The sequence below is a fragment of the Rhinolophus hipposideros genome (assembly GCF_964194185.1).
Source record: "Rhinolophus hipposideros genome assembly, chromosome: X".
Lineage (NCBI taxonomy): Eukaryota > Metazoa > Chordata > Mammalia > Chiroptera > Rhinolophidae > Rhinolophus > Rhinolophus hipposideros.
Window position 1 is genome coordinate 113,935,508 of NC_138046.1, and position 222,942 is coordinate 114,158,449.

The following is a 222,942-nucleotide window of genomic DNA, read 5'->3' on the forward strand; positions in this document are numbered from 1 at the left end:
ATATATACCCAAGACCAAACTTCATTAATCACTCAAAGGATACAGGGTAATCACCAAAGATGAGAATCTTCTTGGAGAAGTCCAAGATGATCAGATTTAGCTCCAAAATAAACATTTTTCTCCCTCATTATGGTACATTTTGGATTCAGAATTAAAGGACAAGTTGCTTTCTGAGCAATGTATGTAGAAACATTGTTTAAACAAAGGGAGTCATTCGGTTTTGCAACATCCTCTTTTTATGCCTCATTAATTACAAAATGTAAATGATGAACCCACCTTCTCCAACCAACCATGCCTCATAAATCTATAAATTCTAGGTTTTACAATAAGTCATCTCTCTAGACCAAGTGTATCTTGCTAAAAGCATTTTAGAGATAAGGACTTTTTGTTTCCTTTCTGATAGTAAGTATCATTAGCACATTTAAAAGGAAATTTGAGGTCTATGATTCTTGATGGGAAGGGAGTGGGTTATAGGCCTGCAGTTAGCCCTTTCCTTCCCTGTTGACATTTTTAGTAGTTTTATGTTATGATGGTGTCTTAGTTTGCTAGGACTGACTGCCACAAGAAAATACCACAGATTCAGTAGCTTAACAGAAATTTATTTTCTCACAGTTCTGGAGTCTGGAAGTCCAAGATCAAGGTGCCAGCTGATTTGGTTTCTTCAGAGGCATCTGTCCTCCACTTGCGGATGGCCTTCACTTTCTTGCTGCCTCTTCACATGGTCGTCCCAGCCCTGGTGCCTTCCTCGTCTTTTAACGAGTCATATTGCATTAGGGCCCCATCCTAACAGCCTTGTTCTAACTCAATTACCTCTTTAAAGACCTTAACTCCAAGGTACTGGGGGTTAGGGCTTCCATGTAGGAATTTGGAGGGAGACACAATTCAGCCCAAAACAGATGGTTTAGGGGCTATCTGCTTGGATGAATTTGGGTATTCAGGTGAAGATGGAAAGCTTCAAGGTCTACTTGGCATTAGATGGGGGCAATGTAAGAATGTTCCTTTATTTGTTTTCTGTCGCTGCCATAACAAATTACCACAAATTTCGTGGCTTAAAACAACACATATTTATTATCTTTACAGTTCTGGAGATCAGAAGTCCAATAATGGTCTCACTGGGCTAAGACCCAGGTGTTGACCAGGCAGCATTCCTTTGTGAGGGTTGTAGGGGAGAATTGTTCCCTTGCCTTTTCCAGTTTCTAGAGGCTGCCCGCGTTCCTTGCCTCAGGGCCCCTTCCTCCACTTGCAAAACTAGCAGTGGTGGGTGGGGTCCTGTTCACATGCATCTCTCTGGCCCCCTCTTCTGCTGCTGCTTTCATTTTCAAGGACTCGTGTGATTATATTTGGCCCACTCAGGTCATCCAGAATAATCTCTCCATCTCAAGATTGCACGTGCAACCTTAATTCCCTTTGCCATGCAAGATAACATATTCACAGGTTCCAGGAACTAACATAAGACCTTATATCAATTTTTGCTCCAAAAGACGCATTAGAGCTGATGGTCCACTTAGGTCTTATTTTGGGGGACACGTGGTAGGACATGGACATCTTTGGGGTCCATTAGTTGGCCTACCATGGTTATCTAGAGAAATAGCTGGCTCCTCAGGCCAACATGGAATAGCAGTAATTGCCGTTGTCACTCTTCTACAGCTTTACAGATCCAGATATTACATTTTGTCAATGGACCAACCCTAAATTGATAGCATTGACACACTCTAGCAAAGGTAGGTAAAGGAAGTGCAGGACGCTGTAGGAATACATAGCAGAGTCGCCTAGGGATCAGGGCAGATCTTCTAAGTAAACAATGATTATGCTGAGACCTAAAAGGGGAAGGAAGGGTAGAATAGAATTTACAGAGAGTCAGAGTTAGAGGCACTCAAGAAATTAAAAGTTCTGTATGAATGGAACTTAAGACATAAAAGAAGCAAGACATGAGGCTCAAGAAATAGGCAGGGGGCAAACCGTCAGACATCATAAGTCATACTAAGGAGTTTGGATTTTATCCCTTTGGTTTTCCCCCACCCCAGTCCGCATTCATTATTTCCTTTGCTGCCAGACTGAATCTCATGGCCCTATAGTTGATCACCTGAATTTCTACCTCAGAAGCACCCTAAGCCTCGTTATATCCTTGCTGTTATACTGTATCCACTGAACAATAACTGATATCTTGGAAGAAACCATACCATTATGAAAACTGATTCCACCGCAAGTATATGTATGTTTTCCAATCTCAGCTAAGCTTTCAGTACCGTTTGTCAGTTATTTGTCCTTGGTCGGATCCATTTTTCACATTTCCTTTTTTTAAACAGCTTTATTGAGATAATTTACATACCATAAAGTTCACCCATTTAAAGCAAAAACATTAATTCAGTGATTTTTAGTATATTTAGAGTTATGCAACCATTATCATAATCTAATTTTTAAAACATTCTCATCGTCCCACAAAGAAATGTTGTACCCTGGTCCAAGCCACCATTGTCTTTTGCTTGGACTGTGACAGTAACCTCCAGCATGGCGTCTATTTCTTCCCTTCTGTTTCTTGCCTCTGCAGTCTATTCTTAACAGAAGCTAAAATGATCTACTCAGAACCTACTAATGATTATAACAAGTGATCTGGTCTCTTTACCTCTCCGATCTCATCTCCCCAAAGCCCCCCCTGGCTCACTGCATTCTAGCCATACGGGCCTTCTTGCTATTTCTTGAATATGCCGAGCATGCTCCCACTCAAGGTCTTTGTCCTTGCTGTTCCCTATGCCTAGTACACATTTCCCCCCATGGATGTCTCCATGACTCACCTCCTTCCAAGGGATTCTGATCACCAGTCAGATGTGGGGAAGCATCCTATAATAGACTAATGAAGCCTGATTTTTTTTCTCCTTTGGGGTTTTATATTGGGTAATTGATGGAGACTTTTGATTTTTAAATATTTGAACATCCCGACACTGAGAGTCTGATTATTTACCATGTGTTAAGTCAATTGCTAAACACTGAATCCACTATATCAATTAATTCCCGCAACAAACCAATATGGTAAGAACTATTCCTACACCCAATTTACAGATGATAAAACTGAGACTTATAAATAGGTTAAGTAACTTGTCCAAGATCATAGAGTAATAAATTGCTGTAGAGCTGAATTTGAACCCAGGTCTCTAAGTCTAAAGCCCAAGTTCATAATTATTTGGCCTTGAAGCAAAATTTAAATACCTTTCATAGACATCCTTTCATCCTCAATTGTGTAAATTGCAAAATATTGCAAATGGAAAGAGAAACCCAGAACTTTAAGTCCCCATAATCTTTGAGTTTCACTTAAGAAGTACATCTATCAATCATTGGTTAGTCATCCTCAGCTCTATCGACGTTTTGGACTGGATAATGCTTTTGGGGGTGGGGGTCCTTACAGTGCATTGAAGAATGATTAGCAGCATCCCTGCCCTCTGCCTACTAGATGCCAGCTGGACTGGCCTCCATACCCAGTTGTGACAACCAGAAATATCTCTGGACACTGTCAAATGTGCCTAGTAGAGAACCGCTGTGTTCGACAATTGTACTTTATTCCTCTGTCACTTAGGTGTGTCCATTTCACTAGAGCGATAATGTTGAAACCCAAATGTTTGCAGGAAGGTGATTTATTTAAAATAAGCTTACTTAAAAGTGAAGCTATTTGTCCTGCATAGTCAGGTGGTAGTTTTCTGGGACTACCATAACAAAGTACTACAGACTGGGTGGCTTAAACAACAAAAATTTATTTTCACACAGTTCTGGAGGCTAGAAGTCTGAGATTAAGTTGGTTTAAGTGTTAGTTTCTTCTGAGGCCTCTTGTAATCACTTTCTTGTTCCTGTGGAGGTCCCCCTCGCCCCATGCCTGATTCCTAATTTCCTCTTTTTGTAAGAAAACCAATCACATTGGATTAGGGCTCAGAGTAATAACCTCATTTCAACTTAATTATCTCTTTAAAGGCCCTATCTCCAAATACAGTCACATTCTAAGATATTAGGGGTTAGGAACTCAACATGTGAGTTTTGGGAGTGCACAATTCAGCCCATTAACACTGAAGCGTCATGCAAATATTATGCTTTGGCAATGGGAATGATAGGAAAGCCTTGCCCTTCCCCGCAGACTCCCAACCTGGTAGCTTGGGTGAAAGGGCCCAGTTAAAACTGAGATGTGAAGTTACAATTGATGAGTCCGCTGCTCAAACCCAGAGCGGCTAGTTTGTCACAAAGCCACACAGATCTGATATCAGCCAGCAGCGGGCGCTACCTGAATCCATCCTTTACTATGAGGTTTGGGCCTCGTCCCCTCCCTCCCTCCCTCCGCCTCCTGTCTGCTCACGCCCCCGCCCCGGTGTGTTCTTTGAACTTCAGCGAACGCTCGGGGAGCTCTCGTTCCTCTGGTTTAACACGAGAGGGCAGTCGGCTACGCCTGCGTAGTAGCGCAGGGGGTCGGGGGCGGGGTCAGGAGGCGGGCCCAGGTGGCGTTGGGAGGCGGGGACAAGCGACTCAAGCAGCCGCGACGCCATTTGCTGCGGCCGAGCGTGGGCGCAAGCGGATCTCGGAAGAACTCGGTCTCGAGACACTGCTGCGCACGCGACCCGGCCTCTCGCGCCTACTTGGTACTGCGCGGTCCCACGCGTCGCTCCTCGCGCCCCTTGCGGGAATCGCCACCACCGCTGCCGCCGCAGCCGCCCAGATAGGAGTCGGAGACGAAGCGAGGCCGCCGGCTCCGCCATGCCCAAGAATAAAGGTAATGCCGGCTGGACCGCGCGCGGGACCACGACTGCGCTCGGCTGGGCTCCCCGGGCGCTGCCTACGGCCTCGGGATAGCATAGGCCGCAGTGACCTTCCTCTTCGCCCTGCCTGCAGGCGGCTGGGCGATCCGGACGTGATTCTGGGCTCGGGAGAGGAGCTGGGAAGTTACTCCTGCCTTTTAATTTGGTCACATTGGGGTGGAGCCGACGCCATTTTTGTAGGGCCTCCTGCGGGAGAATGTGGGCTTTTGCTCCTGATTCGCGCCAGGCTGACCGCAGCGCCATGGGGACCCGTGGGGAGACCTTTTCCGGGGGGGTCTTGGCTTCGCAGATGGGCGCCTTGGGCCTTCCCGGGCAAGGGGAGTTAAACCCTGGAAGCAGTTCTTAACTTTCAGAGGGTGGTACTTGCGTTAGTGACCATCAGGCACTTCTGCGTGGGTTTCTTTATGGACAGTTGTTGAATATTGTTGAGACTGCCCCTTCTCTCTTGTAAGCAGTGGATGAAACCTTGATGCATTTTTAAGGTTTTTCTCTAGAGATGTACTCTTCGCCTTCCCTTTATGGGGTTTAACTTTTTCCCCCCAGAACATTTGTTCCATATTGAGCCGAGTTTTCTACTTTGGCTATAGGTCATGTATGGTGGTGGTAAGTAAAGACCTTTTAAGTTCCCTCCATTCTGAAGCTGAACGTTCATAAATTATCAGACTTGAGGATAAGTTTATTTGAAATGTCCAAAGTGGAAGGCCTAATCTAGGTGAAACAGCCCTAAAGAAATTCTCCTTTTTTTAGACTTGAAGATGTTTCTGCTTTTTAAGTATCCTTATGATCTCAAAGGAAATTATTCCAGTAGAAACTGGGGGGGGGGGACACATAGAATTTCTGACAGGAGAAGAGCATATTTCACAACCCACAAGCAGTTTCCTTTGATTATTCATCCTGAGACCTCCTACCCTGACACCAGCCTACTTCTGCTCTCTTCTACTAAACAGCTGGCTCCAGGGATTCTGCCTCATTTCCTCTGTAGCTGTCACTACTCATTTTATCCCTCCAGATATTTGGTTGCAGTTCCCTCAGGGCACTGCGCCTTACTGCCTTTAGAAATCTAACTTGTAGGCCCTTTTTGTAGCAAGGGTTTTACTGCTAGTTCTGGGAAAGACAGGGTGAAAAAGTAGGGTTTTAAAACTCACAGTTTTCTTGTAAACTATATAATCCTTTATTCCTTCAGATGGTAACTGGATTGCTCCAATATTTATCTTATTCTCACTTTTATTTCTAGCGATGAGTCCCAGTTCCCTAACTAGACTGTGAGCACCAAAGGGCAGTAATAGTATCTGTCTTAATTACATTGGATTGCTAGCACTTGACACTTAGTAGATGCTCAATAAATATTTGTTGGGTTCAGTCACCTTCCTCTGTTGACTCCACCCTTAAGTGAATAATAGCTTCCCCTTGGGGGGAACAGTGGACAGAACTTCTGTATTAAATCACATCTAGTTCACTGGCCTCCTTTAAAGTTCATTACATGGCAATAAAATGGGGTGGTCAGGTAAATTGAAAAGAATGAATCTTTGTAAAATAACATTTGAGGCATACAAAAATGACAGATACTGCAGTGAACACCTGGGAATCCATTACTCGACATGAGAATTACAGCCCACATTCAGTTTAAATCCTCTGTGTCCCCCTCCCCATTCCTCTTCCTCTCTTTCTAGAGGTAACCACCATTCTGAATTTAGTATTTATCATTCCTGTGCATGTAAAACCAATCTGTCATCTTAATTATTTTACTTACAGGAACAGTACTTTTGAACGGAATTTGATGAGATGGGGTTTAATGTAGAAATAAATTTATGTTTATGTTTTTCTTCACTGGAAAAGGCAGAAGCCCTGGTGGTGGTGGTCATACAAGTAAGGCTGTATATGGCCACGAACTGTGTCGAAAGACTTGCTTTGGACAGATTTTTAGCCTATTTCCTCTATTACCTCAGGAAAAAGGTTATCCTTTGGCCCACTCAGAAGAGCATTTGGGGTAAGGTGCTCTCACACTTTGAGGAAGTTACTATCTCTGATTTTTAAATTGCCACTCCTTGAGGAATGTATGGACTACTCTTAACTGACTCACTCAAAGAATTGCCAACTCCAGTATAACTCAGTACACAGGTCTGATCCTTACCCTAATGGAGCTTTCACTCTGGTCGGAAGGTCTGGCGTGATTAATGGCTTGAAGTAGAAGATACTTTCCCTAGGAAATTAGTTTTGATGTGCCTTAAGAATGCCTCAAAATCTGAACTCTGAGGGCTCTGGGTGGGACAGGAAATTATAGAGGGCCACCTCACAATAGCAGGAGCATTCTGAGAGTGCGCCCAGGACAGGGTAAGTGTCTCTTCACAGTGCCCAAGTGCACATTCTTTATTCCAGTTGGCCTGTGAATTTTTGCAGCTTCCAGGCTCTTCCCATGAGTCCTTTAGTGTCACTATCACTTACAGCCTTTCTCCCACCTTTTGGAAATGGTTGCCAATGTGGTTTATGTTCTGGTGTGGTAACAAAATGCTGTGGAGAGATAGATACCCTAATGTGAGAGCCAGGAACAAAAAGATTACATTTGAATCTGGTCACCCGCACTCGCTGACTAATGGTAAGTGAGTTACTTCTCTGAGCTTGAATGAACTCACTGATAAACGGGATAAGTAACAGTGCCACATAGAGTGATTGTGGCAAGTAAATGAGTGGCATTGCATGGTGGTTAAGAGTATAGTCACTGGGGTCTCACATCCTAGATATCACTTCACGTGATACAGCCTCAAATAAATCACTTAACCCTTTGAAGATCATTATTTCTTGTGAAAGAAAGACAAAATCTCATAGGCATAGGCTTGTTCGGGGCCAGTTCACTGGGACAGTGAGAAGTAAGTCTACTTGGATTGAAGCATGAGGTGGTACAAGTGTTGAGAGGTAGATTGGCGTTCATGTTTATAGGTTGAGAGACTTACATTCTTTAAGGTAGTTATGTTACCACTAACAGAAACAAGGGGATTGATTAAGGACCAGTTTTGTAAAAGAAAGTAAATTGACTTTTGAATAAAATTGAACTTAAGGTGATAGTAGCCCATTTACTGGAAATGTACTGAGCCATTAGAAATAGGAGACCAAGGCTTAGTTGAAATAGTGAACTGAGATGTGAAATTACGAGCATAGAAGTGATAGGTGAGAGAAAAATAAACTTCCTTGGAAAGTGAGTGAGCAGACGGTGGGGCTTAATGAAGCTCCAAAAGGGGTAGGCATAATGAGGGGGAGCTCATGAAAAGCTGAGAATAATGCATGTGGCCCTTTTAAAAGTCAGAAAAAGGAGAGTGGAAAATTCAGCAGTGTCATTATTTAAAGTATAAAAAGCAAGCGGGGAGGGAGAAGGACAGATTTTTAAGGACACCAGTAGATAAAAGAGTTCTGGAATCCCAAATGGTAGGTATTTGGATCTTCTGTTCTGAGTCCCTGGTTTTACAGAGGCTGAAACAGTTCCTGAGAGGTTTTTGTGAAAGCTCCATGTATCCTTTACTCCTCCCTCTTTGTACATCTGGTAACAATTCTCTTGTTTCCATCTCAGAAATAGTCCTCTTATTCCTCTGAATAATATTCCATTGTATGGACATAGCACAGTTTATCCACTCACCTACTGAAGGAAGGACATGTTGGTTACTTCCAAGGTCCTTTCCTCTTCATGGCTACGTTTGGCCTACTTCATGCGATGTGTAATAAGGACAGTAACCTTCTTACCAGTTTTTCCACTCAGAGGATCATGTCACACCTCTGCTTTTTGTTGAAGGACTTTTTATTAAAAATGTTTGAATAGTAAATGTATTCATGATTCAAATTTCAAAAAGTATAAAAAGGGAAATCTTTTCCTAAATGTGTCTGTCCCGTTGCCACCTACTTCTCTTGCTCACAGGCAGTCACTTAACTTTTTTATATGCCCTTTCAGTTATCTTATGTATTAATATATATAAGCAAATAAGGATTTCTTTTTTTTTTTTTTTACACTAGTGGTGGCTTTATGATCTTCACCTTGCTCTATTTTTTTTTAAACTTACATGAAGGGAGATTTTTGAATATATACAAAAGTAGACTAGTACACTGAAGCTCCATGTACTCATCTCCATTCTCCTGACTGCAGATGTCCTCAGAAAGGGATCTATATACTTTTCTATAATATCTGCTTTTGATTTGTTTCTTTGTGTTTTATGTCAGAAATATTTCAAAAGGAATTTCCAAGGATAGGGGAGTGACAATATGTAGTCTGAGGAACTCACTTAATACGGAGATTGTAAATTCATATGGTTGTGTGACCAAATTAGGTGAATTTTTTAATTAAGTGATTTTTAAACAAATCTTTTTGAAAGCTTTAATTTCGTTTCTTTTCCTACTGTTGTGCAGATAATTAACATCTTTCTCTTTCTTTAAAACTATTAGGTAAAGGAGGTAAAAATAGACGTAGGGGTAAGAATGAGAATGAATCTGAAAAAAGAGAGCTGGTGTTCAAAGAAGATGGACAAGGTAAGTGTATTTGTAAGTTAGGTTTCTTGTAGTAATAGTTTTCTTTTTTAAATATGGAATTTCAATTTATAAACATAAAAGATACTATTCATAATCCTGAGCAATAGATCGTGTGTCCCTATTTTGCTCTTCTCCATTTCTCATTCCCCGTACTTCTCCAGAGACTTTCTTTTGGTAATCATTTCTTGGTATACTCAGTCTGCATTGAAGTTTGGTGGCATTTTTGTAAACATGTAGCTTTCGTTATTTTGCATGAACACTCATAACTAAGTGAAATGTACAGTTCAGAGGGAATTAAGCCTCAAAGGCAATGGTTGACAATTCCATGATTTAATAGACCTACTTTGATAGTACAGGGTGCTGTCCATTTAGTATGATAGTATGTTCAGTAGACCTTGGGTACTTGAGAGGTGAATCTGAAGCTTTTCCTCACTTCTCCAGTGCCATTAGCATATAATTTCATAAAACATAATAAAATGAAAGTAAACTGCTAACTGACCTTTTCAATCCGATTAAGATTTTGTGAGTGCTAGACCAACGTATCTAACACAAGTTTCCCATATTTTTATTTCGAGTAATTTCAAACCTTCAGAAAAGTTGCAGTATTTAGTACAGTGAACTCCCTTAAACCCTATGTCTGTGTTCATGTGTGTGTTTGTTTTTCCTGAGCCATTTGAAAGTTAGTTGGATACATCACAATTTTTCCCTTATTATAATAATACTTCCATCATGTGTTTTCTAAGAACAAGTATATTCTCTTACATAATTACATCGTACTCAAGTAATTTAACATGAATATATTATATATCTAGTATATAGTCCATATTCAGAATTTTCCATTATCCCAATTTTCAGCACCTTTTAAACAGTTTTTATTGTCTTTTTATAAAACTTTTGTGGATTTGTTCATGTCATATTGAGAAGCCACTAAAATAATGAAACGTTTTCTGGCGAAAAGACCTTTTAATTTCTTAGCCTTAGCCATTCTAGTTTCCATTAGCAGTTGACTTAATTTTGACCACCGCCCCTTTTTCTTTTTTATATTTTTTCCCCACTTTGGAAGAGAGGCGGCTTTTGAATTGACCAACCATGTTGGTGCTGGGTTCTCTGTAGTCTGAGGAACTCACTTCCATGTGTCAGCCCCTCAGTCGAGCCTTTCCAAGTTACATCTCAGTGTATTTACCAATTAGTGGATATCTTTGGACAACCTGAGTAAGCTAAAGGTTCCAAAGTGATATAATGACGGAAGAGACAGGCCCATGTGCAAGCTAATGCTCACAATCTGCTCAGGTTTTCCAATGGCAGTGAAACCAGGTGGCTTCCTGGGTACCCCTTTGGAAAGATTTTAATTAAAAGTTCAGCATTTTGCCTGAGAACATCTTTCTGGCTTTATAAAAACTTAATAATTGCTATGATGTTCTAATTTAAGAAAGACATTATTAATGTTAAGCTACTTTTATTTGGCAAATGTACCAAATATTGTGTTGAGATTTGCCTCTAAAGGTTCTGAGGGAAAGAAAATCCAAAGTTGGCCAAAGATTCAAATGTGAGAGTTTGAGGAGGTGTAGTGTACATTTTGGGACAAGCCATCTTGATCTCCAGAAATAAGCATAGTTATGAAGACAGTAGTCAGTCTACTTCCTCAAAATGAGTACATAATTAAAACATTTCTGATAGCAGAGATAGCTTATACTGTGTTTCCCCAAAAATAAGACCTAGCCGGACAATCAGCTGTAATGCGTCTTTTGGAGCAAAAATTAATATAAGACCCGGTCTTATTTTACTATAATATAAGACCGGGTATGATATGATGTGATATGATATGATACCAGGTCTTATATTAATTTTTGCTCTAAAAGACGCATTAGAGCTGATTGTCCGGCAAGGGCTTATTTTCGGGAAAACATGGTAGAAATGGCATTACAGAGTTTGGTTTTGGCTCAGCTATTGACTCGCTTGGGGTTTATCACTCCCTTGCATTTCTTTTATTGCATATATTTATTCCCAACCAGTACACCTATGTCAATTTCATGTGGCCTTTTTAGTTGCTTTCATCAAAAGTTGAACAATGTCTTAGACCCTTTTCTTTTCTCTCCCCCAGAGTATGCTCAAGTAATCAAAATGTTGGGAAATGGACGATTAGAAGCGATGTGTTTTGATGGTGTAAAGAGGTTGTGTCATATCAGAGGGAAATTGAGAAAAAAGGTAGGTGTGGAGATTAATTTTAGTTCAATATCAAATTGTGATAGAGGGATGGCTCTACAGTTTTGTGTGCTAAGGATGTAAATTCTCAAAAGATTTCAGTGGAACAATGATTTACAGATTCTGTTTACAGATTGATCAGCACCACCTATGTTATATCCCTGCCAAAAATGTTTAACCTGAATCTATTCATGAGAAAACAGTAAATAAATCCAAACTGAGGGACACACTGCAAAACAAATGGCTTGGCTCTTAATACATTGTTAGTGTCAGGAAAGGAAAAAAAGGCTGGGGGTGATATTAAATGTTATATTAATGTTAAATTTCCTGAATTGTGATCATGAAAAGGCTACCTTGGAAAGTAATGACAAATTTCCAATCACAGTAGGTGTTCAGGCAGATTTATTAATCAGGTAAATTAAAATTCCCTCCAACTCTGATTTTACGATTTTTAAAAAAAAAAAAAAAATTGGTCAATTTTTCTGTTACCAAACTAAAGGGGTTTTGCCAGCTGTGCGTATGGGTGGGTGGGTGTAAGGAGAGGAGGGAGGGAGATAAAGCCACATTTCTAATTTTCTACTTTTCTAATGGATGGATAACTAACCACTTGGAGTGGTTCACTATTAAAAACCCCTTAATTTCTGAACTAATCGTCATCCCTCTGCAATTACTAAACTGTCAGATATCAAATAGTTAAATAAGATTTTTTTTAACATTCCAAATTACTGGAAATTTGAAACAGGTGCAGCTCCTTGCTATGGTTTTTTATTTTCCCCTACTTCTAAATATAGGTGCTTCACCCACAGTTGGTATTTTATGGGAATGCTGATTCAGTGTTGCTCTTGATCGTTTATTTTTATTTCTTTTATAGGTTTGGATAAATACCTCAGACATTATATTGGTTGGTCTGCGAGACTACCAGGTAAAAACAGAATTAACTTTTAATTGTTTACTTGCTTGATTTTGATAAGTCATTAATGTTTAGAACATAAGTCGTAACTATGTTAACGAATTCCAGCCCAGTATGCTGCTCACCATTATGTCAACAAACATTTCGTAAGGGCTAGTTACGTCTTAGCCATTGCGCTAGGTACCCCAGGGATTATGGTTCCCAAACACCAGTCTGTGCAGTTCACATTTTCTCTGTAGAAGAAACACAGGCCATGTGCATTTTTCATGAAGGTAAATGGTCCTTTTGCCTTTTTTGATATTTAAAAAGTTCCCTTTTTTAGAATAAGCAATATTATGTAGTGGTGGTTTTTGTTAGTGTTCTTAGTTAGCAAAATAAAAATGTAATCTTATGTTGAACTTTCCACCCCAGTTTTTTTTTTTTTTTAATTTATACGTCTTGAAATCAAAATCTGGAAGCCATTACTCAAGGGGATACAGCTGAATGAGTCAAGCTCCTATCCTACAAAATGCTTATGGCCCAGTAGTGGGGAGAATAAGACGAGTAATTACAGTACAAACCCTGGTATAAGTATGTGCTCTAAATTTAGATGAGCAGTTAGGCAGGAAAATGGTGGATGCCCCCTCATGATCTCAACCTGGAGAGATCAGTATGGGTCTGTGAGATCCATTTGGTTTCTACCTGTTGCGACTCATCCCCATGTGTTTAATCACATTGTGATTGATAGAATGTTTCCATTTTTATAACCTTGGTCATACTTTGATATATATATTTTTTAATATACCAAAATAAAGAATTACAATCTTTACTTTAAATCAGTGGTTCTTAACCATGGATGATTTTTTTTTGTCCTTCAGGACACATTTGGCAGTGTCTGGAGACATTTCTGGTTGTCACAACTGAAGGAGGAGGACAGTGCTGCTGGCTTCTAGTGAATAGAGAGCAGGGGTGCTGCTAAACATTCTAGAATGCTTAGGACAGTCCCTACAACAAAGAATTATCCAGCCCAAAATATCAGCAGTGCTGAGGTTGAGAAAGCCTGCTTTAAATTCATGTCATTTTAATGTCCATTTTCTTCTTTTGATCTTAAAAATAACCCCAGAAGTAGGAAGAATAATTAGTTCCCTGTTTAACAGATTAGGGAAACCAAAGAAGGTTCCAAAAGGTGTTAATATTCTGACCATAAAATGACAGCCAGGACCAACTTTTCTGATTCTTAATCTCCCATGATCCTTCTGTGCCCCTGCCACTTACAGGGTAATCCAGGCAGGGACCAGTAGCATCACTAGCTGTTTAGGAACTTGTTACGTAGAAATGCAGATTCTTGGACCCCACCCCGGGCTTCCTATATTAGAATATGCATTTTAACAAGATCCCCCCTCGGCTTCTATGCACATATCAGTTTCAGACGTGCTGGTTTGAATCACACTGCCCTTGCGTCCTTGTGATTATTTTCATTGCTTTTGAAACAATCATCTTCAACTCTTTTTCTCTTCCTTAACTGAGTCAGATTCTTTTCAAATGGGGAAGTGTGAACATTCTAAGGCAGTAGTTTTCCGTGGGGTATTTGCATCAGAAACACCCAAAGAGCTTTTAAAAATACAAATTCATGGCTTCGCTTCTAATCTGTCTTGAGGAGGTGTAAAAGCTCCATAGAAGATTCTGATCTATACCTACACTGGTATATAGAAAAGTATATTAATTTCCTTAGGCCATTATCCCGGTCTCAATTTTTTAATTAGAGTGTTTAGTCACCTTGTAAATTATGGCCTCAGGGAATTTTTGTATTTCAAAAGATTTGTAATCAAAAGGTAACAGTAAATAATGTAAAAGATTGGATGTGCACAGTTCTACTCTTATTAAAGTGAGATCTGTAAATATCTTCCCTGAGTTTGTTGATCATTGTTCATTTATGCATGCACGCTTTTTCATACTGGGTTAAACCCGAAGATGTTTTTCAGAGGGTAGGAGAAAACTTTAAAATTATTAGAATGGAAGAGTTTGTAATGGAACAGCGAGATCTAATTTTTTAATCCAGTTTGAAAGTAATTTATGAATTAACATAATATTTTGGCATAATCAGTTCTAAAAGTTATTTATCTCTTTTCAAGGATAATAAAGCTGATGTAATTTTAAAATACAATGCAGATGAAGCGAGAAGTCTGAAGGCATATGGCGAGCTTCCAGAGCATGGTAATTAATGTCTGGGTTATTATATTAACTTATGGTGTTATTACCTGGTGGTATTTAGGTGAAGGAATGTGGGTAGAATTTTGTGGGGTTTACGTACTTTTGTGTTACCCTAGTATCATAGATCCCATAGGATTTTTTTGTTTGTTTTTTGTTTTTAGAGAATTTTTATAAGAGTTTATTTGAGCCAAACTGACAACATTGCCGGGGAGCAAGACCTCAAATGCTCCCCCATAAGATTTTTTTAAAGCCAACATTCTTTATTTCCTCCCCCAATACAAAATTTATGCATTCTTGAGCAGAAAACAAGTAAAACAAGTCCTTTATAACTTCATCAAAAGGCAAGTACGCTTTACATACTATTTTGTAAGCTGACATTTTTCACTTGGCAGTTATTTAATTTTTTGGCTCTGTTGTATATTATGAAAACAAAATAAGCATGAAAATCCTGCTGAAATTAATGACTTGGCATTTCCAATCTAGGAAATACTAATATATTTGGGAATAGGACTAGCACCTACCTCCTGGTTCATTTTCATTACTTAGGGGTCACATGATTTGACCAAATCTTTCTGATTGATGAGTCTATCTGATGATTGGTGAGTTGTTAGCGTATACTGGAATCTTTTTAAAAGTATAACTGGAAGTTGTAATAGCTTTAGAATTTATGTGATTAGCCTGTCTTACTAACAAAACCTTTGTAAGCAAAAAAAAATTGTAACACAGGTACTTTTCCATCTTGATTTAGCAATGAATTTGTCAGACACTGTTGTATAAAATACCTTTCTGTATAGTAGGGTGGTTAAGTAGGAGGGAAAAGGGTCTTTCTGATAATAAAACTTAGATTTAATTAATTTAAAAGTTTGACTTGTAAGAGTCTCCTTTTATAGTTCAACATTTGACATCAGACTGCTTCTTCAGTGGGCAGTTATTTTAATGACATCTTATAGTATAGTATAGTATATATTTATAGTATATATAGGTTATAGTATATATTTGTTATTGTTTCCTTAGCTAAAATCAATGAAACTGATACATTTGGTCCTGGAGATGATGACGAAATCCAGTTTGATGACATTGGAGATGATGATGAAGACATTGATGATGTAAGTAGATGCACCTTGTGTTTTTCGAAATTTATTTGTGAATTATCCCCAAAGAAACTAGCTCTTTCCCCTAACTTCCTTTAATCTAAGAATGTTGAACACTTAAATACGGGTACATTTCAAGACTTGTCTGTGAATTAAAATACTCAGTAGACAACTAGTCAAACTGTTTATACTTTGAAAATTCATATAATGTTTTTCAACATTTCCTAAAAATATCAATATTTGCTTTGGCAATATGAATGCTAGACATTGGAAGCATAACTTGTTTAATTGAGTGTCTAAAGAGATAGCTAATAAGAAATTTAGTTGTAAGAAATATAAGACCTTGTCAAAGAAACATGCCTTCTCAATTAAAATACTGGTATGTTAGAAGAATCTTGTTTGAACCTGCTTGATAAATGTTGAAATTACAACACACATTAAAAGCTTTGTTAAAATCGAGACCTTTTGCCATTCTGTTACTTTATCTGTTGGATGTGCACTATTGGCAAACTCTTGGTTTGGAGTTAGTGTGTTTATTTTGAGGAAAATGTGTTGTTTTTCCTAACAACAAAGCAGTGATTCACGGTCATAAGAGTAAATGTCTCATTGCTTTCTGTTTGTACAATATTTAAATAAAATTCAAACTTAGTTTTTGGCAATATAAATTATTTAATAATTGGGTGGTATTGTAAGTTACTCTTAAATCTGGTTTGGGCTCTTCTTTTCAACCCCCGTTAAGTAAAAATGTAGTTTAGAAACCACCTGCGTAGATAAGACTAAAAATAATAATATTAATGTTTGATTTGATTCAAAGATGAAATTTTCATATACCTAGAGCAGTTGTTCCTGACCAAGGTTTTGCAACAGAATAACCAGAGCTTTTCCAAAATACAAAGACTGGTCTTGGAAAAGTCTGAATTAGGCATCACAAGTGACACCCACCACTGAGATTCTACAATTAACCTTTTCCTATACATGATTTATCACGAATCTGTCTCTACTTTTATTCTCCCATCTATCCATCTTATATTTTGATGCATCTCTAAACCATTTAGAATATTCTCATCATGAACTAAAGAAAATTGGAGTACATACTTATAATGTGTATGTGCATTTATGAATTTTTAAACATATAGTACCACACCACTAACGCTATGTACATTTTAAAGCATATGCTAAAATACAAAATGAAAAATGATAAATATGTTATTCTATTTCCCCCCCTTCTTCCGCCTCCCTCTCTATCCCCCCCACACACACTCCGGTTCAAGCCGATGTTTCTCAGTCTAGTTGTGTAGGACACAGCTCTCTGGCCCATGCTGGTGCTATGAGACTTGCGCTCCCCCTAGCTGAGGCAGTTGGTCGCCTGTCAGTTGGCCTCTAATAGCAGCTCACGGCAGCTTACTCTGGTGGCTCCGGCAGCCCCCACAGCAGCCCAGCTCCAGGGAGAGCTGTTGTTCACAATCTTAGCTGTAGAGGGCGCAGCTCACTGGCCCATGTGGGAATCTCAGCGTTAGGAGCGCTGGAGCGCGGCACTCCAACCACTTGAGCCACCTGGCCATTATTTTTTTTAATGTTGCTCCCTTTGGAGACCCTGAGCCGGAGGATTCTTGTGACTAAATTGTTAATGATACTTTGACAGATTTATCGATTCTGTGACAACCTGACATGGGGGCAGACCCGGTGGCTCAGGTGGTTTGGAGCACTGTGCTCTTAACGCCGACGTTGCCGGTTCGATTCCCACATGGGCCAATGAGCTGTGCCCTCTGGAACTGGGTTGCCGTGAGCTGCTGTGAGCGGCCAACCAACAACCGATGACCGACTGCCTCAGCCGGGGGGGGGGGGGGGGGGGGGGGCGAAGCGCAAGGCTCATAATATCAGCATAGGCCAGGGAGCTGTGTCCTACACAACTGTACTGAGAAACAACGGCTAGAACCAGAGTGGTGGGGGGGAGTGAGCAAGGGAAGTTGGACCTGATATCGAGCTATTGTGTTGTAGATGAAGGCGTGATCCAAACATTTTTACAGCTCAGCTGGGGTAAAAAGCCTCTTTAGGAATTAAAAACCTAATCAGGAAACTCGCCTGGATATGAAGCCACACATAAAGAGGTGATAAGTTGAGGATCTACACAGGGCAAAGATTTTTCTAAGAAATTTTCTGAATCTGTGCCAGTGCTTCCTCAGAACTGGGCCCAGCAGGCTGGCATGGAAAATACGGTCAAGACAGTGGTTATTTAGGAAATTTGAATTATCTTGAACATTTTGTAAGGATTGCTTTATCACCTGAGGACCTTATTTCCCCAAGACGTTTCTCTAGATGGTTTATAGATGTTCTAACCTTCACCCTTTAACCAGGTTTACTTAGAGGAGGTGAATTTGGTCAGTATCACACTTTTTCCTTTCTTAAAAAATGCTCCCCCGTGTCTGCTTCCACTCTCAAAATAAAGTCACTAGCACAGAAGGAAGGAGACACTACAGTGTTAAGAACAGTCAGTGTAACATGTTACATCCTGAAGGAGATCGGGAAGAGTTATTGGCAGCAGACCAAAATTGAGAAAAGCCTGATGTACAGAGTTTCCTCTTTAAACTGGATTTATTTCCCAGGTAGCCTAAGGGAGTGCAAGTCTCCCTTCTATGGTAGACTGCAAGAATATAAGAATTCGTTTTTCATTTGATCTGATGTTCTTTTTTCCTTTCAGATCTAAACTGAACTCAACATTTTGCATTCCAATTTCTCTGAGGATTGTTAAACATTTTGGATTTTGACTGTGACCTGTTAAAGAAGATTGAAATTTCATTAATTTGAGTGTAGTTTGTTAAAGCAGAATGATTTGTTTCTAAGGTAATTCTTTAAAAACTGGTAGTGCTGAATTAAGTAAAATGTTAAGCCCACTTTGTTCTTTTGTTGTAATGGGACTTATGGGTAAAAAAAGAGCACATCTATTTTTAAAAAGAGAAGATGCATTCATTACCCTTCCTACTTTGACCACTTCCGGGAAGATTATGGATAAGCCCTAGTTTTGACCAGCCTGTTGACTGTACAGTGACTTTCTGTGTGTTCTAGTTACCTAGATGTGCCCATGAGATTCTGTTAAAATTTAAGGAAGGCAGAAATCTGCATTTGAAGTCACAAATGATTAGGTCTGTTTTTCATATTTAAGTAGCATGTGGCTATTTTTATACTAGTTTTGGTACATTCTTTTCAGGATCTTATTTTGCCAGCAAACATACCAACAAAAAGGCATTAATTTCCAAAATGCAGGTTTTTGAATCTGGGTTTTAATAACAATTTTGAATTGGTTAGTAATTGCAGATATCAAACACTAGGTGGCACCCAGTTATCTTAACAGTGGAAATACTGGTACAGCTGTCACCTTTTTTTGTTTTCACTTAACTGTGCGAAGGAAATTTTCCAACCAAGAAAAGATTATTTTGATTATATGCATGGATGTAGAATATTTTTACAGAAAAGACTGTTGTGTCATTTTATTTCAGAAGTCATATACATGTAAGCTACAATTTTTATAAACACTTAAATTATATGTAAATGAAATTTCATAACTACTTGTCCAAATTAAGCCTTGTTCAAGCTATCCCTAAACTAGGGAAAGAGGAGGGAATAACAACTTAATCAAAGGATGATTTCCAATTTCGAATGGAAGAGCTACGGCAGAGAAATATAATAAAGACAATGTCATGCTACAGAGTGTATTATACCCTTACTTTGTGTTTAGGATGTATTTTATTGTGTGTACAGATTTTTTTGCTTGTATCTTAGTGGAATTTAGATTGACCCTTATTTACTTTTTCGTTATCAACACTGGTAAAATGAAATTAAGGGCTGGACTAGTTAGACCTCACTAGTCACATTGAAATTATGTGCAACTTTAAAAGAAGAGATCCACCAGGATTCCAGAGAGCTTTTCAGTGATGAAAAGGAATATCAAGGGGAATAAAACTTCACATGGCTTCCAAACAACAAGCAAATCTTACCCTACACTTAGTATAATTTCCTAAGTGTACGAACTCTGGAATCGAAATCTGAGATTCTTTAAAACATTGTTAAATCACAAGATTAGACAGTAAAAGTGGACGGTTGCAGTTCATGTTTCTTATTTGGCGTCCCTGAACACTTACCTAGGTGGAATGTGTCTGAGACCATGGACTGGTTTTTAATATTTACAAGAAACCAGCCTCTAAGAATTGACTTAGTGTTTATCTCTGTTAGTACTCAGCCTCCTACGACCTTTAGGCTTCTGCACATGAAACCGTTTTGCTACATCCTTCCACATTGTTTTGCTGAGAATGTTTTAACTCTGCATCCGTGATAAAGCTCACAGTGGGGGGGTGCAACTCAAACATTAGTTTTCCTACTTAACTCCTCTAATAAATATGGGTGATCTAAAGAGTCTTTAAAAATTACAACAATGGCCCGAATTCATGGTGTTCGCAGTGATTCTTTTCCCCCCTTGGTAGTAACAGCTCAATACAGTGCTATTGCATCCTGGAAAAATCTCAAATCATAATAAACTAACTGGGGAAAAGTTGTACATAGCTCATATGCAATACCACCTGGAGAAATTATTTTACTAACTTGTCTTTCATGTGGAAATTGTAGTTTCATCCATTTGATTATATTTCAAATGAGGAATGGAAGTGGTCCTTAAAAGGTGTTTTTTTTTGTTTTGGGGGGGTTTTTTGTTTGGTTTTGGTTATACTCTTTGATTCCTAAAATATAATGCTATAAGGTGTGCCCTGAAAGAAAATAAAATGTTTGAAATCCAAAAATAATGGTTCTTACTACTAAGAGGGTGTAGTTATAACTAATGACTTTGATAGGCTTGCATTTTTCATGTGCTTATTGCACTTCCCGTTATAGTATAAATATGTTGTGTTACTAAGGTGACTAAATAACCAAACCAAGTGTTTGTGTAAAAAAAGACTTGCCAAAATTTATTTGACTGTTGAATCTTTCTTGAACATTCAGCCTCTTAAAGAGACCGCCTCTTAAGGTGCCCGTAAACTATGCATGATGAAAATTCTTGTATTTTATTAAGGAATAGCCATTGGATTACTCACCACATCTGTGGTATCATGGCTATAAATATAGTTGCTTACAAAACTCTTTGTGACTCGTAGTTTAATTTAATCTCATCTATCTTGTAAATACTAAATTATAGGATGTTGAATAACATCTTTAATAAATATAAACTGCTGTCAGTATTGACTTCAGAGCAACTGAGTAATCATGTAGGTAAAAGCATGTTTCAAATACAATACCTAGCTGGATTTATGCTTTATTTGTATTTGTATTTTGTATAGATTTAACAACATCTAGTATTAATTGTGGCTTGACAGTGTATCCGAATGAAAGTGAGGTTCTTTATGTTACTTGACTGTCATAAAGATAAAAAAGGTTTATATTGGTATGAGATGTTTAGATCTTATCCTGCTTAGGAAGGGGCAGTTCCATGTATACTGTTTGGATTCCCATGAACTTTTGCACATCAGATTGTGCTTTTGATTTACCTTTACCATCCTTTTTATCCATACTTTCTATTCAGGAAAGAACAAAACAATTAAAACTTACTACAAGTGTGCTAAGACACTAGCCTCTCAGGTATAGAGTGAAGCGAGGAATTTGGAGAGTATTGGACTATATCCTCTCTTCCCCCCAGCTGTCAGGTACTTACAAGGCAGTGTGCTGAAGAGTGAAGAGCCTGGAGCCTGTCCCAGCCCCCACTCTGCAGGTGACCGTGGGCACCTTCTCCCGCCTGTCTGAGCTTCAGGCTCCTCACCTGTAAGATGGGGATGGTGAGAACAGTAACTGTGCTCTGTGATTCTCTGGTTCTCTGAATCACAGAGTTATTGGGAGGGTTGATAATTTATGTGTTCATACATATGATGCACTTAGAGCAGTGTCCGCCGCTTTTCACTTGATGTCCAGGACTGCGTATGATAGAATATGCATGTCTTTTATATTCTCTACTTACCATTTCTTTTACTTGTAGTCTTTGGTTCCTATAATAAAAAAAATGTGTAGAATATATATTTGTATATTCATGTTGACAAGATATTTAAAATAATTGCTACCACCCTCATTTAATTCAGTGTAATTCAAGACTAACAGATGGAACTTTGAAGATGTTTTGCAAAATACCAACTGTTCTATATTTAGAGAAAGTTTATAGTTATTAACATTGGCAGCTCTGATTACATTTCATTCTTAAGTCTTTAATATTAGTCCTTTTACGTCCTTTATTATAGATTCATGAAAGCTAATTAGTACGGACTGGTTTGGAGGTTTCCTTTCCCATCTTTTGGAATTATGTAAAAAAATCATGCAAAATACAGCAATTAGAAAATAAAATACGAAATAACTTTCAACACTGTATGCAATTGATTCTTTTTCAAACTATGACATTTTAAACTATGTTTTAATCATGACTCTTCTGAAATTCTGATTTTAAAAACAAAACTTGTGCTATATCAAGGAAATGTATGTTTTTATCTTTTATATTTATGGTTTTGGTTGTTTGATTTGGATGAATCTGTTCAATCAAACGTCACACGGGGTTGCATTTTCTGAGTGAATGAATGTGTTTACACACCTGTGCTGAAGACGACATTTTCTAGTGGCAAATCAGTGTCCGAAATGACCTCAGATTGCCAAAATTACATTCAATGGATCTTACTTTGTTATGTGCAAAGATAACATAGGTGAAATAGGTATTTGTCTTCTTGTTAAAAAGTCAATTTTAGTTAAGAATGTTCCTGACAAGTAGCACAAATTATTCTCATTAAATCCAACCGTTGAGTACATGTCTTTTTAATGTTTCATGTGACAAAGTAGGAAGTGCTACATAAAACTTCTACATACTACGAAGTACAGTTGTCTCGAGGAAAAACACTTGTGTGGTTGTGTTGCAAATTAAACTAGGCACTGCTTTTCATGGAACACCATTTTTACTTGAAAGAAAAACTGACAAACTGGGTGTTCAAACTTGGGTTTGTGTCAACATTTTCTCAAAAGTGAATTAAATGAGCTTGTTAAAGGGAAACAACTGATAGCATTTGTTGGCAGTGATAAAATTTTCTTTCAAGTAAAAATTAAGGTTAGAAAACTAGTACCTGCTACCATTAGCATGACAGTTTCACAATAAGATTTTTATGAAGTTGACCTAATAGAAAAAAGCCAGCAAATTAATGTCATTTTTAAAAATGTGGATTAAATAGACATTGTGTTCATACATGGTATGACGTTATAAAAATGCCAATTCTCTGCAAATTGATCGACTTTAACATGATTCCAATTAATATTCCCGCTGGATTGGGGGATAGACTAATTCTAAAATAAGTTCATAGGAAAAGTATTTCTAACAATTCTAAAAAGGAGGAACTAACATTAATTCACACCTGTAATCCATAGTTGTAAAGAATAGAGGCCATAACACACAAAAAGAATGGAGAACTCAGAATGAAGCCCATGTACATACGGGAATTTGATACATGATAAAAGTGGGTTCAAGATCACTGGGGAAAGGATAGCTTAATAGATGATGCTGGGGAAACCACACTTTACAAAGTAAATAATGGATCTCCCACCATGTATAGAAAATAAATTGCTTTAAAGGTAAATATAAACTAATGGAGGACTATTTTGGGCCTAGGGAAGTATATATTAAATAAGATCTCTGTTATTTTCTTTACATGATGCTATAATTTGAGTTTCTCCCTTTCCTCTGACTCCCAACTCCACTGGAGTTGAAGGGCGGCAATAAACCTCTGACAATTTGACCTTTTATACCTGCATTAAAAAAAAAAAGACCTCTTAAAGCATAACCATAAGAGCAAAACTTGATAGATTTTATTTTATAGCCATGGGAAAGATTGGATCAAGCAAGAACTGTCACTAGGTGCTGAATCTAGGGGGAAGTTTTGACACAGTATGATATTTATTAATATTTGCATGGCTTTAAAATGCCTCCCCACATATTGCTTATTGCAATAGAAAAATACCTAGTACCTCTACAGTGGAGAAACTGACAACCAATTAGATAAAGTTGTAGCTATGTTAAATTTACTGAAGTTGATAACTAATGTGGTTGTGCAAGAGAATATCCTTATTCGTAGGAAATACAAGTATTTAGGGGTAAAGGGCCGTACATTGTATGCAACTTTGAAAACAGTTGATTAAAAAAATAGAGATACAGATAGAAGTACAAATGATTTTAAAGATGGGGTAAAATGGTAATGATAGGTGAATCTGAGTAAAGGATATATGAGTGTTGTTTGTAAACTAGCGACTTTTTTATAAGAGATTATTTCCATATAAGAGGCTTTTAAAATGTGTTGATTTGGGCATGAACATTAAGGAGGTTTGCTAATCTTAGAAAAGGTTAGTTGACTAGTGTGAAATATTTGCAGTATTTAAACCCAAAAGGAATTAGCATCTAGAATACGCGAAACTCCTGGAAATCAAGGAGAAAAAAACGAGTAGCCCCATAGAAAGATGGGCAAGGACTGAATAGGCAATTTACAAGAGTAAACCAGAACGAATGGCTAATCTATTTCTGATAGGCTTGCATACAGCTGCAATGGATAGATGTTGAAAACAATTCCAAGCAAGAAAAATCTCTTGTGCAATGTTATGTATATAAATTAAAACCATGCATGTCTTCACAACACTATATGTTTGAAAAAATAGAACTACAAAAATATATTAAACAGAGGAGGTGTCTATTACTAGAATGAGGACTGGAAGTGGGAATAAAAAGTAGAGGAAGAATAAAACTGCAGAGGGGTGCTACTGTCAGCAAGCCATGGGCTCAAGAATTGGATGAATTATCTAAACTTGTACCTAAGATCTGTGAGGAAAAAGAAGTGGAAAACAGCTCCCATGCCCTAGTTAACCACTCAATCTTACTGGGTTAGAAACAGCTTTCTTTACAGCCAAGGGACCAGCCCCCACTTGCCTGCTTTCCTGCTCAATTGTGTCTAAACACCCCTCCTGGCTTTCTCGCCACAGTCGCACCCTACTCCGGGCACACCTTTGGGAGTGTCACGAACATGCTCATCACATTTTTGTGCCACAAAGGGACTCTAACAAGCTTTTCACCAGGAATCCGAGATGCCAGTTCCTGAGGGTTTCAAGCTTTTTTTATATATATTGTATAATTTACATACCATAAAGTTCACTGGTTTAAAATGTAAAATTCAGTGTTTTGTTTTTTTTAGTATAGTCACTATAATCCTAGAATATTTTCATCACCCCCCCAAAGAAACCTTGTACCTTTATTGAACTTCATTCCGCTTTTTATAATCATGTATTTCTCTGTGCCCTAGGGTGGGTGTTAAAACCTCAGAGGGCTGGTCACCACTGTCCAACAGAGAAACGTGCGGCCCTGGGCTCCCCTGGGAGGGATGTTCACTTGGCAGGCTATACCTGGGTACACACCTGGAGGCGAGCTGGCCGTGCAAAGATGTCTTTTTCAATATGCATGCTTTTGAAAAGATGATAAATACTCGTGGCAAGGGTAAAAGGATGTCCATAGGAAAGACACCCCGTTACACACACAAACATGAACTCTCACACACACCCTTCCCATCCTACTCCCGAGTCTACACGTTTAGCAGTTTCTTTTGACTTTCTAGAGATGTCTTTGCCGAGATTTCTCAAGTGCACATTATTTGCACACCAGGAAAAAAAGAACCTTCGAGTAGCTCTTGAGTGGAATCAGCGGGGGAGTGGAAGCCTGGTTGGAAGGCCCAGGTTCATCAGAATGCATGTCCCTGCCCTGCCTTCCTTGAAGGTCGCTCCGCCTGGCTTATTGGAGTCCCACCCTGGGTGGCCACACGCTTGCCTGGGGTGAAGAAGGACCCAGTGCCGGCCTCCCGGGCGCCTCAAGAACTGGAACCTAACTATGCTTGCTGGGGTTTACCGTATCTGCCCCCATTAGCATGGGCTCAAGGGAGGGCTGTTTGAAGCCCTAGCCACGAACTGTTTCCAGAGCTCCTGCGCTGAGTATGTATGTGGACGCCTAGCGTGTGTGAACGTATGCGAGACGTGAGGACGGGTGTGCACGGTGTGTGAGAACATGTGCGTGCTCGGTGAGCACCTGTGTGCACGTGGTGTGCGCTTTGTTCACACGCTGTGAGGATGTATGCGCATCCTGTGAGAAACTGCATTCTGTGCATAACGCTCTGAGTGTGTGCACTGTATGGGGAGCTTTTATATTAGTGTGTGCGTGCCGTGTGAGGGCCGGTGAGCACACAGCAAGTGCACGAGGTAGGTGTACGCCTGTTGCATGAGGACCGGTGTGCTCATCGCATGTGCACGTGGTGCGCGTGCGCGGCCTGAGAACCGGTGCGCACATCGCCCGTGCACGCCGTGTGCGCACGCTGTGTGAGGGCGCGGACGCGTGCGGGCGCGCGCGGGGCTGGTGCGGTGCGGCGCGGCGGCCCAGGCAGTGCGCCTGTGCGGCCCCGCATCCCGATGGAGCGCGGCGGAGGCTGCGGGGCGGGAGCTGGGACGGAGGGGACTGCGCGGGGGCCTCCGCTCCCTGGGAAGATGGCCGAACCGAGTGCGGTGCGGACCTCGCCGCCCAACCACCGGTTTTCAGGTAGGGCCCCCGGGGTGCGGCGGGCGCCTGGGGGTCTTTAGGCCCCCGGGGGGGCGGGGCGGACCCGCCGCCGGCTGTTCGGAGCAGCGGCTCTGCGGCGCGCGGGGCAGAGGCGCGGTGTGGCGGTTGGATAAACGCCCTTCCTCCGGCCCGGGGTCGGTAGGGCACGGGATGGAGGGCCGCGCCTCTCGCGATGCGGGTGGCAGGGTCCCCTCTTGGCTAGTCAGAGTGAGTGGGTGCGCTTGGAGGTGGCTTAGGGTGGGTGAAAGTGTGTTTGACGTGGGGTGCCGAGGCCCACACTTGATGCCCTGGGGAGGGTGGCCCCTCCTCGCGAGCGGCTGGCGTGGGGGCCACTGGGGCCGACGGAGCGGGCTCCGGGGTTCGCCCAGGCCTGCGCGCCCGCCCACTCTGCGTCTAGGGAAACGCGCGAGCCGCTGCTGCAGCTGCCGCGAAGGTAGCCCAGCTGCGTGCTTTGCGGCATCCCCAGGGGGCACAATCCGCGGGTCACACACTGGCAGGGGCGGATGGACCGCCGCTTGGGCAGCTGGGCGCGATCCCCGACCTGGGTTCCCCTGCCGCCCGCGTGCGCTCCCCGAGACCTTGGGAGCGCTGCCCAGGGGTCTGTCGGGGCCGCGGCCCCCTCACATGGCAGCGCGACGCATGAGTTTCCCAGCCCAGGTGGCTGCGGCTGCTGGGACCTATGGAAGGCTGGTCCCCGGACTGGCTGCCCAGAAATGAGAGGAGCAGGGGTGGATTTTGAGGACATTTATCAGAATTTTAGATAAGCAGGTCTCGCGTCTTCTAACGTTCTCTAAAGTAGTTGCAGGTAGTACGGGGGTGTAAGCAGCGTGGAAATTGATTTCAAGCTGTTTTTCTTGGCAACACCTTTTTTTTTTAAGTTAATGTGAGCTATTTTTAAAACACTTTTCACTGCAGTATAACGTGCATACCACTGAAGCGCATATCTTAAGTATAAGATTCGAAGAATTACTGCATAGTGAAGAGCTGCACATTTTATATAAGGTGCACTAAGGAAGGGAAAGAAATCAAGGAAAATGCTCTTTAGTCACTTAAAACATGCTTTTCATTGGGAGGGAGGTATTTGTGATTGAGCCTTCATTTGCATCATTCATAGAAGAAGGAGGTGGCTTAAATCTTTCCCAGTTTGCAGTTTTCATCATGCATTTTTTAAGGCAAAATTTAACAAATGTCAGGATACTGATACAAATACTATAAATACGTACTTCAGTTTTCATCCTTTTTGCTTCAGAAACTCGGCTGTATCTGCTAGGGAAGAACCCAGAACCCACTGTGGGGGCCCCCCAAAAAACAACTTTTCCTTCCACCTTCTAAATTCTCCTAGCTGGGCTAATAATCAGATTAACAGGAGAAAATGTACAAAGTTTATACCACGGATATACATGCCAGGGTGTCAAAAGATATGAGACCCCAAACACATTGGGCAGTTGAGGCTTATGTATACCATTCTGGACAAGGGGGAGGGATTCCAGAGTGGAAGCAGGTAATTCACTGGTAGGAGAAAGAGCAAACATGGGAAACAAATTCTTTCTGGGCCATCCTGAAACAAGGGACACAGAGAAACAGGCTTTGCTAGATTTCTTTCTGTTCATCATATGTGTTAATTCATATGTGCTAGGGTGATTATGCTGATTCCCTTCCTTTAAGCAGCTTTATCTATCTGAATTCCTTTAGGCAGGAAGAGGGGTGTCAAAGGTTCTTTCTGAGTCGTTTGTTTCTAAATAACCAGCTTACATCAATATCCCAAAAGGCACATTTTGGGGTGGCAAAACTTTGGTCCCTCTTACCACCCACAAACCCATCAGAACCAGCCTTGGGGGAGGAGAACCTAGTGGAATAAAACATTGGAAAGGGGAGGTGTTGAAGTTCACATTTTTATTTGGTTGGGAGTTTAAATAATAGGTTATTTCAATATTTTATAAGCAGGGAGGGGCTGTATGGGTCAGGCCTGAAATTTATCTGTGGGGTTTTAATTTGTTTGAAGGAACTTAATAAGAGGAGCATTCTTACTAAGCTCTGGTTGGAAATTTTATTGTAGAATCATTTAATGCACTCTCTACTGATATTAAGATCAGCTTAAAGCCATTTTTCTTTCATTGGAAATTGTAAATATGGAAAGATGTGTGAAGGTTTAAAATATTAAATAAACTTCTATGTGTATTAGGGTTGGTGTGGAAAAATTAGTGTTCAGTTTAGGTGCCAGTAGTACCATGGTTTGTTTTTTTGAAGGTTTGTGAGGTCAGGTACTTAAAAAAAAAATAATGTCACCCTCAGAAAAGTCTTGATTGTTGAGGTTTTATTATAATCCAACCTGGAATCTGATTATTCTTCAGTTGCCTAAGGTCTTAGCATTCCTAATGAGACTCAACCCTGCATATGTTGAGGGTCAGTTTTTGTTGCTAAGCTTGTGCTGAGTGCTGTGAGCACTGGAAAAGATTGAAATGCTTGCGATGTGTAGGCTCTCCCGCAATTTCATGTCCACACATTGGGGAAATGCATATGAGTTGGCACGTGGTTTTCCCGGGAGCTGTTGTAGAAGGTGGCAAGGGACTACCTTAGGTTGTTTCCTATAGCAACAGGTTCTTCCTGTATTGGAATCCTGTGCATGTTCCCATTATCCACTAGTAATGCTTTGTTTCCTTTTAGTTAACCCCCCCCCATGGAAATGACCAAATGTACTGTTCTGTTTGGTGTTATATGCACTGTGTAACGAAGGAAGAGCAAGCACCTCCTGCTTGCATCTGCTTAAACACCTTTGCCAGCAGGTAGAATCATCAGATCTCAGCTGTCATACTGCCTCAGTGTCACATAAGTCCTGTGCTCCCCTCAGCCTGAAATGCCTGCCCGCTTCTCCCCTTTTCCTTTGGGGGTTTACTTCCTCTAGGCTCCTCTCAGAGGAGGAACGTCCTCTTGTGCGTGCCTGTGGCACCTCCAGCGAAGCCTTCTTCTTGTTCTGTGTATGTCACATTAACCTTCCTCTTGGTGCCTACTGTAAGCAGGACCCTGTACCGGTGGCTACTGCTGTCCCTAGAGCTGAGAGGAGACTGAGGTCCAGATAGCCTGGGTGTGAATGCCGCCTCTCTCCTTCCTGCTGTCTCACCTGGGGGAAGTGATGTGACATCTCTGAGCTTCAGTTTTCTCACCTTTAAAATAAGCTGAAGAACAAAACAGGGAGATAGGAGCACTGCTTTGAGGATGAAGGAATTAACATCTGTAAAGCAGTGCCCGACACAGGAAGTGCTCAAGCTGGTTAGCCACCACTGCCCCCATTAGAGGGCAAGGCCTTGGTCCAGGTTATGTGTGCTGTTCTCCGTGCCACCCGCTGCAGAGGGAGGCTGGATGGTCATCCGACCTCGGAGTTGTGGCACACAGTAGGTCTGTAAGCGATTGTTTGACAGCTGCATTATGCTGGCAGCAGCTACACCAGGTTGAGTGCTCAGTAAATACTCAGGAGGGGGGACTAAGGAAGCGCGTTGGTGGAAGAGTTTGAGATAGTGGAATTACAAAGCATGTTTCCTGAGGACTGTTGAGCTTCCCAGTGTGTCCTGCCCGTGTTGCCTGAGTTGAACTCATTTGCCCAGTTGTTCCCTAGTAAGGAGGGAATGGCTCTGAGGTAAGGCGAGGTTCCCTGCTGTCCTGTGGCCCGCGCATCTTCTTCCATCCCCTGCCCTGGACCCGGAGCGTGTAGAGGTGCAAACTGGAAGTTCAGGGCAGCCTTTCCCCAGGGCCCAGAGTAGAAGGGTGGGGAGGCTGGGTAGGAAAAGCTGAGAGTAGGCCCCTAAGAAATCAGAGTTCTTCATCCTTTCTCCAAGTTGCATGTGAAACCATTCTTGGACACTTTAATCCCGAAACTGCTTGGACCTAAAAAGAGCAAGTTCAGTTTGTGCATGTGTGTTAACATCTGCAGTCCCCTTGGCAACAGAAGGATGCCCGGGGCAGTAGGGAAAGTCACAAAGCTGCATTTGGTCTGGGGCTTCTGGCTTTTTTAGTGATGGCACTATAGGACTTTGACTTGGCAGGACCTTCAGGGCAAACTGCTGAAAGGGAAAGCTTTCTCTTCTGATGTCCCGACCCTGGTGACATAACTGGTCAAAGCCTGTCATTTCTGTTTTTAACCCTTCTTCCTCTCCAAGATTAAAGGACGTTTGCCTCTCATCCAGGTGCCCCATCTTCTGCAGTGGTTTGTTTTTTAAGAGAACACCTGGTCTTCAGTAGTAATTACACTGATTGACTTATAAAACAGGATTTGCAGGGTTATATGGGCGGGAGAAAGATGGGGATTTGGGGGGGGCGTGCTGGTAAATAGCCTGGTGGGCCTTGTTGGGAGGACTTCACAAGCTATAACTTGTGCTCAGCCTAGTAAATGCTCATGGGGCACTTACTGCCCCATGATGCTGACAATACTGCCTGGTTGGGGTGGGGGCTGTCCGTGTGCTGAGTTGGCTCTGGCAGCAGTTCAAGGATTTGAAAACTTCCCATGGTCCTGCCCTCCAGCCTCCTTCAAACGAATTACACCAGAGGAAGGAAGAGGTGAGGGGTGAGGGTGGCTGCCCTTGGGGCGCTGTGGCCCGGAAGGGCTTGCTCATTGCCCACCTGACATCTGAAGGGAACACCTTTGAACATGGAGTCTGGCTTGGCATCTGAGGCTCTGGGGCAGGCGAGGTCTCAAGGTCCTCTCTTCCTGAATGTGGGCCTGATCTGATTTTCTGTCTGGAAACATTGCTTTCCTCTTGCGTAAGGAGCTCTCTTTCCAAAAGCCTGGTGGTTAGCAGAGTTCAGAGTGTGATTTAAGCGAAAGAGAAGCAGGTGTGAGTGAGCCGCACACACACAATGCGTTTGACGGAACAGCTGGCAGCAGTCATGCCAAATGCCTGTGATCCTTGGAATGGCGGGGTCTGTCCCCAGGGTACAGAGCTCCTGGCTGGCACTGCATTCATTCACTATCTGAAAATACACACTTTTCCTCTTGATGCCAAATAGGCTGATGTCCCGTAGCCCCCAGACAACCAACCCCGTGGAACACTTCTTGCTCCTTTGTCATCTCACCCTCTTCATTTTTACCCTCCCTTGCGCATTTGTGTAATAATAGCTCTATCGAGACGACATTCACTTACCACATATTTCACCCATTTAAAATGCACAAATCAATGGTTTTCAGTATAGCCACAGAGTTGTATAATCATGACCACCATCAATTTTAGAACATTTTTATCACCCCACAGGCAAAGCCCATCCCCATTAGCTGCCATTCCCCATTCCCCTCACTGCCCACCCCCAGGGCCTGGCCGCCACCCATGTGCTCTGTCTCTGTAGAGACCGCTAGGCTTCTACCATGGCGGCTGTCAGACTTTGGTGCATGCACATGTGTGCTTGCCCAGAAGTCCTTGAGTGGGGGGGGGTCTTCATGCATCAGAGGTTTAGAAACCGCCGTTCTGCTGCACGCTCCATCCTGCAGATCCGGGACTGGCTTTCCCCGCAAAGCCTGCCTTTCCACCTTCTGTGCAGCTCGCTGTGCTGCTCCGGGCCTGCCGAGCCTCAGAACCCGGAGCTGGCCTGCCGTCACATCCTGCATGTGTGCTCATTTCAGTTCCTCAGAGAGTAACTGGTGCTCACTATTGAGCACAAGTACCATTATAAGCCCTTGTCACACGTTATTTTACTGTATTCCTCACAAACACCGTTTATACTGTTTTTATCCTCATTTTAGAGGTGTTTCAATTATGCATTCCTGTGAAACAAACCACTGCAAGCTTATTATTTGTCATGAGTCTGGGGGTTGGTTGGGCTCAGTTGCGCAGTTGGTGGTTCTTTTGCTCGGTGTGGTGTCAGCTGGAGTGGCGTATGCTGCTGCAGTCAGCTGGGAGCTCAGTGGGCGTGAAGTGTCCAAGAAGGCCTCATGGTCCACGTGTCTAATCACAGGGACACTGTCCTGGGCTCCGCTGTGCGGGGCAGCTGCACTTCCACAGTGAGGAAGCAGAAGTTGCCACTACTCTTAAGGCCTGGACTTGGAAGTCCCAGGAGGCCGCTTGTGTTGCATTCGGTAGTCAAAGCATGTCATCAGGCCAGCAATGATTCAAGGAGAGGGGACAGAGCTCCTTGCTAGGAGTGGTAAGCGCCGCCTGGGAGGGGAGGAAAATCTCTTTCAGGAGATTACTGCAACAGGTAAGTCCACTGAAATTAAGAGACGTTAGGAGATTTATTCAAGGCCATACAGTAAGTAGCAAGCCAGGCTTCACACCCAAATGTGTTTGACTCTGGAGTTAAGTATTTTTAACTTCATGTCACTATGCCTTCCCAGATGGGTTATAGCTAAGTCCTTTCCTACCTGGGCTGTACCGCCCACATCTTGTGTACCCCCTCTCAAAACTAGCTCAGTTCTTTCGATCTACATTTTATAAGGATTTTTGTATACCTTTTCCTTAGGACACAGTTGTTTTTCTCCCCAAAGGTGACGAGGACCCTCCTTTCTTAAAATTACAGCAAAAATTTTATTAACTAAAATGCTTAGAGGAAGAGAAGTTCCATTTAACAGAATTTTGGTTTGCCAGGAATTAACCCCCCACTCTCTCTGTGCCAGCCTTTCTTGTTGGGTCTGGAAGATCTACTTAGTACACTTTCCTGTGGTGTGACACTGCACGGGGTGTGACTGAGGACCGCGGCTCTTGCGTCATCGGTCTGGAGGGCCTGTGGAAGGTTCTCATGTACTCTAGGCCAGTGTGTCTCAACTGACTCTGGGGCAGGACCAGTTTGGGGTGTTTTTTTTCTCTAGTTTCCAATCTGTTGTTGACCAGTATCTTGGTAAAATACAATAAAAAGACTTACTAGAAAGATAAAATGTAAAAGACATGGAAAATACAAGTCCCAATATTTAAATATTAGATTACATTAGATATTAGGTTCCAAGGTATCAATGGATGTCAGATTACTGTGAGAAATTGCTATAAATGTTTCGAAATGCATCCTTGCAATTTATGTTCTTATTGCAGATGATAACAAACAATAAAGAGACTGGCACCATCCACAGGCCACACTCTGAGTCACCCTGCCCTGGGCCAGTATTTCCCAAAGGCTGTGGTACACAGGAAGGTTTTAGGTGACACATAGACAAACTTATCTCTTCAATTTTATTTATTTTTTATTTTTTATTTTTTTTTATTGGGGAAGGGGCACAGGACTTTATTGGGGAACAGTGTGTGCTTCCAGGACTTTTTTTCCAAGTTGAGTAGTTGTCCTTTCAATCTTAGTTGTGAAGGGTGCTGTTCAGCTTCAAGTTGTTGTCCTTTCAGTCTTAGTTGTGGAGGGCGCAGCTCAGCTCCAGGTCCAGTTGCCAGTTGCTAGTTGCAGGGGGCGCTGCCCACCATCCCTTGCAGGAGTCGAACCAGCAACGTTGTGGTTGAGAGGACACACTCCAACCAACTGAGTCATCCGGGAGCTCAGTGACAGCTCAGCTCAAGGTGCCATGTTCAAGCTTAGTTGCAGGGGAAGGAGCCCACCATCCGTTGCGGGACTCAAGGAATTGAACCGGCAAGTTTGTGGTTGAGAGCCCACTGGCCCATGTGGGAATCGAACCGGCAGCCTTTGGAGTTAGGAGCACAGCGCTCCAACCGCCTGAGCCACCGGGCCGGCCCTCTCTTCAATTTTAGACGAAAAGTTCTATGGATTCTGTAATTGTATTGTAAAAATACAACTAGTACATCAAACTGTAATTTCATGAATATTTTCAGAATGAGTAAAAATGAAAAAAACTCAATTTAAAGAAAAAGACTAAATGATAGTATAGGCTGCTGCTGGCTAATGCAAATAGAATTCTAGCCACATATGTAATCCTAAATTTTCTAGTAGTAGGTACATTAAAAAAAGTAAAAACAAACAGGTAAAATTAATTTATTTAGCCCAGCATATCCAAAATATTATCACTTCAGCATATAATTAACATAAAGAATTATTAATGAGCCGTCTTACATTCTATTCTTTGCACCAAGTCTTCCAAAATCCTGTGTATTTGACACTTCCAGCATGTCTCCATTTGGACCAGTCATATTTCAAGCGCTCGGTAGCCAACGGTGGCTAGCGGCTAGCATATTGGACAGCACTCATCTGGAACATTTCCACCCTGGCAGAAAGCTCTCTTGGGCTACAGTGAGCCCCCCCCCCCCCCCCCGGTAGCATAGGGCGCGGTGGTGTTGAGTGTGGTCACTGCGCTGCCGAGTGTGGGATGAAGCGCAGAATGTGTGCTGTGGTCTTCAGTGCGACGTGGCTCTCTGCATGGGTGTGCTTAGGAGAAATGGAAAGACGCTCTGATGAAATGGTCTTCCCTGCCTACAGCAAGGCAAAGCAGGCCCAGAGCCCCGGGCTCTCGTGGAGCGAGGCTGCTTCCACTTTCTCCAGCATGGGCAAGTGGTGAGGTCCTCGCATCGATCGATCGTTGTCTTGGGGACCTGACAAGCTGCGGAAAGGGGGGAGACTTGACTTGGCGGTCATTATTAAGCTGTACAGAGGGAAAGCGTGGTATGATACTGATGGAATGGTGGGAGCAGAGGGTGGTCGTAACTGGCTCCGGGTCTCCCAGGTTCCGTGTTGGGTCCAGTGGGAATCTAGTCTGCTGGGGGGGGGTCTGTCGAGCTGGGTTGGGATGGGCTCTGTGAGGTCAAGTCTGGTCATTTCCCGCCAGGGCTGGTATCGTGCCTACCTGGCACTTGTTCACAGAAGGCACTTGCTGATTGTGATCAACAAGTTCAGGTTGGCTGACAGGACAGATGCCCTGACTCGGGGGACCACATTGTTGGGCAGGCAGTTCTAGTCAGTTCCGGGGCTCATCCCGCCTCCCCTGGCCTAGGTTCGGTGATGTGAGAGAGCGGCACGGGCCATAGAGGAACTTACTGAGCAGGGCCAGTGAGCCAGCACTTGCTTGCAGGCCTACAGGACAAGTCCCCGCCAGGCCCAAGTTGTCCCCCTTCTGAGCAGTTGGTCTTTCTTCACCTTTGTCGCTGAGTCATTAAGAGTTAACTGTTGGTTTAGTAAGTCAAGCAGTGTGGAACCCCAGTTGATAGGGTAGGTATATTGGAGTAACTTTCTTCTTGGCTCCATTTTTCTATCCCTACTCTTGTTTGTTGTTTTTTTTTCTTTCTCACCCACTTTCCATATTTATTTCTACTGTATTTTATGTAAGCAGAGGGAGGGAGAAAAGGAGGGCATAAATGAATACCTGAAATTCAGAAATACAGAGCAGGAAAGGCCCCTGTAGCTTGAGTCTTTCACCAGGCACTTAAAGCCCTTCATTAAGCAGCGCTCTGCGTCCCTGTTTCAAAACAACACTTTAATATGTGCCCTTCACTTGAAATAATCTTCTGAATTGTAAACTGGGGAAAACAGTATTCTCCGGCTGTGCTTCTGTTTCCCCCCTTTCCCCCAGATTCCTGTGTGTTCTCTTCCTATGCTTGGGGGTAGTGTTGCCTCTTAGGAGATTTTCCTCCTCTCTACCTTATTAATTGTGTGTGTTCAGTTCTCTTGAGCACCAGTCAAGGGTGACAATTGGTGGTGAAATATTGTGACAGCCTTCAGTGGAAGCTTTCTTCACACTTGGGTAACTTTTCCCAGTGGAGATACGTGTTATGAACAAAATTTAACAGTGATCATTTTCATTAGCTAAGTAACCAATATTATGTAAGCAGTTTTAATTACATCTTCAGACTAAAAGCTCTCTTGAAAAAATTAGTTTTCTAATTGCAGTTTTCTTACTGCAAAACATGTTCCTGCTCTCCTTTTTTACCCTCCTCACCCACCCAAATTTCCACTTCACTTGATTTTGTTTTCATCAGTCACAAATTACTTCTAAAGAATAATTGCTTCTTATTAATGGCCCATTAATTTCCACATACCCTTAATCTTCTGGGATGAGAGTAACTCTTTTGATAGCAGAATAGTCAAGAGAGCGAAATGGACTGTTTACCCTGTTCAGCTTTCATTTCTCTTGTCTTTTTACTTTCTCTCATTTTCAACTGAGGGACCCAAGAAGACTCAGTGCCTTTCTACTAAGGAGTGTTGAATGTCCTTTGTGGTACATGACTTTTATCTTCAGTAGTTAAAAATTAAAGGATTCTTGCCACTTTGGCATGTAAAGATGATTTCAGAGTGAGTGCCTCTTAAAATCAGGCCAATTTAAGGAGATACTGCATATGAGGTATAGCACTGTCCAACAGAACTTTCTGTGAGGATGGAAATGTTCTGTGTCTGTTCCATATGGTAGCCACCAGCCACATGTGGCTATTGAGCATGGAGGAACTGAATTTTTAATTGTATCTGATTTTAAATAATTTGCATTTAAATAGCCACATGTGATAGTGGCTCCTGAATTGAACTGTGCAGTTAACTAGATGTTGACTAACCTTGTCAGATTAGGATCAAAACTGAGGAATGAGTTTCAGGCCTCCAACAAGTCACTTAAAACCCCTCTATTATTGGATTTTCCTCTAAAAGTATTGATATTTGGCACCTGTCATTCAACCACTCTCAGATGTGTACAGGCCACCAAGAACAGAACCAGCAGTTAGCTCCTGTGTTTCATACCTGGTCGGTTAGGGCCACTATGAAACCTGATAACCAAGACTTATTTTTTGGCTCCTGATGGCCCCAGACTGCCCATAGTCAGCCAACCCCTGTCTGTCCCTGCCTCCATTTTGGTTACACAGCTTGGTTGGGGGAAAACCCAGGTTGACTTACAAGGTATTACCAAACCATTAGATGGAACCATTGGCTGTACAGGATTTGGGTGGGCTGTGGAGAGAACTTTTCCAGTGAGAGGTTGGTGGGGCCTGAGACCCGTGGCAGAAGGTGAGGTTGGTGAGGGCATTTGGGGAAGGCATTGGCCGCCACAACTGAATGACTCCTCTTGTCGAGGATGGGCTCACTAACATAGATAAGCCTTAGCTCTCTCGTTCGGGCTTGTTCCTCACAAAGTGTGGCCTCAGCTGCTGGCCTCTGAGAAGAACTCGGTTGCTAGTTGCTTGTCTGAAAGCACAATGTGCACTAGGTAATCCGAGTGGTACTTTCCAGCTCTGAGACGCTGTGATCCCCCACTGCCGGCCCAGAAGGCAGAGGGGGGGGGAGTGTGGTCTTCGCCCATTAGCAGAATCACCGCAGCCTCCCCCTCCCCTCCCATTATATCCAAGATAGGGAGTTCTGCCTCTTCCATCTCTCGTGACCCCATCCTCATCGCCAATGCCTACGTCAGACCCTGCCATCTAGGGCCTGACCATCATCATAAGAGCCTTAGTTAGGGGTCTCTGTCCCTCTGTCCAGGTCACCCTCCTTGTCATGGATTCATCGTGTCACTCTCCGGCTTAACCTCCTCTGACGTCTGCCTAGCATGAGTACAGACTAACTGCTATAGGGTTTCCCAGGCGTGTTGGGACGGGGCCCCTGCTGACCGCTCCAGGCCCCTCTCTCTGGCCAGCGACCACCCCGTTTATAGTGTCCAGCACACTCTGCACCAGCTGGCACCTCACTGCCCATGTGTGTGCTCTTCCCTGGGCCCAGAATCCTCTTCCTCTCTGTGTCTGCCATCTTCATCCTTCAGTGCTTGGCTTGCACCTCACCTCTTCCCTAAAGCCTTCCCGGGCCATGCACACTTTTGGTGGTGTTTTCTTTTCCATTTTCCATTACAGTGTTGATAACAATGCTGATGAAGGTAAATAAAATCATGGGCAAATAAACTTGGGGTTGGCATTTGGAAACGAAAATTCACAGATCTGAAGTATGCAGTCTGATGAATGTTTACACATACAGCCGTGTAACCAAGACCCAGATCAAGAAACTAAACATTTGCAGTGCCCAGAAGGCTCCCTCATGCCTCCTTCTAGACAATAACTCCCGCCAAAGGCGACTTGTTCTCACCTCTTTTCACTATGGATTAGTTTTGCTTGTTTCCGAACGTTATTAAAATACATTCATGTAGCAGGTACATTGTTATTTTGGCAAAATATACATAACATAAAATTTACCATTTTAGCCATTTTTTAAGAGTACAGTTCAGTGGCATTAAGTACATTCCCAATGTTGTGTAACCATCACCACTATCCATTTCCTGAACTTGTTCATCAAGTATACACTTTTTTGTGCCTGGTGTTTTCACTCAACATTATGTCTGTAAGTCTCACTCATATTGTTGTTGCAGACCTCGGGATTTCATTTCTTTTTATTTCTGAGAACTACTACATGTCGTGACTGTACTGCGATTTATTTTATCCATTCTCTTGCTGATGGACAATTGGGTTATTTCTAGTGTTTTACTCTTTTGACCAAAACTTCTATGAACGTGCTTGTACACATCGCTTGGTGCCCACACACCTGCATTTCTGCTGCGGACATAACCTAGGAGTGGAATTGCTGGGTCAACTTTAGCCGATAGTGCCAAACCGTTTTCCAAATAGTTGGAAGTAGTTTCCTATTGCTGCTATGACAAATTAGCACAAATTTACTGGCTTATAGCAACATGAATTTATTATCTTATAATCTGGAAATCAGAACTCCTAAAATCAGGGTGTCAACAGAGCCTTTCTGGAGATTCTAAGGGAAAATCTGTTCTCTTACCCTCTCTAGCTCCTAGAGGCCACCTGGTTCATGGCTCCGTCCTTCATCTTCAAGGCCAGCAGCGTGTCACCTGCCAGTCACCCCCCCCCCAACTTGCTCCACTATCACATCTCTCTCTCATTCTTACTCTCTTCCCCTGTGATTACGTTGGGCCCACCTGGAAAATCCTGGATAATCTCCCATCTCAAGAACCTTCACTTAATCACATCTGCAAAGGCCTTTCTGTCATATAAGGTAACATTTTCACAGGTTCCAGGGACTAGAACATGGACGTCTTTGGGGGGCATTATTCTGCCTACCATATGATCGTACCATGTTGCATTTCCACCAGGAAATCTTGAGACTTCCAGAACCGCCACATCTGTGTCAGCACTTGGTATTATCAGTCTTTTTAATTTGAGCCATTCTAGTGGAGATGCGGGGACATATCTACAGCCACCACGCCAAGCACAGTGTCTTCCCTCACTCTAATACAGCTTTATTGCAACAGTAGTATAGTTACAAATATTTGTGTACATGCCTCTGTCTTGGCCAAACGGTAGACTTCTTCATGAGGCGGGGCGTATAGTAGCTGGTTCAGTAAATGCTCCTTGGATAGCAAGAAGTGACTGAGGACAGTTTTCAACAGAGAAGCAAATAGAACTAAAGATGGAAAGCAAAGCCTGTGCTTACAATGCCATCTCTGGCTCGAGGTAGGGTTTCTCTCAAATAAAAATAGGACCAGAGCAAAGAACCTGGTTTCGAGCTTCTGCATGCTGTTGTCTTTCCCAAGATAGTTTATCTATAAGTGAGTAATGCCCTGGAAGGAGACATGGGCCCCAGCTCCTGAGGGCGTTACTTGGAATGACTTCACTGTGTATGTAAATGAGAGGGGGAAACACAGTTCCGGCAGCCAGGCTTCTGGGGAGGCTGATCTTGGACCTTCTGCAGAGACTCAAGTTTTCCTTTTCCTGGACTCAGCTCATGTAGCTGAGCTTCTCACTTGCAGAAGGAAAGACTGGAAGGTATGTAGGATTTTCTGGATCTCAGGGAATGTCATGTGAATAGACTTAAACCCGCCTTGGGAACTTGAGGCCAGAATCTCTGAGGATGGTAAAGCCAGAGTAGAAACAAATTTCCTCTGCCCCTGGCACAGGGTGGTGGGTGCAAATGTCTTCGTGCCTGGGAGGGTGGTGGGTGCAAATGTCTTGGTGCCTGGGAGACAACCCTGAAAGGGGGGATTTTATTAGACAAAATGTAGACAGGAACGTGGATTCCTTTGGGAACATCCTGATGTCAGTAACCCCTTTCTATGTTCTAGTTTGTTCCCCAGTTTACTTTGCTGGGCATACACCTGGTTTCAGGAGGGCTATCAGGTTTCAGGGCCTCAGTCTTATCTTTTTGGGCCACTGAGGTGTTGGCAGCATTCCTATAGCTTGGCATTACTTTGACCCTCTGGGGTGTGGTGTGTGTGTGTGTGTGTGTGTGTGAGAGAGAGAGAGAGAGAGAGAGAGAGAGAGAGAGAGAGAGAGAGAGAGAGAGAGAGAGAGAGAGAGAGAGAGAGAGAGAGAGAGAGAGAGAGAGAGAGAAACCTTGCTATCTGTGTGGCAGAGGACTTCGGCCCTCACCAGAAAAATCTCTGTAGTCAAACAAGACCTGGCTGGTCGGTATTTAGATCACAAAGGAGTCAGCCTTTTGAGAAAAATATTATCTCAGTGTAGGAGTTACTGTGACGGGTCTATGCTGGGGTTATTGGTCCCTTTTAAAGACCTACTGACTGTCACAGCTTCAGTGATTTGAATAACTACACAGGTGACTCACAGGCTGATCTGAAAAGAGGCCAGCTGTGCCAAAATGGAGGCACATCCGGACCTTGAGTTGTGTGGCTGGCACACACGCCAGGAGGGTTGCGCTAGGCGGAACGGCTACGGCCCTGTGTTAATGGGGTCCCAGTGACTTCTTCGACGTCCTCTCCTCTCTGCCTGTTGTATTCAAGTTGTGGAGAAGGTCAAGAGGCTGTATTCCTGCTGAGCACTCTCCCTCTAAGACTCAGACCCAGCTCCCTCTCCACTTCCCATCGTCTGGGACCAAGGCTTCCCCTGGACTTCCGCTTTGAGGGGATGGAGAGAGAATGTGGGGTGAGCTGCCCTCTGTACTCAGGTGCATGGTAACTTTTTCCAGGACAGATAGCGGATCTTCTCTCTACAGTCTCTGAGGCTGGAAGTGTCCTCCTTCCCTCCTGGGTCCAGAAGTCTCTTCTGTTCCTACAGACATGTCTCCTCGAAAGGCCTCTCCACTTGCTGTGCCCTCTTGGACAGGCAGGACCACCACTCACACCCTTTTAACAAAGCCTCCTAGTCTCCCGGTTCCTTAAAGCCTCCTAAAGTGACTCTCTGTCTGGTGTTTACACCTGTGACATTAGTGTCGCTCTTCTCTAACCTTTTGCACATAGTGTTGCGTTTCTACCTCTTTCTTCAGTTAAGACTTTACTGATGAAATATCCCCTCACACCTGTCAGGATGGCACTTATCAAAAAAAACAAAAGACAGCAAGTGCTGGCGAGGAGGTGGATAAACCGGAACCCTTCTGCACTGTTGGTGGGGATGTCAATTGGTGCAGCCGCCATGGAAAACAGTATGGAGGTTCTTCAAAAAATTGAAAATGGAACTACCATATAATCCAGCAATCCTGCTTCTGGGTATATAGCCAAAAGAATTGAAATCAGGATCTCAAAGACCTATTAGTACTATTCACAATAGCTAAAATGTGGAAACAACCTAAATTTCTATGGACAGATGCGTGGATAAAGAAAATGTGCCACACACACACACACACACACACACACACACACACACACAATGGAATATTAGTCAGTCTTGAAGAAGGAAATTCTGCAATATGTGACTACATGGATGGACCTTGAGGGCGTCATAAAATAAGCCAGTCACAGAAAGACAAATACTGCATGATTCTACTGATACGAAATATCTAAAATAATCAAATTCATAGACTCAAAGAGTGGAAAGGTGGTTGTCAGGGCCTGGGGGACAGGGAAACGGGGAGTTACTATTCAGTGGGCAAAAGGTTTCAGTTAAGCACGATGAGTAAGTTCTGGAGGTCTGTGCAGCATCTTTCCTGGAGTCAGCAAGACGGTACTGGGCACTTAAAAGTTTATTGAGAGGAAAGATCTCATGGGAAGTGTTCTTACCACAATAAAATAAAATAAAAAAACAATTTTTTAAAAAGAATTTACCACTCAAGACTTTAATCTGATCAGATAGTAGCTTGGCCACTAACTAGCTGTGGGGTCAGGGGTTAGTTTCTTGGTCTGTTCTAGCCTCAGTTTCTTCCTTATAAAATGGGTATAATAGCAGAAAGTCCTGATGGGGTCCGCAGGAAGATTCTATGAGGTGAGCATGGGAAGTGCTTGGCACAGTGTCCTGCACACAGCTGGTGCTCTACGAGGTGGCACAATCACGGGCATTGAGTGCAAGGCCCCAGACCCATGGCTATGGGCACAAGAAACATTTTTGTATGTGGTATACATTTATAGCAACATACTTATACACTGCTTTTGCCTTCTGAGGAGCTAGGGACCTTCTGAAAATAGGCTTTCTCTGACTTACTATAATCCAATTCTAACACTGAAAAGTACCATAAATGTTAATAGAAAAATGGACCATGAGGCCACAGACAAGCAAACAGTTAATTCTGGCTGGAGGACTGGGGACAGTCTTGGTGCGTGTGCGTGTATGAAGCCCGTTCTCACTAACACTGCGGTGCCCAGTGGGTAGCGGGACAGCACTACCCAGTGCTCAGCAGAGAGTTGGTGCAGGACTGCCTTTGGCTACGCTCTCCAGTTCTACACAAGAGGGGTGCTTCTTTCCCCCCTCAGCTTAACTTACGTATTGCAATTCTTAAAGTATATGCTTGTGCCCTACCTATTCAGGAGCATGTCCAGCCAGTGGCATGCCTTTTTCTCTTTCTTTAAGTATGTCAGATTCTCACCATTGTCCTAGGTGAGCTTTCTCTGCCTACTTTGTGCAGTTAGGACACAGGTGAATAGAGGGACTCGTTTTTTTTTCCTTCTACCCCTCTTTGATGCCCACTGCTAGGTGCTTCACCCCACAAAATGGCCCAGAGCTCAAGAGGAGACCATCTAACTTTCTGGAACTGTGAAAAGTGCATGTGGCTTTTGGCAAGATAAGAGAGTTGTGTGGCAAGCTGTAAGTTTTTAAGTTTACAATTTTAGAGTCTGTGCTGGCCCATATGGCAGCCAGTTGCCACGTTTGTGGCTATTTAAATTAACTTAAATAAAATTTAAAATTCAGCTCCTCAGTTGCACTAGCCACATTTTAAGTGCTTACCCATGTGGCTAGTGGCTATTATATTGGATAGCACAGATAGGGAACACTCCCATCATTGCAGAAAGTTCATGGGATAGCGCTGGTCTAAAGGGTTATCTTACAGTTGTCAGCTCCTTAGTAGAGAGAGGAAGACATACATGTTCATCTGTATTACAATGGTTTTAGTCCTTCCAACTGACCAAGTTAGATGCATAAGCATTAAAAATCTTAACTGCCAGATCAGCCAAAACTTGACTTAAGCTATGAAAGTGTTTTGACCTCAGATTTGTCATCCAAAAAGTGTTCACTTTCTGAAGTCCTTTTTTGTGCTGCCTTATTACCCTGAAGCAGATATCAAGTGTGGATTCTTAGATGAGAGGGCCCTGATTTCTTTTTGAATTGTCTTTTATTGTGGTAAAATATACTCATATATAACATAAACGTTACCATTTTAACCATTTTAAATGTACAATTCAGTGGCATTAAGTGCATTTACAATATTGTGTAACCATCACCACTATCTATTTCCAGAACTTTTTATCATCCCAAACAGAAACTCTGTGCCCATTAAATAGTAGCTTCCCATTACCCCCTCCCCCAGCCCCTGGTAACAACTATTCTGTTTTCTGTCTGCTAGGTACCACATATAAATGGAATCCTACAATATTTATCCTTTTGTGACTGGCTTATTTCACTTAGCTTAGTGTCCTCAAGGTCCATCCATGTTGTGACACGTGTCAGAACTTCATTCCTTTTTAAGGCTGAGTAATATGCCCCTGTATGGATAGACCACATTTTGCTTATCCACTCATATATTGATGGACACTTGGGTTGCTTTTACCTTTTGGCTATTGTGAATAGTGCTGCTATGAACCTGGGTCTACAAGTATCTGAGTCCTTGCTTTCAAATGTTTGGGGTACGTACCCGGAAGTGGAATTGTCAGGTAATATGTAAATTCTATGTTTGGCCCTGAGTTAAAAAAAAAGTTTAAGAATTATTATTAAAATATAATTCATATGACAAATTTCACCCTTGTAAAGTGTACAGTTCAGTGTTTTTTTTTCATATATTCACGAGGTTGTGCAATCATCTCCACTAGTCACTGATTTTTATAGCCTCTTAGGAACCAGAGGGGTTGGGAGAGAAGCTTGAAGGCAGCTTGGGTGTAAAGAAGGGAGCTTTCAGGATTAATATTAGACTCTTTATAAAAGAAGAATGTTTGTATGAAGTCCTTGAAATGCCGCACAGTCTTTAGCAAGAATACTCTGCCCATTGCAAGGCTTTCACACTGAAATTCAGAAAGGGCTCCCCTGCTACCTGACATATTTTCAGCTACTTCTGAGGCCTTGTTTTATGGCATGGGGATGTTGAATAACCTCACAAATGGGTCAGATTCCTCAGGAATGCCCTGGAATCCTGGTTTGGTAGGATCAGACAGGCCTTCATGTGTCTTCTTTCTGCTTTGTCGCAACTCTCATGTTTGCTTTGTCTTTCCCTGGCATAGAACTGGTTTCTGTTTCTCCGCTGGTTCTGATCCCAAATTTTGCAACTACTTGTGTTTCCAAACATAAAACAGATTGTTTATAATGCCTTAAATATTTGATTTTTAATAATCTCAAGATCCATCCATGTTGTCACAAATGACACTATTTCATCTTTTCTTACCGCCGAATAGTATTCCACTGTGTATATACACCACATCTTTATCCAGTCATCTGTTGAAGGACACTTTAGTTGTTTCCATGTCTTGGCCACCGTAAATAAAGCTGCAGTGAACATCGGAGCACATGTATCTTTTTTTTAAAATATTTAATTATATAGAGGTCATCCTATTAACAGTTTGGTGTATAGCTTTTCAAACTTTTTGCAAGTGAATTTAAAATACATAAACACATAAGGTTTTGTTTTGCTCTGTTTTACATAAATGACATAATATTATACAAACTGTTCCAAAACATACTTTTTTTTTCTTTTTCTTTTTTAATTTTATTTATTTTTAATTTTTTTAAAATTTATTTATTGGGGTGGCAATTGTTAATGAAATTACATGATTTCAGGTGTACAATTCTGTATTACATCATCTATAAATCCCATTGTGTGTTCACCACCCAGAGTCAGTTCTCCTTCCATCACCATATATTTGATCCCCCTTACCCTCCTCTCCCTCCCCCCACCCCCTTTACTCTCTGGTAACCACTAAACTATTGTCTGGGAGCACATGTATCTTTACAGATAAATGTTTTCAGATTTTTTTGGGTAGATATCCAGGAGAGGGATTGCTGGGTCATATGGTAATTCTATTCGTAATTTTTTGAGGAACTTCCACACTGCCTTCCATAGTGGCTGCACCAATCTGCATTGCCACCAACAGTGTATGAGGGTTCCTTTTTCTCCAAAACCCTTCCAACACTTGTGAAAGAAGTCAGACAGAAGAAGTCAAGAGCCATATGACTTCACTGATATGTGGGATGTAAAACTGAAAGCAACAAAGGAACAAGACCAACAAATAAAGAAACAAAACTCATAGATACAGAGATAGTTTAGTGGTTACCAGAGGGTAAGGGGGATGGGGAGTGACAGATGAACGTAAAGGGGATCAAATATATGGTGATGGAAGGAGAACTGACTCTGGGTGGTGAACACACAATGGGATTTATAGATGATGTAATACAGAATTGTACACCTGAAATCTATGTAACTTTACTAACAACTGTCACCCCAATAAATTTTAATTAAAAAAAATGATTTTTAGATTTCAGATTGCTCTGCTTTGAAGCAAATAATAAATCTCATGCACTTTTGTTATTATATGGCACTTATACATACCAGGGTGCTCTGATTTTTGCTTGATCTCATCATGTAGCTGTGGTTTTAATATTTTATGCTTTTGGGATAGTTTTATTGTGGTCTGATATTTGGCCAGCCTCTTTCTTTCTTGTTTTTAATACTGTACAGTTCACCCATTCAAAGTGTACAATTCAGTGTTTTTTAGTGTATTCACAGACTTGTGTTATGTACAGCTAATACCACAGTCAATTCGAGGACATTTTCATCACCCCAAAAAGAACCCACCCACCCATTAGCAGTCACTCCCCATTTCCTTCCCACCCCCGGCCTTATGCATCCCAGACACGAATGTACTTTGTCTCTGCAGATTTGTAGCCAGCTTTCTTGGGTCCTGTTTAACAGTGATTTCCCCCCTAAATTGTAGTATAAGCCACCCACCCTCATTTCTCTTCCTGTTGCATTCTTGTCCTTTTCCCTTGTTTCTGTCTTTTTTTTTCTTTTAACTTTTCTGACATTAACAGGTTAGCTGTAAATCCTCCTTTAAAAGCTCCCAAAGCAGCTGAATTCATGTTGGACGGGACACAGCTGCAGAGTTCATTCAAAAGTGGACCGATCGCCGCCACTGAGCCCTGGAACCCCCTTCTAAGTCACCTACCTTTATTCTGTCACTCTGTGGATGGCTTTCTTTTCACTGGCTAGGCTTCAGGGATCTTGAGAGTTAGGCCAGTGAGAACCATGAGAGCAGAAGCTGCCGTGGGATTGATCAGCCCAGGTGAGTGAGAGCTGGGGCGGAAATCAAATGCACACTTTCTAGATGTGAAAATTTAGTAACTTGCTTCTCTAAAAAAATAGTATTTAATAGTCACTAATGGTAGAGCAGTTCCAAAAATCTGCAAATATCAGTATGTAGCATGCCTGCCTATTACTGTTATTGGCTGTGAGAAAATACTGGTGCACTTGGGCATAAGTAGTTTATTCATTCAGTATTTTGGTTGCTTTGTAGCCAGGTGCCCTGGGTTTGAATCCTGGTGCTGCTCCTTTTATTACCTAGGTGACCTTGAGCAAGTCACCTCACCTTTCTGGAAGGCTCCTCTCCTCTATGGAAGGGGAGAGTAATAAATACAACTGCATGGGGTTGATGTGAGATTTAAGTAAGATAATGTGTGCAAAGCACTTAATACAGCATCTGGCAGAGAATAAGAAAGAGCTCAATAAATGTTAGATGGTATTAAGGGTCCATATTTTATTGTGTGCCTGTTGTTTATAAGGCACCAGATTAAGGGCTGCGAGGAAAAAGCCAAAACCTCGTGCCTGGAGCTTGGTGGTTGCTGCGGGAGAAGCCGAGACTGGGTGACATCAAGAACTGCAAATTTTATTAAATAATTTTAATAAAACACTGTGGATTATAAACATCAACACAGGAATGATTTCACTAAAGCTTTGGTTCTTGCTGGGAATTGTAGACACTGTAATTTCTTGTGAGCAAATTAAAACATTTTATCATTTACTATTGGTAACTGGTCGCGTTCGCGTTCATCAAGGTAAACCATTGCTTAAAACAAGTAACCTTGACAACAGAAGGGTAGTCAGGGTCCCACTTAATGAATCTACTAATTGTTTTTGGTGTTAAAAAGACACCAGTAGTGTTCGTCCCCAGGCGTGCTATATATAGCTCCTGTTCTGTTCCATCGCTGTGCTGCTGCGGACAGACGAGTACCAGCAGGCCTGTTCCGTGGAATTTTCTGAGCTACGTGAGAGAGAAGCACAGCAGACTCTTAGAACAAGATCTGTCCTGCCTTTCCTTGTGTTCCAGAGTCTACGCTGGTTGAGAGAAATAAAATAAGCTACTGTTTTGGTAGGAATGTGGGGGTTTTATTTGTTTTTTTTTATTCTTTTTATCTTTCCATTACAGTTGGCATTAAGTATTATTTCATATGAGTTTCAGGTGAACAGCATACTGGATAGACACTTAGATGATTCGTGAAGCGATCCGCCCTGAGTAGGTCCCGCACCCACCCGGCACCACACTTCCCATGCCTCACCCCGTATCCCCATGACCACTCTGCAACTAACCATTTCATGTGTACTTCTGAACCCTTCTACCATCTTTACCCAGCATTCTAACCCCTCTCCCACCTGGCAATCCGCAGTTTGCTCTCTGTATCTACGTGTGAGTCGGTTTCTGTTTATTTTCTGTAGATCCCACATATGAGATACGGTACTTGTCTTTCTCTGTCTGACTTATTTCACTTAGAATAATGTTCTCTAGGTCCATCCATGTTGTTGCAAATGGTAAGATTTCATTCTTCTTTATGGCCGAGGAATATTCCAGTGTGTGTGTGTGTGTGTGTGTGAGACATCATCTTTAGTTGTCTGTTGGTGGGCACTTGGGTTGCTTCCATATCTTGTCTATTTTAAATAATGCTGCAGTGAACATAGGGGTGCATATACCTTTCCAAATTAATGTTTGGTTTTCTTCAGATAAATACTCAGAAGTGGAATTGCTGGGTCATAAGGTAGCTCTATTTTTAATTTTTTGAGGCACCTCCATACTGTTTTCCACACTGGCTGCACCCACTTGCAATCCCACCAACAGTGCACGAGGGTTCCCTTTTCTCCACATCCTTGCCGGTACTTGTTTGTTGATACATTGATGATGGCCATTCTGACAGATGTGAGGTGGTATCTCATTGTGGTTTTATTTGCATTTCCCTGATTAGTGACGTTGAGCATCTTTTCATATGTCTATTGGCCATCTGTGTGTCCTCTTTGGAGAAATGTCTCTTCACGTCCTCTGCCCATTTGTTAATTGGATTGTTTGGGTTTTTTGGGTGTTAAGTTGTATGAGTTCTTTGTAACTTTTGGATATTAACCCCTTATCAGATGTGTCATTGGCGAATATCTTCTCCCAATTGGTAGGTTGTCTTTTCGTTTTACTGACGGTTTCCTTTGCAAAACCTTTTTAGTTTGATGGTAGAAGTCCTGTACCAGATTTAAGCTGGGCAGATCACTTTTGACCTGTCCCTGGATGATCAGTCAGCTGGCGTCTGGCGCGGGCTCAACCTGCAGACCCCCAAGGCGGGGCTGGGGGCCAGGCATTAGTGTGCGTCCCAGATAGCCTCAGCCCCGGAACACAGTGTTGCCTTGGAAGTAACCTCTCAGGACCTCCGTTTCCTGTCAGTAAAACGGGGCCAATAACACCTACTTGGGGTTGTATTAAGGATTAGAAAACAATATATCTAAAGCATGCAGCACACTGCCTTTCATGAGTCAGAACTGTTGAGGAGCCATTCTAAGCCTGGAAAAGATTGGCAAGTTTGCTTTGCGGCACCTTCAGATGAGCACCAAAAACCAGGCCTGTCAATGTCTTTTGGTGCAAATAAACACCCCTTGGTTATTTGAGCCAGGGAGAGCAAATGTGTGTGACACATATGCTGACACTCCTCTGTTCTGTCCACTCCATGCCAGACTCAGCTCATTACTTGGAAGTGGCCTCCAGTTGGTCAAGGTCGGCAGGACAGACGCAGCCTGGTTGTCACCACTGCATCGTGTCGTGGCGGCGAGGTTGCTGACCTGCGCCCCACTCCTCCATGGCAGTGTCTTTTGAACATCCTGTCTAAACACGAGCCTGGCTGAATCCAACCCTGTACTACTCTTTGCTCTGTTTTTACAGCAGCTAGTCTTTTCTACTTGTCGTCTGTGTTAGTCCTAGTTTCCTTCTAGCTTCTATTTCAGCAGCATCTCCTTCAGTGTGACAATCCCCAGAAGGTATTTTTATTAACAACTTTGCCAGAGTCTAAGGATAGGCACTTAAAAGAAGTTCTTGGTCCACTGTGCAGTGTTTATTGAGTGCGTGACATGTACCAACCTGTGATGCGTGATAGAGCCAACAAAGTCCCTCGCTTTCCAGAGCTCGCTCTGCTAAAGATAAAAAGTGGACAAACCCATTCTTTTATTTAGTTCTCACCTCCACCGCAAGGCAAACGCAGAACTCACCTTGTTTTACAAGGAGAAAGGAGGCTGAGGGAGCTGTTGAAGTTTGTTGACTAGCTAGTGCATGGAGGCAGATTGCTTTTTAGCAGCATGCCGGTAGAGGCTTTGTTGGGGCACCCTTCTTACTGGCTGTCAGCGGGGCGTCTACACAGGAGCACGAATGGGCAGGCCGTCATTCTTCCCTTACAGAGCTCAGGGATTGGGGTACACAGCAATGGGGCCAGGCTATGGGTCACTTCAGGCTTAAGTCATTCTTGGGGGTTCCATTCTCCTTTGCTATGTATTCACTCTTTTGGCCTTCTTGCAGCCACGTGACCCATTACCAGCCAGGGAGACTTAAGGGGAAGATGACTAGGGGTCTTTAAGGGTTCAAAGAGGAATGAGCATGAAGAGAGAGGCCCTTCCTTCCTATTTTGGCTCCTACACTCTTCTTTCCACTTTGTCTGCTCTCCTGTGAGAATGCGATCTGGAACTGTGCCAGCCCTCTCATGATCGTGAGTGGAGACACACCGAGAATGGCTGAGCAGAAAAGCAGAAGGATTTGGGGTCCTTCATGTGGCAGCCCCTGAAGGAACCCCAAGACTCTTTTCCTAAATGCGTCTTGATAAATGAGATCACAGATGTCTTTGTTGTTTAAGTATAGTCCATGGACCAGTAACATGATTACCACTTGGGAGCTTGTCAGAAACACAAATTTATGGGTCCCACCCCAGCCCTTTCTGAATCAGGATCTTTCAGTGTCGGGGCCCAGCACTTGTGTTTTTACAGGTCCCCAAGGTGATTCTGACGCAAACTCAAGTGTGAGAACCCTTGCTTTAAGCCATTGTAGCTTTCCTACAACTGATCCTGTCAGGGTCGATAAGGAAAGAGCTGCCATTTCTCAGTCAGCTTTCCATGTCCGCGTGAGGACCAGGTTTGTCTACAGTGGCAGCCACTTAACGCCAGTGCTTTGACACGGAACCCTTGGCTCCATTAGCTTGATGATGCTCTTTCCGGGGGGGCCCCGGCAAACGTGCCTGGGTTCTGGGGTGTCAGTGTCTGGGTCTGCAGGCAGCTGTCTGAGTGGCTTCCTGAGAGCGTGCTCTGGGCTGAGTGCTGGGAAGACAGTGGTAGATGAGATAAAAGGCCAAGGTGGAGCGGCAGCACCATAGCCACAGTGACGAGGGATAGGGGCTCTGGGCACACGGAGTCTCCCTGCGGGGACACCTGGGTAGCGCAGGGCTGCTTCCTGGAGGAAGTGGCCACACATCTGACAGTACTCAAGTGTGTGTGCTGGGCTCAGGGGAAGGGCATGCCAGACAGGGGGCACAGCTTGTACAGAGGCCTGGAGGCGAGAGAAACCCTGGTTCCTTCAAGCAAGAGACAGGAGCTCAGTGTGGCAGGAGGGCAAAGTCCCCTAGGAAATGGTTGTGTTCAAGCTCTCAGACCCACGGATGCGTCAGAGTAGCAGGTGGAGATGTGAACTGAATGATCTTTAAATGATTTATTAATGTGAAGTGGTCTCTTGTTGTCTTAAATGGAAGTCATTTATTTCCTGCTTTTTATTAACGGCCTGCTAAATGCTGCGTGGATGAAGCAGGCTGTGTCGCCCGCCGGCGCTGCTTGCGTCGCATCCCTACCTTGTCCTAGTCCTCTAGTATTTGGCTGTTAGGTAAAATCTTAATATGTACTCATTCCTGTGAGCGGGGCCACTCGCTAACTACTTATTTTGGGCCTTCATAAAGTCACTTCATGTCACGAGGCCTCCCTTTTCTGCTCCCGCAAAGTGGACTAAAACAGTATTTTTCTCACTTGTCTGACCTTGAGAACCATTGGGGCTGCTTGTTGGAAATTCAGGGTCTCTGCCTCCTTCACCTGGTCTGAGGAGGACTTTGGGAGTCTGCGTGGTTCACATTAACTTTATTGAGTATGTATATATAATTTATGTACATCCCTACATTTGGATGTACAATTTACATACAAGAAAATGCACACGTTAAATGCTTTGACAGATGTATACACTCTGGGAATCACCACCACAATCACAGTACAGACCGGCCATCAACGCACCTTGCAGACACTCCCTGCTGCCAGCCCCAGGCAACACCTGATCTGCGTTCTGTCACTATAGATTTGTTTTGCCACTTTTAATATTTCATCTAATTGGAATGATATAGAATGTACTTTTTTGTCCCTGGCTTCTTTCACTCAGTATGTTTTTGGTTTTTTTAGATTTTATTGGGGAAGGGGAACAGGACTTTATTGGGGAACAGTGTGTACTTCCAGGACTTTTCCAAGTCACGTTGCTGTCCTTTCAGTCTTAGTTGTGGAGGGCGCAGCTCAGCTCCAGGTCCAGTTGCCGTTGCTCGTTGCAGGGGGCGCAGCCCACCATCCCTTGCGGGAGTCGAACCGGCAACCTTGTGGTTGAGAGCCCACTGGCCCATGTGGGAATCGAACCGGCAGCCTTCGGAGTTAGGAGCATGGAGCTCCAATCACCTGAGCCACTGGGCCGCCCCCAGTCAATATTTTTTTTTGCGTTAGATTCAACTGTTTTTTAAAAATAATTTATTCTGGCTACAAGTTCTTTGTTGGACATGTGTATTGGGAATATTTTCTCCTTGTCTGGTTCGTCTTTCCATTTTCTTAATGGTGTCTTTTGAAGAGCAGAAAATTAAAATTTTGATGGAGTCTGCTTTATCAATTTTTTTCTTTTATACTTTGAGTTTTTTGTGTTCTAAGAACTCCTTGCCTACCCCAAGGTCGTGAAGACTTCCTCCTGTTCTACAAGTTTTATAGGTCCATTTTGAATTAATGTTTACATATGATGCAAGATACGGCTCAAGATTCATTTTTTTGCACATGGATGTCCAGTTGTTCCAGGACCATTTGTTGAAAAGGCTCTTCTCGTTGTGTTACCTCGACACCTTTGTCGAATATCCCATTGTTCATACATGTCTGTGTCTATTTCTGGACTCTCCATTGTGTCCTATGGATCTGTGTGTCTATCCTTATGCCAGTACCATGAGGTTTTGGTTACAGGAATCTGTAGTTTTAATAAGTACCCCTAGAAGGTTCTCATGATCATGTCCGTTTGAGGAACACTGTACTAGATTTTTCTAAGGATCCTTCCAACTACAACAGTCTTAAGTCTGTGTATTCCTGCTAGCTCAGCCTCAATTTGTACCTCAGCTCCATGCTACGCAAAGTGAGGTACACAGGCCAGTGAGGTCAGCATCACCGGGGGGCTTGTTCAAAATGCATTCTCTTTTCTCCCAGACCTGCTGAATAGAACCTGTAGTGTAACAAGATTCCCCAGGGGGTCCCCACCAAGCAAGGTTGCTCAGTACTCCCCTAGATGTCGTTCCCCTGAGGCAGGAGCTTTCCGGCTTTTGGGATCACGAATAATTCCACAGTTAGAATCACATATTACAGTGTACCTGTAGCTGAGAAAGGTTTTTATAAATGACTACAAATGTATTTGTGTTTGCTTTGCTATTCCTTTTCCTTTCCTTTCCTGTCCTACCCTCTTGCTCCCTCCATCCCTTTCCTCCTATTACAGCTTTCTTAAGGTGTAATTTGCATACTGTGAAGTTCACCCATTCCAAGTAAGCAGTATCAGTTTATATAGTTGTGCAGCTACCTCCACAGTTACGTCTTACAACACTTCCATCAGAACATTCCACGTTGCCTCTTTACATCAGTCAAGCGCTATTTATTTAAAACAGTGGTAGCTCCCTCCAGTGTGCGGAGACTTAAGGTGGGCTGGCCCTGCAGCAGCAGTGGCAGACCAGACTGACAGTGGCTTCTTGTTGGGCCAAGGGCCCTGTGGCATGACTTTCAAACACAGGACTATTTTTACACAGAAAGTTATTTTTAGTATATATCTGCACATAGTAATGTGTTGTATGTTTACAGGCACTTGAACACTTAGAAATTAGTTGCTGAATTATTAGTTAAAAGAATCTTGACCTTAAACCCTCGAGGTGATTTGTCAGTGTATTTTTGAGCCTGGAGTGGCTGGTTGTGACAGTTTGCAGAGAGGTGAAAAGATTTCAGATATTTTTCTCAGCAATGGTTAGTCACATCTGTCTGAAATGTTGTGATTTCTGAAAATATAGAGGGCAAGATTTGTGAAGTTTCATTGTCCGAGGCAAGTTCTACAAGTCCTTTCCTTAGATGCAGTAGAAGCCCAGAGTTGAGTACTTGTTGCAGGTTTCTGTTGTGAATACAGAAAACATTTTCCTTTGTGATCAATGCCTCTAAGGCAAGGCCTTGTCTTTCACCTCTGGGCAGCGCCAGAACTCCTGAGTTTGCTTCTTACTTCTGCCATTTACCAGTCCTTTGACTTAACCTCTCAGTTTGCCCACCTGGAAAATGGGGACAATAATAAATTCCCCATATAGATTTGTTGGCAGAATTGGAAAGTTAAATGAGTTTAGACTTACAGAGTATTTAGGATCAGATCCGACATGACTGAGGTGGGTTATCACCATATAGTATTAGTTTCTTAACTGGCTACTGGTGAAATCTCCCATGTATCTATTTTCCAAGCTCCCCAAATTCTTTAACAACCAAACTTAACTTATCACCTTTCCCCCAGCCTCCTGAGCCTACATCCCTATTTCTGCAAATGGTGCAGCCGCTGTTCTCCTGGCTGCTCAGGCCCAGAACCTTGGGTTTCCTTTGGTTTTCTTCCCACCTGCATTCAGTTGCCTGTGTGTATAGCACCTATTTCTCAGGGCTAGAAGCCATCCTTTCCTTTCCATTCCACTTTTGTTCAAATCCTCATGAACTCTCATCTGCGTTATTCATTCACCGTGTAGCTGAAATGGGGGGACATGGTTTCTGGGGGCCTCAGTGGTGTGAGAAGCAGGGCGAAAGGGCAGGGAGAGGGCTCTGAGAAGAACTAGGCCGCACCTCACGACCCATGTGTTGTTCCCCGGGGCGCCTCTCTGCATAGAGTAAAGGCCTTAGATTGAACTGCACAAATGGCTTGTCAGAAGCTTGAATGATCGCCTGGAGCAAAACTTCAGAAAGTGTTTTAACCCCAACCCCTGCTCTTTGTCTTTGTTTCTGACATGTGGTGACGCTCTTGGCTGGGGTGTGTGTCTGACATCATACCTGTCCTGGGCCCGTTGTGAAGCCCCAGAAGACCAATACTGTGCCCGATGGCAGTATTTGGTGCTGTATTGATGAGTGAAACTTTGGGTTGCCTTGGGAACACAGAGGACGTCCTTCTTGTTACTATGAAAAGGGATGCAGTGGCTGTAGTCAAGAGGCAACCTGTATTTTACTGATTCTTTGGCAGCTGACCTAACACTGTGGTAGAAAAGTACCCAAAGGAAAATGCTATATTTTGTAATAACTGATCAAATACTTAGGACTTCCTTCCTTTTAGTGCTGGTCAGATCAAGTAAACCCAGTTATCAAATGCTTACCGGATTTCACAGAAATCAGAGCTGCCTCCATCCACCTCTCTTCCCTGGTGCCCGGTAAGTGGGCAGATTTGTTGTAAGATATACTGTGGATTGCGTCCATTTGCAGGGGTTGCGATTAAGGGTATAATTTGTACTAAAGTCCTTAGGAGGGAACTTCTTTGCCCTGAGGGCCTCTGACGGCCATGTGAAGGCAGATGGACTGTGTTTTTCCTCCCTGGGTGGCCCGTTGGGGGGTGACCCTGCCTTGGCAGCCTTTTCACGCCCAGTCCCAGCGGGTTGTCTTTGCCTGCCTTGCAGAGTGCCCCTTGGCTTCAGTGCATCGCCATCTAGGAAAGCAGCGTTGGGGCACTTTCTTCCATAAAGATTGTTATAAACCCTTATCACTACTATTAATGCATTTGGTCACAGCCCTACCTGGGGGAACAAATTATGCCTGTGGGTGGTGTCAAACACCGATATGAAGTTGATTGATTCTCTGTTTTTGAAGAATTTTATGACTGTTTACAATAACTGTTATTACAAATTGCTAGTTTTTAACAGAGTTGCCCAAATGGAAATCACGTTTGTTCCGTATTTATCATTTTTAGCTGTTTTCTTACTACTGTATATTGATATGGCATGAATCAAGGTGTGTACAGTGTAAAGGAGGTTTTACTACTTGTCTTGTGCCTCACAGCTTACTGGAACAGGGTTTCTCAACCTTGGCATACTGCCATTTGGGGCTGCATGATTCTTTGTTGTGTGTGAGAGAGAGAGGAGGCGTCTTGTGTAGTAGGATTTTAGCAACATCCCTGACTTCAACCCCACTAGATGCCAGCAGCACCCCCACCTCCAGTTGTGTGACAAGCCCAAATATCTCTAGAGATTAGCAAGTATCCCCTGGGGGCACAGTCGCCCCTGATTGAGAACCACTGTATTAGAAGATAAGCTTTGTGCAGCATGCTGTTTTTAAAGGAAGTGGTGATTTAAGCACCGATTTGGGATCATCTGTAATAGAAATGTGTGTAGTGACCTTTAAGTGTGACAGTTTGGCTAATTTAAAATAATGAGGTAAATCCCAAACCTGATTGCCATGAGGGGCTAGCATGCTTAGATAGCAGTATGTGGTTGTTCTTTGATGATAGTTTTCTCAGGTGAAAGACAACAAGCAGGATTTGAAAATACATATATCATCAGTTTTTATCTTTCTGCGATGAAAACCAAGTAAAGAACCAGTGACAGCCACCAAACGCAAGTCGCCCATGCTCAGACCAGGGCCGTAAAAGGGTATTTCTTCTGTGTTGTTCTGCAAAGAAAAGGCAGGGAGGGGCCTTTGCTATGGAACAGCCGAAAGAGAAGCCTGTGTGAACCTCGGCACTTCACTTCTGAAAGCATTGTTCTTTTACTTTGCACAAATCTTTCCTAGAAACAAATATCAAGATTCACATTTTACCTTTTCCTCCTCAGTTTCACAGTCTATAATCTTACTATTTTAAAAATAAGCTTTTGACTACTGGCAACAATAAGGAGAACTTTAAGATTCGTGTGCCTTTTGTTTCTCCAAAGAGGTATTTACGGGGCATGTTGGGGGGGCTTGGAGGGGCTAAGATGGGGTCAAAGTAATCAACAAACTGGGCAAACTGGGCTGCACTGAACACATTGAGTGGGGGCACACGTTTTGTGCTGCTCTTGCCGTTTAAAAAGAATCTGCTTGACTCAGGGAGCTGTTTCTGCTTCCAGGCCTCCAAGTGCCCTTGAGGATGCCCTTGTTTAAGAATTGTGTCTGAGCGGCACATTCCAGATGCAGGGCCTGTGGTTTGGGGCGCGGAGTGCTTTTCAGGGAGAAAAAGAACAGGAGGTTGCAACTTTCAGAAATCTTAGTATGTCTCCAAAGTATTTGCAAGACTACAGTGATTTATTTTCTAGCTTCTTTATTTCCCCTTTGTATTTTGTTTTAAAACTAAGGAACTTTCCTGGAACCAAGGCCAGCCAGTGGGGACACGGGACTGAACGCCACACTGATGACTTGGATTCTGTTTCAGTGGCCTTGTCAGTGGCCCCTTGACTCCCTGGCACAACTAGGGCTGTTTCTGATGTGGGGCTGAACTGCTGCGAGCTGAACCTGGGAATACAGGAGCGTGTGGCAGGACGGTTCACTTTGGGTGGTTGAGTTGCTCAGAAGAGGTCAGAGTTCAGGACTGGTGCCCAGTAAGATGGCAGAGGAGGAGCAGGCAGCCTGAGAACCAAGGGGCTGTCCTCATGGAGGGGACCTGAAGGCTCCTGCCCACCCTGTAACAGTGAGGGTGGAGGGACCCAAAGAGCCCGTGACCGTGTCAGTGTGTGGAAATACTTAGGAAACAAGGGCCAAATGATGGGCTTGGGGCAAGAGCTCGCTGGCCTGCCTCGCACGTGCTCAAGGACACAGCTCTTTCCACAGGAGGCACCTGGTGGGTAGCTGGGCGGGGAGTAGCCTGGAGATGGGGCTCCAGTGTCCCTCTGGGATTCTTTATAAGTGTTTTACTTTCATGGTCATTAAACACACACCCTGAAGAGAACATCAAATGACAGTACTAATCATGGGAACGCCATAGTTAATTTCTCTTTAGCAGCTATTATGTACCTGCTGGATGCTGTCCATAGCTTTAAAGAGACGTTTGTAAGTTTCTCGTATTTTGTTGCTGAGAAAAGCAAATAAGAGTCATCTTTTCCCCTGTTTGTGGCCATCTTTCCAGATGTCCAGGACCTTTCTGAGTCTTATCTCATGATGGTGAATTGGGGTTTGTGTTTTCACAGTATACAGCCTGCACTGTAAACAACCACTTCCCCTGGTGTGCAGCCTGAGAACTCACCTCTGCCCCACCGCTAAAGGGCAGTCCTGGCTGCGTTAGGCTTAGAAATAATGATGCTTGGGTGGCTGGTTAGCTCAGGTGGTCGGAGCATGGTGCTGATGGCACCAAAGTTGCCAGTTCGATCCCCGCAAGGGCCACCGTGAGCTGTGTCCTCCTTAAAGAGAGAGAGAGAGAGAGAGAGAGAGAGAGAGAGAGAGAGAGAGATGACTAACATTGAGTAGTGACTGCAGCAGGCAGTGTTGTGAGCAGCACGTGCGCGCGCGCACACACACACACACACACTCTCACACTCATTCTCCTCTCGCCCCCTCCTTCTCCTCCTCTCCTTTTCTCTCTCTCCATTGATGCTCCTTGATCTCTGAGGGAATGGAACCCAGGCCCTCTACCTCATGGCGCTCTCATTCCCAGGCACTGGACCCAGCTGCCATCTCCGTACTTGCTGGGGGATGGGACGGTCATTCTGTCTGTAGATTGGAGACTTACCCCTTGATTGCAGCCCTCATCAAGTGAGCCTCTGGATGCTGAAGCCCTGTGTGTCAGAGCCCCTCCGTAGCTAAAGGTCACTGAGGTCAAGTTCACACGCCTGGCCTTGGTGTGCCCTATCCATGGTAGAAACCTCTACACTTGCTCTGCTGTCCACATTTGCTCCCTATTTTTTGGCCAGCTCCCACTTCCCGTGTGTGTGTGTGTGTGTGTGTGTGTGTGTGTGTGTGTTAGTAAGAGAGACAGGGAGATCATCCTTGATGGGATAGGTAGACTCCAAATTCTTGTGGCTGCAAGCAGTTCTGATGACCAGAGATGCACAGAGCAGGGGAGGTAGAGGAGAAATGCTTGTGCAGACACCACACGGTGAAGAAGGCGGGGTGGGTGGGCCTCAGCACAGAGCGACCCAGTTACACTCGGTGAGCCCTGAGCTTCGCTATTGAAGGAGGGCAGAATATGCGACCCTAAATAATGCCTCTTTGGCATAAGGATTATTTTGAGGAACTGCGCACACTGGAGAAGCTCTGAAAACAGTAGAAAGTTACTCTTTTATAAGGAAAATACATTTGTAAAGGAAAGGAACTTTAGAAAGGGGACCTGTACAAGGAAGAGAGCTATTACCAGAGGTCACATTGTCACTTGAGAGACAACATTTCTAACAAACATTTCCTCCTCTCACCTTCCATGAATTGTCTCTCACACACACACACTCACACACACACACACACACACACACACACACACACACACCCCGATCTTTCTTTTGTCTTTAGCTGGAGATGGTATCTAAAGTATCTTAGATACCTTAACTTGGAGAGTTTTACTGTTTTCCTGGTACTCTGCCATGTGTACAGGAAGTATACACATTATTAACCTTGTCTTTGTATTACAGGGGGTCCCAACCAAGCACTCAGAAGGGTAGAGGGAAAATTATATAAGTTTCATTTAACTGGCAAATCATGTTGAGGATAGAATGTGCTGTGCATATTGGGTCCTTTTGAAATGATACATTTGTTTAACTTATTGTGGAAACACAGGCATCCAGGTGACTTCTGCCTCCCCTCCGAGGAGCCAGGGTGGCAGCTAAGTTCATGCATCACGGTGCTCAGTCAGTAATTAAGTTGAATTTTTTTGGTACCTTTGACTTTATCCGTGTCACCCTCTAAGTGAATTATGAGGTAGGCAGAGCAAGTCTTAGAATAGCAACTCTGACCTCTTAGGAAGTAGTAGGGGGTTTCCTGGGGGAATTTTGTGGGGTTCTTGGGAAGACTAGAATGTGGAGCTTATAACTCCAGGGCCTGGGGCTCAGGGCCCCAGTGAACTTCTGCCACAACTTGTTTGGTCTGTGTTCTCATTTTTCATCAGGGGAAGGGAGCCAACTGTGGTTACCCTGCTGCCAGGCATTTTCACAAGGCCCCCCACCCTGTAAGCCTGGGAAGTAGGTAGTCATGTTCTTGCTTTTCAGAAGAGGAGCCTGAAGCTCTAGGTGTGAAGGGATTTACTCAAAGTCCCCTGACTGGGTACCGCTGGGCAGGTCACACAGATGGAGCTTAGAAGAAGCCCCCAGGGCCAAGCTTTATGTGTAAATGGGGAAGTGACCCAGCGGGCAGTGTTACTGGTGGCTGCAGACAGAACCAGGCCACTTGGACATGGTGGCTGGGATCTGCTGTGGGATGAGATGGTTGACATCATGAGAAGGGCAGGTTAGCAGTGACCCTGGAAGAGAACGGTTGTGAAGGCAGGGTCCAGGACCAAGGAGCTGGCTTGCTAGAGCGCCTTGTCTCCTCGTTGCGAGGCATTCTTCACGACCTGCAGCTCCAGCCAGTCCCTGGGCCTTTGCATGTGACCAGTTCGCACACCTGCCGTCTTCCACGCTGCCCTTCGAGCCCGAGTCTCCACCTCTTCACAGGGTTACTTAGCCTTTGCAGCCTTGGGCACTGAGGACACACAGCAGGTCAGCCAGCACTGAATTGTGCCTTTTCTATTTGTTGTAGTAGCATTAAAAATAGGTATCATACACTAAACTGCACACATTTCAAGTGTACCATGGGGTGATTTTTGACAAATGCGTACATTGCTTTGCCCAGGCCCCCTCATTAGAATAGTAGTCCTCTAACAGTTGGGGGTCAGCCTGCCAGGGCCCCAGGCCAGGACAGGAGTTTCTGAGATGCCCCATGCGTCCCCTGCTTGGGGGCTGAGGGAAGCTGAAGACATTACGGATTTGAAAGTAGGTTTAAAGTTCAGGGGTGATCAGGGGCTACTTCCAGACTATAGTAATAACCTTGGCAGTGGTAGGGTGACGATAATGACACTGATGAGCACGAATGGTTTCTGAGAGCTCAGGACATCCTAAGCACTGCTGTTTACATTGCATTTAAGGGCCACGTCTAAACTGATGGTGGTGGTGGTCGCGACATTAGCTAGTATTTATTAGGCATTTAATAATATATGCTATGAGCTTTACATATAGTATTCATCTTCAAGTTTTGCATTACTCTGCAACAGTTACTACTATTAGCGCTGTTTAACAGATGAGAAAACTGAGGCTTAGACGCTTCCCCAGTGGTCACGCTGTTAGTGTGTGCCGAGCAGGGTTCACCTGAGCCCAGGCTGAGCTCATGTTCTTACCACGCTCCTTCATGCATCCCAGCAAGGACAGCTCCCTGTTTCTGGACATCAAGACCCCTAGGTCAGTGCTGTTTCTTTTATTGCCCTTCCTTCCCTCTCAGTATTGAGTTGAGGCCATCATCTTGTGAGTCAGCCTGACTGGCTTCAAATCCAAGCTTTGCTACACAGCAGCTGTGACTTTGGACAGATTTCTTAACCTCTCTGAGTCTCAATTTCCTCATCTCTAAAATGGGGATGCCTCTCACCTCCTACAATTATTGTGAACAGTAAATAACATTTGGAGACCATAATGTCTGGCAGGAAACAGGTGCTTAATAAATGGTACCTTTAAGAAAAAGACAGTCTGGCCCATGAATATGGGTATACTTTCCAAAATTGGGCACAGTTGAATTTTATAACTTGGCACGTTTTCATTTGGTTCTGGGCAGCATATCTGAGTTGCTGGCGTGGGAATTACTGGGACAGCTAAATATGTGTGGATGAATATAATTAGGCAATTTACTGTTGAAACGGTGAAGAACAGCGTGGTCATATACTGCCCTCACAATTAGTGTTGAAAAATGTCATCTATGTATTCTTTTTGTTAGTTAGACATTACTTACCCTGCTAAAGACAGGATCTCATCCCTGCTGATTTACCAGAAGGGGCTTGTGCCTACATGTGTAGACACAAACGATGATTAGTAACTGATAACCTTGGCAGAAGATGAGAACAATGGGATATATCCCTGTTCTAGTATAATTTTTATGGAAAAACAATGCCCGCCCTGGTTTTACCCTGGCAGTGTTGCGTGCACCCTATCTGATGGCCCTTTAGGAAAGGTGGCATGCTTGGTCTGGTGGCACGTATGCCGGAGACCTCAGTGGTGAAAGAGGAAGAGCGACAAATAGGAACAGAATAGGCGGGCTGCAGTAGCTGACATGGAGTAGGTCAGCTTGCTGAGCTCCCACTTCAGTCTGGAAGCTGTGCCTGCAGTCGCTGTTCCTCGTGCCTGTGAGTGAGACGGGCGCTGCTGTTCCCTGCGTTTTACAGAAGAGGACACATGGAGCAGTCGCTACAGGACTCAGCTGGTGCTCCTTCTTCCAGTAACCCTGTGCAGGGGTTTCGTAGCAGATCGGCGAGGATTGTGTGCCAGGGTCCAGGGCAAGGAGGACAACATCCACTCTCATCATTGTTTGACCTTGATGTCAAAGAGCTTCATGATGGTTTGGATTTCACCCCGTTCTACACGGGAAAAACAAAAACAAAACCCAGTGGTTCTCTTAGCTGTGCAATTGTGATTTAAAATCATTTAGGAATCATGTGAGTCAGTTAGTAATACATTTATTGCATCTGCATTTTTCTGGAAAATATAATTCAGGTAGCCGTTTTAAAGGAAACCCCTAGGAATTTAGCGAGTATATTTACAAAAACATAGAATTGTGTATATTCTTATGTGATTCCCTATTTCTCCACTTCTTTTTTTCCAAGGACTTTTTGGTATCTGTATACATATTTTTAAATGTCTTTTGATACCTGGGTTATATCAGGTGAGAAATTAATTAGATCAGAAGTTCTTAAAGTGTGGTCCCCAGACCAGGAGCACCAGCGTCACCTGGGAACTGGTTAGAAATGCACATTCCCAGGCCCCATCCAAATCTGCTGAATCTGAAGCTCTGGGGGTGGGGCCCAGCAGTCTGTGTTTAACAAGCCCTCCAGGGGATTTTCCTGATGTGTATGCCTGAGAGTCACTGGATTAGTGTTCCGCCACCCTCAATTCTCAGAAGATGCTACTGGGAGAAATGGCATCTCCAAAGACACAAATTGCAGTTGAAGCCACCTAGTTCTGCTCTTGTCAGAGACAGAAAATGAAATACATGGCCACTGAAGGGTCTCTGTAACCCTGCGATTCCCTTGAGTTTAGTTCCTGTCTAGGTATTTGTTTCTAAAATAAATATTCCAGATAAATACTAGACTCTACGTGGGTGCCAAAGAAATAAAATTCAGTAGTCAAAACAGATTGAAAGCAATATCTTTACTGGAGATTAGAAACATGTCAGGATTGAATTCTAACCTGCAGCTCTGTCTGTTCCTTTGGCTCCCAATATTACACATACACACACACACACACACACACACACACTCACACGAGTCATTCAAAACAATATCATACACACACACACTGTTCCTCTGGCTCCCAATATTACACACACACACACCAGAGTCATTCAAAGCACTTGTGCTCAACTCCTAGGCAGAATTCTCCCCAGAGGCAGCCTTAAATGGCTCCTGAGTCCCTTGCATCCCTCCTCTCACTTCCTTCTCTCTTCTTTTGCCCCCTCATGCAGCTTTTGCTCCCCTTTCCAGTGTCAGTTATCAAAGCTGATTCACTTCTTGCAGTCCTGAAACCCTGTCTACCTGCATTCTCCACCTGTATAACAGAAGCCCAAGAACTGAGCCACCATGTTGGATGAGCAGAACGGAGGAAGCTGAGAGGATAAAGACAGTTCTTTCTGGTGGAGGAAAGGGAGCACCCATCTTTCTGTCTTGAAGCAAGTACAAAATTGAATTGGTCCCCTGAGAGCTCTTCCACCTGAAATTCCATGCTTTGCGATTTTGAAAGTGCCAATCATGCATTAAATTTACTTTTTAGGGTTTTTTGTACATTGCACACTAGTATGATTAAGACCTGATTTTAACAGTATTAAGGGTTGACTTATTAATATTCTCAGAGTACCTTTAATGGATTTTAATTTCGTTTTAGAGAAAAATCAGGTTGCCAGACAAGAATCTTCTTTAGCTGTTAGTGCTGTTGGTGTTCATCACAGCCCACAGCGTTAAAACGGTCATCCTGAGATACTGGGAACTGGGGTTTAGCTCCAGAAGGAAAGAAGTTTAAGTGGAAAGTTTACTGACCCTTTGGAATTACAGTTGGTTCTGAGATTTTAATTGAAAATATAAGGCACGAATATGGGATGCTTTCTGAACAAATACAATATACCCTCATACAAAGATGGAAAAGGTTCTGGATTCTGTCAGTTGATTTTCAATTCCCACTGGTAGGACTGAAGTTCAATGAGCTTTCAGGCTCTGACTATTCTGTAGCATATTTTTGCATATACCATTACGACTGCCTGGAATTTCCACCTTCCTGCCCTTCATTGATTTGAATCTGATCCTGCTTTCCTGTCCCCCACCCCCCAGGAAATAGCAGAGTCTAGGAGAAATCAAATGGATGAAAGGGTCAGAGAGGTAATGAGCATCCTCCCACTTAATATGACATTGGGTGACTTTTTTGAGTCTCCATTTCTTTTTTGAGTCTCCATTTCTTTAATCTTGAAATACAACCCCCCTAAAAACAATGGCCACGAATATTTAATGAGCATTTATTATAATGGAAAGTTGTTCACTTACACAATTTCATGTAATCACAGTAATTGTTTCTCACAACATTGTCATTTACTGGCAATATTTCATCCCCTCCCTTTTTTTAAAACAAACAGCAGACTATTTTTCTTTCAACTTGCCAATAATAATTTTTGCTCCCCAGTTTTATAAAATATAATAACAAAGCTCTTGAGATTGTGTGGCAAAGACACTTTATGGGGAGATACGATTTTTACACACTCAAATGAACCACACACATTTGCATTCTATTAAAATTACTTTGTTGGATCATTAGCTATAAGGGAAATGCAAATAAAAGCCAAGTGAGATACCACCCTATACCTATTAGAATGGTTATTATCAACAAGAGAAGTAGTAACAAGTGTTGGAGAGGTTGTAGAGAAAAAGGAACCCTCATACTCTGCGGGTGGGAATGTAAATTGGTACAGCCGCTATGGAAAACAGTAGGGAGTCACCTCAAAAAATTAAGACTAGGATTACCGTATGACCCAGCAATCCCTCTTCTGGGTATCTACCCGAAAAATTTGGAAACTCTGTTCATAAATATATATATGCACCCCTATGTTCATTGAAGCATTATTCACAATAGGCAAGACATGGAAACAACCAAAATATCCTTTGTCAGGCGAATGGATAAAGAAGATGTGGTATATATACAACAGAATATTACTCAGCCATAAAAAAGATGGAATACTGCCATTTGTGACAACATGGATGGATCCTGAGGGTATTCTGCTAAGTGATGAAATAAGTGGGTAGAAAATGACAAGAGCCGTATGGTTTCACTCATATGTGGGATATAAAACAAAAAGCAACAAGCAAAAAATAAACTCATAGGTACAGACAACAGAATCATGGGTACCAGAGGGGAAGGAGGGTGGTGAGGGGAGGACGAAGAGGGTAAAGAGGGTGCAATATATGGTGCTAGAGGGACACTAGACTCCGGGTGGTGAGCACACAGTACATACAGACGTCATACTGTAATGTACACCTGAAATTTATATAATGTTAACCAATGTTAGCCCAATAAATTTAATTTTAAAAAATGCTTTCTTGGAACCAGATAAGTCATCTGGATATTTGAGAGGAAAAAGTAAAAAAAGTAACCTGGGACACTGGGAAGAAGGCCACAGATGAGGTTACCTCTGGGGGTGCCGTCCAGCAGTCTGGGGTCACCAGCCTTCTGGGTGGTCCTGAGAATGCTGCAGTGGGAGGAGCAGGCCGAGGACAGTTCTCAGTCCTGCTGCTGAACACTAGAGTCACATGGGAGTTTTTCAAGCACCAACGCCCTGGCCACACGTGCCATGCCTAGGTCAGCCTCTGGGGAGGGAGACACAGGCACCTGGAAGTTTTGAAGCTGCCCGGGTGACCCCATTGCAGCCACAGTTGAGAACCAGTGGTCTCCCTGTACTTCGATCTTTACAGTGTGAGCGAGCCACCGCGGAGTCACGTCTGAATGCCTGTCCACAGCGGGGACGGCACCCAGGGGAGGGGCTGGCTGGCATTGGACTTCCGTGCAATGGGCTCTTCATTCCTGGTTCCCTTTCCTTTTTTCTGGACATTGCAGTCGTATGGATATGAGTATGATTGGGAAGGGTACTTTAAAATTCATTTAGTGCAATTTTTGAAAGTCGAACACAGCTGGCTTCCCCTAAAAAGTTTGTATTTCGATAATGGTTATTACCAGTACCATGAATAATTGACTCATATCATCTCATTAATATTCTAGTGGGAGAGTGCCTCAGGCTAATAAAATTCATTTTAAAATTAGTTTTTGAAAATGTGTTGCTGCAGCCCAAGGATAACGGGAAGTTACTGCAAGCTAGAGCAAATCAGTGAAGCATGGAATTTTATGCTGTTCTGTTAACATAAAATAGTTGTTTAGCAGGTCAGTATTCCTGCTTCAGTCTCATTTCCTGTGGGAATGAATTGCCTAGGGAAGGGCTTCCATTTCAGGGGTGCACGCTACCTGAATGGTGTTGTCCTAGGAAGCATGACTGCGTCAGGGATGGAGCAGAGGTGCCTCTGCCATGGTTGCCCCTTGTCCTTCTGGGTGGGACACCTCTTCTGCTCCCTCTTTGTCTTTGGCTCACTCCCAGGGCTTCACACCTAGGCCAGATGTTTTTAAATAAAACTTTGTATTTTAAGGTCATTGTAGATTCACATAGTTATAAGCAATAGGTCACTACACAATGATCCCACGTGCCCTTGCCCCACTTTCCCCCGGTGGTGCCACCTGGCAGCGCTGTACTACGCTGTCACAGCCAGGATGTTAGAACATTTCCATCACCGCAAGGACCCTTCATGATGCCCATTGATAGCCCTTCTTCCCCACCCCCTGGCAAGCACTGTTCTCCATCTGTTCTCATGGGGTTTGGAGATAAAACTGGATCTCTGATTTAATAACAGAGAGACGACAAGTGTACACATATAATACAGGGGACAAGGGTGATTGGGTAGGAAAACTAAACACTTTAGGACTTCGGTCCATACAGAAAGAAGGCTTCCTTTTGGAACCGAATTCAACATTAAGTCTTGAGTATAAAACCTCCTGGGTCTGTTCATCAGTCTGCCTCCATGCCTCTGACCGTCCTGGTCCGTGGTTGTCACTCATCACGTCCATGGCCCCTAACAGATAGGGGCTGTCTGGTTTGTGCTTCACCCCTTCTTCCCCCAGGATAAGCCCGGGGCTTCTCAGCAGGGGCCCCCGGAGGGTCATCAGGAGGCTCCAGGTGGAAGCTGGAGATGTGAGTTAATTATTTGGCTTCTCTTCAGGTGGATATTCTGGAAACGTTCACTTGACAATTCTTTTCTGTTTTTATCGAGATAACATTGGTTAACAACATTTAAGTTTTAGGTGTGCACCATTATAATTTGATATCTGTATATACTGTAGCACGCTCAGCACCAAAAGTCTAGTTTCCATCCATTACCGTATAATTGACCTCCTTTACCTACCCCTTTTGTCTTCTCTCCACCCCCTTTCCTCTCTGGTAACTACCAATCTGTTGTCTCTATGAGTTTGTTTTTGTTTTGTTTTGATTGTTCATTTATTTCTCTTTTGTTTTATATTCAACATGTGAGTGAAATCATACATTTTTGTCCTTTCCACCTGACTTTTTTCACTTAGCACAATACTCTCAAGTTCCATCCATGTTGTCACAAACGGTAATATTTCATCTTTTTTAGGGCTGAGTAGCATTCCACTGTGTGTACGTATGTACCACATCTTTATCCACTCACCTATCAAGGGACACTTAGGCTCTTTCCATATCTTGGCTATTGAAAATAATGCTGCGATGAACTTGGTGGTGCATATATCTTTTCAGATTATAGTGTTTTCTTCTTCTTTGGATAAATACCTAGAAGTGGAATTGCTGGATTATATGGTAGTTCTATTTTTAATTTTTTTGAGGAACCTCCATACTGTTCTCCATAGTGACTGCACCAGTTTATATTTCCAAGAGTGCGCAAGGGTTCCCCTTTCTCCACATCCTCTCCAACACTTGTTATTTCTTTTCTTGTTGATAATAGCCATTCTGACAGTGTGAGGTGATAGCTCATTGTGGTTTTGATTTGCGGTTTCCTAATTATTAGTGATGTTGAACATCTTTTCATGTGCCCTTTTGGCCATCTGTATATCTTCCTTGGAAAATGTCTGTTCAGCTCTTCTACCCATTTTTTAATCAGACTATTTTTTTGTTGTAGAGTTGTATGAGTTCTTTAGATATTTTGGATATTAGCCCCTTATCAGAAATATCATTTGCAAATATCTTCTCCCATTCGGTTGGTTGCCTTTTTTGTTTTGTTGATGGTTTCCTTTGCTGTGCAGAAGCTTTTTAGTTTGATGTAGTCCCATTCGTTTACTTTTTCTTTTGTTTCCCTTGACATTAGAGTGTTTGACAGTTCTTTTAATTGGGAGAGGCAGATGCTTAGTGGAGGGATGAGGCACTCCCCTGGCCCTACTCACTCAACAAAACTCAACCCGATTGGACTCTGATATTCCTTATCCAAATGTGTCCCGGAGCAGCTAAACGTGAAGGAAGAGAATACAGGCCTGAGCCACCAGGCCTCACTCAGTGCTGTACAGTACAGTGGCCGACAACCCATGTGGCTAGTGAGAGCCTGCAGTGTGCCCGGTGTGACTGAGGAACTGAGCTTTTAACTGCATTTAATTTTGATTATGTTAAATTTAAATGGCCACATGTGGCTCATGGCTGCCTTATGAAAGCACGGAAACTCCAGGTTTACCCATGTTGGGCTGTTCAAATCACTCCACCCCCCTCAGTGGTGCCAAGGCAGAATTGCTTGCCACAGTTGTCCTCAGGGTTCTCTGGCGACCCCTCTTCCCCACCCAGCATCATTAGTTTAGCTAAAGCATCCTTGAGCAAACATTTCCAAGCCATCAGTTTAAGAGGAAGCAAACAGTTAGCCTACCTAGGCAGTGGCCACGTGTGTGCCCAGCCAGCCATTGCTTGGCTCCCAGTAGTGCTTGCTGATACTTCCTTTTTATTTTTTCAAGCAATAGCTTTTTTTTTTTCCTTTTCGAAGATTTTATTGGGGAAGGGGAACAGGACTTTATTGAGGGAACAGTGTGTACTTCCAGGATTTTTTCCAAGTCAAGTTGTTGTCCTTTCAATCTTAGTTGTGGAGGGTGCCGTTCAGCTTCACGTTGTCCTTTCAGTCTTAGTTGTGGAGGGCGCAGCTCAGCTCCAGCTCCAGGTCCAGTTGCTATTGTTAGTTTCAGGGGGCGCAGCCCACCATCCCTTGGAGGGAGTCGAACCGGCAGCCTTGTGGTTGAAAGCCCACTGGCCCATGTGGGAATTGAACCCGCAGCCTTCGGCATTAGGAGCATGGAGCTTTAACCGCCTGAGCCACCAGACCGGCCCTGATACTTCTGTAATGACTTAGACACACACTTCTCCCCCAATTTGCAGGCTCATTCGTGGGACGAGGATGGGATTTGTTTCCTGCTTTGGATACTGAGTCACGACTTCCATTCATGGGAACCAAAATCAAGCTATTACACTTCCTCCTGTGCTGCAGAGCCACAGAGGGAAGCAGTAATTAAGAGTGTGGGTCCTGGAGTCAGGTTCTTGAATTGGAACCTAGCTTCTCCACTTCTGATGGTGTGACCTTGGGCAAGTTAATTAACCTCTCTGTGCCTTCCTTTTTGCGCCTATAAGATGAGGATGGTGGGAGTACCTCCATCGTCATAGGGTGATTGGGCCAACTAAATCCAAGCAATACACTTGGTTTGCAGTCACTGCTCGATTGTCGCCTGTTAAGACAAAGCAGGTGATGACAACTGTTAGCACGATAATGAAGATTTTCTGGAAAGCACGATTTGAAGGTGTGACTTTTATAAGTGCCCACAAGGGGGCATCCTAAAATCATCCAAGTCGCTGGAAATAACAGCCTCCTGTTATTTCAGTGGTTCTCAGGCTGTACCTTAGAAACGGGCAAGCCCAGTAACACCTGGAAGGTGGCCTGGGCAATACAGAGTGAGGTGCAGGTCCTGCTTGGGTGGACGAGTAGATGTGGGCGCTGACAGAAGCATCTGACCAGGGCTCGTAGACTTTTCTTTGTAACTTTTCACAGAACATATTCTTAGTAATCAAAGTCATGAGGTAGAGACTAGAGCCTGGAAGTATTTAGAGAGAAGAAGAACCTTGCCTTTTCTCCCTGCTCCCCTTCCACTGGCTACATGCCTGCCTTTGAGCACTGTGTGTGCACCTTGGAGCCACTGTGGGTGGAGGGCAGTGGCCTGAGCTGTGTGAAGCAGAGATGCTTTAAGCCACCATGGTGGCTCCGTAGCCTGTCTTTCCTCAGTGACACCGACTTAGAGGAGAACACAATAACCAAGCAGAATGAAATTAGGGTTCCGCCTCCGTGTGGGAGCACAGTGCATCCCGGGGTCTGGGGATCTGTGGGGTCTTGAAAGTGTGTGGGGTTTAAACAGGTGCCGAGGTGGTGTGGGAAAGGGGGCATTTTGAGCTTTGAGGTGCTTGGAAGAAAGGTGCAGTGCTGAGGTCAAGCTGGGAAGAGAGTTTGGGGTACGATTGTGGGGGGCCGGCAGTGATAAGCTGAGAAGTCAGGCCTTGATAATTTTCATGCCGTTTGTGTTGTTGGTAGCTTCGTAATGATTGCGTTGACTGAAAACAAACATGGGGAGTGGCACTTGTAGTACAGGTTGATTTTCTAGTACTTGTCTGCCAGCGTTAATATCCCCGAGCCATAATCCAGGCTGCAAAAGCAGATGCTGGTGGGGAACCGTGACAATGCGGTGTTTATCGTTCCATCCGCGCGTGCCCTACACTGCAGTCCAGGCCCCCAGGCCCCTCCCCCGGACAGGGCGGGAGCCTCCCGGAGAGGGGCGGGCGCACTGTGACGTCAGCGCGTGACGCTGCCAGAGAGGAGCGCCCGGGCCCTGGGAAAGTGAATCTGGTTGTGCTAACACTCAAGCCGACTTCTCCCAAATGTTGTCCTGGAACATGGTATAAATAATACAAGTGACCGATTGTGACCAAGAGCACTAAATGATTTCTCATCCTAAAACAACCACGAAGAGCATTCATTTTTTATTTAGAATGCCCTTTAGAGGCCTGTAGAAGATGGATGGAGGTGAGGAGCTCCTGGGACGCTTCCCAGACATTTTAAGGGAACCACCATTTGTTCCATTTTATTTTTTGTAGATAGTCAAATGACAAATAGAAGTACATTACATTGCTTCTTTGTGATTCTAAAATGCTAAGAGTGACACTGGAGAAATGAAATCTAACTGGATTTTGTACTTCTCACACATGTCCCTCAGCAGTCGGCTGCTTCCAGATGGTAGAATGTTCACATTATCTGTGTCATCTTGGCGTCTGCTTTTGCGCTTCCCTCCCCTGGGCGCCAAGCGAGAGGAGGCCTGGTGGGCTTTTCTGCACACTGCCAGGCCTCTTGTCACCTGTAACATTTTCTGAGCCCTCCAGGGCCAAGCCCAGGGCTACAGGAATAGGGAAAGGGCTTGGTTCTCTGGGGCTGGCATTGGTGGGTGAATGTGGAAGTTGTGGGTGTTGCCCCTCAGCTCCCAGGGCAGGCCGTGTGTGGTGGGGAGTGACAGAGCAGGCCTCTGAGAACGAAGCACTGGTGGTGGGTGATGTGTGCCTGTGGCCAGACCCAGGGCGCAGGCCCGACAGCCCCTGGTACTCAACAGATAGGGAAAGACTGAAGAAGTGTTTGATTGTGTTTTCTTTCTCTTAGGCATGGATGGGTTTTTAAGATCCGATGAAAGACAAAGACTAGCTAAAGAAAGAAGAGAAGAAAGAGAAAAATGTCTTGGTAAGTTGTGCCCTTTGTCTGTTTAGGTCCAATGAAGTGGAGATACGGTGGTGTCTTATCTAGGGAGCCTTAGAAATCTGTGACTGAATTGGAAGAGACCTAGGACAGTTGTTAGATGAACGTGGAGAACTGGGGAGCCCACACCGTGGCTGGCACGGTCCCAGTTCAGTAATTCTCTGAACAGTTCATTTTCTGTCCCAGCAAACACTTAGCCTGTGCTGTGTTCCATGCACTGTGTTGTGGCTGTGGGTAGCATGGACAAAAACGAGAACCAGTCGCTGCCCCCACCCCTCAAGTACCCATTGTGTGCGCTCACTCAGGTTCTCACCAGGGCATCCAGAAGGGCCATCCTTGGGAAAAGTGAGAAATCAACATTAAGACGTTTTCTGTGTTAGAATGAGGAACACAGTCGAGAAAGGCTGTCTTATCTCTCATAGGCTATAGGTGGATAAGTACAGTGTGTCCCCACAGGGAGCTCTGACGTAAATAGGTAGTGATTTCCCCACTGAATTGAGACAAATGAGCAGCTTTCAAGTTCTGCTTCACTGCCTCCTGCTGGTGGGCTCAGGCGTTGCGTCCTCCAGGAAACCCTTCCCTGACTCGACCAGGTGGCGTTAAGGCCCCTTTAGGAATTATCTCATGGGGGAAGGCGGTCTTATTCGTGTTTACCCACCTTGCCTAGCTCGGTGTCTGGGGCGTGGAGTGTGCACAGTTAATGTGTTTTGAATGAACATACCCTTGCAAGTCATTTCTCAACCAGTGTATATATGATGGCTTAGCCAGTGTGACAAGTCTCACTTAATGATAACAACAATAGAAACAGCTCCCGCTGGAGGGGCACTTACTGTGCACTTTCTCTGCATTGTCTCATTCTGTCTTCATAATACTGATGATGCAAATGTAACAGTCCCCACTGCACAGAGGAGGAAACCAAAACAAAGAGACTATGTGGTTAACATGCCCAGGGTCACCCAGCTAGTGGCCGAGATCCCAGAACCCCTCATCTCAGTTACTGCAGCCCAAGAGCCCAGCAGACTTCATTCTTGGTCTCTTGCTTCTGTGTTTCTGGTTTTGATTCAAATAATGTGGGGGGCTCTGGTAATACCACCTCTCTTCCACTTTCCTTTCCCTAGCTGCCCGGGAGCAGCAGATCCTGGAGAAGCAGAAAAGAGCCAAGCTCCAGTACGAAAAGCAAATTGAGGAGCGATGGCGGAAACTGGAGGAGCAGCGGCAGCGGGAGGAGCAGAAGAGGGCTGCTGTGGAAGAGAAGAGGAAACAGAAGCTCCGGGAGGAGGAGGTAAGGTCCCGGAGCCCCAGGCTGCTTCTTCAGCTCGGAGGGCTTGGTGCTTAGGGCACCTCAGTGCCCTGCCCACTTCTGGGACGCGAGAGACATCTGCTCCTAAGCTCTCTCCTTGGCAGCTCCCCATGCCTTCTTTCAGCAGCGTGACACAGAATAGGAATGAAGAGATTTGTCCGTTTGCTGTGTGAACTTGGACCAGCCAGTGGGCTTCTCTGGGCCTTGAATTGCTTGTCTCTGAAGTAAGGGGGTTGGGTGTGGCAGTCTCCAAGGCCTCTCCCAGGGCTAACCTTTTCTGACTCTAGGACTCGGAGGGGAATGTGGATAGGAGCTGGGGAATGTAGACCTGGGGTTACGCTGGGGGTCCGTGCCTGCAGGGCAGACAGGAAGCTAGAGAAAGGGCTGTGAGGGTAGAAGAGAACTTGATCCTGTTATTCACCACTGGAAAATCAAAGTCTACCTTCAAATACAAAAACGCTAGTATATTTAAATTTTAATGCAGTTCCTTGCTTTAATCATCCTTTTTCTCCACTTACCTTTTTTAAAAGAAATGGAATGTAATTACCCCTACAGAGTCCTTTATGACTAAACTTTGAAAATATATTTAGAAAGCATATTTGGGATATAGATTTTCTTAACAAGTGTATTTTAAGGCTATAATCATAGCCTTGTATCAGGAGATGATCATTTTTTATTCATAAGGTATAATGACTCATCATTTAGTATGAACAATATAGAGGTTTGTTAATCGCCAACACTACAGGATAGAGAAACATTAATATACATTCAGTATTTTTTAAATCTCTGAATGGTTTATCATGATATTTACCTCTTCCTCTTTTTTTTAATTTGAAAAAACAAATATGCATGCACACACACAACTACACCCATCTTTGCCCACAAAGTGTTCATTTACATGGAGATTTCTTTGTTCTTCTTAGCGAATGACAGTCTAAGTAAGGGTCTTAGCTCGAGTTCATCGTTGCTAGCTGCAGCCTGGTCACTGTGTGGCTTCATTTGTTCCTGGTGCAAATCCCAGCTCTCCCAGCAGGCAGCTGATACCCAGCGGCCCCCCACGACCCTCTAAGTCAGTCTTCTAGGCCCAAAACAGAAGTGGTCACAGGAATTCAAGGAGGTGACTTTTGAAAGTACCCAGCAAAGCACTTAGCACAGAGTAATGCTAGAAATGTTTGATTCCCTTCGGTTACTTCAGCTGACCTTCTCTGAAGCAAGGTCAAGAGGGAGCTACCCAGAAAAGGTAATGGTACAAAGTAGGAAAAAAGCCACAGCGTGCTAGGCTGCTTCAGTAACCTGGGACAGATCTCTGTTTTCCCAGCCTGTGTGCAGTTGTCATGAGTCACTGGACTCATCTGGTTTTTCCCATCCTCCATTCCTTGACTCACAGCTTGTCTCCTTCCTCCTGGGTCTCTGTTTTGATTCCTGACATCCTGTGGGATTGTTGATTCCAGGAAGAGAGGGGTACTGTGTAGTCATGGGAGATACTTCCCAAGCCTGTGACACACGTGACAGTGGCACAGGGGTCCGCCTTTGAGGCACTCTCTGTCTGTAATTTTTCTTTATTGAACGGTAGTGCCGAAGGCATTTGAAATCAAGCTATCGGACTACCCCCACCCTTGCAGATGAGGGAATATCATGCCAGATGGATGGCCCTGATGCAGCTGAATCATTAGTGGTTGCTCTTCCAGATATGTTTTTATTTGCTTTGTGTGCTCCTTTTCATCACTAACATGGTGATGGTGGGGAACGGGGATGTTGCCTGACCCTCGTCAGCACAGACACAAGCCAGGCTTGCTTCCCTCTTCTCCCTGGACACAGCAGGGCAGAGCTGAGAGCTGAGTCTCCCGTGGTTGTGCAGCAACACAAGGCGGCAGCAGCCTCCCTCTGCCTCTGCTCCCACCCTCAGGGCCCCAGGAGACCCAGGTGCAGCTTAGGGACTTTCCACACCCAGATGGCTTGTTAACCTCACTGACTTCGGCGCTGTGCCCGTGCAGAGCCCTGTTTGCTGTTCTCCCGGGTGATCTTTGGAGAGGATGGATACGTCTGCACTACAAGAGCCCCTTTGCAAAGGAAACCCTCTGCATTTGCCCCCAAGGAGATCTTCAGGAGGGCCGCTGCCTCCTTGGCACGTGGCTGTGGGGATTCTCCATTTCAGTTCTTTTTGTCATTCTCTTTCTCTGTCAATCAGGGAGAAACTTCTGCAGGAAGATGGTTCATTCCATTGCAGCCCATTTTGCCCCTCTAGCTTGTTGGAAAGTGTTTGGGTTGCCTACCAAGTCCTACCTCTGTGGATCTGATACTAGGAGCTCATAAAAGGCCTGCTGACTCCCCTCCCCCACGAGCCCTGCCCTGGTTCCATGTCCCTAAGCTTGCCATGATCTTGCTCTTCGTAACTCCTCACATCTGTGCGGGTGAGCTCCAGACTTGGCCAGGAGGCCTCCTGTCTGCCAACATAGAAGTGGGCAACACAGACAGCCTGGCTCCCAGAGGTCTTGAGGTCTGAAGGCTGCTCAGGCCTATCCTGGAGAAGGGGGCGGGGGTCCAGTGTCCACTTGAGACCCTGAGTCTGAGCTCATTCTCTCACTAGAGGCTGCTTTCTCCTCAAGGTGGGTTCCTCCAACCCTCACACGCCCCAAGAATCGAGCTTATGGAATAAGCCCTTGTCACTTACCTGGGTTAGGGCTGACAACACAGTGTGCTCACCATTCTCCACTTGGGGAGTATAGCTTCCTGACTAGAGGCCCTGGAAAATGGAATCTGACAAAGCCAACTTCATGTTCCTCATGCTAAACTAATAACCAAGCAACGCTTCACTCAGAGAGTAGCTTCACCTCTACGAGTTACTGACACATCACAACTTCACATACTCTTACTGCTCGATACCTAACAAGACCCACCAGGCTGTAAACTGAGAAGTTTCTAAACTTACCTAAACAAAACTTTTCACTGTGCTGAGAGCTAACCTCTCCGAGGGCATTGGGCTTTCTGGTCAAATGTGGACGTCTGTTTGTCGAGAGAAAGATCCTCTGTGGAGTCCTGCTGAGGACCATTTGGGGGCCTGTCCCCACACTGTCATCCCCAGAACATGTTTAGTAAGGGCACTGGAAAAGGCACAGCCAGCCCTCCACTCCTGCCGGAGCTGCCTGGGCCATGCCCCGCTGGAGGCCTTTTATGGTGCTGTCCCGCTAGGCCAGCTCAGCAGGTCACTTGGTCATGATTGCCCGTCCTCTGAGTTCATCCAGGCTGATCTAGGGCCAGAGCTCAAAGGGTCAAGGGTGAGATCTCCTCATTCCTTCCTTCTACTAAGCCCTACCCAATAGAGGACATTCTAGGGACAAGAATCTACCTTGCTCTTTCCCCATCCTCTGTCGATCATCAAGAGAACCAGAACTTGGGAGGAATTGTGGTATGCGGAATGCAGCTCCAATATTTATTAATATTGCTCTTCTGATGTGACTGAACTTTCTCAAGCTCTCTCATGCTCAGCCTTTCCTCTAACCAGTGCTTCTCACAGTGCAGCCCCAGGACCAGCAGCACCAGTATAGCCTGGGAGCTTGTCAGAAATGCAAATTTGCAGCAGGCTCTACCTCAAACCTGCAGAATCAGAAACTCTGAAGGTAGAGCCCAGCAGTGGTGTTCTAACAAGCCCTCCGGGAACTCTGGTGCCGGCTCACTCTAGTTTGGGAACCACTCACTGCTCTACTCCCTGTTAATAATCTTCCTCTTCAGATTCGGATTCAGTTAGCATTGGCTCAGGACTTACTATGCTAGTCATTACCTTGTAGACTTGAGTGGTTTCATATGGGTAATATCTCCATTTGGGAGATGAGGAAACTGATGCTCAAGGATGTTAAACGATTAACTCAAGGTCACAGGGCTAAAAAGTGGCAGGCAGAGGTGAGACTTGAATCCATATGTCCTGACCCCATATCCAGGACTCTTTCCATTCTAGCACGGGAAGGGATAGAAAGATACACACACACACACACACACACACACACACACACACACACACACGTGTGTAATACTTTTTTCCAAGTCAAGTTGTCCTTTCAATCTTAGTTGTGGAGGACACAGCTCGGCTGTTGCTAGTTGCAGGGGGTGCAGCCCACCATCCCTTGGGGGAGTCGAACCGGCAACCTTGTGGTTGAGAGGATGCGCTCCAACCAACTGAGCCATCTGGGAGCTCAGCGGCAGCTCAGCTCAAGGTGCCGTGTTCAATCTTAGTTGCAGGGGGCGCTGCCCACCATCCCTTGCGGGACTTGAGGAATTGAACCGGCAACCTTGTGGTTGAGAGCCCACTGGCCCATGGGGGAATCGAACCAGCAGCTTTCAGAGTTAGGAGCATGGAGCTCCAACCGCCTGAGCCACCGGGCCAGGTCGGCGCCAGTTTTGTTTTTGACATGTTTGAATTACCCCATTCTGACGACTTTGAGTTCTATAAGTCCCCTTGACATGGAGCTTAGTTGCCACCTATTTTTTTATCATCTCTCCAATAGTGAGTGACACAAAGTGATTGTGTCTTCTCTTAGGGATAGCTTCATCTTCATAAGCCTATTTATGAAAAGGAATGAATCTCTAATGGTGGAATTTAGAGCAGCTCAGTGGATTGGGGTTGGATGGAGGTATTTTTTCTAAAGGTAACTAAAGAGTCTAGGAGTAGGTCTAGCTTTGGTAGAGGATTTCCTTCTAATTATGCCCCTATAGATAGCTGGTGATGTTGGCCTGGCGAATCTTGGTATTCTTTGTTCTCATTGGTCTCCTAGTAGATGAGGGACTATCTTGTGAGGTCCTTTTGGCATGTAGGAAATCTCCATAACCCACTGAATAGTAAATTCACTCTGAGGTGAAAGGTTTCAACATTTAAATTAGGTCATTGGTTAAACACTTTATGTTAAGTCCATCTAATTACTATTCAGCCCAGTCAAAGCAACCATACTTAAAATATCCAGTAGTGAAGTTCTAGCCCCTCCATGCCCCTAGCTTTCCTTGGGCAGACCCCCGGGGTTGGCTGGCAGAATTTAATAGGCCAGGGTCGTGAGGAAAAGACTCTGCCAGGAAATGCATGCTCATGATTACAGAGTCTCAGCCAAAATCTAGAGCAAATACAAATCTTAGATTTACAGAAGGAAATAAAACACTTTCTGCTCTCAGGTCCCTGGAGAGGCTGTCTCTTAGCAAAGTGCTATTCAGAGAGAAATTATGCAGAGGAGGCCAAGATGTGGAGAATGCTTATCTCATCCTTCTGGTGTAGGTAAAGGGATAGATCCCGGCATCTCCTAAGTGACCTTTCTCTGTTTCTAGTAAGTGAAATAAGGGAGTCTTTCCCTGACTCTAAGTCGCGGCTCTTTCGGTTGGTGCTGCTCTAACTTAATTTACCTTGTTTATTTAAGCCAGAAGAGAGTATCTTTTTGCTTTGGAGTTGGGCTAGGATTCTCCTGGTTCCTGGAGCTCCTGGGGGTGGGTGAGGGCCAGGGATGTCAGTGTAACTGTTTACCTTGCTTGTCTTCCTCCAGTGGAGGCAGGGAGAGGGTTTGGTATTTGCAGTGTCATTGGGGCGATGGGGAGTGTGGAATTGGAACTCCAGTGTCAAGGAAGTATTTGCCAGTAGTCAGGCCCAACTTTATGAAAGCGACAAATTGGGGTGATTGATACAGGAGGGTGCTTTTGGTAAACGTTCTGCTAAGAGAGAGCCTGCTTGTTTTTCTCTTCTGGCTAAAAGCTTTAGTTCTTCTTCCCACCTAACTTAGAATGCATAGATGCTTTATTTTGGGCTGGAAGATTCCCTACTTTTGTCTGGTAAATTCTGAAATATGTAGCATTATCCTCGGGAAACTAGCAGAAAAGTGTTACAATGTGGAAAACAATCGATTCCCCTTTAAGAAGCTCTGAGATGAAAATGGGGCTTTGCAAAATAGATCTCAAAGTCATTATATCGCCCCAAAAAGTTAGGCTTAAGGGTATAAAATTCAAATTCTATTTTAATTTAAATTTTCTCAAATCAGAATGCTTTCTGTGTTTTCAGCCAAAAAGCATGCAGTTGGTTCCAGAGCACGATTCCAGTTCTACTAAGTGGGGAAAACCGGGACTGGAGACAGGCCTGAAGGAGTTAATGCTTGTCTGGCATTATTCTTAAACAAATGGAGGCCTGGCTGCAGCAGCCTCGCCCAGGGATGAGGTGTTGGGGCTGGGAGCAGCACCAGCCGCATTGTTTATTCTCCACCCACTGAGAACTGTGGCTGGTGGGAGAGCACGTGTGCCTGGGCGGCTTTGATGCTGAGTACAGAGCCCCATTTGGTGACTCACCCCCAGCACTGAGGAGCGGCAGTCAGTGCTGTGGGCTTAATCTTGCTCTCTGTTGCATGAACTGGGCAGGAGCGGCTGGAAGCGATGATGCGCCGTTCCATGGAGCGCACGCAGCAGCTGGAGCTGAAGAAGAAGTGTTCTTGGGGAGCATCACTGGCTGCAGGGCCTGGAGGACGAGATGGTGAGTGTAGGGGCTGTTCCTGCATTGCAGGGCCCCAGGGCAGTGGGGAGATGGGGGGCACAGCCTGCAGGACCTGGGAGATGTTTTGTAGCAATCTGCAGGTACCTTTTTCAGATGTGATGTTTCAAACTGCCAAGCTTCCTGTTTATGCATTTGCTGTGAAGGGGATCTGTGCATTCTATTTGCTGGCAAACAGCAGTTGATACAATAACTGGGCTGTGAGGTAAAGCAAAAGAAAAGCAACGAAAATGAATGCGGATCCTGAGAGTCTGATTAACGGGATCCACCTGGCAAGCCCAGGGATAATCTGATTTCAGGGAAGGTAAAAGGGCAGCGGGCTAACTCACCATTGCAGCATGACTGGGCAAGGCTGGGCAGCAGTTACCCTCTAAAATGGGCTGAGGGTTTTCCCTCCTCATATTAATTTTTGTTGCTCTTTCGATTTTGTTTCAAAGTGACTTATTTATTTCATTATCTAATTCATACTCATCTTTAAATTTTCAAACGTTTAATTTAATGTATGGATTGTTACTAGCCTCTGGGTGGCTTTTCCCTCTGTTCCGTGTCTTTTCCTTGATCTTGTCACTGTATTACGAAGGAGTTGTATCCTAGCTCTTTCTGAGAGCAAATGGGTTTACATTTGTATATAGCTTCTTGGCTTTGGTGTATTGTGCTTTTGACCTTTTGTCAGTGCATATGCTTTATTTTTTTCTGATTTTGAGAAGTCAATAACCCATTTCAGTTACTTTTTCTAATTTCCTCAGTAGAAACTAAAATCAACCAGAAGTTGGGACTTTTTCCTTTTACCTTTCTTTGCTCTGATTTTTTGCTGTGTAGGTGAATCAGAAAATACCCCACCCCCTCCTCTAGGTTTAGCAGCCAGCACACTTCCTCTGGATCCGGGAACCGCTGCCGCCACTGCCGAGGCCACCAACGGTATAGCTCAGCATCACCGTGCCATGGCGTTTTGTGATGACCGTTCTGGTCACCCTCCTCCATCACCGTGTCTGTCTCAGCACTGTTACAATTGATTTCTTAGTCTGATCCCTTAGAACTTGTTTCCTAGCCATGTGAATGACATGCCCATATTTCTTTGTTCCTCTGTCATCGTGGAGCTGTGCATGCCTTACATCCTACTGCTCTGGGCACATTTCATCCTGAGCTCACTAACTTCTGCCTTGAAAAATCTTGTCACTGTTTGACTTTTGTATAGTTCGATCTTTCACACTCTCATTAATCATCAGTTTTGGGTATTAAATAGTTTCGTGTTTCAATCACTTCTGGTTACCAAAACCTGCGCTCACACAGAGTTCTGGGTGTTGATGCAATGGGTTTGAGAGGGAGTGTTAGAGAGTGTCTCAGTATTAACACCAGGGATCCTAACGAGATAGGTGAGCTTTGTTCTGGATTCCATCTCTCTCATAGGCTGTCTGCTTTGGATATCAGCCTGGGAGATTCTTAAGGTTCTAGATCAAAATAGTAGTTTAGTGGTTACCAGAGATGAGGGTGAAAGGGATCAGATAGATGGTGACAGAAGAAGACTAGACTCTGGGTGGTGAACACACAATGGGATTTATAGATGATGTAATACAGAATTGTACACCTGAAACCTATGTAACTTTACTAACAGTTGTCACCCCAGTGAACTTTAGTTTAAAAAAAACAGAACTAGGAAAAGTTGGTTCCCATTGAATAATGACTTTAGAAAGTCAACCCATCTTTGGCTGGCAAAGAAAAAACAAGATGTAAGAGGGATGTGGTATTTTCCAGCAATGCAGAAGATCAATTTATAACAATAGGAATAAATATCCTTGGTCCCATTATAATCTTTATTGGAGTTACCGAGTCGCAGAGACTTTGCTGCACTGGCCGAGTGAACTGTAGTGTGGGCACTGGCCCCCCCTCGGTGAGAGAGGCAGGTATAGTTGATAATTACCCCTTGGGAATCACACCCAGGGCCCAGGCCAGGGTGAGTGTGGTACTTGACTCGGGCACACAATTTAAGGGGACATCAAATATCTCACTAAACAACATAAAATAATACTTTAATCAAAATTACTGCCAGACAATCCATGATGAACAAAATATGGAACTTTTAAAGATCAGTGCCGCGCTGAGCCGTATTGGAGCCTGAAGCAAAGGGAAAAATGTGTTCCCCTACTTATATACATGGCTCCATGTAATTTCTAATGGTTAATTTTTTTCCAAAACATTAAACTAGTTGCAAAAATACTGAAAAATTGAAAAGTAGCTGTATTGAAACTCACATAATTTTAAGATTAAGTATGTTATTTATACCAAAACAGAATTTATTATAATTTTACCTCAGCTTAAGTTAAAAATTTTTAAGGTGGTCACTTGGTCAGAAGAAATTGTCAAACATGGCAATTCTCTCGTTTGAAAGCATGAGGAGAGGAGTAGATTTTGAAAATCTTATTGATGAGTTCGCTTCCTTTAAAGCCAGGGCACACATCTTTCCTTTTGGTTCGGGCTCCAATATGGCTTGGCAGGGCGCTGTCAGCACCTCTTCATTTGCTGTATGGTTTCGTTTAGAAACCACTCTAAAATAATGGCTGGAAGTGAAGAACACCAAACCGGGGACCGCATGTTAAAATCCTAATCATAAACAGTCATAGCATTTGAGAAAAGGCCCTTGTGACCCCCATCTCTTGATCAGAGGAAGAATCTAGGTACTAAAGGTTGTTTGCTTTAAATATCTCTCTCCTTGCCTTACAAATTACTTCTCTCCAACCTGAGCTATAGATAACGTTCAGAAAAAGTCCAGCTTCAGCTCACGCAGTCTCAGTCAGACCATAGAACATTCTCCAGTGGTGATTTGTCTCTGGGCCCAGGTTGGTTTTGTTTTCATGTGGTCTGAATACACTGAATAAAAGCCCCTGGACATAAGGAAATGATTTGCTGGTGGGATTAGCATGGCTTTAGTTGAATAGTTGGGTGAGGTTGAACATTTGAAATCGAAGAGAAGAACAGAGTTGAGATATTGAAGAGAAGATCTTGATTCAGACCGATGGCTGCTGTGCTCCAGGCATTTCCAATAGGCTGGGTAGATAACTGGATGATGGAAGCGGTTTAGAAGGCGTGTGGATGAGGACAGGAAGAACACTGGGATGTGTGTTTCTGTCTACGCTGGTATGGATACCAATGTGTTTAATGCGTTTCTCTGCAGCATGTGACAAACTTTCAACATCAACCATGAATTTGCCAAAGCAGACGGAGCCTCCCATGAGTAAGCGCCTGTCTTCATCCACCGTGGCAATATCCTATTCCCCAGACCGAGGCAAGTGAACGTGTAGACCTGGTCTCTCCAGTTTTCTTCTTTCTAGTGTGAGCGTCTTAATGCCAGTCTTTGTGAGAGCCCCTCTTGAGCCTTCTGCAAATACCTCCATTATCCTAGCCTTGTGGTCTGAATGTGGGAGCCCCAGGGCCTCACTGATAGGACTTTGGAAAGTGGCATCGCCCTGTAGAGCCAGGTGGGTGTTGTATAGAGATAGGAATTAATGCTGTTCTCCCAGTCTGAAAGAGACTATTCCATCTTACACAATGCATGTAGGAGTTGCCCTGCCCCGGAATTAATTGACCGGTGGGCAGATAACTGCCCGGTTATTGATGTGATATAGTCGATTAGCCAGAAACAGCAGAATTGATGAGGCGGAGGTACGTGGGAGACTTAGATGTGTGAAAAAATGGGGCTCTGCTACTGTCTGTGGTTTGTAGGCCTGCCTGCCCACTTCTGTTTTGAAAACAGAAGTTCAAAATTAATAAGAAGCCTTTAAAAGGGGAAAAGGATGGGTGGCCTTTTCCAGCATTCTGTTTTGAGGTAGGAGATGATATGTACAGGATGTGTGCCAGTTCCAGAAACTGAATAGATTTAAAACTGCTCGAGGCCTAATGGAGGCTCAGATAAGTCACTAAAAGTCTGAATTTATACCTTTCAGAGTGTGTAGGTTAAGGAAGGGGGGGAGCATTCCATGCATCAAATGTGTATTTTAAAGCATCATTGAAGAAGTGTCAGGTGCCAGCAGCGTATTTAACACATCAAGTCATCACCAAAGGGTGAGCAGAAGGATGTTTGTGACTTTGAAGAGGCCAGTGTGTCTTCCTGGTTGTTTTTCAATGGCATTGACCTTGCACCTCCAGCACAGAAGCCTGTCATGTGTCAGAGATCCCATAAGTGTCAGTGTGGCTGATCTCTGATTAGCTCATGGGTAAGCGTTGGAAACCTTGAATTAATTAAGAGCTGGATAAGAAAGCCACATGCTCATAACTCTATATAGCTGTTCCATTAGTGTATTCCTTATGTTTTCATGAATTCACATGGTTACAAATTGCACTGATTAATATGTAAAGATATCAGTATGTTACTATATTTTGTTGGCAACTGAATTATCTGCTTGTGGATTATAAATTGAAAATTTTAATTCCCAAACCATTTACTGGCTATTTGGTACCCAAAGAATACAAAATAATGGAAAAGTTAATCCATTACCATATAATGCATTCCCAAACCATCAAAATGACATTTCAGTCACTGAATTTTGGATTATGAATTAAAGCTGGTAATCAGCATTAAAGCTGATAATCAGTTGACTATTTTTATTTTTTGTGCTTTTCACTTAATTTTTGCCCTTATTTACATGGAAAAATTATGAAAGGATGCATATTTATACATTAACAAAATCAGTGTGTTATGAAGTGTTTTTCAACAGAGGACCTAAAACAAGTGCTTTTTAGGATTAGTCTTTTTTTCAATGTTAGGTCTACTTGGTGAGTAAATGGTTTCTCCAGTCTGTATTACGTCGTGGGAGACGGGCTCATTCTCTCTGAGTGATACAGGTAGTACTGTAATAGCATACTGAATGAGTGCTGGCCCCCAAGAGGATTAACGCACTTTCACACTCTGGATGGACCATCATTTGTTTTATTTTACTCTAACGAACTCTGAAGCCATCCATTGCTAGAATATTTTTATTTTCCACATTTGTTCTACACCCAAAAGTTAATTTGCATCATGCACTGTGTCATTTTAAACAGTTTTGTTTTGTTTTGTCTTAATTTTGCTTTTTAAAAATTTTGTTTGGTTCCATTCCTCAGCTCATCGCATGCACCTTAGTCCCATGGAAAGCTTTCTTGTTATGCGACTGTTGACACCTACACAGGCTTCTTTAGCCAGAAGCAGAAGTACATTCATGCTCTCTGAGCAGGCCAGTGACTCAGGTAAAAGAGGCCATGCTGGTGACACTGAGGAAAATGCCAGAACTGGTGTTGGTTAGCCTAAGAATTATTCCTGAATTTATGTATTTTGCTTCCCATTTGCTGGTTTTGTGAAATGTCTTCAACAGTTAATTACATTTTCTATCCACCGGTGTTTTGCTACTGCTATGTTTCTTTTCTTTTAAGTGTCACAAAGGTGAGTAAATTGTTTTATCATTGAGGGCGTATAGATTAGAAAAAAAATCTACTTCATAAACTGTGGAGATTAGTAGACTTTTTAAAGAGACGGTTTGGCAAGTAGTCTATAAACCACAGTCTCTGGAGTCCCATAACCAACTCTGCCACTTAGTAGTTCTTGCCACTTTGGGTAAGTTAATTAACCTCTCTGAGCCTAAGTTTCCTCATCTGTAAAATGAACTCATTCTAAATTGTCATGAGGATTAAATGAGATAGCACAATGATTGGCACGCTAAGAGCTTAGCAAATGTCTAGAGCCTTGCTACTCAAGGGTTGGTCCGTGGGCCGGAACCGTCCGCATCACCGCGGAGCTCGTTAGGAAGGCAGGCTCTCAGGCCCCACCAGTCTGAGACGTCTCAGACTGACATCTGAGAAACACTGGGCCGATGACACCATCAAAGCCCTTCCTTGAACAAAGCGGATCAAATCATCATGGCAAGATGAATGAGGGCTGGCATTCTCTGTGCATAGCAATGCTATGTCCGTATTAGGGTAGGTCAAGTCTCAGTTCCCAAGGTAGTATATTCAGTAAGATGACATATAAATGGCATATGATCCTCTACCTAGTTTCATCTATTCCCGAGTGGTTGTGCTATTTCTACCAAGAAGATATACAGGTGACCAATAAGCACATGACAAGATACGCAACATCATTAGTCATTAGGGAAGTGGAAATGAAAAATCGCAATGAGATGCTACTTTACATTTACTAAGATGGCTAAAATTCAAAGAAAAAAGGAAAATAATAAGTTTCGGTGAGGATGTGGAGAAATTATTACCTTTATTCATTGCTGGTGGAAATGAAAAATGGTGCAGTTGCTTTGAAAAACAGTCTGGCAAATTCTTCACAAAGTTAAGCATCAAGTTACCATGTGACCTAGCAATTCCACTCTAGGTGTAGAGGCAAGGAAATTGAAAACATATGTTGACACAAAAACTTGTACACGAGTGTTCTTAGCAACACTATTCCTCATAGCCACAAAGTGTAAACAACCCAAATAATGGATAAATAAAATGGTGGTATAGCCATAGAGCAGAATATTATTCAGCCATAAAAACGAATGAATTACTGATACATATTACGTGATGAACCTTGAAAACGTATGCTCAGTGAAAGAAGCCAGACATAAAACGCCACAAATGGTATGATTCCATTTATATGAAATGTCCAGAATAGGCAAATCCAGAGAGACAGTACATCCGCAATTGCTAGGGACTGAGGGAGGGGGCAGGGGAGTGAAGGCTTAATGGGTACGGGGGTTCTTTTTGGAGTGTTGAATTTGGGGTATGGAATTAGACTACTTATTGTTGCACAACCTTGTGATATACTAAAAACACTGCATTTTAAAAGGGTGAATTTTATGGTGTATGATTCATATCTCAAACAAATAAATACAAACTTTCTGGGAAGTAGGAACTATCCCCATTTTGAGAAGAGGAATGTGTCAGGAGATCCCCAAGACCACTCCCAGGATAGCTGATTGTCTAGAAGGACTCATAGCCATGATTTATTACACTGAAAGGCTATAGAGCAAAATCAGCAAAGGGAAAAGGCGCATGGGATGAAGGCTGGGAAAGACCAGGCACAAGCTTCCAGAGTCCTCTCCCAGTATGCACACACAGGACACATCCCCCCAGCAATGAATTGTGACATACATGAAATGCTGCCAACCAGGGAAGCTCGTTAGAGACTCAGTGCCTAGGGTTTTTATTGGGGGCTGGTCACATAGGCACCGGTGCCAGGCCCAGACCCAAATTCTAGACTCTGAGAAGGAAAGCAGAAGTCATGTTTGTATAGCTTAGACACAGTGAGCTACTCATAGTTAATGGTGAGAATCCTCCTGAAATCAAGGGCCACCCTGGTAAGGAGGCTTTTCCAAGGATAGCGGTGAGGCTTGCTGTGTTAACTCTTTCCACACAAGGAAGTTCCCGGTTAGAGAGGTTAAGTAACCTGCCCAAGGTGATCCAGTTATTAGGTGGCAAGTGTTAAGTCTGTGTGGCTCCAAAGCCCAGACTTTGAACTCCTAAAACGAACTGGATGGACTCCTGTGCATTGAGTGTGGGAGTCTTTTAAGATAGAATCCCTTCTGTGCACGTGAGGAAAAGTATGGTGGTGTTTGGAGACTGTGGATTGCCTGTGTCACGTTTTAACAGAAATGTGGTGTTCTTCCCAACTTCCTGCTCGCCCTGCTTTTTCCGTCTGTACTCCGTCTCTCTGGCTCTTATACTGTAACTCTCTAGTATTCCATGCCTGTCCTCGTGTAGCTCCTGCCGGCCCTCTTAAATCTTCCTACAAGTCTTCTCCCACTCGGAGCACCGAGAGGAAGAAGACTGCATCTACATCCAGTGTAGGAGATGCTGGGAAAGCGGCCCCTGCAGGAGCGGAGGCCTCTCCGGTAGGTTTAAACCCACCCGCTTACCCCCGGGACTGGATGATCCAACAGCACGATCGCTCCGGGCACTCCACCTGGCTCTCTGTGTCTCCCAGTCTCCAGGGGCTGCTCAAGGGGCAGATGGGGTTTAAAATTTCGCCCAACCTTTGAAAATCATGTAACTTTTTGTACCCTCCTAAATCTTAGTGCCTTGGGGCAAATTCCAAAAGACCTTCTGCTCATTGTGGTCTTCCCTCCAGAGGACAGAAGTCAGAAGGAACGTTCTAAGCGTCTTCTGTCTGCTTTATTAAAGTTGTCTGATTCTGGGCCAGTCTTGCCTCTATAGGCAACTAGAACTGAAGTTCTAGGTCAGCCTTCGTCTACAACAGTGCCCTTTAAACATGTTTGCTGTCATACTGACACCACCAGCGAAACAAATGTTGAGCAGGTACCCCCAATTATGTATATTTACTTCGGAATTATACATATTATACTACTTTTGTTAGTTATCACTTGATATGTAATAAATTACCCCAAACCTTAGCAGCTTAAAACAAATGTTTATCACGTTATTGGTCAGAAATTGAGGATGGCGTAGCTGAGTGGTTCTGGTTCAGGGTCTCTCATGAGGGCGTGCTCAGGGTGGTGACCAGGGCTGCCGTCACCTGAAAGCTCTGCTAGGGCTCTTCCAGGATGGTCCGCTCACATGGCTGTGGGCAGGAGGCCTCAGTTTCTTACGGCACAGACCTCTCCGTAGAGCTGCTTGCTCTATGGCTCCAAATGGCATGACATCTGGCTTACCCCAGAGTTAGAGAGAGCGTGCAATGCCTTTTATATGCCGGCCTCAGATGTTGCACACTACCACTTTTGCAAGTCGCTCAGACCAACCCACAGTCAACGGGGAAGGAATTCAGCTCCACCTGTTGAAGGGAGGAACATCCAATGATGTACGGACTTACTTTAAAACCACCACATTACCATATTATTGGACATTTATTTTCATAATGCCATTATTCATTTTTTAAAATCCAGTGTGGCCCTGACTTTTTCACATGAGAAATGACCCTCGGGTTTTACTGTGGGGTGGGTTCCTGGGGAAGTGGACTGACGTATGTGAGTATGGGGGCCAAATGAGGATTTGCTGCGGAAAGGTGCGATAGGGAAAGAAGGGAAGCACCCTTGTGGAGCACCCACTGTGGGCCGGGCACTGAGGCCTGTGCCTCTGGCCTCTTGCCAAAAAAGGTCATGGGAAGACATAGAGGGATGGGTGGGATTACAGGCCCCGTCATACCGGGTACACTGTTAGGATCCACAGCTCACTGTCTTGGGTGTTATAACCACATTTGCACCCACTTGTAACTTTTTTCTAGTGATTATAGATCTTTGTACTCTTTTCAGTTTCTACATATCCAGGACCGTAACGTGGTTCTGTGGTTAGCTCTTTGCAAGATAACAAGGTGAAGGAAATCTTTGCATTTTGAGGCGATTTTTTTTTCTTAATTGGGTGACCTAAATATGATGACCTCATGGTGTTTCTCTGCAAATAGTCCCATTGTGGGGAGCACTATAGCTTCATATGGATGCTGCTGAAAGAAAGCTGTACATTCACTTCCATCTGGGGTATTTTTAGAAATGGTAGAAGTACTGCTAAGTGTGGGCCATGGCTGTCCTATTCTATGTCCTCTACAGACAGAGAAGATGAAGAAGGGGCCACGAACAACAGCGTCCAGTCCCAGCATGGGCCCCGGGTCCCCTCTGAGAAGATGTGAGATGCCAGGAGGCATGTCTAAGAGATCATCTTCTCCCGTGACACCCAAGTAAGCATCTTTCTTTCCCCTTTGCCATAGTTGGACGATGAAAGCAGTTTGGTGGGGCTCTGTGTGGTGCAGCGTGTACCTCCTGCTCTCCCATGAGGTGTGGCCAGCTCTAAGAGGGGAGCAGGAGGAATGCTGGACTGTGAGTTATGGCCTTCTCTCTGAGCATCCTCTGGATGCATGATGGGCTCTTAAGGAGTTTTGTTACCTGGTAAATATGGGACTCTTAGTTACTGAGATGATCTATTCAGCATTTTCTCTTTAAGTCCATCAATTCCATTCTGCTTTTCTGGAAGTTTCCTTTTGTATCCTCCAACTTCATCTGGAGTGATGTGATTACCTTGTGCTTGGGCGCTTGAGCTCATGGGTACTCTCTCACTCTCCCCTCTCTCCTCTGTCTCTTTCAAAGAGAGATAGTAATAACTTGTCAGCCACCTTTAGCAGTATGTTTTAATGAAGCCATTATATTTTTTTTATTAAGAATTGGGTGAACTCACCAATGACACCGTGTACCTGAAAAACAGATTCACACAGTGTGACCATTGTCTTAAGTCATTAAAATGTTTTCGTGACTGTAAATGACAAAAATGTCTTGGTGAGTAACAAAATCCAACAGTAGAATGGAAACATCTTCAGTAATACTGACAGAGAAAGAGAAGTATGATTTTAACTTGGGAAAATAGGAAACTTTTATATAGAATCATAAAACTTGTTTAGTGCATCAGTTTGGTTCAGAGAACAGGATAAAACACAAATTTAATGAACACTTGGGAATTTATTAAAAGTATTTCAAGGTGACGTCAGCTCTTATTTCTAATTTGTTGCTTCCTAACAGAGACATTTTCGTGATTGTTTTGCTCAGAGGTCATTATGGTTTCCATAGACTACTAATTCTTGCTATTGCTGTCTCCGTCTTCCACATGGAAAAGCCTTCCACAGCGCGTTGCTGAATTAATAGCATTTTGGCTTTTTGTTTTGTTTTTAAGTCCACTGCGTCCTTTCTGTGCTTGTATTGCCTGTCTTTGGTTATGGTATTGCTCTCTTGCAAACTAAATCTAGGTGGGCTATAAGGTCTCTGTCTTATCTGAGCCTTCCATTCACGTCACTTCTCTGGTGTCAGTTTGGGACATTGACATTAACAGAGAGAAAAGCCTGCTCATACTGGGGTTTTTCCATATTTTACCGCCCTCTTTACGGGACATTGACTCATGGTCCCTGCATGGATAGTAGCTGGCAAGTTTCACCATCATCATTGTAAATTCCACTGAGGTGAACGAGGGGTTGTTGTCCTCTGTAGAGATGAGAATTTGATTTTTGGAAGCAAGCTCTCAGTGGGCTCTGTGGTATTTCTTTGAGGTTGAAATCTGGACCATTGTGGTTTAGGAACTCTTTTATTTACACACACACACACACATATATATCTTCCATATATAAACACCTTTTATTATATATATATATATATATGTATCCTCCATATATATGTATATATATAAAAGAGTTCCTAAAATATGTGTATATTTTATTGTGGTATAGTTGACATATAACATTACATTAGGTTCAGTTGTACAACATAATGATTTGATACATGTATACATTGCAAAGTGATCACCGCAATAAGTCTAGTGACCATCTGTCACCATACATAGTTACAAAAGTTTTTTTCTTTTTTTTCTTGTGATGAGGACTTGTAAGATTTACTCTCCCTATCAAATTTCAAATATTTAGTACAGTATTATTAACTGTACTCATCATGCTGTATATTACATTCCCATGACTTATTTATTTTATACCTGAATGTTTGTGCCCTTTGACTCCATTCACCCATTTCACCTACCCCCCATCCTCCCTTCCCTCTGACAACCACCAATCTGTTACTGGTATCTATGAGCTTGTTTTTATTTTGTTTTATTTCTTTGTTTTGTTTTTTAGATTCTACATATAAGTGAAATCATACAGTATTTGTTTTTCTCTGTCTGACTTATTTCACTTAGCATAATAATCTCAAGGTTCATCCATGTTGTCACAAATGGCAAGATTCCATTCTTTTTTATGGCTGAATTATATTCTGTTACATGTATGTGCCACATTATCTTTATGGAGCTATTTTATGTTTTAAAGGATACATCGTCTGAATTTTATAGAAAAGCTCTCTCTGACCAAAGAGACATGAACAAAATCTCAGGCTTGCTTTATACAGTTTAGTGTAGAGAAACTTAAAAAATTTTCCCTCTCTGCAGCAGTAGAGACTACCTAATAGGTGCTTGATATAGTATACTGGTGGAATGAATGAATTCAAGTCACTGTGCCAGACACTTCAGAGAATTTCTAGATGAGGATAGTCTCCTCTTGAATAGGCCCCAAGAAAGGTAGGAGGAAGATGTGGGCACAGAGGACAATCCAGGCCTAGACCAGAGAGGGAGCTGTCCGCCTTGAACTGCTCATCTCTCAGGACGCAGCTCAGCCGTCATCCTCTCCAGAACCAGCCAAAGCTGAATTCATCCCCTTCTCTGTGCTCACAGAGCGTCATGTGCAGACCTCTGTCATTCATCCATTCATTAAGTACCTCCAGAGCATCTGCTCTGTGTGCGGTGTTCTGTTGTCATAGAGCCTACCTGACAGTGCACAACAAATAACATCAGGTGGCGAGAAGTTAAAAAATATAACCAGGTCAGATGACAGAGAGTGATGGAGGGGAGTAGCTAGATAAGGTAGTCAGGATGACTTCTCTGAGGAGGTGACATTTGAATAAAACCCTGCATGAAGTGAGGCAGCAGACCACATTGTTCTGTGCCTCACTGCACTGTGTCACCTCCTGCCGTGTGGGTGGGTCACACGGTTGCACAGTAAGTGCTCAATAAGTATCCTTGGGATGAAAGCCAGAAGGGAGGAGAGCCTGGAGAGTGAGGGCAGACTAGGCTGGCTGGTGTGGGCCGTGCTAGGACCAGTCCTGCCCAAGGATTCTGGCCCTTGGCCTCCTCTTCCTTTAGGGGCCATTCATAGGTTTATTCTCCCACGGATCAGTCCCTTAAACGTTCGCTTTTCTGGGCTGCATATTTCACTTCGGGAATTCTTAAAGGATGAGGGATGCTGGCTTCTGTACTGTGCTACAGGGTATTCCTGGCACATCAGCCAAGAGAAATGATTGGAATGACCTAGATTTTCAGAGCCCTATACGTGTCATCTCTAGTGCAAGCAGGAAAAATGGTAAACTCGAACGTGGCTGGACTTCTTGGGTACTGTCCAGACTACCAGAATCATCTCCTTAAGAGGAGCCCTGGGGATAGAAGTTGCTCGGGTGCCCCTAAATCAGAATTACATGTTGAGAGGTCTAAGGAGAAGCAAACGTTTTTTGATTTTAAGAAGTTTAGAAGGAAAGATAGTTTCTCCCTGGGTGAAAATTGATAGCTGAACCACACTGGGTATGGACTGAGTTTCAGAAATGTCGGAAGTCAAGTAGACTGTAAGTAAATTCTGAAAATCGAACCCAATGATACAGCAGTGAAAAAGAATGGATTGCAGCCGCCCACAACCAGTGGGTGGATCTCAGGAACATAGTGTTGAGCAGAAAAAGGAAGTTGTAGAAGAATGCCATTTACATATATTGAGTTCTCAGATGTGCAAAAGTAAACAGTGTTTTTTTTAAGAATGTAAATGTGCTAAAATGGTCCTTAGAAAAAGTAAGAAAATGGCAAACGTGAAATGCAAAGTGATGATGGCCTCTGAGTAAGGAGCGGAGAGGCAGTCATGGAGGGGTCACACGGGAATTTCCGGCATGATTATAATATCTTTCTTTGGAACTAGTTGGTGGGCATATCGGCATTTGTTATATCATTTTTTATACCTTTCATATTTTATAAGTACTCTTTTGTATACTCAATATTGAAGGAAGACAATAAAAAAGAAACACTTGCTGTTATAAATGGTGTCACAAACAAAATAAACCCTAACCAAAGTGACATTTTCAACCTTCCCTCTGTGCACACCAAGTGTGTGATCTTTAAAGCACGCTGGATGTGACGTGGCTTTGGGCTTGGTTAGTCCCTTTGAACTCTCATCCAGAAACCCAGACGGGTTATGTGATGAATGGCTCTGACAGTGCATTGTTCTCCTCCCGGATCTTGGATAAACTAAGCCACTGTTGGGTGACGGTGCATGTTAATGGCATTGCTCTTTTAAGCGTTCAAGTTTATTTTCATTGTTCGCATTGTTGGGTACTTGTATGGGTTTTAGAAAACTAGCCTCAGCAACACTCTCAAAAGATTGTGGACGGAGGGAGCATAGCTTTCTTCTTGTAACCTAGAGGGAGGAAATCAAGTGTGGCCGAGGGGACTGAGCCAGCCTCTCAGTGTCAGTGCTGCCTCTACTCCCAGTTCTTCAGTGTGAAATACTGGCTAATGGTCTCAGGTTCTTAGAAACATATTCCAAGTCAGTTTGGTCATGATGATGCAGAATGTTTCACTTCTCTATTGGTGCTGTAACAACTCCCCCCCCCCCAAATTTAGTGGCATGAAGCAACAGTATGTTATTAACTCTTACAGCTCTGTGACTTGGGCTTACAAGGAGGGTCTGTCTTTGGGTCTTTTGGGTGGTTGCTCTGTGGGTTGACTTGGGCTCATCACGTGGTTTTCACCTGGGGTCTTCCATGCAATTCCAGTGCAGTGTCAGCTGAGGCTGCAGTTAGATTAGGGCTCAACTGAGCTTGAGGTCCAAGATGGCCCCTTCACCTGCCTGGCATTTGATGCTGGCAGTTGGCTGCAGCTCAGCTGGGGCTGTTAGCCGGAATAGAATGCCCAGATGTAGCCTCTCCATGACTTAGACACCTCACAGCATGGTATCTGGGTTCCAAGAAGGAGTGTTCCCAAGGGTGGGTATCTCCCAGTACTGGAAGTGGAAGCTGCCAGGCCAGTTACGGACTATGCCACGAACTGGTACAGCATTCCTTCTCTGCTGTGTTTTATTGGTCAGAGCAGTCAGGCCAACCCAGATTCAGTGGGATAGAGAAATAAACTCAAAAGGTCATGCGGGATGGGAGGGGGTATTGTGGCCGACTTTGGAAAATACGATCTGCCAAAGATCATCACTTTCATAGTTAGCTTATACCTTAGATCGATGTTGTATCAGGAACCTGGCCTAGGTTCATTTCACTTTGTCATGCAGTGGAAACAAAACAGATTTTATTTGTCCCTATGAGGAAAAAAATTAAGAGCAGGTTTTCTGGAGGGCCCCAAGTGAGGACTTTGCACCCGGATGCACACGGCTCCTGGAGCCGGCCTATCCCTATGGTGGTTAGGGCACTGCTCAGTCGTTCCTGGGGGCCCTTCCCATAGGCCCCTCTGGTGGGTGTGTGACGTGGTTATCCCTGCCCACACATGAGCGTCTCCAGTGGATCACTGCTCCCTGCACTGGCAGTTTAACTTGTTTTTGCCACCACCATTCCCAAATAGGCTTTTACATTCTCACCTGAAAATTTTCTTGAAAAGGATCATTGAAAATGTTAAGTTATACCCCTTCCTGACGGTCATACTTCCATACTCACCCAGTCCATAGTTCTATATTTTTCAGTCTTACCAGAGGGTAGAGTTTAGACCAGTTTTTAAAAGCCTTTTCATTGTGAAATCATTTCAACCCTACAGAATTGCAAGACTAGAACAAAGAACTCCTGTATACCTTTCATCCTGTTAACATTTAGCCACATTTGCCTCATCATTCCCGTCTCCCTACTCTCGTTCACTCTCCATAGACACAACACGCACGCGCGCGCGCGCACACACACACACACACACACACACACACACAGATTTTTCCTAGAACCATCTGGGAGTAACAGACGTCATGACCCTTTACCCGTAAGAATGAAGACACTGTTTTGTATAACCACAGTACAATGGTGAAAATCAGAAAATTTAACTTTGACATAATGTTGTTACTTAATTTACAGTCTATATGCCATTTTTGCCAGTTGTCCCAATGAGATCCTTTATAGCATTTTTTTTTCCTGGTCCAAGATCCAACCCAGGCTCCCACACTGCATTGCGCTGTCTTGTCCCTTTAGTCTCCTTTAATCTGGAACAGTTCTGCAGCCTTTCTTCTTCATGACCTTGACATCTTAAACGAGCACAGGCCAATTATTTGGAGGACTGTTCTCACTTTGAGTCGGTCTGCTGTTTCCTCATTAGAGGCAAGCTGTGTGTTTGGGGCTGGAATGTCACTGAAGGGATGTGACCTCCTTCTCTGCATCGTATCAGGAGGCCAGGGTGTTGGGTTGTTCCATTACTGGTGACGGCAACTTCGATCTCTTGGTTAAGGTGATAGACACAGGTTTCTCTGTTGTTATCAATTGTTCTTTTCCTCTCTGAGAAGGAATAAACTGTGACCGTAAAGAGAGGCTTTTCAGAATGTTGGCTGAGCTGTGCTGACAAGGCCACAGCCCCCTGCTGTCCTGTGGGTGGGCTGTGTTCACCGTGCCTGGCGTCAGGTGGTTTTGGAGAAAATAGAACTAGATTCCAAGATGTGCAGGAAAAAAGCCCTTTGGGATTCTGCTTTGCAGTAAGCTCGTGTTCAAAAGCGTGACAACGCTCTCCCAACAGTTATTCTTGCTGCTCCACTTACAGAGGTGTTTGTTCATATTTCCTCCAGTCCTGGAACCACAAAGGGTTATATAATCCTGCCTTGTGCACCGGGAAGGCCTGTCTCTCCCACCCCAACAGAACCTGTGAATCCTCTTTGTGAGATTGTCAATCACTGGAGGTATTGAACTTTAAAGTGGAAGAGCTATAAACAAAGCAAGATGAACAGTCAGTGACTCGGGTGACAGCCCTGGCTCTCTGCTCTGTTGACATCTCTTGAGAAAGGTCATTTAACCCATCAGACTGCTTTTCTTACCTAACATACGGTTAATAGTAGTTTCCCACCGACCTCACTGGGTTATTGTGGCCATTGAACAGACCCTTATTAAATAGACGAGAAAGTAATTAAAAATAAAATTGTATGAAAACACAGGGAGTTCCCCTGATTAATTGCGTTTAATTTCTTTCAGCAGCCAACATACTTATTTCGAAGAAACTGGGTGGCCTGCAATAGCATGAGCAGGGCTGGCCAGAGAGCCTTGGGGCCCCCACATTACCTGGTTCAAGATACCTGAGCTTAGCAGCTATGGCAGGTGCCTGGCGCAGTGCCAAATCCATGTAGGGAAATGGGAAGACAGAATGAACAGGAAACTAAAGATTCAGAGATAAAATAGAGAACTTCTAAGATTGTCATCTATATTTTGGTCACTCACTGTTAACAAAAATCTATGAGTTGCCTGTACTTCTCTAATTTGAAGGTCATCTGTGTGAGGGTGCTCGCGTGTGGGCGCGCTCGTGCGCGTGACTCTAATTTCTGTATATTGGGTAAGGGCTGGGGTAGGAGACTGTAAACAGACTTCTTAATATATTGAGTTTTATCCCAGACAATCCACCATTATTTCTCAGGTAGAAATTATTTTTACATGTGTGCTCATGGATAATTGGCCCAGTTTTATTTAGAATAGAACCTCACAGTCTATGGTATGAACAGAATCTACATGGGAGCGTTCTGTTAAAGCAAGTTGGAGCCAGGCTGATGGGGACATGGGCAACCTGAAGGTGTCAGACCCTCTCCCACCCAGGCCAGTCTGGCCTTTCCTCCCTGGGATTGTCATCCTGCTTCACATTACCACCTACGGTATCCAGGCCCGCTGATTGAGGGTCACTTCACACTCCATTCCCTTCTGATAGTGAGCCATTCCAGCTGCAGCCAGGTCGGGTCTCCTACCCACTCGGAGTTGTGTCTGTAGAAGCGCTCCCTCTCCATCGGCCCATTGGTGGGTAGAGGCAGCAGCACACTGCCGGCCCCCCGGGCTGGAGCCCGCTGACAGAAGCTCAGAGTGCGGGCTTGCTGGAGGCAGGTCCAGAGAGCGCTCGAAGGCTTCCAGCACCTTGGCACAGCCCCACCAATCAAAGAGATCATGCCTCGCTCCTTGGGGAGGAAGGTGAAGGCAAGGAAGAAGAGTAGATGGCTTTTTGCCATTCTTTCTAGTATCAGAAATTCCTATTTAACGAGTCAAGGTAGGAACGCTTACAGAGGAGAATCTATTTCCGTCTGCATCACCTACCATAAAACAGCACCTTCCTATTGCCTCTCCCTCCAGATCCCAAATCCTGGGTAATTTTTTGTCATTCCCTGCCCCTGTGGTTGGAGCGAAGCGCATCTATCATGCACATGATATTCCAGGAAGTGGGTGACTTGTTTTGATCTTCACAAGGCATTAAACTGAGTCCCTTGAGTCCCTGGATGACAGTGTGAAAGGAGGGCCCTGCCAAGCAAAACATCACCTGCCATAGGTCTGTATAGGTGATTTGAGCCTAAACACGGGGTTTGCAGCTGATTGGAAGACAGTGCTCAGTGGAGCACTGTCGTCATGAGAGGGTCACAGTTCTTCCTCCTGGTTTTCGTTCATTCTTGTCTGTGAGGAGAATTCAGATTTTTATTTTAAAACACTGATATCTAACAGCTATTGAGTGCTTACTCTGTGCCAGTTTAAAATGAACACCCGGGGGTCTTAGTGACCCCACACTCAGGCTTAGCCACCATGGCAACACAGGGAATAGGGCAGAATTGTAAGAAATGGAGTCAGAGACATGTGGGCTCAGACCATAGCTCCATGGCCTCCTTAACCTTTCTCAGCCCTGTTTCCTCATCTGATAATAGTACCCGTGTCCTACCGGGTTTTGACAGCTAAAGGACACACGTATGCACACATACATACACGGCTATGTATATACGTGTGTATACACTGAGCAGCACAGTGGCCGGTGTGTAGACTGCACTCAGGAAGCATGGGCACCATTGTGAAGGGTGTTAATAGAAGTCTGAGCTCCAGGTCATTTGGGGAGGGATCCAGGTGCGACTCTGTGAGAACTCATAAGACACTAGTTATTACCTCTCAGGAAGCTCACTGGCATGCCTCGGGATCACTGTGGGGATTAGGAGACAGCCTCTCCGACCACCACGGCAGCTCCACTTCTATCTGCTTTATGTAGGTAGGAGGTATGTGGGAGTTCTCACCTTGGTGGTTCTCAGCTGGGGGTGATCTTGCCCCCGAAGGGACATTTGACAATGTTTGGAGACATTTTTGGTTGTCGCAACCTGGGGTGGGGGGTGGAGATTGCGACTGGCATCTCATGGATCGAGGCCAGGGCTGCTGCTCCACATCTTACTTGTACAGGACAGCCCACCACAAAGAGTGACCCGGCCCAAATGTCAGGAATGGCAGGGTTGGGAAACCCTGGTGCATATGCATATGGATATGGAGGGGGCAGGAGGAATCTGGGCATGACTTTTATGTGGTTAAGAGTCTAGGAATGAAATTAGGAAACCAGGTGATAATAGTTCATCTGGAAAGAGACGCCTGGTTGCTGAGAGGTCCCTTAGGAATGGTGGGGCTGAGTCAGCTGAGCCCAAGTGCGGAGGGAGAACAGTCTGCAGGAAGGAGGCACTGTCCACGTGGACGAGGTGTCACAGGGGCTCTGTGTGGCTCCAGGCCTAACAGGATGATGGCACAGGGAAGCCAGTGTGGCCAGTATGAAGCTGTTCTTTCTGGAGTCAGAGCTGTCCAGCTGGGGAACAGACTGCTGGTGAGGGACGTACGGCCCACCATGGAAATGGGATGTGGACTGATTCCATATCAGTAAAATGGTTGATGCTGAAAAACTGAATTTCAAAACTTCAAATCATGTTGAAGTTGTATTCATTGGGTCGAGTAGTCATATCACTATGTGGCGCTCAGCCTGGCGTTGACTGAGAGGTGTTCTACCGGGCACCTGGAGTTGGCCTGTTAGTGTGAGAGCATCACTGGAAAACGGGCCTACATTTTCCTCAGTCCACATACCACCTGAGCATCATTTTCTAGCTCAAGACCAATTTTCATATTGATCTGGTCATATTTTTCCTTATGACCAGGATCCCCGATTAGGTAACTCTTAAAGCCTCTGGTGAGAAATTGGCCTTTAGTATTAGGTTGACTTGCCGTTTCTGTTGCTGTTTTTCTAGATCAAAAGCCGTTGAATATTAGCAACTTCATATGGTTCAACCAGCTACAGGATTGAGAGTGATGATTTGTCATTTACGTGCAGATTACTTTATGTTCTTCCTAAAGGAACTCTGTACAAATGCCACATCCCCGTGCAAACTTCTGGGTAACCTCGGCATCTAAAGCTAGGCTGTTACCTACATCATCAACATCCAGTGCTCACCAGCAGCCAGGCCTAGGCCAGCATACCTGTAACGGACCGACAGACATAAGACATTCAACAAAGTGGTGTTTCCCTGGGTAGAAATGGGCTTGTCCTCACCTTTTGCGTCTTCCTAGTAGGAAGAGAGATTCTTTTAAATCTGAATACCCTCCAAAAGGACACCCCCTCTCCCGCTCTCTTGCCTGACTTTGTTCCTCAGCATTTAAAAAGGAACCAGATGTCAGTTATGTCTCAGGAAAGGTGAATTTTTGTTTTTTTAAAAGAAAGCAATGTGCTCGGAGAAGTAAGCAGACTCAAAAGGACAAATCCTGTATGATTCCACTTCTATGAGGTACCTGGAATAGCCAAGTTCCTAGAGACAGAAAGTAGAAGGGAGGTTGCCAGAGGCTGGGGAGGGAGGAACAGGGAGTTAGTGTTTAAGGGGTCCGAGTTCTGTGGATAGATGGTGGTGATGGTTGTACCGCAGTGTGAATGTACTTAGTGTCATTGAACTGTACACTTACAGATGGGTAAGATGGTAAATTTTATGTTACATGTATTTTGCTACAATGGAGAAAAGGAGCCAGCTTGTCCATTGCCATATGCTAAAGTCAGCTCCAGCTCTGGTGTTATCTAAAAAGAGAAGGTGGGAAAATGCTTAACATTCCATCCTTACGTTGTCATCAAACTTAAGTGAAATTAGGACATGGCGTCACCAGCTGGGCTCCCTAAAATATTGTCTCTTTCACCAGGCCATCTTATAGCTACCGTATGTTCTTGTTAGGGTGATAGTACTTCAGAGAATTTCCAATGTGTGCTAAGCCTTGACGGATGAAATTGTTCAAATTTTTGGAACCAGGTGTCTTAGGGCAGACAGTGCTGTAGTCAGGCCCAGTGATTACCTCCTGGCCTGTTTTTGGTTTCCAGGGCAACTTCAAAAGCATATCCACAGTCTCCAAAGAATGCGAAGCCGCCCTCCCCAGGGTCTCCCATGAAGTACCGCTTACCTGCCTTGCCCAGCCAGGAAACGCCCAAGAAGAAAGCAGACAAAGAGAAGAGCAACAAAGAAAGGGAAGGGGCCCTGACTCAGCGGGTGGCCAGCCCACACGGGGAGGATGCCCCAGAGAAGCATGTGGTGGACAAGCACATCACCGAGAAGCAAGCGGCCGCTGGAGGGAAGGCCGAGAGCAGTGGAGGTAGGCCCTCCTTGCTGACGCTACCCCAGCCTCGGCTTTCCTGGGCCAGTTCGCCCGCTGACCCAATCCATGTGGGTGGGAATCTCACGTTCGGGGGAGAGAGGACTTTTTCCTCAGATAGCTGCATGCACTCGTGCTTTCTCAGGCTTGCGCACTGCCTGAATCCTTTCCCTTGGTCTCCTGAGGGTCCTGGTGGAGGAGACGTTGGGTTGCTGAGCTGCATCCGGCCGGCAGCGTCACTTCCCACAGAGGCTCTTCCTTGAGTCCTGTAAACTGCTGTGATGCGTGCAGTGAGTCCACCCAGATGGATGCAGCCGTGGTGGCTGCTGTGGGACTTGCCAGTGGCCCTTTCTCTCCTCCTGGCCTTTTCACGACCTTCCTCTGTGGAATGCATCCAGGTTCCAGGCGCCCTCCCCGACCCATTGCACCATCTCTGCCCAGGGGCTAATTGTACTAGTCCTGTAGCATTTCCTGTCCCCCACTGGGTTGGGCATTGCATTTCCCAATGGCAGCTGCCATGTGAGTGCGATCAGTGTTTCATTTGCCTTGATCTTTTCCTCTGATGCAGCCTCAGGGAAGCCCACAGCAGGCACCACCGATGCAGGGGAGGCTGCGAAGCTCCTGGCCGAAAAGAGAAGACAGGCCCGGCTACAGAAGGAACAGGAGGAGCAGGAACGGCTGGAGAAGGAAGAACAAGACAGGTATGGGGGTGCACAGAAAAGGCTGTGGTGGAAAGAGCAATTCGCCTTTCTTACCAGAGCTTTGGAATTGATGAAACCTTGGCAGAAATGTAGGTCTGCACGGCCGGTGTTCAGAAGATTGCATCTTCTATTAGATGTCATTAAGAGCAGTGGAGTTTTGCTCTTTTCAGAGGACCTGGAGACTCATACATAGCTTCTGGATCTAAATGTCACCAGCAGCATCCCGTTCCCCTCTTGGAGTCTAGGACTAGCCAGGCCTCGTAGAACCATCAAAGGAGTTTGAGCTTTCTTTATAGAATGAGGTTCTCCCTGAAAAGACAGGATATAGAGGTTTTGATTCTGCTTATCTAATCATGTTTCCCCACCCCCAAAATTATCCTAATTCACACCCCCAAGTGAGGGAGAGGAGGGTTGAGCAGAGGCCCCTGGATGGGTGGAAGCCGACCTCATAGTCCGCGAGATGGGAGGTACAGGGGCTCCCATCCTGGAGCGTGACCGAAGACGTCGTGGCACTGGTGCCTAAACTTGGGAAGGTTTCCGAATCATCCCGGGAATGCAGTGAAAACACACAGGCCCAGGCCCTGTCCTGCCTCAGCAGCTTGCCCAAGTCTGAGAACTATGGCTTTGTTTGTATCAGGCACTTGGTCAAATACAGACAGCCTGCCTTTTCTGATCTTTGAATTCAGAGAGGAATGCGTGTTGAGGGACAAGGTAGATTTTATCTCTGAACTGATGAAGGAAGCTTTTAGGATAATCACAGAGTACAATCCAATGCTATGTAGAGAACTGACATGACCGAAGCCCGGCACTGAATTGAGAGTAATCCTCAAGTGACCTTGGCAAGTCCTTTGTGGTCTCTTATTACAAGTTTGCTGATTTGTTTCTTAAAAGGGCAAGGGTGGTAGGTCTGGCTGGTTCCTTCTACAAATTCTGGACTTCTCTGTTGATTTTCAGAGCTCCAGCCTTTTGGTCAACAGCAGCAGATCTTGTTGAGTGTTGTGCCTGGGCTGGTGTGGGTGGGCCACAGGATGTGTGAAGGGAGGTCGCTGGAGATGAAACTGAGTGGCAGGACCTCAGATGACACAGCTTGGTAATTGCAGGCCCTGAGCAGGGGAGTAACATGATTGTAGCTGTGTGCTGAGGAAGGTGAAGTCCTTTAGCTTCCAGCGACCACACTCTCCCGCATTTTCTTCTCAGCCCAGCTCCTGAAAGAATTGATTGTGCTCCCTGTCTGTTTCCTCAACCACATTCGGTCTTCGTACCTCACACTTACCGTTTCTCCTAACTGCCGGGTGCTTACCCACGTCTTTGTTGACTTTCACCTTGTCGAGCTCGCCCTTGTCCTTTGCCCTCCCCTTCTTGGCCTCCTCTATCCGCCCCACTTCCCCTCACATGTTGCCTGGGCTCCCAGCCCTCAGTGCTTGGCCATCTTCACCTGACGAGCCCTCCTGAACAGTGGTGCTCCCTCCTGCTCTGCCAGTGCCCTCGTCGTGCTGCCGGTTTGAAAGGATGTGGGGCTCACATCGCACACCCTGCTTTCATATTGAGCACTTGGTGAACTAAACCAACTCGGCTCCCATCTCCCTTTCTACCCTCATTTCCCCTTTGCTTCTGTTGCTGAAGCTCATTTCCTCTTACTTTGTAAACCTTCAGTACTTTCTGGTTGGTACAAGGGAGGCACTAAATTACACGTGTATTAGTGACTCCTGAGTCTGTGCCTATGGCCTGGTCTCTCGCTGTCCTGTACCCATATACACTTCACATTGAACATTTTCAAAGCAGACCTTGTTATCTTTCTCCCAAATTTCCTATTCCTTTCACAGGTTCTGTACTCCCATCTCTCCAAGCACCCAAATCAGAAGTGTCAGAGCCAGCTCTCAACTCTTCCCTGTCACTCCTCCTCGGTATCCCATTAGTTGTCGGGCCCGTCTGGGATGCCTCTTCAGCATCTCTCTCCTCTCCCTTCCCCTCCAGCCCTTCCTTCCCTCTGAGCTCCAGCCCGTGTTGTCTGTCGCCTGGACTGTGTCTGTGGCACCCCAGCTGAAATCCCTGCACTAGGTCTCCCAGACTTGTTCACTGTTCACACTGTGTCCCCAGTGACTACTCACACATAAGTCATTGTCACTTTCACATTCTTTAACAAGCTAGCGAGCGACTCCCCTGCCTATAGGATCCATTCCAACCTACCAACAGGCCTTCAGAGCCAGCCATGACCTGGCCACCAGCCTCCCTTCCACCTCCAGCACCCTGGCACCGGCATGCAGGGCTCCCCGACCTGCCCCCATCATGCAGTTCCACACCTCCACTTTTACTCTGCCCCACGTACACTCGTGCTCCTCGCCAAACATACATTCTTTTCTCCAGACTCAGGTCAAGCTTAGCTGCCTGTCTTCAGCCTTTCTCCCAGCACCAAGGAGAGAAGTCACGTCTCTCACTCTTCCCCCTTCCTGAGCCCAGCTGTTCAGCTGACTAACACAGCCTCGTCTGCTCACAGGCCCACTTCTCCCTAATAAGCACCTTAAAAGGCTGACATACAGACTTTGGACCGCAGGTACTGGCACTCAGTAAATGTACGAGGAAGGCAGAGAGGGAGGAAGAGGCCCAACTAAGATGTCATTGCTAAGACAGTCATGGGCTAAGAGAAGAGGAGGGCTAATGCAGTGTGGCGAAGGTAGACCTGGAAAAGGAAGGGTGAGCTCCCATCAGGTGGTACCTCTCTGCTCTGTGGCCTTGCACAACCCAACAGAAAGGGGCCGATTCCAAGTTGATGCTAATGTTTGATGCTAAGGACTTAGGAGAAGGGTATACCAAATAAACAGTAAAGGAAGGACAGAAGGGATTCATTTTAGAGTATAAAAAACATCCATTTGAGTTTAGATAAGCTAAGTTTAAGATGCCTGCAAAATGTCCCCGTGATTGGAAATGGAGTTGGCGCCTGGGGTCTAGGTGAAAATGAGAGCAGTACACTTCACCCCAAACCAGTTTTCCCCTCTCTTACCAGAATATGTAGCTTTGCATAGTACCACGTGGCAGGTGAGAAAGTACTAGACAACCTGGGGGGGAACACAGCAGATACCTCTTGGAATAAGATCATTCTCACATCTGTTTTGTGCTTAGAGTCAGTAGTCAAAGCCACAGAAATGTGGTTGCCAGATGAGAGAATATGGAGAAAAATAAAGATACTCGAGCCAAACCGCAGAAAGCTGGTTATTGTCACAAACTGGTGAGGAAAACACCATGAGGGATGAGACCATTCCGAGCAAGAGTCCAGACAGCTGGGCCTAGGAAGACGATCTAAAGCTGGTCGGGGCCCCACTAGCAGTGATATCAGGGCTGTCTTGGAAGCACACAGAGCAGGAGTCTTGGAATCGAGACAAGGAAGCCTAGAGCCCAGGTGCACCCTGGGGAAGGCACTGGCAGAAACCAGCAGGCTAGAGCTCTTACTGTGATTACCACATGGGGCCTGTTAAGTTACGGTAAGAAGCTGAAATAGCTGCTAGGGACCCACATAGACAGCCATTCAAGTTAGGTAGCCCCCGCAAGCAAGGTCACGTAGCCAGGCTGAAGCTCGGTGCCCACACACGAGTTAGCCCCAGGCCTGGCACTGCAGGCAGAGGTCCTCCGGGTGGGAGGCTGTTGGGGTGAGAGCTGGGGCAGGCGGGGCCTCTCCAATGTGGTGTGGTGGGCATGATGGCAGCCAAGGCTGAAAGGAAAAGCCAGGGTGACACAGCCTCATGGGCGCAGGGCTGAGAGAGGTCCTCCCAGGAGGGACACTTAATGCTGTCAAAATCGGCAAGACATGTCAAGACTGAGGAAAGGCTGTTGGTCTTGCTGCTTAGGAGATGAACCGAGGTTTTGGAGGAACATCGTGGAGATGGTGGAGACATAAGCCAGCTTAGAAGAGGCGAGAGGGTGGAGGCCCTGAACGTGAGCCGGACACACAGAGGCTGGGAGTGGAAGGCAGGGGAGAGTTGTTTCAGACGCCTGAGACCCAAGTATTTCTGCAGGCTGTGGAAAGAAACTTGTAGAAGGGTGAAATGATGGAAGAAAGAGATGGGATGGTGGTCGAACACGGTGTAGGAGAGTGGAATTAATAACACAGGCGGTGGCATTTACAATCCTTTGCCTAAGGAGAGGAAGAAAGGGGAAATTTCTGAGCAGTACTGCCATAGAGGAGAGAAGTGGAGGAAGCCCAGATCAGGTGGCCCCAGGCTTCTCTGTAAAGTAGTTGGTGATGCCATCAACTAAGGAGGATATTAAACACTGAGAAGGGTGGAAGTTTCCACAGGGATCGGGGTGCGGGTGGGAGAAGAGGCTATAGTGGCAGCAGAGGCCCAGGGACAGATGAGCAGTCAGCCTTGTTTGGACCATACTCTAGTGTTACCAGCCCGGGAGGGGCACAAGTGGTCTTGGGGGCCACCCAAGCCTGGAGATGGGCAGCCGCGTAGCCTCCATGCCATCCCAGAAATTCTCAGGAGGGGATCAGAGGTCTGGGCCACTGAGAGAAGAGGGAGCAGACACAAGTTACTGAGCAGGGCCACCGGGAGTGGGTCAGGAGAGAAGGCGGTGAAGGACGGCGTGAGCGCGGATCAAAGAAGGTCAAGTTTAGAAATTAAAGGTTAAGCTTTTTGAAATGAAAACTTTTAAGCACACAAGGAAGAGGAGACCCACATACTTGTCCACAGGTTGAATGATTGAAGGCTGAGCATGTGTCAGGGATATGGTACAAGTGTGAAAGTTGGGGGGGGGGCGCAAAGGGAAGCAGGGCCTGGAGGTCCGGGGTTGTTAAATGAAGAGTCTCACCAATGGCTGGTGACTGGGGGACGGATGGATCTGCTGAATGAGGACCATGGTGCACAGTTTTCTGGCATTTTCTACCTGGTGAGGAAGGAGGATGGGTTTGGGGTGACTGATAAGAACAAGGACAGAGAGGGGGACACAACTGCACACAGGTCTGGGGAGGGTAATGATGATAATGCAGTGGGGTGCAGGCAGCTGGTAGCAGCAGGGCTGTGGGGAAATGGCGGAGTCCATGTTCTCTGTCACTCTTTAAGCAGGAAGAGAGAATGTTCATCCTTGGAGAGGATATTGAGGGACTCGGTTTCACACAGGCGAAGCCAGTTTTGACCTGCTCTGGGGGAAGCAGAGTGTGGTTAATGGGGGCAGTTTTGTCTGTAACAGGAGGGACAGGTGAGTTCACAGGCCCGGGGGAGGTTCTGTCGTAGGTGATTATGGAGACTTAGGGGCAAGAGGATGTGTTCCTTAACTGCGTGTGTGCATTGGGCACCTCCGAAGTCCTCATGGTAAAACAGGAGAAACAGTGGCTTTTCAGATCCTGAAGGTGAAGATACAGGTGAAGCAGTTTGGGCATTAACTCACACGCAACGTATCCTTTTTATATAAACTTCCCTGGGGCAGCCACAACTGGCTCCTTAAAACAGATGAGAACTGAAACAGTGCTCTGATTAACCTCGTGATAAATCCTATATTGCACGTGGCCATGGGTGGTAACCGCGCTGAGCATAGTCTGTCATTGAGGAAGCGAAGGACTGCGCTTGCTTTCTGATTAGGCTCTGTGATGCTCTTCTCTACAGATCTCCAGAATATCTGGTAATAGTTACAGTTTTTTCCAGCCATTTTGGGGCACTGCAGCCCCTGCTGATACAGAGTATGTTATCACGTACTGTTAGTCAGACTAATGTCTTTAAGTATTTCTTTACCTTTTAAAATACCTCTTTGGTGACACATAAGCTAATTGCCTCCATGGTTCCTGAAGCCAACCATTAGGATGGAAGGATGTTCTTTTTAAGTTTTGATCCTCTTATAACAATATAAAGCACTTAGTAAGTCACTGGCACACGCTTCCAAATAAAGGGAATTTCTGAAAAATGTACAGATTTATAGATGCACTTACAAAGACATCGGGAGTTAGAGAGAGCATTCATTTGAAGTGATAAGACAGACTAGTATTGGGGAATCTACCTAGAGCCAGGCATTGTCCTAAGTGCTTCCCAGGCATTATTTTTTTATTAGTTTCAGGTGCACAAGACAAAGTAATACTTAGACGTTTATCATTTATATCCCTCACACTGTGTAGACCCCCCGCCCCCCATCCACTATCCCTCTGACATCGCACAGAGCCATTACATTTCCACTGTCTCTATTCCTAACACTGTACTCCACTTCTTGTAAGTATATACATACACACATATATATATATGTATATAAAATTATAGTTGACATCCATTATTGTTCAGCTTCAGGTGTACAGTGCAGTGATCAGGTGTCTTCCCTGACGTGGTCTCCCGAATGGGACACGTGTCCATCGGATACCCTACAAAATCTTTACTGTTGCGACCTGCACAACACAAGCCGTGGGAAGGTGAGGGAGGCGGCGAGGATTAAACTATAATAAAGAGGCAGAGACTCATATACAGTTAAATCCCAGAGAACCAAGGGACTCGCAGCCTCAAGGGACTGGAGCCCCGAATCGGGTCACTGACAGTATTTATTGATTACAAACAATAAACATCACTTGATTAGAGGCAGGGTCTGTGAAACTCTTACACCACTTCAGAAAAATGATTTCAATACCCAATTATTTGTCCCAAAGCAGCCGAAGCATGTCGTCCCAAGATGACTGAGGTGCGGTGTGTACCACCCTGGGGGAGAGTCTCTCACGGTGAAAGTGTCCCATGAGCTGAGCAGAAAGAGCTGAATCTTATCGCTCTAACGGGCCTCTCTCACAGTAAGGTGAGAGGGAGGAGTAGTGGCAAGTGGCAGCTTCCCACAAGAACAAGAGGAAGGAGGGGCAAGGCTCCCTCATATTATTTCTTTTTTTTTTTTAAACATTTATTTCTTACTTTGTTGGGAACACTTTTTTTTTTTTAAAGATTTTTTTATTCGGGAAGAGGAACAAGACTCTATTGGGGAACAGTGTGTACTTCCAGGACTTTTCTCCAAGTCCAGTTGTTGTCCTTTCAGTCTTAGTTGTGGAGGGCACAGCTCAGCTCCAGGTCCAGTTGCCGTTGCTAGTTGCAGGGGTCTCAGCCCACCATCCCTTGCGGGACTTGAACCGGCAACCTTGTGGTTGAGAGGACACACTCCAACCAACTGAGCCATCTGGGAGCTCAGCGGCAGCTCAGCTCAAGGTGCCATGTTCAATCTTAGTTGCAGGGGACAGATCCCACTATCCCTTGCGGGACTCGAGGAATTGAACGGACAACCTTGTGGTTGAGAGCCCACTGGCCCATGTGGGAATTGAACCGGCAGCCTTCGGAGTTAGGAGCATGGAGCTCTAACTGCCTGAGCCACTGGGAAGGCCCCTTCATATTATTTATTATAACAGCTCATTGGGGTCCCATTGGGGTCCCGTCTGGCTTGAGTTGTCCCTCCCGTGAGGAATGTTATTCGTCGTTGACCGCGGACCCTTCTCTTGAGGACCAGATGGAGAGACTCAGGATATTATAAACTCCATCCCAGAGAGGCACAGTCCCACAACTTCTTCTTTCCTTAGGGAAAGGTTGGGGGGGACAGACGGCTAAGCTGCTGGGTGACCACACTTTACAACATTATTGATTACGTTCCCCAAATTAATTTTCAAAACCCCGTGGCCATCTTGTGGTTACTGACTGTTTTCTAATCCCCTCACCTTCCCCCTAATCCTCATCCCCGCGCCCATCTAGCAACCATCAGTTTTTCCTCTTTGTCTCCAAAACTGTTTCTGATTAGTTCATTCACTTATTCTTTTCCTTAAATTCCGCATATAAGTGAGATCATATGGTATTTGTCTTTCTCTGTCTGACTTATTTCACTTAACATAATGTTCTCTAGGTCTATCCATGTTGTTGCAAATGGTAAGATTTCTTTCTTCTTTATGGCTGCGTAATACTCCATTGTATAAATGTACCACAGTTTCTTAATCCAGTCATCTACCGATGGGCATTTCAGTTCTCTCCATGTCTTGGCTATCGTGTATAGTGCTGCAATAAACATAGGAGTGCATAAAGATTTTTGAATTGGAATTTTGGATTTCTCCACATAGATACCTAGGAGTGGAATTGCTGGATCATAAGGTAGTTCCATTTTGAGATTTTTGAGATACCTCCATACTGTTTTCCATAGTGGCTGCACCAATCTGCAATCCCACCAACAGTGCACAAGCGTTCCCTGCCAGCACTGGTTGTTTGTTGATTTATTGATGATAGCCATTTTGACTGGAGTGAGGTGATATCTCATTGTGGTTTTTATTTGCATTTCTCTGTTGGTTAGTGAGGTTGAGCATTTCTTCATATCTCTGTTTGCCATCTGTTATGTCCTTTTTAGAAAAATGTCTCTTCATGTCCTCTGCCCATTTTTTAATTGGGTTGTTTGTTTTTTTGGAGTTGAGTTGAGTTTTTTATAAATTTGTGATATTAACCCCTTATCAGATATATCACTGGCAAATATCTTTTCCATTCAGTAGGATCCCTTTTTGTTTTTTCTTTCTTTTTTTTTCTTTTTTTAATTTATTGGGGTGACAATTGTTAGTAAAATTACATAGATTTCAGGTGTACAATTCTGTATTACATCATCTATAAATCCCATTGTGTGTTCACCACCCAGAGTCAGTTCTCTTTCGATCACCATATATTTGATCCCCCTTACCCTCATCTCCCACCCCCCACCCCCTTTACCCTCTGGTAACCACTAAACTATTGTCTGTGTCTATGAGTTTTTGTTTCTCATTTGTTTGTCTTGGTTTTTTGTTGTTTTTGGTTTGTATACCACATATCAGTGAAATCATATGGTTCTCTGCTTTTTCTGTAGGACTTATTTCGCTTAGCTTTATACTCTCAAGATCCATCCATGTTGTCACAAATGTTCCTATATCATCTTTTCTTACCGCAGAATAGTATTCCATTGTGTATATATACCACAACTTCTTTATCCATTCATCTATCGAAGGACATTATGGTTGTTTCCATGTCTTGGCCACTGTAAACAAAGCTGCAATGAACGTTGGAGCACACGTGTCTTTATGGATAAATGTTTTCAGATTTTTTGGGTAGATACCCAGGAGAGGGATTGCTGGGTCATATGGTAATTCTATTCGTAATTTTTGAGGAACCTCCACACTGCCTTCCATAACGGCTGCACCAGTCTGCATTCCCACCAACAGTGTATGAGGATTCCTTTTTCTCCACAGCCTCTCCAACACTTGCTACTATTTGTCTTGTTGATGATAGCCATTCTGACTGGGGTGAGGTGATATCTCATTGTGGTTTTAATTTGCATTTCTCTGATGATTAGTGATGTTGAGCATTTTTTTTCATATGTCTATTTGCCATTTGTATGTCCTCTTTGGAGAAATGTCTCTTCAGGTCCTCTGCCCATTTTTCAATTGGGTTGTTTGTTTTTTTGTTGAGTTTCATGAATTCCTTGTATATTTTGGGTATTAGCCCCTTATCGGAGGCACTGTTTACAAAAATCTTCTCCCATTCAGTCGGTTGCCTCTTTATTTTGTCGATGGTTTCTTTTGCTGTGCAGAAGCTTTTAAGTTTCATATAGTCCCATTCGTTTATTTTAGCTTTTACTTCCATTGCCTTTGGAGTCAAATTCATAAAATGCTCTTGGAACCCAAGGTCCATAACTTTAGTACCTATGTTTTCTTCTATGCAGTTTATTGTGGCAGGTCTTATGCTTAAGTCTTTGATCCATTTTGAATTAATTTTGGTACATGGTGACAGATAGCCGTCCAGTTTCATTCTTTTGCACGTGGCTATCCAATTCTCCCAGCACCATTTATTGAAGAGGCTGTCTTTCCTCCATTGTATGTTTTTACCTTCTTTGTCCAAAATTATCGGTCCATATTTATGTGGTTTTATTTCTGGGTTCTCAATTCTATTCCATTGGTCTATGTGTCTGTTTTTCTGCCAATACCATGCTGTTTTGATTATTGTAGCCCTGTAGTACAAGCTAAAGTCAGGGAGTGCGATACCTCCAGTATTGTTCTTTTTTCTTAAGATTGCTTTGGCTATTCGGGGTCTTTTGTGGTTCCAAACAAATCTGATGATTTTTTGTTCTATTTCTTTAAAAAATGCCATTGGGATTTTGATGGGGATTGCATTAAATCTGTATATTGCTTTGGGTAATATGGCCATTTTAACTGTGTTGATTCTTCCAATACATGAGCACGGAATGTCTTTCCATTTCTTTGTGTCTTCTTCAATTTCTTTCAAAAATGTCTTTTAGTTTTCAGCATATAGGTCCTTCACATCCTTGGTTAAGTTTATTCCTAGGTATTTTATTCTTTTTGCTGCAATTGCAAAAGGAATTTTTTTTGTATTTCTATTTCTGAGATTTCATTGTTAGTATATAGGAATGCAATGGACTTTTTTACGTTGATTTTGTAGCCAGCAACTTTACTGTATTCGTTGATTGTTTCTAATAGCTTTTTGGTGGAGTCTTTAGGGTTTTCTATATATAGCATCATGTCATCTGCAAAGAGTGATAATTTAACTTCTTTATTCCCAATTTGGATGCCTTTTATTTCTTTCTGTTGCCTGATGGCTCTGGCGAGGACTTCCAACACTATGTTGAACAGCAGAGGTGATAGGGGACAGCCCTGTCATGTTCCTGAATGTAGAGCAAAGGGCTTCAGTTTTTCACCATTAATTATGAGATTAGCTGAGGGCTTTTCATATATGGCCTTTATTATGTGAGGGTATTTTTATTATGTTAAGGTATTTTATGTTATTATGTTAAGGTATTTTCCTTCTATACCTATTTGACTAAGTGTTTTAATCATAAATGGATGTTGTATCTTGTCAAATGCTTTTTCTGCATCAATTGATATAATCATATGATTTTTGTCCTTCATTTTGTTTATGTGATGTATCACATTAATGGCTTTGCGGATATTGAACCATCATTGTGCCTCTGGGATGAACCCCACTTGGTTGTGATGAATAATCTTTTTAATGCATTGTTGTATTCGATTTGCTAGAATTTTGTTTAGGATTTTTGCATCTGTATTCATCAGAGATACTGGTCTGTAGTTTTCTCTTTTTGTGTCGTCCTTACCAGGTTTTGGTATCAGGGTAATGTTGGCCTCATGAAATGAGTTAGGGAATACTGTCTCTTCTTCAGTTTTTTGGAAGAGTTTGAGCAGGATTGGTATTAAATCCTGTTTGAAGGTTTGGTAGAATTCACTAGTGAAGCCATCTGGTCCCGGACTTTTGCTTTTGGGAAGGTTTTGGATGACTGATTCAATTTCTTTACTGGTGATCGGTCTATTTAGATTTTCCAGTTCTTCATGGTTCAGCCTTGGAAGGCTATATGTTTCTAAGAACTTGTCCATTTCTTCTAGGTTATTGAATTTGGTGGCATATAATCCTTCATAGTATTCTTAGATGATCCTTTATAGTTCTGTGGTGTCTGTGATAACTTCCCCTGTTTCATTTCTGATTTTGTTAATTAGTGTCTTCTCTGTTTTTATCTTAGTGAGTCTAGCAAAGAGTTTGTCAATTTTGTTAATGTTTTCAAAGAACCAGCTCTTTGTCACATTAATTTTTTTCTATTGTCTTTTTGTTCTCTATTTCATTTAGTTCTGCTCTGATTTTTGTTATTTCCTTTCTTCTGCTGACCTTGGGTTTCACTTGTTCTTCTTTTTCTAGTTCTTTAAGGTGTAACATGAGTTTATTTATTTGGGATTTTTCTTGTTTCTTGAGATAGGCCTGTAATGATATAAATTTCTTTCTTAAACTGCTTTCGCTGCCTCCCAAATATTTTGGTAGGATGTATTTTCATTGTCATTTGTTTCTATGTATCTTTTGATCTCTCCTCTAATTTCTTCGTTGACCCAGTCGTTTTTTAAAAGTATGTTGTTTAGTCTCCATGTATTTGTGTTTTTTCCTGCTTTCTTTTTGCAGTTGATATCCAATTTCAAAGCCTTGTGATCAGAGAATATGCTTGGTATGATTTCAGTCTTCTTAAATTTGCTGAGGCTGATTTTATGTCCCAATATATGGTCTGTCCTTGAGAATGTTCCATGTGCACTCGAAAAGAATGTATAGTCTGATGTTTTAGGATGAAGTGCTCTATATATGTCAATTATGTCCAATTCATCTAATGTGTCATTTAGGGCTGCTATTTCGTTATTTATTTTCTGTTTGGATGATCTATCCATAGCTGTCAATGATGTATTTAAGTCCCCTAGTATAATTGTGTTTTGGTTAGTTTCTCCCTTTAGTTCTGTTAGTAGTTGCTTGGTATATTTCGGTGTTCCCTGATTGGGGGCATAAATATTGGTGACTGTTATGTCTTCTTGTTGTATAGTCCCCTTTACCATTATGAAATGTCCATCTTTGTCTCTTGTTATCTTTTTCACCCTGAAGTCTGTTTCATCTGATATTATGGCTACACCTGATTTTCTCTGGGTACCATTTGCTTGGAGTGTCAATTTCCACCCTTTCACTTTGAGTCTATGCTTGTCCTTGTAGCTGAGATGTGTCTCTTGGAGGCAGCATATGGTTGGGTTTAGTTTTTTGGTCCAATCTGCTACTCTGTACCTTTTTATTGGTGAGTTCAGTCCATTTACATTTAGGGTGATTATTGATACGTGAGGGTTTCCTGTCATTCTGTCTTTAGTTTTCTGGTAAGACTGTGTCTCCATTGTTTCTTTGCCTTTTTGTTGTTGTCTATTATTTCTGTGTGGTGGTATTCTATGTTGTTTCCCTCTGTTTCTTCTTTTATTACAGTATGTATTTCAGTTCTGGATTTTTTTTTGAGTGGTTACCCTTAAGTTTATGTAAAAAAACGTTTGATATTTAGAGTATTCCATTTTCTTCAGGATGCTTACTTTCTCCAGTCCCATATTCCGGTTCTGGCCTTTACTCTCCCTTTTTTATGTTTTGGTTCCCACAAATTGTCCCTGTTGATGGTGGTCGAATAGCCTCCTTTAGTATTTCTTGTAGTGCAGGTCGTGTATTAGAAAATTCCCTCAGCTTCTGTATGTCTGGAAAGATCTTTATTCCTCCTTCATATCTAAAGGATATCTTTGCTGGATATATCATTCTTGGCTCATAATTTCTCTCTTTCAATAGTTTGAATATTTGGTTCCACACCCTCCTGGCTTGTAGAGTTTCTGCTAAGAAATGTGATGATAATCTAATGGGTTTTCCTTTGTAGGTTACCGTCTTCTTTTCCCTGGCTGCCTTGAGGATTCTTTCTTTGGCTTTGATTTTAGACATCTTCAATACAATATTATGCCTTGGAGAAGGCCTATTGGGATTCAAATCCCAACCTGAAGGTTGGGATTCAGGTAATTAGGTGTTCTATTTGCTTCTTGGATTCAAGGATCCAGTTCTATGCACACATTTGGGAAGTTCTCATCAACAATTTCTTTGAATATATTCTCTGTTCCCTTCTCTCTTTCTTCTCCTTCAGGTATGCCCGTTATTCTTATATTGCTCTTTCTGATGGAGTCAGAAAGTTCTTGTAGAGTTCTTTCATTTCTTTTAAGTCTCAAGTCTCTTTCTTCTTCCATCTGTGTTATTTCCAGGTTTCTATCTTCGATGTCCCTGATTCGTTCCTTCATCTGGTCAACTCTACTACCTAAGCTGGTTATTTCATTCTTGGTTTCTTCTATTGAGTTCTTAATCTCCAGAAATTGTATTTGGTTCTTTTTTAAAATTTCAATCTCTTTCGTAAAATGCTCATGTTCTTTGATTGTGTTTCTGTGTTCATTAAACTGCCTTTCTGTGTTTTCTTGCATCTCGTTGAGTTTTTTCAGAACTGCAATCTTGAATTCTCTGTCAGTTAAGTCACATATTTCCGTATCTTTAAGTTCCTTTTCTGGAGAGTTTTCACTTTCTTTCTGAGCTGTCTTGTTACCTTGGTTGTTCATGGCAATTACTGATTTATTATTTATCTTCCTAGACATCTACAGGAGTGGCTTCTGCAACAGGTTGATAGGAAGAGGTCTTTCTTTGTTTTCCAGTAATTGTTGGTAGAATGTTTTATTTTCTCTCTGAGTGCAGCCTTTTTGTCTCGCTCACACGATAGTGCTGTTTTCTCCTCACTATTCCAGCTTCTCACACAATGGGGGGATTCCCTGGGAGACGCGCTTCTCCTCTGTTAATAGTTCGCCTGGGTCACAGGGCACAGTGTCCGTGTGGGTATGTGGAGTGCTTTTGAAGTTCCAAAGCTCTTCCTGCACCAGATTCAGAGCCCGTTTGTTTCAGCAGTTCTGTTTACTCCTGCAGGGATCCACCCAGATAGGTGGGGCCAGGGGCAGGGTGAGTTGTGAGAGGTGGCCCAGAGCAATGGCAGCGACCACCACCACAGCCGGTCCTGCTTCCACAGCTCCCTCCCCTTTGGCGGAACTAGTTGGGCTGCGAATCTGTGTCTGCGGTCCACAGTTCTCAGAACAGCAAATTTTCTGTTCTTTTGATCTGACACTGCTACTGTTCCGCTTCTAGCACCGGGCATGTGGGGGCGCACGATCTCTGGGAGGGTAGGGAGGGGGCGGCTAGTCTCCGTGCCTAAGGCTTCCGTTCTCTGCTCGGCAGTGAGGGCTTAAACCACCGTTTTCAGCCTTCTTCCCTCAGTCTTTTCTCCGAGGTCTCTGCCGTGCGCGTTGGGTTCAGCCGTGTTATATGCTGCCCCCTCAGCCCTGTGTGCCATAAGCGGAGCCCTAGCAGTCCGAGTTCTTCCCTCTCCTGCAGCTGCGGTAATTCCGGGATGCAGCGAGCTTGGAGCACTCAGCCAGGTCTGCGTCCTGCGCCCACCCAGCTCCATCTCCACACTTGTCCCTTCCCTCCTCCCCTGTAGGTGAATTCAGTAGTGGGCCTCTTCATCTTGCCTGTCTGCTGTGCAGGGAGTCCTTTGTGGAGTTATTGTTGTTTGATTAGTTGTAAATTCCAGGGGAGCTTTACAAAGGCTCACCTCACGCCGCCATTTTGATGATGTCCCCTTTTTGGTTTATTGATGGTTTCCTTTGCTGTGAAAAAACTTTTTAGTTTGATGTAATCCCACATGTTTTGTAGTCGCACAACAGCCTAGCCAAATGTCCCTTCATGTCTTTCCTAAAGGAAAGAAGAGTTTGTGAGATTGTGCCTTTCTGGGACTCTGTTCCATCCTTGTGTTTACACCTTACGTCTCTCTCTGTCTGGTCCCCAAAAGATGGTTTGCAGCCAAAGCCGGGTAAGATATCTCACGGGAGATACAACCTAAGCCAGGCGGAACCAAGTGGGGACCCCAAATGAGCTGCCTTGGACAGGTATGGGAAGGGGCCTTTCCTCCCCTTCCCCCTGCTTGGGAAAGTCTGTTGCCGGCTCTGGCTTTCCCCTTGCACCTGTTTCCACTTCTCTCAACAGAGTTGTTGCAATGTGAAAGACTTGATCCTGAAAAGGTACATACTTTAGGTACAAGACATCCTGGGACCTTGTGCTTCAGCTATTTGCAGACAAAGGGTGATTGGAATAAACATTTTCTGTTATGAAGTCATTGCTTTCTTGTAGTTGCTTTCTTGTAGTTGTAGACCTATCAATAAAAACCTCCAGCCAACTTTATTCTGGGCTCCAGTCCTCTGAGACTGAGAGACCCCTGGCCTTCGGAGAGATTTAGCTGCATTAAGTCTCTGTTTGTTTCTTGCTTAAAAACTTAACCCAAACCGCCCCTTCTCGCACCCTCACTGCCCTTGTTGCACGGGACGCGACAATGTTTATTTTTTCTCTTACTTCCCTCACGTGAGGGGATATATCAGTAAAAATCTTACTCCGGGTAAGGTCTGTGAAATTTCTTTCCATATTTTCTTCTAGGTATTTTATGATTTCATATCTTACATTTAAGTCTTTAAGCCACTTTGAATTTATTTTTGTACATGGTGTAAGGAGGTGAATTTTTTTCATTTGTCCAGGTTTCCCAGCACCATTTATTGAATAGACTGTCTTTACCCCACCATACATTCTTGCTTCCATTGTCGTATATTAAATGGTGACATCGACCTGTAGTTTTCTTTTTTTGTGATGTCTTTGTCTGATTTGGGGATCAGGGTGATAGTGGCTTCGTAAAAAGTGTTTCAGAGTCTTCCCTCCTGGATTTTTTGGAAGAGCTTGAGGAGAATAGGTGACAATTCTTTTTTGAACGTTTTGTAAAGTTCACCTGTAAAGCCATCTGGTCCAGGGCTTTTGTTTGTTGGGAGATTGTTGATTACAACAATTTCCCTGGTGGTAATCAGTCTATTCAGGTTTTCTGTTTCTTCTTGAGTTCATCTTAGAAGGTTGTATGCCTCTAGAAAATTGTCCATTTCTTCCAGATTGTCAAATTTGTTGGCATATAGTTGCTCATAGTAATTTCTTAAAATGTTTTGTACTTCTGCGGTGTCTGTTGTCACTTCTCATTTCTGATTTTATTAATTTGGGTCCTCTCTTTTTCTTAATGAGTCTGGCTAAACGTTTGTCAATTTTGTTTATCTCCTCTAAGAACTAACTCTGGGATTCATTGATCTTTTGTATTGTTTTTCTGGTTTCTCTTTCATTTATTTCCTCTCTGATCTTTATTATCTCCTTCCTTGTGCTCCCTTTGGGCTTATTTTGCTGTTCTTTTTACAGATCCCTTAAGTGTGAAGATAAACTGTTGATTAGTGATGTTGCTTGTTTCTTTAGGTAGGCCTGCAATGCTATGAATTTCCCTCTTAGGACTGCTTTCGCGGCATCCCATAGATTTTGGGTTGTCGTGTTTTCATTTTCTTTTGTCTCGAGGTATCTTTTGATTTGTTCCTTGATCTTCTGCTGCTTGACCCATTGATTATTTAGTAATAAGTTATTCAGCCTCCATGAATTGGTGTGTCTTCCAGTTTTTTTCCTGTAGTTCATTTCTAATTTCATAGCACTGTGGTCAGAGAAGACAATTGGTATGATTTCAATTTTCTTAAATTTATCAAGACTTGTTTTGTGGCCTAACATATGGTCTCTCTTGGAAAATGTTCCATGTGCGCTTGAGAAGAACATGTATTTTGCAGCATCAGGGTGAAATGCTCTGAAAATATCGATTAAATCCAAGTGGTCCAAAGTATCATTTAAGGCTGTTGTTTCCATATTGATTTTCTGTCTGGAAGACCTGTCCCTTGTTGTCAGAGGTGTGTTGAAGTCCCCTACTATGATAGTGTTGCTGTTGATCTCTGTTTTTATGTCAGTCAGTATCTGTTTTACATATATAGGTGCTCCTATGTTGGGTGCATAGATATTTACTAGGGTTACGTCCTCTTGTCGGATTGATCCCTTTATTATTATTGTATAGTGCCCATCTTTGTCTTTTAATATGTTCTTCATTTTAAAGTCTATTTTGTCAGATATAAGTATTGCAACTCCAGCTTTTTTCTCATTTCCATTTGCATGAAATATGTTACTCCAACCCTTCACTTTCAGCCTGTGTGTGTCTTTTGATCTGAGGTGAGTCTCTTGTATACAGCATATACAAGGGTCTTGCTTTCTTATCCACTCAGCCACCCTATGTCTCTTGATTGGAGCATTTAATCCATTTACATTTAAAGTGATTATTGATAGGTACATAGTTATTGCGATTTTTAAATTTTTAAATTTGTAGTTAGATTGTTTTCATCTTTCTTTTATTTACAGAAGTCCTTTTAGTATTTATTGCAGTGCTGGCTTGGTGGTAATAAATTCCTTTAGCTTATTCTTTTCTGGGAAGCTCTTTATCTCTCCATCAACTTTAAATGATAGCCTTACTGGATAAAGCAATCTAGGTTGTAGGCCTTTGTTTTCCATCACTTTGAGTATCTCCTGCCACTCCCTCCTAGCCTTCAATGTTTCTGTAGAAAAGTCATTTGATAGTCTTATGTGAATTCCCTTGTATGTAACCCTCTGTCTTTCTCTTGCTGCTTTTAGGATTCTCTCTTTGTCTTTAAGCTTTGCCATTTTAATGATAATGTGTCTTGGTGTGGGCCTGTTTGGGTTTATCCTGGTTGGAACTCTCTGCGCTTCCTGGGCTTGTACGTTGGTTTCCTTCATCAGGTTAGGGAAGTTTTTGGACATTATTACTTCAAATATGTTCTCAATCCCTTGCTTCCTCTCTTCACCTTCTGGTATTCCTATGATGTGCATGTTGTTGTGCTTGATGTAATCCCAGAGGTCTCTTAAACCATTGTCATTGTTTTTTATTCTTTTTTTTTTCTGTTGTTCTGTTTGGGTGATCTCTGCTAACTTGTCTTGTAAGTCGCTGATTCGATCCTCTGCTTCATCTAACCTGCTGTTAATTCCTTCAAGTGAGTTCTTAATTTCGGTAATTGTGTTCTTTAGTTCTAACTGGTTGTTCATTATGATTTCTAAGTCCTTCTTTATGTCTTCTCTAAGCTCTTTAAACATTGTTATCATCAGTTTTTTGAACTCTGTCTCTGATAGGTTGGTTACCTCTATTTCATTTGGTTCCGTTTCTGGACGTTTCTTCTGTTCTTTTATTTGAGACATGTTTCTTTGTTTCCCCATTCTGGCTGACTCTCTTGTGTTTGCTTTGATGTATTAGGTAGATCCCCTAGAGTTCTTAGTTCTTGCTGGGTTATCTTATGTAGTACGTGTCCTTTATATTTGACTTGCACTACTTCGTTCTTCTCCTCTGCGTGTGCTCCAAAGGTGACTCTTGTGTATATTGTCCTGTTAAAGATCTTTAATTGCTTTTCGCTTGTGAGTAGGTGGGGTTAATTCCTAGGCTGACTTATAGTGAGACTTGGCTCTGCCCACCGCAGGGTGTTCTGCTGCGTGAGGATTGACCACTTAAATGTGGTTTGGCCTCTGTGGGCTCTTGTGCCTGTAGAGAATTCCCTCTGGGTGTGTGACTTGTAGGTCAAACACGGGAGTACTCTGGTTTGGTCTGGAGTTGGCCTCTGGATATGTTGAATCTTGTGCCTCTCAAGCTGGGCCCTGCAAGTAATCCTTGCATGAGTCTCTTAGCTGTTCTGTGATGAGCAGAGAGTCGTTTGATGGGTTATATGTCCCGTTTGTGATAAGATCCAGAGGAGAACTGAAAAAGGGCGCCCCGCTGCCACCATTCCTGTGACGTGAAGTTGCTGGATTGTGAAGAAGTCCTACAGGTTCCAGGTCATGGGGAAGGGGCTGGACTGAGATGTGTCCACTCTTGGGCTCCAGCAGAGGAATGGTGACTCGGAGGGCCTCAGAGGCATATGGAGAGCAGACTGAGGTGTGTGTGGCTTCGAGACCAGGGCTGGAAAACAGTTGCTGTTTTTGCTGTGTGAGAGCTTCCTCCCATCTCCCATGCATTATTAACTTACTTCATTCTCACAGTGATGTCGTGGAGCCAACAATACAGCTGTTCCCATTTTTAAAATGGGCATCAGAAATGATGAGTGACTTTCCAAGGAAGGGTCACATAGTGAGTGGCACAATCAGAACGCAATCTTGGTCTTGCCCATATGTCATATTGCCAGTAACACATTGCACGATGAGTATGATTTCTCAAGTGTTTTATAGATTAGGAAAGTAAAACGTGTGAGCTAGAAGAGCCTTAGAGATGTAAAAGCAGGCGCTTGGAAGTTACAGAATGTTCCCCACTGCTCAGCATTCATTATCATCACATCACCAACCATTCATCTGTGGATGAAAAATGTCTAAATGCCACTTAGTTTTTATATAGCAAAGAAGAAAAGCTAAAATAGACTTTTAAAGATTGCCAAAATAAATGGAAATAGATATTTTAATTTCTGTATTAAATGTCAAGTTTCTTTTGAGCATTTTCTTCCATTTGCTGCTTCAGAAATCATATACCAATTCAAACCCAAAGTGAACGTTTTAAGCCCATAGTCACTGCTCTTAAACTGCTGACTGGTTTATATATGTAAGTATATGGACTGGAGTGGCTTTCCGAGAAGGATGAGTCATTTTCTTAAGTGGATACTAATTCAAGTGCACGTGTCTGTGACTCTGTCACGCATTATGCTCTAGTGTCAGCACGGTTCTTTGGCAGTTTGCCTTTTGAACATGTCATTGTCTAACAACAGTTATGTTCTCAAAAGGCTGGAGAGAGAGGAATTGAAAAGAAAGGCAGAGGAGGAAAGATGTCGCTTAGAAGAGGAAGCCCGTAAGCAGGAAGAGGAAAGGAAGCGGCAGGAAGAGGAAAAGAAGCAGCAGGAAGAGGAAGAGAAAAGACAGAAGGAAGAGGAGGCCAAGAGGAAGGCCAAGGAGGAGCTGCTGTTGAAAGAAGAGCAAGAAAAGGAAAAACAAGAAAAAGAAAAGCAGGAAAAAGCCATGATTGAAAAGCAGGTACCATATGAGTCTTCATATAGCCTTACCTCAATGGCCTTCGTTAATACTAGGTAAAATTAGTTAAATTTGAATAACTCATAATAGTCACTTGAAGTATTTTCTGAAATTAACTGGGCTGGTTATTAAATATGAGTTACTTTGGGCAATAAAAGTGAAGTTGGTAATGTTTGCTGTATGTCAGTTCGGGTTCCGTCAACATTGGACCCTGGATGAGATTTGGATGCCGGTTGTTTATGTGAGAGAAGATTCCGGGAAGCTGGTAGGGAATTGAGAGGAAAACCAATGTAAGCGTGTGGATGAGTGGGTTACTGTGCGCAACTGGAACTCTCCTGTTGGGACTAAGAGACTCTGCAATGTGCCTTAGAATTGTCCCTCTAAAGGCTGAGGAAACGGTTATTTATCTACCAACTCCTGCCTCTCATGGTTGAAGGTCACTCCTAACCACACATACTCTTCATCGCCAGAGATCCTGGCCACGTATGGGAACTGTCTGCAGGTGATTTGTATATGTGCTGCCGAAGCGGGCACATCTGCAGGTGATTTGCATGGTGGACCAAGGGCGTGAGTGAGGCCCAGCCATGTGTGCTGCTTTGTAGAGCTGGCTGTGTAAATCCACATTGAGTATCAGGGCGGCACCCACTTTGGGGTCAATGAGGAGGTGCAGCACATGTGCAAACCTCTGGGAATTACGCCAGTGTTTTCTTAGCTTAGTAAAGCCCATGCCTTGGTTTACCTGTTTCTTTCAGAAGGAAGCAGCAGATGCAAAGGCCCAGGAGGCAGTTAAACAGATGCGTCTAGAAAGAGAACAGATCATGCTGCAGATTGAGCAGGAGCGACTGGAGAGGAAGAAGGTAAGGGCCGACGGATTAGGAGGGTTTAGGGTGAGATAGGAACAGGAAGTAAATCCAGATTTTTTTCCCAGTTGTTGCGTAGAATGATCTTAGAATTGTCAAATTAGGTCACGTTCATTGATAGTGCTGCTGGTATCTTTTATATCTTTGTTTTGTCATCTTGCTCTAACAGTTACTAAGAGAGGAGTGGTAAAAGCTCCATCTGTGATTGTGGATTTGTCCGTTTCTCCTTCCAGTTCTATCAACTTGCGTTTTAAGTTTTGAAACTCTACTGTTAGGTGACTACATATTTCCAATTACGAATTTTTCCTGTTGAATTGACACCTTTATCATTATTAAATATCCTTTATCTCTAGTAATACTTGTCTTACAGTCCTTTTAACGATTAGCATCTGCATAGTAAATCTTTTCCCATCCTTTTACTTTGAACCTATGTGTGTCCTTATAAGTGTGTGTCTTGTAAACAGCGTATAGTCAGGACTTGTTATTTTAATCCAGTTTGATAGTCTGTCTTTAAATTGGAGTGTGTAGTCCATTTAAATTTAATGTACTTACAAATAAAGTTGGGTTTCAGGAGGCTGATTATAAAGGAGCATTGTTATGGTGTCCTAGCTCCAGCCTGGGCTTTGTGTTGCTGTAGGCCTGGGAGCTGGAAGACCAATCTGCTCCCCCCTCCTGCCTTGCACCTCAGCCTCTAGAAGGGCAGGTGGTGATTTGGTGATCTTTAGATAACCTAAGGAGAGGGACGAGAAAGATGGGATATAAATTCAATGTTGATTCGAGATACTTACTAATTCACTTCTCAAGCATTCATAGGGTAGAGGTGTATCTCTGCAAAACCAATGGAAAACTTTTGAGTTTTCTGAGAAATGTGAAATTGCATATAGACCTAGCTACTTTTATATGTTTTTCGTCTTGTAGTCCTCTTACCTGATTCTTTTTGGTTTCCAGAGAATAGATGAAATCATGAAGCGAACAAGGAAGAGTGATGTGTCTCCAGAAGTGAAGGTAAGCATTCAGTGTACCATTTTAATAGTTCATGTACTGAATAAAAGGAATAGCAGAATCCATTCAGTGGAACTGTAGGGCTTGGAGAGGACTCACCAGACAAAATGGACTCTTCCTGCTTCATTCCTGGCTTGATTAAGGAGGCTGTAGGTGCCTGAAAAGAGAGGAGTTTCAGAGATGGGGTCACTTAAAAATTTCCTCAGAGAAATGGGGGTGGGATGGGGTTGAGGGAAGGCATAGTAGTCCATGAATACAAAAGAGAGTGGTGACCTAGTACTAAGCGAAACACGCTGATTCGTAGTAAGCTCAGAAGACTCAAAGAACGATCATGGAGCAGGCAGATGGCCCAGCATGGTTCCAGAAATCATCTGATGCTTTTCAGAAGCATTTGTCTTTGTATGTAAAGGCAGCCTTGCTTCTGTCTGTTTTCAGAAAGAAGAGCTGAAAGTGCAGCTTCAGCCTGCTGTGCACGTGGAAAACAAGGCAAAGCCAGTTGTCCCGGACAAAATAGGTGAGTAGAGGTCTGGTCCTTAGGCTCTTCCTTTCAGCATGAAGGCTCGAAGCATGTCCTGCAGGGGACAAGCACCCATGGGTCCTAACAGCGTGATTGCTGGAAGGGACCTGTGCAGTGTCCCTTCCCTGCTGGAGCTTCCATGTCCAGCACCAGTCTGTCAGGTGCATTTGGAGACCACTGAGTTCCTTGGGTACTCTGATCATTGCAGCCAGGATCCACCTATCTGCTGGACCCTGTGGCTTTCCGGGGGTCGCATTCCAAGACACAAAGGCCTGGAAGAAGAGCTGTGTGGCAGGGTTTTCGTTGGACCATAAACTGTCAAGATGTCGCCTACCCTCTAAAAGATAAGGCACAGGCCCCAGAGCGGATCCGGCCTGCCGAGCCTCCTTTTTCCAGTCAGGGAAGGGAAAGTATTTATGACAGTCCTCAGTGACCCCGATGCTGGGAACCCAGAGTCTATCTCTTTCAACTCAGTACCCGCAGAGCAGGCTCAGAGGAGGCAGTGCTGGAACCAAGGCTGGAGCATGCTCTGGTAGTGGAGGAGACCCCTATCGTGTCCCCCACTATCCTGGATCCTAGGGAGACCTACAGCCCTGGCACAGCCCTCCTCTGACTCTCCTTTCCCGCTGCACCAGGGCCCGTGTTCTGGATTTTGCAGAGTAGGCAGTCCCTAACTCAGATGGGGGTGCATGCCTCCAAATTCAGGGGATTGAAGAAGCGTCTCTTGCTGGGGCACCAGTGAATCTCCTTTGAGAATTTGGCTGAGGGTAAGCCATTTCCCCAGCAAGTATTTAGATAATAGAGGGATCCGGTGTGTGAGGGGGCTCATTCTATCAACACCATCCTCCCCTGCGCTGCCATTCCTTCCTCCATTCCCAGACCTGGGCTCCCGATGGGGAAGAAAAAGATCTGGTTTTCTAACCACCTCCTTCCTTATCCAACCCTGAAACTCCAGGATATGGAAGGAAAATGGGCAGCAAATTTTTCATGATGTAAAGAGTTAAAGATGCATTATGTGTTTGTCGAGTATTATTTTCTTGTGTGCCCGGGTGTGCACGTGTGTGCAGTGTCTGTGAGGTGACAGGCATGCATGAGAGTTGAGTGAGCACACAGCTGATGTTTTCCAGGGTGGAAGGTCGCACATGTACTGTGTGTGTATCCCGAGTGTGCCTCAGTGTTGCCTACGTGTAACAGCCTCACCGGAGAAATCATTCTCATTCCTCTTTTTTATTCATGTATGCACACAGCACACATATCCACAGCTCTTCACGTTCTGCCTTTTCTCTCTGTCTGTTCAGCCCACATTACTGTACACATATGGCCAGAGAAAGGAGCTTAACTGCTGGGCAGGTTCTGTTAAGAACTGATGGCTGTTCTGTGGGTGTTTCTCCTATCTTCCACACTCCTGGGTGGTCCAGCTCTTTTGCAGCATGTACCCTCAGAACTCCGAAGTTAGAATATTTCATGGTAGCCAAAGTCAGAAAAGGTGTATCCAACTCAGAGTTACTCTTCACGTTTTTCCTTTGCCTTGTGGCTCAAGAACCTACTTCCAGAGCTGGGGACCGATACAGTGTACGACACCCAACCTCCTGGGTGGGTCCTGAGCCCTGCACAAACGCTGGGGATATCATTTGTCTTCTCTTCCACTGTGTGAAGATGATTGCCTGGGTCTCTTTTTGCAAAAGATGTTGCATTGTTGGTAAAAACAGTGGATTAAATTAATTGCCTCGGTATATATTTCCTCTGTTGCTCCATTGTTTGGGGTATTTTACGATTAACAGAAGGACTTTGCGTTCTCAATCAGAAGTCAACGGATTGAACACCTGCCAGGAAGTTAACGGTGTGGGGCGGGCTGCCCCAGCAACTTTCCCCCGAGACGTTTTCTCCAATGGGCTTAAACCGGTTGGGGGACTTGTTCATCTGGATGCTCTTGATGGGAAATCAAACAGTCTGGATGACTCAACCGAAGAAGTTCAGTCTATGGATGTGAGGTAAGCCCCTTTCTCTTGCGTTTGAGCCTCATCTCCAAACACCTCCGCTGCCTTGGAGTTGATCTCTTCGTGCTTTACGCACCCAGGTCACCTCCGGTCGGTGAGCTTGCCGTCCCGGAAAGCTCTCACTGGTACATTCGTGTCTTGGATCAGGCTCCTTAGAAGCAGAGCCTGAGGCAGAGGGCCTAGTGCCTGGCATTCATCGGACACAGTTATCAGGAGAAGGTGGCAGGAGCAGGGAGCAGTATGGGGTGGGGAGGTCACTAGGCAAGGATGCTGTCTCAGCTGGTCCCACAGGAGCTCTGGAGGGTGACTTTCCACCAGAGACATGCGGCCTCCATGCCACCTTATCTGCCAGCCATTGGCTGTGGGCCACTCAGGGTGGGAGGATGCAGGATCATGTCTGTGGGCATGGGCTCCCAGCAGCCCGAGGCACTTGTCAAGGAAACAGACGGCAGCACTGAGTCCCTAGCTGCCAGCTCTCTGCAGCTGGGGGATGGGGGCGCCCACAGGTACAGGAGATCTGGGTGGGGCACTGACAGGGCCCACTTTGTCCAGTGTCTCATGTTCATGTCAATTTGTCATTAAGACTTGTTAAAGGAACTAATTTGCTTTCAGATTCTAAAAACTTAAGGAATTATTAAACTGGTATGTTTGTGGATGACATCATGAGGCAGATTAATCCCAGATGAAAGGAGAAGTCTGTTCACGAGGGGTTGGGGCACAGGCACTGGAACAGAGCCAGCTCCGTTGCAATGGGGGACGGCTCTCTGAGTCAGGAGGGAATGACAGTGTGACGCAGGAGCTCTGCCAGAGCTGCAGCCGTGGATCGTGGATCGCTGGCTCTGCTCTCCTTGGCTGACTTCTCCGCTCAGTCTGGGGGTGGGCCATGGGGAGGAGGGTCTTTCCCAAGGCATGCCGATTACAAATATCCCAGCATGTGCACCCTGGCCTTGAGCAAGATATGTGAAAACCCAGGGTCCAGCAGCCCCGTTACCAGCAGGGCAAGTCCTGCACAGTGACAGCAGGGCGGCTGCCATCATGGCAGGCTTTTACTAACTGGCACCACTCTGTCCCCAGGGGAAAACAGCGGAGGCACCTTAAAGGTTAACACAACATTCTTCCCCCACCTGTATGCTGAGCCAGCTGTGCTTATTCTTTATGTCTGGGTGGGGAGGGGGGATAAGACATGGCACCTGCCAAGGTACAAGAAAGTGAAGGGGCTTTGTGTGTGCACTGAGATCTCCCTGTGGCCACCTCTGCATTTGAAGAGAGGGGATTCCTGGAGGCTGCGCCCAAGTTTGTGTCCTCTCCAAGTTCTGGCCTGCTGTTTAGACCCAGGAAATGGAGGTGGGGCGGGTGTTTCTGCTAATGAGGCAGTCTGCCCAGGCTGCAGCCACCAGAAGTGGTGTTAGGTCAGCTGCTCAGTGTGAGGGAGACGGCTCTTCTGAGCTTCTGCAGTTCAGCGGGTTTTTCTAGATTCTTCTCTAAGATCTTATCAAGGAACAAAAGAACAGACAAACCTGGCAGCAGCCTTACTCTGGCTGTTAAGAGAGACTGTAGGTAACAGGCCCTCAAATTGCAGGCCACCACTCACCTAAGCCAGGCGTGTGGTTGACTCAGCCATGAAACTCCTTCCATGTCTAGGGAGGAAAGAGAGAAAGAGAGAGAAAGAGGGAGGGGGGAGGAAGGAAAGGAAGGAGGGAGGGAGGGAGAGGAGTTACCGTGTTTCCCCGAAAATAAGACCGGGTCTTATATTACGTCATAATGTACTAAATGTACTAAATGGGCAGGAGCTGGATAAGTCAGGAGAGTGGAGGGAAAGCCTCACTTTAGAGAGGGAGCCGTGGAAGAGATTCAGTGTGCAGGTGACTTGTGGGGATGGTGGGGTCCTTGTTAACTGTGGCCCCAACCCTCCCCACGAACTCTTCCCCAGCAAGAGCACATGACGCCCACATGAGCCTGGTAGGGAGAGATGACTGTTCGTCCCATTTTACAGCAGAGGAACCTGAGGCTGGGGAAGGAAAAGCAGCTCACCTAAGGCACCACTGCTATAGAGGCTGCACCCGGAGCCCCAGTGCTAGTCAGGGCCCTTCCTCAGCTCACTTTTAACTTGTAGCATTTCCCTTCTGTCTGGGTTCCCATTTCAAAGATTTAGAAAGTGCTTGCCTCCTCTGCATTCGAGTGCTGCTGCCTGTGGGTCCTATTTTCTTCCTTCCTGTGAACTTGGCCTCCACAGCCCTGCTCAGCCCACTTCCCTTGTTCTCATCCCAGGTCCTTGTGTCTGTCAGCGTCTCAGATTTGAACTAACTTGTATTTTCTACAGTGTGTTATACACAAGCTCTGGTTCTAAATCCATCTTCTCTAGAAAAGTAGTATAACAAAGTATTAGAATTAATAGTTCTATCTGTCTATCTGTCTGTCTGTCTCTCCCTCTCCTTCTCCCTCTCCCTTTCTCTCCCCATGCCCCCAGTCCTGTTTCAAAAGAAGAGCTTATCTCCATCCCAGAATTTTCACCAGTGAGTGAAATGATTCCTGGGGTGTCTCTGGACCAAAATGGAACTGGTAATGCCCGAGCTCTGCAAGATCTCTTAGATTTCACCGGCCCCCCCATGTTCCCCAAGAGATCCAGTGAAAATCTCAGCCTGGATGACTGTAACAAAAACCTGATCGAAGGATTTAACAGTCCCAGCCAAGAAAATACCCTGAACACCTTCTGTTGACAAATACAACACCTCTTTAATGAAAGGTACAGTCTTTTGATGATAGTCGAAATAAGTCCGTAACTCTCCAACTGGGGTTGTAAAGATAGGATAAACATCACTCAGCCTCCTGGATGGTCAGTTTTAATTGAAAAATGCAAACATGAATATGAATGTGTGGTATATACTGCAGCACACACAAGACTTGGGATGGATTTCAAGGGAAGCCTTCACATGGGAGCCTTCAGTGCGACAACCGCCAAGCCCGCCCCTGCTGTTAGGGGTGTGTGGATGGGATGTGTGTGTGTGGAGAAGCACTGGCTAAAAGTTGGACCAACCATCTGTCTCAAGTAGCACCTGATTTCGAGGCAGAGAAAGAATGCTCTAATACTGGTACAAGGCACTGGTGTTAATAAAATGAATTTCTCCCATAGTTTTACTCAGTGACATCGCACATTTTATCGAATTATTCACATCCCGTTCTGTTGATCCATTCTGGAATCTTTCAAAGCAAACTCTCTGTTCTTGGAGCATACCTGAGGGAGTGGAGGGGAGGGGGAGAACTGAAGTTTGTCCCCTGAATCTTTTGTTCCCCACTTTTGGCCTTTTTTCTTGCCTAAGACCTTCTAGAAGCTCTTCTCATTTGAGTAAGTTTTATCTATGAGTTCTAAACACTCTGAATTTGTGTGCAGTTACTTATATACACCTCACATTGGATTTACTTCAGTTTGAGGCTTATTTGTTTTTCAGTGATGGAAACAAATAGAATTTATCATCAAATTTTTGTGTAACTTAATGACAACTTCCCTCCCACTTTAAACCCTTTTAAAGACATTTTTATAAATTCTTCGCATACTCTGTCATTTTATTTTTTATGATGCTCCACTCCTATAACAAAACTTCAATGCCTGAGAGGATGTAGTCCAATGTATTTCTCAAATGAGGAAGCATGTTGAGGAGGCCACAAGGGCCACGGTTGGGGTGTGTCATATACTTATTTCTAGCTGACTTCAGCTATTGGCTATAGACAGCGAGTTTTAGTGTTCGCTTCTCTTGGCTCTGGAGAAAGCAATTGTGCTTCTTTCACACATAAGAGGGAATGCGCGGCAGGTAATTTTTAGAATAAACCATGTCCCTGGTCTGGAAGAACAGCTGCCTTCTGGGATACTTCAAAAACAAAAACCACCTGAACGTTCTAGTTCTCTGACAGTTATATGGCTTAATATTTGGTATAAAGTGTCTTTTGTTGTTAGCAAACCTTGAATCCTTCAGTTCACGGACCTCACTATCCAGTAAGGACCAGAAACTACACAAAACTTAGGCTCCTCAAATCTATTTTCTGCATCTCTAACTAAAAGAAATGCAAAGTCCCTGTCCAAAAAGAAAAAAAAAATCTTGGCTAAATAATTGTATCCACACTGCTTGTATATTTTCATTTGTCATGTAGTCTATTTCTCAAATTCTTCAAAACTAGGGGTGGTACCACCCCCAAGGGGGGCCACTTATAAATGTATTGAGGGGTTTTCTAGTCACAACAGCTGGGAGCAGCACTGGAATTTGGAAAACAAAGCTTGGGACATTAAACATCCTGCGGGTTTTAGGACAGTCCCACACAAAGAAAATTTGGCCCACCTAAAAGAATAGTCCTACACAAAATGCTGTAGCACTCCTGTTGCGAGATTCGGTATGAACCAAGGAAATTATAATTACCCAGAAGGTAGAAAGTCCCATAGAGTGTGAGCATTTTAGAGAGAGAGAATACTGTAGGTACTACAAAGTGCAAAATACTCAGTGTCTTCGTTCGTCTCACCAGGGTTTGTTTGTGAATTGACACAGGTGGTGTTTGGAGAATCCGTGAAGCTGCTGGTGGTCACTTCCGCTGCCGGCCCTCGGAGGAAGCTCCTGCTGTCCTTAACCACTGGATTCCAAAGTGTTAGATCCCAACGGAAATGTATTCCTTGTTAGTATGTCAAACCCTGGCCACCCTTGGTAGAAACCTTGCCACGTTGGCCTTTGTCGGGCTTTAGCAAAGTTTCATGTTACAGTTCTATTTATGAGCTTCTGCTGCTGATAAAGCACTTCCTGTACTACTTACTCTTATCATAGTGAGCCTCCAAAACGCAGTCTTTCCTACTTGGAAATTCATCTTGTAGCCATTCTTACTCTCAAAGTTGGAGCACATAAACATGTAGATGTGGTTTCCTGTAAATATTCTAGACATTTACCCAGATTCTCCTTAAACATATACTGAACTTGGGCTGCATATCTCCCCATCTGTGTTTAGAAGGAGAGGAAATTCTGGAGGGTTCCCCCTCTGGGGTTTCTTTGTTGGGCAGTTACTATTAAGAAGCTGTTTTTCATTATTAAGCTTAGTCACCTGCAAAATGTGTTGCCCCACTACTCCTTGGGGGGCTAACAGAATAAGTCTGGCTGAGTAAGGAAGCCATTAACCAACCAGTGTGATGTCTGTTTTCTTATGCATATTCTATAGACGCGGGCAGCTGAATCTAGCAAAAAACTTTTCATGGGGCACCTCAAAATTTCCAAGGTGTAGTCACTCCAAACCATCGAGTGGCTTTTGGACTGAATGAATTGTGTGTCTCATGCACAGCTAGTTAGTTTTCATGTTGTTGCTATTGTTTTTCTCTTGTATCTTGGGGATTTGTTTGTTTGTTTGCTCCTGTATTTGCTCAACTCTAGTAAAACCAGGTACCAATGAAAATCTTATGCTTTGAAACAAGGAGGCCCTGAACTGGACCAAGTATGTCATTTTAACCGTCTTTGACATAAAATTATCTGAACGTGGACAAATGACACTAGAATGTATACGCCATACGTTTTATGCCATATAATAAGGTGGTTTTTTTTATTGTTCTTTTTTGTGGTGAAATGTGACTTTCAGATTAAAATGACCTTTTCTTCTTTGAAACTTTTTTTTGACTTGTACAATAGAGAGTTCGAAAAGATCCATAATTCAGACTGAGGTTGCAACCAGGAAATATAAAGAAGTCTCAGTAGTAATCAGCTAGTTCATGTGCTTTTAAAACCAACTACAGTATAAGACTTTATTAGTTATGGAAACTGTGTATGTTTGTGTATGTGTATATTCTAAATAAAATATATGCCTACACTAATGCAGTGCCAATGATCGTGATGACTGTTGGGGAAAATCTTTTGTGACAAGCACACAAAATGATAGCATAGTCTGACTTTCAAAAAATGCCTCTCCATCTTCTTACAGCTTTATTTGGCTAAAGGTCTGTTCTGTTGTGATCTGTTGTACCTCACAGCACCATTGTGACTGTGGTGATGCCTCGTTTGCATGATGTGTACATTGTGTTTCACGTGAAATACATTTTCACTAAAGATTCTCATGGCGTGCTAGTGTTTTGTTTGTTTCTGTGGGCTCAATGAAGAAATGTGCTGAAAGATTTTTTAAAACCCATGTGGGGAAAAAAACAAAAATCCTGTGTAGGTGTTCTTTCCCTGTCAAACTCATTAAAATTCTTTTTTTAAAATTAAATTTATTGGGGTGACAGTTGTTAGTAAATTTACATAGATTTTAGGTGTACAATTCTGCATTACATCGTCTATAAATCCCATTGTGTGTTCACCACCCAGAGTCAGTTCTCCTTCCATCACCATACATTTGATCCCCCTGACCCTCATTCCTCTGTTGTCAGTTCCAACTGAAGCCCCCCGTGGAAATAAGCGTAAGTGATGAGCTGCTCTAGGACATGATGAACTTCTAAGTCCAGTAAAGTTGCTGTGCTTTCAGACCGCTGATGGGAGGGATTTCTGATAGTTAAGATGCAGTTAACCTTAGTGTAATCTACGAAAACATTCCACATAGCACTCTGGCATTTAAACAAAATTGCAATGGGAATGGTGACCCTTATTTTCCAGTAAGCTGAAACCCAGACCCGCTTTTTTGTATCTAACTCATGGCTTGCCTGCAGCCAGGGAGACAGTACCAGCCAGGATGGGGAGCCAGGGAGGAGGGCTGGAATGGGGATGTTAGGACCCTCCTGGTAGCTTCTGAGCTGCTACTTCCAAAGCTGGGGACCCAGTCATTGCAGCCTTCCCCAGCTCTGCTGACAAAGCCCCTCCTGAGGGTACAGGAGTGGACCTCTTAACTTTCCGTATTCTGGCCTTTGGCAGTGCATTTACAAGTGGCTTCTGTTATCACGAGCTCTGGCCAGAAGGTCACAGTGGAGGCCACTCACTCCTAAGAGTAATTTCTGTTTTGTAAACATTCTAAATTTGTCTTAGTATGCACAGATCTCCTATTAACAAATGTTTTTGTAAACTAAATTTAGAAAGCAAATGTAAAGAACTAATTTGTTTCTAGAGGTACACCCATTACATTGGGGCACAGCACAAGGTGACCTCCGTCCCCACTCTTCAGCATCTTTCAGGAAGCTTAACTAGGTAAGAAAATGGAGTGAGAACTCTTAGAAACATTAGAAAAGAGAAGCCTGTACAGTAATGTTTATGGGTGGAACCCGGGAGAAACAACTGAAAAGCTCTTAGAATAGTTTCACAGGGGAGCCAACTACTAAATAAAGAAAAATCAAGTTTTCTTACCCATTAATGATAAACAGGAAGTAGATCCCAACAAAGCTCATGTAATTCCTAGAAATAACAAGCTGTGTCTAAAACTTGACTGTGGGACATTAGAATCAATGGAAATGGAAAGACAAGCCATGTCCCCAAATGAGAAAACCTGTGCTTGTGAGGAAGAGTAATAGTAGGTGGTCCTCACATTTGTGCAGTATTTATAAACTAAATGAAGTTCCAGTCAATGGGATTTCTTTTTTGCAACTTGAAATGTAATTGTACAATTCATGTAAGAAAATGACTACAAAGCAATATATGATAAAACTTCCATAATTAAAACTGCGTAGAAATAGAGATCAGTGCCATACCCAAGAGTCGTAAGATTTTAATGTATGATGGTGGGGTTGGAATATTTGTTTCTGTAGAGAGAGCACATGGTTTAGTGTCTCCTGAGGGACTGAGTTTAGTATCTTTGATGGGGTAAGGGTGTCAGTGTGGAAATCATAAAGACAGGAGTGGGGTCCAAGGCATGGGTACAAATTAGGGTTCAAGGTTTTAAGTTAAGGGAAAATTTAGACACAAGGCTTGGTGTCAGCCTCTAAAGAACCTGAATTGATGCCCCCTTTCCCAGGATGTGCTGGGATCTCAGGAGGTGTGAAGCAGTGGCCTCCATTCGCCGTGGTTTAAGCTTCTCCTGCAGGAGTGGACCTTAACAGTTGGCACATTGTACATTCCTGCTGTACGTGAGATGGTCCTAAGACTTCTCCAGGCTGTGAGGTAGGTAGAAGAGGGTTACGTCCCCAAGGACACACAGCTGGAAGTTGGCAGAGTTGGAGTTCACTCCAGGTCCTCACCTTTGGTACTGCCAGGGGAGCTAACAGGCTCTTCTGTCCCTGAGAGCAGCAGAAGTGTTTTGCTAGAGCAGGTGCTTAGAGCCGAGAAGGGCCCGAACCCCCATGGGGAATCCTAGTTATGAGTGTGCATTTATTAAGAAACAAAACAAAACAAAATATTGAGATATCATTCACAGTGACACCATAAAAATTCCCCCTTTTAAAGCATACAGTTCCATTTTTGATTTATTCACAAAGTTGTGCAACCATCACCGCTATCTAATTCTAGAACATTTTCATCCGACTGCTTTTGCAAGGGTTTCTTATCCACTCGTCTGCTCAAAGAAGCAGAGCTTGGCTTTATCATTAGTTCAAGTTCCCATGGCACCTGGAAACAAGAACATGGGATTTGAAAGTAGTATTCCCTCAACCAGTCACATGCCCTTCTCCCCCTTCCAACAGGTCAAATTGGGGAGGTGTTGATGTAACCTAATTCATGTGGGCTGTTTTGTGTTGTGTCGCATTCTCTGTGCATAAATACTGGATTAAATGTCAAACATGGGCTCACTTATCAGATGCCAGTATGGGCCTTCGAGCTCGAGGTGGGGGAAGCTGATTTAAAACGCTTTGAAATTCCTGCACCTGTGGAGAGAGCCTTTTACTGTGACCATCAGATCAGGGCGCGCCTGGGCTGGCTGTCCTTGCCCCTGTGTTTCTGGGATAGATGGCCCATGCGAACCGGGAGGGAGGGAGTGTGTCAGTGCTGCCTTTTTTCTTTCTTGCCCCTGAGGTCCAGGTGAGGGTCCAAGACGGTGGGCATTTTTCCTAGTGCACTAGGGAAAGAAATCCCTCCTACAGCCCAGAGCCTGAAGGGCAGCCTGCAAAAGGCAGAGATTGCGGGGCAGCTCAGATGTTGCACCTGGAGAATTCACTCCCACCCTTCCTTTCAGCTTTGCAGTAAACAAGAAGTTTCTGTGAGGCAGTTAGGAAATGCCCACGTGTAAGCCTTCCTGTTGGCACTGAGGGATGGTTGGCGTTAGGGGAAACATCTCAAGTGGCCAGCCTAGTGCACTTCCGGGAAAGTATGAAGACTGGCTTTCCCCATCTCACCTTTCTCAGGAAATGTAAAATGCAAGGAATAGAGTCCCAAGGAATTGAACCTTTGCATAAAGTCGCTTCTTTTTTGGATTAGAGCCAACAGCTCTCTGTTAGCTGTACTTATCTTGTAATCACATTTTCCTAGTACTGTGTGGGCTCATCTTTGAAACAACCAGAAAGTTTTCAACAAAGAATTGATAGCCAGAAAGGGGCTAGGTCATCCACAGTAGACATGCCTCCGGAGAGCTTGTTGGATTGAATGCAACTCAAAAGCTGTTTTAGAACAAACCGAGTCCTAACTGGTACCCCTAAAAGGAATGGATAAATCCCATTTGCTCAGTGGACCTGGCCTTCTGAAGGGTTCGCAGGGGCCACCACTGTGTGGTGACAGCCCCCATAACTGGTACAAGGTATTCAGTGTTCACCAATAGTAGGAAATTATCCAAAACGTGGAAATGAGGGCAAAAGAGAACTGTGCGCCCTTTCAAAGCTCTGCTAACGTGTGGTCTCAGTGAGGCGGCTCAAGGGGCTGCTGAGTTTAGGGGGATGTGACTGCCTATGACTGACATGTGCTGTTGAGTAGGACCCAGTCTCTGGAGTTACTCACTTGTAGGCAGAAAGCTGCACATGACTTGTCCTGTAGAAAAGCTAACTCCAAAGGTTATGTCTGTTTGGCCCTGTAGGGCACTAAACAATTTTGTATGTGACTTTGCAATCTTATTCCAGCATTCTTTTCCTTACTAACCGTGTGTGTTGGTGTGTGTAGACCTACGTCAGCGTGTGTATAACAGTTAGCTCCTGTGTCCTCCTCTGATCCAGCTTTGTCATCCCCCTTAATGAGTTAAACACAGTTTTGATATATGCTCATGGTGTGTTTTACGTCACAATTGTGCCTTTTAACCCTTGGGAAGTTATACTTTGACAATGAAGTTTGAAGTCCTCAGAAGGCTTTAGGGAATGTTCAAGAGCTGCTCCAATGGTAGTGAAGGCTCAAGTTAAATGCTGGCATAGTGGATATCATGGCTCACTGCCCGATGGACCTTCCCTTTGGGGCTGAGGTGTTTGTCCTTCCTGTTTGTCTGTTCGTGGAGAACCTGACCTGAGCCAGCGAGGCATCATGCTGAGAGCTTTCCATGCATTCTCTCTCTTAACCTTAAGAACCGCTTTCTGAGATGAGCTCTATTGTGGCCATGCTCACTTTACCATGAAGGCCAAGACAGGTGAAGTCGCTTGTCCAAGGTCACATACAGCCAAGAAATGCACAGCTGGGCTCCAAGCCCAGGGTTTGCTTTGGAGTCTAGCTTGCCCTGGCCTACCACACCTCCAAGTTCCTGCCTGGGGACATCACACAGACCCAACCCCTACAGGCTCTTGCCAGTCTACACATCTCGTATTAGGTTGGGGCAAAAGTAATTGTGGCTTTTGCAGTTATTTTTAACCTTTTAAACTGCAATTAGTTTTGCATCAACCTAATACTATATTTGCAAGTTTCCTAATTGATCTCAACCAGCTTCCCTCACCAGAAGTTGTTGATGATTTTGCAGATTCCTGGGACTCTTTTGCTGAGGGCCTTTTATTCCTCACTCCAGCAGAATACCTACAGCCTCTGTCTGGAAGCACAGTTAGTATGAGAATTTTTGTGTGTGTCATCTAGGAGGAAACCAATGTTATAAATGCTCATTTATTAAGCAACTATGTATGAATACCTACTCCCTACTCCATGTCAAGCATTTTGCTAGGGATGGGATGGAGCAGAGAATGAGGCTGGATATTCTTCCCACCCTCCTGGAACCCATAGTCTAGTAGGGAAGAGAGACAATAGACAATGTATGAAGTTATTTGCAATCGTGATGGGTGATGAGGTCAGGTCTGCTGTTACACATTTTCATATTATTACAGTTTGTGATGAAACATTTATTTGTGTGATACTTTGGTTAATGTCTATTTCCCTCATTGTAAGCCTTCTGGGAGCAGGGCTGCCATATTCCTACCACCTAACGCAGGTATTCAGTAAACATTCATGAGTGAATAAATGCAGTTGTTACTGAGGAAATCTGTGAATTAAAACTCATGGCCTGTGATCTGCATATCTTTCTGCCAGACCCACATTCTTTCATGAGATGACAGTCTCAGGGATCCCGGTTTTTGTGTTTGCTTCTGGATTCCCAGCACCTAGAACAGCACCTGTCACAGAGTAGCCCCACAATAAATCATTGTTGAATAAATGTGTTTTTAGAATTGAGAATACATATACCAGTTTGGATGGTTCCACTATACACAGCAGAAAGTGGCTCAGTATTCAGGGTATTTATCAATCACACGTAATACATAACAAGCTCCAAAGGCAGCTCAAGGACATCAGGATTCTGGGGCAGCACTTCTTTGAGTCTGTTGGCTCTTAAGAAGGTTGCCATGGCACCAGCATCCCATCCTCATTCCATTGTGGTCAAAGGTGTGAAGAAGTTAGCTGGCAGGCTGCTCCTTGTACTGCTCCCTCCTTCCACCAGGAAGGAAATTCACAGAAGCTCCCAGCTGACTTTCGCTTCTCATTGGCCAGTACTAGACCTTACACTGACCTCTATGCTAATCACTGGCCAAAGGGAAGGAGATGATCATATGTATTAGTTAAGGTAATGCTAGTTTCTATGACAACACCTCCCTCCCCAAGCTGCAGAATGTCTCACATACAATAGAAGTTTTCTCTCCCTCATGTGAAGTTCAAAACAGATGTGCCTTATTACAACTCTCCTCTGCCTGGTAATTCAAGAACCAGGCTTCTTCCATCTTATAGCTCCCTCATCTTCCAATTTTATCATGCTTTTCTTCATCAAGCTGACAGAATAAGGAAAGAGTATGGAAAAGACACACGGCTTCTCAACCACCTTGGCCTCTAATGGACTCATACCATGTCCACTCACATTTCATTGGCAACAACCAGTCATAGGGCCCCACTTAGATGCAAGGGATACTGGGATTTGTAGGCCCTGGCTGGTTTACTTCTTACCAAAGATATTGCTGTTATGCAAGGGAGAGGACAAGTAATTTGGTGGATAGTTATCTATCCATGCCATGATTGACTTAGATTAGAGGTGTCCAATGGCAATATAATGCAAGTCACACATGTCATTTTCAGTGTTCAAATGAGGGGCCTGGGGAGAAAGGGTCAGTAAATACTTTAATTGTACTATTATAAAATCTACCACAGAGTCCATTATGTTCTCTTTCCCTACCAGTCTAAGGGAGAGTGAGAACTGGTGTGAAACTTAAGAAACTGGGGCGGGGGGGGGATACTTAATAAATATGGAGTTAAAGCAAATTTAGCCGGCAAATGAAATTTTTTGAGAGCTTAATGACTTTTGAAATGGAGTCTGGGTTGTGTCAGAACACAAAACCAGACTGTTTTGTTAGGAAGAGATATATTTCTATGAAGTTTTTTTTTTTTATTAGTTTCAGGTGCACAAGACAAGGTAATACTTAGACGTTCATTATTTATATCCCTCACACTGTGGACCCCCCTTCCCCCATCCCCCCATCCACTATCCCACCGACATCGCACCGAGCCATCACATTATATATATAAAATTATAGTTGGCATTCATTATTGTTCAGCTTCAGGTGTACAGTGCCGTGATCAGGCATCTACCTCATCCCTGAGGTGGTCTCCCAAATGAGACACGTGTCCATCGATACCCTACAAAATCTTTACAACATTATTGATTACGTTCCCCAAATTAATTTTCAAAAACCCCATGGCCATCTTGTGGTTACCGACTGTTTTCTAATCCCCTCACCTTCCCCCTTATCCCCACCCTCCTGCCAATCTAACAACCCTCAGTTTTTCCTCTTTGTCCCCAAAACTGTTTCTGATTAGTTCATTCACTTCTTTTCTTTAGATTCCACATATAAGTGAGATCATATGGTACTTGTCTTTCTCTGTCTGACTTACTTCACGTAACATAATATTCTCTAGGTCCATCCATGTTGTTGCAAATGGTAAGATTTCTTTCTTCTTTATGGCTGCATAATACTCCATTGTATAAATGTACCACAGCTTCTTAATCCAGTCGTCTACTGATGGGCATTTCGGTTGTTTCCATGTCTTGGCTATTGTGTAAAGTGCTGCAACAAACATAGGAGTGCATACAGATTTTTGAATTGGAGTTTTGGATTTCTCCGGGTAGATGCCTAGGAGTGGAATTACTGGATCATAGGGTAGTTCCATTTTCAGATTCCTGAGATACCTCCATACTGTTTTCCATAGTGGCTGCACTAATCTGCAATCCCACCAACAGTGCACTAGCGTTCCCTTTTCTCCACATCCGCGCCAGCACTGGTTGTTTGTTGATTTATTGATGATAGCCATTCTGACTGGGGTGAGGTGGTATCTCATTGTGGTTTTTATTTGCATTTCTCTGATGGTTAGTGAGGTTGAGCATTTCTTCATATGTCTGTTTGCCATCTGTATGTCCTTTTTAGAAAAATGTCTCTTCATGCCCTCTGCCCATTTTTTAATTGGGTTGTTTGTTTCTTTGGAGTTGAGTAAGTTTTTTATAGATTTGTGATATTAATCCCTTATCAGATATATCATTGGCAAATATCTTTTCCCATTCAGTAGGATCCCTTTTTGTTTTGTTGATGGTTTTTTTTGCTGTGAAAAAGCTTTTTAGTTTGATGTAATCCCAGGTGTTTATTTTGTCTCTTACTTCCCTCGTGCGAGGGGATATATCAGTGAAAATCTTACTCCGGGTAATGTCCATGAAGTTTCTTTCTATATTTTCTTCTAGATATTTTATGATTTCAGATCTTACATTTAAATCTTTAAGCCATTTTGAATTTATTTTTGTATATGGTGTAAGGGAGTGGTCCAGCTTCATTTTCTTGCATGTGTCTGTCCAGGTTTCCCAGCACCATTTATTGAACAGACTGTCTTTACCCCACCGTACATGCTTGCTTCCATTGTGACATGCTGTTTTAAAACCACAAACATTATGTGACTCGCAGGACCAGGGCCAAGCCACTTCACATATTACATTACAAAGGAGTTCATCAGAAATAATTTATGGGACCAGTGGGCTGGTAACAACTACCAAATCTCGTTTAGGAATTTGTCCTCCACCTCAGTAGGAAAACAGATTTAAAGGCAGAGACTAGAATATGCAAAAATGAGGATTATGAGCAGCATAATCCTGTCTAAAAACATTTTCTTTCAAACAATATAAATCATTTCTGTCTGCACTCCACTGTTGACAAAGCCTTTAAAAAAGTAAAGGTAAAGCAAGGACAGCATCCACCAAAAATGCCTATCTCACGGAAGAAAAAGAGAAGAAAACAGGGCCAGCTAAGCATTATACATCGCATTTCATTATCAGTATGTGGGGACAAAACCCCAAAAAAGCAGTTTCCAGGCTCTCGGCCTCACATAGAAAGGTGCTGGCTCGGTAAATGGCCATCAACTGTGATCAGATGCCAGCAGCTGTGGCTAGTTGGCCGTCAGCTGTAACCCGTAGGCCATTGGCCACTAATATAATGGCCACTAATATAACGGCTGTGGCTACGCTAGCAGAGAAAAGGAATGGGGGCTAGCAAGAAGATGGTGGCTGGCAAGCGCGGACTGCTGTTAGGCAGATTATGTAGATCCTGCTTCCTGTGTCTCCAGCCCAGCCGCCAGCGAGAATATATTGGTTTTACTCCCCTACTTATGGCTCCATGGGTGTTCCTTTTTGGCCTTACCGTGTCCTGCGTTCTTGGGCGGGGAGTGGGAGCTGAGACCCTGCACGACAAATGGCGCAGCGAGCAGGGTCCCCTGCGTGACACATGGCGTAGTCGGCAGGATACGGTGCTGGCCAAAGCTTTCCGAAGGGCAGTGGAGCAGTTTGTGCGTATGAAACCTCAGTCTGAGGAAGACCAGGAGGAGCAGCTGCCGGAGAGCTCGATTCCCGTGGAGGGGTGGAAAGATGTGGATGGTTCCCCAACCAGCAGAGGCCGGAGAAAGCGGAGAAAGCGAAGGTTGTTGCCGCCCTGTGGGCTGGGAACTGCTTGCTGAGGCAGCCCGGATGCAGGACTTTTAGTCCCAGGAGAAAATGCTTGCTGAGTCCTCCTTGGGAGATGAGGGTGAGGTCAAGGTCATCCCTCACCCCCAGGACAGCCCTGGCGAATGACTGTGGACTATGGGGAATTGCCTTCCATCCCTAATTTAATGGACGCTTGACTGTTTGGGAACATACCACCATGTAGTGGGACTGGCGGATGTTTGCTTTTGTGTCTTGACTGGTCGCCATTGATAATATGTAAGCACCTTGATGTGAGCCACTGTTGTTCCAGCACAGTACCCCGAGAGGCCCAGAGAGAGAGTGGCAGTGCCCTGAGAGGCCCTGGCTGTGTCCAGGAAGTCTGGCTGTGTCCAGAGAGAGAGTGGCAGTGCCCTGAGAGGCCCTGGCTGTGTCCAGGAAGTCTGGCTGTGCCCAGAGAGAGTGACAGTGCCCTGAGAAACTCTGGCTGTGCCCGGGGAAACAGGTGGTACCCTAAGAAGCCCAGGAAGTCTGGCTGTGACCAGAAGTACTGTGGTGGTGCCCTGAGAAAAGCTGGCTGTGCCCGGGGAAACAGGTGGTACCCTAAGAAGCCCAGGAAGTCTGGCTGTGCCCAGAAGTACTGTGGTGGTCCCCTGAGAAAACCTGGCTGTGCCCGGGGAGACTGGTGGTACCCTAAGAAGCCCAGGAAGTCTGGCCGTGCCCAGAAGTACTGTGGTGGTGCCCTGAGAAACCCTGGCTGTGCTCAGAGAGCCTGGCTGTGTTCAGGATAGTGCATTCACCTCCAGGCTCCTTGCACAGGGCCCCTCGCAGAAGACGCTTGTCGCGTAGATTGTGAGGCGAGACCCTGTAGGGGTGGAGTGTGGGGACAAAACCCCAAAAAAGCAGTTTCCAGGCTCTCGGCCTCACATAGAAAGGTGCTGGCTCGGGTAGTAAATGGCCATCTACTGTGATCAGATGGCCAGCAGCTGTGGCTAGTTGGCCGTCAGCTGTAACCCGTAGGCCATTGGCCACTAATATAACGGCTGTGGCTACGCTAGCAGAGAAAAGGAATGGGGGCTAGCAAGAAGATGGTGGCTGGCAAGCGCGGACTGCTGTTAGGCAGATTATGTAGATCCTGCTTCCTGTGTCTCCAGCCCAGCCGCCAGCGAGAATATATTGGTTTTACTCCCCTACTTATGGCTCCATGGGTGTTCCTTTTTGGCCTTACCGTGTCCTGCGTTCTTGGGCGGGGAGTGGGAGCTGAGACCCTGCACGACAAATGGCGCAGCGAGCAGGGTCCCCTGCGTGACAAGTATTAAGGAAAACAACCAAAGTCAGATAGTTAAGGAAAGAGAAAGCTCACCTGGTTCGGTCAGTCTTGGGTTATTAGGACTAATGCTGAAGGCACAGCCAACACAATACAAACCATTTATACAAAACCTATGAGAAAAATCTGGGCCAACAGCATTGTCAAGGGATGAGAAAGCTATTTGTCCTACTTCTCCCTAATTATCTTATTCTCACATCAATCAGCATTTTGAAAAGAAAGCTATACAGAAGGATGGCTGGAGCTGTATGTCAGAGCAGCTGGCAGATTTCCCCAGCAGCAGTGTCCCTCCAAAAAATGACAATGACAGTGGGAACTCGGTCTAAGCCTGTATCAAAGCCTGATTCCCTCTTTTTTTAAAAATTTGACTTTTTTCTCTGGTTTAAGAATTAGTTTTAAAATCACTCTGAATTTCATCAAGCGTCTGTGTCCATCTTCTAGTACACGGGGAATACAAGCCATAGACAAGTGGTTCTCAAACTTGAGCATGCTTCAGAAGCCCCTTTAGAGGACTTGTTGAAACTATGCTGGGCCCCACTCTGAGAGTTCCTGAGGCAGCTTTGTAACAGAAACTTGAAGATCTAGCACATGGCTCCACTCTTGCTCCTTTTCTTCTGATATGACACCAGTAATGTCTCAGATACAGTCTATTCCCTCAGCCTATGTCCCAGACAGAAGAACCAAAGCTGACCCATTATAGACTTGTAACATACGCGAGAAATAATTTGGGATTGCTATTGTAGCATAATATTCTTACTAATAGAGAATCCTTGTATTAAGCATACTTGGCATTCTGTAGCAGATTTAACTTTGCTAAAAAATAATAAAATAAAATAAGTGGAAAGGCAGATAACATTCCATTTCTCTTAGGCTTCTTCTGAGTGTGTGTGCGTGTGTGCTAGTCATATATACACCAAAAGCTGTGTGACTAAAGGGGTTCAGAACAGGCCTCCCCAAGATGTGTCACTTTGGCCTGTGAATTATTTTGAGCTGAAGGCAGTTGAGACCCTGTGGGCTCATGAGAAACTTTTACCTCTCTCTTAAAGAATTTAAATTTGGGGCCTTGCCCATAATAAGAGTTATAACCAGAAAAAACGTTTTTTGACCTATCCATAGGGCAGAGCACATTTCTTCTTTTTAAAAAAAAATTTATTGGGGTGACGATTGTTAGTCAAGTCACATAGATTTCAGGTGCACAATTTTGTATTACATGATTTATAAGTCCCATTGTGTGTTCACCACCAGAGTCAGTTCTCCTTCCATCACCATACCACCCTCCTCCCCCGAGCAAACTTCTAATTACTGAATATCTGCTCTTCTTATCATCCTGTGAATGACCTTCCTCTCCTCGGAAACCTCAAGGCATCTTACCTCATTTTTAACTCAGAATGCCATACGTACCTCATTTTTCCCTTTCTGTCTTTGACTTTTAGATAGTATGTGGGGTTCCTATAAGTATATATGTAATTCAATTTGGTTATTTACTCATCAATTTGATTTGATTATTCAACCAGCTGAAAGAACTTAGGAGGGTAGAGGATAATTTGTTCTTCTCTCACATGACTTTGTGCCAACTACTTAACTTTTCTGTCCACACAGAAAGACAGAATATAAGGCGAGGGCCATCTAGTTGTGCTGTCTGTTAACCAATAATAAATATGGACAAAGATCACCTTTTTCAAAGATGAGTCAAAAGTATGTGCATGTGTGTGTGTACACACACACACACACACACACACACATAAAACGAAGTACACAAAAACTAATCATGGAAGGGAAAGAGCATACTTATGAAAATGATTGACTACAAAATCCAAAATAAAAATTTTATGACCAATTTAGCATCGTTTTGCAAGAAGGTAGTCCAGAACAGAATCCATAAGGAAATAAAAGGATGAGATAGAAAGTCAATAGGATGAAATGAAAGTGGGGGAAGTGGGGGAGGAATAGACACAAGGAGATGAAAATCTCAATAATAGAATTTAAGTAAAAACAGAGGCATAAATAATGCTTCAGGGAACTTTATCATTAATATTGAAAGCAAATTTGAGATCTACCAGAATGCCAAAAAAAGAGGACAAAGCGATGAAAATGATAAAACAGAACTACCACAGACAATTGCTCTTCCTAAAAGAGAGATCAGAACAAATGGAGCGGAAACAATTCTTGAAGGTAGAATGGAAGCAAATCTTGCACTGAAGCTATGTATACGCAGACAAAAAGGTCTCATACCTCTTAACCAGACAGAAAGGACAATATGTGCAACTGAGTGGAAACAAAAGCAATATTCCCTTTAAAGTGCAAACATTTCAATATGGCCAGAGCATTGAGTAACGAGGAGAGAGGCTAGAGAGGTAAGTCTGAACCAGATAATGTCATGCTGAGGAATTTTCTCTGCAAAACAGTAAGTAAAATCACGTATGAAAAGAGGAAAATGATCATGGGTGTGGGGCTTAAAGAGAGTGGTAAGGGTTAGTAACAGCAATTATTGAAAATGAGGCCACATAAAAGGATTCCTAAGAGGCTCCAATAAATTTGTGTTGGCATCATTCTGTTATAATTGTGTGGCTTTTTCCTCCCAAGTAGTGCTTGGAAACACAGATGTAAGAATGGAGAATGCAGGTAACTGGAGTGTTTAAAGATGGTTGTTTGATACTAGGATTGTCAAAAGGCAATTCCAAGGACTCTGCTTATAAGAGTGGCTTATGTTAGGTAGAAGGTTCAGTGGATATGAGAGCTCTGGGGTCTTTGAAGAATAAGAATATTGGGACTGAGAGAGAGGACTGCAAGCATGAGGATTGTGAGCCCAAATAAACGGGATTTCTAAACTTAAGGTTTTAGAGATGGAACAGTATAAAGTGATGAACGTCTAGATTTTCTAGAATATGTGCCTGGGAATGGGTAGAGAAAGTAGAGTACAAGCAAGTCACCTGGGTTAAGGAAGCTAAGGAAACGCTGCTTGGTCATGGGTGTTGTATTCATCAGCATAATGACAGTAATTCAGAAGGAGAGGAAAACTGCATTCAGTAGAAGACAGTAACAGGGAGGATAAAAGGTGGTACTACCAGATGGGGTGGACCCCATCATGAAAGAGAAATCTTGCGAGGGGTAAAAAGAACATCCAATTGTCAAGTGAGAAAGCTCCACGAGGGAGGACATGGAGTGTAGGAGGAGAGAAATGAAGAGAGCAGACAAAAATGAGTCAATATTTTGAATTGGATGGTGGATAGATTTTGGTACCATTAATCTATTTAGGAGGTCCAGAGGAGCGGTTTGTTTTCCGGGTAGACGCTTAATTTGACTCCATGGGGAAGGTTAGAGATTGAGCAGGCAGGGAGAGAGGCCATAGCGGTGCAGGTTCAGGTGGGCTGGCTATGGAAAGGCTTTGAAGGCCAAGCCAGGGACTGGAAGGCTACTTTTGGCTCCTGTGTGCCCATCTGCACAAGGCTGGATGGCCACGGAACCAAGCTCCTGCTCATGCCTGAGGGGTCAGCCCCATTCCCTGACCCTCATCCGCCAGGATCCCTGGCCCTCTATGCCCCATGCAGTCCTTCCTTCCCGACGGGCGGGGCGGAACACTGCGCACGTGCTCTGGACAGAACGGCAGTGGTGGGAACTGCCGGCAGAGGGCGCAGGCGCTTTGGAGCGAGCTGGGAAAGAGTTGAGAGCAGGGTCTGGCGAGCCTGCCCAGAGCGAAGCCGCGGACAGTAGGCGGGAGCAGGGCGGGGCGAGGCGTTTCCGGAAGGAAGTGGTTCCGGGTCCCGCAGCCCTGCTGATGTAGCCGCGGTTACGTTGCCGTGGTACGTTGCGGCCGTTAGAGGGGCGAGGCCCGAGGGGCCGGTGGCGGCGGCGGTGGCGGTTACGGGAACCTTCTGGCCGGGTGAGTGGCCCGGGGGGGGCGCGGACGGAGCGAGGAGGCTCCGGTCCGTGGGGAGGGCGTGTCCGTTCCCCACGAGGGGCCGGTGTTGAGGCGGGGGGTGGATGCTGCGGCCCGGCTCGGACTCCCGGGCAACCGTTCCCCTGCCGCTACCTCAGGCCACTGGGCCGGTGCCTTTTCTCAGGCGCGGCGACCCGGGCACCTGCTGCCGCCGCGGCCCGGACCCTCCCCCGCCGTCGGGAACGTCTGCCATGCGGACGGGCGGAGCGGTGTCCAGGGACGGTGCCCTTGTCTCTGAGGCGGCCCCGGACGCGCTGCCGGCGGGACCTCGCCAAGGAGCCCCTGCTTTGTCCTCCTCCCGAGGCGCTGCTGCCGCAGCGCGGCATCTTCCTCCGCTAACGTCCAGATTGAGGAGCGAAGGCTGCTCTTTATCCTGCACTGCAAAGTAAAACTTGGCTTTTTAGAAACGTGTAATGAAAATGGGCGCATCTCCTGTGCTTCTCTGGCGTGTATTTAAGAAACTGGGCCAGTCACTGTCGGATTGTCCGGGAGGGAGGGAAGGAGGGAGGAAGGGAAAGAATTGTGAGAGAAACTTAGCCTCCCAAAGATTTTTCCTCTTTGGATGTTTTTAGAGCTGCCCCTTAGGGGATGCCTTTCTGGAACAAAGTGAAAACTATAGGTAGAAATCGGGAAGGTCGCTCAGACTTCTGGTCAGGCAACGTGTTTTAGCATTTTTCTGAAAGCGAAATGCTACAAATGAAAGACTGGAATTTGAAAATTGGTTTTGGTGTGGATTCATGAGTGCTTATTTTTCAACGTTCTTTTGATTGTTGAGGTAACACTGGTTGATAACGTAAGTTGCGAGTGTACGTGATAATTCAATGCTATTTTAACGGTAATGGTATAGTAATTATTTTTAATGGTATTTTTAAAAAAATGGCTACTAAAATGTTCTTTCGAAAACCCCGCTGTTTCACACCCCCAGGCGTCTTTAAAACGTCTTATTAGCATTTAGTAACATATACAAAATTTCTAAAATAGACAAAACCATAATAAAGAAAATCCAATTTCACCAATTTCACCATAATAAAGAAAATCCAATTTCCAAGTAACCATTGTGAATATGATTGCACTGGCTATACAACTCCAGTCTTTTTCTATGCAGAGATGAATGCATGGATTTTTCGAAGGTGCATTCTCTTTGGTAATCATTTTTTTTCTGACTACATAGCATGCTATTATATGGCTGTAGTAATTTATTTAGTTGGTTATTCCCAGTTTTTCACTACTTAAACATTGTTGGAGAAATGTAAAACCTACGTTATCTGTGATTACTTTCTTACTGTACATTCCTAGATGATAGAATTGTTGGTTTGTTGTTTTGTTTTTTTTTATGTGAATTGCTCTATTTCCCTCTAGAAAGGATGTGCTATTTTGCACTCCCACCAACAATCTGTGAGTGTCCTTTTCCACACCCTAACAAAAGGCAACATTTAAAGGATTTCTATAAGGAACAATTTGGGGCCATTTATGTCCTTCTCTCCAACCGTGTACCGGTGTTCTTCTCTAGCTAGCCTTTTTTTTTTCTTATTTTCTTATTTGTTGATAGCATTTCAGTTCCACCTTTGCAAAGGTGGATAGCATTTATTTCACCTTTACCCAGTTTAGTACAGAAAGGTTATCTCGGTGAGGCAAAGGCATCATAGATTGAGCAGGAGATTTGAAATCAGGACTTCCTTGAATTCCAGTTTATCTGAGTACCTTGCACAAGTCACTTACCTTTTTTTAAGGGACTATTTCCTCAACTCTGAATTCGAGATTATAGGTAAAGTGTTTTGCTTTACCTTTATTATAATGTGGTTTTAAGGATCAAATGAGACATTGATGGAAAAGTACATTTAAGCATACTTTGTCTTGTTGCCAGTTATCTTGTAAGAATTTCAGACAACAAAAGTATATTGATTTTTTTTAAAAAAGTCATATCTGAATTCAAAACTCTTCTGTGATACCCTTTGCCCCCACACTCTTGCACTCCTTAAATTTGAAGTTTTATATTACTGCCTTAGATAAAAACGATATCAGAGTTATGAAATTAAGTGAATGAATGAATCTACACAAATGTTGAAGGAGGAAACATTTAAAGGCACTATATATAAAGTTGAGGGGGACAAATACAAAGCTAAATAAAACACAGTCCTTGGGATTAAGATAAATAAAACATAGTTTTTGTGTCCTAGAGGCTACAGAATGTCCAGGCAGCTAGAAGGCATAATAGCTGCTTTCCAAATTTAGACAGCAATTTTAGATGTGATGCAGGATGTCAACTATTCTTGAGTGTGCTAAAGCCCACTTCTGCTGACTGAGCATCTACGCAAATGACCAGGCCAGCCGTGTCTTTAGGGTCATCTTTCTGAAGGTAGCAGTTGCAAGGTGGGGAAGTATTAGTATTGGAGTCTGAGAACCTGGATTCTAGTTTCAGGTCTTTCACTGGAGCAGATTGGTTAACCTCTTTGAAGCTTGGTTTCTTCATCTGTGAGATGGAGGTAATTCCAGCTTCCTCAAAGGCTTATAAGGATTAAATGAGATAGTACTTGCAGCACACTTACTGAACCAGAAAGTACTGGCGCTCTTATGATCCTTCTTATCCACTGAAGACTTAAAATCTCCAGGAAATAAACTAGGTCTCTTCCAACTTTGTATGCCTCACCCCTAGCAGTCATTGGCAGTACTGTTTGCTAAATTAACATAAAATGTGACTGCTGATAAAAATTCAGTTTGGACCATTGAAGAAGGTAGTATGTAAATGTGGAATATTGGGAGAAATTGACTACATCATAAACCTACTCAGGTTGCTGCCATTTTGAAACCTCCGCTCTAGACCCCTGTCATCCAGCTGCAACCCAGTGTCTCTCCCCTTTCAGCTAGACTGTTAGAAAGAGTTAATAATTGGCTTTCTCAGTCTCCTTACCTTCGCTGAAGCCCAGTGGTTGCATTTTCCCTCTTTTTGTTGGATATCTTTGCAGCTTTTTGCCATGAAAGTCTCCTTTCTTGAAATATCTTTCTTTAGTTTCCAAGACTTTGTGCTCCAGGGTTTCCTTCTCCCCAGAGGATGGAGCTTCTAATCTCTGCCTAGTTCATCTTTGAAAGATTGGTGTTCCTGTAGGCCTGATATTTTGTGTGTGTGATATACCGGCTCTGGAATAATTTATAGAGCATTGAGGCTATCTGGTGTTTGAAGGTTTGTTAGAAATTCCCTATGAAACCATGTGGGCCTGATGCTTTTTCATGGGATAAATAATTATTTCCTTAATAATTTTCTCTATTTCTTCTATGGAAGTTGGTTTATTTAAGCTTTCTTCTAACTCTAATGGGGTCAATGTTAATAAGCTGTATTTTTCTAGCAAATTATCCCTTTCATCTGGATTTTCAAATTTATTAGATAGAGGGTTATAGAGTAATCTCTTGTGATTTAAATTTTTTTCTTCCATATCAATGGTTATTTCCCTCTTGCCGTTTCTCATTTTGTATATTTGTGCTTTCTTTTTTCTTAATCAAGTTATATAGTGGTTCATCTATTTTAATTTTTTTACAAATGACAGAATTTTTAATAATTCGATCTAGCTTTTTATTCTCTTCCTCTACTTTTTTATCTTTATTATTTCCTTCCTTGTGCTTTCTTTTGGCTTACCTTGTCATTTTTCAGGTGTTTTTTTGTTTTGTTTTTTGCCATGGAAATGAATTTATTTTTATTCTTTCATTTTTATTGACAAAGGTATTTACTGCAATGAATTTTCCTTTGATCACTGCTTTAAATGCACCCCATGAAATCTAATATGTAGTGCTTTCATTGTCATTATTTCTTTAAAAATCTATAATTTTAGTTATAAAATAACAGGAGTAGTTCAATAGGTTTTAAAAATTTCTAGGTGGATGGGCCTTTTTGTTTTTTGTTTTTAGTAAATTCTGGTTTTATTGCATTATGATCAGAGAGTATTGTTTATAATGTTTGTTTTATGGGAGTTACTGATGTTTTCTTTGTGACATAATATATGATTATTTTTGGTGAATGTAGTGTATGTACTTGAGAAGAATGTGTTTTTTGTAGTATCAGAGTGTAAAGTTTGAGAAATATCCTTAAGATTTACCGTACTGATTATTCTGTTTCGACCTTCTATCTCCTTATTTTTGGTTCACCTGGTCTAATATACCACTGAGAGTGCTATATTAAAGTCTCCTATTATTAGTGTGTTCCTGTGTCTCCTTGTATCTCTTGTAGTTCTTTTTTTTTTTCTAAAGGTAGTTGCTATGTTACATTCATGTGGATGTATTTTTATTTGTTCTAGCTTCATCATGGATTGTAGCTTTTAGCTTTAGAAAGTATCTTTCTTTGTATGAATGCTTTGGGGCTTGAATTCTGCCTTGCCTTATCTCAGGATTGCTACCCCCTGCTCTCTGTTTGTTCCCATTTGCTTGGTATACTTTGGCCATATTTTCATTTTAGCCTTTCAGAATCACTTTGTTTTAAATATGTTTTGTATGACTCCTTGTTTTATTTTGTGATCCAAGTTGAAATTTTTTATTTCAATAGGTAAGTTAAACCCATTCACATTTCTTGCTGGGACTGATAACTCTATCATAATATTTTATAATTATATGTATTTTGTTATATTTGCCCTTGTTTTGCTGTGAGGTGTGTCTTTTGCTTTTTTATTTAAAGCAATTGGGGTATTTAGGAAGGTTTGTATTTTTGTTAACCTTTTTAAATGTTCTTACTCTCCTCTTTGTTTATTTAAACTTTTGTGTGTGCATGAGAAATACGTTGTTCCATGAAATCAAAGTAGGATAATGATAGGCAACAGTGGGGTTCTCTATGCACTTCTAGCTGCTCCTTACTGCAGAACTGGTGATGACATCTAGCCACTGGGGCCAAGAGAATAATCCATGCTCTGGTTTCCTTTGATCTGCAATCGCCCTCTTGTTCTGTGGGCTCCAACTTGGTCTGGGTCTGTGCTAGGAGTGTGGCTTTGTTGAAAAGGCTTTCCTGGGGAATTCTTTGTATTGTTAAATGCTGAGTTCACAGTTAGTATGGAGTCTCAGTTGATTTGGGGGGGGAGGGTAACAGGTTTACTGAGATATAATTTACATAGCACCCAATTCACCCATTTAAAAGTGTACAATTCAGTGTTTTTAAATCTATTCAGAGTTATGCAGCCATCATCACACTCTAATTTTAGAACACTTCATCACCCCAAAAAGAAACCCCTGTGCCCCCCCTTCTACCAGGCAACCACTAATCTATTTTCTGTGGATCTGCCTATTCTGGACCTCAATGGACATTTGGGTTGTTTATACTTTTTGGCTATTATGAATAATGCTGCTATGACTATTTGTGTACAAGTTTTCGTGTGGACATATATTTCTCTTGGGTATATATATACCTAGGAGTGGGATTGCTGGGTCATATGGTAACTCTATTTTTAATTTTTTAAGGAACTGCTAGACTGTTTTATAAAGCAGCGGCTTCGTTTTATATTCCTGCCGGCAATATGAGGGTTCCGTTATCTCTACATATTTTCAGTACTTTTTTATTATCTTTGAATATAGCCATCCTGGTTGGTGTGAAGAGATCTCTCATTATGATTTTGATTTGCATTTCCCTAATGATTAGTGACGTTGGGCATCTTTTCATGTGCTTATTGGGCATTTGTATATCTTCTTTGGAGGAATGTCTATTCAGCTGTTTTGCCCATTTTTAATTGGGTTATTTGTCTTTTGTTGTGAATTGTAAGAGATTTTTATATGTTCTAGATGCACTCCCCTATCAGACATGATTTGCACAAAATTATCTTCCATTCTATGGGTTGTCTTTTCACTTTCTTGATAGCATGTTTTACAGTGTAAACATTTTTAATTATGATGATACCCAGTTTATCTATTTTTTTGTTGTTTTTGTGGTTTTGACATCGTATCTGAGAAACCACTGCATGATCCAAGGTCACAAAAATGATTTATCCTTATGTATTCCTTTAAGTTTCATAGTTTTAGTTCTTATATTTAGGTCTTTGATCCATTTTGAGTTAATTTTTGTTTATGGTGTGAGGTAAGGTTTAACTTTATTCTTTTGCTTGAGGATAGCCAGTTGTCCCAGCACTGTATGGATTTGTTTAACCTCTTAATATCTGATTTATCAGGTTTCCCCGCTCAGTATGCTTTAAATACAACATTGAGCTTTTACTGTTATTCTCGTTTCCTGTCTCTTTTTCCATGTTTTAGTTGCAGTGTTTCCACTCTTTTACAATATGCAGCAAATTTATATGTCTTCCACCTTCATCTTCATCTTTTGTTAAACGTCTTATATCTACAGTTATATATTTTAAAATGCTCACTGTCAACTTTGCTGACTTTTTCTTAGTTATCATTTGGTTGGATGAAGCTCATCCTCTAGTAGATTCCTCAGGAAAGGCTAGTAAGTGCAGAAATTCCTTATATTCTTGGATGTCGAAAACTTTTTCTGTAGCCTTGATATTTGAGGGGCAACTTGGCTGACAAAATCTTTGGATCACACTTAACTTTGATTTTATTTTATTTTTTATTTTAAATGCTGATCCATTGTTGTCTTGCATTGTATGTTGATTTTGAAATTTCTGATGCTAGTCCAATTCTTTTGGACTTGTAAGTTACTCCTTTTACCTAGAGGTCTGGAGAATTTTGCCTTTATCTTTAAAATCAAATCATTTTTACTAGGCTGTGTTTCAGAGTTGATTGTTTCAGGTTAATTTTCCCAAGTATCTGGTGAGCTCTTCAGTGTGTAGGTAGAGTCAAGTCTTTTTCCATTTCTGGAACGTTTTCTTGAATTACAGTTTCAAGTATTAGTTCAGTTTTATTGTTGGATTTTTTTTCTCAGGGACTATAATAACATGAATATTATTCCTTCTTTACCTGTCTTCTACTTTCACTACTTACTCTTGTCTTTTCCCCCTCCCCCAGTTTTCATTTTTCTTGGTGGTTTCCCTGACTTTCTTCAATGTCCCTTGTTAAATTTTCATTTGAGTTTATTTTCCGTTGGGCACCTTGTAATTTATTCTTCACTTCTGAGATCATTTAGTCTTTTTCTCCTTTTTTTCCTGAGGTCGATTAACTTTTTTTCTGTCATTTCACTCTGATTTTTGGTTTGTTTCTGTTCTTAGTTTTTACATTTTTTATGCAAGGTGAAGTTTTTTTTTAATATCCTTAAATGCTTTGGGATATATTTAATTCTGTTTGGAATACAGCCTAAGGGTTTTCTTCTGCTTCGTGGTTTTTTGGGGAAGAAATTCAGTTGAGAAATTCTTTGTCTGTTTTCTTGTAAACACACAGGGATATCAGACTTTAAAATTTCTGCAAACCTCACAAGTGTGAAATGGCATCTTGTTTTAATTTTATCTTCATGATTAGGTAGGGTTGAGTATCTTTTCCTGTGTTTATTAGACATTTATGTTTCCTCTTTGTTGAAAAGGGAAAGGACGTAACTGCCATTTACTGTGGTGGGAAAGCCTGTAGGAGGAGCACATTTTGAGGGAGGTCCGGAGTTTGCTCTTAGACATGTTTGCAGCATCTAGTAGGCTGTTGAATATGTAAGACTGCAGTACAGAGGATAGGTGAGTGCTGGGGGTACAAATTTGGGGGATGTTGGTTTATGGAGCGTATTTAAAGCCGTGAGGCTGAATGAGAGTATAGATTGGGGAGAGAGCATGGGCAACGAGAAGTCCAAAGACTGAAAAGTCACTCTTTCGAGGAAGACGGGGTTCACTGTTTAGGGGTCAGAATGGTGAGGGGCGGAGATGTGGAGAAGCCAGCAAAGGAAACAGAAGGAATTGTTACGGGTAGAAGGAAAACCAGGAAAGTGTAGTACTCTGGAATCCAAGTGAGAACATGTTTCTGAGGGGAAGGTGTAATTGACTCTCAAGTGCTGTTGAGGGGGGGAGGAGGGGGAGGGGGAGGAACCATTGGATTTAGCAACACGGCGTCTCCTTAGTGATCTTGACTCGAGCAGTTTGGTGCATTGATGGAGTGGAAAGCCTTATGGGGGGTGGGGCAAGCGAGAATGGGAGGGAAAGAATGGGAAATAATGACTGCTTTGCAGGCAACCCTTTGAGGAATTTGGTTGTAAAAGGAGAGCTAAGGTGGTAGCCCCAGGGGCTGTGGCGCCTGAGAGCTGGGAGGATTGCTGGTGATTGGAAGAATCCAATAAACGGAGAGGGGAAAGCCCTGTGGTGGGAAGAAGAGAATTGCTGCCTGGTCTTTCAGCTGGGTGAGGGATATGTCCAGCGCTGGCCGGGTAGGGGCGGCCTCTTTAGCATCGTCCTGGGAGTGGATGCCCCTGCTACGCAGGCATCTTTCTGTGTTCAAGGGCAAACGGGTTCATTCACTGCCCTTGGGCCTGTCCAGTTCACTCTGGAATAGCAGTCAGTAGAAACAAATGTATCTTCTGTTACTGACATCTTGTTCTCCCGGCCACTAACCCTGCTGGTGTTTCAATCTTTCCTCTCTTCTCCTCTCCTCCTCCTCTCTCCCTCCCTCTCCCTCTCCCATTTTACCCCCTCCCCCTCAAGAAGGTGAATAACTATGCTAGTCATAAGTAAGTTTAAATCAGGGTTCGATGCACTTTTAATGTAAAGGACCAGTAAATGAAAGATTTACCTAAGATAGCAAATATTTTAGGCTTTGTGGGTCACATACAGTCTCTGTCGCATATTCCTTTTATTTTTTAGCAAGCCTTTAAAAATGTAAAAACCATGCTTAGCTCAGACTCCAGAGTTTAAATTAACTGTCCTTTCTTAACCATTAAGCCCCTGAGCCAGTACTTTTCATTACTAACTGATGTGCACTGAGCAGTTGCAAACGACATTAAGTTTTTAAAAACCAGCTTTATGGAGATACAATTAGCAGGTTTACAGTGTGCAATTCAGTGGTTTTGAGTATGCTTGCTGAGTTGTGCAACCATCTCTGTACAAGGTGGGATCAAACCATGCGGTAAATGTTTAAATAAAAAACATTACTACAGTAAAAGACACATTGCCATTAACCCCTTCAAAATACACCCCCTCGCTTTGAACACTTATCCCATCATTCTTGCCACTTTCTGAAGCAGTTCTGGAAGTCCTCTTTCCTGAGTGTCTTTAGTTGCGTTGTTGTGGCTGCCTTGATGTCCTGAATCATTTTGACTTTGGGCAAGAGCCAGAAGTCGCACAGTGCCAGATCCAGTGAATAAGGTGGATGAGGACACACCGTAATGTTTTTATCTGACAGAAATTGCCGTACCAGAAGCGATGTGTGACACGGAGCATTGTCATGATGGAGGATGATTGATGGCACACTTTAAAACACACCTTCTCTCAACCGTAGTTCACACCTGACTGACGGCACCAAACAAGTTGAAACTTGTCACACACTGTTACTAAGGTTTGACACTCCGCTTCCCATCTTGAAGATCCCTGCCTTTCCGTTGGATGGCGCTCAGCAGCAGTACTCACCGTATTCTGTGATCACAACGGGGAAAGGCTCCGTGTCACACATCGCTTCTGGTATATGGCAATTTCTGTCAAATAAAAACATTACGGTGTGTCCTCATCCACCTTATTCACTGGATCTGGCACCATGTGACTTCTAGCTCTTCACCTAAGTCAAAATGACCATGAAAGGTAAACGTTTTGAATCAATTCAGGACATCGAGGCAGCCATGACAGTGCAACTAAAGACACTCAGGAAAGAAGACTTCCAGAACTGCTTCAGAAAGTGGCAAGAACGATGGGATAAGTGTGTTCAAAGTGAGGGGGAGCATTTTGAGGGGGTTAATGGCAATGTGTTTTTTACTGTAATACATCTTTTTTTATTTAAACATTCACCATAATTTTTTATCACACCTCATAATATCTGATCTAATCTTAGAGCATTTCTATCACCCTAAAGCTAACCTTTTTACAGCTTTGAGGTATAATTTACATGCAATAAAACTCACCCATTTTTGAGTGAATAGTTTGAATTTTAATAAAACTAACTTTAATATTAGTAAAGGAAAATATTCTGAGTAATACTTCTCTTAATCACATAATTAGTGAATCTCACTTGTGAACATTTTCTCCCACGTGACCCCCACCTTTTCCTTTAAACCACTAGTTCTGTAGTCCCTGGACCAGCAGCATCTGCGTCATCTGGAAACTTGCTAGAAGTGGGGCCCACCCCTGGGGTAAGGTCCAGCAATCTGTTTCAACCAGCCTCTCAGGTGATTCTGACATACACTGAAGTGTGAGAACTTCTCTAAGGTACGTCCCTGAGTGGAATTGCTGGGCTGTGGGATATGAGCATATTCAACTTTAACTGCTAACCCCTTCAAACTGGTTATACTCATATACTCAGCTGGCAATCTGTGAGAGTCCCTCTCATTCCATATCCTCACCAACACTCCGGAAAATGCGACTTCCTTTTTTTCTGGGGGGGGGGGCTGTCAATCTGATGGGTGTGGAATGCTTATGACCTTATTCGTGTTTGTTCAGCTATTAATGAGGTTAAATATCTCAGATGTCCATAGGTCACTTGAGTTTTGTGTTCTGTAATAATGTTGTTTGGAGTCTTTTGCCTATTGAAATAAATACAGTTATGCAAACAAATAATCATAATGTATTGAAATAATCACAGAATAAACCCAGAATTCCCAAGAAGAAAGAAATTTGGGGAAAAATAAAGTCAAGGGAACAATCCCAGGGGAAAAGATGGTCAGTCCTGAAAGAATAGGGATTTTCAGGCGGAATGAGGGAAGGCCATCTATGTGGTTGGAATACCATGACCTGATCAGGGAAAAGCAAGTAGTGTGGTGTGGTGTACTAATAAGGTACGTGCAAGGAGAAAGGTAGGAAGTGACTAGATGTATGGATTTTAAATTTGTTTAGTCTTTTACTGATTGTTGGGCATTTGGGTTATAAATTTGGGTGATTTTTTTCCTTTTCTATTATAAGTAAAGCAGATATAGACATCTTAGCATATATAGCTAATTTTTTGTTTTAAATTATTTTAGAATAACTTTAAACTGAAAAGATTAGATTAAAGGAAAGTAGGCAAGATTAGTTTCATAGTTTCTTACATACTTGGAAATCACCCATCATTAAGGATATGTAAATCAAAACCACAGTTGAGGTACCACTTCACCCCCACTAAGGTTGCTATAATCCAAAAGACAGACAAGAACAAATCTTGGTGAAGGTGTAGAAAAATTAGAACCCTCATACATTGCTGGTGAGAATGTAAAGTAATGGAGCTGCTTAGAAAAATTTGTAAGTCGCTCAAAAAAATAAAACATAGCATTATCATGACTGCATTTCTGCTCCTAGGTATATACCCAAGAGAAATAAAAATATATGTCCACACAAAAACTTGTACACAAATGTTCATAGCATTATGCATAATAATAAAAAATAGAAGCAGCCCAAATGTCCATGATGAATAAATAAACTGTGGTATACCCACAGAGTGGAATATTATTCAGCCATAAAAAGGGTAAAGTATGGACACATGGTAAAACAATGATGACCTTTGAAAACATGATGCTAAGGGAAAGAAGCCAGTCACAAAAGACCACATATTGTATGATTTCATTTACATGAAATGTCCGGAATAGGAAAATCCATAGAAACAGAGAATAGATAGTGGTTGTCAGGGGAAGGGAGAAATGTGGAGAGACTGCTACTGGGGTTTCTTTCAGAGGGGTAAAATGTCCTAAAACTAGGTTGTGGTGATGGTTGTACATCCTGTGACTATATTGAAAAACATTGAATTGTACACTTTAGATGGGTAAATTGTGTGGTTTGTGAATTATATCTCAATAAATCTTTTTCAAAACAATAAAATGGAAAAAAAGATTACCTTCCAGAAAAATTATGCTTTTTAATCATCACCAACAATATTTGGTGTCTCACTCACACACAACCTTTGGGTTTATTATTTTTGTTCAGTACAATAGGTATGAAATGATAACCAAAGCTTCTTTAGTTAAGTTATAAGCTCCCTCAGTAGAATGTAAGCTCCAGGGCGCAGGAATTTTGGCCTGTTTCTGTTCACTGCTGTATCCCCAGAACAGTGCCTGGCAAATAATAGGTACTTAGTAATATTTGTTGAAGGAATGTATTTTGATATTTACTGAGTAAACGTTTTCCCCTTTAGTGTCTTAATTTCATAGTACATCTGAACTAATTGCCCTTCCAAGCCTCAAATTGTTTTTAGAAAAAAGCAGTGTTATAACTAAATGAATTGAATTGAATGTACTTCTTCTGGTGAGTGATCTGGTTCAAGTCCTTTGACCTTAATGTGCTTTTACTTTCTTCTGAAATTCGTTATAACAATAGTTTACAAATGTTTGACTCTGAAGACTCCTTTGTTAAACCGATGTCCACATATTAACAGTTGTGCTTTATCAGTCAGTGGAAAAAGTACATAGTGGCAAGAAGCCATCTATATTTCAACCACCACCACAGTATCTTCAGAAATTTGCAAAATAGAGGTTATAATATATGAGACATATATTATGTGGTCTGTGCATTCTGGTTGTATGTATTAGTCATGGCCCATGGCAATAATTTTGAAAGCCACCAAGAGTTTGGGGCCAGTGAGTTGGGAACTACTTAATTATATTATCAGAACTGAGCAGGGTTACTGAAATGTAAATAATAGCTAGTATAGAAGATTACACCCTAATCGTGGATTTTTCAATTCAGTTCCTAAAGCCATCAATTTCTTTTAAAGACTGAAGAATATTTTAAAAATCAAGTGTACGTGTTTTTCAAAATTTACTTATTTGACATTGCTTATTTTAGCAAAAAAATCAGAAGCAAGCTAAATGTCTAATCGTGCTTAACTAAGTTTTGGTATATTTATCTAGTGGAAGTTAGGTAGCAATTGAGTACTATAATTAGGCATTGTGATTCTTATTATCCCACAATTTAAAAAGCAGGAGATAGCATCAAGTGTTCCTAAACATGTTGACTGTGATTATATGAAGTGTTTATTTATGTACATGCGAAAGACAGGCAGATAGTAGTGGTGGTTGTGTTCAGAGAGAAGAGTTCTGGATCATTTTTTCTCTTGGGAACACTTATTTCACGGTTGCTATGTGTGAGGCGCTATTCTAAGCTCTTCTCATGAGTCAACGCAGGGATCATGAAACTACATTGCACTTGGTGTTCGGGGCCTGTTTTTTTGTGTAGCCCCTGAGCTAAGAATAGTTTGTATATTTTTAAAACAAGGTTGTTTAAGAAAAGAAGAAGAAAAAGATGCATAGAGTCTTTATATGGCCCACAAAGCCTAAAATAGTTACTGTCCAGCCCTTTACAGAAAATGTTTGCTGACCTCTGATTTAATGTATTTTAACCTCACAACATTCCAATAAGGCAGGTCCTATTATTAAAACCCCTATTTTACAGATGAGAAAACTGAGGCACAGAGGGCTTAAGTCAGTGGCATTCACTGTTTTTAGAGCAGATTGCAGGCTTTTTCTACAAACTTGCTAATACTGTGTTTCTTTGCAGTGTTAAAAGTGGATTGTGGCTCACGTATCAAAAAATGTCACGGTCACGGTCACAGTCACGGTCACTGTCTGGATCCCCCAAGTGGAAACACAGGTGAGCAGTTCTTAGTTTAGCAGAGCAAGCTTGGATTTGGGATGTACTTTGACGTTCAAATTCACCAGTACTGTTAAAAACCTATTTTAATGAGCTCATGGGACCTGGTTATTCACAGTAGGTGCTTTACTGGCTAGAGGTTGCATTTCTTAAGATTTAGGAGTGGCCAGCTTTCTTGAATGACAGCCGGCAGCTAGAATTCATCCATAATAAAAAGAAACGCCATGGCCACAGCAAGGGAGAGCGAGAAACACCTTTGAGATGTTATGTTTTGCAGCAGTAAGTGGTTTAGAACTTTTCAGTGTATATTTTATTTATTTATTTGTTTGTTTGTTTATTATTTAGTTCGTAATCAATATGGTGGAAGAAATTGAGAGTTAGAAAATTGGGATTTTCCTATTTCTTCTTCATGGCAGAATAATAGAGTTTTGAATAAAACGCACTTGTAGTTCAAGTCTTCTCCTTCCTGGGTGGTAGTAGCAAACCCTGCAGGCAGGGTCTGGGGCTACAGAGGAAAATATGCCATCTTATGACCCTCAGCAAGCACACAGGCCGGCTGGGGACGTGGGTGCCATCGGCACTGATACAGTGGGAAAGTGCGTGCCGGTCCACGCGGAAGGAATAGTTTTGCTTTTGTGGGGGTGGGGAGGCAATACTAAGAAAGTCTTCAAAGAAGAGGTGAGATTTTAGCCAGCCATTTAAGGATAAGTAGAATTGCTAAAGGAAGGAAGAAAGAAGTGTTCCAGTTAAGGGGGACAACAGGAGCAAAGGGGCAGAGCTGAGAAAATGACTAGTTCGTTGAAAAGACCATAATTACCTACACAAAAGGCAGACCAAGAGTTTTCATGTTAATGTGACTTGGCCGCTGTGCTTGTTCATTATGGTTCTATAATCACAAATCAATCATTTCTTCAACAGTTTTAATTTGGAGTTGGTAAGAAGACCAAATTGTAATGGGAAGGAGCTTCAGACCAAAAGGGAATGTAAAGAAGTGAATGATTTTAACATGGGGGGCATCACAGAGCTCGTTTCGGTTCACCTTTTTGTGGTAGACCTTGGTGAGGGAGCAGAAAAGACCCAAGTTTGTGCGTGATTTCTGGATTCCTCCTCAAGACTCTGTGCAAAACTGTAAAGGGTCTGATGTTTTACCCTACTTGTAAGCTACCAGTAACCTGGCGCAAGACCCTCCTGCCTCAGAGGCAAAGGGGTTTATTACTCACAGGAGATCAGGCCGCCTGAGCTTCATGTTCCTGTTTCTCGTACCCCCAGCTCCCTGAGGGCGGCCGCTGCAGAGCAAAGTAGTGGGGTGACAACACTGCTGAGGAACCTGAGCGCCATCAGGGCTCTTGCCTTAGAGGAGACGTTATCTTATTATCCTGGACAGCAAACAGATCAGCCCTCTGTCCCTGTGGGAGGCCCTAGTTCCATCTTCCCAGGCTGTTTGCCGTGGAACAAAAGCTGTCAATGCTTCTGCTCACAGGTGTGCAGAACGCAGGAGACCCATGGAGAATTGTCTCCCAACAGACTCCTTGGGTCTCTTTTGTCCTTTTAGGAGAACTGAAAACGATAGCAACCATCCCAGCAATCTCACTCAGAAGAAAGGGGCTCTATACAATAAAACCCTGATGTGAACTATAGTATCAGAGTGGTAGTGTGAAGTATGGAGTAAAACAGAGATTGAGTATTTTGTCCAGTCTGGAGGAACTCAGCCTCCAAGGAGAAATAGTGGTAGAAGAGATGAAATCTTCTAGGACGTCCTCAGAGGCTCCAGTTATTTCTTCCTGGGATGAGGTGCAGCCAGCTGGAGGACAGAGCTTCTCCTTCAGCTGAATAATAATACGCTTGCCAGTACATCTAGCTTGGTGATTCCGGGGGGAGAGATTGCCGAGTCCAGTACACAAATCCCAGTATGTGCGCCAGGAAGCTAAATCTGCCTCCTTTCTCGTGGGGGTGCACAGACAGGTCACCAAATGGAAAGAGTTTTGCTCAAGGTTGCTCCAACTCCGCAGTAACTTCTGCAGAGGGGGCAATAACAAAAGCTGCAAGGCTAGCTTCGTTGGTTCGAAGATGTTCACTCCGGAAGGAGGAGATGGGGAGCCTGGACAGGTCAGATGGGAGGAAACGTCCTCAGGTGCAAAACGGAACTGACTGTGTTCCAGGTAGTGACACTCCTCTCTCTCTCATCCTTAAGTCTGGTCAATTCACACTGACAGGTTTCTCTGGATACAGAAGCCTTCCTCAGTGGGAACGAAGGGCTCAATGTTGGCAATGCTGAGGTATTGGAGAAGGTATTTCCAGAAAGGATGTGCCTTCCCTAGAGAGCATTACAGTAGCGTTAAAGCACACATTTGCTAAAGTTACAAGCTCGGTTTCAATAACACATCTTTTATTTTATATGTAAGGGAGTAGTTCTGAGAGAGACATCAACTTATCCTATGTTAGTGCTGTTTATGAAGGAACTAAGCATGAGATTCAAATCTTAAGACACTCTTCTTCCCCCACCCTCACACACTGTTTAAGTGTGTATTTTTTTGCTCCTGGATATAGCCTTAGTAGAGAGAATAGACAATTGGAGAAACTGGGGAGTCCGTTTTGGGTCTAAATTTGAGTTTATTGTGGCCTCGTAGACTCTTAGAATCTAGTTTCAGAGGATGTGTTCAGTTCTCCAGACTGTCCTACGCATTGACTTGCGTGAATCCTCCTGCTTGTTTCTTAGCTGACTATGGAACCTGATTGCAAGCGCTTGCTGACAGGCCCCAGAACTTTGCTGTCAGCAATCTTCCCAAACGGATCCTGCTGCTGCCCCAAGCTGGGCCTTGTCCAGGGCACAGGTGTGCTCCGCCCACATTGATATACACACAGGTGCCTTAGTTCAGATGGAAAGAGTATGCTTGTTGGATTGGGCACACGTGGACAGTTTAGCGCGCAGATATCCCAAATTGGTGGATTTAATCTGAGTGGAAGAAACAGTGGAAAGCAAATGTTTTATTTAGGTAAGTCATGTTAACACCGTGTATTGTCTTTAAGTGAACTAAACTCTTCTGTGTTTATTTACATAGGCTTTTATCACCAATGCCTGAATTCTACAGGCAAAGACCTTTTCATGGGAATTATGACTGTGACTATAGGAGTGATCTGAAAAGACTCACCACTTGGAGAACGGACAATGAGCAACATGGACAGAGTAAACCAAGGATTCCTTCTCGTGGAAATACGTATTACCGACCTTATGAACATAGATCATCTTCCCCAAACATAAGAAGAAACTCTTCAGATGAGTTTTATACTCATAAGCCTCACCAAGCATATTTACCAGAAAGAGAGGACAATGACAGAAGGTCTCAGTATATGCCCAGATACTCAGAAGGTGTATCCTACAAAGAGCACCAGAGGAATTATTATCCCCAGCAAATGCAAGGAAGGTATATTCCTGATGACCACAGAGTTAGAGGAAGTGGAACAGGAGGGAAACCACCTCAGAGGCCAATAGCAGATTCTTTTAGATTCGAAGGAAAGAGGCATGAAGATGAGTTGAGGCACCAGAGGACACACGATAAAAAAGATTATCAGTCACTTAGAAGAGGCTCTGAAGATTTTGAGAAATGGAGCTCTTTTCAGAACAGGTATAGGAAAACATTAAATCTGGGTAATTTGGTATAAAGCCCCAAGTGAAAAAGTGTTTACTTTATAGTTGAAGATAACCACCTTGAAAAGCTTTTGTCTAAAAAGATAAAAAGCATTGTAATATAGTCATGGTCTACTGGTAGTAGTGAAGTATTTACGGTCAGAGTAAATCATGTTGATGGCTAGAATATTTTTTTTGAAAGATGGTATTTCCTCTTTAACCACTTTGGGCCTCTAGGAGTTGGCTTGAGGGATTATAGGTTAACTTGTCACACTGCATTCTGCATTTAAAGCCATGCTACACAACATTCCACACACATAAATTCTCACTTTCTTCCTAGTGTAAGTGTAAACTGCTTTATGTCAACACAGGTATCCTGAGGATCGTTATTTCAGAAAATATGGACACACATCAGAAAGACCTACAGACATGGAGAGGTATGAAAACAGAGAGCCTGCCAGAAGCCCACAGTGGAAGTCCAGGCATTCTTTTCTGCCTGAGAGGAAAGATCAGTGGAACCTGGGATTCCAAGCTCATCGACACTTTGACAGGGAGCCCCCGGAGACCAGTTCAGCAACCAGGGTATCCAGCGACTATCACTACAAACGTCACAGGACCTCAGACGGGAACCAGGACTTTTATGATGGAAGAACTCAGAAGTACTCTAAGGAGGAAGATAGAAAATACAGTCCTCAAGAAGGCCTGGTGAATAGAGAGCCCAGTTATTCTAATGCTGGAAAATGGAGAGAGCCTGACAGTGGGCAAGTCAAAGAACTTCTTCAACCGTCTAAGAAAGACTGCACTACCTGTACTCATTTCAGTAACAGTGAAGTCGGTTTGAGACCCTATGCTGACAATTGGAAGGACGAAATCAACAAAGAAGGTGATGGCGAAAGAGAGAGCCAGTCTTGCAGTAATCAACTTGCTAAAAGTACACTTTCCGATGTAAAACCTTCATCTGGCAGGGTTATGAGGAAATCACTGAGAGTTACAGTAAATGCAAAGAAAAGAGTAAATTCATCCAGGTATTTATTATCTTTATTTTTTCTTAATGATATTTAGTAACTCCTTTTGTCACCTTTATTTGAAGCTTTGAAAATGGAATTAATGGTGTGTTTAGAGTCCATTCCGTGAGAAGGGATCGCTGAGCTTTTTTTCAAAAAAGCCCTATAATGAGAGTGAATCCTTTAATTAGTAATACGGGATGATCTGATGTCTGTTTGTTTCTGTGTCGTATCTCAAGGTCCTTTGGCGGGGGGGGGGCAGATCATTCTATGGAGTTGTTTTTCTTCATGAATTTGCGTGTTTTGATGCTGCCAGATTTTCTGTGCCCAGGAATAGGCTGAGTGGAGTTCAAGGAGACCTATTCCGCACTCAGTTTCTCACAGCCTGTTTTCCCTGTTGCCTGGAATTCAGAGAATTTTTGACCTGGAAGGGACCTTAGCAGGCCCTGATTTTATAGAGGAGGAGAGGGAGGCCCTGAGACATGAAGCGACTTGTCTTAGAGTGCCTGGTCTCAAATCCGTATGTCCCCTTGTGACTGCGGAAGGCTGGTGACTTCATATGGTTCTTGCTGCCATCTCAAAATGACTGGCGCTCCAGCGACTCGATTCTTTTCCTAGGTAGAGGAAATTAAGCTAGAGGCTAGGAAGAGGCTTATTTTATTTAGAAGACATTTGGTTTAGCTCTTAATGATTCTTTAAAAAATAGACTGCTGTCGTAATAAGTTCTATTCTCCTAAAGAGGTGTGCATGCTTTCTTCCATTGTGAATATTAACCTCTCTCTATGAATTCTGAGAGGAAGAAGGCACTGCAGTTGGCCGCGTCAGCTGAGGCTATACATGACCTTAATACAATATCACTGTGTGAATGCAAAAGTGATGGACCCTGTTGATTTGATCCATTTATGTTCACAGTTGACATATCTGTATTTGAATCAAAAAGAAGAGAAAACACAATCCAAGGTTAGGATGTGATAGGGAGGAAGGTAGACCTTACCATAGCCTTTTTTATTTTTACAAAATATGTTTTGTTCCTTTTCTTAAAGTTAGATATACAGCCCCCCTCATATTTTTTTTACATTCGTTGTACTTGCGAAAATATTTTAAAATATACATACGTGTATATATATATATATATATATATATATGTGCAGAAAACATTTACAAATACGATTGTATTACAGAAGGTTGGACAAATAGAGTTGGGAAAATAACCCATGATCCTACTACCCAAGGACAATTTTATTAATTTCTTAGTACAGCTCCTTTTGTTATTTCTCTGTGTGTGTTTTACATGGTTGTCATAATACTGTGTTAATAATCTTGTGTCCTGTTTCATCTGATATGTCTTAAATCACTTTCTGCTATTATACTTCCTAGTAGTTCTTAAATCCTAAGAGTATAAAGGCTGTTGTACGCATCACATTTGGGATGTTAAGTTGTTTTTCTTTCCAGCATCATATCATAAAAATGTTCAAATACACAGAAAAGTTGAAAGAATTGTACAGTGATCACCTATATAGCCACCCCTCGATGCAGAGTCTACAATTAACATTTTACTCTACTTTTGTAATCACTTATCTGCCCATCTATTCGTCTTTCATTCCATCTTATTTTTTTGATGCATTTCAAAATGAAGAGAGTTAATAAATTGGCTGTAGCACTTTTAAAGACTGCTTAGAAATACCGGTTTTGAAGGATTTTATTTTAAAGATACTGAACACAGTTAATTTGATACTCAGAAATGGAAGCTTGATCTTCATGTGTCACAAAAGTGAGCTTCCTAAAATTGAGGCTGGTGTATCTTTTGTTTGAATTCATAAACTGTAATTTTGTGAGATTTGATGACCTCTCAGGGGCGCCTGTCAGCGCATGTTTGACTGACCTGACAAGGTCCTGTACGACGGCCTACGGAATAAAGAGCTTCCGCTGCAAAGCCTTTCTATTCAGAAACCTGAAGAGTAAATGACGTAATGAATACATGCATCTCTTCAGGATGATAAAACATCATAGTCAGCAAAATCTTTCTATTTACAATAATTTATCGATGCATGAGTTGTGGAAGAGTTTTGTGGGGTTGGATTGAATTATGTATGGACTGACGAAATATCATAAAACAAAGGTAGTTAATGCCCTCAGTAGAGTCATCTTCTCAACTGTTAACATAAATTACATTTTCTTCTGCTTGAAAAGATTAAAATAATCCTAGAGTGGAGAGAGGTTTATTTGTTGGTTAAAACCTAGAGAGTTTGTCCACTTCTTTGTGAAGACTAAGATGGTTCATTTTGTGCATTTGCTTTCTTTTCTTAGCTTTGGTCAAGTATTAAGATACGTAGTTGAAGACACATGGTTATCACCTAGTGATTTTTCGATACCAGTTTGTATCTAGAGCAGCAGCTCGTAGACACTTGCTTGAATGTTCACTGTGTTGTTAACACTTCTGTTACCAAACACCATATTCTAGTGAGCTGCTTTATCAGAAACTGCCTCATCAGAGGTGGAAGTTACATACGAGTCATAGTCATATGTTTCAGAATGTAAGTTAGGGAGTCCCCATATGAAAATTTGTGCTAAGGGTGTTATGAACCCCAAGCACTAATTGTATACATCTGGAAGTCTTGGGGCAGATGAAGGGAGTTTGGGGTTCATGTTGGGCTCAGGAGGTGAGAGCCTGAACCTTGGTCAGGGTAGGAAGGAAGTGACAGGGAGGAGCAGGGGTACCAGTGTGGAGAAGACTAAGCTGGCGCGAACAGACCCACGGCTCTGACGTCACGGGGTGCTGCTGGTACTGTGGTACTGGGCCTCGGGGGTGGGAAGGTCGGCTGGCAAAGTTGTTGTGCTGAGCGTTTAATCCTGTTATTTCCCACTGCGGAGATGCGGAGCTGGCCTCCCTACTCCCCTCAGATCTTTCCCCATTCTGAAAGGGGATGACGTGGGGACGGCCCCAGGAGACATTGGAGCCTGGAGGCTCCGAGTAAAGGGGTGCTGTGTAGGTGGGGAAACAGTGTCAGAAGCCATAGCGTTTACCTGTGATAGGTACTGTTCAGCTGGAGGCAAGAGAAGCAGTGGGTGGAGGTATTTTTGTGATACACAAACCTGCTGCCTCGCTGTTACGTATCACGAAAAAGTAAGGCTTTGTTTTCTCCTAAAATATTTCTCAGATACATTTTTTTTAAGTCAAAAATTGACCGAGAGAAGGTTCACTTTCATTCCTATTTTTTACCCTAGCTTCTCTTAGTGTCTCATAGGGGCCCTGGTATAGGGAGGTGAACATTCTGTTTGGGGTTGGGGTGCATAGGTTTTTGTCTTTGGGTGGGGCATTGAGCAGCTCTGTGACACTGGACAGGTCACCTAGCCATGCCTTTTGGGGCCCAAATTAACCTGCCGTTCCTCCTGGCTTGTGCCTCTGCTTCCGTTGGCCACATGTTGACAACTACAGAAGCTGGCTTGCCAGGCTCATCATGGGATTCTCTGAACTTTTGTATATATTTGAGATTTTCTATTATATAAGAAATGAAATATTTAAATTTTAAATGGCTCTAAATTAAGTAAAAAATTTTAAAATAAAAAGGAAGTCGAGAAAGCTAAAAAACAAAATTAAATTGGCCTCAATTAGAATTTTGAAGTCTGTCATCTTTTTAGCCGAAATTCACATTTCAAATTGTCCAAGTCGTTTTCCATTCATCATGTATTCATTCAGCTGGTAGGTTTTGAGGACCTACCCCGTGTGAGACAGCCTGTTTAGGGTACCCCAGCACTATAGATGGGCACAGGATTAGCTTTCTTCTCCTCCGGCCCCACAGACAACGGGGCAGTGTTGGTAGCACCATGGCACAGAGAGCGATTCTTGAGGGCTTTGTGACACCTGTGGTGCCAAGCTGGGGGCCTCGGGAGGCTTCTTTCAGGAGTTGACATGCGAGTTAGGCTTCCGAGGTAATGCTGTGTTGCAGACACGTGATGAGATGAAAGACATTTTATGTTTCTAGGTTAACAGAGGCAGAAAGCACACACAGGAGCTTGGAGCTGTGTGGTTCTGAGCAGTCGGTGAACGGGAGGCTATGAAGATAAGACGGCCGCACCGCCAGCCTGATTTGACAGGATTAGCTCATGGGAGAGGGCAGGCAGCTCAGTTGTGGCTGCCAGAAAATACCTCCTGTGAGGAGGCTTGGAAGGGCATTGGGGTTGGCAAGGGCAGCTAGGGGACTTTCGTGAAACAAGGAATGAGATGCTGAGTTAAAATAGCAGCGTCCCTAACCTTTTTCCCTCAACTCCAGAAATTCTAAATGTGTTCCTAGGAAGACAGGAGCAAATTACTAATTGGGAAAGTGCTTTGTGAACTGTAGGATGCTGTGCAAAATGTTAGCTATATTTGAAAGAAAACGAAGAAAGGAAATCTTTGTGTCATATGGATTTTATTATTTATTACAAGCTTCCAGAGGACAGGGGATTATCCATTGGTTTTGGTTGTTGGTTTTGTTACTGTCGTTTTGCCATGCGGTTGGGTTTTTTTGATGGATCTCAGCTGTGTATAAGAGGAAACTAAAGTTTAATGTAGCTTTTTATGTTATTTTTTTAGTTTTTATGACTTTCTCAGTGAGAAAGTCAGGGGAAATATCCTTAAACAGAGAAAAAAATGGGGAAGGGTCAGTGGAGGGAACAGAGGAACCTAGGAGATTTAATTAGAATACAGGTGTTTGGCTGTATTTTAATTTTCTGTCTAAAATGCATCTGAAAAGAGAATATTTAGTCTTTTCAGCTTTACTTGTGTTGGGGTATTTCCTGAAAATGTCAACTTGTTGGTCAATAATGTCATAGGAAATACGAAAAAGGAAAATTGAACCGAGGTGATTACATTTACAAATGTATAACTACCTAGAACATTTTGCATTCTCAAGTCTCAAGGGTTTTCATTTAGCAAAAGTATAATTGTTTGTAAAAGACTGAAATTTCAGGTTATACTATTTTCTTGTATATTTTCTGGAAAATAATAATTATAATATTTGTATTAAAAATCTTGCAGCAGAGTAACTCTAGGATAATTTTTTTAACTAATAGCAAATTTAAACTCTAAAATTTGAGTAATTAAATATAGCTTCAGTGTATACCACAAGCACTCCTATGGGTTGAGAGCAAGGGCACGGAGTGGGGCTAAGAGTTATGCCAGTAATAATAAATTAGAAGTAAATTGTAATAATTACCAGGTGAAAAACTGGAAGTCTTTATCAGCTAGTTTCCTCTTGGGAGAAACGAAGGCTGCAATAAAAAAAACATTATCAACTGATTTGCCCTTATGGTCCATCCAGACCATTTTTATAGTTCTATTTAAACATTTTTAAACATCTTTTTCTCCTATAAAATGTTTTTTAAAGCTGTGTTTTTTTGGTATGGAACAGGCTTTTCCATTAAACCCCTTTAAACAGAGAGCATTTGTAGTTCTTTGTTAGTGGTGGTGGTTACCGGGCCATTCGAGCTTCTAGTGTTTATCGCTAAACGTCTGTTATCAGATACACAGTGGGAAGCTTGGAGCAAATCAGGAGGCAAGAAGGGGAATGGGCCCTCCCAGGAAAGTTTTTGTAATGAATCAGGGAATTCACAGCAGTAGCATCAACCTGCTCTGCAACACTTTGCCTTGTTTCTGCCTTGGCAGGGAGTTGTTTCCACAGTGCTGATTTGAAAGCAAGGAGCACGGAAAATCAGGCGGAAGCCTTTCTTTCCTCTGATAAGTTAAAAACAGGCATTTAAAATCATCTTGTTAGAGGAGTAAACTTTTTAATTAAAGACTATCTGTAAGCCCCTTATAACCCTGGAGCAGTTTTAGATATATGGCCGTTAAATGACTTAAATAAATAAGTAAATGTGAGCATTGGTACACCCACACCCTAAAATGTATCTGTCTGATTGGTTGTTACTTGAAGACGTATCATCATTTGCAGTTGTGCTGCTGTTATTTCAAACATATTTCAGGTTTCTCTTTTGGATGTATGTGTAGAGCCTGTAACATACTCACAAAGAACCCTAGCAGTTGTAAATCTCAATTTTTTGGACGGTGAACTTGCTTGTTGGCAACAGCCAAAAGCTATTTAGAGTTAAGTGCAGAGGAGTAAGTGTGAGATGGGTGTGAGCTGGTTAGTGCCATTTTAGGTCCAAAATGAGCTATAAATATAAAAATAATGAGGCATTTTCTTCTGTGATGTATAAACTACCACCAGACAAAGAACTGAAGAGTAGTTTTAAACAAGAGCAGCATTCTTGGAATAAGGTATAGTTTCCCATTATGGGATTATATTCATATGAATGCTCGCCTCTGGGATATAAAGGCCAAAGGACCAAGACATTCATTGTCTTAGTGTCATGACACCTTCCCCTAGGGCTATTGCAAAGAGTAAATGAGATGTCTGTAAGCTCTAAGCTCCTGTGTTTGGCATGTGGTAAGCCTTCAATAATTGTTAGCTATGTGTCAGTCATGGCTTCCTAGTGGTGCCTAACGGTCAGGAAAACACGTAATGAAAGTTATAAAGATTCAGAAAGCATTAAAGTGGTAAGATAGTTGGGTTATATAACAAATGGTAGCATTTCTTTAAGGATACATTTAGGATAAGCAGGATAATTAGGTCTAATGATCATAACTTTGCCAACAACGAAGACTATTTTGTGAGAGTTTAGTGAGACTTTCTTAAGTGATTAAATTAATTTCAACCGAATTAGATTTCAAAATACTATTCAAAGCTTCTCGTTACTGATATAGAGGTATAAGGATTTCTGTGAAGTTGGAGAAGTTATTTTGTTTGATATCAGTTTTTAAAGTGTAGTATTTTAAGATAGTATAATAAGCTTGCTGGGTTTACAATTTTATGGACATTTGGGAGTACAAAATAATCTGATTATTATTTGCATATAGAGTGTGTTTAATGCCTTGCTGTATTTTTTTGAAGTAGAAATTGTTTAACTTAGGATTTTGAGGATCTTATTATTAAAGTGGCAAATATTTCATGATCTCTGATTTGAAAAGGAGAACTCAAATCCATGCGTCTATAGTTATTTTCTCCTACTCATTTTTGTATGTGTTTTATGGCATACAATTTAATGCCTTAATTATAAGCAAAGATAAACATCTTTTTAGTTTTATAGCTATCTTGATTAATTTTTAATAAGTTCTTTTCTCAGTAAAATAGTTTCAAATTTAGTTAAACATTTACAAATTATTCTAGGGTTGCTTCTAGCCACACAGAGAGACAGATGTCACATGATTTGGTTGCGGTTGGCAGGAAAAGTGAAAACTTTCATCCAGTGTTTGAACATCTTGACTCAACTCAGAATACTGAAAACAAACCTACAGGAGAATTTGCTCAGGAAATCATAACTATAATCCATCAAATTAAAGGTTGGTATATTTTGCACATACATTAGGGATAACACAAAAATAATGTACTGGCTTTTCACGAGACATAGGTAAATATCTGTGATATTGTAGTAATAATTAATATTTCTTTATAAGCTAGATCATTAATTAGGAAATCCGTTGAAGAGAGTAACAAGTATTAATTCAAGCCTAGTTCTTTTTAAAAATTATTTTAAAGAGTAGACTTGAGACAGCCATAGCACATAGGCCTCATTTTTAACTGAGTTCCAAAAACCTTGTGCTTCAGTGTGTAGTAGATTAAAACCCAAAAGTTACAAAGGGAGAGGTTGGCTGTTGCAAAAGACAAATGTACTGAGAGCAGCAAGAAACGATAACTGATAATCGAACAGGAAGGAGGAAGCAACAAAAACCAGATATGAAACTCAAGAAATCTGGAAGTCTAGGTTATTTGGAGATACTCTAAAGCCCCTGAGGGCATTAAGGTGACTTTGTGCCAGAAAGGTGATCCTAAGCGATCAATAAAAGATTCCAGTTTTGTGTGGCTGGTTGGCTCGTGGTGGTGGTAACACCAAGGTTGCCAGTTTGATCCCTGTGTGGGCCGCTGTGAGCTGTGCCCTCCTTTAAAAAAAAAAAGTGAGAAAGAAAAAAGATTCCAGTTTGATTTGGCATACTTTGTGACATCAGGGAGTTGCATAATAAACACTTTAAAGATTTGCATTGAGTTGTTTTGTTTTTACTTCTGGCCAATTTTTATTAATTGAAAAATTCAGTCATATAGAACAACTTTCCTCACTGATGCTGCATCCATAAGGTACTTGTGGGTATTATAAACAGGTGACCTTTGAGAATTTCAAATTTTTCATTTTATATTTCTGACTAGACCATTGCATTAATCTTTTTTACCTTCATAAAACATATTTTTAAAATGAATTTTTGTCTCTGCATCCCTCAAACTAAGGCACATATTTACTTTAAAGCATGCAGTTTGTTTGAAACAGTTTACCTTTGCATTTCCAGCCCCTCTTACTCAAAGAAAGTGTGATTCTTGGCAGAAAGGGAGCTGGTATTGCAGAAAAATCTAGATTGTCTCAGAACAGGAAAATCAAGTTAGGGGAAAAGATTGCTTAAGTAGCATTCTGATGGGTCAAGTGTATTATCTTTCTATCCTGATTAAAACCTGTAGCATAGCTGGTTTCAGAATGCCTTCATGAAATGCAGTTAACATTAGAGGAAAATGGCATTAGGAGGCTTTCTGTGATACGTAAACGTAACATTTAGCATTTGTTCAGAATCATTTTAACGTTTGAGGCTTGTTTTGGAGTTGTTTTTTTTTTTTACTCTAGGTGAACTGTAGAGCTGTGTACCATCTTTACTTCCCAGATATAGTAAAGTCTTATCTTGAAGAAGAAAGGTCCTCACTTTGAGAGAGCCACTATCTTTTTCTCTGACAAGTAAGCAGGCATGTCAAATAGGAACAGAATCCCTGGGTTCATGAATCAGGTGTTTTACTATTGCTTGGGTTTCGGGAAGTATGTGATCATTACGAATTAGTCTGTGGAATAAGTTTAGGTCCCAAATACTTTCAAGAGAAAACAGGTTGGATGTTTTTTAATAATCCTTTCTTCCTGTGCTTATACGAGTATGTAATCTTTTAAGTGGAATCTATTTTACACTGAGATAAAACTGTTTCTTTCTTTTTTCAGCAAATTATTTTCCATTACCCGACATTACTCTACATGAGCGTTTCTCAAATATACAAGATACAAAAGCTGCAGATGTAAATGAAATTAAATTGAATCCAGATCCAGAAATTCACAGGTAATGATTAATTATTGTGTACCCATTTAACTCATGGGGATAAGCCTCAGAACAGATATGGAAGGTGCTGCCTCCTGGGCTTGCTGTAGACTCTAGGACTGCTTCTCCTCCCTAAAAACAGGACAAGCCCAAGCAGGTATGAGGCCTGTGCACTTTGATGGAATAGGTGGTATTGAAGCCATTGACTAGCATTGTTCAAATGTGTAGGACTTTGAAAATATTTACCTACCTAACTTTGATTCTGCTGTGTCTATAGTAATTGCCTACTGACGTTACCACTGGAAGAATGAGAAACAGTTGTCGAGCCATTGAAATCATGGGTTGCTTCATGTGGTCAGAAGTGGCTGTTCTGAGGACAGCCGGATGAAAACATATGTCTTCTGCTACTGACACCTGCCTGAGCAGGTGGTGCGCCCTGTCTTGGGAGCTGAGTTGAATGAATGTTAGAGGGCAGTAGATCCGCGGAGCAAAGTTTAAGGTTACACAGACTAGTGATTTGATTGCCACGAAGGCACCCCTGTGATGTTTTTTCACAGGCTATGTACGTCTTGGAAGACTGCCACATAGACAAAAAACAACTGGGGGCAAGTTTCTTTTCCTTCCTCCAAGACACACCAGCTGTATCATCCATTCTGTTCTGTAGTAATGGAATCAAGGTATCAGTGTGTAACATAATTATTTCATTGTAATATGCCTTTATTATTTTAGGAGAATAGATATGTCTTTGGACGAACTTCAGAGTAAACAAACTATGGTATATAATTCAGAACAGGTAAGTGGATACAATTTTTGATGAGAGATTATATTATTTTTGGTATCCTAATGGGAAAGGGACCTGGTGATTGGGAATAAAAGAGTTAAAGAAGATGAGGAAGAAGGATCAAGACCCAGGAATCTGAAATATACAAAGCTCTCCCAGTGATTCTATTTTATTGGCCAGGTTACAGAGAGAACACTGACAAAAGACAAAAATATTCCCTAAGAGAGAGAGTCCCTAAGGGCAACAGTTTTGTAAAATTGACGTAAAAGTATAGCATTTAATATTCATTCCCAAACTTCACACTGTAAAGCTTACAGAAAGTATGCTCGATACCTATTTTTTCCAAATCAGTCATGTGGAATATATTTTTAAATTGTATGTGGAATGAATGCAAAGGAACTTAGTTTCATTTGATATTGCCCTTCTATTTATAATGTGTGAAAGTTTCTATGAAATATGAACTTGGCAAAATAATGGAAATAATACTGAATGGTTTTATTGTCATGTGTTCTGTGTGGTGGTTCCCACCCAACACTGCCCCCACCCTACCCCCACCCATTTCCTTGATAACTAGAAAAACTATCTTGACTAGCCAAGGGGGGGAGAAAACTGGCTCTTGTTTTAGGAGAAGGATAACAAGTTCTTAGAGAGCTGCCAATTTATTCATTGAGAGTAAAGAGTTTTTGTAGAGGAGAGATTTTAATACATTTCTGGTAAGACAACTTGTGAATGGTTACAATTTTATTGAACTTACCGAGATAAGTTAGTTTATTGAATAGATGATCTTTTCAGAAAATTCCTCTCATCAAAGTACTGTAATCAACTTATAGGAAATTTGAAGGACTTTTATAAATCAGAGGTTAAAAAAACCTCTAATTCAACCATTTAACACAAAATACTGTTAGATTATCTTTTCTTACAGTCTTCTATCTGGCATTTTAACATAGTCGCTATCATAGTATAGGCAATTTTGGTTGCTTTTTTTCTTTTTACTTAAACCATAATAACGCTCTTTTTATATAAAATCTCTGAACTCCCCATGACCTTTTATGATTGAGGCTTTTTAAGTTTTAATAAGTTTTTTTCATGTTTATTTCCACATAGTCTATATGATTTCAATGCTTGTACATTATTTCTTTGACTTAAACTTACCATAAAATCATTCTTCCCTTCCCCTTCAAAGTTTTTTATATTTAAGTTGCTTCCATCTTTTTTGTTATTTTAAATATAACTTTGAGTATACTTGGGTACCTAGCCTTTTCTTTGGGATAGAGTCCCAGAAGTGGTTCAGTGTTCCAAACTGGTTCAGTGTTACAAACTTTTCTGACTATTGTCAATTGTGTCTCAAAATATTATCAGTTTACACTGTCATTAGCAGAATGAGTGCAAGATAACTTATGTAGGACTTTACTTAAGATTCTTATTAGATATGGTCTTTGTGCAACTAACAGTAATGTGAATGGTTTGTCTTCTGTCAAAATCCTCAGACTCTGGTCAAAGTAATAGATCCAAATGACCTACGACATGACATTGAAAGAAGGAGAAAAGAACGGTTACAGAATGAAGATGAGCACATTTTTCACATAGATAGTCCTACAGAGAGGTAATCAGTAGATGCAAAACATCCTGTTATCAGGGAGCTTCTGGTTTCAGCATATTTTTCAATTCTTTTGTGTGACGATCATTTTCATTTTAGTGTAGGGATTTAATCCTTCAAATTTATTTTATATGTTTAAGTGAAATCTATTAAAATGTTTCAAAGTTACTCAATAATCATCATATGCTGTTTGATTTAAACAACAGAAATTGTGGGATAGAGGAGTATTTGAGGTTTTTATAATTCCAGAAAGGAATGTAATAGCTTTTTAAATATTGACAGGAGCCAGGACCCGCAAGTTTATTGAATGTTTTGCTCAAACTGATTCAAAGTCTGACACAGTCTGCCCTTAAGATTCTGGTATTCTCTGAATATTACTAGTTTCCTGAGGTCAGTACAGTTCTTTCAGAACTTTGTGGATGTCTGACCATGAAACAGAGGCAGGTGTAGTAGAAAATGCCAGGGAGGTCTGAGTTTCAATCCCATCTGTACCAGTTCACAAGCCCTTTGCTCTCGGGCCAACTTGCTTAGTTTCTGGAGCATTTTCCTCCATAAAATGAAAACAACCAATTTATGAAGAAGAGGTTAAAATAGTAAATGGGCAGGCATATGCAAAGCACTTATGCCATGCATGGCAAATTGATTGTCAGTAGATTCTTGTTTTTCTTTCCTGACTCTGTACTTCTTTTTAGGGGCTCTGAGTATTCTAGATTGACCCTAGTTTGTCTCTTGTTCTGAAAACTAGGTGGAACTCATGGCAACTCTGGGACCCCATATGATTATGAGGTACAATGAATGGGACAAAATTTTCAGATCACCCAAGGATCCTCAAACAATTTGGATCTCCCAGAAAGGGGGAATGTGGAATAGCAAGGGCCAGTGCTATATCCCCTTTCTGTAGTCCTTAGTGTCAAATTACTTTTAAGTCAAGTCTATGGCTGACTAGGCCTTAGTGAAAATACATGGAGCTTGTTTCAAACTGGGCCTGATTCTGACAATAAGTTTGGCACTGATTAAAAAATAGCACAACTGTGTGTTGAGGCATATAAAATAATTGGAAGTAGTTAAAATCTCATCCTTGGGTGGGTGAAAGTCTCCAGTTTCCTAATATGACTTGGCATGACAGTGCTCTTTAGTGACACAAGCCCTCTGTTATGCTTTTCTTGACTCAGCAAGTGTGAGAAACTCAGTGCACCAAGAAAGGATTTCAAAAGCAGATTTAAGGTGCGGCCGGTTGGCTCAGTTGGTTAGAGCGTGGTGCTTGTAACACCAGGATTGCCGGTTCAATCCCCACATGGGCCACGATGAGCTGCGCCCTCCACAACTAGATTGAAACAACTACTTGACTTGGAGCTGATGGGTCCTGGAAAAGCACACTTAAATAAATAAAAGTTTAAAAAAAACCACAAAAAATGCAGATTTGAGATAATCAGCGTATTATAAAGACCATGGAATGTTTCAGAATCTGTCTTCACCCTGTGAGGTGGTTAAGAGCTCCAGCACTGGAACTACACCTGAGTTCAAAGCCTGGCTCTGTAGACAACTAGCTTTGTGACTGACGTTGGACAACTTACTTCACCTCTATTTTCTCAGCTGTGAAATAGAGATAAGGAGTATACTTACCTTACAGTGGTGGTTAAGATTAAGTATAGTGAGGTACAGAGGAGCTGGTCAGCTTCCCTACTGTCATTAATGGTAGCTTTGAGGATGGTGTGGGAGCGTGCGAAGGTGTCTTCCTGCAAGGTGTCTGTGCTGGGTCTGTTGGACTATTTTATTGGGTAGCTGATGTGATGTAGTGGAATCCTGAGGATTTTTAAAAATTAAGATGTTATTTACCATAAAATTCACCCTTTGTAAGTTAACAGTTCAGTAGTTTTTAGAATAATCACAAAGCAGAGCAACTCCACTAATTCCAAAACATTTTCATCACCCCAAAAAGAAACCCCGTACACATTAGTTGTCACTCTCTATAGCTCCCTCCCCCTAGCTCCTGGCCGCTACTAGTCTACTTTCTGTCTGTGGGGATTTGACTGTTCCTGATATTGCATGTAACTGCAGTCATATAATATATGGCCTTTGGTAACGAACTTCTTCCATGTAGCATAATGGTTTTAACATTCCTCCATGTGGTAGCATGAATATTCCCTTTTATGGCTGAATAATATTCCATTGTGTGGATAGACCACATGCTGCTTATCCATTCACCAGTTAGTTGATGGACATTTGGATTGTTCCCACTGTTTGGCTGTTGTGAATAATGGTGCTGTGAACATTTGTGTGCAAGTTTTTGTGTGGACATGTTTTCATTTCTCTTCTGTATATACTGAGGAGTGGAATTGCTGGGTCATATAACTATGCTCAACTTTTTGATGAACTGCCACGCTGTTTTCCATAATGGCTATACCATTTTACATTTCCACCAGCAGTGTGTGGGGATTCAAGTTTCCCCACATCCTCACCAGCATTTGTTATTGTTCTTTTAAAAAAAAAGATATAGCTAGAACCTTTAATTGCTCACTTTATCCTAATTGAATTTTCTTGTTAAAATAAGAAAACATTTTATTTTATCTTTTCATCTTAGAAATCCAGTTTATCAAAATTGACCTCATTAACATTTTGCATAAATCTTTTTTAGTCAAGTCAGTGCATAGATTTCTATAGAAATTCAGAAGAAATGAAATATGATGAAATCATAAATCATGGGATAAGAGGTGGCTGGTTAGCTCAGTTGGTTCGAGCATGGTGCTAATAAAGCATGGGATGTAGCAATTTCCCACCTGTGTGATTTCCCCCCTCCCCTCAAAAAGTTGTATGCAGGCTCTTTGTGTGTTTGCCCACCATTGTATCATATCCCCACTGCCTTGAGCTCAGTTCATAGCTGTTGAATGAATGAAGTCTCCCAAAGGAGTAGACAGGACAGAGGACACTGAAATTGTAATGGATTTAGAGCTGGATCGCTATATAGTCCCTGATACCTTAAGTAATCTTTCCCAAGCAAGCCTAACACTAGGACATTCTGTCCAGTCTCCAGACCCTGTTACGTAGTTTTCTCCCACTTCTGACTAATCTCTGACCCTAATGTCTCCATGTCTTCTCCTGACATACTATTTCTGCCGCTTGTAACGAGCATTAGTAAGTTCCCTACAGTGCTAGTGAGGTGTTGCGCTGTATAGACACTATGTGTGTGTCAAAAAGCAGCTTCAAAAGAGTATCAGGAGCCTGCGAGAGGCCATCAGATTGCCGAGACTTTCTTTTGAACTGGGCAGGTTACAGAAAACATCAGTGTTAATATTTGCTATTGTAGCAATCTATAATCTATACTGAATTAGAGTTAACTTGATGTTTTATTCATATATTCAACAAATACTTATATATTTAATGTCTGTGTTCTAGGCACTGTTGTAAGCACTGGGCATACAGTGAAAAACTATACACAAAGCCCTTGTGCTCGTGGAGCTTACAATTTAATGATAGGAAAAAGAAAAAAACAAGTAAATACATGTTTGGTGAGTGATAGGTGAGAAGTACGGCAGAGAGGAAGTTTAATAGACTGATATGCGGTATGATTTTATTTCGGATGGTTGTGGACTGCGCTTAATGATTTTTTAAAAAATTGAGCAGGGATTGAATTATGGGAGCGAGTTTGCCATGGGGATATATTTTTTTTTTTTGAGGGGATAGTATTTCAAGAGGGAACAGGAAATGCAAAGATCCTGAGGCAGGAACAGGCTTGCTCTTCTTGAAGGAATAGAAAGGGGTCAGTGAAGTTGTAACAGTGCAAAAGGGAGAGAGATGAGGCCAAATCACCAAGAGCCTTGAAGGACGTGAAGACTATGGAATTTACTGTGAGTGAGATTAGAAAACATTTTGGGGTCTAACCTGAGAAGAGACATAATCGTATTTAAATTTTAAAAGGATTACTCAGGTTGCTGGGTGGAGAATGGACTGTAAGAGCTAGAGAAAAAATAATTTCTCATATAAAAAAAAATTAGAGGCAGGAAGTCAGCACGGTAGGGCGGACCCAGGCTCCTTAGATCTTGCTTATCAGATACACTGTGCGCATGGCATCTGCTTCGTGGGTCCAAGATGGGCATCTGTACCCAGCCGTCATGTCCATGTTCTAGCCAGTCCTTTAAAGACATTGTGGAATTTATACATGACACTTCAGCAACCTTTGTCAAAATTTAGTCTCATAGCTATGCCAGCTGCAGGGAGGCTGGGCAATAGATTCTTTACCGTGGACATTCATTGGCCTGGTCAGAAATCAAATATCAAAGGGTTTCAATTTCTTTTGTTGTGGTAAACTATATCATAAAGTTTACCATTGTAACCATTTTTAAGTGTACGATTAGTTGGCATTAAGTACATTCACGGTGTTGTGCAGCCATCACCACTGTCCATTTCCGGGACTTTTTCATCTTCTTAAATAGAAACTCTGTACCAACTAAACAGTAACTCCCCATCTCTCCTTCCCCAGCCCCTGATAACCTTCTTTCCATCTCTATGAATTTGCCTGTGGTAGATACCTTATACATAAACAGAATCATATAATAATTGTCCTTTTGTGTCTGGCTTATTTCACTTAGGATAATGTTTTTATCCATGTTGTATCATGTCAGAATTCCATTCTTTTTCTACATTTCATTCTCTCAGAGGGCTGAATGTATGGATGTTCCCATTTTGTTTATCCATTTTTCTGTTAATGGTCATTTGGGATTCTGTCTTTTGGCTCCTGTGAATAATGCTGTTGTGACCATTGGGGGTGTCATGTTGTTGGTTATAGCCATCTTTATGTGCATAAACTAAAACTTCATTGACATTTTAATTGGCATTTCTGTAATGAATAATGACGTTGAGCATCTTTTCATGTACTTTTTGTATGTCTTTGGAGAAATATCTATTCAAATCCTTTGTCCATTTTTAAATTGGATTATTGTATTTTTATTATTGAATTGTAAGAGTTCTTTGTATATTCTGGATATTACTGTCTTATCAGATATATGCTTTGCAAAGAGGATTTTTAAAGTCCATTGTTTTGTTTATAGAAGTCGTAGTACATGCTAATGGTAAACATTTGGGAAAATATAGCAAAGTTTAAAAACAAAAATATAAGGCATTCTTAATTTCACCGGTCAGAGATGACCACTGTTAATATTTAGTACATTTCCTATATTTTTTCTTGGCATATATGTGTATGTTTTAAATAATTGAAATTATCCTCATGGTATGGCTTTGCACCCTAATCTTTATAATACCGTGCTAAGGTCCTGCCTCTTGGCAAAAGTTAAAAATCGAGAGACAGGTTGGTGGGAAGAAAAGCAGGTTTCTGAATGCCGGCATCTGGGAGGATGGCAACTCCTGCCCAAAGGCCACCTTCCCGTTCCTAGACGGGGCAGAAGGTCTTATAGGGACACAAGAAGAACAAAGGAAAGGGGGAGTCGGTCAGGCAGGTCCCAGGGCGGACATCCTTCCTGGGGTCTGGTCTGGTTTAACATAATGTTATCTCTGGATTCCTGGACTCCGGGCTGGGACTGGCCACCACGGCTGCGGGGCTTTCAAATCGGATTCCGTGTCCGGGCGCCTGAGGATTAAGAAATTGCCCTTTTCAGGTTAGGATTCTGTTGATTAAATGGATTAACGAAGTATGGGTAGCCTTGAGAAAGGGAACAAAACAGAGTTCTTTCGTTAATCAGTGAGGGGAGAAACAAAGAGGAAACAGCTGAATATCAGGGCAGGTCTAACTGCAAACTAGCTAGGTCTGACTACAAATGGCTAGATAGGGGCTATGTGATGAGTCAAACCGCACACTAAGTCTAATAATGTTATTGATTTATCAAATTCCACCCTTACATTCAGACTTACTATCACATCATCAGCATTTTGACAGAAATGGGTGTCGTGCAGGGCGGCCTGCAGGGTCTCTGCTCCCGCTCCCCACACAAGGACACAGGACATGGTGAGGCCAAAAAGGAACACCCACGGAGCCATAGATAGGGGAGTCAAACCACTATATTCTCGCTAGCAGCTGGGCTGGAGACACAGGAAGCAGGATCTACATAATCTGCAACCCGCCGTCCTAACAGCAGTCTGCGCTTGCCAGCCACCATCTCCTTGCTAGCCTCCATTCTCTGCTAGCGTAGCCACGGCAGTATATTAGTGGCCAATGGCTCACTGGTTATAGCTGACGGTCAACTAGCCACAGCTGATGGCCATCTGTTCACAGTTGATGGCCATTTACTACCTGAGGCAGTACCTTTCTATGTGAGGCCGAGAGCCTGGAAACTGCTTTCTGGGGCTCTGTCCCCACACTCCACAGGGTCTCGCCTCACAATCTACTCGACAAGCGTCTTCCGCAAGGGGCCCTGTGTGAGGAGCCTGGAGGTGAATGCAGTATCCTGGACACAGCCAGGCTCTCTGAGCACAGCCAGGGTTTCTCAGGTCACCACCAGTACTTCTGGGCACAGCCAGACTTCCTGGGCTTCTTAGGGTACCACCAATCTCCCCGGGCACAGCCTGGGCCTCGCAGGGCACTGCCACTCTCTCTGGGCACAGCCAGACTTCCTGGGCTCAGCCAGGGCTCTCAGGGCACTGCCACTCTCTGGGCCTCTCGGGGTACTGTGCTGGAACAACAGTGGCTCACATCAAGGTGCTTACATATTCTCGATGGCGGCCAGTCAAGACACAAAAGCAAACATCCATCAGTCCCACTACATGGTGGTATGTTCACAGTCAAGTAGTCCATTAAATTAGGGATGGAAGGCAATTCCCCATAGTCCATAGTCATTCGCCAGGGCTGTCCTGGGGGTGAGGGACGACCTTGACCTCACCCTCATCTCCCAAGGAGGACTCAGCAAGCGTTTCCTCCTGGGACTATAAGTCCTGCATCCGGGCTGCGTCAGCAAGCACTTCCCAGCCCACAGGGCTGCAATGTCCTTCGCTTTCTCTGGCCTCTGCTGGTTGGAGAACCGTCCATGTCTTTCCATCCCTCCACGGGGGTCCAGCTCTCCGGCAGCTGCTCCTCCTGGTCTTCCTGAGACTGAGTGTTCATATGCACAAACTGCTCCACTGCCCTTCGGAGAGCTTTGGCCAGCACCATATCCTGCCGACTATGCCATATGTCACGCAGGGGACCCTGCTCGCTGCGCCATTTGTCATGCGGGGCGGCCGGCGGGGTCTCTGGTCCCGCTCCCCACATAAGAACGCAGGATATGGTGAGGCCAAAAAGGAACACCCACGGAGCCATAGATCGGGGAGTTAAACCAATATATTCTCGCTAGCAGCTGGGCTGGAGACACAGGAAGCAGGATCTACATAATCTGCAGCCCACCGTCCTAACAGCAGTCCGAGCTTGCCAGCCACCATCTCCTTGCTAGCCCCCATTTGCTGCTAGCGTAGCCACAGCAGTTATATTAGTGGCCAGTGGCTCATGGGTTACAGCTGACGGCCAACTAGCCACAGCTGATGGCCATCCAATCACAGTTGGTGGCCATTTACTACCTAAGCCAGCACCTTTCTGTGTGAGGCCGAGAGCCTGGAAACTGCTTTTGGGGGCTCTGTCCCCACAATGGGGTATTTTTAACATTTCAAAAAATGCTGAGTCAGGTTGTGGGGTCAGAGCTGGGGCCACAAAACAAACCATCCACAGTGCCTCCTCTGAAAGGATCAGCTGCTGGGTGAGACAGTAAGTGCCCCAGCAGTTAAAATGTGAGTGTGAGTGATACGTGTGAAGACCTCGCATGCTCCATGTGCACGTAGCAGGGGTACCTAGTCCGCCTCAGAGGGGTCTGGAAAAGCCTTCCTGGAACAGGTGCAGATGGAGCTAAATCTTGTAGTTAATCGAAGTTGGAAGGAAACTGCAACAGAAGGAACTGCACATGCAAACGTGTGGAAGCAGGAGAGATTGTTGTGTGTGCTGGGAACAACATGTCGCTAAATGTTCGCGAAGCTCAGTGTGCGAGTTGGGGAGATTGGAACAAAGCAACCAGGCATGGCAGCAAGGGACAGAGCAGGAGGGGCTTGAGGGACATGATGAGGAGTGTGGATTTTATCCCTGTCAGTGAAGGATCTGTGGGAGGAACTGAAGCAGGGCCGAGGCCATGAGATGTTTGTTCACCACGGAGCAGCAAGAAGGATCTGAGGAGCATTGTGGAGAGATGTGGGCTGTGACAGGAAGAAGACTACCTGAGGGCTGTGGAAATGAAGCCCTTGGGTCAGAGGAGAAGCCCAAGGAAGGACCTCGCAGGTAGGGCTGCCTGGGAAGAGCCCTTGACAGCCTCTGGATCTAGCGACGACAGTAGAGGAGAGCTGTCCTTTGCTGCTGTGACCCACCAGTGTCAGAGGCCCCAGCTCTGCCAGTGAGGGGACCTTGAGCCCTTCACACACCTCGTCTCTGGTGCTTTCACCAATAAGAGCCTATAGCAAAGGGGGTCCAATGCTGCCAAAGGCTTGAGAGCAGTGATTACCCTCGGAAAACACACACTCTACCTATGGTTTCAAGGGGTTACAGCCCTTAGGACGCCTGTCCTTAGAGCCCATATTGAGAACCCTGGTCCAAGGAATACTGTTTTCCCCCTATTGCTAACTTCCAACTTAGCTGAATAATGTTTGTTGGAAAATGAGTTTTCACCCTCATGACTATCATTTGGAATTTTGGTAGTGATAGATCATTGAGATTATTTTTACTGTTGTGCTGCTTTAATTGTCTCGGAAGGGGGTAATTTGATTTCTCTTGTTTATTTGTTGGATAAAGGTAAACTAAAAAGGTTTTTATTTTCTCTCTCTCACTTTATAGGAATGATCAGCCTTCCAGTTTTTCAAGTTTGAAGGATACTGATGATGGATTTGAAAAACCTCCATGTTTTACAAAATCAAATTCTAGAAAATTTCTTCAGGAATGTCAGATGGTAAGACTGTAGTTCAAAAGTTTTCATTTTTGTACATTCTGTTCTTCTCAAATATATCTGTGTACAGGGATCACCAGTATTTTTCATAATGTAACTATTCAGTAAGTATATGTTACAATTCTTTTGTTCAGTGTTAAGATTCTGTTGAGGCTTAATAGTTACAATAGGAGAAATGGTCATCTCTTACTTGATTTAGCAGGATTTTATTGCATTTATTGTAGTATTAGTTTTTTTTACTTAAGATTTTTTTTGAACAACTTTATTAAGGTAAAATTTACTTACCATAAATTCACCTGTACAGGGTGTACAATTTAATGATTTTTTGTAAATTTATCAAAATGTGTAACCATTACCATAATCCAACTTTAGAACCTTTTCATGACCCCAATAAAAGCCTTCATGCCTGCTAACCACTGATCTGCTTTCTGTTTTTAAAGATTTGCCTTTTCATAGGGCAGCTCACAAATGGCAGCTGGCTTCCATAAGAGCAAGCAAGTGACGGCTAGAAAGACAGGAGCTGGAGTATGTTTGTAACCTAATCTCAGAAGTGACATCCCATCACTTCTACCATTCTCAGTTTGTAAGAAGCAAGTCAGTAGGTCCAGTCCATACTCAGAGGAAGGGGGTGACACAGGGGCCCGGATACTAGAAGGTGGGGATGATTGGAGCCTGGTGGCTCAGAAGCTGCCCGGTAGAGTCCTCCCACTGGCCTCCAGCGGTTCACATGCAAAATACACCTCCACCCTCCCAAGGTCCCCAAAAGTCCCATCTCAATACATGTATCTTGATGCGCTTATTCAAATTTATAGACTTAGTATACATTCAAGATGACTATGAAAAGGGTTTTATGTGACTTTTTTTAAAAATAGAGACAGAGGTAAAGATGTGAAAGAGGAATATTTGTGAGAAGTACAGACTCCATAGCAAATGGAATAAATAGAACATTATAAGACTTTCATTTTGGAAAAAAGAAACCATCTTTCAGAATGGGCCCCATCTTTTCTCTTCCCATCAAAGGATTCAGATTCATTGTAGGTACAGTCTTAATAATCTCACTTCTGATACTCTCCTAGTCATGGCAGAAGCGGCTACTCAAATCAGTTATCTGAATCAGCAAAACCTGCCTCCTGCAGTGTTGAGAATTTGTTTTCTTTGGCAGTGGGAACTCTTTAGCAACTCCTGATGATAATTGGCTTGTTTCTCTTCTGGGTGCCTGAATAATGCTAGATTTGTAGTCCGTTTTCTAAAAGTCACCCTTTGTGTTGTACAGGAGTCTTTTTTTACTCTTCTCACATTCATGAATTAAACTAGCCTCTCACAAACTACCATGGGTTATGTGAAGGAGATGTATGTTCCTACAGCTAAGCTACATGCAACATGTTTTGTGTTTTTTTTTTTAACTTTTATTTATTTTAAGTATATTTTTCCAGGACCCATCAGCTCCAAGTCAAATAGTTGTTTCAATCTAGTTGTGGAGGGCTCAGCTCACACTGGCCCACGCAGGGATCGAACCGGCAACCCTGGTGTTACGAGCATCACGCTCTAACCAACTGAGCTATCCGGCCGCCCCATGTTTTGTGTTCTTAATCCTATTCATTTAAAATGTGTTTTTTTAATGGTAAAATGGAGTTTTAAAAGTAAACTTAAAGGCATATTAACCTATGGTAATACCTTTTCCATGCAGAAGTATAATACTACTATGCAGAGAAGCGGCATTACTGACCAACAATTTGGAGTTGAGGAAAACGATCAAAACACAGAAGGCTTTACAAGACCTTTTAAGGTACTGAGTGTCATTTTCCATTTAATTCCAGCTTTCGGTTTATGCTTTGAGCATAATGTTCTAAGTATTAGTAAGTTAAAAGCTGTTTTTGTGTTATTTTAAATAATAGCTGTAAACGAGTATTTCTGGACATTTATAGCTAATTGTAACCAGTTTAATGATCACCTCTTTCCTCAGGATTTGATTTTCAATTTTTTTCCCAATAGAACCCTTTTTTCAAATGTTACATGTAAATTTACAAGTACATAAAACAAATACAGATGGAGTGGCTTTAGGTGGGGAGGCAGGCGAGGTCCCCAGCTCCTCCACTTAAGTTGGTCCCTTTTACCTCTAAGCTGTAAATGCATAACTATAGAGCCTTCTCCAGGATTCACAGATTGAAAAGCCCTGTCCATAGACATGCAGCCCTCAGAGGCCTTCTGGATCATCAGAGAAAGATTCTGGTCCACCAAGCTTTGTCAAAGCATGTTTCATCGCATTCTAAATATTTGTACAGCTGTGTCTGATGTGATAGTTTTAATCAACCAACATGTTTGATTATCCAGAAACCTCACCCCCCAAACATAGGGAATGAGAATTATAGTGCAAAGTATTGTATTTCTCTCTCCTTATTCTCAGAAGTTGAGGTGCTTTTTAAATCCGTTTCGACTGATTTTCCGGCTTATGATAGGAACTTTATTCAAATTTTTTACTCCATGGTGTCTGTTTTCCCTCTCACCAAAAAAAGAAAAGAATCTGAGCTTTTTTGGTGAAAGTAGCCAGCAGGCCGGGTAGAGAAGTTAGCTCATTAGTAGGAAGTTAGTATGAGCAGAAAGGTAATAATATAAACTATCCCTGAACCATAGACTAGGAGAGTAGCTGAGTGATCTTCCATTAATACTTGACTTCTTAAGAGGTGAAATTTTTAGAGGTCAAAAGATTTTTTCCCCCCCACTGGGAGCAATACAATTTGTAGGCATTGAGTAGGTAACATTTTTAGCCAATGGTTCACATACCTAAAAACATGTGTGACATTAGGTTTTCAAATTAGCTATGGCCATAGAATATATAAACATGTTTTATACCATCTTTTACTATCTTGAGGCATAAAATCATTAACTGAAGATGTGACGTCTGCATAACTTAGAGACAGTGTAGATGGACTTTCAGATTTAAGTGCTTCCTACATATTGCTCTAATCATTGGTCAGAAGTAGCTGATTGTGATATTTTTCCACAATTGTTATAAGATCTACTTCTTGTTACCCTATCTCTTTAATGGAAAGTTGACATAATTTTTTAAAAATATATGCAATAATTTTCTTGACCACTCATTTGAAGCTGTGTAGTATTGTATGATTATTTAGAACCTCACAATTTTTTGTAGTAAAATAGGAGGAAATAATTCTTCCTAAGAAAAAGAGCTAATTCAGTAAAATTTACTTTTTACATTAATTGGACTAATTCAAAGCCAGATAGTGATCTGGCTTTTATTAGATACGTAAAAATAGAAACTGTAAATCTCAAGATTAGCTCTGATGTATCAACTTTGTGCAGGTAGTTTTAACAATATTATAGGCTCGTTATAATTGTTTTACCTGAAATTTTTTTGTAGCCTTGAGAAAAAAATAGTTGGAAAAGAGTCCTTGCATAAATACTTTTTACAAACTTACGTGCTTCATTATGCATGGCATATCCTTTGTTAAATAATTTTAACAAAAATTATTATTGGAAAGAGGACTCTACTTAGTTTTTATAATTACCCCATTATAATTCACCATTTATACATTTCTCGCATGGGAAACACACACATATTCGTTGTCCTCTTACATCTATTGTAATACCAGGCAGTATGCAGGCTAGGAAATGGTCTTTTTAAGTATACCTCTTACCTTGAAAATATTTGCTGTAATGGCAGTTTTATGTTAAAGAAAGCCTGGCTTGTAGGTACTGACAGGAATAAAGTTAAAAGAGTTTTTTTATTTTTAAATAGATGTTGATACTTAATGTCTTCCCAACCATTTGTGATTTGTTATGTTTCACTATGAATCAAAAAGGATAATTTTAGCTCATTTACAGGTTTTGAAAGTTGTATTTTTCTTAGCATGATAAATTTCAAGAATTTCAAAAAAATTTAACTTAGCAGTTTTAAAAATTGGTTTTATGTATTAAATAAGCTAGGAAGCTAGTTTGAAGAAAATATACCTTATTTCCATCATTAACCTTTTCCCTTTTAATATCTGTAGTACGTACATCGAATCAAGAGCAGCTCTACTATACAAGTTTTCGTTTCTTATACTAATAAAGTGGGTTCCAAAGCTATAGTTTTAACATTTAATGACTTTTTCCTTTACAGACCAACTTTAGAGGTGGAAGATATCAGCCCCATTATAAATCAGGCCTAGTACAGACGAGTTTGTACATTCAGGCTAAATACCAGCGTTTACGGTTCACTGGTTCAAGGGGATTTATCACTAATAAATTCAGAGAGAGATTACTGAGGAAAAGAAAGGTTAGTTGGATTATGATTATTTAAATTGGTTGAGTGACTTTTGACTCCTAAGATATCTATGTTTAATAGATATGTTGGGTTTTTTAGTTTAGTTTTGACTGAAGAAACAACCTAGATTCCAAAAACACTCTTATTGCATGATAGTTGAAGAAAAACTTCAAGGAGTAATGGTAATAGAGTAGTAAGACTGTTTAATCTTAAAATGCTTTTAGCTGTTATAGCTCAAATACTTTGTATATGCCAGCTGTTTGAACATTTTACTTTAGAATTTCTGTTGTGTGATTAATTTTTGAAATGGGAATTCAGGTAAAGAATTTTAACATTATACATTTTAGCCCTGTACAATGTGAGTTATCTAAGTACCAAAAAATATTGAACTGACTACATAAAAAGGGTATGTAATTGCAAAATGCACTAACCCTTCTTTCCCCCACATTCGTATGTGTTTTTTGTGATAAAATATATAACAAAATCTGCCATTTTAAGTATATAATTTAGTGGCATTAATTACGTTCATAATGCTGTGCAGCCATCACCACTATATGCTAACTCTTAATGTTCATAACATGTTTCTTGATAATTTGAATTTCACACTCTTTTAGTTGTAGATTGATTTTATTTACATTTACCATGTTGGTATTCAAATGTAACATAAATATGATATAAAATTACATTCTACATATTATATTTTAAATGAGAATAATAGTATTACATCTGTTAAATAAGGCATATTTGTCAATTTTGGGACTTATTTTGATTAAAATGGTTTAATGTTTTCTTCTGAGAAATGTATGTATGTTTAGTGTTGCTGTCAAATAGTCCAACTGCGGTTTTATAATATTTCTAACCATTAATGTTTTCTTAAATAGTCATATTTGTGAATCTTTCATGATTTTAGTAAAACTTATTTTTTCAAAACGTGGATCAGTAGAATGGAGTTGACAGCTGATTTCTTTTTAAGTTTTAGAGTTCAATATAATACCTCTGTAACCTCTCTTCGCCCCCCAATTTTGACTGAGTACTTTAGAAGAGGTTTCTAATTTTGGTGTGTCACTCTAGGTGGTAGGAAATCCATCTCTTTGAAAACGTGAGTGTGATTGGAGTCATTTACCCTTTCGCACACCTCCCTCGTGTTGGATTGAGGTGCTTCCTGTCCTGGGTGGCAAATTTCTTTGCAGCAGATCTTCAAGGCATTTGTCCCAGTCACAGGTGGCAGCCTGGCTGTTCCCAGGAAGTTAGTCATTGCTTTCTTCTTGAGGAGGGAGACTGAGGCAAGCCACACCTTTTCCTTAATTTTAGGGTTGAGTTTCAGGAGCGTGTGTTTCTCTTCTGTCAGCTCTGTGCTGAGCTTTGAGTGTTAGCTTCATTTAACTCCATTTTTACCTCTTTTTTAGATGATTTGCGGCTCCTGAGTACTTACTTGTCTGTCTGGCTCAGCCTGTGGTTTCTACATGTTCCTTGAACCTGCTCCATTTCATTATTCTTTTCTTTGCCTCACTTTGCCCACTTCCTGCTGACCACCAGCTCTCCCAGACCACACTGACCACCAGCCTCGCTTAATAGCAAATAGAAACCAGGCATCAAGCCTTCATCTTAGGACAGGAGAAGTTTGTCCTAGAAGGAGCCACAACCTGCTATAGGTCTCCAGTCTTGAGGGCGTAGGCTTTTTGTGTCATCTGAAATGTAGCAGTTATAGGTAGAGTCCAATGCCGGTCATGGCCCTGCCCTCCTGTTACCTTTTACTGCCATCTGAGTGCGTTAGAGGTGGTCCCAACACACTGGATGTTTAAAAAGTCAGTATCTACTAATCTTTTTTCTTAGGCCTACCCTTCTGGATGCTACTTTATGTGTCTTTGTATTGTAGCTATTTTGACATGGGATTCTCCAGCCTGGCTACTGTCAGTGCCTGCAAGCAAGTTACAGCCAGACTTTTTATAGATTATGTTTGAGAGAGTGCCAAATCCTAACCGCCAGGCCACCAGGGAGCTGAGCTAGACTGTGTTTGAACAAGGCCCAACTCGGAGTATGGCAGGAAACCAGGTATCCTACTCTTAGCACCCTGCTTAATATTAACAGTTAGGCTCCATACTCTCCTAACCTTCAGGGAAAGGAAGGAGCCATTGCAGCTGCATTGTTTCTGCCACGGTCTGAACTAAGTAAGGACTTCGGTTTACTTGGCCTTAGCGCTGTCCCAGTAGGTTGGGCTGTTCTGAAACCCCATTCCTTGTGTGTAGACTGATGATTCAGTCCTGTTACTCCGTTTCACCCCAGCCTTCAGGCCCGAAAGAAAAGAGGTGAAGGCCTGGGCTCTTTGGTTTTTTCCAATGTTGCTTGCTTCCCCTTTCCGTTAGATTAGGGACACTGTTGCTCAAATGGGGTCACTGGCTGCGAGGTACCATTTGCATCACTTTTCACCCCAAGCTTCAGCATTAGAAGGAACTTTGAAGACCTTGCCCTGGAGAGAAACCTGATTCTGCGCAGCATCTATGCACTGCTTTGGCTTTTTGCCCGAATAGAAGTTCATTCTTTTCATTGTTGTTAGGCTACCACCTTGGTTAATTAAGGGTTCATGACCAATGAATTAATTTAGGTGCCCTGGAACTTCTTTCCACACATCTCAAAGTCCACCTGGAAGGTTTAGCTTGATCTTGTGTGGACTCGACTCTCCTCCACCATATTGAAATTTGTGGCTTGCAAGTCCTGTGGTGCTGAGCTGTGGTGCAGTCTAGTTACTGCATATCAGGCCTGTGCTCCTGTCGCCAAGGCCCAGCAGCCTCAGGGAGGGGCGGGGGAGACCCTCCAGGTACCCCTTACCAAAACGATCGTGGCTTCCTTAAAACTGCATTGCTTTCCCAGATGCCGACAGAGTAGTAAGATTCCCAAGCGATATTAGGAAAGTACACAACTGAGATGCTTCCTCCTTCTTCATCATACACTTCTCATTGATCCCTGCTGGCTCCCAGATTCCCTTTTATTGTGTTTCCTTTCTTTTGGATTCTGTGCTTGGGCTGGAAGATGAGGGTTTGGGAGGAATGTCTGGTATGCCTGGAATAGGCTGGAATTTTGTTCACTGTCATTCACAAGTGCCCCCCTTAAATATCCCTTGTTCCTCACAGAATGTTTTTAGAAACTCTTGAGAGTCAGGCTTTGTACCAGAACAGAACAAAGAACCTAGTAATAATTCACGACGCCTCCTCTGGGGACACTGTCTCTGTAAAAACTTAGCAGCTGTGCATTTGGTCAGTAAGACACGGAGGTCTTTAGCGTCGGAGATTCTCCCCGTGGTCCTCGGTTGCCTGTCAGCTAGGCACCTACCAGAGCTCTGCCTGTGGATAGAAAGGGGAGAAAGGAGCGAGCATAAGGAAACTGCGGGAAGGAAGTTAGAGACAGGGATTCATGGCTTTTCGAGTTGAAAAAAAAAACCCTTGAAGTCAAGGAGTACAAAGATGAGAACAGGGATCATGATCAGGTGAAACAACCAGAACCTGAAACCTGCTGTGTCCCGCGCTGCCGTGTGCCGGGTGCACAGCGAGGGCCATCGTCACCTTCAAGCACGTCTGAGCCGCAGCCTCCAGGTTCGCTACCTGCCTCTGACTGACTTCTCTGTCTTACCCGCTGCTGTCTCTTCTTCTGTACATCCTCCAGAAATGTACGCATCGCTGGCATTATGTTCTTTAGTCTTTGTTTCTTCCTTGTTCATACTCGCCTTGATTGCCCTCACCTCTTCCCAGGGTTGCAGGCATCACCTCTGGTGATGTCTTCAGCCTGATGACTCTCCAGAGCCCCACATTTCCCGCTGCCTCCCACACACCCTCACGTAGATGTGCTGAAGGCACCGCAAATTCAGCATGTTCAAAATCAAACTTGGCCTGATGCGTGCTACAGCATGAGTGACCCTTAAAAACATCATGCCAAGTGACAGAAGCCAGTCACACAAGACCACATATTCTATCATTTCATCTATAGGAAGGAAATGTTTGGAAGAAACCAAGCCATAGAGACAGAAAGTAGGGTAGTGGTTGCCAGGGACTGGGGGGTTAGGGGAAAATAGGGGGTTTGTGTGACTGCTAATGGGTATGGGTTTTGAGGGGAGGAAGTGAGAAAAATATTCTAAAACTGATTATGGTGATTGATGGTTGCACAACTCTGTGAATACACTAAAAAACGGTTGAATTGTACACTTTAAATGGGTGAACTGGATGGTATGTGAATTACATCTCAGTAATGCTGTTAAAACTCCAGTCAAATTTGCTCTCCTCCCCAGGCCACTGGTTTCTCCTCATGGTCCGTAACTCCTGTAGCTAGCCAGCCAAACCAGGAACTTGTCCTGTTAATCCTCGTAGTTTTTCCACCTTCAACCATTCCAGTCTTCTTATATCTGTCACTCATTCATTACTTTATTCCATTCGTTCATTTTTAATGGCTGCATATTATTACACCTTGTGGTTGTATTATTTATTTCATTGCTTTTCAAACTTTTATTGCTTACATACCCTAGAATTTTGAAAAATTATTAACCTGATTATACCTTTTAGTTTGGTAGCTATTATTTTTTATCGTAAGTTTAAATTGTTTTACAGGATACAATTTCTGGCATATTATGAATACTGAGAGTCTTTAATAAAACTGTTACATCATTCTTTTAAATCTCTTCAGTGGAACCTGCACACCACAGGAATTTGATAACATCATTCATTTTTTTAAAAAAAGTACAAACAAGTTCTTTTAACAGTGACAAATTTTAGATCATTCATTTTTTGCCTTGAATTTGGATTTCATTTCATTTTCCCTGTAGACTTTCCTTTGAAAGTCTTGTATTGATCACCAAGTCAAATTTGACACATGATAATAGATTTCTCTGACTATTAGGTGTTAAATATTTCCCCTGGATTGAGTTAACATTATAGTTGATCAAAATATCATAAATATATTACAGATTTTATTAAGTATCATTAGACAAAAGAAGTTTTATTAGAAATGTATTTCTCTTTTCAATTAGTTCATGTATTCAGAGATAAATATTACTGCTACTACAATAACAGTGTTTAAGTATCCATTCTAATTCTGTTTTTTCTTTTTATAGATGTAAGTCCTGAGAAATATTGTTCATATGATTATATAGATGGGGAATCAAAGCACTTTTATTATAGCAGTGCCATTGGGTTCTTTGAACTCATTAGGAATTACAGGCCAGAAAAATCACTTAATGATCTACCGTGTTTCCCCTAAAATAAGACCTAGCCAGATGATCAGCTCTAATGCATCTTTTGGAGCAAAAATTAATATAAGACCCGATATTATATAATGTAACATACTTATAATACTCGGTCTTATAATAAAATAAGACCAGGTCTTATATTAATTTTTGCTCCAAAAGACATATTAGAGCTGATTGTCCAGCTAGGTCTTTATTTTCAGGGAAACACGGTATCATAAAAAAGTATTTTGAGTGTTTCTCTGACAGCTCGATTTTGTACTGTATTTTATTAAAAAGCAAAGAATTGGAAATCATCGGACCTGCAGAAGTATGCTGTTTATTACTAGCTGCTAGGGTGGGTTCATTTTCTTCACACTACTACCAATATTTCCAACTGCCCCTTTTTTGGGGGTCCCCAGGTAATACAAAGTAGTCAGATCCGGGATGAGAAGGTATGTCTTTCTTGTATAAAGTGGGAGGTGGGGAACCAGCTTTAATCAGTTGTGCAAGCAAGTTAATTTTGGAAAGCAAGCATTGGGAATTTGAGGATCTGGAAATTAATTTTCTCCAAACGATCTATACCCACATACTCCTTGGCAAGTCTTCATATACCCCTAAGGACATGCATACCCCACGTGGACGATTGCTGACTTACTTAACCAAGCCTCTGTTGGTGGCTTCAGGATCGCTTACAGGTTTCATTCCTTTTAGTAACAGCCCAGGCATATTGATGCTCTGATACCCGTGACAGTACCCCGTTGACTCATTTCTGCTCTCCCCGAAGTACATGAAAAGGCCTGTTGACCTGCACCCGAGCCAACACTCCACATTATCAGTCTTAATTATTTGATGTCAATCTAATAGCAGAAGATAGTTCTCATTGCCTTTCTTTGATTATTAATGATGTGAGCATACTTTTTATGTGTCTTTTGACCATTTCTATTTCTTCTCTCAAGTTCCTTATTTCTCTGCTTTGCCAGTGCTCCTGTTGAGGGATGGTACTTTTACTTATTGATTTGTAAGAGCTACTGGTTTACTGAGGGTATTAACCTGTCATATATTTTGCCGGTATTTATTTTATGTTTGTCAGCTGTTTATGGTGGCTTTTCCATTACAGAACTCGTAAATGTTTGTGAATCTGTCAACTTTGTCTATACAGCTTCTGGAATTCATATCATGCTTATGCTTATAAAAATTCCTTATGGTTATTTTTATAACCATAAAGGTTAAATTCATGGTTATAAATTTTTAAACATATAAATACTCCATTTGGGGTTTATTTTTATGGTACACTGTGAGGCTGGGATCTAATTTTTCTCCCCAATGGTTAGTCAGTTTTTCTAAAATCGTTTCTTGAATAATTTGTCCTTTTCCCACTGATTAAACATGCCACCTTTACTGTATGCTGCATTCTTACGTATTTCTGGTCTGTTTTTGGACTCTTTGGAGCCTCTAATTTGTTTCCTGGGCTCCTGAGATTTGCTTATTCCATCCCTTCACTACTAGCAGTTACTGTCCCGAACAGATTGAATCATATCACTCTTGTGCACACACCTTCCGAGGATTCTGTTGCCTGTGAAAAGAGACTAGATTTGTTAGCCAGGTCCAGCCCTAAGCTACCTCCCTAACTAAGTTTTTCCACGGGTGCTCTGCTTTTTGGAGCATAACATAAGTTTTCCTGTGTTTGTATCTTTGTTCCTGCTATTCTCTTGGCTAGAAATAGCCTCCTGATCCATTCTTTTATTAAAACCCTGCTTTCCTTTTAAGACCCACTGTAAAGCCTTACCAAAACGCCTTCTTTTGCTCTTGCTTCATTTGTTCTCTGACTGTTGCTGTTTACCTTCTTATTTCCCCAAATAGATGGTCAACTCCTTAAGGATAGAGGGTACCTCATTAGTTCTCTTACATTCCCCTGTTGCCTTTCATATAGTTTGTCTTTAGAAAATGCTTGTTGAATGAATGTAATCGAATTGCATGCATGCGTGTGTGTGTGTGTGTGTTATGCCCAGGAAAAGTCCAGAGAGAGAGGGGGGGGGTGAGAGAGAGAGAGAGAGAGAGAGAGAGAGAGAGTGTGTGTGTGTGTGTGTGTGTGTGCGCGCGTGCGCGCACGCGCGCGCAATGCCCAGGCAAAGTCCAGAGGACATCAGGTGCACATTTCCAAGAGTCCTCTCCCAGTGGAGCCACAAAGGATATGATTAATTCCCCCAGCAGTGAGCTGTGACTACACGTGAAATGTTGCCAACCAGGGAAGCTCATTAGAGACTCAGTGCCCATGGTTTTTATTGGGGGCTGGTCACATAGGCACCCATGCCAGGCCCAGACCCAAATTCCAGACTCTCAGAGGAAAGCAGGTGTTCTGCATAGACTACATTGTTTAAACAGTTTAGACCCTCGTCAGTCGTGGGAACCCTCCCCAAATCTAAGTTCCCAGACACTAGCCAAGGGCCAACCTTGTAAGCGGGCCTTTCAAAGGACAGCAGTCTGGTTTGCTATATTAACTCTTTTCTGTATAGCCATATTTTTGAAGAGCTTAATTTCACAAATGGTTAATGCCTAAAGAGAGGAGGAAAGGATCAGTATGTTAGGAATGATCACGGACTATATGCTGTGTACTTGGATTTCTCCTCTCTTCACAGAAGAGAGAGGTTGTGAGCTGTGTCATGGAGAAGAACTGGACATGGAAGGGGCTACAGGCAAAGATCCATGTTTGGCAGTAGAATGCAGAGTTGGGTAGAGACAAGGGTTTACAAATTATATAGGGCCTCACAAGCTGGGCAGAATATCGCGGATGTGATACGGTAGTAATGGGACATCTTCCTGGACTGAGAAGGAGAAAGTGATATTGAGGGTAGGCAGGGTTCTGGGGAGGAGATGCGATGCAGGAAGACCAATAAAGGGACATTTGCAAGGAAACAAGGGTCAAGTTAATGAAAGCCTAGATGAAGGTGGTGCTTGTGTATCTCGTTCAGCATTCTGCTTAATTAGGTTTTCAAATCATTGGAAGATCCAAGAGATGGTATAGAAGAAGCTATGTCAAAGGTGAATGTGTTTCGGAACAGTCATACATTTTTACAGAGAAGGTATTTCAGTTGTAAAAATTGTTAAGAATTATTATAGTTACAATTTCCTCTTAAAATTGTTAGTAGGCAACAAATATTTTAAGATCGATGTGTATGATTTTTATGTTAATAGAATGAGTAAAGAAATAGGATACAATGAAGTCTTCCTCTATTTAAAGGAATGATGTTGATGAAATATATATGCATGTATTTTGAATATCTTATTAACCAAAATAGGAAGAATAAGAATTTTCTATCAGAACTGTTTTTGTTTGGAATTGAATGTTTCCACACCAATATAAATGCCAAAAAAATAAATCAACTTCTACATTTCTTTCAGTTTTAATAATGTAAGAGCCTAGTAAAAGGTAAGGATATATGTAAATGTCCCAGAAAAACATGTCATTCTTCCATTTTTGTTCTTTTGTTAGTTGCATGTTTGTTATTCCAATGTGGTTGGTAATTTAATATTTTGCATAGCATCACAGTAGAGAATCCACGTTCATTACCCTTTAATCATACTTGTGAATTTCTGCGTTTATTGAAGCCTTACATCTTTTTGTGTTGTTGGTAACCATCCAAAAGCAAGAAAGCTTCCTCCACTCCAATAACTTTCTCTGCTGTTGTCAATCAGCTAAAAGAATCCATATAGTTTTAGAATTAGATGTCATATGATGGCAAAGATAAAATACCAGCTTGAAGTTGTGTGTGTGTCACATCAAGCTCCATACTTGAGGGACTAAAGTTTAAGAGCCTTGATTTTTTTTTTGCCAGGGATGACCTCAGTGAAACTCACCCACTAGCAGAATGCCCTTTTCACTACCTTACTAATACCAGTGTATTGAGTGTCGTATATTTTCTTTGTCCTACTGACATAATTTGATACCCATTTGGATGTGTGCTGTTGTTACTTGTGTCTTTGAGATTCCATATATCCTTGTGGAGATCTTGAATGCAAGTAGGACAATGTAAATTAAAATAATTTGAAAGGTGGTATGAACAAAACTAGCTCAGATGTTAAACCTGATGTTTTTCTTGAAGTTTGTATTCTTTTGTTTTCTTTCAATAGGAATATACAGACATTGCCACAACAATCTAATCGGGGATTGTTACAAATGGAAACGACACTACAGGATATTTGGGAGCATCTCTTTGTCAGGAGTTAGAATTGGCACTAAAGCACTAATTGTAACTTTCTTGATAAAATAAATTTATTTTTCTGTAGTGTAATGCTGCAACTTTTTTACACTTCATTGCTTTTAACTTACAGTGTTCAATTGAAAAGTTGTATTAAACTACAGTTTCTTTTGCAGAAAGTTTCAAAGGGGCATTATTTGTTGAATTTTTCTCTGAGCATGATTTCATAGGGAACTTAACTGAGTTACATCCAAACATTTATATGTTGAAAGTTTTGCTTATGTAATAAAAACAAAAGTATCTGAATTGTAAAGTGTCTGTACATGACATAACTTTAAACAGTGGCCTTACGGTAGCAAGTTTTATATTAGGTTTTTCTTTTTCTGATGACACTTTGGCTTATAACTTGAAGTTTTCTTAAGTTTCTGGAGATCAAGGCCTATATAATTCACACATTTCATATTGTGACATAAGAAAGCAAGAGAAAAGGTGCTTCAAATATTCCATCAGGTAGTTATGAGTGCACTGAATTTTTAGTAATTGGTTCATTCATTTTTTCCCCCACAACTATTTGCTCTTTCCCAATTTCAAAATGCTATTGTGGAAAATACGTGAAGATTTTGTAATCTGTATTCCATCTTACTTTCCCTCAGGGCAAGCTTGTGCATATATTTTTAAAGGGTTTTTAAAAATTTGACAAAATCTCATATTTGGAAATTGTACTTTACTACTACAGCGTTACACATTTTGCAAGCACATATTATAAAGTGTTTAAGTTCAGTTGTATTCAGTATCTATTATGTATAAGGTAGACGTGATGGGATTTTAAATGATGTTTTAGGCTTCAGTACCTTATTTCTTTATGTTTTCTGTGTTCTGCTTAATTGTACATGTACATTGCCAATAAAGTTTTTGTGAAATGTTTATTTGTAATAAACTATTGTTGCTCCTTATGCTTAGAGAAGTTACTTGCTATTCTGTGAGAACATTATTGTAATTTTGTATGAGAGTTACAGCCCTAAGTAGGACCTGTTGATGTTTAAAACACTGTTCTGTACTTTCTAAACAGAAATTTCTAAATCAAAGACAGAACTTTCTAAATCAAAATCTGATAAGAACTTGATTTTTCATAAATGGATTGATTATGAAAAATCATACTAAAAAACTTAATTTTTTTTTACATATCTTCGAAAGATAGAGCGGCCTTTTCCTTAATGGGTCAGCAATAAAGAGGAGTGAGAACACTTAATGCATTAAAATCAGGTAATACATTTAGATAGATGGCCTGTCTTATGTTGTGTACCATCTCTGTAGGTCAGGTTTTCCAAACGTTTAATATTCCACTTACGGGAAGAAAGGAATGCATGCACACAGTAGTGGGACAACTTCATGTTTTATTACGTATGCATAACATCTGTCTTAAATTTTAAAATAATTTATTTCATTTATTCCCATATTCTGGGGGATAGTTATGAGCCTCACATATTTAACCATTTAGTTAACACATATTTATTACACACGTTCTGTGCTAAAATTACAGCAGTGAACAAGAAAACAAGACACATGGAGCCTGCTTCTGTGGTGCAGTCTGATAGGGAAAACAGACATTAAGCATAGAAATGGTGCTTTAACTCTATATATTGTAGCACTTCAGGATAAGATGGTCGATTCCATATTAATCATTCTACAACTGGTTTCCAATTTAGGCATATTTGGATATACTTTTGGCAGTGTCTCAAAATGCAAAGCATGTTATTTCCAAAATACCTCTTTGTAGTATGGGTGTATTCAGAAAACATTGAGTGTGTAAGATCTAAAGCCTAAAAAGAAAGGCTTGTCATTCAGTGTATAAAATAAGGACAAGGACCATGGTGTCTTGTCTTATTTACCATAGTATTGCATCCTACTGACATATAGTTGGAACTCGTTAATTATTAGTTGAATAAATGAGTGACGAATATAATATGCTTATTAGGAAATAAATATCTCATTTTCATGTGGAGGTTGAATAAAAGATTATCTAGAGTATTCCATTTTCTTCAGCATGCCTACTTTCTCCATTCCCATATTCCGGTTCAGGCCTTTACTCTCCCCCTTTTTATGTTTCGGTTGCCACAAATTGTCCCTGTTGATGGTGGTCTAATAGCCTCCTTTAGTATGTCTTGTAGTGCAGGTTGTATATTAGAAAATTCCCTCAGCTTCTGTATGTCTGGAAAGGTCTTTATTCCTCCTTCATATCTAAAGGATATCTTTGCTGGATATATTATTCTTGGCTCATAATTTCTCTCAATAGTTTGAACATTTGGTCCCACTCCCTCCTGGCTTGTAGAGTTTCTGCTGAAAAATCTGATGATAATCTAATGGGCTTTCCTTTGTAGGTTACCGTCTTCTTTTCCCTGGCTGCCTTGAGGATTCTTTCTTTGTCATTGATTTTAGACAGCTTCAATACAATGTGCCTTGGAGAAGGCCTGTTGGGATTGAGGCCTGTTGGGATTGAGGTGTTCTGTTTGCTTCTTGGATTCGAGGATCCAGTTCTGTCCACAAGTTTGGGAAGTTCTCATCGACAATTTGTTTGAATATATTCTCTGTTCCCTTCTCTCTTTCTTCTCCTTCTGGTATGCCCATTATTCTTATATTGCTCTTTCTGATGGAGTCAGAAAGTTCTTGTAGAGTTCTTTCATTTCTTTTAAGTCTCAAGCCTCTTTCTTCTTTCATCCGTGTCATTTCCAGATTTCTCCAATGTCGCTGATTCTTTCCTCCATCTGGTCAACTCTACGACCTAAGCTGGCTGTTTCATTCTTAATTTCTTCTATTGAGTTCTTAATCTCCAGAAATTCTATTTGGTTCTTTTCTAAAATTTCAGTCTTTCGTAAAATGCTCATATTGTTCTGTGTGTTTCTGACTTCATTAAACTGCCTTTCTGTGTTTTCTTGCATCTCGTTGAGTTTTTTTCAGAACTGCAATCTTGAATTCTCTCATTTAAGTCACATATTTCCATATCTTTAAGTTCCTTTTCTGGAGACTTTTCACTTTCTTTCTGAGCTGTCTTGTTGCCTTGGTTGTTCATGGCAATTACTGGTTTATTATTTCTCTTCCTAGACATCTACAGGAGTGGCTTCTGCAACAGGTTGATAGGAAGAGGTCTTTCTTTTGTTTTCCAGTACTTGTGTGTAGAATGTTTGTTTTCTCTCCGACTGCAGCCTTTTTTTCTCTCTCTCACGGTAGTGCTATGTTTTCTCTGCACTATTCCAGCTTCTCACACAATGGGGGGATTCCCTGGGAGACGCGCTTCTCCTCTGTTAATAGTTTGCCTGGGTCATAGGGTGCCACGTCCCTGTGGGGATGTGGAGTGCTTTTGAAGTTCCAAAGCTCTTCCTGCACCAGATTCAGAGCCCATGTGTTTTAGCAGTTCTGTTTACTCCTGCAGGGATCCGTTCATATAGGTGGGGCCAGGGGCGGGGTGAGTTGTGAGAGGTGGTCCAGAGCAATGGCGGCGACCACCACCACAGCCGGTCCTGCTTCCACAGCTCCCTCCCCTTTGGCGGAACTAGTTGGGCTGCGAATCTGTGTCTGCCGTCTACAGTTCTCAGAACAGCAAATATCCTGTCCTTTTGATCTGACACTGCTACTGTTCTGCTTCTAGCACCGGGCAGGTGGGGGCGCACGAGCTCTGGGAGGGTAGGGAGGTGGCGGCTAGTTTCCGTGCCTAAGGCTTCCGTTCTCTGCTCGGCATTGAGGGCTTAACCACAGTTTTCAGCCTTCTTCCCTCAGTCTTTTCTCCGAGGTCTCTGCCGTGAGCGTTGGGTTCAGCCGTGCTATATGCTGCCCCCTCAGCCCTGTGGGCCGTAAGCAGAGCCCTAGCAGTCCGAGTTCTTCCCTCTCCCGCAGCGGCGGTAGTTCCGGGCGCAGCGGGCTCCGAGCACTGAGCTAGGTCTGTGTCCTGCGCCCGCATGGCTCCATCTCCGCACTTCTCCCTTCCCTTCTCCCCCACTCATGCAATTCACCCACCTTTAGGTGAATTCAGTAGTGGGCCTCTTCGTCTTGCCTGTCTTTTGTGCAGGGAGTCCTTTGTGGAGTTATTGTTGTTCGATTAGTTGTAAATTCCAGGGGAGCGCTACAGAGGCTCACCTCACGCTGCCATTTTGATGATGTCTTGAACAAAAGATTATCCATAGCATTTTTTATTGTCTGGAAAGAATTTGAATTTGCTAATGCATAAGACCTTAGAAGAGAAGTTATTTCGCTAAGTCACATCCCATTGCTTTCTCCCTTTCCTGTTCTGTATGGTAGGCTTTTCCCTGACACTGGGAGGACAAAGATAAGACACAGTTCCTGCTCTGAGAAACTTCATCAAATGTTGGGGAAGAGATTTACAAAAACAAAGACTTGCAGTATAGAGTGTAAGTACTATACTGAAATGCACACAAAAGGTTGAGAGAAATGTTGGTATTCCTGGTTGAGTGTCCCCTGATCACCTTTCTTACTGGTTTCACAAGCCTCAGAAGGCACTGTTCTGTTGTTTGCTTTGCTGGTTTTAAAATTTGATGGATTGTGGGAAACTGGATAAAGCGTACACGGGGGATCTGTCAGTATTATTTCTCACAGCTGCATGTAAATCTATAATTATCAATATAAGTTTCAATAAAAAACCCCATAATATCGCAGAGAAAACTAGGCATTTTGGAGGATACATTTTTTCTATTGGAAAAAACTCATTTTTACATTATAATAATTTATGTAGATGCATACCATGGACCATATTTTACCCAATAAATCCTACATCTTTGAGTAGCTTCTTAAAAAAAGATGCAGATACTTCCAGGCACAAGCAGGAAAAGTAAAGCTGGATCAGAAACTCCTCCATTATCTAGCCAACTCAATATCCAGCAGCCACAAATTTGCCAGCAGCAACCAGTCAAGTAAGGCAGGGTGAGAAAATGGCAATTCAGCAGGTGTAGTGTGACCAAGCCCTCCCCCACCCCCCAGGGAGCACCAAGTAGAGAAACAGTATTGACAACATCTGCCATGGGCCCCAGTACGGACATGGACTGATGGGATGACCAGGCCATGGGAGGAGAGTCAAGGAACACCCTTTGGAAATTCTGTTCTTTGCTACCATCTCAGGACCTTCGCGAAGTGGAAGATTTCCCAGGACAAAGCACTTCCTAGGTCTTAGTGCCACCTATGGAAGCCAAAGCCCGAAGGGTAAGATACACCTTTGATTGGGTCCGGTGAACCCGTTCTGGACATTTAATGGGAACCCAGAAGAGGGGGGACCAGGTTTCCCCGTGAAGTTCCAATAAAAGGAATGGTTATGAGCTCTTGAGTCCATTAAAATACAGAACTAAGATTTTAAAACTAGGGAATTGTAGAATAGAATAGAATAGAAATGTAATTAACCTTGGCCAAGAAAAATCCACATACATCGATCAGTTGGTACTTGAAGGAGGGAATGTGGAGCAAAGACAGAGCTAACTGCCTCATCTTTCACTGCCAAGTGTCATGTCAAGTTTTAATATCTGAGACTGTTATGTTATAGAGGAAAACACCTAGTGACCAACCTTAAGTTTTTCAGTCTTTTTTCTTGAGCTTTGCATAGTGGTTTGCAAACTGGTCCCCAACCAGCAGCACTTGGGAGCTTAGAAGTACAGATTCCAGGCCCCACCCTAGATCTGCTGAACTGGAAGCTTGGGGGGGGGGGGCAGCCATGGATTTTAACAAGCCCTCCTGAGGATTCTGATGCAAGCTCAAGTTTGAGAATCACTGGCTTACTGAGCTCTTTTAGGAAATAATAGCCCTCAGATGAAGAAACATCTGAAGTTCAGCAGCCCCTTCAGTTTTCTCGTTTTTTTCTTTAGCATTCAGATAAAACTAAAACTTTTTAAAATAAAAGGTGTCGGGCCGGCCTGGTGGCTCAGGCGGTTAGAGCTCCATGCTCCTAACTCCGAAGGCTGCCGGTTCGATTCCCACATGGGCCAGTGGGCTCTCAAAAAAAAAAAAATAAATAAAAATGGATAAAACAGAAGTGTACTATATTTAAAAAAAATAAATAAATAAAAAAATAAAAGGTGTAGTGATTCCCACCATCAATCCTGTCTGTACATATGAATAGAGAGGTCTGGAAACATGCCCACGTGCTCTTAAGGTGATTTTTTAAGTTGTGGGAGTATATGTGACTTTCTGTATCAGTGGAATATAACAAAGGTATCATTTTTATAAAGATAAAGTCATTTTTTTAAATGTAAGGATAGTTCATCCTATCCATTGTATATCTGTTAACTAAAATCCATGTAAAGAAGCTTTACTTCCAAGGACTGCCTACTTCACCTTAGTCCAGAAGTGTTTTACTCCCTGCCATTCCTTCTCCCACATCATAAAATGTGGTTAACCTTAATTTATGTGTTGGGTTGACTTTTTAATAAAGTGTTGATTTATAATATTTAACATAATTACATATAATTTAAATTTATTTTACTACTGTTCCTTTTTAAAAACTGACAAAAAGTACACAGAAAATATGTCAAAGGAAGAAAAATTTGTAATCACTGCTCAGAGTGTAAACATTTTAGTATTTTTCATTAGTCTTTTTCTGAGCTTTTTTTGGTAGTTGAGATATTTTATATATGTATATTCAGCCTCCACGGTTGTCACATACATGTTTAAAACATGTTTGCAGTTTGAATGACATTCAACTTTACATGTTTTAAAAGACAAGGGGTAGAATCCCATTCCCAGAAAGCTAAAAATGTCTTAGGACATGAAAAAATGCTCAATGTCACTAATCAGTAGAGAAATGCAAATAAAAACCACAATGAGGTACCACCTCACACCTGTCAGAATGGCCATCAGCAGTAAATCAACAAGTGCTGGCAAGGTTGTGGAGAAAAGGGAACCCTGGTGCACTGTTGGTGAGATTGCAAATTGATGCAGCCACTATGGAAAACAGTATGGAGATATCTCAGAAAACTGGAAATGGAACTACATTATGACCCAGCAATTCCACTCTTAGGTGTCTATACAGAGATATCCAAAATGCTAATTAGAAAAAATATATGCACCCCTATGTTTATTGTAGCGCCATTTACAGTAGCCAAAACTTGGAAACAACCAAAATGCCCATTGGTAGATGACTGGATTAAGAAACTGTGGTACATTTATACAGTGGAGTATTATGCAGCCATAAAGAAGAAAGAAATCTTACCATTTGCAACAACATGGATGGACCTAGAGAACATTACGGTAAAGTGAAATAAGTCACACAAAGACAAATACCATATGAGCTCACTTATATGTGGAATCTAAAGAATAGAACAAATGAGCAAACTAATCAAACAGTCTTGGAGACATAGAGAAAAAACAGGGTTGCTAGATGGGAGGCGGGTGGGGATGAGGGAGAAGGTGAGGGAATTAGAAAGCACAAATTGGTAACCACAAGATTGCCATGGGGATATGAAAGTCAGTTTGGGGAACATCATCAATAATGTAAAGATTTGGTAGAGTATCCGATGGACACTTGTCTTATTAGGGAGTCCACTTATGGACAGTGTAGATGCCTGACCACTGCTCTGTACACCTGAAGCTGAAACTGAATAATAATGAATGTCAACTATAATATATATATATATATATATATATATATATATATATATATATATATATATATATAGTCACAGGATATGGAATACAGCATAGGGAATAGTCAATGGAATTATAATAATTATGTCAGAGGGGTAGTAGATTGGGGGAGGAGGGTTATCACTTTGTGAGGGGTGTAAATGTCTGTCACATTGTTTTGTATACCCAAATCTAATAAAAAATATCTTAGGGAATCCTTAATGGTCTCTTAACAACTATGTTGAAAAAACGTTGCCAAGAATGTCCTCAAAAAGCTAAATATAGAATTACCATATGCCACAGCAGTTCCATTCTTACGTATGTACCTGAGCCCCTTGTGATTTTAATGCCCCTAAGTATTTTTGACGGCTAGAATTAAATAATTTAATTATTAATTTGAATATACGTACAGGCTTTAACTAAATGTTTCAGTTGCTCACATAGCTTATAGTCAAAGATAAAGTATATTAGTCATGTTCTGAAGGACTGCCTGTAAAGCAAGTTCCAGGAGAAATGTTAAAAAGTATACTTTGCTTGAGATCATAGAAAAATATATGAGTTAAGCACACAACAATGACAGCTTAATGACGAGTCACAAAATGTCTAGTTTCTGCCTTTTGGTTAAGAACGTCACTGACTCACAATTGTGAAATATTTTGCCGAATCTTGGTTCTTCAACCCACCACCTCTTGCTCTCACAATATAATTTTGTGTTGCTGATGTACTGTTTCTTTGTCAAGCAAGAGGAGATAGCTTTGGGGTCTGGGGGAGAATTTATGAGTTTGTTTTGTGGAAGGAAAGAATGTCTCCAAGGTAGCTACCAACAGCTGCTCACACCCAGGAGTCTGATGTGAAAAAGTGTTATCTATGACTAAAGAAATAGACCTCTCAGTTACCTGGATCTCCCCCTCCCCCCCTCCCCTTTAAAACTCTTCTACTTGGTCCAGAACTTCAGAGATGGTCTTTGGACATTAGTCCGCCATCTTCCCAGACTGCCAGCTTCCTGAATAAAGCAATTTTTCCATTTCATTCAACATTTGTCTCTCGAGTACTGGCTTTCGAATGGTGAGCAGGTGAACCTGGGTGTTTCAGTAACAGGTATATACCCAAAAGAATTGGAAACGGACTCACACACTTGTTTGTAAAGGCACTATTCACAATAGCCAAGGGGTGAAACAACCCAACAGATGAATGACCAAAAATGAGGTCTGTCCATACAATGGGGTCTTACTCAGCCATACAAAGAAATGCAGTGCTGATTCTGGGCTATGAGAGCATAAGCCCTGAAAACATATGCTAAGTGAAATAAGCCAGCCACAAAAGGACAAATATTCCACTTACATGAAATACTTAGAATAGGTTCCAAATAATTTTGTTTCTATTTTCAAAACATTTCTCGGGCCGGCCGGGTGGCGCAGGTGGTTAGAGCTCTATGCTCCTAACTCCGAAGGCTGCCGGTTCGATTCCCACATGGGCCAGTGGGCTCTCAACAAAAAATAAAAATAAAAAAAAAATAAAAAAAATAAATAATAAAAAAAAAATAAATGTATATAAAAAAAAAAACATTTCTCTGGCTCCCATTGCTGTATATATGAACTGTTTCTTTTTTAACCTCTGAAAGACTGAGGATTTTCTCTTTTTCTCTGATACTCAGAAATTTGTCAACGATGGGTCTTTTATTCATTGTGTTGAGCTCCTGGTGGGCCTCTTCCATCTGGAGACTTAGGTCCTTTCATTCTATGCTCATTAATGTTTTAAAAAAGTCATCTCCACCTCTGACCTCTCTCCCCATGCTCTACACACATTTCCTTTTGTCACATAGAAATTTCTACCTGATTGCCCTACAACCATCTCAAATTCATACTGTTTGGAACTGAACTGAGCCCCAGAAGTGTTCTTCTGTTCATGATCTCAGTTAATGGCTTACTAATTTCGTGGAGATACTCAGAATCCAGGCAGTCCTCTCAGATTCTGCTTTTCCCAACTTTTGAGAAAAAAATCTATCCTTGAATGATCCGCTATCATTTGATCTCACCTTTATCCCATCTTCTCTTTGTAAATACCCAGTGTGGTGTGCAGGGCAGGTGGCAGGTAACATTGCCACAGCTCTGAGATTACCGGTGGCTCCCTGATGTTAAGTGACTTTCCCAAGGTTGTGTAGTTGGTGAGTGGTGGAAGTGGCAGCCAAGCCTTCAGACTCGCACTCATCTGTTCTGACCATAAGAATAACAGTTCCCATGTGCTAAGCACTTACTCTGTGTCAGGCGATGTTCTCACACTCTCCATGTACTAACTCGTTTTATCTTCACAGAAACCCTATGAAGTAGGTAGGTGCTATCATTGTCTCCATTATACAGATGAGGAAACTGAGGCACAGAGGAGGTCAGTAACCTGCCTAAGGTCAGCAGCTGATAAGTGCCAGAGCTGGGATTCAGACCCAGGCAGAGTTTCTTAAAATCAGGCTTATTAAGGTATGATTTATATACAGTAAAATTGACCCTTTTTAGGCATACAATTCAGTAAGTTTTGACAAACCTATATAGTTATGTAACTACAGCCACAGTCAAAATATAGAATATTTTTATTGCTCCCCAAAATTCCTTTGTGCCCCTTTGTGAGCAATCCCCTGTCCTACCCCAAACAAGCAGGGATGTGTTTTCTATCCCTATAAGTCTGCCTTTTCCAGAATGCCTTGAAATCAGCCATTTCTCAAAGGAGCCCTGGTTCCTTTTAGTGGGGAAGGATGTGAGAGAACAAGATTTGGTCACCTGTGCCATTTTACTACTGGGGTGTCTTTGCAGCCATAGTTAGGAAAAACACACTCACACATGCGTATTATTTATACACGCATATTTTAGAAATTGAGAGGTCACACAGATCCCTCCCATCCATCCCCATAGGATCCTTCCTTACCTTCCCTGTTTCATATTTGTATGTCCCTTCTTCCACAGGGAGGACCCTGACTCCCAACAACATCCAATCGTTTAATTGTTTGCTGAATCCCACAACACATCTAAAATAGTTTGAGTTGCTTCACTCATACCACTACAGGAAACAAACCTACTAAAAATAGTTCAGGATTTCTTTGCAATTCTCCACTCTCACACCCCCAAAGACAGACAGTATATAGATAAGTACTGTGTTCATTAATTATTTGGATTAGTCCTCCCTAATGTGATTATGCTCTCCGTTGAAATTGCTGCTGGGTTTTTTTCAATTTGCTTTCGATTTTACCGTGTTTCCCTGAAAATAAGACCTAGCCGGACCATCAGCTCTAATGCATCTTTTGGAGAAAAAATTAATATAAGACCCGGCCTTATTTGACTATACTATAAGACCAGGTCTTTAATATAATTAATATAATATAATATAATACTGGGTCTTATATTAATTTTTGCTCCAGAAGATGCATTAGAGCTGATGGTCCAGCTAGGTCTTATTTTCGGGGAAACACGGTAGCTATGTATGGAGTCAGATGGGCACGACTTATTGGGGTTATCATTTTGTGAGGTGTGTAAATATCTAATCACTATGTTGTTTTGTATACCTCTAATAAAAAAAAAGAAAAGAAATCCTGGAAGTCGCTCCATACCAGACTGTGAGAATGTGCTCATTCTTCTTTACAGCTGCATAGTAGTCCACTTGTAGCTGTGCCATTATTCAACCACGGTCTTATCGTTGGACATTTAGGTAGATTCGGATATTTTGCAATTTAAATAATGCTGTAATCAATAACCATATGCATATTTATCTTTACCTTGTTAGAGGTGAATCTTCAGGGTAAATTCCAAGAAATAAAATTGCTGAGCTGATGGGTAAACTGTATCTGGAATATTCTTAGATGTTGACAGCTCTCCTCCACAGGAGTTGCACCCATTTTTATTTCTTCCAGCAATGCAGGGACTGCCTGTTTCCTGGGGGAGTGTAGGGAAGATGTTGAAGAAAATTTGCCTTCATTGGTTGATGTGAGCTTTTGTCTATTAGCTGTTTTTGGGGTGGGTGGGAAGGGGAACAGGACTTTATTGGTGAACAGTGAGTACTTCTAGGATTTTTTCCAAGTTGTTGTCATTTCAATCGTAGTTGTGGAGGGCGCAGCTCAGCTCCAAGTCCAGTTGTCATTGTTAGTTACAGGGGGCGGAGCCGAGGAGTTGAACTGGCAACCTTGTGGTTGAGAGCCCACTGGCCCATGTGGGAATCGAACCAGCAGCCTTCGGCATTAGGAGCACAGAGCTCCAACCGCCTGAGCCACTGGGCCGCCCTGTCTGTTAGCTTTTATCTATTCCTATATGTGAGGTGATTTCTGTGCTGCGATCAGGGGTTGAGTCAATTCCCCCTTTCATCTCATTCTTCTGAGCAGGGGAGATATGCGATGATGTTTGCTGTTCTGTCTGTGTTGTGAGGTGATGGTTAGCTTAGGGTTAAAGAAATTCTTTATCAGGGTTGAGAGAATTCCCTCTGTTCTGTCTGTTTCGCACACATCAACAGATGAAGTGAAGAAGTAGCCAAGTTATATCAGGACGACATGACAGGCATGTTGCTAGGCTTTGGAAGGCCTTGGGCTGATGGTCCTAAGCAAGAACAGTAGATAGTGCTTATCCGGATGAACTAGCCCTTCAGCCAGATAAGTAATATATTTTCTTTCTTCCTTTCTTCCTTTCTTCCTTTCTTCCTTTCTTCCTTTCTTCCTTTCTTTCTTTCTTTCCTTCCTTCCTTCCTTCCTTCCTTCCTTCCTTCCTTCCTTCCTTCCTTCCTTCCTTCCTTCCTTCCTTCTTTCCTCCCTCCCTCCCTCCCTCCCTCCCCCTCCCTCCCTCCCTCCCTCCCTCCCTCTCTCTCTCTCTCTCTCTCTCTCTCTCTCTCTCTCCTTTCACCTTTCTTTCTTTTTCTTTTTTGATCATTGACTGCTCGACCCTCCCGGAACTGGCTGTTCCTTGAGAGGGGAAGCAGGAACACAAAACTTGACTTGGCTCTGTGGTGCATCTAAAGAGATATATAAGGCAGACCTCAGGTGGATTGGATATTGAGTGATTGCTGTTACAAGAGATTGCTATTCAGAAGATTTGCTGTTTCTGGACTGCTTTTCAGGATTGGATTGTTTCAGAGTAAGAGATTGGAACTTGCCTCAATGGACAGCAGAGACTTCTATCGTTGGTGAATTGTCATCATTCTAGCATCTTTGGGAACTTGTATGTAACTTGCAGCTTGGAGCATCAGAAGACTTCCTAACTTCCAACAACAATAACAACAACAAAGACCACAACAGCAGCAGCATTCTTGGGAACCAGCAAGCAGCGGTGTGGGAGACACCTGAGTTTCTCTCAGCTACAGACTTGACAAGGTTTTGATTTATGACTTTTCCAGTCCTGTTCTCCCTCAGTTTGGTGAGCTTCTGGCATTTACTGTAATGGTTACTATCCTATAGAGCTTTTTACTGTCTTTGGATACTCCTTACTGATGTTATTTGTGTATTTAGCCAAGTGATTTTTGATCAATAGTAAACATATGTTGAGATCTCTTAAACTTATATGTATGTGTACTCCTTTGACATGACATTGTTATCGATGTATATAGTTTAGTCTTCACCACCTTTACTTTCTGACATTAGCACATTCTATTAATTGCCTTTGTCTTTTGCTATTGCATATTGCTAACTAAATTGATTAGGTATTTAATTAATTAATTAGCTCCATTCTAGAGTATGTCCCTCCTTTTCCCCGCTGGTCATTACAAGGAGTGTGTTGATAAGCTTTCGAATTTTTGCTGATCTGATCCGTGAAAAATGGTATCTCCATGTTGTTTTATTTTGCATTTCAACCAGCTATATTTTGATTTTAAAATGTTAGGAAGAAGTCTGGTTATGGGTGTGATTGTCAGGTACTAAAACACATTTTATGCACTTTCAACTTGGAATTCTCTAGAAATTCTCGGTTAATAGTTTTCATCCTAGAAAAATTTTAGCATACATTCCACTGAAATGGACCGGGATGACTTCTGAGCCCTTCTATATTTGTGTGTGTGTGTGTGTGTGTGTGTGTGTCTTTCTACAATTTGGTCCCTTCCTGTTCATGTGTTTTAGCTGGTAGGGACTCTTCTAAAGCTTTCTTGCCCCCCCTAATGGGCAAGGAAGGGAATCGAGATGCTTTTTACAAATGCTGCCTGGAAACCAGAGATTTCGCCACCCACCGAGATGTTCTGCCTCACAGACCTTAGCACAAACCATGACTCTAACGGGAACAAGATAAGGAGATTTATAGTCATGGCTTCAACATACTTCTAGAGCATTTAGCGCTAAACCATGTTTTAAAGAGTGTTAATTAGTAAGGGTGGTTGACATCTTTTCTTTTCTTAACTGTGCTAATGGCTACATGTGTAATCTTTGATGACAGCTGTTGTTATAGTTAGTCTCCCGGGTCTCAGATGCTCATTTTTAAAAGTTATTTATTTATTTTTGCAAAATGGAAATAGATATTATGAAAGCATAAGGAAGAAAATTAAAATTGCCTGTATTCCTACCACGCAGTGGTAACCACAGTTAACAATTTGGTCTCAGTTCTTTCGGGCTTTTGGCACATATCTGCCCACTGTGTGCGTGCACACACACATTTTTCTTCTCTCTCTCTGTCTCTGTCTCGCTATATACATATACATATGTACATATGTATATATATACTCATACACATCTGTGTACATAAATATGCAAAACTCACATTTTCTACACATAACACATACTTTAAAAATTTTTTAAATTATTTTAATTTTATTGGGGAATATTGGGGAACAGTGTGTTTCTCCAGGGCCCATCAGCTCCAAGTCATTGTCCTTCAATCTAGTTGTGGAGGGCGCAGCTCAGCTCCAAGTCCAGTCGCTGTTTTTCAATCTTAGTTGCAGCGGGCGCAGCCCACCATCCCATGTGGGAATCGAACCAGCAACCCTGTTGTTCAGAGCTCACACTCTAACCAACTGAGCCATCTGGCTGCCCCCAACACACATACTTTTTTTAAGAAAAAAATGTTTTTTTTACTTTAGTAAAAGTGATTTTTTTAACGTTTAAAAAAAATTTAAGGTTTATTGGGGTGACAAATGTTAATACAGTTATGTAGGTTTCAGGTGTACAATTTGGTAATACATCATCTATAATTGTGTGTTCACCACCGAGAGTCAGTTCTCCTTCCATCACCATATATTTGATCCCCTTTACCCTCATCTCCCACGCCCAACCCCCTTACCCTCCGGTAACCACTAAACTATTTTCTGTGTCTATGAGTTTTTGTTTCTTCATTTCTTTGTCTTGTGCCTTTGTTGTTTTCAGTTTTATATACCACATATCAGTGAAATCATATGGTTCTTGACTTTTTCTGTCTGACTTATTTCACTTAGCATTAGAATCTCAAGATCCGTTCATGTTGTCACAAATGGCACTATTTCATCTTTTCTTATTCCAGAATAGTATTCCATTGTGTATATACACAACATCTTTATCCAGTCATCTATCGAAGGGCACCTTGCTTGTTTCCATGTCTTGGCCATTGTAAATAAAGCTGTAATGAATACTGGAGCACATATATCTTCACGGATAAATGTTTTTAGATTTTTGGGGTAGATGCCTAGCAGAGGGATTGCTGGGTCATATGGTAATTCTATTCGTAATTTCTTGAGGAACCTCCACACTGCCTTCCATAACGGCTGCACCAGTCTGCATTCCCACCAACAGTGTGTGAGGGTTCCTTTTTCTCCACAGCCTCTCCAACACTTGCTACTATTTGTCTTCTTGATGACAGCCATTCTGACTGGGGTGAGGTGATATCTCATTGTGGCTTTCATTTGCATTTCTCTGATGATTAGTGATGTTGTGCATTTTTTCATGTCTATTGGCCATTTGTATGTCCCCTTTGTAGAAATGTCTATCGAGGTCCTCTGCCCATTTTTTAATTGGATTGTTTGTTTTTCTGTTGTTGAGTTTCATGAGTTCCTTATATATTTTGGATATTAGCCCCTTATCAGAGACATTGTTATCAAAAATCTTCTCCCATTCGGTTGGTTGCCTCTTTATTATGTTGATGGTTTCTTTTGCCGTGCAGAAGCTTTTTAGTTTGAAAATGTATAGTAGAGAACTTACCATTTTCTATTTTGCATTTGTCACTTAACATACAGTGAACATCTTTTTCTATTGATGATTACGGTCTATAACATAATGGTTGATTGCTACATACCGTGTTTCCCCCAAAATAAGACCTAACCAGAAAATAAGCCTTAGCATGATTTTTCAGAATGACATCCCTTTAACATAAACCCTAATTCGTCTTTTGGAGCAAAAATTAATATAAGACCCGGTCTTATTTTCGGGGAAACACGGTAGTAGTCTTGTTATAGTTATACCTTAAACCTTTTTTATCATGAACATATAGTTGTTTATAATTTTTCAGACTTATAAACAATGTCTACTGAACATAGATTTTTGTACACACGACTAATTTTTCCATTAGTATTAATTCCTAGAAATAGAGTTGTTGGGTCAAAGAGTGCATGTGTTAAAAATTATTTCTATTCAAGTTATACAAGTACATTGGGGTAAGCAGAACAATGCCATTCCACCAAAGAAGTCCACATCCTAACCCCTGGCACCTGTGACTGTTACCTTACCTTACCTGGTAAAAGAAATTTTGCAGATGTGATTAAATTAATGATCTTGTGATAAGGAGATTATTCTGGATTATCCAAATGGGCATAATATAATCCCAGTATAATCACCTTTATTAGGAAAACGGGGAGCCAAGAGAGTCACAGAAGGAGATGCGACAATGGAAGCAGAGTTCAGAGTGACGTGATTGCTGACTGGAAAAGGGCCAGGAACCCAGGAATGCCAGCAGCCTCTCGTCTCTAGAAGCTGGAAATGGCAAAGAATAGATTCTCCCTTAGGGCCTCTGGAGAGAGCTCAGCCCTGCCAACACCTGGATTTCTGCCCAGTGAGACCCATTTTGGACCTCTGATCTCCAGAGCTGTAAGATAAGAAATTTGTATTGTATTAAGCCACTAAGTCTGTGGTCATTTGTTACAGGAGCGATAGGAAACTGATACACACATAATTTAAACAATTGTCCTAAGTAAGGATTGTCTCCCTCTGCAGGGGTCCCTGCTCCACCCCTCTGCATTTCAGTTCCACTCTCCCGGGGAACCGCTTTCAGCTCTTACATCTGTTTCTTCTGGATTTATCTCCTTATACCTAAATAACATGCCTATACTGCCGTTTCTTGATTTATTAATTTTAGGCACTATCTATTGAGTTCCTCTTATAGATGGGGATTTAACTCTCCTGTATTACTGTCCCAACTTCCAACCTCAAGGTCTCCCGATATATTATTGCCCTCTTTTTAGTTAATGAACATTAATTGCTTTACATTATATGAGCACATAAATATTATTTTTGATGAACCACATAGGTTATACAATTGATTGTTTCCTTTTTTTTTTACAACTTTCATAATGTTAATAACTGCCTTGATTTTCTTATTTGCTTAGTTTTTAGGCACTCATTCAAGTCCTCTGTATTAGCGTCTGCTATTGCTGCTGGGATAAGGCCAGAAGTCCACAATGGGTCTTACTGGGCTAAAATCAAGATGCTGGCAGGGCTGCATTCCTTCTGATAGCTCACGGGGGAGAATCCATTCCCTTTTACTGCTTTGAGAAGTTGCCTGCATTCCTTGGCTCATGGCCCCTTTATCTTCCAAGCCACTGATGGCGGGTCGTATCTTTCTCATGCAGCATTCCTCTGACACTGACCCTTTCTCGGCCTCCCTGTTCCATATTTAAGGACCTTTTGTGATTATAGGTCCACTTGGATAATCCAGGATAATCTCCCCATCCTAAATTTGGCCTATTAGCAACCTTAATCCCTCTTTTTGATATAACCTGACATATTCACAAGTTCCAGGGATAAGGATGTGGGCATCTTTGGGGGGCCATTCTGCCTACCACATCGTCCACCAAATCTACCAAAGCTTATCAGTGACATGGTCCACATACTCGATTCCATCACACCTCCCACCCAGAGCTCTCCATGTTGTTCAGACTGAACCGATCGCTCTCTGGTCCTGCTACACAGAGTCATCCGGGGATGTTTCTCTCACTGCTGTTTTGTATGGCATCCTGTTTCCTGAGTCTTGTATCTTCCCCTTTCTTAGTGTAATCCTGGAGCACATCCCCCTGACATTTCTGAAGAAAGAGTACATGGAAGGTATGCATTTGGAGGCTTTCCATGTCCGGAAATGTCATTCTTCCAGCTTCATTTTTGACTGATGGTTTGCTTGAGTATAGAATTCTAGGTTGAGGATCACTTACTTTCAGAATTTTGAAGGTATTGCTCCACTGCCTTCCAATTCCTAGAGACCTTGTTGAGAAGTATGATACATTCTGATTCCCAGTGCAACTTGCTTGTTCTTCTAGAAGCGTTTAGCATTTCTCACTGGAATTTTGAAGTTCATGATAATATGCCTTGTTGTGAGTCTGTTTTCATTCATTGTCCTGGATACTTGGTGGGCCCTTTCCATGTGGAGACAATTGTCCTTCAGTTTAGGGACATTTTTACGTATTATTAATTTGATAATGTCATTTCTTCCGTTTCTTTGTTTACTTTTTTCTGGACTGCCTATAAGTTGGATATCAGACCTTTTGGAATGATCCTCTATAGTTTCTATCCTTTTTGTCCTAGTATTCATTTCATTGTCTTTTATTCTACCTCCCGAGAGTGTTCCCTGACTTTATAGGACAACTCTTTTATTCAGTTTTTAAAATTTTGGCGATCATATTTCAAATTTCCAAGATCTGTCTTGTCCTTTGATTATAACAACTTCACCCCCTCTTCCCCTTCCTTCCATTCCATTTCCCCTCCCCCTTGTCTCTCTCCCTCTTTCTATTTTTATTTATGTCCCGTCCTTGTTTCATGGATGCGATGTCTTCTCTTAATATTCTGTGAATCTTTTAGTGTTTTTGTTGTTGATAATGAAGTCTTCTTTTGTTCCCTATATACTTATTTTTTCTGAATTATTATTATTATTTGTGTGTGTGTTTATCTCTTTCCTTTACATTGGAAATGTTCCTCAAATGTCTGTTGATCTTTCCCTGTTGATATTGAACACTGAGGCATGTAAAAGCCTTTTTGCCATCCTGGGAGCCTGGCAGGGGCTCTGGTGACAGGCGAGGAGCAGTATGTCAGTCAGGGCCTGGTAGGAAACAGATGCTGCACTTAAACTGTTCCATTGAGGTGGGTTTCATCAGCAATTATTTATGAAGATGTGGGCAGGGTTTAGGGGAAATAGCAAAGAGTAGATCAGTGTGCTATGGGTAGTAATAACAGAGAGATTTACTGCCTGAGGCCCAAGGGAGAGAGTTATGTTTGGAACTCTGCGAGGGTCTCCACATGGAAAGGGGCTGCTGACGGGAGCTGTGGTCTTCAGTAGAAGGACGCAGCCAGTCGGTGACACAGCATGGAGGGAGTGAGAGGAATGTATACCTCGACTTTTCTCTCCTTTCGTTACCCAGCCCTGCCCGTGCTGTCCACTGAGTGAACTTGACACAAAGCTGTCTGTACCACCAGTGCCCAGAGCAGGCTGGAGGAGAAGCAAGGATGGAAATGGAAGACCTCTAGGCCAGGCTGTATCAGTCTGCTCCCGGCCACGCTGCATGTTTCAGATACAAAAAGGCCTGAAATGTAGGATCAGGGGCTTGGGTGGGGGTTGGAAGAGCTGGAGGGGGTGGTGATGGTAGAGGTCAGGGATGCTGCCCAAAAAGTCAGAGAAGCTGACACTAAATGCCTTGACCCGAAGCGCCACTGCTAGCGTAGACGCTACAGCAATTCTCAAGAATCTCAGAGAAGGGCCCACCAATCACCCCAGGTTACAGCTCCAAAGCTTCATGGGAAGCCGCTTGTTCATCTCATCTGCCCACGTGTCTGGTTTCCCCAACCTCCAAGGAACTAGTCTTTGGCTTCAGTGTCTCCCCCATCTGCATCAGGGGATCTTTCCTCTAAGCCCCTTGGGTTTTCCTGGAAAAGGAGCCTCCCCTCCCCTGCCTGTGGCAGTGAAGGCAGGCAGGTAGGATGGTCAGGCTTGGTCAGCAGGCTTCTGGGAACTGGATCTTCTTGTTTTTAATTTCTGGTTAAGCAGGGTAAGGAGGGAACCCAGGTTCTAGCCACTTGCTGTATAGACAGTGACACCATCCCTCTGGTTGCAGCTCTGAGCCTTGCCTGAGCCTTGGCTCTGCCAAAGTGCTCCCTTCCTGAGCTCTGCTGCAGACCCCTATTGGGTGGCTTCTTACTGAGCATGTTACCTCTTCTGGCTGCTGTTTGAACCCCAACAGCAACTTGAAATGCCTCCCCCACCCATTTCCTCGTCCTTGTGGATAGAGTACCTCTTATTTCTTCATTATTTTATTGGGATTTGAGGAGGAGATATAATAACACAAGTAGTCAGTGTGCTAGGATTAACCAGTGTGTATAGCTTAAGACTTTGCTACAAATTGTCAAGTTAGATGCTCACTTCCAAGTCCTGTAATAATCATTTTAAATGTTTATTGGTTCAATTATGGTCATCATTTATTCTAAGATATTCAAATAAGGAAAAATATGAAATAATGAAGGTATGATAACCTTTAAAAACAACCTTTTCCCTTATTAAAATTATGTTCACAAAAGAAAATCTGGGACAGTGCCAGACACTTTATAAGCATTCGTCCATTACAGCCTCATGCCAACCCATTTTACAGATGAGGAACCTGAGGCCCAGAGAGGTTCAGAAAGCCCCCAAGGTTGCACAGCAGGGAGAAGTGGATGCAGCCTGAATTGTTCAGGTCCACGCTGGTGATTCCACCCTCAGCCTGTGCTGGCTCAGCATCTAGAAGGGAAAGGATCAACCACAGCCACATGACTCCAAGATGACCCTTTGACCTTTTTGAATATTTGTTTTAAAAGTTTTAAATGTATTTTCTAAGTTAAAAGGCAATTTTAAGTATAAGGTATGTGTAAATGTGTATTCTGGGTTTTAGCACTCATGTGTATACATGTATACAAGAGCAGTTTACATGTATGCAAACTTCACACCCAGCAAAATGCTCACAAGGATCCATTTCAATTTTATACTAAGGCCATTGAGTAGGAATTCTAAACCATGAAAAAAGTGGGTTGCTTTGTTCAACTTCAGATGACTCCATACTTTCTAATGGAATCAGGCACAGCTGACTTTACACTCCTGGGCCTGCCTCTCTCTCGTAGGGCATGGCATTTAGCCTCTCTGAACTTGAGTCTCCTCACTTGTAAAATGGGGATAGTGACATTTTTACACTGTTGTTGTGAGGATTTAAAAGAGAATAAAAGGGTGTCGTGGGCTCCTGCTCCTCCATAAATGGTACCGATTATTATCTTAAGATCATCCTCACTGCCCAGAGAAATTTTCAAAAGATAGGCAACACGCTGTATTTTTATGCAAGGTTGAAACTTTTCCCGCCTGTATTTGGGCACTGAGAAAAACTCTAATCCCTGTCTGACGGGCTGCTTGTGTTGTCTACCGTTACGAGAAACTGATGCGTATACGAAGTTGGACAATTAGGTTCGCGAACTTGTTGCAATGATGTTGCTGACCTTTTTTGATATCAGAGGGATTATTCATTATGAATTGGTACCAACTGGACACACCGTTAACCAAGTTTACTATTTGGAAGTGCTGAAAAGGCTGCGTGAAAAAGCTAGAGGATATGAACTTTTCATCAGCAATTCATGACTCTTGCATTGCGACAATGCACCAGCTCACACAGCACTGTCTGTGAGGGACTTTTTAGCCAGTAAACAAATAACTGTGTTGGAACAGCCTCTCTACTTACCTGATCTGGCCCCCAGTGACTTCTTTCTTTACCCAAAGATAAAGGAAATATTGAAAGAAAGACATTTGGATGACATTCAGGACATCAAGGGTAATACGACGACAGCTCTGATGGCCATTCCAGGAAAAGAGTTCCAAAATTGCTTTGAAGGGTGGACTAGGTGCTGGCGTTGGTGCATAGCTTCCCAAGGGAAGTACTTCGAAGGTGACCGTAGTGATATTCTTTTTTTAAAAAATTTATTTATTGGGGTGACAATTGTTAATGAAATTACATAATTTCAGGTGTACAATTCTGTATTACATCATCTATAAATCCCATTGTGTGCTCACCACCCAGAGTCAGTTCTCCTTCCATCACCATATATTTGATCCCCCTTACCCTCATCTCCCACCCCGCACCCCCTTACCCTCCGGTAACCACTAAACTATTGTCTGTGTCTATGAGTTTTTGTTTCTCATTTGTGATATTCAGCAGTGAGGTATGTAGCACTTTTTCTAGGATGAGTTGTCGAACTTAATTGTCTGACCTCGTATGAAACTTTTTGGAAAATTTAATTATGAACACGTGGAAAAGTTTCCTTTCAAGATTCGCTCTTGGTTAGGATTTTTTCTGGGGAGTGAATGGTTAGATAATCATCATTAGGCCTGACACAAGGAAAAAGAATGTCAGGCTAAAGCTCACTAGACTTCTGACCTGAGGTCAGCTGAGAGGTGGGTGGGCAGGGAGGGAGCCTGTTTGCTGGAAAAGAGGTTAATCTCATTTAAGAGTATCAGAGAATTCCTTAAGCATTTATAAAAGGAATTCTCATTTCTCCTTAGAAGATTATGAAATACATTCTCAATAAGTTCTGTTTCAGACAGGTTTAATATTCCACGATAGAATTTATGAGAAAAAGAAAAGGTGATTTGGGAATTCTCCAAGAAAGAAAGTCTTTCCTCTCCAAGGTTCTCACTTTCCATCATAGCAGCAGTTACCAGCTCAAAAAAAAAAAAAAAATTATAGGAGATGGCTGTCATCATTTATTGTTACACATTTAAAAACTGTCTGGAAGAATATTCCATCAGAAGTTAACAGTGATCATCAGTGATCTCTGCAATAATTGACGATTATGAGATTATGGAAGATTTTCACCTTCTAATACTGCATCTTTAATATTTTCTTAATTAAAAAAAATCAGAATTCTCCCAGAAGCCCCTGCTCTTCCTCTTCCCGAAAGCGGCCTGAGGTGACCTCTGAAAATGGTTCGCTATTCGCTTGACCCGGAGAACCCCACAAAATCCTGTAAATCGAGAGGTTCAAATTTACGGGTTCATTTTAAGAACACTCGTGAAACTGCCCAGGCCATCAAGGGATGCATATCCGAAAAGCCACCAAAGGATGTCACGTTACAAAAACAATGTGTGCCATTCCGTCGTTACAGTGGTGGAGTTGGGAGATGTGCCCAGGCCAAACAGTGGGGCTGGACGCAGGGTCGTTGGCCCAAAAAGAGTGCAGAATTTTTGCTGCACATGCTTAAAAATGCAGAGAGTAGTGCTGAACTTAAGGGCTTAGATGTGGACTCGCTGGTCGTTGAGCACATCCAGGTGAACAAAGCTCCCAAGATGCGGCGCAGAATTTACCGAGCTCACGGGCGGATTAACCCGTGCATGAGCTCCCCCTGCCACATCGAGGTGATCCTCACTGAAAAAGAGCAGATTGTTCCGAAACCGGAAGAGGAGGTTGCTCAGAAGAAGAAGATCTCCCAGAAGAAACTGAAGAAACAAAAACTTATGGCTCGGGAGTAAATTCAACATCAAATAAATGCTAATAAAAGGAAAAGAAAAAAAAATCAATGAGCAGGTATTACTTTTGTAATAATAATAAAAAACATCAAAATGGTTTTACCAGCTTAGGGTTGTATGTCACTGGTAGCTTCCCTTTTTCATTACTGAGGATCAGCCAGGTCCTTAGGTGACCAAAGCGGTCTTCCCAGGCTGCAGGGAGCTGAGGTACAGCAGAGGTTCTCACACTGGCGCTGTCAGAATTCCTGGGAGGGTGGGTTCAAACGCGGACCACTGGGGCCCACCACCGCCTGAGTTCCTGATGCAGAAGGTCAGGGCTGGGCTCCCCAATGTGCATCGCTAACAAGTTCCCATGCCCTGCTGCAGCTGCTGCTGCTGGTTTGGGGACCACACTTTAAGAAACGCTGTGGTGCAGGAAAGAAAACTTCAACAGGGGAATCAAACCCAAACAAAGATGAACGTCACTTACTTCCCTCTGGCTGGCCTGCAATTATTTTTAAGGACAGAAACTTGATTTGACTGGCTCTGTTTAATAAGAAGT

General features: G+C 42.7%; 3 protein-coding genes and 1 pseudogene across 28 annotated transcripts; all 4 read left to right on the forward strand.

The window, feature by feature from the left end:
• The first annotated feature begins 4,486 nt into the window (after nucleotides 1-4,486).
• On the forward strand, nucleotides 4,487-22,509 carry EIF1AX (eukaryotic translation initiation factor 1A X-linked). The gene is made up of 7 exons (XM_081042902.1): nucleotides 4,487-4,744; nucleotides 9,213-9,296; nucleotides 11,398-11,501; nucleotides 12,370-12,420; nucleotides 14,520-14,601; nucleotides 15,613-15,704; nucleotides 18,388-22,509. The coding sequence occupies exons 1-7, from the start codon at nucleotides 4,729-4,731 to the stop codon at nucleotides 18,391-18,393; spliced, it is 435 nt and encodes a 144-aa protein (XP_080899028.1). The 5' UTR covers nucleotides 4,487-4,728; the 3' UTR covers nucleotides 18,394-22,509.
• A 3,543-nt stretch (nucleotides 22,510-26,052) lies between these two features.
• MAP7D2 (MAP7 domain containing 2) lies at nucleotides 26,053-132,434 on the forward strand. Of its 10 annotated transcripts, none has more exons than XM_081043500.1 (18): nucleotides 26,053-26,310; nucleotides 72,035-72,112; nucleotides 73,246-73,409; nucleotides 79,803-79,914; nucleotides 80,785-80,850; nucleotides 83,102-83,212; nucleotides 85,027-85,149; nucleotides 87,625-87,779; nucleotides 89,445-89,572; nucleotides 100,750-101,018; nucleotides 101,587-101,719; nucleotides 121,749-121,995; nucleotides 122,745-122,849; nucleotides 123,801-123,857; nucleotides 124,290-124,368; nucleotides 126,176-126,362; nucleotides 128,836-129,111; nucleotides 130,901-132,434. In XM_081043500.1, the coding sequence occupies exons 1-17, from the start codon at nucleotides 26,184-26,186 to the stop codon at nucleotides 129,083-129,085; spliced, it is 2,391 nt and encodes a 796-aa protein (XP_080899626.1). In that variant the 5' UTR covers nucleotides 26,053-26,183; the 3' UTR covers nucleotides 129,086-129,111; nucleotides 130,901-132,434. The 10 variants fall into 10 exon arrangements, with proteins under 10 accessions (XP_080899626.1, XP_080899623.1, XP_080899625.1 ...); XM_081043497.1 differs by having other exon boundaries at nucleotides 26,063-26,310; nucleotides 80,752-80,850; XM_081043499.1 differs by having other exon boundaries at nucleotides 26,063-26,310; nucleotides 80,752-80,850; nucleotides 126,179-126,362.
• Nucleotides 132,435-146,590: 14,156 nt separating this feature from the next.
• BCLAF3 (BCLAF1 and THRAP3 family member 3) lies at nucleotides 146,591-200,110 on the forward strand. 16 transcript variants are annotated; one of them, XM_081042566.1, is made up of 14 exons: nucleotides 146,707-146,770; nucleotides 156,923-157,068; nucleotides 160,321-160,413; nucleotides 163,473-164,036; nucleotides 164,410-165,063; nucleotides 172,248-172,420; nucleotides 174,103-174,217; nucleotides 174,926-174,989; nucleotides 176,465-176,580; nucleotides 185,366-185,477; nucleotides 187,162-187,260; nucleotides 189,595-189,750; nucleotides 198,347-198,374; nucleotides 199,076-200,095. In XM_081042566.1, exons 3-13 carry the CDS (start codon nucleotides 160,355-160,357, stop codon nucleotides 198,350-198,352), a joined length of 2,118 nt encoding a protein of 705 aa, XP_080898692.1. In that variant the 5' UTR covers nucleotides 146,707-146,770; nucleotides 156,923-157,068; nucleotides 160,321-160,354; the 3' UTR covers nucleotides 198,353-198,374; nucleotides 199,076-200,095. The 16 variants fall into 16 exon arrangements, with proteins under 16 accessions (XP_080898691.1, XP_080898695.1, XP_080898683.1 ...); XM_081042565.1 differs by lacking the exon at nucleotides 156,923-157,068 and having other exon boundaries at nucleotides 146,591-146,770; XM_081042558.1 differs by lacking the exon at nucleotides 156,923-157,068 and having other exon boundaries at nucleotides 146,625-146,770; nucleotides 163,473-163,835.
• Nucleotides 200,111-221,858: 21,748 nt separating this feature from the next.
• Nucleotides 221,859-222,404, forward strand: LOC308494755 (large ribosomal subunit protein uL22-like; annotated as a pseudogene). The gene has a single exon. The product of its transcript is annotated as a large ribosomal subunit protein uL22-like (transcript).
• The last annotated feature ends 538 nt before the right edge of the window (nucleotides 222,405-222,942 follow it).

What these genes read in the sequence shown, in the direction of transcription:
- EIF1AX (XM_081042902.1), top strand. An exon ending in GAGGGAAATTGAGAAAAAAG is followed by an intron (nt 11,502 to 12,369) that starts GTAGGTGTGGAG and finishes TTTCTTTTATAG; the next exon opens with GTTTGGATAAATACCTCAGA. An exon ending in TTGGTCTGCGAGACTACCAG is followed by an intron (nt 12,421 to 14,519) that starts GTAAAAACAGAA and finishes TCTCTTTTCAAG; the next exon opens with GATAATAAAGCTGATGTAAT.
- MAP7D2 (XM_081043497.1), top strand. Translation starts at nt 26,184, where the DNA reads ATGGAGCGCGGCGGAGGCTGCGGGGCGGGAGCTGGGACGGAGGGGACT. An exon ending in AGAAGCTCCGGGAGGAGGAG is followed by an intron (nt 73,410 to 79,802) that starts GTAAGGTCCCGG and finishes TGAACTGGGCAG; the next exon opens with GAGCGGCTGGAAGCGATGAT. An exon ending in TGAGCAGGCCAGTGACTCAG is followed by an intron (nt 85,150 to 87,624) that starts GTAAAAGAGGCC and finishes GTAACTCTCTAG; the next exon opens with TATTCCATGCCTGTCCTCGT.
- BCLAF3 (XM_081042557.1), top strand. Translation starts at nt 160,355, where the DNA reads ATGTCACGGTCACGGTCACAGTCACGGTCACTGTCTGGATCCCCCAAG. An exon ending in TATAATCCATCAAATTAAAG is followed by an intron (nt 172,421 to 174,102) that starts GTTGGTATATTT and finishes TTCTTTTTTCAG; the next exon opens with CAAATTATTTTCCATTACCC. An exon ending in GATTACTGAGGAAAAGAAAG is followed by an intron (nt 189,751 to 199,075) that starts GTTAGTTGGATT and finishes TTCTTTCAATAG; the next exon opens with GAATATACAGACATTGCCAC.